The 288,358-nt window shown below is 41.4% G+C and overlaps 1 protein-coding gene across 1 annotated transcript; it reads left to right on the top strand.

Annotated features, from left to right (window-relative positions):
* The first annotated feature begins 149,744 nt into the window (after positions 1 to 149,744).
* On the top strand, positions 149,745 to 276,163 carry JARID2 (jumonji and AT-rich interaction domain containing 2). Its single transcript, XM_069957990.1, has 18 exons — positions 149,745 to 150,361; positions 205,987 to 206,122; positions 213,428 to 213,560; positions 227,566 to 227,735; positions 232,970 to 233,146; positions 238,728 to 238,957; positions 245,628 to 246,642; positions 251,266 to 251,762; positions 256,099 to 256,191; positions 258,760 to 258,878; positions 258,954 to 259,024; positions 261,764 to 261,878; positions 264,558 to 264,663; positions 265,696 to 265,878; positions 267,478 to 267,608; positions 268,804 to 268,987; positions 270,127 to 270,234; positions 273,964 to 276,163. The coding sequence occupies exons 1-18, from the start codon at positions 150,317 to 150,319 to the stop codon at positions 274,147 to 274,149; spliced, it is 3,699 nt and encodes a 1,232-aa protein (XP_069814091.1). The 5' UTR covers positions 149,745 to 150,316; the 3' UTR covers positions 274,150 to 276,163.
* The last annotated feature ends 12,195 nt before the right edge of the window (positions 276,164 to 288,358 follow it).

The raw sequence follows: 288,358 nt of genomic DNA, 5'->3' as shown, positions 1-288,358 counted from the left end.
AATTAATTATAAATAAAATGGGACTATTGTGACGCTTATAACGTTTTTATTTTTTCACCTATGGGGCTGTATGGGGTGTTATTTTTTCCGCCATGATCTCTAGTTTTTATTAATACCATATTTCTGAAGATCGGACGTTTTGATCACTTTTTATTAATTTTTTTATATATATAATGTAACATAAAATTGGTAATCCGCGCACTTTTTTCCCTCTTTTCGTGTACGCCGTTTACCATTCGCAATGACGCTTGTCATATTTTAATAGATCGGACAATTACGCACGCTATGGTATATTATATGTTTATCTATTTATTTATTTTTATATGTTTTATTTATATAATGGGAAAGGGGGGTGATTTCAACTTTTATTGGGGGAGGGGTTTTGGGGTTGTGTGTTAGTGTTTTTAACTTTTTTTTTTTTACACATTTGAAGTCCCTTTGGGGGACTTGTACATACATTAGTCTGATTTCTACACTGATGAATGCTATGCCATAGGCATAGCATTGATCAGTGTTATCGGCGATCTGCTCATTGAGCCTGCCTGTGCAGGCTTAGAGTAGCAGATCGCCGATCGGACCGCATGGAGGCAGGTGAGAGACCTCCTGCAGTCCGTTTTACCGATCGGGACCCCCGCAGTCACACTGCGTGGGTCCCGATCGGTAAGTGACAGGGGACTCCCCCTGTCACTTACACTTAAACGCCGCGGTCGCGGTCGCTGCAGCGTGTCATTACCGGTGAGGTCCCGGCTGCTCACTGCAGCCGGCCCCCACCTGCTATGAAGCGCGCTCCGCTCCGGAGCACGCTTCATAGCGGGAGAAACACCCAGGGCGTACAGTTACGCCCTAGGTCGTCTGGGGACAGACTTCCATGGCGTAACTATACGCCCTGGGTCGTCTAGGGGTTAATGACCACATTGTTTTAATTATTGTTAGTTTAACAAAGTGTCAGGAATGTGACTTTGCGCTCCTCGGTCCGTGCTGGGCGACCGAGGAAGCGCTGAGCCTCTGGTTGTTTTTTGTTTGCAGTTCTGTCTGAATGCTGTCTTAGTTTCCCAGCCACACCCGCATTGCCTGTTACACTCTGGCAGTGCAGGGGTTACTCCTTATAGACCTGTCCAGCTGAGCTAGGTGCTGGGATCAGGGCTGATCCAATCAAGTGCTGGACCCAGTCCCTGATTCCAGATAAAAAAGCAGCAGGCTCTTCATTTCCCTGCTGGCTATTGAGTGTTACTCAGCTAAGCGCTTCAGCTCTCCTGGTTCTGTTACTTCTGTTGCCTGACCTATTGCTTGATCTTCCAACCTGCTTTGTCTGCTGCCTGCCCTGACCTCCTTGCCTGTCTCTGACTCTTCTTCTGCCTTATGTTTTTGTACCTCGCTGACCGCCGTTGCTGACCCGGACCGTAGACTTTGCATTATTGTGTTTGTTTCGTCTGTCTTGTTTTGTGTATCACCTGGTGTAGGAGAGGGACTGACACCGTGGTTGTCCACGGCCGTTTAGGGCCGTTGAAGCAAATAGGTAGGGTCAGAAGGTGGGTTCTAGTGGTTAGGGCTCACTGTCTCGTTCTGTTCCCTACCTACGTCCGGCGCATTTGTGACACAAAGAGTGTTTTGTGGCGTTAGCTATTATTATTCTTTCTATTAGCTTTTGTTCAAATTAATTTTTTCACTTTAAGGCTAGGTTCACACACAGTAAAACAGCTAAATATGACCAGGATTATGAGATGACAAAGTAGCCTCTTTATGGCCATTAGACCGCCGTTTTTTTTGTTTTGTTTTGTTTTGCATTTGTGTACATTTGCGCTCATAACCTTCTGCGCTGCCTGTGATCCAAGATCTCCTGTTTATACAGGAAGATGTGCAGCTAACTGTAATTTTTTAAGCCTGCTCTGATAATATGATTAGCCAAGGACCGGGCATTTTTCCGATCCTAAGCTGATTGCGATCACTTTTACAAGGGTCCGTTATCGGGCAAATAACACAGTGCTCTCTGCTGACATCTCTGACCGAAACAGGGTGTCAGACTGAAAATAAATTTCCAGCAGGACATATAGTAGATGGGAAGATTTTTTTTATAGAAGTAAATTACAAATCTATATGACACCAGTTGATTTGAATAAAAAAGATTTTCGCTGGACAACCCCTTTAAGAAAAGCAGTAGGATAAGAATAAATAAAAAAGATTTGGGAAAATTTATCATAGATCTGCATTTTTTTAGTGAATTTCGGTAATTATGGAGGGTGGGAGGAGCAATGCCTCTCTTACACTAAAAACAAAATACGTTTTTGTACACTGGTTGTGAACACCTGAAGGCACACACATCCAAATGGAATTTCCAGATAGGTGGACAGTAGTATGGTAAATCACATATAACAGGAGTCTGAATTCATTAGGACCATGCATTCTAAGCCTCTGTTTTTCATACTGTGTTGTGGACCAACCAGTTGAACCAGTGCAGTACAGCCAGGTAGACAGAATATCTGGTATGAGTCCTTTTATGCTTATTTCAGTGTTCTTTCATGAGACAAATTTTAACCTCTCCTCCTATCAAAGATTTTAGGCAAATTTACTCATATCTTAAAGTGTCACTGTCTTTATAAATCTCAAAATATAAATCATCAGTAGATGTGAAACAATGTAAATTTGCAATTTACATTAATTATTAATTTTATTTTAATTATTTTTTTGTTGTTATCGTGCTGTAAAACAAACCTATACTTACCAGAAATCCAGGTCCAGTCTCCTGAAGGCAGAGTTTTACTTAGACTTTAGACAAAACACATGAAGTCCAGACAGTACAGAGAGTCACAGCTCAATGTGTCCATCAATCACATTACTGCCTTCTCTCTGTGAGTGCTCAGATGGCCTGGACTTCCTGTTTTCTGACTATTTCCTGGTTTTGAGGAAAAAAAAGAGTGAGAAAACAGGAAGTGCTGTGTTTTCCATGATAACAAAAAAAAAAAAATTTAAAAGGTGTAAATTGGAAATGTGCTTTATATCACATCTACTGTTGATTTAGATTTTGAAAGTTATAATGACAGGTACACTATAAGAGCCATAACTCTTCTGTATAAATAGCCATATGAGGATCTATTGTTAGAACATTGAGGTATACTGCCATAGATCGCAGCAAAGGGATAAATAACTGATATCAGTGTAATCAATAGTGGCCATCCTTCATCATGAGTACCTAATAACTTCTGAAGTTGCAACACTGTGACACACATATGTGTCATTAAGACCGATGTATGCCACAGGTCGCCATGGAGTTAATTAATTAGCTGTGAAATATTCTATTAGTCTATGCTGTAAATAAAGGTTCTCATGATCTAGGCTTACATTCTTAGCCAGAGTCAAGTGATTGATTTGAACACATTTACATTGACGTAAATCGATTGAATAACATTGGTTTAAGAATTCTGCAGTGAAACACACAGTAATAAGGTTTATATCAATGACTAAGGGCCCTATTGCAAATGATTATCGGCCATACTTTAGCTCCTGTTAAAAGACCAAGATTACCGACATGCACAATGTCGGCTGATCATGGTCTTTCAACAGGTTGAAAAAGCTTGATCACGATAGTCTGCTGCATGTCACTCTGGGGATCATCCAGACTGCCCCTCCCGCAGCTACCCACAGCCCCCTGCTTCTCCCGCTCGCTGTCTTTGCGTGTAATAGCACAGACAGCGAGTGGGGAATGAGAAGGAAGCTAGCGCTGACCTGACAGGTCGGTGCTCGCTACCTTCTCTTAATCGTGCCATGTAATACGCCCCTTACATTCTAAATAAGGGATGTCCAACCAATTGTTTTATTGCACATAATACTTTAGATTTCTAATTGTCCAATTTTTCTCTTCTGAATTTCACTTTACTTAAAGAGGTTGTCGTCATGAAGTCTCGTTTACATCTCCAGCTACTTAAACCACCAGTTATCATTGAGTAAAACTGCAGGAAAATGTAGTATTTAGTTTAATAATTTCTAGGACCCATACATCTATAAAGAGAGCCTTGGAAAACTGGATACTCTTCCCAGAAGTCTTTAGACTACAAAAATTATTAGATTAATGTCCAGAGAATTACAATCTCTGCTAGCTGCAGCTAAGATCAGTTGTGTGGATTCATTATAATAAAAGAATGGGGGACAATATGGCAGATGGCACAGCTAGCAACATTCCCTTGCAGTACAGAGGTCTGCAATAATAATAATAATAATAACAACAACAACTTCATATTATAGAAGGAAACATTTCTTATGGATGCCTTCACACGTACCGTATTGCTGCGTTTTTAATGGTGCGTTTTTATCGCAGCGTTTTTAACGGTGCGTTTTTGTTGGGTTTTTTACATGCGCGTTTTGATTTTCACATGAAAATCATGTGAAAATCAAAACGCGCATGTAAAAAATGCTGCGATAAAAAAACGCACCGTTAAAAACGCAGCGCTAAAAACGCAGCGATACGGTACGTGTGAAGCTACCCTAAGGAGAACATCTGGTTGTTTGTCCTAAATGTGATACATTATTTGCCTTTGCTGCAAAGGAATAATCTCACATATACCATCTGAAGGACTGAAGAGAAAGAAAATGTAGTTCCTATCTGAACCCAATAGGAAACTCTGCCAGGACCTGAAAAGTAGTTCATGCATGAAACCATAGCAATGTTTCTGAATTAAAATAGTTCTGCAAAGAAGAATGAGCTAAAATTCTTCAACAATTATGTATGCAAACACATAGGAGGCATTTGTGTGGAATCAATGCTGCTAAAATTAGAACAAACGTGTTTTAAAAACCCACTTTGGCAGCCACAAATCCTTAGTTAGGCTCTGTTCACATTTTTATTACAAAATTCTTTCAGAGCCCTTGTTGTTTGAAGACCTATGACAAAATATTTAATTTGAACAGGTACCATTATAGTGGAACATTGGAGTTATACATTTTCTTCAATTTTTTCACCATGAACCCCTGCAAGGATGTTTGGATTTAACAACTCAGATTACCAGGTTGTAGTCCTCCGAATAGTAGTAATGTTGGATGCCCCTATGGGTCACAAAAAGGATTTGCACCAGGGGTAATAAATCCAGAGGAAAAAAGGAAGGTAGAGTCAAAATTAAAGGACAACTACCACAAAAAAATGTTTTGGCTTATTTAACACACATTACAAAGTTATATAACTTTGTAATGTGGTTAAATACCCGGTCTGGCCCCCTTCCCCCACTTTCCGACTTTGCTGGAAGCCATGTGATGCGCACCAGCCAATGAAAAGGCTGCCGATGTGCAAGCGCACTGGCAGCCTTTTCTCTCGCATGGACCCGGAAGTAAGAGACATCGCTGGACGGCGGACGCAGGTGACGGTGAGGCGGACGGCGGGCGAATGGAGTGGCGATCGTCACCGGAGGGATGGTGAGTATGGTGTCTGTGTGTGTCTGTGGTTTTTTTTTTTGGGGGGGGAGGGGTCCCGCGGGAGTTGTCCTTTAAGGCTGGGAGTCAAATTTGGAGGGATAGGCGGAAGGTAAAAAACAGGTAAACCAGGAAGAGTCAATACACAGGCAGGCAAATGAAGTTCCATTTTTCAGAGTTGTCACCAATTCGCAGCAGTATGAATCTGAAAACTGGAGAGTGTTCAGGTGAAGCCCTGGGTAGAACCAGAATATGAACCAGGAATAATGTATCGAAAAGAAAAAGGTCAAAGCACCTGCTGCAATTAACTCCCTGCCTGCTCCTGTTTCTGTAGCTCCATTCATCACAGGCAGCATGCTGTAACCACACCTCGCTTTTCCTAATGTTCTAATGAAGATATATGTGTATACGACAGAGAAGTGGTGACATAGCCTGGAAGGCTGGTCAGAAATTTTGACCTCACTTGGGTTGTGTGGTTAGAGGTCAGAGAGGGGATTTGCGCTGACGCCATATACCGTGCGAGATCAGGAATGTGATTAATTAATAGATCGGGCGATTACGCACGCGGCGATAGCAAATATGTTTGTTTATTTATTTATTTACTTTTATTTATAACCTGGGAAAAGGGGGGTGATTCAGACTTTTATTAGGGGAGGGGGCTTTTTACTATTAACTTTTTTTTTTTTTACTTTTACACTTATACTAGAAGCCCCCCTAGGGGACTTCTAGTATAAGTGCACTGATCTCTCATAGAGATCTCTGCAGCATAGATATGCTGCAGAGATCCATGAGATAGGCACTCGTTTACTTCCGGCTGCTGCAGCCGGAAGTAAACGAGTGCCGAGCCAAGGACGGCGCCATCCCGGAGGCCATCCCGGAGGAGCGATCTCCTCCACTAGACACCAGGGAAGTGCTGCGTCCTAAATATACGCCCTATGTCGTTAAGGGGTTGAATATGTACAACATGCACAAGCTTTAAGAAACAAGAGTCAGACAAAACATTTGCATTGAGATGCATTCTTTGCAAATTAGGAGCAAATGAGTTTTAAAAAGACAATATTTATTCTCCTCAGAGTCTGTGTCTTCACAATTGCTTTATGATGTGGGGGTTTTAAGGCATCAAAGAAATTCTAAAAAAGATACTTAGCTGCCGGCAGCAAAGCTGTTTGTTTGGATCATTTTTCGCTGTAGTTAATTGTTGGAGGCTTGGTGCCACAAATGATGCCAATTTTTCCTTTCCAAAGTTATTCTGACATCCGAATTGTTGCAAATGGCTTTTTAATCTCTCTTGAAGTTAATTGATTTCTGCTTAAAACCCCCCAAATCTTAGCTTGGATAAAAAATAAAAAATAAACTAAACAAAAAAAATAATAATAATAAAAGAAAATACTCTATTTTTCAGCTGCATGAAGCCTGCATAAGGGAGAACGTCATGAAGATGTATTCATGCAAGCTGTGACCTTCTCCATCTTTCAAAAGATCTGCACTGGTAGAACAAGGCTTCCCTACCATCTTAGCAGCAGCAGCAGCAGTTTAGTGGTTAGTGAGACCCATACATTGCTGTGCTGCTGTTTCTTAGTGTTCTGCTCGCAAAGCACTTTGCAAAGCCAGTGCATCAATAACCTCTTCTCACTCAACATGCCACCCTAAAGTGGTACTCTGGTGAAAAAACTTGTATTTCTATCAATTGGTGTAAGAAAATTATATAGATTTGTAATTTGCATTTATTCAAAAAGTCTTCCAGTACTAGCTAAATTTGCTTTAAATGGGGACCTCTCTTTATTGCATTCTTATACAGAGAAATAAAGTACATCACAGCCTTCTGTCACATACACATACTTCTTTCTTTTCCTGTCTTATACATGAAACAGTGGGCCATAGCATGATATTAGCAAGGCCTTGCACATGCATATTTGGTAAAAAAGTAAGGATATCAGTAGGTGGAAGATTTTGTATCAATTCTCATGTAGTGGCACTATAGAAAATCACTACAGCTTATAAGTGATTGCTTCTCAGCTTGAGTTTGGGGTCCTTTCTAAAAAAAAAAAAAAAAAAGGTAGTTGTACAAGACAACCAATGTAATGCTCTCTAATATACTGGTATTTTTCGGATCTGATAATAACTCTGTAGGGCTATGTTCCAACATTGTCTTCTCTTGGCCGTTCGCAGCCGCTTTTTTCAGATGGCCATAGTTTTGGCAGCAAAATTCTGCTATTTTGTGCAAATTACGGCACAGTAGAGTATGCTCTTAATGAAAAAAGAGACAAAAGAAAGGCAAACACCCAGACTGTCCACTCCTAAGCTTCAACCCAACTTCTAATATTAATATCACAGAACATGAAAGAAAGTAGGATGCTTGATGCAGTATGTTTACATGACTTCTGCATGGAAATTCAGGGTTGCTTTCTAGCCATAAATCTTAGAGATAAATTAGTATTAGGCTATGTGCATACAACTTCTTTTTTTGGCCGTTTAGTGGCCATTTTGTTTTTTTGGATGGCCGTCATTTTAGCTCTAAAATGACGTTTGTCCCCCCAAAAAAACACAGCGGAACTACCAAAAAAAGACATTGTGTGAACATAGCCTTATTGTGATATTTCTTCTTTCTTTACAATAAATCTATCTTCCAAACACTTCCAAACATGATCATGTCCTTATCACATGTGTAGTAACTTACCTTCATGGGAGAAACCCCTCATGCAGGTTTAAGATCTATTTGGATAATTTTGTAGGTGTAAAGTGCTACCTCAAGTGGATCTTTGGCCCCCATTTATAGTGGTGAATACACCTAGGGGGAAATTTATCATAGCGTGTACAATACTGTAAACTGCCCACAGTAATCAATTACAGCTCAGCTTTCAGCTCAGGTAAAATGAAAGCTGAGCTTTGATTGGATGCTATGGGTAGTTTTCACCAGTAATAATAATACTAATAATATTTATTTGTATAGCCATTAAATATTTTACACCCTTTGATAAATCTGCACCCAAGTATATTTAGTTGAACCTAACATTGATAATTGCCAGTTTTACTGAATGAGGTGTCAAAGTCTCTCTCCTACTGCTGCATATGGATTGTTTTCTCATCACTACCTTTTCCTAATCAGATCTTTATAAATTAATTTCGGGGTAAGAAACATTACTGTCCTCACAGTTGCCAACCAGCTGTGCTTCTCTTTAAGCCTATATGTCCCTCTCACCTGTTGAAACAAGCAAGGGGTTTTGTTGTCAAGCAAAAGATCCATGGTATCTATCCCATGGCAGAAGCATTTGGTTCCATTGTGGTGCCTTGGATTACGAGCATAATTCATTCCAGGACCGTGCTTGTTGTCCAAATCCACTCTTTACCCAAAGAAAATTTTTCCATAAGAAATTACTGAAATGCAAAAAATTGGTTCCACCCCCCACCCCACCCCCCAAAATAATGATTTTATATTTTGTATAACATGTAAGACAAATGAAACAGACATTTAGAAACAGCAGAATGTGATATTAGAAGTTACTGTACAGTATAGCAATCAGCATGTGGTGTATAATGTATAGTTAATGCATCAACCTGATAAAAACAGCAGCAGTTTGTAGATACAGAATGGAACTGCAGATCCCCATAATGCAGTAGTGTAGTAAAACAGGCTAGAATAGAGAAGCAGGGCTGCTGTCAGAGGTCTGTGTAGTCACGTGACAGCAATGGGGAAGGGGTGTGTTCAGCCTGGACTAATCAGTAAGTGAGAATTACAGAGCTGTGCAGGAGGACTGTCAGGGCCCCAGGGAATAAAGACACAGGACAAGTGGGCCCTATGGCTAACAGCCCCCACACTGTCCCTACCTACTTGCAGAGCAGGCCCTAAATGACCGTCCGCAACTGGGCAGCGTTCCCTACGCTTCAGTAAGTGCGAAACACAAAACAAGACAAGACAAACTAACACAATACAAAATAGTCGGCGGGCAAGGTTGGCAAAAAACGGGCAGCAGAAGTACAGAGTCAGAATCCACAGGCAAAGTCAAAGTCACAAAATCGAGGTCAGAAACACTAATAAACACGGAACGGAGATACAAGGAAAAGGTACAAGGAACTATACGCAATAACAGACAGTAAACAAGGTACACGGTGAAACAGAAACCAGAGACAATAACCAGGTAATTAGAGGACAAGGCAAGGAACACAGAGGACAAGCAAGGCACACTGAGGACTAAAGGAGAACACTGAACCAAAAGACAAAGAAGGTAATAAACAAGCAAGGGATAAGGAAACCAGGAATACAGACAATCGGAGGAAAGGCAGGATCTAGCAGACAGACAAGCTGAACAACGCTATCAAGAGCACTGAGTGAAGGGAGAGGCACAGGTATAAGAAAGGCAAGTGCAGGGAGAACTAAGAAAAGATGGACCGGAACACAGATGACATAAGCAGAGAACACAGTAAAACCAGGAACGGATCATGGCCAAAAGCGCAGTCTTTGGCGCAGAGGTCGGATCTTCACCGCAGAGGGTGGCACTGATGTCTTTTTAGGCCGATCATGACAAGGACAGTGATAGAAACCAGACAAATTATAGCAGCTGCAGTGAGTATAGCTGAGTGTGAGTGCAGACAGATTACAGGAGTAATGGAGAGGATGGGAAACACAAGGGCTGACAGAGACTGCAGGGAGGATTGAGCAGGGCAAATGTAGGCACAGTATAGCAGCACTCTCTGTCCAAGGAGAGAGGGGTTACAGCTATGGAGAGATTACCCACACAGTCCTGTCCCCTGATGCAAGTCTCAGCCTGAAAGAGATCTGCCATGATTTGTAAGGTGAGGAAGACTTCCTGGGTCAGAGTACAGGGCTGTACACCCCGCTATGCAGACTATGTACAGTACAGGGAACTCTTAAACCAAAACAAAGCTCTTACACCAAGTTACAATAAAAAAAAACAACCTGTGAGCTCTTCTTGCAAAACCCTCTAATTCCAAGTTACTCTGAAACCAAGGTATTACTGCATTCATTTACATATTCAATTCTATTTTAAGAATTATAAAGCTGGAGCAGGTTGAATAACAAGGTACAACAAGCATAAGGACATGATATTCTACTTAGGGCTGCTGCATGCTGTCAAGAGACGGTGGATGGGGACAGTTGAAATGGCTATTAACATGTAAAAAGAGCACTTCAGGTAATAGGTACTGTATATATTAGGTGATTGCTATAAATGTAGTAGCTGTAATAGCTTTGTTCTATATATTGGAGATCACACTGTGAACATACCCTTTGTGCATACAGTCAGTTCAATCTTAGCATTCAGTGATGCATAGATCCTACTGGAAAATAAATATATACAGATTTTTCTTCCAGTCTTTCAGCACAAATGGAGACATTACATAACACATTTGGAATCTCCTACATTTCTTTCTGGATGGGTTTCATTTTGTTCCATTATTTCTCCAGCTTTACATCTGATCACACATGGAAGGTTTGTAGCCATTTCTGCAACTGGAAATCCATGTCATACATGTGAATGTGGCTGTTCCTGTGGCATGTGTGTGGACCTCTACATTCAGCTAAACAGTCACAGATGAAATAGTCTCCAAAATGTCTGAAGAATGAACTTGATCGTTCTTTGGACGGACAGCGGAATCTGCCCGACCATAGAATGGAGTCCATAGCACAGGCAGGGATGTGCACGGCCGTAAACGGTGGCGAGCGACGGAATCTGCCGGAACTTCTCCGCAGTCTGAACACACCCTGAGGCTTTTCCAGGAATGTCTCTGTGGTCAACCATATGTCATCTTGTATGGAGGATAAAGGTAGCCCAACAGGGAACTGGCCTCGTTTCAATTCTCTTCAATAAACCTATTCTTTTGCTGTAATATTGTAATCACATATATCATCATTGCATTCACACATGTAAAGTTTCATTGAATTCTAACAACTCCTTGGTGCATTATTTTTTGTCAATGAGTGTGGTATAACTCTAATAAGACATAGGGATACTCAATATGACCACTATACTTTCTGACTTAATAAAGGTTTTCCGGTTACAAAGTACAAAGGAGGAAAAAGTGCAGAAAATTCACAGTGTATCTGCTATGCATGGATGTATCCTGACAGCTAAATCACATAGATAACACTGACATTCTTACGGACTGTAGACGATGTCAGTGCAACATAAAACAGATAAATACTGTATATAAATAAATATATAATTCTTTGCATGTTTAGCCAAGCAGTTTTCACTATGGAGCTGTAGATTAAAGAAAATGTAATAAGAAAATAGATTTGTTAAAGTGTCAAAATTTGTGACATGTCATAAAGATATAATAAAAGTTTTGATCGGTCTGGATTTGAGTGTTCAGACCCGTACTGATCAGGAGAATGAGTGGGAGAATACTGTGCTGCAGCACGTTCACTCTCCGCTCTGAGTTAGAAAAAAAGAGTCAGACTTATAATGGAACTCTATGGAGCTAGACTTTTTTTTTTTAATTTAGAGTGGGAGAGGGGTCCTCTCCCCGCTCGTTATATCAATTGGTACGGGTCTGAACACTCAGACCCGGACCTATCAAAACTTTTGACACATCTCTATAACATGTCGAAACATAACATGTTTGTAAAAAATGAAAACCTGTTACTGTGAAAATGCTACCTAAGCTATCGGCATAATATAGAGCTGAGCGGATTTATATATGTCTTTATGGGAAAAGATTCAGTGTAACTTGTAGTTCATTGACTGAAATCTCTAATGTTTCTCTGCTAAAGAGTCCAGTCCATTGAGTGACACCGACCACTGGACTCCTTAACACAGAATAATCAGGGAATTCAGTCAACATGAAACAAGTTAAACCCCTATTACACAGGGTGATGCTCCTTATTCCCCACTCGATGCTGGCGCTATTACACGCGGTGGCAGCGAGCGGATAGCAGCTGCGGGACGCTGTGGGGTGATCGCCCAGGTGATCGTCAGATCGTCTTGGAAACCCATAGAAGATAGCAGCGGTCTGCTGCCACTGCTTCTATTCCACGGAGCGATGGTAGTGGATCCTTGCTATCTTAGTCATTGGTCTTTCAACATGTTGAAAGACAAACGACAGATGACATTGTTCTTGTCGGCTGATCGTTGCCTCCTATTACACGTGATGATTATCGGCCATAATGGCCGACAATCGTTTCGTGTAATAGGGCCTTTATACCAAATCTTTTCCCATAAAGATATATATCAATCTGCTTAGTTCTTAGCGTAAGATCAAATAGCATTGTCTTGGTGACATGTTCCCTTTACAAACAAATTTTTATGTAGAACATTTTTTTTTAACACCAAGCATTATTTTTTCAGTAAGTTGTCTTTTGTGTAGCTTTTATTTTTTTTTTAATTTTGTGACTCTGCAATATTTTACTGTAGGCTTTAAAGTAACATCTGGCTGCAGAGTCCTGGAACAAAACTACTTTCAGAAAAGCCTTGGAAAAACACTACTGAAAATGTGGATAAATGTGTGTGAAGCTGACCCAAAGCAATTTCACTGCTGAGAACAGCAGCTGAAGCAAGATGACTGCCCCAAAAATTGTACACATAATTAAAATAAAAAAAATATATACATGAAAAAATATTAAATAAAGGAATAAAAAAATGTTCTAAGGGAACCTCTCTGTCTGTAGCAGGTACAGATCTGCAGGCACAGATAGATAGGTGATGGAGATAGGTGACTCGGCCGGGGTCACGGAACGGCCGGTCTCTTACGTAGTGTGAACATAGCCTAAATGTAAAATTGTGCAACACCAAACCCAATGGAAACAAACAGCCATCTGTGCACACATTGCGGCCTTGCACAGCATAATAAATCATCTTTATCCTCTTTGTAATGCCACCGCTGAATCCATGGCTGGTACGCTCTGCAAGCTGCACAGTAGCTCTATACTGTGTTGCAGGGAACCATATCAGCACAATTGTGCTAATTGGTTCCCTATAATGTTGCACTCTATTACATTTAAAAAAAAATGGGCATTTCCCCCCCTAATTTTACAGCCATTTTTAATTTTTACTTCTATGATTTTAATATGTGTTCTCAAAGAGTTCAATTTAAACCTGTAATATCCCAGCGCAACCAATACACAATGTACAGAAGCATGTGCTTTCAGTACCAATGACTGTGTCCAAATGAATACATGCAATAGTTAGAAGCACATGCCCTGCTGAACTGCCAATTTTTTTTTTTAATACAGTAAAAGAAAACAGAAGAACTCTAATTTGGTATAGTTGGAATTATACTGACCTGTAGAATATAAATTTATCATGCCTGTATTTCCATATGGCAAACTTTGCACAATTGCATTTTATGTTTTTTATTCCCATTTAGCCCTACAAATAATTTTTATGATTTTTGTAATACATTTTATGGTAAAATAAAGGTTGCCAGTAAAATGTACACGTTGTTTGGCCAAAAACAGGCCCACATCCAACAATAAAAATATTGGTCCAGAAGATGATTATTGCGTATGACCTTCATCTTCATATATGTTGGTAAATAGTTCTTTTTAATTTTAGAACAAATTTAAGGTGAAGGTAAAATTTTTAATATTTCTTGTTCAATTAAAAAACATAAATCAAACACAAAATAGTATAACTTACACAACAGCATAAAGTAAGCCATACTTGTTCTTGTTTCATTGACAGTGAACCAGAAATAACCTGAAAAAGACAAGTCCCATATTTCTGCAGACATAGACAGGCCAGGTGTTCTGCCAAAAGGAAAGATATAATCATCAGTCATTATGAAGGTAATTGTCCCCAGGACGCTAATGTTTAAATCTGGATAAATTCAATATACACATAGGCCAATGACTGTGGTGGAATGATATCACTTACATGTTGGTTTTCTATCACCTCAGGTGTTAGTCTGTCATGTCTCTTATCACTGATTATACCTGTTGTCTCAATTATATCATCTTTAGTAGGAAGCTAAAAGAAGCTATAAAGGCTTTACCACTACTACTACTATTAATATTATTATTTTCTTTTATTTTCAATAATATACAATTCATTATTAACTCCTGAAGTGCAAAAATATATAACTATATTACAAATATCATTGAATCTTCGGAGCTCCTCAACTATTAAGGTTAAACTCAATGCCAATATTTTCTTTTCACATGTAATTGTGTACAATTGTCTGTAGTTTAACCCCTTAAGGACAGAGTATATTTTCATTTTTGCGTTTTTGTTTTCTTTCTCCTTTTATTTTCCATCTACAGGGTCATGTAAGGGCTTTTTTTTTTTTTTTTTTTGCAGTAACAAGTGTATGCTTTTATTGGGAAAGACCCAATAAAGAATGGAATTATCCACTGTGTCTTAACTGATGCAGCTCTCTTTACATACCTTTGATTTTTAAGTTGCAGTAAATTATCTCAAGGAAAATGTTTAAGGGGCATTCCAACTTAGAACTAACTTGTCCCCTATCCACAGGAGAGAGGACAAGTAAGAGATTTCGGAAGGTCTGACCTCTGTAACCTACAGCAATCTCATATTGGTTATCACCTTCTTTGCTTTGAATACAGCCACAGGTACAGCAAGTGACCCGCAGCTCTATTCATTCTCTATAGGGCCATCTGAAAGAGCAGAGTACAGCACTCTTCCCAGCAGCTCCATAGAGAATGAATAAAGCCATAAAGCCAGCTCTATTTAAAACAAAGAAGCCAGGGAGCGATATGGAGATCGCCAGGGGGTACTAAGATCAGACCCCCCTGCAATCTCTTAATTGTCCCCTATCTTGTGGAGTTGGAATACCCCTTTAATCATTGGCTAATTGATCAATGCCTATGCATCTTTTCCTTATTAACCTCTTCCAACTGCAGTTAGTTTGGGCTTTAATGACCAAGCTCATTTTTCAAAATCTTACCTGTCTCACTTTATGTGGTTATAGCTCCCTGATGCTTTAACATATGCTAACAATTCTGAGTTCGTTTTTTCTAGACATATTGAACTTATGTTATAGGCAAAATTTGGTCGCTATTGTGTGTGTTTTTTTGTGAAAAACTTACATATTATGATGAAAAGACAGAAAAGTTTTTCTATTTTATATGAAATTTACGCTATTAAGTGAGCAGTAAAAATAACATAAATGTATAGTATGGGTCACTACGGTTAAGGAAATACCAAATTTGTATAGATGCATAGTTTTTCTGTACCAAATTTGACGTAGTTATGACTTTTTGATCTCTTTTATGACGTTTTTCTTAGGCCAATTGACAAAATACAGCAATTCTGGTGCTGTTTTTTAATTTATTTATTTTTTTTACAGTGTGCACAAAGCAGTATAAATAGTTATATTGTATATATTATATTATAGCTTGGGTTTTTTACGGATTTGGTGATACCAAATAAGTATAGCTTTTGTGTTTTCTAAGTGTTTCATGTGGGGAATGCAATTCATTTTTATTCTTGGGGAGGTTTGGAGGGAATGTAACGTTTTATTGCAATTTTTTTTATTTTACACTAGTGTACATTTACCAGTGATCTTCTGATCACTGTTACAATACACACAGTCATAATTATGCTGACAGGCAATCTACACAGCCATGGCATGGCTTTGTAGAGGCATACCAATGGTAACCCCCAAGGGCCAAGAAGATGTTCGAAAGCTCGGATCTTGCCGCAAGACTTCCATTCAGGGGAGTATAGTTGTTCACCTCACCAGAACCTGTTACATGCCGCTGTAATGATATAGCAGGTAGCTGTAGCAGGAGATCAGTTGTCATACTGACAGCTGATCTCCTGCGATGCCATCACAAGAACGTCAGAAACACTTATTCTTACCCTGCCATAGAAAGCCGCTGGGGTCAGAATAAGGCCCAGTAGTGACCCAGCTGTAAAAAGCCGTATTGGCGATCACTGAGGAGGTAATATATTGTTTCGACAATGCACATGGTTACAGTTTTATGTTCAATAGTTCAATAATAAGAAACAGACATCCTGTTCCTAACATTTAGTGTCCATGATTTCAAAATAACAATTATTTGGCCTCAAAATGACGGCTGTCCAAAAATATGGCTATCAAACACCCTAAAAAAGACATAGGGGGAGATTTATCAAACTGGTGTAAAAGTGGAATTGTCTTAGTTGTCCCTAGCAACCAATCAGATTCCACCATTCATTTCCCAAAAGACATGTGATGAATGAAAGGTGGAATCTGATTGGTTGCTAGGGGCAACTAAGACAATTCTATTTTACACCAGTTTGATAAATCTCCCCCATTGTGTGAACCTACCCTTAGGATAATATGTAAAAGTAAAGTTTCACATCCTCATAATTTTGAGATCACAGCTTAATGACAATTGAAACATTCTTATTTACTTATAGGTTGAAGTCACATGTTGCGGCTGTGATGTAATGTGGTCAAGACACAAAAGGACAAAACATAGCAGTGCTACATAAAAGTTTATGGAAAAACAGCTGTCTGTCTGTCTGGACATTTTTCTATAGACTTAATGTAGCGCATCATCAGAAAATCTAAGATATTTTTCCATGCTTTACGGATGTATTTTGCTTTTATTTCTCTGTTTCTCTGAGCCTAGCCTAGGCTAACAACGCATAGTATTTTGGTCAGTATTTTAAAACCAGGAGTGGGCCAAAAACACGCAAAAAAGTAGAAATCTTTTAATTATCCCTTTTCTCTGTGGATTACACTCCTAGTTTTGACTAAAAATACTGAACAAAATTCTGACTGAAATACTAACTAAAATACTGTGTGTGAACCTCTTTTTACATGCTTCACTTGTGCTTGCTGTAAAACCATGTGCAGTTTTACTGCATAGTTCTTGGATGCACAGCACTCGACTGCCCCACAGTCATAATGTGTGAACCCAATATTGGATGCTGAAAACCCATCCTGAAGTAGACCAGCTGTTACACAGCTGCAGTTTGTTTCAATATGTCAAGGTGATTAAGATGAATCAGACAAGTGTCCTGGACATAAAAGAAACTTGTACTGCCGCTTTTAGCTCATATGATGGTCTAATGCCGCGTTTAAACGGAACGATTATGGTGCAAATTTGCATGATAACGAATTTGAACGATAATCGTACGTGTAAACGCAGCGAACGATCAAACGACGAGCGAAAAATCTTTCATTTTGATCTCTGAACATGTTCTTCAATTGTCGTTCACTGATTTTTTCTATGTGCGAGATAGGCTTAAGCGATCTCAAAACGAATTTTCTGTACGATATATCGTTTTGTCTAAACGCTGATCGTTATTAAAAAAAAATCATTAATCATTAATCGTACGATCAGGCGAATTAACGTTCCATGCAAACGTAGCATAAGCCAATGTAAGGGTCTGGGTGCTGCTGCAGCAATTTTATAAAAATGTATCTACATCCTGGAAGTGCAACTGGATCTATGAAGGCTACTGTGACTCCTTTACCTATCTAACAGCTATCTAACAGTGTCGGCAGTTTGGAAAGTGAATTGCAGCTGACAGATTCCCTTTAATAAACTGATTGTAAATCTATAGTAAGGATCCAAAAATTTTCTTTAGAAATAATTTGATATTGCTCTAGTTCTATAGTCATTTTAACAAACAAACACAAAGACATTTTCAGCTGAACACATTTGCACAATTTGTTTCCCCACCCGTAGAACTGCAGTCCAAATGTAGAAAGCACCAAGATTTCAGGGAACTGTCCAATTCTTTATTATCATGAAAAACTTCACTGGTAAAAGCAGACACCTTACAAAAGTGATCATTCTCTCCTAATTATAGTCAAAAACAAATGTGTCTTTCACATCTTTTTGTATGTTAGCATACAAAACTCTGGTTGGATACTGCTGCGGAATCTGTTAGCGCTATACAAATAAATATTATTATTATAACTACCCCCACCCATGATGTCACTTCCTCTTTGGGAGTTTGCACAGGTCATAGTCATTTTAAGGCATAAATGGAATCACAATATAGAAAAGTATGCAATTAAAATAAATGAATATCAAATTGTAACTAGCCAGGTGTAATTATAAAAAAATAGAATTACTAGATCTGATGTGAATTACTTTATGAATAAAATGCGATGCAGTAAAGGTACTCCATGAGTGTTATAAGCTTTCATTCACTGCAGTTATGGGACCCAGCCCCTTTAACCCCCCACAGCCCCCGGCCGGCAGCATACATTACCTGCCTCGCTCCTTATCATCCAATCAGTGCACAGCAGTACTGATTGGCTGATGAGGAGCAAGGGGAGCCGGGAGCTTCACACAGCCGTGGCGCCGAGCAGGTAATGTATACTGCGGGCCGGGGGAGCCCCGGAGCATACATTACCTGCTCCAGGCTTCTTCTTGCTTTGGAGCCTTCCAGCATCAGCCAATCAGTGCGCTGTGGCGGGGCTGACCGCTGGGAGATGCTGGGAGGCCCAGAAGCAAGCAGGAGCCTGGAGCAGGTAATGTATGCTCCGGGCCAGGGGGGCGGGAGTTAAAGGGACAGTGTTATATATGCGCAGTGGAATAAAAATTCCGCTGCAGATGTGTGACTCATAGAACTTCACTATACTATGATCTGCAGCGGATTGTGCTGCAAATCCGGATGCGGTACGTGTGAAGATACCTTTAATCAGTAATAGGGATGGTCCGAACCGAGTTCGGTTCGGGTTCGTACGAACCCGAACCCTCGGTAACGATTCCCGCTGTCTGCCCGCTCCGTGAAGCGGGTGGATCCAGCGGGAGGACCGCCTGGAAAACTGGGAAACAGCCATAGCCATAGGCTGTATCCCAGTTTTCCAGGCGGTCCTGGACATCGGAATCTGCTGCCGAGCGTTCGGGTTCATACGAACCCGAACCTCGGCAGGTTCGGACCATCCCTAATCAGTGAGTAAACAGGAGGAGGTAAAGTACTTCACAAGTTCTATATTCAAGGATGTTTGGATCCATTGGTTTATAACATTAACTCTAAGTTTTACAAGTCTAGATAATACTTTAATGTCCTTTTAGATGAGCTAAGGGCTGCATTATGACAAGATCTGATCTCTGAAATCAATTGAAGGCCTAACCAAATGAACAATATAGTTGGATCATTTGTGTGGCCCTTTACTTTCATCATTGGCCACTTATCACCTGTTTACACAGGGTGATATGTGGCCGCTAACCAGGGGCGGATTAACTTTACCATAGGCCCCGGGCTGTTCACCAAGGCTGGGCCCCCGCATCCCACTGTAACTATGGCAGCACTAGCCTGGCGTTCATAGTACAAGACAGATAATGTCATGATGTCCTGATTTGTGCAAAATTGCCATAAAAAAAATGTGATTTTTTGCAAATCATGGCGTAAGTGTAGCCAGGAGACAGTACACCACTGAAAGTATAAATCTTTTTGGGTGTTCATGGGCCCCCCAGGAGCTCAGGGCCCTGGGCTGCCGCCCAAAACGCCCCTATTATAATCCACTACTGCCGCTAACAGTGATTTTATATGGACCAATTATGTCAAACGAATGTTCCTACAAAGGACTAGACACACCTGCCTACATTATAATACCACCACCAAAGGTTTGTCTGGTGACAAAAGTGGCTGGTGCATTTCACTCTCCTTGACGTCTCCAACATTGTTGGCAGCCATCATTTCTGATCAGCGTTAATCAGCTTTCAGCAGTAAACAGCATTCATGTTGGAAAGTGCTATGCCTAAGCTATTGTTGCCTTTGTTGGTGGTGGTGTTACAGTGTGGGCAGGTGTGTCTAGTTAATACAGGACTGGCCTACACTTTGTGAATGGTACAGTGACCACCACTGTTGTTGGCTTTTGGTTTATTAAATTGTTTGAGATGAGGAAATCACCATTGCTGCTTCTTCTTAATGCTGTACTTTCATGATATCATATGACTGCAATGTGAACTTTTTTACATTTTTCAGTTAATTTCACCTGTAGGGCAGGTATCTTTTTGTGGATAGTATATATGTAGATGTTTTCCAAAGCTCATCACCATCACATTATTTATAGCACTCAATTAAAGTACTTTGGCTTCTTTGACACTTGCATCAGAGAATATCATGTTTCTATACTATAGAAGCACAGAAAGATATATTAAAGGTACCATGTGTATCCTTGTCCTAACAGCTATCTAAGAATGTCTGCAGCTTGGAACATAAGTTTCAGATGACAGATTCCCTTTAAAGAACCCATTGACCCCATTCCTATTAAATCTTCTAGAATCCTTTAAAGGTTCCAAATGTGTGTGTGTGTGTGTGTGTGTGTGTATATATATATATATATATATATATATATACAGGTATATATATGTTGTGAGACAGTGACAGGGATTGTGGTTGGGAGTCGCTATATCTCCCCGAGGTACCTGTCATATGTGAATACTAGGTTCCAGACCTCATCCAGGGAAAGCTGGGTGAGATATGGAGGAATCCAGGAAAGTTAAAACCCATAGTAAACTACTTGCTATGGGACTGTTTTAGTTGCTGTAAAAGGGCCTGGATTTTTATGGAATGACAGTCAGGTTGGTAGTGGGGCCTGTCATTCCCTTTCTGGCCAGTCCAGGTTTTTCTATCTGGCCAAGTCAGCCCAGGTGCTGGAGGCCACTGATCACAGGTCTCATAAGAGGATGCACAGAGTGTATAGAGCTGTGGCTGTGCATGGAGGTCTCTTCTGGCTGTGGAGAGGGTCCGGGCTGCTAAAGCTTCTGCTTTGACTTTGAGCCACACTGGTATTGTACCAACTGATGTTGTTTTATGTTGGGTGACTGGTAGCAAGTCACCTGTATAGCTAGGATTTTCTGTGTTAGTTAGAGCTCAGACAAGCAGGATTTATTTTACTTTGTGCCTGTATGTAAGGCTGAATTTCTTTTGGTTTCAATAAACAAACAGGAGCATCGCTGTTTTATAAAAGTTTGTGTCACTGTCTCTGACTGCCAATCCTGCTGTCTGCCCGGCTCTACAGAGCTAATCTCCCACAATATACAGTATATATATTTCAATGTAGCCCAAAGGCACAGAAGATCATAGATCAGGGAAACCAGCACATTCTGTGAGTTGTGAGATGACAGAATGAATATTGGCAGAAATTAAGTCTTAATAATTTGAATAAATTAGTCAAAATAAGGAAACTATGTGTCACCCAAAGGTCCCAATTGGAATTATACTTCAATATTTTAAAGAAGCTTTATATGTAATAGTTTAGGATAAGGGTAATGTATGTCTGCAGCATATAGAATTCTGGAGAAGGTTATAAGAGCTTTAGGAAAGGAGTACAAATCTGCATGCAGAAATAATCACAGATTTACAAACCAGACCGTTCAATTGGCAACCAGGAAGGAGAATGTTGCAACAGTTTAGCCCATATAATTAAAGCATTCAGTAATCCTTTTATCACGAGTAGGAGTAGTACAGACTGTCATGGAAAGCAGTGTTGTTGTCCTACCATGTTGGGCTGCTTGGTCATCCAAGCTCATTGGTGCAGGTATTCACAAATTAAAAACTGAGACAAAAAAAAAAAAAGAAAGAAAGAAACAATGACATGTCAGGAGTAACTGCTAAATACATTTACAAGAAAATAAGTAAATTACCACTTCCCACCAGTCTGGAACAGAAAAGTTCAGTACAGGAAAGCTCCTAACCTCTCCATCCCTCACAGAAGAGGACAAAATCGCATCAACATGTTTGCATGCGTTGGCAAGTTTACATAAATCACAGGGAGCAGACATAGAATTAGCTATGTAGCAGCCTCATCTGTGATATGCAGCAAAATACTGTAGGTTTTGTATAGAGGAACAGTAAGCAAACGGCTGATATGTCAAGACCCAAGTGATCTTCTTAGAGGCCACCCTGTTGGTTCTCTAACAAATTTTTCACTGCATGCTAATTAATCAATTCTGAACAAAGGCTGTACGTATATGTTACTATATCGGGGCACAAGGAGGCCCAACTTCTTTATGGGTAGACAGAGAGGCCTAACTATCATATGGGATAACAGAGGGGTCTAGCTACTGTATGGAGGCACAGAGGGGCCCAACTACTATATGGGGCACTGGGGAGCTCTTAACTACTATATGGGAGTACACATGACACCTATATCATAAGAGGACACAGGTGGGCTAACTACTATATGTAGAAAGAGGGGCCTAACTACTATATGGATGCACAAAGGGGGCCTAACAATTTGCTTATGTGTTCATTAGTCAACACATGATTTTAGATCCATATACAGGTATAAAATATAACACGCTAAATTAGTTTTTCTCCTTGAACTTGACCTTTCTTGTCACTCATTGGATTGCTATATAGGACAAAACTAAATGAAAGTCACTGCTAATATTAATTTTAAGTGTTTAAGTGTTAAGTTTAAGTTTTTAAATATTATTTTAATGAGGTTTGCAAAGTTAATTGACTACAAGTCTCTAACAGATGGCGTCCACTTAAACTAATATGAATAAAATCTTTAGTGTAATATTTACATTTGGTTCATTTCCTAATCAGAAACTTACTACTTCTATTTTACTTCCATGGCTTCTTATGTTTTTTCCCTTTTTCTTTTCTTTGTTTTTAATAGAGAACATCTTTGTTATACTGCATAAATACATTATCAGTCCTTTAGTATTCAAAACAGTAAAGAGAATATGTAAAAGTACCTAGTCTGTTATAAATTAAGTCCAATGTTATGTAAGGTAAGGTAATGTGAAACTTTATCTTTAAACAAGTTAACAAAGTTATGGCAAAAAATTTAGAAATCATACAAGTCAGTTTCATACAGTATTTCTATAGCCATTACATGTATAGTATTCAGGGTGTAGGTTATACTAAACTTAACAGATATTGCCACCAAACATGTTTATGAAGCCTGGCTTCTTACTTCTATATCTGTGTCTAGGGGAAGCAGTTAATAACAACCAAACATCACCTTCACAGAAGGACAGGTCCCAGAGTAAGGGCCCTATTCCACCGGACGATTATCGTTCAGATTATCGTTAAATTGTTCAAATCTAAACAATAATCGTTCATTTGAATAGCAGTTAACGACTAACGACCGAACGAGAAATCGTTGATCGTTTAATAAGACCTGGACCTATTTTTATCGTTGCTCGTTCGCAAATCGTTCGCATTGAATAAGAAGTCGTTCGATCGTTCGCAGTAGTGACAAACACAATAGCGACGACAAGACGACCGCAAGAACGTATCAGGCTCTCACTATGCCACAAAGATGGCAGGCTCTCCCTCCTTCTGGCTGAACAATAGGAAACCCTATTTTCCTGAAAACAAATGGCAAATATGTTTGGCAATGGCCACAATATCAGCCTTCTGAATAGCAAAGAACAACAAGGGGGAAAATGGGTGCACACACATAGGTGGCAAAACTAATTTAAACACAGGAGGAGTGGTAAGGATTACTCACCTTATATATGTATGACACATGGAGTGTACTTCACTAGCCATTAGCCACCTTTTTATAATCTGGAATGACTGCCAGTGTGCTGGGAATGAGTAAACACATTTACAGCACAAGATAAAAATTTGGACACACCTTTACTTTTTATGATTTTTCTTGTTTGTGTGTTTTTCTACATTGTAAATTTATATAGAAGCCATATTTAGTAAACAAAAAGTGTTACACTTCCAAGAAGCCTCCTTTGCCTTGATGACAGATTGGCACACTCTTGGCATTCTGTTAATCAGTTTCATGAGGTATTCATCTGGAATGGTTTGCAATTAACAGGTATGCCTTATCGAGAGATAACTTGTAAAATTTCTTGCCTTCCTTATGTGTTTGAAACTATTAGTTGTGTTATGCAGAGGTAGGACTAATGCACAGCTCTATACAGTATTTAGCCCTATTCAGCTACTGTTCAAATCTAGGACAGGAAAGAAACCACTCTATTAATTAAAAAGAAGACTTTAAGACATGAAGGCCAATCAATACAGAATTTTGCAAAACTTTTGAAGTCATGTCAGTCAGTCATGTCAGTCAGTCATGCAGTCAGTGCAGTCATGAAAGCCATCAAAGGCTATGATAATACTTGCTATCTTCTGGACTGCCCCCGGAAAGGAAGACCAAGAGCTAGGGCCCTATTCCATGGGACGATTATCATTCGGATAATAGTTAAATAGTTCGGAACAAATCGATAATCGTTTGCTTGAATAGCAATTAACGATTAAACGACGAACGAGAAATCATTGATCGCTTAATGAGACCTGGACCTATTTTTATCGTTGCTCGTTAGCAAATTGTTCGCATGGAATAAGACGTCGTTCGCAGTAGCGATGAACGCAATAGCGACCACAAGACGACCATAAGAACAATCATAGGTAACGCTCATCGTTCCATGTAATTGGGTGAGCGATTTCAGGTCAATCGCAATAGCTGTCGTTTGAGATCGTTTATCGTTGGCAATTATACAAACGATAATCGTCCCGTGAAATAGGGCCCTTAGTTGTGCTGCAGAGGATACTAGATACTAGTTCTTAGATTTAGAGCCTACATAAGGGCTTCACAGAGACCAAATACCAGACACATGTCAACTGTTCAGAGGAGACTAGGAGAATTAGGCCTTTATAGTCAAATTGCTACCTAGAAGCCACTACTGAGAAACAAAAACCGAATTGCTCAGTCCAAAAAAAAAGGAATGGACCATAGAAGGGTGGAAATCTATACTGATGAGTCAAGGTTTTGTACTTTTGTTTCTGTGAGATGCAGAAAAGGTGATTGAATAGTTTCTATACAAATAAAAGTTTGGTGATTTATTCAAAGTTCAAGTCACACTTACCTAATAGGGCTACCACAGCAATATACCATTCCATCTGGATGGCACTTAGTGGAGCCATTATCTGCTTAATCAAAAGGACAATAGCCCCAAACATACCTCCAGGCTATGTATGGGCCATTTGATCATAAAGGAGACTGATACAGTTCTTAGTCAGATGACATGGACTCCACAATCCCAGACCTAAAGTCCATCTGAAGAGGTTTGAGAGAAGTTGGGCCACAGAGTAAAGGAAAATGTCAAAAGTATGCAAAGCTGTCATCAAAGCAATTGCTTTGAAGAGTCTAACATATAACACATACTGTATTTTGGTTTGTTTGACGCCTCTATTTTCTACTTCTCAATTCTGTGTGTATGTCTTTAATATGAATTTACAATGTAGTAAAAAAAAGAAAAAAACATGGAATAAAAAGGTGTTTCCAAACTTTTGACTGATATATATAATTCTTTATAGTATATTCAATAATTCTGTATTTAATTTTGCTTAATAGTTGTTTTTTTGTTCTTGTTAATATTTCTAAGCAGTATGTTTTCCATTTGCTATTGTGTTAAGGGAATCACAAACCTCCCAGGGAACTCTACACCTGTTGAAACTTTGTGTTGTTTGCACAGATAAACAACCCTGTTGGCTATGTTTCCTGGTTAGCTGCCAAACTTTATGTAAATTATACACTCAACACATAAAATGTTTTAAGAACCATGAAAAACCCATCCCCTGTGTGGTGTTGTTTTTTGTCAGAGCCATAGATTTTGGATGGAGTTGCAGGGTGCATCCTTATCCACAAAGCAAACTCCACCTAGAAGGAGTCTTATGGCTGAGAGAAACAGGGAAAAAGGGTCACTTTGGTTATACCCCCACCAGTACTGAAGTTACCACCTATACAGTGGCTAGCTGATAATTGCTTCTAACAGGACTACCCTTTTAGCTATATTAATACAACGTATCTAAATATTTTACAATATTTATATTAAAAAAAAGTGTATATACAAGCTAAAACAGTAACCCAATTACAAAATTACTTATAAGAAAGATGATAAATCATTTATGTCATTAGGACTCGGCAGTCCTAATCTTGAAATCCTGCTGGCCTCACACTGAAATAATTTCTTATGTCTATCTAAACCCATGTATGGGGAAAAGACTCCTTGCAACCAGAAAATGTCAATGTAGCTGTTGTAATGACACCCTAGAATCACAGGATGATTGTGTGCTAGAACAAGTGGCTACCAACACCACCTGAGCTGGCAGAATCTATGGCTATCCTTCATCAGAGACTGCTGTGAACCAGGATGCAATTGGCTGCTAGGGAGCTTTATTTGGAGTCAGATTACAGACTTATAGTATCAGGGGAAATTGTGGCAAACAAGCCTAGGGTTAGTAAGAAAATAGTAGACTAGCTGGGATCAGAACCAAGAGGGCACTGATTAGCCAAAAAACGTGGACAAAGAGTAGTCAGAAAACAGTTCTGTTAGCTAGGCTAGAATGCTTCATCCAGAAACCAGCAAACAAGGATCTAATCAGGGTGCTTATCCAAGGATCAAAGGCCAGAAAATCCACCAAATACTAAAGGCCCTATTACACGGGCTGATCAGGAGCAGCAAGCGAGTGCTACTTGCTCCTCATTTCCCGCTCGCTGCCGGCCCTGTTACACATGCTGGCAGGAGCGATAGGGCCGCGGGGAGATGTGGGGGGAGGGCTGCAGGGAGGTGTGGGAGGGGCTCCCTGGATTATTCTTATATCATCTGGGGAGCCCATAGCAGATAGCCCAAAGAAGATAGCCAGCAGACTGTTGTTATTGTTAAAACAAATTTCAACATGTTAAGATTGCTGATCTGCTGATCATTGTCTTTCAATAGTAGCTATTACACCAAGTGATTATCGGCTAAATACGGCCAATAATTGCTTGGTGTAATAGGGCCTTTAGTCAGAGTTTGCAGCAAAAGATCCCTGCTAGAAACCTGGAAAAATCATAGGCATACTATAGACATTGCTAGTGGCCAAAGGACCACAGAAGCTCCTATAGTTTACCTATTTCTAATAAATGTATATGCTCCCAAAATTAACCGAAAAGGGGATGGATCATCTTAGCAAAACAAACACAAAAACATGTTTAGGGTGCGTTCACATGTACAGGATCTGCAGCAGATTTGATGGCGCAGATTTGAAGTTGCAGATTCAAAGCAAATCAAATCTGGGCTATCAAATTTGCTACAGATCTGCTGCAGATTTAAATCCGCGCTATCAAATCTGCGGCGGATCCTGTACGTGTGAACGAACCATTAATGTAATTTTTGACTGTGACATAGATTCATAATAAGCATGAGCATAAAGCATAAGCAAAGCATAAGCATGAATAAAGCCTAACAGAAGATAATGGTTGTGATCTAAAGAGAAAATACTTAAAGAATAAAGTAGATTTTAAAATAAAAAATAAATTATAAAAAAATAAAAAAAATTATAGAAAACTATTCATCTGATCTAGTTTTTTTTTTTTGCAGTACCTGTGATCTTTTAAGAGAAATGCCTTCCAAAATTTTAAAGATAATGTATTTCTTTATTTAATTACATTTTACATGAGCACAACACATGACTGTGCCGCTTGTGACTCAGCAAGAAAGCTTAAAAAGAAGAGCAAGTTATGTTTGATCCAGTCTGATCAACAAAGCAGCGTGATACAAAAAAGTTATTCACTCCCACCACTTCAGCCAAAAATAGACAGTGTCGTGCAGCAGAACTACAGATCTGGAGAGTACTAGCAATAACTCCAATTTTCCTCTGTACACCTGAAAACATTTTTCTTAGGTCTATCTCTTATATGTTTAATAATGCTAAAAACTGTACCTGGACACCAGCCAAAATGATTACAGAGATTTTATCAAATTAATTCCAGACAAGCACTTTAATAACGGATAAGCTGGAACAGATGAAGCTCAGTAATAACTACGCATGAACAAAGAAAAAAGGTTGAATTAAATTTTTCATTAAATGCATGATTTTGTGGATTTTTTTTATAAACAGAACAGAAAGTCCATATTGTCATTTACTCTCAAAAGATTAGAACAAAGTCTAGATGCTAGCAGGTATAGAGGTAACCAACTATCGAGCCCATAGATACAGCAGAGTTGTATTCCTCTCTTGAAAGGTAAAATCAGATAGTTCTATATTTTTACTTTAATTTTGTACCAAACGATGTAATAAGGAAAACTTGTAGAAGAACAGAAAACAGCAAATAAAAATGAAGCATTACATGACAGCCATAGAAATGCAAGGACGGGTGTCCATCAGCTCTGGCTAAGAGTAGGGGGGTCACCTTTATTACATACTAGAAAATGTTCCCCGCTCTGCCCGGGTATAAAGTGTCAGTGTGTATAGGGGGTCCTGTATACCTGAAGTATATAGTTCGGGAGTCCTGTATACCTGTAGTGTATAGTTTGAGGGTCCTGTATATCTGTAGTATATAGTTAGTGGAGTTCCTGTATACCTGTAGTGTATAGTTTTGGTGTCCTGAATACCTGTAGTGTATAGTTTGGGGTTCTGTATACCTGTAGTATAGAGTTGGTGGAGGTGCTGTGGCAGTGTTATCCAGTCACAGTATGGTGGTATTGGTCAGTTCTGGTATGGCAGTGTTATCCAGTCACAGTGTGGCGGTATTGGTCAAGTCTGGTGTGGCGGTGTTATTTAGTATGGTATGACTGTGTTATCCAGTCACAGTGTGGTGGTATTGGTCAGGGCTGGTGTGGCGGTGTTATCTAGTCACAGTGCGGTGGTATTGGTCAGGTCTGGTATGGCAGTGTTATCCAGTCACAGTATGGCGGTATTGGTCAGGTCTGGTATGGCAGTGTTATCCAGTCACAGTATGGCGATATTGGTCAGGTCTGGTGTGGCAGTGTTATCCAGTCACAGTGGGGCGGTATTGGTCAAGTCTGGTGTGGCGGTGTTATTAAGTATGGTATGACTGTGTTATCCAGTCACAGTGTGGTGGTATTGGTCAGGGCTGGTGTGGCGGTGTTATCCAGTCACAGTGCGGTGGTATTGGTCAGGTCTGGTATGGCGGTGTTATCCAGTCACAGTATGGCCGTATTGGTCAGGTGTGGTATGGCAGTGTTATCCAGTCACAGTGGGGCGGTATTGGTCAAGTCTGGTGTGGCGGTGTTATTAAGTATGGTATGACGGTGTTATCCAGTCAGTGTGGTGGTATTGGTCAGGTCTGGTATGACAGTGTTATCCAGTCACAGTGTGGTGGTATTGGTCAGGTCTGGTGTGGCGGTGTTATTAAGTATGGTATGACGGTGTTATCCAGTCAGTGTGGTGGTATTGGTCAGGTCTGGTATGACAGTGTTATCCAGTCACAGTGTGGTGGTATTGGTCAGGTCTGGTGTGGCGGTGTTATCCAGTCACAGTATGGCGGTATTGGTCGGGTCTGATATGACAGTGTTATCCAGTCACATTATGGTAGTTTTGGTCAGGTCTGGTATGGCAGTGTTATCCAGTCACAGTATGGCGGTATTGGTCAGGTCTGGTGTGGCGGTGTTATCCAGTCACAGTATGGCGGTGTTGGTCAGGTCTGGTGTGGCGGTGTTATCCAGTCACAGTATGGCGGTATTGGTCAGGTCTGGTATGGCGGTGTTATCCAGTCACAGTATGGCGGTATTGGTCAGGTCTGGTGTGGCGGTGTTAAATGTGATGTCTGGAGCTATTACCTACCAATCCTGATGCTAATTGGTGAGTGAGGATGGGGTGTCCTCAGGTTTAGCGCTTAGGGCAGCAGCAGCTGGTAATACTGCCCTGTATACATGTACTGTATAGATGGAGTAGGGGGTCCTGTATACATGTACTGTATAGATGGAGTAGGGGGCCCTGTATACATGTACTGTATAGATAAAGTAGGGGGCCCTGTATACATGTACTGTATAGATGGAGTAGGGGGTCTACCAGTTATTACTGTGGATGTTGTGAGGCAGCTTCCCTAGCAACCACAACTCCCTGTGAAAATGAAAGCACTAATCCTATTGGTTGCTAAGGCTCCCAACTGCCATTTTCTCTGGGCAGCTGCAGCTAATTATGTGTGTGCAGTGTGGAGATTTTACAATTCATCTCTATGGGGCGCCGCTCTTCCCCCTCCCCCTCCCCTCCTGTACATCTGGCGGGGACGGGACCTTCGCTAAAACCTTCCCGGGCACCCAATGTATCTGTGGGCCAAATTTGGGGTCAAACGGTTCAGGCGTTTGGAAGTCTATATGGGACAGACAGACTTTCATTTTTATGATATAGATTATAGATACATACATGTGAAAATGATAGTTTTCCCTCTACAATTTCTCAGACAACACTGTAAGTTGAAAACTTTTAAACTTGATTTAATAACTTTAAGGCCTAATTCACTTGTCCTGCAAAATTTTTTGTGATTACAGATCTGCAACCACAGATCACCTTAGTGCCCATTGATCTCTATTGTGCTATTTACACATTATGCTTTTTCACAGATTGCGTTATGGATTAGCTAATAGAAGTCTATGGGATCCATGTTCTTTATAGATGTCACATCCGTGACATCCTTGAAAAACATGAATCAAATATGGGCAAGTTAGTTAAATTTTTTTACTAGTTTAATTCTATTAACTAGAACTGTACTTTTATCAGATGCAGATGCACTACGGATACAATTACAGGAAATCGATAATTAGTTCAAATACTGCCAAATGTCAATTGAAAGTAAGGAAAAATAAACTAAAAAAAGCAAAATCAACACAAATAAAGCAGGCTCTGAAATCTACATTAAAGGGTACTTATCATTTAAACAAACTTCTGACATATCATAGCGACATGTCAGAGGTTTGTATCAGTCGGGGTGCAGATGCTCAGACCCCCACTGATTAGTAGAATGAAGGGGTAGCGCATGTTGTGATACTTTAGCTGTGAGACTGAGATGAAGAGGCTGAGCCATTGTATATAGGTTCAGGTTTGACATAGGAAAAAAAGGGCATGCTGGACATCAATCTGTATGGCTGTAGTGGTAATGTTCACATTTAGGCTATGTTCACACAATGTACATTTTATGAAAAGAACTGCAGTTGTTTGCAATTAAAACAATGGCCATTCTTGTGATAGAGAAATATGTTGCATTGAAGTCAATTGTTTACACAATGTATTGAACAATGTCCATTGTCTGCTACGGCCATTGAAATAATTGACATGTCTATTATTTCCGGCCGCTATGCAATTTTCAATGCAACAATGGCCATTGTTTTTTGAGGGCCAGACTGTGGCCGTTGTTCATACATTTTTTGAACATAGCTTTAGAATTAGTTACCAACTAGTGTTTTCATTCATTTCCAGTTGTATTCGTTTTAAAAGTATGATTAAACAGCCAGTTATCATAAAATAATAGGGTATAATATCCCACTGAGCATATGTGAGTCATTTAATATATTCAGTGTCACTTGTTGCTCCCCAGTGATCTAAAAAAAGACAATACATTTAATATGGAGGTTAACCTAAAGTAGTGAAATGAAATGTTCTGACTCACAATAGTACTTAAGTTTATTTGTGATTACTGTGACCTAATAAACACTCCAGATAATAAGTGTTTAATGCATATAAGGACTCCATAAATTATAAATTTATAATAATGGTGCGTTCACACCTACAGGATCTGCAGCTGATTTTCTGCAGCAAATTTCATTTAAATAACTGAACACAGCATCAAATCTGCTGCAGATCTGCTGCAGATCCTGTAGGTGTGAACGCACCCTAAAAGAGATTTAAATAATAACATTTTAGAGGTAAAAAATAGTAAAACAATATTTTGTAACCATAAAATGGGTATAATGTTGGCATTATTACGTAAAGGTCATTTTACTTTTTAGAATGATATAGGGTAAGAAGTTTACCAGCAAATTTTATGTACAGTAATAGTGGCGACAATAAGGTACAGTAACAGGAGGGGCAATAATGTACTTTAACAGGTGTGATGATTATGGACACCCGCAAGTTTACATCCACCCACCAACTGTTTGGTTCGAAATGGACAACACAAGGATCCAAAATTAGGATCCACCATTTTCACTGTGCGTTTCTTTTAGCTGTGGCGTGTACCTTGGAGATACAATAGATGACCTGACAGCCCTGCAAAATAGCACTTGAATTAAAGTCGATTTGATTTGAAAATTGAAATTGAAGATTAAAAAAACAGGCCATAAAGTGGCCTTTACCAAGCTGCTGACTACATCCTTTGAAACAGCTACAAAATGAAAGAACGGCAGAGCACACCCTCAAGTTTACATCCTCCCACCAATTGTTTGGTTCGAAATGGACAACACGAGGATCCAAAATTAGGATCCACCAGTTTCACTGTGTGTTCCTTTAAGCGGTGGCGTGTACCTTGGAGATACAATTGATGACCTGACAGCCCTGCAAAAAAGAACTTGAATTAAAGTCGATTTGATTTGAAAATTAAATTTAACTTAAATTAAACCTCACACAGCCCCATAGACCAAAGGATAAAAACGCTATACGCATGGTAATGAAGCGATTTTAAGGAACATATACAGTATTTGTTAACAATGGTTTGAATTTTTTACAAGCCATCACATAATATAAAAGTTATACATGTTACATATTGTTGTAATCGTAACGACTTGAGGAACATGAATAACAAGTCAGTTTTACCCCTGGGTGAACAGCGTAAAAACAAATACCGCCTAAGTAAACAAAATGCGTTTTTTTTGGGTTTTTTTACCACACATTTAATTTTTTTCTGGTTTCGCAGTGTACTTTATGAAAAAATTCAGTCTGTCAATGCAAAGTACAATTAGTGGCACAAAAAATAAGGGCTCATATGGATTTCTAGGTGGAAAAATGTAAGTGCTATGGCCTTTTAAGCACAAGGGGAAAAAAACGAAAACACAAAAATTAAAATTGGCCCGGTCCTCTAAGGGTTTAGCGCCATGACTTATTGCCTCTGTTGACTGAGCTCTCTTTTGTGGGAGAAACTGTAAATTTTAATTATATCTTGCTTTCTTTATTTTTATGAGGGGATGTGAGCAACAAACATCAATTAGCACATTTTGTTTTGTAACTTAAATGGTTACTCCGGTAGAATTTTTTTTTTTTTCAAGTAAACTAGTGCAGAAAGTTTAACAGATTTGTAAATTACTTCTATTTATAAATCTCAAGTCTTCCAGTACTTATGAGCTGCCGTATGTCACTGCTCTGAAAAGTTCCTGTCATGGACAGAGGTGGCTGCAGAAAGCACTGCAGGACATACAGCAGCTAATAAGTGCTGGAAAATTTGCGGTTTTTAATAGATGTAATTTAAAATTCTGTATAACTTTCTGCCGCCAGTTTATATTAAAAAAAAATCTCCAGAGTACCTCTTTAATTGTGCAGGTTGATACAATTTTATAGTGATACCAAGTTTACTTAAATTGTTATTTTCTATAAAGAAAATAAAGCTATTCTCTCAAAATAAAATGCCTTCAAGGTTTTATTTCTTATAAGATACAACTTAGCTACTATGAAAGGCAGTTTGCTGTCCACCATTTATTACATCAGTTTATTATTATTATTATTATTATTATTATTATTATTATTATTATTATTATTATCATTATTTATTTATAAGTGCACTATACAAGTGTTAGGGGTTAACAAACAGAACATTACAAGATCAAAATGCATTACATGAATAAGGTAAATGGCAGACTGGTACATGGGGGGAGAGGACCCTGCCCACGAGGGATTACAATATATGAGGTAAGGGGATAGTGACTGAAGGTGCAACCAGTCAAAAAGTGGAGCAGAATTATTGTAGTTTGTAGTGAGAGGTGGATGTGTCAGGGTAGAGAGTTCCAGAGTATGGGGGAGGCTCGGGCAAAGTCTTGGAGGCGGTTGTTTGAGGTACGAACAAGGGGGGGAAACAAAAGGGGGTGATTGGAAGAGCGAAGGCTGCATGAGGGAAGGTAGCAGGATTTCAGGTCAGAGATGATTAGAGTTTAGCACAACTCACTCTTCTATAAACCTTTGTTTCTTACATCAGAATGTGATGCTTATACATATATTATTTACAGGCAATTAAAAAATCATTAATTCATTTATGTATGTTTTATTGTCCTTATATATTATATATATAATTCTGTATATTGTTTAACCTTGCAGAATTAATTACATTCTTTGAAATCTTCATGTAGAACAGAACAAGTTATTAAATTGTGATCAGTAAACCAGAAAAGAGAAATGCTGTCAGATTTCCCACTTTTGACTAGATGTGAACATTCTCCGCCAGATGTGTTATTGAGAGGGCATGAGCTTATCCAGCTAAAAAGGTGCTGGAACAAATTTGATTAAAGACTGTGATTAATGTTGTGTTTGGCAATGCTCCAATATCAGTGTCTGTAGACAAACGGAGGAAAAATGTTAAAGAATTACTCTGAGAAAATTTTTAAAAAATTCAGTTATGTCTAAACTGCACCCCCATAAATTTAGCTACATCACTGTCAAGAGACATGTACAACAGTTGAATAGTTTCAGGCTTTTATTAAAATGTTCCTCTTTTTGCCTTTTATTTTGCTTAGATTGGTAGTACAGTTTTCTTGGGATTTTCTCCAACGTAAGTATACAAAAAGGTTAATATAAGCTAAAGTATACTTTCCTAGGCATTAGAGTACACTGCCATTATACTGTCCTAGGCGTTAGAGGAAAGGCTTGGGGTCCCTTAACTACCTTACCAATTCATGTCATATGCATTTTCCCATTTTTCAAATTAAAAAATGTAAACTCAAACATTTGGTATTGCTGCGTGCAAAATTGTCCAACTTACTAAAATATAATGTTACTTATCCCACATCATTAAAGTGACTCTGTACCCACAATCTGATCCCCCCAAACCACTTGTACCGTTGGATAGCTGCTTTTAATCCAAGATCTGTCCTGTGGTCTGTTTGGCAGGTGATGCAGTTATTGTCCTAAAAAAATACTTTTAAACTTGAAGCCCGTGCCAAACGGGAGTATCTGTGCCCTAACTTTGCACCACCCCTCCGTCCCTTCTCACCACTCTCTTCATCATTAGGAATGCCACTGAAACATTTTCTCCATGCTGAACATTGCACAGGTCCTTAACGATCCAGCCAATGTGCCGGGCTGACACAGGTGGGGAATAGGAGGCAATCTGCCTGCAGCATCCCTAATGATGAAGAGGGTGGGGAGGAGGGACGGAGGGGTGGTGCAAAGTTAGGGCACAAATACTCCCGTATGGCACGGGCTTCAAGTTTAAAAGTATTTTTTTAGGTCAATAACTGCATCACCTGTCGAACAGACCGCAGGACAGATCTTGGATTAAAAGCAGCTATCCAAAGGTACAAGCGGTTTGGGGGAGTCAGATTGTGGGTACAGAGTCACTTTAATGGCGTAAATGAAAAAAAAAATGAAACACTAAAATGAAGGGTTGTTTTTTTTGTTGCATCATACTTTAGGCCGGGTTTACACTACGTAAAAAACATGGCCGTATTTCACAACAACGGCCATGTTTGCGCAAACAACGTCCTATGTTATGTAATACGGCCGTGTTTTTTACGTAGTGTGAACCCGGCCTTAAAAAGAAGTTTATAAAACTAGACCAAAAAGTCCCATCTAAACTAAAATGGTAGGGGTTAGAACAGAGCAATTCTAAGGATATTAACTTAAAAATACAGTGGTTACTTAAAAAAATAAAAATAAAAATAATTTTACAAATAATATAAAATAAATATATAAATTGGGTATTGCTGTAATCACATTGACCCATAGAATACAGATAACCTGTCACTTGTACTATAACTTGCATGGTGTACAAATAAAATTACCCAATTTCACCCCACAAATATTTTTCTTTCAGTTTAGCTGTACAATTTATAGTAAAATGAAAGGAGTCACAAAAAAGTACAATTAGTCCCGCAAAATACAAGCCCAAATATGGCTCCTTATGTAGAAAAATAAAAGTGTTATGGGTTTTAGAAGGTGAGGAGGAAAAAGTCAAAAGTGAAAGTAAACCCAGAAAAGAAGGAGTTAATAAGAAAATCCATTTTTTTTTTACCTTGTTGCCTGAACTGCCAGTTTAGCAATCTACTAGTACAACCAGCCTATGACAGGCTTTAGTAGTAGATCTGTCATGGCAGCCACAGAGGCCTTCAGAAAGCTGCTTATGAAAATGGGAGGAATCCTATGCAATTTGTCATAATTTATTATTTAATCATTTAAAAAAACAAATAGGATTCCCCTTATTTTCATAACCAGCTGGGTTAAGAAATCAAACAGCAGCTGGCTAGTAATACCAGGGTGGGAAGGGCCCTCCCCAACTTAAAAATACCAGCACGCTGCTGCCCAGTCCAGAAGTGCCAATTTTGATGCTCCAGGACTACTGCACCTTGGCTCTTCCCAGTACCCCTGGTGCAGTGGGTACTGGGGTAATAATGCAAGGGTTAGTGTTAGCCATTTCACTAAAGATGGCTTCCACTATTAAGCCTGTAAAATAAATAAAAACACTACACATTTTTTAAAAATGTTTTATTCAATCAAAACCACCCCCACACCATTTTATTTAAAAAATCAATGTACACCACCAAATCCGACATAATCCTCTGCATACCGATATCTAAAAGACTAGAGAAACACAAAAAATAGGCAGACGGGAAACACCCATCATTTGATGGATGTTCTGCTCTCTACAGTATGAGGCACCTTTACAGATAACTGTTTACAGTGTGGCAACCAAGGGGTTAAGGGAGGATGCCACTTAACCTTTCGGGTCCCATACTGAATAATGCATAGCATATGCAGTTAACCCTCTTGGAGGCCAGACTGATCTTACATTGCACCAATATCAGAAAGGGAGTTAAGTGACCATGTTCCTTGCTGGGATGAGTGCACTGCGGGTGGGGGTGTTCATACTCACATCTGACATCTTCTTTCTTCAGCATCCGGCACACACAACGCTCCGTGTGCTGGGGGCCTCAGGACAGCCCCGCAGCCTGTGATTGGCTTAGTAGGCTGTTACTGTTATCTGAAGAGTGGCTGCTTGGCCAATCACTGGCTGTGGCACTGTCCCGTCTCAGTCAGTCACTGAAGACGGTAGAGCACCACAGCCAAGCTGCGGGGTTGTCAGCGGCCCTGGGAGGCAGAAAAGGACACCGGGGGAACGTGAACAGGTGAGCGATGTCCGGTAACTGCACTGAAACAGCTCAACAATTGATTAACCTTTTAATTTAGTTCATTAAAATTCACTTTGCCAATGTGCGAATTTTACATGAAAAATTCACCAATTAATGAAGCAAATTTCTTGTTTGCTTCGCTCATCTCTAATGATGTATATTTACATCTAGGGGATGAAAGGACCTAGGCTACCTTTATGTACACATGAACCATTCCATAATTACTGTAAGTCCCAAATGGATTTGGTTTTCACATGCCACAGTCACAGATTAAATACTTACTTTTAAATAGCAGACGGGGTGGAAAACTATTGAAATAATCATTAAAAATTCTTATTAAAGTCTTATAGGCTCTTATAAATAACTGGGGGGAATATTAGTATTTGCTAAGGTTAACTTTTACCTTGTTCCATACTAACATGCAGGTGTAAACTGAATACAACTTGTAATTAATATCTTGTATGCAGTATTTATATGCATAAATATATTCTATTTGTAGCACGTGGTTCATACTGGCATTCATTTCTGTAAGTTAATAATATAAATTTATTTATTCATAGCATATGGTTTAAGATATATACATTTTACATCTTAGCACTTTATGTGCTTCATATATCATTTTATTATATCTACTAGAACATTTAAATTATATTTTATACTGTTATAAGCAGCAACATTTTCATGGTAAAGTAGTGCCAATTTTTCTGAAGTGTTATATGTCTATGTTTTATATGTATATAAATCATACAAGTATATAAAGGCAGTCTGCCAGCTAAAAACACTCTACTGAGTAAGAGCAAAACAGAAAAGGATTTGTAATACCGACTTAAGTAACTCAAGGTTAAGGTAATTTAGCATGTGCACCGTGAACCTATGTTTCTTAAGCATGTTTAAGCAAACTGATATGATCCAACAATTTTCAGAAGTAGAAAATGTAAATGTGTAAACATTCGGCATGGCATATATCTTTTTAGTTATCAAGCAAGTAATTTAGAAATCTGCAGAAATATATGTATTAGAATTATGTTATTTGAGTGCATTTTGTTTTTGTACTAAAACTATATAACATTTTATCAAAAAGTTTTTATTATAGTTAAAGGGAACCTGTAAGGTCAAAAATGACAAAGCTACAATATTACACCTCTTAATCACATTATATAATTACCTCTTCTTATGCCTGTTTCTGCATTGCAGGAAAAACTCTGCAGCCATGCCGCTCTGTAACACCTTTCTGACTTGTCCCTACCACCCCTGCTCACCTACACCCTAGAAGACGACAGCCCACCTACCACTTTGCTTTCATAGTCCCACTCCACTTCTCGTGCCTGTGCCATGAGATATGATGACGGTGCCACTCCTGACAGTGCACAACATCTGTCACCTCTCTCTCTGCACTGTCGGTGGTAACCTTCAAGCTTAGAGTAAATATGACATCCCCAAGTACCCAGCTGTCCAAGGTTCTTTGTAAGTATGTATGTTTGTATCTGGCATGCATGAAAAGTGGAGAAGGACTTCGAAAGCATGAGTGGAGGCGGGCTGTCATCTTCTAGGCTTGAGGCAGGGGTAACAGATAATTACTGCAAGTCACTGCAAGTCACATTGCAACTCCAATTGAATTGATGGCATACTCCCGGAGGTGTCTTGCAGGAGCCTATTACAATTTTTCATTCACATTTTTGTACATTTTGCTTACACATTCCTTGAAAGAGAACCAGACATCTTCTGCACAGCTGAGCAGGAGGCACCTGGTTAAATGCCCTTTGATTTCAATGGGATTCGTATCTTGAGTCAAGATTGAGCATTGAAAAATGCTTGACTCAAGTATAGAGCGCTCAAGAATTTTACCGTAGTGCTGGCTCAACACTAATCCTTAAAGGGGTAGTGCGGCGGCCACACACAAAAAAAAAAACAGACACACACATAAAATATACTTACCGTCCCACTGGTGACGATCGCCGCTCAAATTTATCACTGGCCGCGTCCCTGCCATCTTTGGCCGCCGTCCTCGCATCTGGGTCCGGGTACAATGAATGGCAAAGAAAAGGCTTCAGGTAAGCATGCACACCGGCAGCCTTTTCATTGGCTGGAGAGCATCACATGGCTTCCAGCTTGCACCAGCAGCCTTTTCTTCTCCCATTTACTGCTGTGGAAGACAGCAAAGATGAAGGAGACAAGGACCGTCCCCTGCTGTGACGACATCAACCCAAGATGGCGCCCGGGAGAGGAGGACGGGTTCGACATTGATTTGGTATGTATACTTTATTTAACTTCCGGGGGGTGGGGGTGTTGGGGGGGGGGATGGGGCAAGACAGCCTTATAGCACACATTACAAAGTTATATAACTTTGTAATGTGTGTTAATTAAGTGGAAAAACGAAAATGGCGCACTACCCCTTTAAGTATTTTCCTAAGCCTTTCCTTTTTTGTTGTCCATCTTTGGACCCCTTTAATTTATCAATATCTTTTTGTAGGCTAGGTCTCCAGATGTGGTCTCACTAGAGCTCTATACAGCGGGAGCATCATCTCCTACTGGTTATACCACTAGCTATACAGCCCAGCATACGATTAGCTTTCCCTACCATCTGGGTGCACTGGTGACTCATTTTAAGGCTGTCAGAAATCTGTAACCCCAAATCCTTATCTTTTGAAGTCTTTGCTAATACAGAACTGTGGTTATGATATAGTTGTATATAGTCCTTCATAGCCCCTCTCAAGTCTAGGTTATAAATTTGTCTCTTGGGATACTCTACTCTTAAAACTCTCTCAGTGTGTTTAGAACAGGAGAGGTTTTCCATGAGGATTTGCTACTGCTTTGAACAATTTCTGACAGGGACAGCGAAAGCAGCAGAGATTAACATACGAGACTAGAAAGAATACATTGGTTTCTGTAGGGGACACAGAAGCTGATAAGTACTGGAATACTTAAGACTTGACACCAGCTTTTTTTTTCTCTGGAGTACACCTTTAATTTATAAACTTTTCTTTATGACAACATTTAATATCATGAAACGTATTTAATATGGATTATGGAAATCTGACCAGGAAGAAAACGTCATAGGTTTTAAGGCAAATTTTGAATATTTAGAAAGCTCTTTGTTTTTAACTGCTGAAACTCTCCAAAAAGAAGTAAGCCTTGCAATCGGAAGGTTTGTTAAGGAAGCACAGCAGGTGCAAAAGCCACTCACAAAACATGGGCATCAGCACAAAACTGAAAAACTAAAAGACTCTTGTTTTCTTTGTCATCTATCCATATAGGGAGGGTGGAAGTTGATATTGTGTCTTTATAAATTAAGGGGCAGGAATGAAAGAAACTGAAAATGGTTGGTCTAAGCGTTGCCAAAAAAAAAAAGTTTGTAACGTTCCAAGAACTGTTGTGAACTGGGTTCCAAAATGCAGAACCTCCTTTGACTATCCTCCAAGTAATTTAAATGGTCTTTCACCATACAGTATTGGGTGCTTTTAGCATGCTAAGGGCTCAATAAACTTTAAAGACTTGACACTTAACTTTAATGGGCAAGAGAATAATAGGTTATTAAATAAATAATTTTGTTCTAGAACTGTTGCAAGAAGGCTTAGCTTGAAACTCTTCATAGACTTCCCTTTTCCAGCATAATTACGCTAGTTATACAATGTATAGAAGCTCACAAGCATTCTATATAGCCTGTTCAATCTATTGGTGACCTGCAATTTTCCCCAAGCTGGTTGTAATACAGTAAGAAAATCTGGAACGCATTTCACTCCCAGCATATTTGTGCTTTGTAACACAAACACAGCATGAGATGTTTGCATTACGTGAGCTCAGTGGCAAATTAAGTATACCATAGGCCTTGAAATGTTCACAAAGCTTGCCCCCGCCCCAATCTGTAACTATGGCAGCACTAAAGTGGCAGTAACAGTACGGGATAAATATTATTATTATTATTATTATTTATTTTTAAAGCATTCTGGAGCGCTATACAAGAGATGATGGTTAGGGTGGGTTCACACTGCGTTTTTGCAATCCGTTTAACAGATCTGTTTTTTTTAACGGTCAAAATTTGTGTCAACAGTACTTTATTGTGCATCAAAAAAAACGCATAGTTTTTTGCAATCCATTTTTTGCAAAAAATGGATCAGTTAAACGGATGCTGAAAACACAGTGTAAACCTAGCCTAAACAAACATTACAAAATCAAAAATACTACATGAATAAGTTAAATGGCAGACTGGTACATAGGGATAAAGAACCCTAGAGAATTTTCTATATTTAAAGTATACCTGTAAAGTTTTTTTGTGCAGTGCTCTGCACAAAAATAATTTTTTAAAATAACTTCTATTACAATTTGACACTTAAACATCCTGATCTGTTGTCATAGTACCCATCTCCGGTGCAAGTCCTAGCACTGTAGAATCACATCACACTGGGTCTCATGCTGGAGATGGAAATGGAGCTATGGAAACGCTATGGAAATGGAGAAGGAAGCTCTGTCTCCTAATGCACATTTGTGTGAGAGTGGGAATTATGGGGACTCTTTATTTATTTACTTCTATTTGCTACTAAAGGCATCCTGAAGCAACCACCGAACCAAGGACAACACAGAGACACAAACGAGGCCCTGGGCAGTAAGTATAATGGATTGGCTTCCGGCTTTTCACAATCCCCACTAGGCTACAAGGGAAGGCATTTCAATACCATTTAATGCTGCTGTAATACTCTTGGTGCAGAGGAACACTCCACGATGGCTACTAGCGGGGGCCCCCAGCTATTCATATTGGCTTTGGGACTGACCGGCATAGAGAGGGATTGTGTAATGAACCCCCTCTATACCCCTTTAACGGCTCCTAAAAGCAGGTTTACATTGTGGTGTGAAAATGGATTAATCTGCTTCTCTCCAACAAAAAAAGAAAAAGAAAGTGGCTAATAACTCACATGTACCCAAAAATATGAATTTCAGTTTGTCCTGCACAGAATAAGCTCTCACCTTTCTACATTGACACATTAATAAATAAATAAAAAGTTATGGGTCCTGGAATTTAAGAAAAAGTGATTTGAGGCTGCCTTCAGACATGGCACTTTTTTCTTTAAGTGCCACTGTAGATTTTGAGTCAAAACTAAGAGTGGATTCAAAATAAATGGAGAACATTTAATACCAAAGTTTCCAAAGTACGCTTATTAGACACTATATGGTTAAATCTAGAGTCCAAAAACAACTAAGGGGGAAATTTATCAAGGGTTTTGTGCCTATTTATGAACCAGTATTCGAGGGGTGAATATTTTTTAGATGTAACTTTTTTAAAATCTGCCTGTTTTGAGTATTTACCCAAAAGTTCACATAATCCGGGATTAGCACTCAATTTATCATTTGCTACTTTTTAAAAAGTCGCACGAACAGGTGCAGGCTTACCTCTGGTCAGTACCAGGTGAATATAATTGCCCAATTTTTGCATTTTTGCGACTTTTTACTTAGATACATTCACTATGGCAGTGCTACATTTTAACCTCTTCAAAACAGAGCCCTTTGATGCACAAAAGTCAGGGTCAAATTAATGCAATGTTCCTCCCCATCTTCTAAGAGCCTTAGCGCTTTTATTTTTCCACCTACAGGGCTGGTTGCAATGTCATTTTTTGCGCCATGATCCCTAGTTTTTTTTATCGCTTTTTGTAAAAATTTTTGTGATATATAATTAAATAAAATCAGCAATCCTGGTGTTTTTTTTGTTTTTTCCGTTTACGCCGTTCACCGTGCGGGAACAATAATGTTATATTTTAATAGATCGGACAATTCCGCACGCTACGATATGTAATATGTTTATTTATTTATATTTTTATTAATAGGCAAGGGGGTCTTTTTTATTGGGGGGGGTTATAAGGTTTTTTTTTTTAATACATTTTTAACACTTTTATTATACTTTTTTTGTAACCTCTTTATTTACTGTTAAATATGCAATCATTAGATTGCATGTACTGGTCTATGCTATGCCATGGCATAGCATAGAGAAGTGTTATCGGCGATCTATGTATAGAGCCTGCCTGAGAGCGGACTCTATACATGGATCGCTAAACCGACAGGACGGAGGTAAGAAGCTTACCCCCGCCTGTCAATACATGTGATCGGGACCCCCACAGCACGTCCCCCTAGGCGTTTTGTCTTTAGATGGGAAAAGTAAGATATTTTTTTAACAATATAACTATATACCAAGCCTTAATTCATCTAGACTGACACGTAAATTATAGCTGAGGAAGGGACTGGGCAGTTGATCAATTATTCATCCAGTTCATTGTTTTGTATACTCGAGGTAAAACAAACAACTGTCTGTAATGGTCTTACTTATGGTGGTCAAAAAAGTGCAGACTATTGTGAGAAAAAAAACCATCAGCTGTCTACTTTATTTCACAAAAATGGCTAAAAATAAAATTAATGTAAACTTGCCCTAATATGCATTTGAATGTATACACTGCAATTAGTAAACATAACAACATGTTGTTATTATTGTTGTTGTTATTATTATTATTATTATTATTATTATATAAAGGTAACATTTACTAGGTAAAAAACACCAATGAAAAGATCTATAATATGCTTTTTACAGCAAATTATTTTTATTCTTGTATAAATTGGTGAAAACATTTGGAATAGAGAACATAAAAAGCAAGGTGATGAGTAATTAAAACATTTGTGAAAGTGCAGTCATCCCAGCCATAGCTCTGCCTTTCTTATGTTCATAATTCATTAAGAGCAAAACTGGAATATAATTATAGCATCTCTGACATAAATTTGCATGTATTTCGAGAACTTTAATTAAATGCATAAGAATAATTTAATCCTCAGTAACAAATGTTTATGATCTAGTTTTGCTTCAGCAGCCGTACCACAGTTGGGAAGTTGTGACTAAGAGATCTGCTATAGATAGAGCAGTGAAGGGCGGCTTTTACACTGAAATGTACTGAATAATATAATACCTGTCATTACAAGCTCCTACTCCACTGAGTAACTGTTTTGAATTACTTTAAACAGAGAAGGACAAAAGTACATAAGCATCCCTTCTTCTGGATAGCTTTGAAATTATAAAGGCTGCTGGAGGTAATTGATCTCCTATAATAACTCTGGCAAGAAAAAATCACTAAAGTATCCACCCTGCACCAATAATTAAATGCTATAGATTTAAAGGGAATCTATAAGCAACCAGACCTAACTCAAGGTGTTAACAGTGTGCATTAAACGGCAGTCCACTAGTGAGCATGTTACCTTTACATAATGTGTACATGGAGGCAACGTTGCATAATATAATTTCTCCTACTGTTATAAAGAGTCAAAGAGGAGTTGTAGTGTAGAGCTTGCTGCACTCTGACATGTCTCATTAATCCCTTTTCCTCCCTCTTCTCCATGAATATGGTGGGTCCGTCTGGCCTCCTGCTTGTGTCACCTTCCTGGTCTGCACATGTACCGCTGATGTCAGCTAAAATGGTCAATGCAGGATGTAAACTCGTGGACTGCCACTTAATATTGGAATACATGGAAGATGAGGAAAAGGTTGAAAGAGGAGGACATGGAGGCTGCAAAAGGAGAAAATAGAAGTAGGACATGGAGGCTGAAAACAAGGGCAAGAAAGGAGGATCTGGAAGCTGAGGAGGAGGAAGGAGGACATGGAGGCTGAGAAGGAGAATTGAGAAGAGGAACTGAAACTAATCACGGGGATGAGAAGGGGAGGAAGGCTTAGAAGGATGCGGTTGGAGAATGGAGGAAGGAACAAAGGCTTTGGAGGAGAAAATATATAGATAATTATTTTTTGAACTGCAGTCAATGCAGTATGCATCATACTGCAATAATACTGCATTGCATTGAGAGATCTGTCCAGGGACCCTGAAAGAAGCCAGTCTGTCAGGCACACCACAGGGGGTGCTGAACCTGTGGGAATGGCTGATTGTGGGGTCTACGGTCTGCCCGTACAATACAACCCCCACAGTTAATATGTTACCTTTACCTGCTTGCTGTTATGAAGATTTTCAGGAATTTGCATTTCGCTGCCTATACTGAAGAAACTAGGTTGTTCTACATCCCTGAATAAAAGTATATTTAAAACTGCACTGAGATCAGGAGAATTTACAGGCTACTAAAGCACCTCATTCCAAATTCACAAAAAATAACTTTCACCTGAAAGAGTTATTGTTGGGAGTACACAACAAAAATGCCCTACAATAAACCAAAAACCAGCGTTTGCTTTGCTTACTTCCCAGTCTCAATCATATTGAAAACAATATAATTTATAATTGCAAATATACAGTATAATGTATACTGTAAAACTAAAAAAAAAAAATATATAGATCCACCTAACAACATGAAACTGATTGAAATCACCATTCATGTGTGCTACCATGAAATGGTCCCTTAGGTGATTTAACTGTTGATGTCCTACTGGGTGAAAGAAGTAACAAAGCACTTTTCTGCTGTGTTCTGTGTAAGCTATAGGGTCACAGAGTTTTGTTATTTTAAGGTAATGTACCATTAAAACAAAAAAGTGATCCAAATCTACTTTACTGGCAATATTTTCTGCTTAGGTAACAGAAGTACAATTTCACACATGAGCCTCAACGTGCAAAACTTTTTCATACTTTTATAATTTTAAACAGGTGAAGTGAATAACATTGATCATCTTATGACCTGTCAACGAGTAGGATTTATTAGTCAGTTCTTAAAATTGATGTTTTGGAGCAATTAAATAAGCTATCCAGGTGTTATGAATCACAGTTCTTTTACCTCATGTGGACAACTGGGAATATGTGCATCACTAACCTGGGGAAAACATGGAGAACGTGGAGAAGTACTAGGCAATGTTCTGGTAGATGTTACTTGTTAGATGTAACTACCAAAAAGTTGCTGCAGACCCACTACATATCTTAATGGCCATGGCGTCAGTGGTCTCATTTAGCAAGATATTGTTTTCTGCCATACTGCAAAATATCTTTGGAACAGTTTGGGGAACATGACAAAAGTCAAAATTCCCCAGATCTCCCTTCTCTGTTTTTTTCCTACCTTGTACACAAACTCATGAGTAAAATTGTTATGCCGACAACAGACCAGATGTTTATACTTATGCTGATCACTGTTCTTTGTACTGGCTTGAGGACAACACCCAGCCTCACAATGTACAGTAACGTCCCCAGTGATGGATGTTCCTGCACTGCAAAACTACTAAGATGGTACTGGTACTATCCCTACTGTTTTATACCTATGCTGTAGAGTTGTTAGCAGTTCTGTTGCTTTGACTTGTTTTTAACCTTGGCTAACCATATGTCCAAGGGTTGTGAGAGCCAACCATTTTTTTTATCCGCAGTGGCTTTTAATAGTTAATCCCTGTTGCCAAAAGAAATGACAAATAGGATGCGAGATACTTAGTATGGGTAGCTGGCTGGTATTGCTTTAAAATATTGCATTGCTCAACCTTATGCAATACATCCTACCATGTATCAGAGGTTCCACAGGAAGAGGAATCTCACATATGGTAGTTATACCTGTAGGACTCGATATCTTAATTGTTTTACCCAAGTCATACAGTTTAAAAGGCAGTGGTACCAAATACTATTGAAATATATCTAAATGTTTGACTTTACAGAAAGTAATAAAAATGCCTTAAAAATTCTCTCACTCATTAGTCTGGCATTTTGCAAATATTTGGTAATCCTACTTGACTTAAATAGGAAATGTTTTTAGTGTGAAAAAAATGCACATGTGTTTTTTTATACAATGTATGTAAACTCCTTGTTTCAACCGTATGAACCAGCCAGACCACTGTTTTTAGAGCAGAGTGGTGGTCGGTAACCTAGACAACAAGTGTCAACAATGAGAGGAGCATATCAGGAGAAGGAAATGTTGCTACATTAATGTATTTGCAAAAATGTTTATCGTCCTACAGGTACGATAACGATATGCATACTGTATGTCCCAAATTGTACCTTGTCGTTTTCCCTCAATAAACTTGATATGTTTGTTTGTTACTAATAGTAGATGCCATAATCTTTTGTTTATCAGAATTCTTATTTCTTTCTATAAAGAACCAGTGTTTACTCTAGACTGCACAATGTGATATCAATGAAGATAACAAAGTGTAAAATTAATTATGAAATGTACTAGTGCATAGAAACACAGTGGAAAAAATGCTGCTGCGGAATTCCCATCAGTAAGTGTAACAGGGGAGTGAATTTAATGATGTACTGTTATGGAAAGCAGCTCCTGATAACATTCTATTTTCAGACTCCAGTTTGGTTTTATTCCAAATAAATAAAATAAAAGACTCTTGAAAGAGTCTGACCCTTTTCAGGGGAACCCCACGCCTAACTGCAGGCTGTCCTATTGAGCCAGTGAATGCATCAATAGCATTCATCCAGTACTGACAGGTTTTAAACAAATACACCTGCTAGTGTGGCCAGCTGTCACGCCATTTACCAGCAGTGGTTTTTGTACCTAAAGAATCCCTGCTGCGTGTAGCACAAAAACCTTCATCCAAAAGCGTTCATAATTATAAGTAACAAATACAGTAAGTCTGCAGACTCTTCTATGACTTCTAATCCTTCGCTAATTTGGTAAAACAGCCACTGGCAACAACCATTACTGGAAACCACATAAGACTGTGCAGTAAAATTACCCCAAGCATAAAGTGTAACAAATCTTAATTGCTTTAATATATAAATAACATTAGTGTTTTTGTGTTTGTAATTGGAGAGTGGGAATAATAAGAAAATGTAACTGAATACTGTAATATCAGGGAAAATAGAGTTGTAATAAATGGGAGGAAATTATACACTACATGAGACATCAGTTACCTATCCTGTAGGAATAGTATACTGTACTGTATGTAGCACAATGTGCAATCACTATATTACAATGTCACTCAAATGAAGGTAAAGAAAAATTTGTTAAAGGAGACCAATCACCACAAGATGGTATATTAAAGTGTAATTGTTAATTAAATGTCTCTTTTGAGGATTCAAAATGTATGAATAGTTCAAGTGATTTTAAGAAAATATGTAATAGGTTTTATTAAGCAAAAGAGTTTCCTTCTGTACTGAAAAAGCTGTTTTCCTACCTCCCCCCTCCCTTCAGGAGACACAGTATTTCTGTGTCCATTATGGTCTATGGAGAGGGGGCCAAGGGGATCAGTGAGCACGGAGAGGATAAAAGTTATCCCTGCACAAAACATCATTCTACAATCTTCTCTTACCAAGCTCCCAGACAAGTATAACCTTTCTGACCTTTACATCAAGCGTTTTTTCTGCCCAGTCTGTCTCCAAATGGCTGGACTACTTGTCTGCTCTTCCTGCACACTAATCCCCCTTGGTTTCTTTAAAATTGCTTGTACTATTGATTTAAAAAAAAAAGTACTAAATACAGTTTAATAAAGCTGTCAGTACTTCAAGTCTCCAAACATTTATCTAATGCCTATCACCTTTACTTGTACCCCCTGAAATAGCACTTAATTCTCACGCTGAATGTAAATATAACTGATATTGGCATCAGGGGAGGTAGTCACGGCTGGCAGGAACAATCGTCTGCAATCACACTTCACCGGAGCCAGCAGCGCAACCGAGGCGCCAGCCCGTATCTTTCTCTGAGCTCTGACTGCAACATTGAAGGCTCCTGCACCATAAATCACTCCCAGAGAGGCGTGATTACAGACAATTCTTCCCACCAGCTGGGACTTCTTTGGCACACAGGACTAGCCAATGCTTAGATAATTTATATAAAGCACGGGAATTGAATGTGCTTTTTCAGGGGTAAGAGGGATTAAATTTATGTTTGGAGACATACATGTGGCCATTTACCGGGACTTGGAGCTACGGAGCCTGGAACTGCCGACACGATAGAAGACCTGGCTGCAAGTTCTGTGCAGCCGTTCTTAAAGCCTAATCAGCATAAATGTGCTGATTGGTTCCCTTTAATATACCATTTTGTTGTGACTGGTTCTCCTTAAGGCTATGTTCCCAATTTGGAAACATATAGGAGAAAGACAGCCGTTCTGCTATAATTATAGTCATTATTGGTGGCTATGATTATAATGAAACGGCTGCCTTTCCCTGTTATGTTCCTAAAGTGGCAACATAGCCTAAAGATGTTTTTCAAGAGTAAAAGTCTAAAAATAAAGTTGAAACTCAGTTGAAACTCCGTGTCCACCATTCATATTTGATGGTCCCCCACAGTCCTTGTTTACATGCTAGCAGCTATGATGCCAGTAGTGTGGCCTGTAATTGTTTGTAAAAGTAACATGCACATCATTAGACCCACAGAGTATCATCCAAATATCAGCACTAGAACAGAGTACTGTAGTTTTAACGAAAGTGATGTGTTCTTTTCTTTAGTTTATTACTTGCTGCCTTTTTTTTTTTAATTCTTTAAAGAAGTGGTCCTGAAAATTATTTTTTGTTGTACCCCCGCTGCACGCTGGCCCGTATACTAACCAGCAATGATCGGTATCCGGTGGTGTAGCTTCATTACGGTCCTGCGGTGCCTTTCAAATCCTGCGAGCGTTCATGTCATCACTCTTCTGACCCCTCTTCTGTCTCCATGTCGGTTGAAGGCTGGAAGTCATGCTCTCCCATAGAGAGTACATTGGAGACAGTGATTTCCGGCCTTCAATGGAGATGGAGACAGAAGTATATGTGAAGTATAGCCCATACAGCCTCTCATTCACATAATATGGGTAGATTACTTATATCTCAGACATTTTCATTTGTAATATTTGTGAATAAGTGACATTTTCTACAACTACAACATCATTTATTAAACAGAAAAGCAGAATATGAAGATAGCTACCGCACTAAACACTAGAATTCAGGCCATGCAATCAACATTCATGGGCACAGCAATGATATGACATGTGCTGCTGAGCGCACAAACTTGACTATGCACATCCATCAAATAAATGAACTGGAAGACCTATCGTGTAGCGACATTACTTGTATAGTGCTATCTATTGTATAGTTTGGGAACACTTCAAACCAGAAGAAATGCACTTAGGTAAATAGATAGACTGATAGGTGATTATGTACTATACATTGTCAGGAGAAAAAAAAATACCTCTTCATCTGATGGCAAGGAATGAGATGCTTACATAAAATTGGATACATTTGAGCTTTTCTCTACCTTTTTAACAAGCAATTAACCTAATCTATCTGCGGGTGAAATAAAAGTAAATAAGAGGGGATTGATGTTGTTCAGTACCATGGACAGGGATGGTTTGTTTAAAAGTCAGATATTTCAACCTTTTAGCCTGGGGGTCTGTTGTATAAAAATCATATAGTAGCACATTAAAGTAGCACAGTTAGATCAAAAGTTAAGCATAGCAATGTGCAACAACGAAAATATTAAGATTTAAGGTTAAAGTGATGCTGCTAGGGCTACCAGATACCACATACATTTGTTGACAGTAATGTATGTAGTAAAGTTGAAAGACAAATAATACATTTCAGTACAGTTTAACCAGTTATTTTTATACTACATCAATGCAGTAAAAAGCAAAAAGAGAACCCCTGTGAAATAGCCATTTATTCTTATGTAAAAAATAACACAAAGTGTTTTCAGTTACCTACATAAAATTACTCATAGGGTCCATTAACATTGTTCTTGCTGTAACCTGCAAATAAATATATCATTCTGACAGGTAAGAGAATACCAGTGTACATATTTGGTGAATACCTAAGTTCCTATCGTTAAAACATATAATAAAACCGCATATGCCTGTGCCCATTCCATCAGAGGTAGGTGTATTTTGCTTAGGATGGTACATACCTCTATGCTATTACACATTGCAAAGTACTATTCCTGCCAAGTTATTTGCAGTTTATTACAAATGTTATTGGTTTACTAATAAGAGAATAAAGAAGGATAACCAACATTGACTAATTTTACCAGTTTTTTTTTCTGTTTCTAATTGACCACTGCCTAGGTGTAGCTCATCAAACGTTTTTGGAAAATGCAAACAATGTAATGCACCTGTATACAGATGATAGCCTGTAGTGGGTGGCTCCTGATGGGAGGTGCTTCCACAGAATGATGGGAGCTCCTATCTTGCCCTCTTGCTGAACAAGACATTAGTTGCCTTGGGGATGTACAGTCAATTTTTGGCAGTAAAATGATTTTCAGCATATTTTTATTCTGTCCCATATATATATATATAATGAGCAGGATAAATGGAATCAGTCAGCTCTATATCATCCTCAAAGTGGCAGAAATGAGCAGATGCAAAAAATTAGATATCTCTCTTAGCAAATGGTTGTTTGCAAAGTTATGCTACAAAGGCAGTGCTGACAGTAGCAGTACCTGGGAGAAGTTGGTGGAATTTGTTTGGCGTAAAAACCCCTTTTGGAACACTGGCCATGTTCTTTTGTGCTTAATCTGAATAGAATTTGTAGAATCAAATTTAGTCTTTTATTCAATGCGACATGTTTCAAGGGCACAATCGCCTCTTCGTCAGGCATGGTATAGGTAAAAAACAACAATCTTTTATACTAAAACAGTGATGGATGACCCAGAGGTGCTTTTTGCACTCAAATGACCTCTAACATCATCATCCTACATTACACAGATGCATAGAAACACGTGCATAAAAACAAATCTTTCAAACAATGTATATACAGGTTAAGTAAAAGAAATTAAATATACACATCCTCATAAAAGACGTTCTTTATATTTAGTAAAAATACTGCTCTGTTGTTTTTCAGACTTGCAAGATCACTCTGTCCCAAGTGGCTCTATGGTGCTGGACATAAACCATTAACAATATCAACAGCTTGAAACTGCCCAAAGTCATTGGTTCAAACCACTTGGGAGGATTTATAGACTTTTTTCTTATGTTCGTCCTAAACTATCAATTCTTTAGTGGGAATCAATAAAATTTTCAAAATAAGATTTTTATAGAAATATAATAAATTTCATTATACAATTACCTATATTGATACTACGTAGTAAAAGGTAGATCCACCCTAAAATAAGTGATTATGAATTTATATTGTATAATTAAATATGAGCTTAAAACATGCATAAAATCTCTACTAATCAGAAATCAACATAAAACAATATAAAGGCATGTATTTGTTAAATACCACAATGATGTGTGCTATTTGTGATCACAGAACCATACCCATAGGTATAAAGATATGTCAATATTCACCCAGAGACATCATAGAGTCTGTGGCTCACCTCCCAGCACAACACAGTCAAAATGCTTCACTACTGGGCTTGAATCCCCCATAGATCCAAAGGCTGTGATGAACTATAGTATGCATGCCTCCCCCTCTCCACCTCTACCTGCTTGACTACCAGCACTGAGCATGCTACAAAAATCATGCATGCTGAAGCTCAGCACAGGCTCTATGAAACTTGGAGCTTGGATGGGAAATATAACTTTATGACTTTGCATACATTCATTACACAGCTTGAAGAGTTTTTTTTATATTTTAAAGGAAGAAGCAGCAGGTCCGTGATAGCACTTTTATAAAGTCTTAAAACAGGCTAAGAAACAAACTCCAAAAACTTAGCCAAGCTGTTTTGGGGTTGCTGCCCCTTGTTAGTACAGATGAGGGTATTGGATAGCTGTAGAGAGGCCTATAATTGCAGGGCCAAAGGATAATATTTATCCTTGAGGAAATCACCATAAAGACTTGTGGTGACTTGGCTATGACATATGAATTACCAATGAATGAATGGCCTCTAAGGGCCCTATTCCACCGGACGATTATCGTTTGCATAATCGTTGACGATTAACGATCTCAAACGACCGCTATTGTGAAAGACCTGAAAACGTTCACTCATTTCCATGGAACGATAATCGTTACTTATGATCGTATTTGCAATTGTTTTTTCTTCGCTTGCGTTTGTATCTACTGCGAACGATGTCTTATTCAATGCGAACGATTTGCGAACGAGCAACAATAAAAATAGGTCCAGGTCTTATAAAGCGATCAACGATTTCTCGTTGGGTCGTTAATCGTTAACTGCATTTCAATCGAACAATTATCGTTTAGATTCGAACGATTTAACAATAATCTGAACGGTAATCGTCCGGTGGAATAGGGCCCTTAGTCTCCAAACACCTTTATGGCACCTAAAGGAGGAACATTTGTCTTTAGTTCCAGGACTATAGGCTTCTCTGCAACTAGCCAACACCCTGCTTTGTACTGGCAATGAACAACAACCCCCGAAACAGCTATCTACAGACAGGTAACTTAGCTTTCTGGGGGAGCTTTTACTTTGACCAATTAAATCCACATGGTCATGGTCTAAGGTTTCTTAAAGGAGTTCAATATTTACTTCATGGGAAAGCTACCTTCAAAAGGTGACATCAGAGAGCTGCTTTGTATATCCTTCTTTCTTTAAAGGATCAGAAAATTACCTCCATCTTCTTTTTTGAGGGCATAGCTAGACCAGTTTTTCCTCTTACTAAGAGACAGATAAAACATTATCCTGATCAAAAAAAGTCACATATTTTGCAAAACCTCAGACCCAAATATTTATAAAAGTCATACAGTTCTATGATGGGAGCGCACTCTACAAAAAAGCAAAGCATGAAAACTATTTTGGCGTTTTTACAAGGCCCACATGGTCTTGAACAGATAGAACTCAATAGTAACAAACAAACTTTTCTTCACATTTTGGTAAATTTTATGTCACATAGTCCATTGCTGGTTACTTAAAATTGTAGAAGTTGTGAAAGCAAACTAGAGAAAAAAATATTGGTTCACAACCCCGCAGCAAACAGCAGAAACCTGTAATGTGCTTAAATGTCAATAGCAGTTCCAGTAAAAACTCAGATACTCTGTCATATGTTGTACTGACGGGGGCATTTTCATGACTACGTAAGAATGAACCTATGTGACGGAAATTTCTCCAAATGTCATCTGCTGGTAAATGTCAGTCCTACAAACGAAGATTTAAAATTTTTAACACTTTCCAATAATATCATTAAACTTCCAGAATGTTTTCTTTGTTGCTTTTCCCTTGAAAGGTAGTGATCAAATTTGGCATTTGTACATTAATAACATTAAGCGGGAGATCTATCAAACTCATGCAGAGGAACAAAGGAGTAGTTGCCCCCAGCATCCAATCATATTGCTTGTGGAATCTGGTTGCAATGAGCATGCAGATTTCATGCAGTGGGTCAGGTGCAGTGAAGTGTAAACAGTTATGTGGTTGGTTTCCCAGACTGTCAGGAAGGAGTTAAGTGGCAATGCTGTACCACAAGCTCTTAGCACTTACTCCTTCCTGCTCCAGCCTGCGTCCTGGCATCTTCACTGCACTGCGGTTGTTTTCCCACATTGCTTTTTCTTTGTAAACCACACACACACACACACACACCTCTTGTTAAATATTTTATTAAAAAGAGATCCTCCAGTATCCAATGTAGTCCTCAGGATACCGATATCTGAAAAATAAAAAAGAGAGAGAAAAACATTAGTAAACGGAGGACTTTTATGTGGTTGTGTACCACAGAAAGGACTTTAACTGCCTGCCTGCAGTTTATCAAATAGGAATGTGGGAAATGTCAAACTGTATATGATGTGGGTTGAAAGATGCAGGATAGAAACACATATTATTGGACTGTGTAGTCATAAAGGGAGATAGTGGACGTGATTTGGAGGAATATGGAGATTATGGTACCCCTCTCCCCCTTGGTCACAATATTGAGTGATGATTCACAAATAACCACACTGTAACCACCACAGTATGGCCTTGCATCTTCCTCTGCACTGCAGCCTCTAGTGATTATGTAATGGTCACTAGAGGCTGCACTTCAGCTGAAGATTCCAAGACAAAGGAAAAATTACATGTTTTCTGCTTCACTTTAGTAAGCAATGATCTGTATGCGGTAGATCACAGCTTACTGTCTTGTACCCAGGTGGTTAATGGCAATTCTGTGCATTCTGGGCGGAGGAATTTAAGCAGTGATTTAAACAGTTCTCTCTCCTGTCAGACTAAAGAGGAGACATAATATGTATACTTCATTCACAGCCTTAGCTGGGCTTTGGCTGTATAGCCATAGGCCTGCTCAGGAGCCTTTCTACTCTTGAGTGTAAAACCCTGTTCAGAGCAAAGATTCACATCATTAATACAGGATTCTGGGTTCTTATACAGTAAACAGCGGTGCGCTGTGCTATGTGAAATCCACTGCAAGTATTAACATACGCTTAATATATCCTACTTCTAGAAGTACAATAAAAAGGATGGAAGCTCACGCCTGTTCTGCTGTGGTGATACTATGATAATAATACCTCTTCTGGTTTCCCTTAAAGGAACTGTTCCAACTGGGCAACATATCTGTGACTGTGAGAAGGTTGATATCGTGAGAATCTAGCAGTAGCACAAGTTCAAGCTTTTGGCCTTTAATTTCTCCCACTCAGCATCACACAAAGAAATATTTTCTCTCATCCATATTGTACAATAAGAGGACTTTTATCCCAGTTTTTTTCTGGTATGCCTCCCCTAAGCTGTTTCTTTTCATAAATCTTCTGGGAAGAAAATATGTTGTAGCGGTACATATACTTCAACCTAACTATTGAATCCTTAATTTAAGAAGGCAGTAAAAAATGAATCTTACATTTTTACCTTTTTTTCAGAAAGTAGATTGAGGACAAGGCAAATCTTTTGCAGATATGGAACAGAGACATATTTAAAACTAAATTAAATCAACCTGCTATAATACTGTCTATATTTCTCCCTCTCTCTTCAAATAAATGGTATCGTATAGCCTTGCTTATAATCTCTGCATAACATTTATGTGAGAGCATAAAACACAACACAGCTGTAAGTAAAACAATATGCGTGTTTCCAGAAACATCTTGCCAATAAGGGTATAGTCTCAACAAATGAAGGATGACCTGAAATTGACTCAGTGGGACAGGAGAGGCATGATGAGCAAGCAGAAAAAATGGGAAAAGGCTGTTGCAACAGAAGCAATTATATGATGGATTTTAGCTTGCAAAATTCATCTTTTGATATCAAGAAAAACACATTGTTGCAATACTGTACAGACGCCAGGACAAGATTATATTGAGGATTTAAATTTGGGCCTGAATCCTGTAGAACATTTTCTTTCGAATTTTTGCATACTGAATTTTCCACATTAAAAGGAAATATGAAAGGATCATTCAACATACACAGTGAAACAAAAAAAATGATTTGGAGAATTAATGCTTGAGGGAGATGTAGCTTCATCTGTGTTATGTTGCTGTGTTATAACATAGCATGATGAATGGCTGCCTGGAGAGCTCAATTGCTGGTCTGCTTCACGGGAAGGAGCTTAAACTAAATTCTTTTGCAGTGCAGCTGACTTGTGTGTTGACTGCAAATCTACTCTCCGATTTACTATGCATGAAGGTTTTATAAGTGAGTTTTCAATAAACCAGAATTTCATATTTATGCTATATACTGAGGCTGCATTTTACAACTTGCAAAACAATTTAGATTCCTGCAAAGTCTCAATGTCTAATATCCTTTTTGACATATGATGTTTGTAATGGCAACCAGACAAGTATATGCCCAGGATCTTGCCGAACTTCACAGCTGGAAATATTTGCAGGAAATAGGAAGAACAGCTTTGCATTTTTATGTAGGGAAGAAAAAAACATACCAATTTATTCAGCAAAAACGACACATTTTATTTCAATCTTAGCTCTAGTTATGAAAAGAACTGTACTCTCCATAATCAATATGTAGAGTGTAATCACTTTACTAGCCGTGTCAATGTATATCTTCAGCAAGGCCTCCCTTATGACTGTGAATTAGAAGAAGATATGTATGATCCTTCAAGGAAACCTGTGTACAACTGAATATTTACCGGTTCATGCTATGTTTGTTACTCCAAGAAATGTTGGTTACTCAAAGAATACTACAACATCATACTTACCAATGATGGAATCCCAAACCAGGGAAGATTTGAGGCCCACCCATTTCCCTAAGGAAATGCCAACATAATTAGTCAGAACTCATATTGTTATACAAAGTTTAAACGGGGACTTCAGCACTTTAAAACTTTGGGTAGAGAACTGCCCTAATATAAAACATAATAAACATCTTATCTTACCTCACAATGCTCCCTTCTCATCTTCATGAGGTGTTGGGTGCTATGCTGACTGCTGCCACCGCCACTTCCAAGAGGAATTTGTCTAGACAGTGACAACCTGCTCAGCCAATCAGTGACTGAAATGGGACAGCACCAGTGACTGGCTGAGCAGGCTGTCATTGCCGAGACAACCTCATCTGGGAAGTGGGGGCAGCAGTGGTCAGCGAGGCACCCGAAGACACCGTAGGAGGGAGGGTGAGGTAAGGATAAGGTATTTATTATGTTTTATATAAGGGAAGCACTATATCTAAAGTTGTTAAGTGCCAGAGTACCCCTTTAACTCTGCCTTCAGCAGAATACAATTTATTCAAGCATTTTACTATAAACATTAGGTTCTTCCAGCTTCTTTTTCATTTTGTAATCTGTGCGTTTCAGAATTAAAGCTGCTTTCAGAGATGTACAATAAATAAGCAGAGCTTCTATGCATTGCTTCTATAGATATTGTGATTTAGTTTATGCCTTCTCAGTCTGGGAAATAAAAGTAGAAAACAACAGACTCAGAACAATTGTAATATTACAAGGATTATCTGAGGAGCTCTAAAGCTCCTATCACATGGGGCAAGCTGAGGAGCAAACAATCGCTGTTCGCTGGAAGGAGGTGCGGGGTGGGGGGGCTGCCCAGGTGATCACTAGATCGTCTGGGCAGCCCATAGAAGATAGCGGCGGTCTGCTGCTGCCGCTCCTGTTCTACAGAGTGACGGTAGCAGATCGTTGCTATCCTGGTCGTTTGCCTTTCAACATGGTGAAAGACAAACGACAGCAATGATCAGCCGACATAGTTCATGTTGGCTGATTGTTGTCTTCTCTTACACCAGACAATTATCCTTTAATAATTGTTTAGTGTAATAGGGCCTTAACACCACCAAAGCAAAAGACAACATGATAAAAACGACCATCATATAGGAATGCAATAAGAGCACCTTCCACCCTTAACCCTTAGGGGACACAGCCAGTTTTCATTTTTGCGTTTTCGTTTTTCCCTCCTCGTGTATATAAGGCCATAGCGCCTGCATTTTTCCACCTAGAGACCCAAATGAGCCCTTATTTTTTGCGCAACTAATTGTACTTTGCTATGGCAGATGTAATTTTTGCCTAAAATGTGCCGGGAAACCAGAAAAAAATTCAAAGTGTGGTGAAATTGAAAAAAAAAAACGCATTTCTTTTATTTGGGGGAAATGTGTTTTTACGCCATTCACCCTGGGGTAAAACTGACTTGTTATGCATGTTCCTCAAGTTGTTACGATTAAAACGATATGTAACATGTATAACTTATATTGTATCTGATGGCCTGTAAAAAATTCAAACCGTTGTTAACAAATATACGTCACTTAAAATGGCTCCATTCCCAGGCTTATAGCGCTTTTATCCTTTGGTCTATGGGTCTGTGTGAGGTGTCATTTTTTGCGCCATGATGTGATCTTTCTATCGGTACCTTGATTGCGCATATATGACTTTTTGATCGCTTTTTATTACAATTATTCTGGATTTGATGCGACAGAAATTGCGCAATTTTGCACTTTGGGATTTTTTTGCGCTGACGCCGTTTACCGTGTGAGATCAGGAATGTGATTAATTAATAGTTTGGGCGATTACGTACGCGGCGATAGCAAACATGTTTGTTTATTAATTAATTAATTTATTTTTATTTATAAAATGGGGAAAGGGGGGTGATTCAGACTTTTATTAGGGGAGGGGGTTTTGTGTTATTAAAAATACATTTTTCTTTTACTTTACACATATACTAGAAGCCCCCCTGGGGGACTTCTAGTATATGTACTCTGATCTCTCATAGAGATCCATGCAGTATAGTTATACTGCATGAATCCATGAGATCGGTGTTCTATTACTTTTGGCTGCTGCAGCCAAAAGCAATAGAATGCCGAGCCGGGATCAGCGCCATTACGGAGCAGACCCCGGCCCGGGATGGATGCAGGGATCGCCCCCCCGCAATCGCGCCGCAGGGGGGCGATCCCCCCACTAGACCACCAGGTATGGAGATTAGCAAGTATTTAGAAGCAGCTGTCAACTTTGACAGCTGCTTCTAAGTACTTAATTAGCGGGCACGGCGATCGGACCGTGCCCGCTAATAGCCGCGAGCCCGGGCTACTCGCGGCACCCGGGATCGCGGCAGTTCAGAGGGTGGTCGCCGCACGACCCCCCTCTGAACTCCCATAGCGGCACGAGGACGTTCAATAACGTCCTGGTGCAGCTATGGGTTAAAGGGGTTGGCCACTTTATAGTAAAATTGCTCAGTGTACAGTATTAGTAAGTGTACTTACTGTATATACTGACAGCAGCTCCCTGTGTACCTTATAGAGCTAATATCAGACTCCCCTCCTCCAGGCTGGGCTGCCCTGCTCTGTGGTGAGTCTGTCCATAAGATTGCTTACATGGAGGAGCATGTGACCATGCCCCGCCCCCCAGTGTCCCCCATTGAGCCTGTATATGTCTATGGAGGACACAGGGGACAGGGCCTGGTCACATGCTCCTCCATGTCGGCCATTTTATGTACTGAAACAAAACAGAGGAGGACAGTACAGCCTGGAGGAGGGGAGTCTAATTTTAGCTCTATGAGGTACACAGGGAGCTACTGTCAGTATATACAGTGACTACACTTACTAATACTTTGTACTGACCTATTTTACTATAAAGTGGCCAACCCCTTTAAAGACCAGGCCCATCATTGCATTGCATTGTTACTGACAAAGGAAAAATACGGCAGAGATGCAGGAAATGCTAAATCGTTAAACACCACTGAATGTATACTATTAAGAACATATGTATGATTTATACAAACAGGAATATATAAATTAAAAAGTCAGATCGGGCCTCAGGAGATATTAACAGCAAATGAACAAAAATCTATTGATAAATGAAAAGAGCAGTGAACAGTGACATAAGACTAATGTTCTGATATTCCATTCACCCACTGACTTGATGGTGCACGCTATGCATTGTAAATGATATCAATTACAGTATACAGCAGGAGTTGAATTGCAGTAAGAAATTGTCTATTATCTATCTGTTAAAAAATATATACAGTATATCTTACCCTGACTATTTCACCTGGGAAGAAAATAGTAGTTTTGCCAGCATAAAAAATATGATAGATGAAGTGAGGAAAACAGCAAAAGCAGAACTGAGGATGGATCCGATATTTTGCTAGGTGACCAATTAAGCCACCAGGTGCAAGTGAAAGAATCAATGCCTCAGCAGACTGTTCGTTAAAAGTTTGAAAATAAAGAAAAATCAGTCAAAAGTTAAAGGGCAGCAGAGTGTTATAAGAGTGAAAACATGGACATATGCTATAGATTATGCTAAGATGTTTGCCAACGTCTAGAGTTCCTTATAAGAAAAAGAAGTCAAACAGGTACTCAAATGGGAGGTACCGCTTGCTGAGAAGGTCAAAGACATCCTAACCTTTAAAGATCTATTGTTTTGAAGTACCACTATAAAATATCTTGCACTGTTTTACATTGTCTAGCCCACATCTAATGGGGATCATTTATAAAAAAAAATAAATGGCTGTATGCACATGATACCATGCGGTATACATTTTTATTAATAATGTCCTAAACGTATACATCCAAACAAATTAGTATGTAGTTGCACGAATTTATACCCATCCATTTGTATTTATTTGCCAAAATTCTATTATAAAAGAAAACATAGCTGGATTTTGTGTGTATAATACGGTGAGTCCAGCATGCAGCAAACACATCCAAAGTGTGAAGTTTATTGTACACAGCAAATATTTACTAAAAAATATGTGTGTGTATGTGTGTGCTTTTATTATGCAATTTAACCCCTAGACGACCCTGGGAATACCTGTACGTCCTGGGCCGCCTAGGGGTGTTCAGAGTGGGGCCGCGCGCCGGCCCCGCTCTGAACCGCCCCGGTCCCAGGTGCCACATGTAGCCCAGGACCGCGGCTATTAGCGGGCACAGTCCGAACCCAGTGCCCGCTAATTAAGTCTTCAGATGCAGCTGTCAAAGTTGACAGCTGCATCTGAAGACTTCATTGCAGCCCTCTCCTGGTGGGCTGATCGCCCCCCCCCCCCCCCCGCAACACGATTGCGGAGGGGTGATCCCCGTGTCCGTTACCTGCCAGGGTCTGCGCCGTAATGGCGCCGATCCCGGCTCAGCACTCGGTTGTTTTCGGTTCAGCAGCCGAAAGCAATCGAGTGCCGATCTCATTGATCTATGCAGAATAACTATACTGCATAGATCTCAATGAGAGATCAGTGTACTTATACTAGAAGTCCCCCATGGGGGCTTCTAGAATAAGTGTAAAAAAAAATAGTTTTTATTAATAAAAGCCCACTCCCCTAATAAAAGTTTGAATCACCCCCCCTCTTCCCATGTAATAAATTAAAAAAAATAAATAAACATGTTTGGTATCGCCGCGTGCGTAATCGCCAAAACTATTAATTTATCACATTCCTGATCTCGCACTGTAAATGGCGTAAGCGCCAAAAAATCCCAAAGTGCTAAATTGCGCATTTTTGGTTGCATCAAATCCAGAAAACTTTTAATAAAAAGCGATCAAAGAGTCGCTTATGCGCAATCAAGGTGCCGATACTAAGTACAGATCATGATGCAAAAACTGACACCTCACACAGCCCCATAGACCAAAGGATAACAGCGCTATAAGCCTGGGAATAGAGCGATTTTAAGGAACATATATTTGCTAACAATGGTTTGAATTTTCTACAAGCCATCAAATAAAATAAAAGTTATACATGTTACATATCGTTATAATTGTAACGACTTAAAGAACATAAATAACAAGACAGTTTTACCTTAGGGCAAATGGCGTAAAAACAAAACCCCTCCAAATAAAAAAAATGTGTTGTTTTTTTCAATTTCACCACACATTTAATTTTTTCCTACTTTTGCAGTGTACTTTATGAACAAATTCAGCCTGTCATTGCAAAGTACAATTAGTGGTGCAAAAAATAACGACTCATGTGGGTTTCTAGGTGAAAAAAAATGCAAGTGCTATGGCCTTTTAAGCACAAGGAGGAAAAAACGAAAACGCAAAAATTTAAATTGGCCCGGTCCTCTAAGGGCTAAGTAAAAAAACATACAATAGGCAACAAGACAGAAATAGTTAAAGGGAAACAAGCAGCAGGTTAGAAGGTTAGTCTAACCTGATGTTATGTTTCCATAGTGTACAAAATGATGAGAATGACGGTAATTTTTTTTACCTTTATCCTCAGCTTCATTTTCACTAAACTCGCCGTTAGGGGAGTTAAGAGAGGGGTCGCGTCCAGCCCGGCTCTGAACTGCTGCGATCCTGACTACTTTCTGCAGCCCGGGACCAGGGTGATCGGCATGCCCTCTAATTAGGACATTTAAATGCAGCTGTCAGCATGACAGCTGCATTTAAATGCCAGCTGTAGCCCCTCCAGAGGGAGGATCCCTTCTCTTTACCCAGCCGGGCGTCAGTGTTGGACTGACGCTCATCCCGGCTCGGCAATCCATGCATCTGGTCTGCAGCAGACCAGAGTAATACAGCACTGATCTAATGGATCAGTTCTGTATTAAGTATACTACACTGATCTATATGATAGATCAGTGTAGTTGTGTTAGAAGTCCCCCAAAGGGACTTCTAATTAAGGTGTATGTTAAAAAAAAAAAAAAGTTTTTTTTTTTTTTAAATTCCCCTAATAAAAGTTTGAATCACACCCCCTTTTCCTATTTTATCAAAATAAATAAATAAAAAAGTAAACATATTTGGTATCGCTGCGTGCATAATCACTTGAACTATTAAATTATCACATTCCTGATCTCGCACAGTAAAGGGCGTAAGTTCCAAATTCCAAAGTGCAAAATTTTTGGTCGCAATAAATCCAGAAAAAAATGTAAAAAAAAAGTGATCAAAAAGTCTCGGATACACAAACAAGGTACCGATGGAAAGTACAGATAATGGCGCAAAAATTAAACCTCAGCCTCATAGACCAAAGAATAAAAGTGTTATAAGCATGGTCATAGAGCAATTTTAAGGAACATTTATTATTTTTTAAAGATTAAATTTTTAAATAAAAGTTATGCAAGTTGCATATCATTGTAATCATACCGACTTGAGGAACATAGATAACATGTCAGTTTTACCATAGGGGGAACAAAATCCCCCCAAATAAAAAAAAAAATGTGTTCTATTTTCAATTTCACCGCACATATAAATTTTTTCTGGTTTTCATGCAAAAATTAAGTATGTCATTGCAAAATACAATTAGTGGCGCAAAAAATAAGTGCTATGGCCTTTTAAACACAAGCCAAATGAAAATTGGCTCAGACCATAAGGGGTTAGTCAATGTGCAAATTAGGTGGTCTAGTGCAAAACAGCCATATGTGAACATGCCTTATTTGTAGCTGATAATGAATCACAAATACTGTGGGACTGTGTAGGGATCATTTTAAATGATTTAATTTACAACCATACAGTCTAATCTGTGTATAAAAGAGCATTTCTGTTCAGCACATATTACAGTTCGTACAGGACAAGTCATTATTATCTATTAAAAGTAATGGAATATAGCAAAATCTAATTTGTATGGCCTCACCTTCCAAAAACTCTGTAGAATCTGGTTTTCATTATCATGTCAATCTGCTGTGACTTCTGGTCTAGAATAATTGGGTATTGCTGCAATGACTATAATAGAAACATTTGTCATCAAAATGCTGTTTAAGCACAAATCATTTTATAATCATATAACAAATATATAGGTGAAAGTGGTAACAAGATTAGCTACTGATGGAAATTTACTCCACCAGTTGTTAAAGATTTGGCCGTGCTTTACTTTTTCTTTAAATTGTCATAAGTTGGTCATATTAATGTAATCAGCTAATATACTATAATTTGTTCTAGACAATGCAGATGTCTTGCTTTGCACTCTACAAGTGCCCTCTTACTCTATAACTTTTTTTAATTTTTTATTTACATTTTTTTCATGTTTTGTCATTGTATCCAGCAATTTAAAAAAAAATTATGAACCTATTATAGGTCAGTTGGATTTGTCAGGACCTATAAGGAACTGTTAGCAAATAGAATATCATGGATCCAATGAGGCTTTGTTCAAACACAGTAACATTTACCTGTTTTGTAATAAAGCATATGTAATCTGTATTTATACAGTGAAAAATGGTAACAAATGTGTTTCCTTCAACCATTAGTGTGCACAAATAAGTTATAATAATGGCCATAATTTCAATGACCGTTAAATTAAACAGCAAGTTCTTTATTTTTGACCAATTTTGAGTGAGAAAAATTGCTGAAATCAATCCAGATGCCCCCTAAGTGGCTATATTAAGTAGAAGTTCCCTGTAAGTAGATAATTTCCCCTTATTAGGCAGATGGCCCAGTAGATGGGTAATCCCCTGTAAGGTAGATGCAGCCAGTAACTAGGTAACCCCCATTAGTGAGATGCTCTCAGTAGATAGGTAATAAGCCCATCAGACAGCTCCAACACCAAAATATAAATATAATAAGAATACCATTTACCTTCCCTCCACTCCAGTGCTTAGGCTAGGCCCTCTGGTAAGGGCCTAGTTATCGGGAGCAGTACATGGTTTCTCCTGCAGAATTTTTAATACAGGATCTGAACATAGCCTAAGGCTTGTCTTTCAAAATCAAATACAAAAGGTGTATATATAAGGCATGTCATCTACACATGACTAAGAAACTACTAAACACTTGAGCATTTCCTTCATTTTTCACATCCTACACTAGCCTCTTTGTTTTGTGTAGTTACCACCATCCAAGTCTATAGCCTTCGTCAAGCTCTTGGCAGGAAGTATAAACAGCCTCAAGCTCATAGCTATGTGTCAGTGCGTTTAGCAGGGCGGACCACTACACTTTTTGCATTTAGTAGAAACTTGTCTTTTGCCTAAATTAATGATTCATACCATAAGCTTCTGGAATGGTTTTGGTGAAAGAAACTTCACAGCATTAGATTAAGCGCAGACAATATGCATTACTTTGTTTATGGGTGAAAGGAAATAAAGGATCTGACATCTGAAAAGAGATGCTCTTCTTGTGAATCATTGGCAACCCAGAAGGCCAGAAGGAAGGCATCAGGTCTTTATCTCATCATATAGTTATAAAGTGTAAAATGTCCCCGCCCCCCCCCCCCCCCCCCCCTAGAATGCAACGTGACACATTTTCAGTTAAAATGTACCAACAGGCAAGAAGTAACGCTACAAATCTACATGCAGATCTACAAATAGCTCCATTGAGAAATTATTAAAAAAAACTTCCTCGGTGAATAAGCTTCCCTTTTTTAAATCAAATGGCCCTGCCCTCTGCTGCAACAGATGGAATGCGGGCATGTAGATAAATGTATTTTAAGGATATTTCATACCTTCATATAATGTTATTATGATTCCTGCATAATTTTTGTGCTGTCTGATCCGCCCACCTCAAAAGTTTCAATGTAAATTATGTATGGAGGGGGGAACAGGGAGTTCCTGGGAGATCCAAAAAGATGGCCACAAAACAACAGCATACTAACATAGCCCAAGAGAACCCTATGTTACCTGACAAAATTGCCATCTTGCATCACCATGAATTCTAGAAAATATTGAATAAAAAGTGATTGATTAAAAAAAAAAAAAAACATGTACCCAATAATAACTACAGTTCATGGTGTAAATAACCTATTGAGGCATGGACTTGACAAGAACTCTGAAAGTATCCAGTCGTAAATTATCCCAAAACCTTAATGGCAGATTCTTTAAAGTGTACCTGTTACGAAAAATAACTTGTAACATGTCATCAAACCTGAGCGAACCGAACTTCACAAACCGAGATTCTTATGAACCTTGCAAAAAAGTTTTATTCATGGGATAAGAGTAACAGTCCACTCAATTACTGGCTGCGTGCTGCATCTCAGTCAGTAATTAGTTAAAGGAGAAGTCCGGTGAAAATTTTTATTAAAGTATTGTATTGCCCACCCAAAGTTATACAAATCCCCGATATACACTTATTACGGGAAATGCTTATAAAGTGCTTTTTTCCCTGCACTTACTACTGCATCAAGGCTTCACTTCCTGGATAAAATAGGGATGTCACGACCCGACTCCCAGAGCTGTGCGGGCTGTGGCTGCTGGAGAGGATGATGGCAGGGGGACACTGAGGGACACAGGGCACTGGAGGGACACTGAGCATCCCTCTGCCATCATCCTCTCCAGCAGCCACAGCCTGCACAGCTCTGGGAGTCGGGTTGTGGTATTACCATTTTATCCAGGAAGTGAAGCCTTGGTGCAGTAGAAAGTGCAGGGGAAAAAAAGCACTTTATAAGCATTTCCCGTAATAAGTGGGGGGGGGGAATACAATACTTTAATAAAAATCTTCGCCAGACTTCTCCTTTAACCCTTAGAGGACCGGGCCAATTTCAATCTTTGTGTTTTCGTTTTTTCCTCCTTGTGCTTAAAAGGCCATAGCAGTTGCATTTCTTCACCTAGAGACCCACATGAGCTCTTCTTTTTTTGTGCCATTAATTGTACTTTGCAATGACAGGCTAAATTTTTTCATAAAGTACACTGCAAAACCAGAAAAAAATTTAATTAGTGGTGAAATTGAAAAAAAAAGCATTTCCTTTACTTGGAGGGTTTTTGTTTTTACGCCGCTTACCTTGGGGTAAAACTGACTTGTTATATATGTTCCTCAAGTCGTTACAATTACAACGATATGTAACATGTATAACTTTTATATTATGTGATGGCTTGTAAAAAATTCAAACCATTGTTAACAAATATATGTTCCTTACAATCGCTCTATTCCCAGGCTTATAGCGCTTTTATCCTTTGGTCTATGGGGCTGTGTGAGGTGTCATTTTTTGCATCATGATCTTTACTTTCTATCGGTACCTAGTTTGCGCATATGAAACTTTTTGATCGCTTTTTATTACAATTTTTCTGGATTTGATGCGACCAAAAATGCACAATTTTGCACTTTTGGATTTTTTTGTGCTTACGCCGTTTACGGTGTAAGATCAGGAATTTGATCAATTAATAGTTCGGGCGATTACGCACGCGGCGATACCAAACATGTTTTTTTCTTTTTTTATTTTTATTTATAACATGGGAAAGGGGGGGGGCTTCTAGTATATGTGTAAAGCAAAAGAAAAATGTATTTTTAATAACACAAAATCCCCTCCCCTAATAAAAGTCTGAATCACCCCCCTTTCCCCATTTTATAAATAAAAATAAATAAATAAATAAATAAACAAACATGTTTGGTATCGCCGCGTGCGTAATAGCCCGAACTATTAATTAATCACATTTCTGATCTCACACGGTAAACGGCGTCAGCGCAAAAAATCCCAAAGTGCAAAATTGCGCATTTTTGGTCGCATCAAATCCATAATAATTGTAATAAAAAGCGATTAAAAAGTCATATATGCGCAATCAAGGTACCAATAGAAAGATCACATCATGGCGCAAAAAATGACACCATAGACCAAAAGACCCATAGACCAAAGGATAAAAGCGCTATAAGCCTGGGAATGGAGCGATTTTAAGGAACATATATTTTCTTTAAAAGGTTTTAATTTTTTACAAGCCATTAAATCAAATAAAAGTTGTACATGTTACATATCGTTGTAATCGTAACAACTTAAGGAACATATATAACAAGACAGTTTTACCCTAGGGCAAAAAGAGTAAAAACAACCCCCCCCCCCCCCCCCCCCCCCAAATAAAAAAAAAAACAAACATTTTTTTTTTCAATTTCCCCACACATATAATTTTTTTTCTGGTTTCCCGGCACATTTTAGGCTAAATTACATCTGCCATAGCAAAGTACAATTAGTTGCGCAAAAAATAAGGGCTCATTTGGGTCTCTAGGTGGAAAAATGCAGGCGCTATGGCCTTATATACACGAGGAGGGAAAAACGAAAACGCAAAAATGAAAACTGGCTGTGTCCCCTAAGGGTTAACTGACTGCAATAAATGCATTGAATGGGAATGGGAAGACAGACATCCAATGAACACAATGCATTGAATAACGGACATTTTAACCGCGGATGTCAAAATAATGAACATGATCATTATTTTCGGACGTCTTTCTCAAACAGTGGACGTTTTTTATTAGTTGTTCACACACAGTTTTTTTGTCACCGTTCTTTCTCCGTTTTTAATATTAAATTCAATCGACTTTTCAATTAAGCCGTAACCAAAGAGTAATTAGTAATCTCAAACTAAAATAATGTGCAAAGACCAGTCAATAAGGGGATGCCAGGTAGCTAAATGATGTCCGTTATTTTAGACTCAAAATAACGGACGTCATTTTAAATGGATCTGAAAAAACGTTGTGTGAACATAGCCTTATACTGTATTTTGGTAAATAAGTAAATATAGTGGTCACTTATTTTAGAAGTGACATGAATAATTAAAGCACATATGAAATTACTCTGTGTAGTAAAATTAAGCAAACTTTGTTAAAAACCAGATGTACAGTTTTAGTCAGGTGAAGTTACCTCTGGAAAGCAGAGGCAATAAGTCTGCAGCAGAATCTCATTAGTAACATCAGTCAGCGACTTTTCTTGAAGTCCATTAAACATAAGGAACTTGTAAAAACTTGGCAAAATTTAAACATGTATAGAAGACACATCAGAAGAACAAAGACTGATGGAAATGGACAAAGTACAACGGAGGGAAAATGTTACTCATGTAACAAGGAAATTCTTCTGTACAGGCAAATAGATCAATGGACAAAAGGGATCAAGCAGGCAAATAAATTAAGAACAAAGATTCCAATTTTACACTAGAAGCAGTAAGATTTCAATGGAAAATAACACAATTTATCTACACAAAAGTGCATCCAGGCTCTAACATGCAAGTATTCATAGAAGTAAGTGCTTGCAAGTAAACTACTTTTCTCTGGTACCTGTTGTTCTATTTCTGGTTCTGATCCCTGGATCTGTTCCAGCACTGCACTGGTGATGGTCTCCACCTCCATGCCTAACTCCCCCATTCGTGTTGCTGGCTGCTGCTGCCAATTGATGACTATTCTAGGGGCTACCTGGAAATCTGCCTAAATCCATGGGGGACATTTATGAAGTCCGGCTTTTTTTGCGGCGGTTTAAAAATGTCCCCGCAGCGCTGGAGCTCTAAGGACTTAAGTAGAGGCGGACTACCTCTTCATAAATCCCGGAACCCTTCCTTGCAAATAAAGTAAAACCTGCACCTCAGGAAAAATGATAAATGCGGCTCACGTAGAGGCCACTCCCCCTCTGCGTGCTGCCGCACCCCGCTTATGCCCCTTGCCTGGCCCTCTGGTGCAAGAGGTACAGATGGGCCTGATGCAAATAAAATATTCACAAAAATACCATTTGCGAATCTTTTTACATCAATCGGGCCCATCTGTACCTTAAAAAGACCTTTTGACCGCATAATAAATGTCCCCCCTTATCTTCTTGCGCAGGTTTAGGATTAAAACTAGAGAAATTTCTTAGGGTCCTTTTACAAGTAGTCTCTGTACCCTGGTCTACCATGGCCTAGTCAAACTAATTATAGAGGATCTACAACTTCCTTGAGTAATGTAAAAGAGGATGTAACTAACTTCTCAGAATGCAATTTTTTTCCTCAGAATCATAGCCTACCCAGCAAACTAGACAATAAAGTGTTCTACATGTTCTTTTACTATTGTTAATTTAGAAATAAAGCAGTAGACCTATGCCCGCTTATGAGATCTATGACCTGCAGATACTATAACTTTGCTCACTGTTATTAGGGTGTTTTAGTGCACTAAGAGTTTGTCATATTAAGAGTTTGTTTCAAAGTATTAGTTTAATCAATGATCTGCATAAAACATAACAGCAGTACAAATCTCTTTCAATAGTACCAATATACTATCCCAAACTACATCTGCTTAATCAAGAAAAAGTCGGGAAAAGAAATTTCATACACTGACATCAAGCTGATGTCTTCTAAGAATAAACTTTAGAAATCTGCAATCTTAAATCATTTTATTAAACACTAATTATTCCACTTATAAGAAATAAGAATAGGCCATTAATACTTTTTTTTTTCTAAAATCCCTTTGCAAATTAACATTCTGAACTCAATGTTGTGTTGCACCTCTCTAACTCCTCTAACTTCTCATCACCCTTTATGCATCAAGCCAATGAGTTTCCCTCTGCAAAGAACCTGCACTTGTTGTCATCTTTCATCAGTATGTCCCATTCCCTTATCCAGGATTATCCAGGAGCGGCGGTATGCCACCAGCGCTGGTGCAGGGGAGGTAAGAGCATGTTATTTCTTTTATCTTCCCCCTCCACAGCACTTGCTTAAAAAGGGTCTGGCAGAACCTCTCCTTTAAATGATCCACATGCACAGCTATCAGCTATCAGATTGAGTTTGCAAATCCTGACAAAACTGATAACTATAACAGGGTCTGCTGCCAGATATAGTTCAGAATACTGAGACAATCTTGCTGTAAAAAATTACTGGTAAACCCATCAACACACCACATCAATGCCAATGGTGCCACAGTTGTACAATAGAAGTAGTATTGTTATTTTTTGGTTAAAAAAAAAGAGAGAGAGAAACTAAAATTTAATGTACTGGCCATTACAAACACCGCTATAGAAATCAATAGGGAAAAGAATCCAGATATCTTGTGCCAAACATATGTCTTGTGTAATAATCAAACGGCCAGCAAATGTGAACTTCATCTTTCCTCAATAGATTTTATTTCATACAGAGTTCATCCACTTCATTACTCATATTTAATGAACAGCACTTCTATATTTAACAAAGTTAAGTATGAGGCCGGTGAATTACATTAGTTCGATGATGAATAGCGCGGTAAAGAAGCACACCAAACAAATATACTATAAAACTATAAAAATATACTATAAGACTATAAAATAGTTATGTGTAAGACAGAATTGATACAATTGATGCATTTATATCCACATACGCTTATACAATGGTTTGTAGACATATTGGTCCATTATGCGACGGCTTTGCTACAGTCTACCTTATCTAGCCAGCAGGTTAGTATGTACAACTAGGGCTTTTTTTTTTTAGATTTTTACTCTCTCCTGCTCCCTTTTTTGAATATAATAAATTGACTGAACCTGTCGATGTGAAACTTGGACTTACTTTTTGTTAGTTTACCCAAGATTCCAAATACTATAATTGTTAATGCATTTTATGTTCTGTTCAGCGGAATACAAACTACCAACACAAATTTTGTACTTCAACCAAATAATGTATGTAACATCTGCCATATTAAATTGGATTTAAATGTACAGGAAACATTTATTGCATTTCTGGCTCATATACATTCATGTTTTGCCAATTTCTAAAGAGGAGCTTTCAGTAGAAAATGTTGTACTAACTACTAAATGTGATTGCAAAACTGGATAACAAAATAACACTTTTGCAACCAAATTTTTTAATGTTTCAGTGTGTTTTTTGAGCAGATGCTCCATGGCAAAGTCGTCCCCAATTTCCTGTTGGAACACACATCTACCCATGTTGGGTTTTTAAAATACAATTTCCTGCATTTCACTTCATGGCAATAAGTGTCCTACTATATGTTACAGGAGGAGAACTATTAACAGCTGCTCAATTCCTTTACAGGTTCACTGGTCATCTCCTTTGTAACCCTCAAACACTAATACCCTCCAGGGAATCTGTTCCAGAAGATCGGAATCTTGATCTCAGACGTGAGCAAGGCATTAACACTGAATCATGCCTTCGATATGGCGATGCCTGTCTGCCTGTTTGTATTAATGTGCATCTACGAATAAAGAATGCCGAGTATTTTATTCTGCTCCTGTAGTGCTGGACTATTCCTTGCTTTATCAGGACCTTCCCTTTGTAAATGGATATTGGGCCCTATATGATATGATCAATAAGGGCTCAACTTCAGAAGCTATTGAAAATCATCTAAATGGGGGTACCTGCAGGGAACATTTAGTAATTCATTTCTCACTACTCACCATTTTTTTTACAATATTAACGTTCAATGTCCGTTACTTTAAAAAGCTTTTGCTATCTAGAGACATTTGAAAAGTTTTGATTTGTGAAGCTAGGTGCTTCATTCCCTGGCTCTCTGCCATCATCTCGATGCAGGAGGCAGTCTCCAAAGACTTAGGGTCCTATTAGACTTAGCGATTTTTAACAATTAACAATAAATGATTGCAAACGAGATTGTTTATTGTTAACCTGAAATCGTTCACCATATTACACAGAACGATAGCCGTTAGTTACGATCGTTACAGTTGTTACTACAATCATTTACTCCATCTGAAACCAGGAAGGACTACAGTTTATTTTGGTGTTTGTTAGTTGGCTAAAATGTCCCTATGGAGCTGCCCAGCCAGCACATATGGTATGCCCCCTTATTAGGATGTTTAGTCAGAATTTTTTTTTTTTTTGAGAACCAAGATAAATGTATCTATGGATATGTTTACACACACAGCTTTTGCTATTTAAAAAGAAGTCCGTTTTTGCCACAAATTAATTTACTTCAATGCAATGCATAGAAGCCAATGGAAAGATGGATGTCCAATGCACACAATGTATTGAATAATGGACATTATCACCATGGACATCAAAATAATGATCATGACAATTATTTCCGAATGTCTTTTGCAAACAGTGGACGTTTTCTATTAGTAGTCCACACACAGTTTTTCTTTTGTCACTGTTCTTTCTCCATTTTTACTTTTAAATTCAAAGGACTCTTCAATTAAGCCGCACCCAAAGGGCAATTAGTAACCAAACTAGAATAATGTACAAACAACATTGAACTAAGGGAAATAACGTTGTGTGAATATAGCCTATGTCGATATTGTAGCACATTTTTTTCAAGCTTCGTTTTTTCATTTTATGGAGCAAAAAAAAAAAAGAGAGAGAAAAATACAGGCTAAAAAAGATTATCATATTACATTTTTATTGTACTGTTACTACAATATAAAGATGATCTTTTTACTGTTAACCAATATAACGCATCTATGAGCTGAAAGGTATACAATCTACTCTACTTAACATTGTTTATTTCCTTACATTTTTTACATTTTACTATAGCTACAGTATATGTGTTGGCAGATGAGTTTTTTTCTTTATGTGTCCATTTACCTTAGATTTTGGGTAATTTTGTTCTACTACATTTTTTGTCCTTTAATGCAATAAATGTTGCCAAATATCATAATAAAAAATTTGTATTTTAAGCATTATGCTTTGGTAGAATAAATTCTTATGAAATATTTTTTCTTAGAAACTCTATGGCCAAAATATTGTTTTAAAAATGATGAATTTTAGAATCTTTATATGTAAATATAAAACCAGAAGAAATAAGTAGAAAATTTAAGAGTGTGACATATTTAATGGAAGTTTGTGCAACAAAGTGCTATTTGTTAAACATCTGGAGATGGTCGGAAGTCATGAAAATGTCTATTCTAAGGAGTTAAGGCCACACACTGCAGGCACTGACACTGCTTTGACAATGGGCTATTGTTCCTAGATATGATCAATGTATTAGTGTTATGGCCATGCTTTGGTGTAACAGGCAATGCTATATGCTATTTTTTTTCTGTTACTTTTAACACATTTGCTGCAGCCTGAATATATCTTTGTTATTTTTAGAAATAAAGCTGATCATAAATCTATTTTAATTTAGCTTTAAAGAATGCCCCTTTTTTGAATGGCTGAATAATACTGGAAGATAACATAATTATTAAAGGTTGTATATACACAGACTCTGCATGCAACAGAAACCTTAAAGTAAATGTACCATCAGCACTTTTGAAATTTTTTTCAGTACATTATCAGCGGTGGTGCAAGTGTACAATATGGGTCCACAGAATTCTAATATTGATGGATTCAGGAAGTCTTAGCCATTTCCCCCACTACAAATATTTATTGTTAATATGACTTTTTTTTCCTTCATACATTGCTGGGGAAAAAAGTTTAGATAAAGTAAAAAAGGTATCAATTTTTGCAATGGCTCATATTATTTGTGTAATTTATATTTCAAATATATTTAGACTTATTAGTTGTGTGTAATGTATACCATGTGTACAATTTCTTTATACCTTTATTGTAAACCTCCTTTCTTGCAAGATGTAACAAAGTGGTTTAACAACATTCTAAAACATATTTAACATTGCTTGTTTAAAGGAGCTATCCTGAGAGTAGAAAAGGTTCTGTTCTGCTTTGGCCATCTTGGATGATAAATTCTGAGACTAGAGGGGGATGGGAGCACATTGCGGGCGAGACCACGCCCACATCCAACAGCTGCCTAATGTGAACACGACATTTGCAGCATTGGGTAGCTATTGTCCACAACATGTACCCCCCCCCCCCAACATCCCCCCAAAGCCCTCCCACCCACACACACACCTTATCTCAGAAGTTATCTGAGATGGCCAAAAGGGAAGAGATGCAGCACTGAGAGGCAGAACAGGTAAGACCTTTTCTTCTCTCAGGATAACTCTGTTAATGTTAATGGCCCAGATTTATCAAAGGGTGTAAAATATACACTGGTGTAAACTGCCCACAGCAACTAATCACAGCTCAGCTTTCATTTTACCTGAGCTGATAGCTGGTTGCTGTGGTAAGTTTTCACCAGTGTATATTTTACACACTTTGATAAATCTCCCCCAATGCGTCATTGGTAAATGACCCTATTGTTTAACTCTTTCACGACCTGAGATCATTGATGCCGCAATGCCCAGGTCGTGATTTGACATCAGCTAATGGGATCATAATGATCGCATGAGCTGATGTCCTTCGCTCTGCCCCCTCTCCTGTGTCCCCTGCCGCTGTCATACTCTTTGTGACAGCGACAGGGGAGAGAGGGGAGGGGGCAGAGCGCCCTGTGCACATCCTGCCTTGCCTCCTGACCCCCGCCGGCCTCCGTAGCTAGAAGCCTGAGGCTTCCGGTTTCTATGGCTACCATCAGGGCTCTGCGATCAGTTCGCAGAGCCCCGATGCACACAGGAGAGACAATTCTCCCTCTGTAGAGGGAGAATTGTCTCTCCGGAGCCCTATAGATACTGAAGTTGTGCTGACCGCAGTATCTATAGGGTTAACTCTCAGCACCAGAGCGCTGGTCCGATGCTGAGAGTTGGGGCGGGTCCCCAGCTATCACTAATAGCCGGGACCCGCTGCGGATGACACAGGCGTAGCTCCTATGTCTGTGTCATCCTGTGCAGTAAATTAACGTCGCTGCAGCACCAGGAATAGGCTGCAGCGACGTTAATTTACTGTGCAGCGGCGGTAGAGGGTTAAATCAGGTTGCATAGTGATGTTTTATTATTATTATTATTTTATTATTAAAGTGTTCATTTTACTACCTATATTATAAAATAATCCTGAAATCTTGCAGTTTTCATTTTGGCAACTAGGCTTAAGCAAATGAACAAAAAGTCCAGCTTGCAGGAAATGATGAATTCAATAAAATTTATTCATATCCACTCTACAGTGCACACACCACGATACTACCCCTAGAAAAACACGTTTCCTGCAAGCTGGACTTTTTGTTCATTTATTCAAGTTTCCTGCACCTGTTGGAGTGTGAGCCCATGCTAGCAGTGCACCGTCTAAGGGTAAGCTGGCATTTTTTTCTGTTTTCAACTAGGCTTAAGCCCCTATTACACAGGGCGATTCAGAGGAGCAAATGAGCGCGACCTGCTATTATATGCGTCGGCAGCAAGCAGGTAAGAGCCGGGGGAGAACAGAGAGGTGCGGGAAGGCTGCCTGGGTGATCTCTAGTTTGTCCGGGCAGCCCATAGAAGATAGTGGCGGTCTGCTGCCATCACTCCATGTAAAGCTAAAGCTTTGGCTGTCCAGGCGTTATGGGAATTGTAGTTTTGCAACAGCTGGAGGGCCAAAGGTTCCCCATCCCTGGTATAAACCATGCCTAGGGCGACATTTTGTTTAAAATAAGTCTTGAGTGCAACTAATACACTGTCAGAAGGAGAAAGTAACCCGTGGAAACAGGCCAAACATTAATTCACATGTTGTAATATCCAGAAAAACATAAGGTTATGTTCATAATATTGGTCAGTGAGTGGGAATCCCTTGATTACATAAAAGCAGAAGGCCCCCCAACTTAACTTGGGCATTTAGCAGTCCAAGGCGTCGACCTTCAGGTGTTACACACAAAACGGATTATATATCTAATAGTAAGCAACATGTACACCGATAAATGGGATGCTTTGTCAGTATCACAAACAATAGAAGGAAGTCTGTTAATTGACAAGTTCTCATTCCTTCATCAGCCTTTGATTCATCAGGTCAGTCAGGTTACATGTTCACCCACTTAAGAAAGCAGCGGCAAGAGAGAATGGGTGCAACAATGATTGGGGTTTGAAGAATGTGCTACCACCACAGGAATCTATGAGCGATTTTACTATATATTATAATAGCATGTTGAAGCATGACAACGTTACTTATGCTTATTTAGATGATTCATCAGTTAAGAAAGGTAGTAGATCAATTATACAGGTTATGAAATGTTCTTGTCAGTTGTTCTCTGAATGCATATAATACTGATAGGATCTAGAGGTTGATAAAGCCTGCATTCCTGGTTCTCATTAGCTAAACAAAATCCCTTTCTTTATTGTTTCCAATCTGTGTAATGGAGTTATATAAGTTCATTCTAAAAGTTTTGTGCAGGTGTGCTTTAGACAATTACAAAAAAAGCCAAACAATAGTAGTTAAATTAAAGATATATATATATATAGTTAAATTAAATATATATATATATATATTGCCTATCATTATAATCAAACTGGTTTAAGGAACATAGATAACATAGATAACATATCAGTTTTACCACATGGCAAATGGTGTGGCAAAGACAAAACATGAAATTTAAAAAAAAATAGCTACTTTTTTAAAATTTTACCACGCAAATATTTTTTTTTTCTATTCTGAAGCATATTTTATAGAAAAATAAAGTCTGTCATTACAAAGTACAATTAGTGTCACAAAAAAATAAGACCTCATATGGTACTGTAGGTGAAAAAATTAAAGCACTTTTGTCTTTTAAAAACAAGGAAGAAAAAACAAAAGTGCAAAAGCAAAAATTTGATCAGTTCTCAAGGGGTTAAACAGCAGCCAACACAGAGCAATCACTAGGCTGTTAGTAGGAGCTCTCTGCTGCTGAATGCAGATGAGAGCCACCGAGGAGCCCACTACATATATCATACAACGCATTATTTTTAGTTAAAGAGTTAAATACCTTTTCATCATAGACCACCATTGTCATAAAATAATGCTTTGAGCATTGTTTGCCTACCCTTATACATTAAAGGGGTTGTCCGGCGCAAAAAAATTATTCACAGAATAACACACATTACAAAGTTATACAACTTTGTAATGTATGTTATGTCTGTGAATGGCCCCCTTCCCCGTGTCCCACCACCCCCACCCGTGTACCCGGAAGTGTGGTGCGCTATACTCACCTGTCACGTGCCGACCACGGTCTCCGATCCTCAGCAGTGACGTCTTCTTCGGGTGGCCGGCGGATCTTCCCGAGTGCCGGCCGCCCTCTGCAGCGTCATCCGAAGCTCAGCCGCGATTGGCTGAGCATAACTGTGCTCAGCCAATCGCAGCTGAGCAGCTGATGACGTGGCCGCGTCATCAGCCGCTCAGCCGCGATTGGCTGAGCACAGTTATGCTCAGCCAATCGCGGCTGAGCTTCGGATGACGCTGCAGAGGGCGGCCGGCACTCGGGAAGATCCGCCGGCCACCCGAAGAAGACGTCACTGCTGAGGATCGGAGACCGATCTGTGAATAATTTTTTTGCGCCGGACAACCCCTTTAAGTATGTAGGTGCATTTGGCTTTTGCAATACCCAGATTTCTGGCAATTCTAGAAAACCCTACCTTCACTTATCGTAAGAGACACAAAGTCTGTAGAACTGCAGGAAATTCAGGCAGTTGCAATCATATTACAGATTCAATAATGTGTCCATATTATGCCTAAATGCATTCTTAAAGGGGTATTCCCCTCTCAGCTTGTTATCCCTCATCCATAGGATATTCAAGACTGTTAGGGACCCCCATCCCTCCAAGAATGGGAACAGTGGCCACACAGGAAAGTGTGGATGATGCTGATAATGATTATGATAAAGTTATCCCCTTAAGACTAGACCAAGTTTTATTTTTGTTTTTTTCCCCCAATCCATTCAACAGCAGATAGCCATTGTTAATAGCACACACAGAGCAAATTGCTGACAGCTGCATTTAAACACTGTCATGGCAGTACTGGGCCCCAGTGACTGCCATGGCAGATCTATTGCTACAGCTGTAGCAACAGAAAGTTGATTTAATGGACTGATGTAATACTATAGCATTACATTGATCCTTATGAGCAACAGGAGCAAGCAGTTGCTCATAAAAGTCGCCAATGGGGACAAAAAAAAGTTAAAAATGTTTTAAAAATTATTTTAAAAAATTATAAAAAAAAATATTACTCAATAAAAATAAAAATTTAATCCTTTACCTATTTTAAAAAAAATAAACATATTTGGTAAAGCCATGTGCAAAATTATCTGAACTTTTACAAAATAATTTAATTGATCCTGTACAGTGAATGAAACAGCTCCTTAGGTAGAAAAAAAGCTATAGGGGTCAGAACAGGGCAATTTTAAGCGTATTTATTTTTTTAAAAAATGTATGCCTAGTACATCATAAAAGAAAACTATAATTACATAAAAACTTGAATTAAACGACATGCAATTTTCATGCAAAGTTCACAATTAACTTTATTCTGTTTGTGTTTCACCTTGGTAAATGAAGCAACTCTCTTGTTTTCACTGAATGTTGTATATTTGTGTTATTTTAAAAGTTGCTTTTATTTACAAATATTAAGCCACTTGGCCACCAGTGTTGGTGTCTGCTTTTGTGAAGATTGTTACTGTGAATTTTGCAAATAGACTGTGTAGCTGCTATTTACAGCTACATAATGATTACAAAATATCTGCCTAACTGTTTAATGATGTAGAAATATAATAGCAGGCCTAATTGACCATTTTCATTACATGCTCTAGTTGTCAGGTTGTGGTTATACATTGACCTTGACATAAATGGTCTCTTCAAATTCTTGTAATATATAGCACAAACTAAGAATTCTCAAGGTGACAGTCTGTACTTAAAACTTAATAGAGAACATTAAATTATCCAGTACCAAGGTTCATATACAGTATGTACATAGTTGGAGCTGGGTACGAGAACTCAATTTAAAAATAATGGTTTCTATTATCTATTTACATATCAAAAATGGCTATAACATAGGCTATTTTGAACATTCAAATAAGTCTTCCACCTAAACCTAATATATATATATATATATATATATATATAATGATGTACAACTCTCACCTCAATTCTCAGTCTAAAAAAAACTCTCCTGTGCTAGACCAATTCTGCCAATTCTGTGGAATGCACTGCCCCAAACCCATACACTTCTTTATATGATTTTCAGTTTTACACATGCCTTGAAAAATCATTTCTTTAAGAAGTTCCATCACATATTCACAATTAAGAGACATAGACAGGCTTTCCTTCACTCACTAGATTCCCCAGTTTTGGGCCCCCAAACCCTTTCCTCGCCATGCCATATTTAATACCACCTTTCCTGTCTATCATTTACAATTGGCATGAACTAAACAGAGACTTTTTGTACACTTAGTTGAACACAAGTCTACAGATGCTCTGTAAATCCAGTGACCCTCCAGTGGATATTTTCCCTGATTGTAGACGCTCTCATCTCTTCTCAATCCATTCCGACTGCCACTTTTCCTAAAGACTGCACAGTTTCCTGGTAAGACATGTTTGACCCCTCACTTCTTCAGCCTGTAAAAATACAGACCCCAGGCCTGACCCTTATTGGACTGTGTTAGCCTGTGTGGAGGAAAACCCTGAACTGGTAACAACAAGTTGCAAATTTATTTGTAAATTTCTTCTCTGGAGAAATAAGAATTCAAGGAAAAGATCATCCAGAATTAGTTTTATTTGAAAAATACAAGTAATACAATAACAGACATATAAAGAGATGATACATTGTATTTAGCTTGGGGTGGTAAAAGATTTTATCATGACATACTACATTGACAGCCTTCAAAGCAAATCATTTAATTATGAAAAGAATGGCTGTTGTGTCAATTGAAAACAACGGCCGTTCATAAAAAGTATGTTGTGTGAACATTTGGTTGTAATAGGAGAAAATTGTTTAATAACGATAAATACCTAATATGACTTGACTTTTCATTTAAAACCACCCCAAAATTTAATGTGCCACAAAACTAAGTATCATGGTCAAATGTAAATTATACAAATAGTGTTAAAGCATCAAGCAGAAAGAACAAGTAAAAATAAAAGCACCAAGAGGATATTTAGGGGCTTTCCACCTACTCATGGTCCAGTTGTAAGCAAACTTTTATCATTCATGCTATACCTCACTTTCCACTCATATTACAGTAATAATAATTACTTTATCTTCACTTGTAATGGACAGAACATCACCTTTACAACTAAGCTTCAGGGCTGAACTGTTGATTGTGTAACCTTTCACCTACAGATTCTCAGCTGCATTTTCCCCTTCTCTAGTACTAGAATAGTTCTTGATTTAAAAAGACAGGAACATAAAGAAGAAAATAAAATAGGACTGATACATATAGTACAGATTTGCCCTAAAATTTTGTGCAAAAAAATCTGTAACATTTACAATGCCAGCATAAAAGATTGTGTTGTTCTGGTATGGATGAGGCTCTTTATTTTCTCAGATGGTAAAGCTGCAAAAGACAAAATAAAAATAGCTGGAAAAAAGAAAATAGCTGGAAGATAAAACAGTAGTTTCAGAATAATTGCTTCACCCAACTACTATGACTGGAAAAAAGCTTTTGGATTATCATTCATATTCTCTGAAAAAGGTTATGAAGGCTGGTCCGGATTGTTTTCCCTGACTGCCAGAGGTATACCGCTTACCTCTGCGCAGTCAGCTCGGTGATCTTCACATAGAGTCTGAACCTGAGTATTTGGCATTTGATTTTGATTTTCCGGCAGCGGAAAAAGGAGTCCTGGAAAACATGGATCCATGATTTGCTGGTTAAAGGACAAAAGAAAAATAGTTGGAAAGAAGAAAGTAGCTGTGTATACAATGGGGAAAATAAGTATTTGATAGATTGCTGGTTTTTGTAAGTTTCCACCTATAAAGAATGGAGTTTGTATTTTGTATCATAGGTACACCTACATTGTGTGAGACAGAATCTCTTAACAAAAATCACATTCATTCTTAAATAATTATTTTGCATTATATTGCTTGAAATAAGTATTTGATCAATTACCAACCGGCAAGAATTCTGTGTTTTTCACTCATTATTTGTGTTAATTGCACCTGTTTGAACTATGAAAGATCTGTCAAAGGGGAAAGGATGACAGCACCGTATTGAAGGGACAATGCATGGGGCCATGTATCACTAGATTTTGGCCAACAACCTTCTTTTCTTAGTAAGAACATTAAAGATAAGTCGTGGCTGGGCCTTCCAGCATGACAATGACCTGCAAAACACATCCAGGGTAACTAAGAAGTGGTTCTGTTAAAATCATTTCAGGGTCTTGGAGTGGCCTAGCCAGTCTCCAGACCTGAACCCAATAGAAAAATCTTTGGAGGGACTAAAAGTCTGGGATCAAGGAAAGTCACAGTGCAGGAAAGTATCCATAATTAAAGTAAATGCCAGAAAAAAACCTCCACTCCACCACGAGGTAATATAGGGCGCAGATCCAATGTAACCATCAAAGGCGATGTATAAATAAAATGATTTATTGAAAAAAAAAATTAAAATGCGACACAACACGTTTCCAAACCGCTCTGGTTTCTTTTTCAAGTGTCATCTGCATGTATAAAAAACAACCAACATATATATAAAGGAACACCAACTTGATGACATCAGCTCAGGATCTGAGCAAGGAAGCTGATAAATTAACTCTATATTGACCAATATTTATTAGTCATAAAAGTCCCCAAACATATAAAAATATATAGGAGACTGTATTAAAAACACAAAACCAAAGAAAAAAACCCTAAATAACCATAAACCACATACCAAAATTAATTTAACAAAATATCAATTCTTTATTAATATATGAATCCCAAACCTATCCCATAAAAACAACATATACACATGAGACACTTAAAAAACATGGTGCAGGGGATCATAAAAAGTCTATATCATCTTGAAATACACCAGCAATGAAGAAAGGGGACAAGACAAACTATGATAGCTTACATAAACCACTCCTTGAGAAAGGTCTACGAAACGCGTTGGAGGGTGAGGTGCAGGGGCCGCATTAGAAGGGGACTGGGACTCATTTTATCTGGCACTGGTCTGAGGTCTTACTACTTTTGGGATGGCAATGGTAGCCATGTGATGTATAAATTTATTCCCTTGTCTATACTCAGTACTGGTTTGTGATGGATATTGGTTGCACATTGCACTTTAGATACTTGATTTAAGCCATTTGAGATCCCATTATTTATGTAAGCTATCATAGTTTGTCTTGTCCCCTTTCTTCATTGCTGGTGTATTTCAAGATGATATAGACTTTTTATGATCCCCTGCACCATGTTTTTTAAGTGTCTCATGTGTATATGTTGTTTTTATGGGATAGGTTTGGGATTCATATATTAATAAAGAATTGATATTTTGTTAAATTAATTTTGGTATGTGGTTTATGGTTATTTAGGGTTTTTTTCTTTGGTTTTGAATATATAGAGTGAACCCTAATTGCTTACTACTGGTCAGAGACCCTAATATAGGTTTTTGTGTATTAAAAACACATTCATTATTATATGTGCAAAAATCAAACAATAAAATCTAACAAATATTTTCAATAGTCTCATTTAAACCATAAGGGGATAGTGTGCACAACTTATAGATCCAAAAGGACTCTCTATTGATAAGATGTCTACAGTGGGGGAAAAAAGTTAGTCACCAATAGTGCAAGTTCCAACACTTAAAAAGATGAGAGAGGCCTGTAATTGACACCATATGTAGACCTCAACTATGGGAGACAAAATGAGAAAACAAATCCAGAAAATCACATTGTCTGATTTTGTAAGAATTTATTTGCAAATTATGGTGGAAAATAAGTATTTGGTCAGTAACAAAATTTCATCTCAATACTTTATATATTCTGTTCTGTTATATATCCTTTGTTGGCAAAGACAGAGGTCAAAAGTTTTCTGTAAGTTTTCACAAGGTTGGCACACACTGTTGTTGGTATGTTGGCCCATTCCTCCATGCAGATCTCCTCTAGAGCAGTGATGTTTTGGGGCTGTCGCTTGGCAACACGGACTTTCAACTCCCTCCAAAGGTTTTCTATAGGGTTTAGATCTGGAGACCTTGAAATGCTTCTTACGAAGCCATTCCTTCGTTGCCCTGGCGGTGTGCTTTGGATCATTGTCATGTTGAAAGACCCAGCCACGTTTCATCTTCAATGCCCTTGCTGATGGAAGGAGGTTTGCAATCAAAATCTCACGATACATGGCCCCATTCATTCTTTCATGTACCCGGATCAGTCGTCCTGGCCTCTTTGCAAAGAAACAGCCCCAAAGCATGATGTTTCCACCAGCCTGCTTTACAGTAGGTATGGTGTTTGATGGATGCAACTCAGTATTCTTTTTCCTCCAAACACGACAAGTTGTGTTTCTACCAAACAGTTCCACTTTGGTTTCATCAGACCATAGGACATTCTCCCAATACTCTTCTGGATCATCCAAATGCTCTCTAGCAAACTTCAGACAGGCCCGGACATGTACTGGCTTAAGCAGTGGGACACGTCTGGCACTGCAGGATCTGAGTCCCTGGCGGCATAGTGTGTTACTGATGGTAGGCTTTGTTACATTGGTCCCAGCTCTCTGCAGTTCATTCACTAGGTCCCCCCACATGGTTCTGGGATTTTTGCTCACCGTTCTTGTGATCATATTGACCCCACGGGGTGAGATTTTGCATGGAGCCCCAGATCGAGGGAGATTATCAGTGGTCTTGTATGTCTTCCATTTTCTAATTATTGCTCCCACAGTTGATTTCTTCACTCCAAGCTGGTTTTTATACTGATAACAAGTTTAAACAAGTGCCATTACTACAGGTAATGAGTGGAGGAAAAAGGAGACTCTTAAAGAAGAAGTTACAGGTCTGTGAGAGCCAGAAATCTTGATTGTTTGTAGGTGACCAAATACTTATTTTCCACCATAATTGGCAAATAAATAATTACAAAATTAGACAATGTGATTTTCGGGATTTGTTTTCTCATTTTGTCTCTCATAGTTGAGGTCTACCTATGATGTAAATTACAGACGCCTCTCATCTTTTTAAGTGGGAGAACTTGCAGTATTGGTGACTGACTAAATACTTTTTTTCCCCACTGTGTATCTGTTTTGTCGTTCTTCGGCAATCTGTTCTAAAATAGTTAGTATTAAATGTTTAGGATCACAGTTATGCTTCAACAAAAAATGTTTAGAAACACTGTGCAGTAAAAAAAACTTTGTGGATATTAAATCTGAGCTTATTCATCCAGGAACGCACAGTCTGAACAGTGCGTCCCACGTACTGCAGCTTGCAAGTGCACTCCAATAGGTACACCACAAACTGAGTTGAACAATCAAAAGAGTCTGTTATCGAAAAAATCTCACCTGTGACCTGAAAACTAAAGGTCGTTGCTGGCTCGTTAGGTATCCATTCACAGCACAAACATCTATTACTCGAACATTCTTTTGTACCAACTGTTTTTGTTTTTTTTGCTGCTATTTTTTGCGATCCAATTCGTTTTTTGTGGCAATCTACTTGGGGCTAGATGATTTCGTAAACTCCTAGTTTTTCGAAATATCATATTCAGATTTTTTGGAACAATCGTTTTTAAGATAGGGTCGTTTAAAAGGATTGCCCAATTTTTTTGTAAACATTATTTTATATTCTGAGTGCAGTAAAGTAAAGTAAAATAAAGGAAGTGATCCGGATAAAGCAAAGTTGCTAGAAGCCTATGAACTCTATCTCGCAGTGCGGGTTGGGGTACATTGGGTTGGGACTCTCTCGACATCCTCCTCTCTACTCTTCTCTTCTACTTCTCAACATGCAACCCAGTCAGCACGACTGTACCACTCTCTACTCTCAATGAAGATCTGAATCCTAAAGTATTAAGTGTCTTATCAAGTGTATTGTATCAAAGCAAAGCTGTATAATCGGCTGCCTGCTTCCAGTATCTCCAGAGTAAACAAGACATTATGTTAAAGAGACTCTGTGATTCCTCATCAAGCACCAGCACAGTACACTTACACTCCTTGGGTCATCTACCCTTTCTGTGGGTGGTAGTACCAATAGTCCGGGTGGGTCACTGCTCCACTCCGGACCACCGTGATGAGTACCCAAGGGACCCTGCAACAACCCGGCAGGTCACTGTCCTAAAGGGGAACAAGGTATAACCAGCCCTTTAAAATAAAAGCAGGTGTGCCACCATACCTGTGTGCCCAACCAGCACTGACATCACGACATAACATCACTGGGCACGGTTATATCTTGGCCAACCACCATAGAGCTGGCATCACGCTTAACCATCTGGCAAGTGACCGGCCGCATCTCCTCAACATCACCGTAGTACACCACAGGTATGCTGTGTACCAAAGTTTAATCTGGTGCATAGTATAATTTCATCTGTCCCTCAGTGCAATTTTGATTCTTGTGTAGTTAACCATTCATGAAGCATTGGGCTATGCTAGACAGTGGTGGATTTATAATATGTCCATTTTGAGTGGCCGGATAGGACCTGGGCTCTGGGGAGGCCCCCCCCGCGCCGGCTGCAGACCATAAGTAAGGTGTATGTGCAGAAAACCTGCAGCTTATAATAATAAGTGCATACACAATCCTGCATCATCATAATCTGGCCCTCTTAGGCACTACCTTTCATTCTTGGTGAGGACAACACAAAAGAGGTTTTAAAGTTTCTAATACTGTATACATTCCCCTTCCCCTGCAAGTAGCCGCCGTACTGTATACACTCCCTCCCCTTGCAGGTACTCCTATACTGTATACACTCCGTCCCTGCAGGTAGCCCCCATATTGTATACACCCCCCCCCCGCAGGTAGCCCCCATACTGTATACACCCCCCACCCCTGCGGGTAGCTCCCATACTCTATACACTCCACCCACTTGCAGTTAGCCCCCATACTCTATACACCCCCCTTTGCAGGTAGTCTCTATACTGTATACACTCCACCCCCCGCAGGTAGCCCCCATACTGTATACACTCCTCCCCTTCTTGCGGATAGCCCCTATACTGTATACAATCCCCCCTGCAGGTATGCCCCATACTGTATACACTGCCCCCCTTGCAGATAGCCCCCATACTGTATACACTTCCCCTTCAGGTAGCCCCCATGCTGTACAAACTCCCCTCTGCATGTAGCCCCCATGCTGTATACACTCCTCCCTGCAGGTAGCCCCCATGATGTATACACTCCCCCTGCAGGTAGCCCCCATGCTGTATACACTCCCCCTGCAGGTAGCCCTCATGCTGTATACACCCCCCCAGGTAGCCCCCATGCTGTATACATTCCCTAACACCCCCTTACTGTATACATTCCCCAACACCACCACCCAGCAGGTAAGCCCCTTACTGTATACACTGTATAAACACTGTACACTGTTAGGGTGCCTTCACACCTACCGGATCCACAGCGGATTTCACGCTGCGGATCCAGTGTCATTCAACCCTATGACACTACATACTCGCAGCAATATTGACATCCCGCTGTGAGTATGTAAATGAACCCCCTTGGCGGCCGGAGCGTAACTTACACTGACACTGACTCTCTCCTCTCCGTGAGGAGAGAGCTTTGCCTGGCAGCAGCAGCAACACACTGGAGGGGAGCCTGCACAATCTAACAGCGGTCTGTGTGGGCGGGACGATGGATGCCTTTGTCAGTGTAAGTTACGCTCTGGCCACCAAGGGGGTTAATTTACATACTCGCAGCGGGATGTAGAACCCCTTGCGAGTATGTAGTGTCACAGGGTTGAATGAGACTGGATCCGCAGTGGATTTCACTGCGAATTTCACAGAGTGAAATCCGCTGCGGATCGGGTAGGTGTGAAGGCACCCTAACTGTATTTATTTCTGTGGATCTGTTGTGAGGCAGCTGGCCCTAGCAACCAATCAGATTCCAGCTTCCTGTGAAAATGAAAGTAGTAATCCTATTGGTTGCTAAGGCTTCCAACTGACGTTTTTGCTGCAGAGCTGCAGCGCTAATTATATCACCTGTGTGTGCAGTGTGGAGATTTTCCCATTCATTTCTATGGGGCGCTCTTCCCCCTCCCCTCCTGTACATCTGGCAAAGACGGGACCTTCACTGTAACCTTCCCAGGCACTCAAGGTATCAGCCTGCCAAATTTGGGGTCAAACGGTTCAGGCGTTTTGGCGTTTGGAAGTCTATAGGGGACAGACGGATAGACAGACAGACAGACAGACAGACTTACTTTCAGTTTTATGATATAGATATGCTAATTGCATGGAGCTATGCTAGGTACCAGGTTTTACCATAGATGCATAGCATACCTTTCAGTGTCCCTTCAAAGAGTGCAATTGTGATTCCTGTGTAGTTAGGACTGCTCATGAAGCATTGGGCTATGCAATGCACCATATAGGTATTTTCATAAAACTTTACAGGTACACTTTAAATATAATGCAATTTATCCCATACTGTAAACACCATAGTTATAGAGTTGGGGGAATAACTTTGTGAACAGCCCAGGACCTGTGCTAGTTTTAATACGCCCCTAGCATATTTCCATCTATCAACTTTCTGTGTAAAAGGGGGTGTAATTTTCTCTTTTCAAACTCTATGAAATTTATCTTTTTTTTTTCATCACCCAGAATAATATTCAGCAGTCTGAACCACACTCAGATGAGACTTTCCTGAAAGGGGAGTGGGACAAAAAGTTTGTGCACCCTGTCTCAGGTTGACATGCTGTAATTGGCAAAGAGGACAACTATACAGCTACAGCTAAAGTATGAGTAGTAGGGTAATGCAGTGTTAAAGGGGAACAACTATACTGCTACAGTATAGTATGAGTAGTAGGTTAATGCAGTGTTAAAGAGGGACAACTTTACAGCTACAGTAAAGTAAGACTAGTAGGATAACGCAGTGTTAAAGGGGAACAACTATACAGCTACAGTATAGTATGAGTACCAGGGTAACACAGTGTTAAATGGGAACCGCTATACAGCCACAGTAAAGTATGAGTAGCAGAGTAATGCAGTGTTAAAGAGGGACAACTATACAGCTACAGTAAAGTATGAGTAGTAGGGTAATGCAGTGTTAAGGGGGGACAACTATACAGCTACAGTAAAGTTAGACTAATAGGGTAACGCAGTGTTAAAGGGGAACAACTATACAGCTACAGTAAAGTATGAGTAGTAGGGTAATGCAGTGTTAAAGGGGAACAACTATACAGCTACAGTAAAGTATGAGTATGCTTGACTAAAATGCAATGAAGTCTATGGAATAACGGACATCTTTTTCACACATTCTATTGAATGCTTCCGCTGCAAAAGATGTCTGTTATTCAATACAATGTGTGAAAAAGACATCTGTTATTCCATAGACTTCAATGCATCTTAGTTAAGCATATTAAAATAATGTAATAACGGACGTTTTTTAAACAACAAAAAGCGGATGACTTTTTCCTTTTTAGCACGTTGTGTGAACATAGCCTTTTTGTGTTCACATACTTTACAAATGGATTTTTGAGGAAAACAAAAAATAAATGTGGCCAATTGATCCGTGGTTGTAAGCACCTCAAAACCAATATGATCATGTGCAGGAGGCTTTACCATACCCATGTCGACAGCTTAATGTCAGATTTTGAGACACAATTTTAGCACATCTTCCTGTCTTTCTATATTTTTATAACTGCATGTCACGGGTCAGGAAGGGGTTAACCAGTTGCCAACAAAGAAAATGTATGTCACATGCAGCTGTGTTTTCTCATAGCATGATGTACATTTTCATCACAATGATCCTAATAACCCCTCTTTATAATCCCTAGGGCTGACATCACCATTGAACCTACTAAAGGTCCCCAGGGCTGTCTCATGTGTTTGCCTATTAGGTCATGCTTGTAATGTGCCCTAATAGGTGCCTGTGCATATCTTTGTGTACATACACATTAAGCTGACATGCATAAATACACCAGCATATTGGTAAAGAAAAATATTAAATGTATAGCTAGAGTCCTTTTACAGGACAAAATTTTTTTTAAAAAGTGCAAATAAAAGTACATTTAAATATTTTAAGGTATAAATGTATTCAATAACATACATACCATGAGATAACACCCACGTATTTTGTTTCCTCATTTGCATTGTGTAGGCTTTGGCAAAAACTGTCACACATTTTTACATAACTATATGTAATATTTCAAGTTTTACTTTTTTTACAACTTGTTTAGGACGTTATATCTCAGTATGTAGGCTTTTCATAGCAATATACAGTAAGTATGTAGAACGTTAATATATATTAAAAAGGAATAAATACGGGCACTTTGAGCCATTGGTTTAGAAAACATTTGTGTATATTATTTTTTTATAACATTATTAGAGAATTCTCTATTCACCTTTTAATGTCTCATGTTCAGGATCTTCATTCATTGATAAGAGTGGAGAGGAGCTACTACAGAAGAGCATCTCCCATGTACATGTGTTACATGGACAGGTACTATGTAATGGTTTTCCCCTGTGGTGGCACTGCTGGGAAACTGAACATTATGGCCAACAAAACCCCCTACAAAAAAATAAAATACAATTGTTGATTGGCTTGGGTTTTTTTGTTCACTTTTGCAGCATATTTAATGGAAAATGTAAGTGTGTCATTAGTACATAAAGGGATTAAATAATAAAAAAATAAAAAAAATCTGAAACAATCTTTACAATTTTAAAGGAATTAGCACATTTCAGGTGGTCACGCATTCACTGATCATTACAGGACATTTCACAATATAACAATTAATAATCCAGACTTTTTGTGAATGATATTAAACTATTTGTGTTATTTCGTACACATGAATCCAAGATTTAGTCTACCAGTTAAAGGAGAAGTCTGGCAAAAACTTTTCTTAAAGTATTGTATTGCCCCCCCCCCCCCCCTCAAAAGTTATACAAATCACCAATATACACTTATTACAGGAAATGTACATAAAGTGCTTTTTTCCCTGCACTTACTACTGCATCAAGGCTTCACTTCCTGGATAACATGGTGATGTCACGACCCGACTCCCAGAGCTGTGCGGGCTGTGGCTGCTGGAGAGGATGATGGCAGGGGGATGCTCAGTGTCCCTTCAGTGCCCTGTGTCCCTCAGTGTCCCCCTGCCATCATCCTCTCCAGCAGCCACAGCCCGCACAGCTCTGGGAGTCGGGTCGTGACATCACCATTTTATCCAGGAAGTGAAGCCTTGATACAGTAGTAAGTGCAGGGAAAAAAAGCACTTTATATGCATTTCCCGCAATCGCGGCTGAGCATCTGATGATGCTGAAGAGGGCGGCCGGCACTCAGGACGCTCGGAGGGATTCGGCCGAGCCTTCCGAAGACGACATAGCAGACTGAAGATTGGAGACGAGTCGGCACGTGACAGGTATGTATAGCGCACCACACTTCCGGGTACACGGGTGGGGGTGGTGGGACACGGCGAAGGGGGCCATTCACAGACTTTACAAAGTATAAGTATAACTTTGTAAAGTGTGTTATTCTGTGAATAATTGTTTACCGCCGCACTACCCCTTTAATTGTCACTTCCATAATATAAAAATCAATCTTGGTTTGCTATGGACAAGTCTAGAAATTAGGCCTAAAGGAAAACCTTGTGGGGACATATGGTAGTAAGAGATATTTTTTATCTGGGATGTAAATTTTTATTGACACAGGGGTCTAATTTCTAAAAACAATCGGCCTATGTAATAAATGGTCCATGTAAAAGTGCCAGCTATCAGCCTATGAGCAGGAAAACGTCGCTCGTCTGCTGATGACATCTTTTGACCAGTAGAAAATTTGATTGTTATCAGCTGCACACCTCTCTGTGTACACAGGAGGGGCGCGGGGGATAACAATGAATGTTAATGGCAATAGGAATGGCACAGCAATCGTTCTTGCGGCCCAATACGCGATTAATAGAGATGAGCGAACATGCTCGTTCGAGCTTGGTACTCGATCGAGTATTAGGATACTCGATGGTACTCGTTACTCGGACGAGCATCTCGCGATACTCGAGGAAATCTCATCATCCGTTTCCTGTAAGTTTGGGCACTTTTTCGCAGCCAATAACCATGCAGGAGACTCTTTAGTACATCCTGCGATCACGTGGGACCCATACATGTCGATAGCAGGGATTGGTTGGCCAGATCAGATATATAAAACGCGCAGCCGGCAGTGCTTGCTTCAGACGCATGCTGTGAGAGATCAGGGACAGAGTTGCTGCTGGTCAGGGAGAGCGTCAGTGTAGGATTTAGCGTTCCAGTAGGCAGGGTATATACTAGCAATATAAACAAACAGCCCTTTTCAGGGCTTAACAGCTTTTATTAATACTATTACTACAGACTGCTGGCTGGGAGTTGCAGTGCTGCTACCGCGATTTAACCAGCACACTGTGGTGACCGGCTGCTGGCAGAAAGGGGACATTAGGTGTTGTATACACACCTCTAAGAAATGCTCAGTGTACTCCTTTTTGATTTTGGGGCTGGTGGTCCTGGTGTACTGCACTGTATAGCTGGGAGTTGTAGTGCATCTCGCATAGAACTTACTTCACTGCTCATATTGTATTGGGGTGACAAAGCGTGTGTACAGTTGTTGCCCATACCAGATAGCACCACCTAAACTAGTGTGTATTGCACTGTATAGCTGGGAGTTGTAGTGCATAGAACTTACTTCACTGCTCATTGTATTGGGGTGACAGAAAGTGTGTACAGTTGTTGCCCATACCAGATAGCACTGTCAAGCCCCCCTAAACTAGTGTGTACTGCACTGTATAGCTGGGAGTTGTAGTGCATCCTGCATAGAACTTACTTCACTGCTCATTGTATTGGGGTGACAGAAAGTGTGTACAGTTGTTGCTCATACCAGATAGTACTATCAAGCCCCCCCTAAACTAGTGTGTATTGCACTGTATAGCTGGGAGTTGTAGTGCATAGAATTTACTTCACTGCTCATTGTATTGGGGTGACAAAGTGTGAACAGTTGTTGCCCATACCAGATAGTACCATCAAGCCCCCCCCCCCTAAACTAGTGTGTACTGCACTGTATAGCTGGGAGTTGTAGTGCATCCTGCATAGAACTTACTTCACTGCTCATTGTATTGGGGTGACAAAGTGTGTACAGTTGTTGCCCATACCAGATAGCACCACCTAAACTAGTGTGTATTGCACTGTATAGCTGGGAGTTGTAGTGCATAGAACTTACTTCACTGCTCATTGTATTGGGGTAACAGAAAGTGTGTACAGTTGTTGCCCATACCAGATAGCACCGTCAAGCCCCCCCTAAACTAGTGTGTACTGCACTGTATAGCTGGGAGTTGTAGTGCATCCTGCATAGAACTTACTTCACTGCTCACTGTATTGGGGTGACAAAATGTGTACAGTTGGTGCCCATACCAGATAGCACCGTCAAGCCCACCTAAACTAGTGGGCACTACAATGTATTGCTTCTGTATCACTTCTAATGGTTCTCTGTGTCCTCACTGCCATGCTCTGACGTCACACTACGTCTGCGGAGGAACGGGACTGGTTGCCGGGGGCCCACCGATGGCGCCCCCGCCAACCAGCCTGCTGTTTTTTGGTCTAGCCGTGGCCGGGGCCTCAACACCCCCGGTCAAGAGGCATCAATGGTGAGTGGTGAGTGAGAGTAGGCCTAGCTAGTTAGCTGTCAGCACCCGGGTTCATGTCCACTACATATCCCAGCCCCTGGACTCCAATTTTTGGGTGGCCTCACTTGCTTTCTCACTCACTTGTAATGGTGAGACAATTGCCAGATCCTCAAGGATCAAAGTCAGGTGGTGAATCATATTATGCAGGGAATGTTACCCCAACTGCTACATTCAAATTGAAAATCGAAAGGGTGGTGGGGGTAGAAGTGGGGAGTCACGTGATGCAGGGAATGTTACCCCAACTGCTACAGGAGCGGGACTGGTTGCCGGGGGCCCACCGATCGCGCCCCCACCAACCAGCCAGCTGTTTTATTTTATTTTTTCTTGTCTAGCCGTGGCCTTACCACCCCCGGTCGAGGCATCAAGTGTACCCTTGATGGTGACTGACAGCTGGCCTAGCCGGATTGTACCGTACAGCCCCCCCCCAAAACTAGTGGGTACTACAATGTATTGCTGGGATTTGTAGTACATCATGCATAGAACTTCAATGCTGGCCCACGTGTTCAACCTAGTGTTGCAGCTGTTTCTGCTCACCAAGGTGCGGTGCATCTGTGCGCATTTCCGCAAGTCAACCACGGATGCTGCCACCCTTAGGGCAGTGCAAATTCGCCCGCAACTGCCGGCTCACAGACTGCTGTGTGACATGCCCACGAGGTGGAATTCAACCTTCCAGATGGTAGCCAGGGTTTACCAGCAACGCAGAGCCATTGTGGAATGCCAGATGTCAACCTCGGTTTTGTCCATTTCAAACCAAAAGATTTGTGGTCCATATGCCTACCTCTGCCATCCATGTTGACTACTGGTGTGCCTGCCCTTGCCTCCTTTTGGCTGGGCCTTAACTGGCATCCATGTCGACTACTGCTGGGCCTATAGTTTACTGGCGTCCCTAATTTTGCCTCATTGTTTCGTCCATTTCGTACCAAATGATTTGTGGTCCATATGCCTACCTCTGGCATACATGTAGACTACTGGTGTGCCTGCCCTTGCCTCGTTGTTGCTGGGTCTTAACTGGCATCCATGTAGACTACTGATGTGCCTGCCCTTGCCTTGTTGTTCTCTGTGTCTTCACTGCCATGCTCTGACGTCACACTACGTCTGCGGAGGAGCAGCACTGGTTGCCGGGGGCCAGCCGATCGCGCCCCACGCCAACCAGCCAGCTATTTTATTTTATCTACTCTTACTCTACTGTGTCAGGCCTAATTTTTGTGAGGTTCCACGCCTGCCTCATCCAAAGGCCGGTAATGGCCGTTTTATGTTTTTTTATTTTCTAACCTTCAATTTAAATTTTAAAATCAAATCGACTTCAATTCAAGTGCAATTTTGCAGGGCTGTCTAGTTATCTATTGTATCTCCAAGATACACGCCACTGTTCAAAGGAACAGACAGTGATAATGGTGGATCCTAATTTAGCATCCTTGTGTTATCTATTTCAAACCATATGATCTGTGGATGTCAACTTGCGGGGGTTCTCTGCCGTCCTTTCATTTTTTAGCTCGGGGCCTCTTAAGAAGACGGCATTGTTATTCTTAGTCCCTACCTCCAAAGAGATGCCTCTCACGCACAACTGCATGAGGGTGTGAGGCTAAATCTAGCCATAATACGGCTATTTTAGTTTTAGGCGCAGCAGCACTGCCATGGGTAAGCGCCAACAGGCGGTGCTCAAACTGCTGAACAGCACCTTCTACCTTCCTTGGATGTTTTAGCTGTTTTGAAGGCAGGATTGACCAGGCCTTTTACCAGTAGCTTCTTTCCTTCCTTGGATGTTGTAGTAGCCTTTTTGAAGGCAGGATTGACCAGGTCTTTTTAATACACAGGCTACCGCAATTGCCGTCTCTTAGAGGCCTCTTAAGCAGACTGTATTGTTTTCTGTGTCCTCACTGCCATGCTCTGACGTCACACTACTTCTGCGGAGGAGCGGGACTGGTTGCCGGGGGCCCGCCGATCGCGCCCCCGCCAACCAGCCAGCTGTTTTATTTTAGTTTTTTTGGTCTAGCCGTGGCCGGGGCCTCACCACCCCCGGTCGAGAGGCATCAAGTGTACCCTTGATGGTGAGTGCTGACTGACAACTGGCCTAGCCAGTTAGCTGTCAGCACCCGGGTTCGTGTCCACTACATATCTCAGCCCCTGAACTCACTCCAATTTTTGGGTGGGCTCACTTGATTCCTCACTCACTTGTAATGGTTCTCTGTGTGCTGAATGCCATGCAGTGTCTGGCCTAAATTTTAGGAGGCTCACTAGCTTCCTCACTCACTTGTAATGGTTCTCTGTGTGTTCAAGGCCCTGCACTGTCTGACCTAGTTTTGGGGAGCCTCACTAGCTTCCTCACTCACTTGTAATGGCTCTCTGTGTGCTGAATGCCATGTTGTGTCTGGCCTAGTTTTGGGGAGCCTCACTTGGTGTGCCTGCCCTTGCCTCCTTTTTGCTGGCCCTTAACTGGTATCCATGTTGACTACTGCTGAGCCTTTACTGGCATCCATGTTGACTACTGCTGGGCCTTTACTGGCATCCATACTGGAAGGCTGACTGGCTACCGCTTCTACCTTGTTCACTCTGCTGTCCTCACCGCTATGCTGTGTCAGGCGGAATTTTTGGGTGGTTCATGATAAGCTACCTCTATTTTAATGGTTCCCTGTGTTCTCAATGCCATGCTGTGTCAGGCTGAGTTTTTGGGTGGTCCCTATGCCTACCTCTGTTTTAACCAGGCTGTTGCACAGAATTAGGCATAATGGTGCCATTAGGCTGCCCCTGTTTCCTGTCCATTTCCGTTGTGTTTCCATCAATTTCTGAGGTTGACAGGTTTTCACACGACCTTCCCTCTACCGAACTTGGGCCCCTCAAAAAATGCTGGAGTCTCCCATTGACTTCAATGGGGTTCGTTACTCGAAACGAGCACTCGAGTATCGGGAAATGCTCGGCTCGAGTAACGAGCACCCGAGCATTTTAGTACTCGCTCATCACTAGCGATTAATCATGACTTGTTAAGGTACTGCAAGACAACGCTGATTACATTTACTAAACGAAATGTGCAGCTGATAAATTTTACTGACGCAAAAAAAAGATGCAATTTAGCGGGCATTTTCACTGGCACTTTTACACAAGTCTTTTACACTTTTACAGAAGTCACAGCCAAATGAACATTTGTATGAACGATCAGTGTTTATAATAGGTCCTAAGTATAATTTCTGGCATGGACAGGGGTCAGTATCCTTTAACCTCTTAAGGACATAGGACGTACCGGTACGTCCTATGTCCTCACTTGCACTTCAAAGCGGGGCCGCGCGGCGGCCCCGCTTTGAGGTGCCGCGATCCCGGGTGCCGCGTGTAGCCCGGGACCGCCGCTATTAGCGGGCACGGTCTGATCGCCGTGCCCGCTAATTAGCTAATCGGAGGCAGCTGTCAAAGTTGACAGCTGCCTCCGATTACCGGAGGCAACGTTTCCCTGGTGTCTAGTGGGGGAGATCGCTCCTCCGGGACCTTGTCCCGGAGGAGCGATCTCCGTTACTGATGCCGGCCGGGGACGCGTCCAAGATGGCGCCGTCCTCGGCTCGGCACTCGTTCGTTTTCGGCTGCAGCAGCCGAAAGCAAACGAGTGCCGATCTCATGGATCTCTGCAGCATATCTATGCTGCAGAGATCTCAATGAGAGATCACAGTGTATATACTAGAAGTCCCCCATGGGGGCTTCTAGTATATGTGTAAAAAAAAAAAAAAAGTGTTGTTAATAGTAAAAAGCCCCCTCCCCTAATAAAAGTCTGAATCACCCCCCTTTTCCCAGGTTTTAAATAAAAGTAAACAAATAAATAAATAAATAAACATGTTTGCTATCGCCGCATGCGTAATCGCCCGAACTATTAATAATTAATCACATTCCTGATCTCGTACGGTAAACGGCGTCAGCGCAAAAAAATCCCAAAGTGCAAAATTGCGCATTTTTGGTCGCATCAAATCCAGAAAAAATGTAATAAAAAGCGATCAAAAAGACGTATGTGGGCAATCAAGGTACCGATAGAAAGATCAAATCATGGCGCAAAAAATGACACCTCGCACAGCCCCATAGACCAAAGGATAAAAGCGCTATAAGCCTGGGAATGGAGCGATTTTAAGGAACGTATATTGGTTAACAACGGTTTGAATTTTTTACAGGCCATCAGATACAATATAAGTTATACATGTTATATATCGTTTTAATCGTAACGACTTGAGGAACATGCATAACAAGTCAGTTTTACCCCAGGGTGAATGGCGTAAAAACACATTTCCCCCAAATAAAAGAAATGCGTTTTTTTTTTCAATTTCACCACACTTCGAATTTTTTTCTGGTTTCGCAGTGTACTTTATGCAAAAATTCAGCCTGTAATTGCAAAGTACAATTAGTGACGCAAAAAATAAGGGGTCATGTGGGTTTCTAGGTGGAAAAATGCAAGTGCTATGACCTTTTAAACACAAGGAGGAAAAACCGAAAACGTAAAAACGAAAATGGGCCATGTCCTTAAAGGGTTAAAGTCTGGCTATTCTAAACCAGCTTGTCATAAGACTATAGATAGTTATTGTTTTTTTTTTAAAGGGAAGTGAATCAATATCCAGTGTACAGTAAGAGAAAATGTAAAGTTACAAATCCACCTCCTATAGAAGACCATCCTCTTATGCAGACAATATTCTGTGTGACGGCTTTGATATAAAGTGGCCATATTTTTGATAGAAGACCACTTTTCATAGTACATTTTCATCACATAATGCCTTTTAGGGTATATGGACAGGAGAGAGGTGGATTCCCAAAATTATGCATTTGTTCCTGCACAGAAATTAGAGGTGAAATACATAGAAACATGTTTAATCTATAATTACTGTGCAGACAAAAGTCCTAAAAAACAACAAAATAATTTACAATAAAGACACACATGGTATATACTCTAGAGCTGAGAAATCTGACTTCTGTTTAATAGAAGCCAAAATGCTATGTCCAAACAATGACCTCATTGACATATAATGGAGCCCTCTGCAGTTCTCCCAAGGTTTCCATCATTATGACAATTATACTGCTATGCTTTCCATAAATATAAACAGGGCCTCAGGCCTCAGGCATATGACATAGCCCAGTGCTTCTCAAACTTTTTCAGTTCGGGCCTCACCAAGCAAACCACAGTGTTCCTCACCATGGGGCCGGCAGTGCACTGGATCCCTGCGCCACAAGCGAGCTGGCATAGGGATCCTAAATCTTTTATAGAAAAAATCATTTTTGGCTAGGTCCCGGCACCTCACCAACCTATGACCCGCGCCTCCCTAGAGGGGAGCACCTCACGCTTTGAGAAGCGCTGAGATATCCTATTAGTAGAGATGACCGAATACTAAAATGCTTGAATGCTCATTATTTAAGTTTGAGTAACAAACCCCATTAAAGTCAATGGACAACTCAAGCCTTTTTTCAGGGGCCTCCACAGAGAGGTCATTGACTGGTCTACCTGAAAACCTCAGAAAATAAAGGAAACACCATAGAAAGGCAGGGGGAAACATTAAAGACTCCCAGGGGGAACAGCACAGCAGGGGGAACGTTAAAGATTCCCAGGTCCCTGAAAATATTGTTGGCAAGAGCCTGTTGTGACCCTCTCAAAAATTCTGAAGGCGAGAGCCTGTTGTGACCCTCTTAAATATTGTGGGCAGGGGGGCGGGTGCAAGGTGAGAGAGCGTAGTATGACCCACGGGCGCTTATTGAGGAGCAAGGCCTTCATTCTAGCTATTTAGGTGCTTCAGTGAGAAGTGCCGGCACATGCTGGTGGTGGTCAGCCTGATGGTGGTTGCTCCACTGCTGATCTCCGCACGACACAATTTGCAAAAGACAAATTGTTTTTCTTCTGCACTTTAGAAAAACAATGCCACAAGCAGTGGCGTAGCTACCATGAAGGCAGGTAAGGCAGTTGCTATGGGGCCCCGGCTGCAGAGGTCCGGGCCCCACCTGGCCTGTCTCCACCTGCTGTTCCCACCTAACCAATCCTTTTATCTATTGGACCGCACATGGTGATATTGTTTTCAGTACACTTTTCATTATTAGTCACTACATTACCCATTATTTTTGTAACAGTTTGGGGGATTTTTTTTTCTTGCAGTGTACTCATGTGCTGTGTCCGGGGTCAGGTAGGGTGGGCCAAGGAAGACATTTTAGTGTTTTTAATGTTCAGTGGCATTTAGGGCTTGTCTCCCTAGGTTTACTGCTCCTGTTTTGTATATATTTTGTGTACTGTAAGGCTATTTAAATAAAGATTTTTTTTCTTGATGTGCTACCTTTTTGTGCATATGCTTTTTCTTCATAGCCCCTCTCCACAAGGGGCAAGAGTCCCGGCTAGGTTCCGCTAAGCCCCCCCCCCTCCATCGCGACAAGCCCTGCCCCCAGCGCCCACCACGGGTGGGATATTAGCTCATGGCAGAGTGCACAGGGCCTGAGGAAGAGAGACACAGCAGGAAGGATGGTAATTATCACTGCCAGCTGGAAGTCACCAGCTTCCCTAGCATCCTGTATAATGGGGTCTCTCAGCTTTCCCAAGCATCCTGTATAATGGGGTCTCTCAGCTTCCCTAGCATCCTGTATAATGGGGTCACTCAGCCTCCCTAGCATCCTGTATAATGGGGTCACTCAGCTTCCCTAGCATCTTATACACTCACCGGCCACTTTATTAGGTACACCTGTCCAACTGCACGTTACCACTTAATTTCTAATCAGCCAATCACATGGCGGCAACTCAGTGCATTTAGGCATGTAGACATGGTCAAGACAATCTCCTGCAGTTCAAACCGAGCATCAGTATGGGGAAGAAAGGTGATTTGAGTGCCTTTGAACGTGGCATGGTTGTTGGTGCCAGAAGGTCTGAGTATTTCAGAAACTGCTGATCTACTGGGATTTTCACGCACAACCACCTCTAGGGTTTACAGAGAATGGTCCGAAAAAGAAAAAACATCCAGTGAGCAGCAGTTCTGTGGGCGCAAATGCCTTGTTGATGCCAGAGGTCAGAGGAGAGTGGGCAGGCTGGTTCGAGCTGATATAAAGGCAACAGTGACTCAAATAGCCAACCGTTACAACCAAGGTAGGCAGACGAGCATCTCTGAACGCACAGTATGTCGAACTTTGAGGCAGATGGGCTACAGCAGCAGAAGACTACCCGTTACTAGCATGGTGTACCTAATAAAGTGGCGGGTGAGTGTATAATGGGGTCACCCAGCTTTCCTAGCATCTTGTATAGTAGTCAGTATAATGGAGGTCATCCAGGTTCCCTAGCATCTTGTATAGTAGTCAGTATAATGGAGGTCACCCAGCTTTCTCAGCATCTTCTATATTGGGGTCATCCAGATTCCCTAGCATCTTGTAAAGTAGTCAGTATAATGGAGGTCACCCCCACCCCCGGACTCAGAGCACCCTCCCAGACCTAAAGCAGCCTGCACCTCGCAGGTGTCTTAGAGCTGCCCCAACCAGCAGGAACTCCGAGTGGCCTGCTACCCCTCACCCCCCCCCCCCACCCCCACCCCAGGGCACAGCGTCTCTGCCGAAGGGGGGGACAGGGGCAGCTCCATATCTCCGGGACAGGTAATATGTTGGCCCCATGAATCCTAGTTACGCCCCTGGCCACAAAGCTTAAGATGTCCTACTCTGTGAGTGGGTGCTCACGGGAACATTTCCGGGACCACTTGGTCTTAACTATGGAAAACTTTACATACCCTTGGGGAGGTTGAATTCGTTATCCCAAGATCAAATGTTATCACCTATCCATACAACAGGTAAAACTAGCTGAGCAGTCAAAAACAGAGATCAATATTCCAGGTGAATAGAGAAGATGCACACATGCTTAATTGCCTCTCTAGTCGCTCTCTCTGGAACCTCTGCATATAGCCCAGTGGCGCATCCAGCTGTGTTTAAAAGGCCCATAAACAGTAAAAGCAGCAGTGGCTGAGGGGGCAATGACAGGTGAATGTACCAGCAGTTGGACCAACACCAGTCAGCTAGATATCATATCTTCTGATAACCCCATTCAATTACAAGAAATTACAATCTCTTGACTTTGATTTCCCTTTGATCCAAACACTTGTCTTCATACTCTGTTTAAAAAATAAATGCAGTATATATAGTATTGATATTATTTTCTTTTTTTTTCCACTTTAAGGTATATGTACTTATTAATTTAAGAGCTTTTATTTCATGTATACTAGGAACACATGATAGAAGGTATAACATTTATTTACTTTCGTCTGAGATTCCCAATTCAATTTAGGATCAAATATATATACAGGAAATTACAGTTATTGTCGTCACTGTGACAGCTCTTTCATTTCTAAGATGTTTGTGTTATTTTTAATGTGCTTCCCTACTTCCTCTATGTTTAAAGCATTATGAAGCAGTGAAATTATATAGAAAGAATGCATATTGGAATACTGACCTACAAGTAGTACTTAATGGGTTAATGGAACATGTACAGAGGCCTCATTTGGTGTTATTGTTGTTATGGCAGATGGAGATGGAGGATTAACCTGGATAGCCAGTGAGCCGTGCACCAGGAGCTTGATTTTTTTCACATATGAGGTCAGTAAGATAAGTTGAATGTGATAGAAAACTGAACAAAACGGTTGTCTTGTGCTATACTGACAATGTACCTGCAACTAGTGCCAGTTTTGCCTACTAATAATTACATAATTTTAGAATGCTGTATTGTCCTGCATATTTCACTATGACTAATTGAGAGTATTATGGTCCTAAATAAATTAACTGAGGAATATGCTGGTGCTTTATAAATAAATGATAAGAGCCATGTTATTGCTAGAGGTCAGTCTGCGTAGATTAACACAGCAGGACTCCAAATAGAAGCACTCAGCTTGAGCTATTACAACAGGATTGCAAAGGTAAGCTTTTATAAGTTACTATTCGTCACTATAGCATATTGATAAAAGCTTAAACAGTCAAATATATAGGAGGAAAATGTGTATGTTGTTAGTATATTATGTAAGAATTATACATACATGATCATTTACATTTAAATTTACTTTTTTTTTACATATTTTATTTGTTGCCTATTGCATATTCAAACAGTATACAAAAACATGTAAGAAAAGTAATTTCTGAAACAAAAAATCTCACAGACGAAAAAAAAGCCAACGAGAAGTCATCTAACAATAAAGTAATATACTGTATAAGCCAATTTAGCAATTATTAAATAGTAAATAACAATGTACCAGTATAATAGCCGCAATAAAGAGTTGCAAGAAAAAGCATAATGAAGTCATGGTACAAAAGAATAAGGACACTTATAAAAACATAACACTACAAAGAAAACTCATGTCATTTCAGTATCTTGTCCTAGAGAAATAAAATGATTTTTAGGATATGTTACTTTAAGTGTACCCAGGGTGCCTTTTAAAGCTGCCATACAGTGCCATGTGGTGTACCTAAAGTGTTCCATTATGGTGTGTCGTTCCTCAAAAGGAAGCACATTCACTATAAAAGATTTCTATTTTGTCATAAAAATTTTTGTGGATTTCTCTTTAATTCAGTTACATCAAGAAGTACCCAATGTAGGATTTCCTTTAAATCCGTAATTATTTCAGCAATAGTGTTTTGAAGCCAATGATTATAAAGGCATTTAAAAGGTATTAAAAGGGTTAAGTGAGTTCCTTTGGCGTTTATGAGAGGATCACCAATATCTTTTGGTATGGTGGAACAAATAACTGGGGGGTATGTCATACCCCTATGTCATGTGTATGAAACCTCAACCTTTATTTCACTTTTTTTGGACCTGAGCACAAGACCAGACCAAGGAACATTTAAGGCAATGTAGTAGATAATGTGCTGGGATATTTGAGGAGGTAAAATTAAAAACATAAATGGATTTGTGCAGTAGGGAAAAATATACCTCCCTTAGCTGTATACTTGCCGTTGCCTTCTGCACATATTGCAACCCTTTAAAATCTTGTGGGATAGATCATCTTGGGGTAATACATCCGATAATTTTTGGATAAGTTTTGCTTAAAGGGGTTGTCCGGCGATAAAAAATTATTCACAGAATAACACACATTACAAAGTTATACAACTTTGTAATGTATGTTATGTCTGTGAATGGCCCCCTTCCCCGTGTCCCACCACCCCCACCCGTGTACCCGGAAGTGTGGTGTGCTATACATTACCTGTCACGTGCCGACCACGGTCTCCGATCCTCAGCAGTGACGTCTTCTTCGGGAGCCCAGCGGATCTTCCCGAGTGCCGGCCGCCCTCTGCAGCGTCATCCGAAGCTCAGCCGCGATTGGCTGAGCTTAACTGTGCTCAGCCAATCGCGGCTGAGCAGCTGATGACGTGGCCGCGTCATCAGCCGCTCAGCCGCGATTGGCTGAGCACAGTTATGCTCAGCCAATCGCGTCTGAGCTTCGGATGACGCTGCAGAGGGTTGCCGGCACTCGGGAAAATCCGCCGGCCTCCCGAAGAAGACGTCACTGCTGACGATCGGAGACCGTGGACGACACGATATGCGGTGAGTATAATGCACCACACTTCCGGGTCTAGCGTGGGTGGGGGGAAACACGGGGAAGGGGGCCATTCACAGACATAACATACATTACAAAGTTGTATAACTTTGTAATGTGTGTTATTCTGTGAATAATTTTTTATCGCCGGACAACCCCTTTAAGGACCCTGCATAGAGATCTAGCTAAGTTCTTGAAAAATATCCAAGAGGGAAAAATGTTGCCATGGCTTGGGGAATAATTTATCAAAATTACCATATCATGTCCCCTTGCTGTGGCAAAATTACATACCAGATTATATTGCCAAATTTGGGAGGTAGAAAGATTTTACTTGGCTCGTAATGTCTCCCAAGGAGGGAAATTTCCACAGTCTCATCTAACAATTGGCCTATGGCGTAATCTGTGTCTTGTTTCCAAATCTGAAATCTGGATTTTCAGTAACTTTAGGGAACAGGAGGGATCCCCAGAGTGGAAAATGTTTGGAAATACTAAAGGGAAGCCCAAATTGTTTTCTCACTGCTTTCCAAGCAGTGATAGTATTTCTATCACTGCTTGGAAAGCAAGCAAGAGAGGCTTCAAGGGATTTTAGAGGGAAGTGAAACGAGCCCAGTAACCAATCCCTGGCATATCTAAATAAAGCAACAAGGTTATAAAATCTTATGTGTAGGTATTGAGTACCACCTTTCGCTTTAGACATACACAGTGTAGTATATGCCATACATGGTTGTTTGGACTGCCATACTATTTTTTTTTCATAATTGCATCTTTATTAATTTTTCAAAGAAGAAAAACATATTGTTTACAAACATAAGTGTGTTGATTTACAAAACTATAATGTAACAAGTGGATAGGGGAGGGGGGTGAGGCAACAAAATAAAAAAGGCCATCAGGGTTCTGGATAGACGGGAACCCAGCCATTGAGGAGCAACATGGAAAGCACAAAGCGGGGGCCCATCTAGCCAGAATCCTGAGGGAGCATGGCTTAGTTACAATGGCCTGGGAGGCTAAACAAGATGTCTAAAGTTATAAACACTGCTAAAACAGCCAAACATGCTGTGAGCCAACTATGTGTGGAAATACATACAACAAATCTAACACAACCACTGCCCAGAGTTACTCCATCCCCTAACCTCTGTGATACTAATTAGCAGTATATGGTTTACTTTGGTGGCAAAGTGAAAAAAGGCCTTTCTGGAACCAAGGAGCAGAAGCATGGGAAGTCAACCCACCCAAACCCAGCCAAATGGGGATGGAATAGAAAGGATGTCAGGGGGGAGGATTCAGAGGCGAGTGGAAACCTACTAGAACAAAGTTTCCAAACATCCCTAGTAAAAGTTATAGGTCCCAAGATATCTTGCATGGGAGGATGGTACACCTGGATCGCTTTATAAATTTAACAAATGCAGTTTGTATATCGTTCACACCTCTTGTGTACATAATCTTGCACTGCTAGAATGGTGCGCATATTCATAACCGCCGAGCAGCCCTTCACAAATCTGATTTGATGTTCACTTACAAGCAGAGGAAGAACCAGGCCAGGCAGTCAGCCATAATTTTGGCTAGCAGCTTTAGGTCTTGGTTTATGAGAAAGAATGGTCTGTAAGCATTGGGAGCGGATGGATCCTTGCCCTACTTGTGAATGACTCTTATGTAGACTTTGTCTCCAGAAGAAAGCATCCGACCCTCATCCATCACAACATGAAAAACAGTTAATAGGGAAAGATACATTTAAGAAAAAAGGCTTTTATTAAATTCCCCTCCAAAACCATCTGGGCGTGGGGCTTTATTGTTTAAGTTTCAAGCCAATTCATCTAGTCGTATTGGGGCTAATTGGGGCCAGAGAATCCTCTTCTAAAGAGGGTAAAGAGAGGGATTTCAGGAACTTTTTCCTGGCGTTAGAATCTAAAGGTCTTGGGACTGTAAAGTTCAGCAATACTGTTGTAAAGTACAGGAAATATTCTTTGTATCTCTCTGCAAGGTAGCAAGTAGTTTTCCAGACTTATTGCCATTGCGTTTGTTTTCTTCTTTTGGGGAGGACAGAAAATAAGTGTAGGAGGAACTAAGAGACTAAAGGGTCCATTTACACAGAAAGATTATCTGAAAAATGATCTGCCAAAGATTTGAAGCCAAAGCCAGAAACAGACTATAAACAGGAAACAGGTCATAAAGGAAAGCCTGAGATTTCTCTTTTCAAATCCATTCCTGGCTTTGGCTTCAAATCTTTGGCAGATAATCTTTCAGATAATCTTTCTGTGTAAATGGACCCTAAGTCATTGATAAATACATTTTTTTGTGCCCTTCTCTTATGAGCTGGCACAAAAGACATGATGTGGCCTCTGATTTCCCAGAATAGAATAGGGGATTGTGCATTTGTTGGGGAGTATTCCAATCACTATATTTTAGAGAATCCTTAAAGGACTCATCAGAAGCTAATTGGGAAGGGAATCTCCAAATAATATTTCCTTTTGGGAAAAGTTCAATTAGCATTAAGCTAACCAGAAACTGATCTGTGTGTAGATTGAGAGAGTAGTTTGGTACGTTTTCTGTCTTCCTCTGAATGTAAGACCGTAATTAGGTCTCCACCCACTAGCTTAAGTGCTATACCATCTTGGGGTAAAATATTTTTACATTTTTTAAAGTTCTGTTGGAATTTGGCCCGTATATATTGTATAAGCTATTTATTCTGACGGAAGTGTCCATAAGTAGGAGTTTCCCTTCATCGTCAGGTTGTACTGTATGTACTGTAAGTTTTTGTGCATGAGTATAATGACCCCTCCTCTGTGACTAAGAGTGGAAGAACTGTAAACAAATCCCACCGACAAACACTTTAACCTAAAAAAATCAACATCAAATTAGTTTCTTGCAACATTGCAATGTCAACCTTAATTATATATTAGGTGTTAGAGTATCTGTGTCATTTTAGGAGGAGAATGCAAGCCTTTTACGTTCTACATTATTATTTGCATTTATCGTATTTCTCACTTTATAAGACGCAGTACTAGAACTTTAGTCTTTAGGAAAGCCCAAGAATTCCTGTCAGAACTTGTCAAGCTCAGTAGTAAACTACCGTATTTTCCGACGTATAAGGCGACCCCTGACTTTTAATCAGATTGTCAGGGATTTACCTTATAGACCAGAAAATCTGAACCCCTGCCTGACCGCAGCCCTGCTGCGGTCAGGCAGGGGTTAACTGCAGCTAAACTAATGAAAAAAACAGTTAACTCACCTGGGCCCGGCCTCCGCGCGTCTTCTCCTCTGCTGCCGTTGCCAACGCAGCCAGTGTGACGTACACTGACTGCGCTGGGGATGCCCGAAACTCTCCCCAGCAGCTGAGCGTCTAATCGGAGACGCTCAGCTGCTCGGGAGAGCTTCAGAAGAATGACAGAGGCTTCGGGTACTTCCGGAGCCTCCCGAAATTACAGTAGATACAGCAGGAGACTACGATCGTTTTCTACAACCAAAAAGTAATGAAGGACTGTCAGAACTGAAGGATGAGAAATGCTGCTATCTGCTCCATACTTACAATAAGGGTAGCTTCCGTAGCAACTGTATCGCAGCAGATTTTCTATCAACACCCCACCAACTAGTAACTGATGAGCCATCCTGTACATAGTTCATCAGTTAGTGTGGCCCGAAAATCCCATTTAGGGTAGCTTCACACGTACCGTAACGCAGCAGATTTTCTGCTGTGGATCCGCAGCAGATTTGACTAGATGAAGGAGCACAGCATCAAATCTGCACCATCAAATCTGCTGCTCATCCGCATAAGATTTGACAGTGCGGATTTAATGCTGTGTTCATTCATTTAGTGATATGGTACGTGTGAAGCTACCCTAAATGGGATTTCCGGGCCAAACTAACTGATGAACTATGTACAGGATGGCTCATCAGTCACTAGTTGGTGGGGTGTTGACACTACACGGAGAACAGTTTGTCTCTTTTCACTGTGTATCGGTGCCAATGAGTAACTCAGCTACTGTGTAGCTCAGCTACTGTGTACCTGAATGGGACCTGAGCTGTAGCTACACGTTGCCACCGATGCTTAGTGAAAAAAAGACAAACTGTTCACTCGGTAATGTGGCACCATTTGCAGAGTGTTCGTCATCCCTGCATGAAGAAAGGGAGAATGATAGAATGCAAAAATGAGAAGGTGGTAAACACAGAGAAACCTACTATGTGACTTGCCCATCCTCTATAGACAGAGGTACAGTGTAATTGGACAGGGGAAGTGAGACTAAAAAGGAAGTGCAGAAAATAGAGAGAAGGGGAAGGGTTGAGGGGAAAATCAGAGAAAGTAAGATGAAAGGACATAAGTGGTGGATCAGCAATGCTAGGGAGTTAAGACCCCAGTGGAACGATCTGGTAAAAGGCCAAATAGTTGTGAAAATGGGGCAGTGTCTCCAAAAGTTAACCGTCATATACATTTATATCTATATAAAGATACAGTCCAAAGTTGGGATCTTCTCCTTGTAATAAATTAACACATGGTTCATGTTGCTCCATCCCTTCTTTAGTTGTCGCAGCTCTTTGTTTTTTTCTCACGGAGAAGGAGCTGCTTCTGACTTCATAAGGCTCTTTGCCTCTTCTGGGGTGCGGTAGAAGGAGAATGAGCAATCTTGTTTAAAGTAGCAGGGAATAAGGGAGCAAAGTGTATTTGGTTGTAGATTAAGCCCTGGCATTTGTGTGAAAAAAAACTCTCTCTTCTGAACTACTGCTGCAGAAAAATCATTGAAAACCGCAATTGGGATGTATATTTAGCAATGTCCTCCTGTATCCTGGCTAATGATGACATAACGGTTGCATCCAAGGAGGCCTTTATATCAGGTGCCAACATCTTGGCTACCTCAATAACCAAGGTTTTACAAGAGATAGTGAGGCCAGGTATAATAGACCCAAACTCATCCCCTGGGTATAAGTTTTGTGAGCCCTAGAGTGTTTCAGCATCCCTGTTAGAGAGGGTGTAGGTGTTGGCACCATTTTGCCTTTACCTCTGTCACATTGCTGTTGAGGAGAGAGGAAGGAAGGATGGGAGCTGCGCAGCTTCCCCACTACGATGAATAAACTTTTTCCTCTCTCCTAAGGTTCGGAAAATGGAGGAGGCTGGAGGTGGCAGATGTAAGTGCAGGGAGCGGGCTGATTTGCAGGCTTCTCCAGAGCTCATCTAAGCTGCAGCCATATACAAGTGAATGACACCTTTTTGTCTAAATATTTTTATTATTGAATATTATTACTACAATTGGACAAATAAAAACATATTGCAATACTTTGACATATAACAGCAAAACTCAAACATCATGAAAAGGTCAAATGAATAAGGCCAATAGTAGTAGCTTGGGTTATGCATTATTAATATATATAATTAAATCATAAAGAGACTGTGACTGGACATAAAAGGGGTGGTGGATAAGGGCAATGAGAACCTTGTATATGCAAAATTAAATAGACCTTATTTATTTTTTTGTCTTCTTGATATCTAAAACCCAGTCCAAAATAAATGACCACACTATTTTTCATTTTTGCACTTTTGTTTTTTCCTCATCGCCCTCTAAAAGCTATAGCACTTTCATTTTTCTATCTACAGGGCTATGCTAGGGCTTGTTTTTTTCAAGAACAAGTGTACTTTGTAATGGCACCTTTCAATCTACCATAAAGTACATGACGGAATCCCTAAAATATTATTTATTTTGAAATTGGGAAAAAAATGCAATTTTGTAACTTTTAGGGAGTTCTCGTGCCTACGTAATGGACTTTATGGTAAAACTGACATGATAACTTTATTCTATGCTTTGACGTGCAATCATTGGAGTGTTTACACTGGTCAATGCTATAGCATAGCACTGATCAGTGTTACCGGTGTTCTGGACATAGAGCCTGCCTGTGGCAGAACATGCAGAATGCTGAACGGACCGCACAGAAGTAAGAAGAACTCCTCCAGCGGTCCAGGAAATCGATCGTACCCCCTGCAATTACACTGCGGAGGTCCCAATTAGTAAATGACAGGAGCTGCTCCACTTAAATGCCGTGATCATGGTATTTAAGGGGCTAATGACAATGCACTGCGGCCTGTCAGTGAGGGCCCGGCTGCTGTCCCCACCTGCTATGAAGCGAGCTCAGCTACTGTATGGAAGTACATCAAGGGTAGTCTGGTGGCAAGTGTGCCCTTGGTCATCTAGCGGTTAAGGTGCAGAAATACTTCAATGACAGAAATTAAGGTTAAAACGTTATCCACCTCAAAAGACAAAGGATCACTTTTACTTTATTCAGATTGTTTTGGAAATCTAAATCCTATAAGTGGGCACTGGCTTTTACATCAATATTTATGCCTGAAATACATTTGCTGCACTCAGGTGATGTAACAGTTGCATGAAGGATATACTTGTGGTGCACACATAGCAATCAAGGAATCCCAGGTGGCGGGGATAGTGGTGTTTTCTGACACTTGAGATTTCATATATTCTCACATGAACAAAAATAATCACCAATGCAATAATCTGTAAAAGATGAAAGCTTTTTCATCATTTAGGCATCTCAAGCATAGTCCATTGACTCAATTAACTCTTCAGGGTCAGACATCAGTAAAGTATGTCTCATGATTTACAAAATTTCTAACAGTTACAAGTTGTTGGGATATGCATAGGTTTCCTTTCAGATTTTTTAGTTTTATTCACAAGTATCACTCATAGCTGTAAACTTTAAAAGTACACAGTTTGTCAGTACAGTATCTATTAGCTTATCATTAAAATAAAACCTAAAAAATTTATGCTGAAAGCAATTTGACAAAGATGACAACCAATTAATTGCTGACACCACTCAAATATCATCACACCAAATTAGTTTGAAAATCCACCCTTTGGGTAGCTTCACATATACCGTATTGCAGCGGATCCGCAGCAAATTTGATCTAAATAACTGAATACAGGATTAAATCTGCACCATCAAATCTGCTGCGGATCCTGGATGTGTGAACACACCCTTTCCCAAGAAATCAGCCACGAACCCTAAGTCCAACTACTTCTGTGGCTTCACATGCACTGTATTACAGCAGATCCGCAGCAAATTTGATCTGAATAACTGAATACAGCATTAAATCTGCACCATCAAATCTGCCGCGGATCCTGTATGTGTGAATGCACCCTTTCCCAAGAAATCAGCCATGAACCCCAAGTCCAACTACTCTAAGTTGCAAAACCTATCCCGTCTACCACATCAGAAATCGGGTACATCCAGTACCTCACTCATAAACAAAAACTTCCTATTATACTCCCTCAAAAATGAAAACCAAACCACAAAATAATTTCTCAATTCCATTGCTAACCTTACAAAGTGATGGGGAGTCTGCATTAAGCAACTGGTTGTAGCCTGCACAAAGCAACAGCAAAAATCCAACCCATAGGCATAATGTGACATGCAAAATTACATTTTCTCATAGGTGATTGCAAATCCCACAATATAATCCTTATAAGATCAATGCCATGGCTACTATTACTTTTACTATTACTCAGGTCTTCCAACTTACCAACTGGCAAACAACATTTCATCCCACCAAATTATTGATTTTGATACCCAAAAAAGTCTAAGTAGAGGTGCCCTCTGTCTTCTTTTTTGTCAACAAAACGAAGAGCTATGTGATTTATCTATTTTTTCAGACTAAAACACCCGGTTGTCCCACACACAGAAAGACATCCAGATAATAGATAACTCATTTCCAACCTGACTTTTTTTAATCAGCCAGTCTAAAAATGTTTTAAAGGCCTCGAACTAAGCCCAGTCTCTACCAGCTAAATCTCTTCCCTCCCGTGTACCACCTTGGAAGCATCAGATTGCTCTATGGGAGCCTCCATACAAGGAACATTCATGGTTGGGTCCAAACTTACAGTTCCTGTCATTTAACAGGAAGCAACCAGCGCTCCCTGGAAAACACTTATCACTTTATCAGCACCATAGGGCATATTGAACTACAGGAAGGGCTAAACAACTGGGATTGGAGATTTTTTTCTGATCCCAGGCATTGGTGGTGGATAGCAGTTGTCAGTCACAGCTGATGTCCAGTGGGTGATCACAGGGAAGCAGCTTCTATGGCATCTATATTTTCTAAAAGGTAATAGACTTATGGGGCAAAAGTCACAGAGAGATCCATCGTATCTATCCATACATGAGTTTCCTTCTCATGGTTGTCACTCCTTATTTGGAAAAGCGGATGAACATACGTTAAAATATTGTCTCTGCTCCAACAAGCTTGGGAATAAAAGAAACTAAATGAAACATTTAGTAAATGTAAGTTCTCTTAACTCTGCCCAGCATCTATACTTTAAATAGAATAATGTTAATATTTAGTGAATACAAAAGGAAGAATGTATGTACAAGTTCGTAGACATAGAAAAACTTTTGGCTGCATTTAAAAGAACCCAGACACTACATTAATGTGGTGTTTTGGACATTTTTTAAGGAATGAGAAATGTAAAGTATGCCATCAAGCAACTACAAGAACCAAGAGGAAATCACTGGCTCACTTCAAAGAGAAAAAACAGCATGTAAATGAAATACAGATGTAACAGTGGGTCCCACTGTTGGCTGGCATACATTGCATTCAGTGCAATTACATATACAGTGCATTCAGTTACACTTTTCACTGATCCTGAAATCCACTCAGACATTGTACAGTGAGATAATACCTTCCACAAGCTCTGCGCCTTTTTGATTACTTGAGAACTCTGATCACTATGATAGCAGTGCTAATTCAAACAGATGCTGGAGTAATACTTGTGCTACTGTCTGATTGTGTTAAAGGGGTATTCCTATCTGAGCTTTTTATCTTCTATCCATAAGATAGGGGATAAGAAGATGTTTGCTTGTGGTCTGACCCAGTGGCGTAACCAGAAATGGCTGGGCCCCATAGCAAACTTTTGATTGGGCACCCTCCCAACTGATCACTAAGCCGTGAAGTGTAGTCAAAACTGCTGTTCTTTTAGTAAAGGGACATTTTCAGATCCTGGGAGGCCTGCTCGTGTTGCAAATGATGACAGCTATAGGGGCCCAGTGTATCGCAGGAGCAGGACTAGGGGCCCCCTGATGCAGTGGCCCCATAACAGCAGCTATGGCTGCTACAGTGGTAGTTACGCCCCTGGTCTGATCGCTGGGACTCCCACCAATCACAAGAATGGGGAACCTACATCAGTTACCTACATCAAATGGCGCACTTAGCACCTCTGAGATATAATAGGTGTTTAGGATATTCAAAAAGATCTTAATGCCAGATTTACATATCTGTAGTACTGCCCTTAGCCGTGAACCCCAATTACGGACAGGCAGCGGATTTACATCCGTAACTGTCCACATTTGCACAGACCTATTAATTAAAAATAGGTGATCCACACAATGGAGTTAAAAAGGGACAGAGATTTGTAATTTACTTCTATAAAAAAAAATCTCCAGTTCAGTAAAAAGTCCAGTGCTTATCAGCTGCTGTATGTCCTAACAGAAGCCCCAGATGTCTTCTGTTATGCTCAGCCAATTGCAGCTGATGACACGCAGGAGGGGGGCCAGCATGAGGTAGGGCTGGAGCAATCAGGCCGGCCCCCTGAAGAGTGACGGAATCGGCCCAAGATGGCGGCCATCACTGAAGGGGTCGACAGTAATTCTGTGATTATGCAGAATTACACTTTCGGGTCTAGCGGCAGGGGTGGAAACATGGGGAAGGGGGCCTTTCACATAAATAACACACATTACAATATTATATAACTTTGTAAGGTGTGTTATTTAGTGAAAAAATCCCGCTCAGGGTCAAATAGTGTCTTTTTAGTATCTGTTACAATAAAGTTCCTCAATACAGGCCTGTCTACTAGCTAGATGGCACCCTGCTCTTTACTGATGAGGGGCAAGGACCCTTAAAACAGCTGTCCACAGGGTAGCTCTTCCTTCTAGCTTGGTATGTAATTCCTAGTCAGCTTTCAAGGCTTTTTATGCTATTTTAAATAACAAAGCTGGGAGCAAGCAATTGTCTAAAATGGCTTTATATACTTTAGCATTAATATTAGCCTTCAGTGAAATAAGAGTTTAGCCAAAACCCTGGAACACATTGCCATATCATTGTTCGTCCTTCACCAATTTCTACAGTGGGCACTACGCATTATAGAAGTTAGTGTTGTCTGGGCACCAACATAACCCACATTCTCCTGTTTAAATGCCAGATATAAAAACGTAATTAACATTCCCATTGCTTCAGAGTCCATTGGCAGCATGCCTTACACCCCTTTTGTGGATGCTTAGCATTGTGCAAGGTGACCTTACGCTAATGGCTTCACTATAATACCTCTTTGCTGAGTGTCCACATACTCTTGTCCACATAGTATATAAATTTAATTGCCTGTACAAAGGCCTCATGTACATGGCTGAGCCATAATATGGATCCATAAGCATTACACATTGTTCCCCATGGTGCTCTGCACATTGTTGAATTTTGGACTGTTTTCCCTAGAAGCTATCTGCAGAAAATTATGGATATAATATTACAGCTTTTTAAATTCAAAGGTTACATAGTTTTATGGTCAATAAGGTTGAAAAAATAAAACAGTCCATCCAGTTCTATCTATAACCCCACTGTGTTGATCCAAAGAAAGGTAAAAAAAAAAAAAAACCTGAGGCAGATGCCAATTACCCCATACCAGGGGGAAGAATTGCTTCCAAACTCCAAATATAGCAATCAGAATAACTATCTGGATCCCAGGTATTCCTTTGATTACCTTAGTCTCCCTCCTCTACAGCCACTCCAGTTCAACCATCTCCTTCTTATATACAGGTGGTCTGACCACTAATTTATAAAGAGGCAAAACTATGTTCTCATCTTTAGCATCCATGCGTCTTTTGATGCATCCCATGATTTTATTAGCCTTGGCAGCTGCTGCCTAGCACAGATCACTAAAGTTGATTTTAATGTCCACCAACACCTCCAAGTACTTTTCGGAAGCAGTTTTACCAAGTGTTTTATTATTTAGCACATTATTGTGCATTTTATTTCCATGACTCACGTGTATGACGTTATATTAGTCCACATTAAACTTATTTTGCCATTTCTCTTCCCAAGCCTCCAGCTTCCCCAAACCCCTCTGTAATATTATAGCATTTTCCTGTGTGTTGACTACTTTATCCTTTAAAAAGGTCATTAATAAACATATTGAGAAGGTTGTAACCATGTAAAGAACCATTATATGCTAGTGTCCATGAGCCCTAAGAGCAGTTGCTTAAACTATCAGCTCAGCATCACTACCTTAGTGTACAACATTAGAGTAAAGGTCTATTAGATGGCCTGAGCCGTGTAAATGTTTCAAAAGTAAGCCTTTAGTCGATAAACAAGCTTGTCTGTCACCGGATTGCTGACTCTATTACATGGAGCAATATTTGCCTGATTGGGCAGATAATCAGCCCCTATAATAGGACCATAACAGTTGTACCTAATGTATTTACCTACCAACTTTACACTAAGTATTAATGATGAACTTGGAGTTAAAAGCATTCCAGCAATTTGCCACTTAAGACATACCATTAAAATCAGAATTTTCTAATATAAATAGAAAGTGGAATCCCCTTAACTAATCATTAAACCCTACATCTGCTGAAATTCTGCATAATGCAATTTCATGTGCATAAAATCAATTAGAAATGCTCTGTAATACAACCGTACATCAATACTCAGACACAGAGGCACATGAAAGACAAAGACGGTGTCTGCTGGAATCAAGATCAGGACTTTATTCCATTGAGCATGTGATGAAAAACCGTCAAAATTTAATAGATCACAAACTGCTAAATTATAGGAAAACTGAGAAGATCTTATTACGACCCGTCTCCCAGACAGAGAAATTAGTATGCAAGCATTAAATACATTTTGTGCATGGTGATTCATTGATATAACATGCTTTTGTATTCTTCTTGTTATTTAATATTATACACTGATAAGTTTGTCATTCTGTCTTGGAGACACTTTGGGAAATGAAAAAAACATACCATGGTCAATAAGAAGTAATGTTTTTTTTACATAGTCAAAAGTACTCCTTTATCCCAGGACCTCTTCAGCGCTGGGTATAGCTTTACCAGGTTCTACTGTGGTGTCCCACCACAGGTAAGCATAATAGGAAAAAAGCTGAAAGCACTCACCGCTCTGATGCAAGATGTCTTTATTTCGTGATGAATTAAAACATGGACATTAGTCCTGCAGGACGGCAGATGCTATCTCCTACACAAACAACATTCTCATGACGGCCATTTCGCGCGCATGCGCGCTTCGTCTGACGCATGCGCGCGAAATGGCCGTCATGAGAATGTTGTTTGTGTAGGAGATAGCATCTGCCGTCCTGCAGGACTAATGTCCATGTTTTAATTCATCACGAAATAAAGACATCTTGCATCAGAGCGGTGAGTGCTTTCAGCTTTTTTCCTATTATGCTTGCCATTGCTATATCTCATTTATGAAATGCACCCCGACGCAAGGATCTATATATAAGTCCAGATCATCAATCCAAGGTCCAGACTTTGTTTGGAGTAGTGCCGGTGACCTTTCTCACATTCGCTGTCCCACCACAGGTGTTACTAGTGTATACACCCCTCGCAAAAGCCTGTACTCTAAGTGAAAATTGGTAATGAAGTAGTAGCTAAGTTTTGCCACTATATGCCGCTAGTATGTATATCTTGTACCTATGTGTTGCACAGCTGTAGTGCTCAAAGGGTTATCGTTTTTGTGATTTGTGTACCAATGAGAGCTCTTTCTCTTTTCCACCTATCTATAAACACGGCACAAGTATTCTCTCTACTCTCAAGTATTCTATTTATTCTACTTCTAAAGTTCCGGCAGAGCACAGTACTACATTGGGTTGGGACTCTCTCGACATCCTCCTCTCTACTTCTTTGAACTTACTCTATTCCTCAGCACTCAACCAAGCCAGCACTGCTATACTACCTCTCAAGCTCTCAGCACAAATCCTGTCACTAAAGTCTAAAGTCTATTGCCAAGTAAGAAGTCTATTGTATATAGTGAATCCCCAGTCTACAACCTGATTGGTGCTGGCTAAACTGAGGTTTGTAGTGTTCACCAGAAGGTTTGGATTTGCTGCAGGATATCCACAGGTAAGCGTTCCCACTGTAGTCCCAAGTTGGCAGTTAGACATTGCAGGAGCAGGAGTAAGATCAAGATCAAGGAAGATCAAGAACTGGGCACCGAAGTAAAAGTCCCAGGCAATAATACAAGGGTTTAGGCAAATGGCAGTGCTAGGTCATACATAGGCAATAAAGGGGCTATCTAGGGTAAAAAAAATGCTGCTTTCTTCCAGAAACAGTATCTTTCTTGTCTTTACTTTGTATGTGGTATTGCGCCTATGTTCTATTGAAGTGAATGGAGATCAGTTGTAATACCAACCAACCTGGGGGCAGGTATGGAGCTGTGTTGTTTTTTTTAAAACATGGATAACCCCTCCTCTTTAGTACAAAGGTAAAGCAGGATTGAGGCACAAAGAGACTTTGACACTCAGACAACTGGAGTGAACCTACCAGCTTGAATTCTTGCTTATATACTGTAGCAACCTGAGATGACCTCACACAGGAACAGCCAATGGCAATAGCAAGCCAGAGAATGAAATAACAAAACAGTAGTAAAAAGGCAAAAGATTGTGGTCACCGGTCATAGGAACACAATGACCAATGACATTTTGCTAAAACACTTGATGGGGTCACATTTATCAAAGAAATCCCCAATACTCTGTCCCATTATCCATCTTTGCCCAACCCTGGTTGAATTTGATGGATATCAGAGGCAAGTGCCAATCACCTAGCGATTGTGTGGCTGCTGCAAAGAGAGAGAAGAGCACTGAAGCATGAAATGGTGAGTTATTCCATTTATAACAATGACCAAGAATGCAAGATACGTCCATGGTCTAGGTTATCTCCGCTGGTCTGGTGCAGAGAAGGGGTAATTGGAACTCCCTTTTGGTTAAGGTAAAGGCTTAATAAGGACTTTCTTTGTGGCCTAGATTAGTAAAAGGGTAATGCAGACATCCCATGTGCATATTATTTTACACCTACATATTGACACATTATGTTATTATGGCTTCCAAATAAACAAGTTAGCAGTTTCTGTAGTCATTTTCCTATTACATAAATAGTAACTATAAAACACACTGTACTCAAGTCTCTTCAAGATTTTTTTTGCACAGGGGAGACTATTTTGACAGCTTCAGACAAAGACTACAGAAATATGCCTTCCAGAAGAAAACTAAAACTGCTGTCAACCAAAGATTACTTATTTTTCTTTCTTAACAAAAAGTTAAGTGCTTGACCTGGATGAACTTTCTTTCTTTCTCCAGGGCATCATTTAACAACCAAGTTTCTTTTTTTAAACATCTAATGTATTAAAAATCCAGCCAATGCATTGTTTACTTTTACCATCAATATTTAAAGGGTCTCATATATCAAATCTATTAAAGCTATGCTTGGCTCTTGGCCCTTTTGCATATAGTACTATTCTAGTTTGCAGATTTAAATTTTAAAGAGATTCTGTGGTGGCCAAAATGGTCACCAATGAGTCTTAGAATTTGCAAAAAGAATTTATAGTCTTGTCACAATTTTCTACCAGCCCTAATACTAATTTCCCCTACTGAATATAAGTAGCTGCACTGCACACTGGCACACCCGCCACACTTCCACCTGATGGACACCATGTGGGGGAGAAGCTACACAAGGCAATGGTTTCTCCACCAGTTCCTGACTTTGTATTATAGCCACGATTCCTTGGCAGTGCCCAGTTCCTGTCTGTTGCTGAATACTGTCCATGGTGGAGATTGAATCATACCACAGAACAGAGAAGTGGGGCTGCATTGCTGGAGTTCACAGAGACCACAGAAAGAAGGCACAGTGTCTGAGGACAAGTTCCAGCTCATCTAGTTAACAATGCATTGAAGACTGTTCAGATAACAGCTTAAGGCTATGTTCACACAATGTAAAAATAAGTGCAAATAACAGCCGTTGTTAATTAACTTGAACATTAATAAAGGCCGTTGTTTTGCAACAGCAGCCATTGCTTCCACTTATTTTTGTTTTGTGTGAACATAGCCGAAATGTGATATCACTAGTAAATGTGGCAATGTCATATACTGTATTTTCAGGTTGGGAATATTGTTGTGATGTGGAACAGTTCCTAATGTTACAAGTTTCTTCACCCAGTAACATGAATGGAGAAAAAGAACCATCTCCCCTGCTGCCAGTCATAGTCACTTTTTGGTGTGAAGTTAATGGGTATGAATCCATGTCATTTGGTTTTCAAGGTCCTTCTGATATCATTTGTTAGCAGGAGATGCTGACTGACATGCCTGCAAGGTGTGCCAATTAAGACAGACATGTCTGCCAGGTGTGTCAATGACAAATATCCCCACAAGGTATGTCAATAATGACTGACGTGGCAAAATGCAGCAGAGAGCAGGACATCCTGTATTCTAGGCAACTGTATGGTACCAAAAGGAAAGTTAGCAAGCAGGCTCATTTTGTTAGATATACAGTGGTGCCTTGTATTACAAGCATAATTTGTTCTGGGACTGTGCTTGTAATCCAAATCCACTCTTAAACCAAAGCAAATTTTCCCATAAGAAATCATTGATTTGCAGACAATTGGTTCCACACCCCAAAAATAATGATTTTATATTCTGAATAACATGTAAAACAAATGAAACAAACATTTATAAACAGCTGGATATGTGATATTATAAGTTACTGTACAGTATAGCAATCAGCATGTGGAGTATAATGTATAGTAAGTGCATAAAGCTGATAACACAGCAGCTGTTTGTAGATACAGGATGGAACTGTAGATCCCCATAATGCAGGAGTGTAGTACAATAGGATAGAATACATAAGCAGGGCTGCTGTCAGAGGTCTGTGTGGTCACATGACAGCAATGGAGAAGGGATGTGTGTTCAGCATGGATCAATCAAGACCGACAGAGACTGCATGGAGCATAAAGGAATGAGCAGGACATATGTGGGCACATACATAACAGTGCGGGGAGAGAGGAGTTATAGCTATGGAGAGATTACTTCTACAGTCCTGTCCCCTGATGTAAGCCCCAGCCTGAAGTGGATCTGCTATGATATGAAAGGTGAGGGAGACTTCCTGGGTCAGAGTACAGGGCTGTAGACCTCTCTATACAGACCATAACCCTTCAAAACTTGCCCTTCCACCCAGTACAGGGAGCTCTTAAACCAAAACAATGCTCTTAAACCAAGTCACAGTTTTGAAAAACTGTGAGCTCTTAAACCAAAACACTCTTAAACCATATTACTCTTAAACCAAGGTACCACTGTAGTTGGCTCCAGCTGTGGTGAAACTATAACTTCCAATATATTTACTACTGTCCCTGCAGACAAGACTAAAGCTACTGTAACAATACTCCCACAACAATGATGTCCCTACTATAATACTGATCACTATGAATAACAATTTGCTGCAACTACTTTAATAATGAAACCTATGTACAATGCTATAGTTACTATAAAATTTGCCCCTTATGTACAAGGATAGAAGCACAAAGAGTTACGGGCAGTGTACGAAGTTAGACGTTTTACTTTAAAGGGGTAGTGCAGCGGTAAAGAATTATTCACAGACTAACACACATTACAAAGTTATACAACTTTGTAATGTATGTTATGTCTGTGAATGTCCCCCTTCCCCGTGTCCCACCACCCCCACCCGTGTACCCGGAAGTGTGGTGCGCTATACTTACCTGTCACGTGCCGACACCCGTCTCCGATCTTCAGCGAGTGACGTCTTCTTCGGGCGGAAGGCGAACAGCTCCGACTGTCCCGAATGCCGGCCGCCCTCTGCAGCGTCATCCGATGCTCAGCAGCGATTGGCTGAGCATAACTGTGCTCAGCCAATCGCGGCTGAGCAGCTGATGACGCGGCCGTGTCATCAGCCGCTCAGCGACGATTGGCTGAGCATAACTGTGCGCAGCCAATTGCGGCTGAGCACAGTTGTGACGCGGCCGAAGGGGGACGGGTGGCAGCGACTTGGCCGTCCGTCCAAAGATGACGTTTGGCACAAGATGGTGGACGGCCCTAGACACGGATCAGGTAATGTATAATGCACCACACTTCCAGGTACACGGGTGGGGGTGGTGGGACACGGGGAACGGGGCGATTCACAGACATAACATACATTACAAAGTTGTATAACTTTGTAATGTGTGTTAGTCTGTGAATAATTTCTGAGCGCCACACTACCCCTTTAACCTAACATAAAAAAAAATATATATATATATTAGCTGACTATGTATATATATTGAGCTCTAAATTATCTAGTTTAAAAGTGTCACTGTCATTATGAAAAACTTTTGATATGTCATAAAGACATACCAGAAAACCAAAAGAGTCAAACAGCCAATTTAGAAGCTGGATGCATGCAGGTAGGCCCACAATCCTTGGTGTGAGCACTGTCGGCTTGTGAAGAAAAGGAATCCCACAGCATCCACAGGTAAAAGCTAGTGTGTTTATTCACACATCAGGGTACAAATAGAGTTGCAACGTTTCGACCTGTCCTGACAGTGACACTTTACGTTTAGGAGGAAACAATGCCAGGTATTTTTTTTTTTAGCCTGGAGTCCTAATATAGCACATGGTCTTCCAGATGAACAGGATGTGAGAAGGGACCTGGGATGTAACAAGGCGTTTTTAAAGATTTTTTTAAGAATTTGTGTGAGTGTGTTACTTCTGAAAAGTCATATGAGACTGCTGAAAAGTGATCTGTTGAGAACTGGTAACACCATATAATAAGACAATAGCAGCTCAGCTCCCTGTCCCCAGTAGAATGACCTTTGTACAGGTCACAGAGCATGCTTACAAACGTTCCCCATACAAAGAATAGGGTCTGGATTAGTTTATTGTTCCTATGTCAATGGGGCTTGCTGTAATGCACATCACTATATGCTGTTAAAAATAGCACAGGCAAGATGGGTCAATAATAATTACTAAAAATATAAAATCAGATTAGGAAAACACTCGAATCAGTAAAAAAAAAAGTAGCTCATTCACTTTAAAGAGAAACTTCGGATAAGAAAAACTTGTTTTCTATTAAAAGTACATTAAAAGTTATATAGAAGTGTCTATACAATGTATTACTGTACCTGTATGGTTCTGCCATACTGGTAGCTGATAGAAATCCAGGAAGTGAAAAAAAATGGCCCCTGTGCCAATTCACATTGCCTCCTGCTCCTTCTGCTCTCCCCCCTTAGGAGACAAATCTTCCATGCCTCTGTCTCACATTGTGTGTGTTTGCTGATGATACAGACAGGGGGCAGGGTGGGATGTCACAGGAGGCTTGGCTGGATAACCCAATCTCCTGAGTGATCCACCATCTCTAACCGGCCAGAAGCAGCTGCTGCACTAATTTTACTGATTGTAATGGGTGGGGGCTGTGATGACCACATGAGGGAAAGCATTTTATTCTTGGAAATATCAGCCCCCCCCCCCCCCCCCCAAACAAAAGGATTTTTGGAAGTTTCAAAACTGGGATAGACAGGTAAGTAATGTGTTATGATTCTGCAAAAGGTTCATTTTTTTAACCTCTACCTGGAGTTCCCCTTTAAGCTCTTCTCTGCAATTAGATGATCACACCATCCCTTCCCACCCACTTTTTTATTTTCTTCTTTTTCACAGTGTGTTGTCTTCTTCTTGTCTCTGTATTATAAATGGATATTTGCCCTTTACACAAATTACTTTATCCTTTTGTCAGTTGCTATTGTTATGATGTTTGTATATTCTGTTTATAGACAAGATATATAGATCGGTACAGAAACTAGACTGTGTTATATTTGCATACTTTGTGTGAAAACAAAAAAACAACCATATTTTATCATGTAGTGGTGAAGTGAAAAGTAAATATTTCCCACAACTCTTAGTAAGTACAATAAACAAGCAACGTGAATGGAGCTCTGTTGTCACAGCTACCAATTCTTTTTTTCCTTCTTATTCTTTTTGGCCACAATGATGTAAAAAAAAAAAAAGTAATTAGGGAAGAACTGAAAATCAAATACTTTTGTGTTGGGATCACAAGATATAAGCAAGACAGGGTGAAGCAGGCTAATTCTTTGTGGACTTAAATTTTAACTTGCCTGCGTGTATAGATCAAACATTATCACCAGAGGCTATGGATGAAATGATTTCCACTTTCAAAGAAAACCACTTTAAAAGAAATTTGCCAGACCCATATAGCAACACTACATTTTGTCTCGGTTTTGAATTGTGTTTCCCTCATGAGTAATGGTTTTGTCATCACAATTGAACAGCACACCGCAAAGCAGTTCCTGGAATAATCATGATCCTACAAAAAACCTTGCAAGAAAGTAGTATTTTATCCCACAAAACCTGCGTTTAATGTGTCACACACAGTTACATGATGTGGCTCCGTGTGAATGTTTAATCTTTTGCTTAATGTCACACTAATATAGGAGTCATCTCTGAGAAACAAGCTGTCATGTATTCATTCACTTTGCCTCAAGGAAAACACCAGACAGACTCGTTTTATTTACAAACAACAAATTACAGAATGTATTTACAAAAAAGGAAAGTTAATCATTTTTGTTAACAACCAGAGCAGAAAAGTGGTCATGCAAATATATTTTATTACCATCTACAAAACAGAAGTGACCTTAATGGGGTACTCTACAGAGGGGGAGAGGGGGAGTGTTTTTTTTTTTTGCTAATATATTGCTTTAATCAAGTTATATTACTTTGGAATATAGCTTTATTTAAAAAAAAAAAAAAAAAAAAAGTATTGTTTTTTTTTATTTACATAAAGACTTCTGTTGACTAGCAGTAGTAAGAGATGATATAGCCCCTCTGCTGCAGTCAACATTTGCATCAGGGATAGCAAGGATCTATGCCCTGCTGAACAGTGATATGGACAGCAGACTGTCGCCCCAGTGCTAGAAGCAGATTCAGGGATGATAGCAATCACTGCTCACTGTGCAAAGGCTGCCCCCCCCTCCCTATTTTCTGTATATAAGAATATACAGTTCAAAGGGGAACAACCCTGCCCTCTATAGCGATAGTGCTGTTTGGCAGTGCTAGAACAGAGCAGGGGATAAATATTGGTGACAGTAGAAGGGCCATGTCTCACCTTAGTGCTGCCAGTTAACAGAAGTACATATGTACATAAAAACTATGCCTTTTTTATAAAGATAAAGTAAATTGAAGCAATGTATTACACTTACATTTTTTCTCCAGAGTACCCCTTTCAATTACCTGCCTACATCTGACCCCACAATCGGTAGGATTTCAACTTCAGAGCTCCATTGATTAGATAGTATGAAGTGCATTTTATGGATATTACGTGATCCTGCACCGCCGTTGTAACAGGACAGAGTATACCCCCAGCCCAGACTATACCTGGGGTTAAAATGGCCTAGGCTAGATTATACCCCGGGGTATATGTTGGCCTAGGCCAATTCATACCCCCTCAGGCCATTTTATACCCCCATGAAATCAGTAGCATTGAGTGATATACACAGGAATTACTTCATTTTTCAACATGTTATTGGGGATTCAGCTTTGTCTGCTGAGTTAAGTGAGATGTAAATCTTAAAAATCTAAACACATAGGTGAAGATTTATCAAACATGGTGTAAAGTGAAACTGGCTCCATCGCCCCTAGCAACCAATCAGATTCCACCTTTCATTTTCCAAAGAGTCTGTGAGGAATGAAAAGTGGAATCTGATTGGTTGCTACGGGCAACTGAGCCTGTTTCACTTTACACCATGTTTGATAAATCTCCCCCGTAGGGGACATTTATCATTGTCTTTGCACAATTTATTTAATTTTTTATTTAATTTTTTTTTTTTTTTTTTTTTTTTTGGGGGGGGCTAATGAGATTTTGTGAACTTCATAAATATCTGTGCAAGACTTATTAAGGGTTTTGCGCTATTTTACATCAGTTTCCAATGCCTGCACCTTTTTTCCATGTTTGCAAAAGGGGGGGTTGTTCTATTAACTAGTTTTCATTCGATTTATCACGTATTTCGTTTTTGCGCAAAATACTTCCCTAGCAAAGCTTTGTAGCCAAGCTGTTTTAAGCTGGGTTGACACTGTGTTTTTGCAGTTAGTTTTTTTCTTCCTATCTGTGTTTTGTAAAATGGATGGAAAAAAGGAAGAGTTTGTGTGCTTCAGTTTGGATCAGTTTTTCCATTAACTTCCATAATAAAAAAACAGATTAAAAAAACAGATAAAAATGCATGTTTTTTTGCATACACAAAAAAGGTTGTTGACCACATTTTTGTGTACGCTAAAAAAGTATGTGTTTTGATCTGTTTTTCAATCCGTTTTTTTTTTTTTTTTTTAAAAGAGGATGGAAAAAAACTACCATATTTTCCGGCGTATAAGGCGACTGGGCGTGTAAGACGAGCCCTGACTTTTAATCAGATTGTCAGGGATTCACCTTATATGCTGAAAAATATTAACCCCTGCCTGACCGCAGCTGACTGCGCCGGGGATGCCTGAAACTCTCCCCAGCAGCCTAGCGTCTAATCGGAGACGCTCGTCTGCTTGGGAGAGCTTCGGAAGAAAGACAGAGGCTTTGGGTACTTCCGGAGCCTCCCGAAGCCTCTGTCATTCTTCCGAAGCTCTCCCGAGCAGTCGAGCGTCTCAGATTAGACGCTCGGCTACTCGGGTGAGCTTTGGGCATCCCAGGCGCAGTCAGTTTACGTCACACTGGCTGCCCCGGCAACGGGAGCGGAGGACAGGATGCGCGGAGGCTGGGAACTGGCCCGGGTGAGTTAACTGTTTTTGTTTTTTTTTTAAATGGTCGCCCCATACGGTGGGGATGCGGGCCATTTTTGAGCTCCCCCACTGTATGGGGCGACCATACCCGGCGTATAAGACGACCCTCGACTTCTGACAAGATTTTTCCGGGTTAAAAAGTCGTCTTATACGCAGGAAAATAAGGTAACTGCACAAAATGCAATGTAAAACCAGACTTAGGCATAAATTGTGCAAGATGTATCAAGGCACTTGTGTCTAATGTTGATTTTTGCGCAACAATCGTACATTTTTGCGCAGCTCATAAAAACCTCCTCCTGCTCAAAAAAATAGTGCAGATGATGCTCTGATGGGACAGCGCCATCTATGGTCAGTTCAATGTAAGAAGTGTATTGTATTTCCCAACAAGAGGAAGCAGCTGTGTGTCCGAGTATGATAAAAAAAAAAAAAAAGATCTGCGCACTTTTCAACAAATAAATAAAGTGAGAAAACCAGTAAAGTAATAACATTATGACCTGGAGCGATAAAATCTGGCCTGGGCTATGTTACACCCCCGGTATAGAATATATCCCCTGGGGTATACTGTAGCCTGGGCTAGAACTGAGAAAACCAGTGACATGATAACTTGGAGTAGACTACACTGAGTTTACCCCTGGGTTATACTGTGGCCTGGGCTAGACTATACCCAGGTTTATAATATGGCTTAGGCATTTTTACACCCCTGGGTACAAAAATTCATGCCCTAGGGTATACTGTGGTCTGGGCCAGGGGTAAGAAAACCAGTGAAGTAATAACATTATGGCCCGGAGAGATATAGCATGGCCTAGGCTGTTTTACACCCCCAGGTATAGAGTTTATCCCCCGGGGTATACTGTGGCCTGGTTCGACATAAAATGGATAAATTCTGGCCTGTATGGGTATACTCTGGTCTAGGCTATGTTACACCCCGGGATATAGCTTGGTCTAGGCTATTTTACACACCAGGTATAGTGTGGCCTAGGTATATTTTGGCATAGGCCATTTTATACCCCGGGTTATACTCTGGCCTAGGCCATTTTATACCCTGGGGTATACTCTGGCCTAGGCTATTTTATACCCTGGGGTATACTCTGGCCTAGGCTATTTTATACCCTGGGGTATACTCTGGCCTAAGCCATGACTACTGATAATTGTTATTGTTTCATCTTGCATATTGCTTGCATCTTACCCTCTCTCTTACTCTGTACATGTTTAATCATGCCTAAAATGATAGTGACATTATGGTGTGAACAAGGTGTTACTACTCACCACTGCACTGGAGGTAGAATGAGACAACTAGGAGGTACTTACCATGTGTGCAGAGGTGCTTCCTGCTAATTGGGGTCACATGGGTCTTACCAGGAGGAGTGCTAGCCACTCAGAAAGGGGAAAAATGTAAAATACGGTCATGGAGAGAAAGGAGCTGCTGCACCTCACACCTATGACTGACACTAATGCCTCTCGGCTACTAATGTCTCTCGGTAGAAAAGATTGAGATGGTACTGGCTCTGCAGAACGAAGTCAACGACGACTTCTCAACTTGCGTGCAGTTTGCCAGAGACCTTGTAACACACAAGAAGCTTCATACTTCATCACTTTGTACTCGAAATAAAGCAAGATTTTTTTTTTTATCAACATCCTTGTCTGTAGCACACTAATGAAAACTATATCGATACATCCTCAAAACTTGCCAGATTGAAAATCGTGAATGATGACGCAGAATGTTCCATTTCACCCATGAGCACATTCCATTCATCACTGAGCACGCAAGAAGACCAGAAACATTTTAGTCTCCCATGTGTGGAGAAGCATCGCTATAACTATCCTGAACCAAATAAAGCATGCTTTGCAAAAAAAACTGTGAAACAGCTTTAAAATTGTTCATTTACTTTGCTGCAAGACATTCATTATGAATAATTGTTAGTTTTGTGATGATAGAGTCACCAGTAAACAATGTTGCAGTCTTTTGTGTATGTTACGATCACACCAAAGGAAATATTTCCCAGGAGTAAGACTTAAAGAAGTCTAGCCAAAATTTTTACTAAAGTATTGTATTGTATTGCATTACAAATTACCAATATACACTTATTACGTGAAATTCTTATAAAGTGCTTTTTTCCCTGCACTTACTACAGCATCAAGGCTTCACTTCCTGGATAAAATGGTGACGTCACGACCCGCTGGAACTCCCAGAGCTGTCCGGTAGATGCTGGAGAGGATAATGGAAGGACTGGCCACTGGACCCTAGAGTGTGTGACCAGGGCAACTGTGTGCCCAGCAGCTGCTGCCGCCCTTGGCACAGTTGTGGTGCCAGTATCCCGGTCTTAGAGATAATACTTTAATGGCAGGGCAGTGTTCCCCTCTGCCCAAAAGGATGTTTAGTGTCCCTTAGTGTCCCGGTCACTGCCTCTATCTCCCCGCTACTGCCTCTAATTCACCGCTGCAGGGGGCTCTGCCACTGCTCTCCCTCAGCTCTGGTACACCTCCCCCGGATGGCTTGCTCTCCACCCTGTCTGGCGGGACCTGCTAGGATGTCCCCGGGACGCTCCATCGCTGGGACTCCACTCCTCACATTCTGCTGTTGGTACTCTGCTCCATCCCCAGCAGAGTACCAGCAAGGGGATGTGAGGAGTGGAGTCCCAGAGGAGGAGAGACAACAGTGGCGGCAGCCATGTAAACACAGAACTGGGTGCCGACTTCTTTTAATTTGGTGCCGCCCGTGGCACATCCGAGCAGGTCCCACCGGGCAGGGTGGGGAGCAAGCACACCGGGGGAGGTGTCCCTGAGTTGGAGGAGAGTGGCGGCGGAGCACCCTGCAATGGGAAGATAGAGGCAGTAGCCAGGACACTGAGCATCCCCTGGGGCAAAGGGGAACACTGCCTCGCCGTGAGACAGGCAATAGTGTTATCCCGGTAAAGGGGATACTGGCACCAAAACTGTGCCAGGGGCAACAGCAGCTGCTGGGCACACACTATAGGGTCCTGGGTCGAGTGCCCAGTGCTGCCATCATCCTCTTCAGCAGCCACTGCACAGCCTGTACAGCTCTGGGAGTTGTGGGAGAAGTGAAGCCTTGATGCAGTAGTAAGTGCAGGGAAAAAAGCACTTTATGTTCATTTCCTGTAATAAGTGTATATTGAAGATTTGTATAACTTATGGGGGGTAATTCAATAGTTTAATAAAAATTTAGGCCAGACCAGGGACCAGGAAGCCGAGTCTAAAGATCCGCTGATTTTCACCAGAGCCCACCGGGTTGGACTTGCAACGCACTGCAATGCACTACCCCTGGCATGGCTTGCTAGTGGAGGCAGGCAAGGTGCAGCTGGGGACACATAGATGGCAGACAGGAACACAGCAAGACCCTCAGCTGGAAGCAGGGCTGGAACCACGGACAGCAGGCAGGGTACAGGAACCACAGACAGCAGTCACGATGCAGGGACCAAAGGCAGGAATCATAGACAGAGCTGGGACCACATATATATTATCTCCTGTAGTAGTGGTTGATTGTAACAGGCAGCAGATGTAGCCCTGCTATTCTACTTAAGCACTTTAGCTTTGTGCTACATCGGGGAGAAGAGTCTAAGGGTCCTATTCCACAGGCCGAGGAGAGCCCGATCAACGATGTAAACGAGCAGCGATCTGCTAGATCGCCGCTCATTTACTGGGCCTATTCCACGGCCCGATAATCGTTGAGCGAGGGCTGCAAAAACATTGTTACCGATGTCCTTGCAGCATCATACATTACCTGTCCAGGCTTCTTCTCCGCGCTGTCTTCATCCCCGGGTCCCGTGCTCTCTATCTTCAGAATGGCCAGTCAGCTGACAGGCCACACTCAGCCAATCACAGGCCGCGGCGGTCCCGGACTGTGATTGGCTGAGCGCTCCGTCAGCTGACCGGCCATTCTGAAGATAGAGCGCGCGGGACCCGTGGATGAAGACAGCGCGGAGAAGAAGCCTGGACAGGTAATGTATGCTGCTGCTTGTTAAATCGTCGGTCGCCCACCGCACACCGCTATTCATGCGCGATGCGCGGTGGGGGAACGATGATTTTAGGTCTGGCCCTAAATGAACGATCAGCCGATGACAGGATCGTTCTCTCTATTTCACCGAACGATAATCGTCCGAATCGGGCCAAATGGGGCCAATCCGTCCGATTATCGTTACTGTGGAATAGGGCCCTAAGTGCCATTTACGTCTTCACCCTTTATAGACACCGGAAAGAGGACACCGGTTCTGGTGTGGGTAGTGGCTGGTTCCAAGAACAAGACATTGCTAGTACAGGGCTTAGGTTTTTAGTGACATTTTAGGGGTGAGACAGTAGCATAGTCAATCAAGCACAGGATCAGGGTAGATGGCTTCAGATGCAGGTCAGACAGTCCAGGTCGGCAATGGGAGAGGCAAACAGTACAGAAAGGGTCAGACAGGCAAGCATAATCTGAGGAACAGACACAGGCCCGAATATACGGAATAGCAGACATAGAAACACACCTTCACTCAGGTACACAGGGAACCAACAATGTTCAGACAAGGAGAAAAGACATTATATAGGTGCAGGCAGAACAGGATTGATGGGTAAAAAAAGAGGTGGAGACATACTGCTCCTTTAAAAAACAAAGAGTGGTCAGCACTCGCAACGTAAAGGCCCCTTTAAATGGAATGTGGTGTTCTTGTTTTGGCTGTATGCCTCTCCACGAGCACGCGAGAAAAAACCCCCGGACCCAAGGGCATCCAACAAGGTATAAGCATAAAGGTACTCTCCAGCTCGCTTGATTGCTTTTAAACCTTTATTGTGTGATATTTAAAAGGCCGACGCGTTTCGGGCTATCTTGCCCTTATTCATGGCTCTAAGCAACATGGAATACAGTGTATTAGAACATACATATCTACATATACAACCATGTAAGTAACAAAACAGATAAAGGAAAACAACCCACATGTAAAGCATATATACATACAGAAATGTGAATGACATGCACTGAAACAAATACATGAAGTTAGTGATGTTAATATTAAAACATGCAATGTCACGTATGAATTGAAAAAAGTACTGGAATGAAAGAAATGCTAGAATGAAAAAAAAAAGCATTTCTAGCATTTCTTTCATCCCAGTACTTTTTTCAATTCATACGTGACATTGCATGTTTTAATATTAACATCACTAACTTCATGTATTTGTTTCAGTGCATGTCATTCACATTTCTGTATGTATATATGCTTTACATGTGGGTTGTTTTCCTTTATCTGTTTTGTTACTTACATGGTTGTATATGTAGATATGTATGTTCTAATACACTGTATTCCATGTTGCTTAGAGCCATGAATAAGGGCAAGATAGCCCGAAACGCGTCGGCCTTTTAAATATCACACAATAAAGGTTTAAAAGCAATCAAGCGAGCTGGAGAGTACCTTTATGCTTATACCTTACTGCTCCTTTATATTCGGGAGGAGCACAGATGCCAAGGGACACCAGAAGACCCAGAGTGAGCGAGAAGTGCAGCAGAGAAGTGGGCAGGCCCAAGCCCAAGGCGGTAAGCAGTGCGGGCAGGATAGGGACCAGGATGCCAACTGTTACATAGAAAACAAGCTTTCAACAAGTACAGGGAAGAGCGGTCATATCAGGAAAAGGCGGCAAATATGGTAAATGAATGTATTTGCACAAATATTTAAATTGTTGAGCCATAGAACTTTAACTGTATTAGTTGGTGAGAATACCCCTTTAATATAACTAGGAATATGAAACCCCGGTCATTGCAGACCAAAATTGCTCAAGAATATTTTATTGCTTAGGTTTAATCCGACCTTATCCTACTTATGGATACAGTCTCTTTTTTCCAAGTCTTCTCCTTACACGTAAAAAGTCAGCAAAAGTGCCCCTAAGGGTTAACAAATATTTCTTTGTTCTTGAAACTTGCCCCCTTCATTTGTTTCTACTTTACGATAACTCACAAATGTCAGGTCATGGAGGACTTCACAAAGACTGGCGTTCTATGAGTGTAAATAATATTGAGGAGAAGAGAACAAGAAAAGCTGAAAGTCACCTATACTCTACATATGAATAAAAATCAAACAGCACTTTTATCTATTGCTATTATATTTAAAAGATTTCAAACAATTAGTTACAATTTTTTGGAGAATACATATTAGCATAGCATAGTGAATTTTTTAAAAATGCTACAGTATGCTACAGGATAAATCATCAATAGAATTGAAGTGAAAGATCTGAAAGCCAGATGTATAAAATACAACCATGAAAGAAATATGACCTATTGACGTGAAAGTAAAAGAAAGATCTATGTACTGCCCCACTAGGATACACCACTATGGCATTAAAGTACGGCAAGCAAAACCAACTGAGCTGCTAAAATCATTGAACAGACATGTAAGCCAAATAAAACTAGGTGCAAAAGAAAAAAAATAACGTCAACATTAGTTTTCCATGCCCATAATAAAGTGCATATACAACCTCATATTGTGAAAACTCAGTGCAGTGAGGTGTGTTTCACTATTAGCTCTTTCAGAGTGGAATTCTACATTGATTATGACAACTTTTTATAGAAGCGATGTTCCCACTGTGGGATTTTAGCCCCTGAAGGTGCTACGCTGTTTAGGCAACTCTTATCATAGTCAATAAAAGAGCTAGCTTAGATGGTTTAGGCTTCCCCACTAACTCTGGCGGCCACAGACAGTGTCCAGGCCAAAATACCCTGAAAATGAACTAGTTAAAAAATATTCATATCTCAACTAACATAGTCAAATCTATAAGGCTCAGCAAGTGGATTTATGTTTAAAAATACATTCATTTAGCAAATTTGGCTCCTTCCCCTGATATGCCTCTCTTTTCCTTCCATTGGTAACATGGTGACAGCTCATTGTCTCGGTTACCGATCACCATCCTGCTCTAAAAGCATTGGTCTGACACACACACACACACACACAGTGGTGCCTTGGATTACGAGCATAATTTGTTCAGGGACTGTGCTTGTAATCCAAATCACTCTTAAACCAAAGCAAATTTTCCTATAGAAATCCATTGAAATGCAGACAATTGGTTCCACACCCCAAAAATAATGATTTTGTATCAAATGAAACAAACATTTGAAAACAGCTGAATATGTTATATGAGTTACTGTACAGCATAGCAACCAACATATGCAGTATAATGTATAGTAAGGGCATAAACCTGAAAAACAGCAGCAGTTTGTAGATACATAATGGAACTGCAGATCCCCATAATGCAGTAGGGTAGTACAACAGGCTAGAATAGAGAAGCAGGGCTGCTGGTCACATGACATGTGTATAGCTGAGTGTAAGTGCAGGCACATTATAGCAGAAATGGAGAGGATGGGAAACACTGGGCTGACAGAGACTGCAGGGAGCATGAAGGAATGAGCAGGGCAGATGTGGGCACATACATGCAGCACTCTCTGTCCGGGGAGAGAGGGGTTACAGCTATGCAGAGATTACCTCCACAGTCCTGTCCCCTGATGTAAGCCCCAGCCTGAAGTGGGTCTGCTATGATTTGGAAGGTGAGGGAGACTTTCTGGGTCAGAGTACAGGGCTGTAGATCCCGCTATGCAGACCATGCCCCTCCCCTGCTCCCCCTCCCACTCGGTACAGGGAGCTTTTAAACTGAAGCAATGCTCTTAAACCAAGTTACAATTTAGAAAAACTGTAAGCTCTTCTTGCAAAACGCTCTCAATCCATGTTACTCTTAAACCAAGTTACCACTATTTATATATATATATATATATATATATATATATACAGTAATACCTCGGTTTTTGAACGCTTTGGAACTCGAACTGCTTGGTATTTGAACGAAAATTTACCCAGAAGTAGTGTTTGGAATTCGAACTTTGCTCGGTTTTCGAAAGTTTTTCGAACGTTTTTGCGAGCGTGGATGGTGGGTTTTACCTGGCGAGTTAAGCAGTGGTGAGGCTTCACATACAGTACAGTGCTGTATAAGACTGCTGGAGTGCATATACAGTGCAGTAGTAGTACAGGCAGTGCACCCCCATCTCCCATACATTACAGTGCTTGGATGGGGGGGACGCTATACAGTAAAGGATGGGTGAGGAGTTGGTGACTACTGAACTATAATTGCTGGTTCTGATGAACATTTCTTATGTTTAATGTCCTGTACAGTATAGTGCTGTTCTGTACTGTAGTGATTATACTGAGCACTTATCAGTGTAATAAATGAGCATTGTAGGTAATTATTGGTGGCTGCTGGAACCAATTAATCACATTTACATTATTTCCTATGGGAAGACACTGCTCGGTTTTCAAACTGCTTGGTTCTCAAACTGCCTTCCGGAACCAATTAAGTTCGAGAACCGAGGTACCACTGTATATATACACTACCGTTCAAAAGTTTGGGGTCACCGAAACAATTTTGTGTTTTCCATGAAAAGTCACACTTCTTCACCACCATACATTGTGAAATGAATAGAAAATAGAGTCAAGACATTGACAAGGTTAGAAATAATGATTTGTATTTGAAATAACATTGTTTTTACATCAAACTTTGCTTTCGTCAAAGAATCCTCGTTTTGCAGCAATTACAGCATTGCACTTTTGGCATTCTAGCTGTTAATCTGTTGAGGTAAGCTGGAGAAATTGCACCCCACGCTTCTAGAAGCAGCTCCCACAAGTAGGATTGGTTGGATGGGCACTTCTGGCGTACCATACGGTCAAGCTGCTCCCACAACAGCTCAATGGGGTTCAGATCTGGTGACTGCGCTGGCCACTCCATTACCGATAGAATACCAGCTGCCTGCTTCTGCTTTAAATAGTTCTTGCACAATTTGGAGGTGTGTTTAGGGTCATTGTCCTGTTGTAGGAAGAAATTGGCTCCAATCAAGCGCCATCCACTGGGTATGGCATGGCGTTGCAAAATTGAGTGATAGCCTTCCTTATTCAGAATCCCTTTTACCCTGTACAAATCTCCCACCTTACCAGCACCAAAGCAACCCCAGACCATCCCATTACCTCCACAATGCTTAACAGATGGCGTCAGGCATTCTTCCAGCATCTTTTCATTTGTTCTGCATCTCACAAACGTTCTTCTTTGTGATCCAAACACCTCAAACTTGGATTCATCCGTCCACAACACTTTTTTCCAGTCTTCCTCTGTCCAATGTCTGTGTTCTTTTGCCCATCTTAATCTTTTTCTTTTATTGGCCAGTCTCAGATATGGCTTTTTCTTTGCCACTCTGCCCTGAAGCCCAAAATCCCGCAGCCGCCTATTCACTGCAGATGTTGACACTGGTGTTTTGCGGGTACTATTTTATGAAGATGCCAGTTGGGGACTTGTAAGGCGTCTGTTTCTCAAACTAGAGACTCTAATGTGCTTATTTTCTTGCTTAGTTGTGCAACGCAGCCTCCTATTTCTTTTTCTACTCTGGTTAGAGCCTGTTTGTGCTGTCCTCTGAAGGGAGTAGTACACACCGTTGTAGGAAATCTTCAATTTCTTATCAATTTCTTGCATGGAATAGCCTTCATTTCTAAGAACAAGAATAGACTGTGGAGTTTCAGATGAAAGTTCTTTTTTTCTGGCCAATCTGCTCAAAGGAAGGTCAGTTTTGTAGCTTCTGTAACGAGCTAGACTGTTTTCAGATGTGTGAACATGATTGTACAAGGGTTTTCTAATCATCAATTAGCCTTCTGAGCCAATGAGCAAACACATTGTACCATTAGAACACTGGAGTGATAGTTGCTGGAAATGGGCCTCTATACACCTATGTAGATATTGCACCAAAAAACAGACATTTGCAGCTAGAATAGTCATTTACCACATTAGCAATGTATAGAGTGTATTTGTTTAAAGTTAGGACTAGTTTAAAGTTATCTTCATTGAAAAGTACAGTGCTTTTCCTTCAAAAATAAGGACATTTCAATGTAACCCCAAACTTTTAAACGGTAGTGTATATATAGTTGTGCTCAAAAGTTTACATACCCCGGCAGAATTTTTGCTTTCTTGTCCTTTTTTCAGGAAATATGAATAACACAAAAACGTTTTTTCCACTCATGGTTAGTGGTTGGGTGGAGCCATTTATTGTCAGACCACTGTGTTTTCTTTTTTTAACCCCTTCAAGACCAAGCCCATTGATGTCTGGGTCAAATTAATGCAATGTTCCTCCCAGCCTTCTAAGAGCCATAGCGCTTTTATTTTTCCACCTACAGGGCTGGTTGGGGTGTCATTTCTTGCTCCATGATCTCAAGTTTTTATTATCATGGTGTAAAAGAAAAGTTTCAATTGCTTTTTATTATTTTTTTTCTGATATATAATTTCAAAAATCAGCAATCCTGCATACTTGAGCTGCATACTTGAGATCTCCCCAGAGCACCACTGCTTACAGTCACCCTCCAGTCTCCCGTATCTCCTGGTTCTGGGACATTATGGCCCTGCTTAGAAATGCAGGTTCAGCCAATCAGCCAGAGTGGGTAGTTCCTGTGGTGTTGTGACAGCAAAAGATCTGGGAGATACAGGAGACTAGCGGGTGGCAGTGAGTGGTGGCATTGGGCCTATTGGGGGCACCAAGACAAGTATAACTTCATTATTCTGTTCCCACCATCCCCTGTCCTCCCTGATTTTACGTTTGCCCCAAGTTCTCTTTTAAATCGAGCTACCAATGACCATGTCACAAAGCCCCTGGGATCTGCTGAAAACACATGTGGTTTTGCAGTAGAAACATGATTCGTGTTTACCCATGACCTTCAGTATACTGCATGTCAAAAATATAGGGCTGTTTGATCTATTGAAAACATTTGCCACCAGTGGAACTGTACTTAAAAAAACACACACACAAAAAAAAAAACTATACTCCTCTATTTATTCCCCATCATGTCCATCATTGCCACTATGATCCTCCCCACTGGGTTTGTTCTCTGCAGCAAAGACATGCCTGACACTGGTTACACAATGCATCCACAGTGCAGAAAATGTGGCTATCTTCAAGTAAGTTACCACAATAATAAATAGGTACTGCCGTTTTAATAGTACAAGCAAAAATTATTTTTCTAGATGTAGGAACTTTAAAGGGATTCCTTTTGGTTGGAATGCCCCTTTGGGTTAGAGTTAAATGGCGACAAAGATCACGCTACCTGTCACATAATGTTAGCGAATGGTGTCGCAGCTTGATGGACTTTCGATCACAGGGCGCACATGACTTTGCCTCCATTGACTTCAATGTAAGTCACATGTGACTGCAATATGCTTGCGACATCTTTGTGATTTGGCTATATTTTTAGAAGACAAGTCAGAACTGTGATAAAGTTGTGCGACAGCAAGTTGCAGAAAAGTCGCACAAAATATTTGATGAGACTTACTGTTGCATGACCGAAGTTGCCCTGTAGCCCTAGCCTTAATATGAGAGATCTACAGTGAGAACCTTAGCATTACTGACTGTGCTGTTGTGGCCCCATGTGTAATGGCTAAAGCTATTGATAATCCTTCAAAAGATCCTGACAATATTTGACGTATTTGCCTGTCTTAACAAAGCATCCTTTCAGGCAGAGTCATCAGGATGAGTACGGCACTCTGTGCTATGATCCCTCGTATCGGTGTCATGAGATCCCTGGGTCAGGAGGTGATGCTCGTTTTCAGCTGAATTGAATGTGCTATGTGTTCTCTCGGGTTACTGTGTGACCTCATACTACCTCAGCTCGCCTGTCCTGACATAGCACCTCATGAGCTGCTTATTAGACACGCACATGCCAGACACATGATCCACCACTTTATGAACTCTTGTACCGTAACAAGGCTCCAGTCCACTTACACGGAGCTCACTATCTGTGTCCTGACAGTTCATGTGTCTTCCCCCCCCCCCCCCCAGTTCCTTACCCAAGGTTCCCTGAACTGAGGGACTGTAAGGAGCTTGTCACTCAGAACTGGCTGCACTGCCCACAGCCATGTACAGCAGATCACACACCTGTATTAATTAGAGTGCTATCCTCCGGGTTGGATGGCTGTGCCTCTCATTGTGTGTGGATTGCTGCTGTAGGGGTTTCTGTGTGAAAGGCACAGTTCCAGAACATCTCTGTGACACAGTAAGCAGTTGCTAAGCAGAATTCACATAAGCATGTGAACAATGGTTTTCGCCATGTGCAGAACTGTCCACCTATTAACCCTTTCAAGATAGTGCCTTAAAGCGACTCTGTACCCACAATCTGCCCCCCACAAACTGCTTTTACCTTCTTATAGCAGCTTTTAATCCAAGATCTGTCCTGGGGTCTGCTTGGCAGGTGATGTAGTTATTGTCCTAAAAAAAACTTTTAAACTTGCAGCCGTGTCAAATTGGCGTGGCTTAGAGTGTCTGTGCATTAGACTTGTACTACCTCTCCTTTCCTCCTCCCTGCCCTCTTCAATATTATAAATGCCCCTGGCAGCTATCTGACAGTACAAGCAGTTTGTGGGGGGCAGATTGCGGGTACAGAGTCGCTTTAAGAACCAGAGTAGAGATGAGCGAACCGGTTTCGGGTTCGAGTCCATCCGAACCTGAACTTTCGCCATTTGATTAGTGGGGGCTGCTGAACTTGGATAAAGCTCTAAGGTTGTCTGGAAAACATGGATACAGCCAATGACTATATCCATGTTTTCCACATAGCCTTAGGGCTTTATCCAACTTCAGCAGCCACCACTAATCAAATGCTGAAAGTTCGGGTTCGGATAGACTCGAGCATGCTCCAGGTTCCCTCATCTCTAAACCAGAGCCCATTTTTGGAATCTGACCTGTCTCATTTTATGTGGTTATATTTCTGTGATGCAATAACTTATTCATGCAATTCTGAGAATGTTTCCTTGTGACATATTGCGCTTCAGGTTAAAGGTAAATTTTGGCTGATATCTGTACCATTTTCTTGTAAAAATGTCTTAATTTCATGACATTTTGCATTGCAGCATCGCTACGTAGTTATTTATTACTGCATTGTTTATTGGACTTGATTTATTTATATTTTTTGTGTTTTTTTTCTTATTTTATTTAACTGTCCCATGATGGGGACTTTACTATCAGATTGCCTGATAACAGTCACAATACATTGCAGTGCTGACCTGCATCGCATTCTATTGTGCCTGTCATAAGCAAAACTAGTCAGATTTACCATAGTTAACATCGGGCTGTATGATCGCTTTGCACAGCCCTGATGGTAAACAGAGGGAGAAATCTCCCTCTGTTTTGCCTCATAGATTCTGCGATCACACTTTGCAGCATCTATATTGTTAGCTGCTGCAATCCGAGCTTGGTACGGGTCTCAGCAGAGTCTGCGGGTGTCCGGATATCACTGACAGCCAGGACCTGCTGTTGATGGAACTGGCCCAGATTCTGCGCCCATTTTAGCCAAGGACGTAACTGTATCTGAGCAGTAATGCACCACAAAAATGGATGTACAGTTACGTCCTAGGTCGGGAGCAGGTTAATTTATAATATTCCAGTTCCTGAATAGTCAATGGCATAAATGCAAAAAAAATACCAAGTTCAAAACTGCAGATACTTAGTTACACCACATTACACCATATTAGCACACCAGAAAAATGTATTAAAAAGTATAAATGTATAAATCTATAAAAAAAAAGTCATCAATAGAATAAAAGTAAGCATATCATTTTACCATTGTCACGGCCGTGGCGGCGTCCCGTGTTCCGGGCCGCCGCCGCAACCTCCTCCTGCCCCATGCAGCCGCCGGGGTCCTTGTGCAGGGACCCGGCGCTGCTGCTAGTTCGGCCCCTGGGGGCGCCTCACCTCTCCTCCGCTCCTGTCTCTCACTGTGCCGGCCGGCGCGCGCGTCCCCGCCTCCTAGGGCGCACGCGCGCCGGCTGTCTCGGAATTAAAGGGGCAGTGCGCTCCTAATTGGTCCTCATATCAATCACTCCCCTATAAGTTCCAGCTCTGCCCCCTTCCAGGTGTTGGAGCCTCTACATGCTTCCCATAGCGTTTGGCCCAGCTCCCTGTTGTTCCTGACCTTAGTCCTTGTCCCTTGTTCCTGTCTTCAGTCCTTGTCCCTAGTCCTTGCCCGCTGCCTTCCCATTGTTCCTGAGTCCTGTCCGCCTCCTGCGATCACGTCTACAGTCCTCTGCCTGCACTATCTCCTGCCTACTGCTCCTGCCACGCCTCGCCTGCCGTCACTAGCAACCGAGCCAGGGGTAGTGACTTGAGGGTCGCCTGCCGCAGCAAGTCTATCCCGCCTTGCGGCGGGCTCTGGTGAAAACCAGCGGCCCCTTAGACTCCGCTCCCTGGTGAGGTTAGTGCTATCGCTAGTGACGGTCCAGTGGATCCACTACTCCAGGCGTTACAATAGGCTCCAACCATGGATCCCGGCGAGGTGCCTGATCTCCGCGAAGTAGCCCGAGTGGTCGCCCTACAGGCGCAACAAATCCAGAAACAGTCGCAGTAGATCCAGCAACTCACTGCCGACTTACAGCAGCATACTACAGCCCAGCGCACACCACCTCCTGCTGCTTTTTCTACAATTGTACTGGCTCTCCCAAGCAAATACTCTGGTGACTCCAAGTTGTGCAGAGGATTCCTGACTCAGTGCACCATGCATATTGAACTTTTAAGTAGTCAGTTTCCCACCGAGCGCTCTAAAGTGGCTTTCATCATCAGCCTATTGGAGGGTAGAGCTCTGGCCTGGGCCACGCCGCTGTGGGACCGAGATGACCCTGCAGCTGCCAATCTCCGAACCTTCCTAGTCGAGTTTCGCTCCGTCTTTGAGGAACCTGCCCGTGCCTCTTCAGCTGAAACTGATCTCCTCAACCTCTCTCAAGGGAGCTCCTCTGTTGGTGACTACGCCATCCAGTTCCGCACCCTGGCGGCAGAATTAGACTGGAATGAGGCCGCTCTAATAGCCACCTTCAAGAAGGGCCTGTCCAGTCGGGTGAGAGACGTGCTTTCCGCCCGAGACCTACCTACCTCCCTGAACGAACTCATCCTACTGGCCACCAGGGTCGATACTCGTTTTTCTGAGAGAGAGGAGGAGGTCTGGCATGAACGGCGACTAAGCTTGTCCCGTCGCCATCACCAGCTGGCGCCGGTCTTCCAGAATCCTGACGTTCCGGTGTCCCAGTCGACTCCTGAGATTCCTATGCAGGTGGAACGGGCTCACCTGACGCCTGATGAAAGAATTCGTCGTCTAGAGCTGAATCTCTGCCTCTACTGCGGTGGTTCGGATCACTTTCGGCTGAGATGTCCCCAACGTCCTCAAGCGTCCAGGAAACGCCAGCACCTAGGTCCGGTGGGAGAGGTCTCCCTAAGTGTGAATGCCACCTCTCCAAAGTTGTCTGTGCCAGTCTCCATCCAGACACCCTCAGGACAAACTCACCAGACTACTGCCTTTCTCGATTCTGGGTCAGCAGGTAATTTTACTGCAGCTACATTGGTCCAGAGATGGCGGCTACCCGTGACCCCACTAGCCAGACCCCTGACTATCTCCTCGGTCACAGGCGAGATTCTTACCGACCATGTGCACTACCAGACCGCACCTCTAGTCCTCCAGGTGGGCACTTCACATCTGGAAAAGATCTCCTTCTACGTCCTGCCCCATTCTTCTTCCACCATCCTCCTGGGACTCCCTTGGCTGCAATTACATGCCTCTAAGCTGGACTGGAGAACCGGGAAGATTCTTAGTTGGGGTCAGGACTGTTCCAACCAGTGTCTGAGGTCACCTCAGCCCAAGTACTCTATGTTGTCACCCGAGCCCGCCAAGCCTTTATCCGGCCTACCGGCGGAATACCAAGACTTGCCTGATGCCTCCATCTGCAGGCAAGAAAGAGGGGGAGGCCAAAGGGGGGGTACTGTCACGGCCGCGGCGGCGGCCCGTGTTCCGGGCCGCTGCCGCGACCTCCTCCTGCCCCATGCAGCCGCCGGGGTCCTTGTGCAGGGACCCGGCGCTGCTGCTAGTTCGGCCCCTGGGGGCGCCTCACCTCTCCTCCGCTCCTGTCTCTCACTGTGCTGGCTGGCGCGCGCGTCCCCGCCTCCTAGGGCGCGCGCGCGCCGGCTGTCTCCTAATTGGTCCTCATATCAATCACTCCCCTATAAGTTCCAGCTCTGCCCCCTTCCAGGTGTTGGAGCCTCTACATGCTTCCCATAGCGTTTGGCCCAGCTCCCTGTTGTTCCTGACCTTAGTCTTTGTCCCTTGTTCCTGTCTTCAGTCCTTGTCCCTAGTCCTTGCCCGCTGCCTTCCCATTGTTCCTGAGTCCTGTCCGCCTCCTGCGATCACGTCTACAGTCCTCTGCCTGCACTATCTCCTGCCTACTGCTCCTGCCACGCCTCACCTGCCGTCACTAGCAACCGAGCCAGGGGTAGCGACCTGGGGGTCGCCTGCCGCAGCAAGTCCATCCCGCCTTGCGGCGGGCTCTGGTGAAAACCAGCGGCCCCTTAGACTCCGCTCCCTGGTGAGGTTAGTGCTATCGCTAGTGACGGTCCAGTGGATCCACTACTCCAGGCGTCTTAATACATTATAGGGTAAAAGTAAGGGTACCAACCAAAAGTACAACTTGTCCCACAAAAAACAATCCTTCACTAGGTGCTATAGACTAGTCTCCTGTTAACAAACAGTTTATTATAACTACATTTGTAAGATTGTATTTACTACTTTAGTATTCAGCACATATATTCTGTTGCTGCTACATGTACACACTATTTTATTATGTATTATTTTTTAGCATTTTTTGCAATAGTCCAGGCACTTTATTGCATTTTTTCCAGGCACTTTATTGCATTTTGCATATGCATGTACTTCATACCTTGTATATTGCGTTGTGCCCTATTTACCATGTGACCTCCTTCCTCCATGTTCATATGTTTTTAATGTTTTTAAGTGATGGCTGCATAAATAAAGATTATATTAAAATATTATATGGTATTTATCTTTAATTCTTTATTCCTGTGCATAGGGTTCTAGATATTTTATAGTTTATTGACTTGACTGCAGTAAGAAAATGTAAACATAGATATCAATAAAGTTTTATAATAGTAGTTTACACTGATGTTAAAGTAATAGCGCAAGTAAAGAACTGTAAAATGAATAAACTCACTTCACATTCACTTCAACATATTTAAAAGAAGCACCATATTTTGTGTAAGGCCTTCTGTAACTTTCATTATTTTTTTTTTATTCTCTTACCACAGTTGAGGACACTCCATAAATATATCTTTGGGGTTTCATCATACATTTTATAGAAGGTTGAAAGGTGCCATTACGAAGTACACTTGTTTCGGGGGGGGGGGGGGGAAAGCCCTCACATGGCCCTGTAGATGAAACAATAAAAGCGTTATGCCTCTTAGAAGGCAAAGAGGAAAAAATTAAAGCACAAATATAAAAATTGGCTCTGTCCTGAAAGGCCAAAATCCACTGTGTACTTTAATGGACACTTTAAAACTTTCACAATTAAAATCAACAATAGATGTGAAATAAAGCAAGTTTGCAATTTAAATTTTTTTTATCATGCTTTAAAACAAAGCTGTACTTACTTGTATCCAGGTCCATTCTCCTGAAGGCAGCCTTTTAGTCTTGTACTAGTTTAAAAAAAAAAGAGACCAAACACATATATTTGAGTGCTCAGAGAGAAGGTAGTCATTTGATTAAAGGATGCATTAAGTCATGACACTAGATGAAAAAGCTGCCTTTAGTAGGCTGGACCTGGATGGCAAGTAAGTGGTTTTCATTTACATTTACATCAGGCTCAGATTGACAATCTGGCAGACTGGGCAAAACAGGAGGCCTAAACTATGTGGAGGCTACATGGGGGGGGGGATTTTGTATGTGGGGGCTAGACAGGGGGGCCTATACTATTTTGGGGTTGCTGTACAGTTGGGCATATACTATATTGGGGCTGCTAAAGACAGGGGCCTACATTAAATGGGGACTGCTACTCAAAGGGGGTCTAAACTATACAGGGGCTGCTACACTACACTATGTGGAAGCTCAAGGGGGTAATACTATGTGAGGTTAAAGAGGAGGCCTATTTTACATGTGAGCACAGAGAAAGTATATGGAGAACAGATGGGGCCAAGCTGCTACAGGGAGCACAGAAGTGGGCCTAACTACTCTATGGTGCACAGAGGGGGCAGTGTTACTGTGTGAAGAAGATGTAGAGTTTGTATAGAGATGAAGATGATACTAGAAGGAGGAGCCCAAAATGTTTGTCTTAATGATACACTAAGTATTATGATCAAGCATCTTTTGTCTTGGAAGTTGTGCACCACAATAAGGACTCTACACAACATTTTCTTAACCTGGATATACTGCTTATTCTCAATTTTTTCGTGCGGATGAGAGTTGGCAGTGCCAACTCTAATCCTTTGTTCCGTTTAGCATTATTTCATTGTGTTACTGCATCAATTCATTGTGGTAGTGGCCATAGCTAAGGATTGCCTATACATGTTAATACTGTCATATCATACATTTGAAGAGTTTTATATAGTACATGAGCAGTCGAAGCTGCAGTCTCAGTCCTGACACCTTTTGTGCCTGTGTATCACTAGAAAAAGTACCTGGCCCTACCCAAGTATAAAGTTTTCTCTTTTTGTTTGTTGCAAGGGTGTCTGGGAGGCCAATCCATGTCTTTGTTGTTTTGATAGAGTTGAATAGTGACTGATTGCTGAGGGCAATAAAGCTTTGTTTTCCTCCAACACATGATTAATATACCCAGTATGAAGTGTCACTAATTGTATATATGAATTAATGATGTCATCATATTCTGGAACACCTTTGTGATATAAGGGATGTGGTTAGATAATAGTCACGTAACATATTTATTAGCACATACAGTTTCTTTTCAGTGAAATAGCTACACCCTACACCTGTCACATGGCCTTTACACGATAGACTGTACTATGCTATATTTTGTATGTAACTTTGGAATAGAGTGCACAGACCCAGGACAAAAGAAACAATGCTTGAACACGTCAGTGTCAGTACTGATGTCAGCGACATCCAGCAGCGTGCACAGAAGGAAGCACCTTCGGGTTGGGGAGAAATTAAAATCTGAACGCATAATGTGTGTGATATTCATGGTAAGGCTTTGTTTACACACTGTAGGGTTTAAGAGGTTTTGTATACATTTTTTAATCCAAAATCTTAAACGGCTTATCCGGCATTATATAACTTTTAATGTATTGCTGCCGTTATATAGAAAACAAAAAAGAGCCTATGCCTACCTCTCTATGCTCCCCCCGCAGTCATCCCATGGGCCTCCGGTGTCCCCGTTGATTGCAGCTGCCTCTACTTTTGAGTCAAAATTGACTTAGGAGTGACAGCCTGCTCAGCCAATCACTGACTGAGACAGGACGGTGCCACAGTCAGTGATTGCCTGAGCGGGCTGTCACTTACAAGATGAGTTTGTCTCTGAAGTGGAGGTGACTGAGATCAGATTAAGACACTGGAGACAAGTAGGATGACACAGAGGGAGTACGGAGGTGACCTGTGCGCTGCTAACTCCAGAGGCTTTCATGACGCCGAGCGGCAGGATCCACGAGGCTTGATAGCTTGAGATGCGATCCGGCAAGATATAAGCCATCCGAATGTATGGTGAGTACAAGGGCCGGTACGCGTCGAGTTAACAGCCCGAGGATGTGTCACCTGACGTAGGCGGATGTGATGTCATGGTAGTTTGTCGGCTTGCAGTTTGCCTAATGGAGTCGAGTGTGGAGATCATACACCAGAGTTTGTAAGTGTTATTTCAAACTATATAATGAGAAAACAGTGGATGTATTTCAAATGTCTGTAAAAGTCAGGGGGATTTCTCTCACTTGGTTTGTTGCATGTATAGAGAGTATATGCTACTCTCCCGCCCCTAGGTGGGCGGTACTATGAACACATGTATTGTATAAAGGGACTGTTAGGAGCTTGATAAAGGCGACGGTACGCCGCCGAAACGCGTTGCTCAGAATAAAAAAGTTGGTTTCTAATAGCTCCCTGGCCATTGGAGTATATGTCTCAAGTCCAGCGCCGAGGTCATTGCAGTCTCTTTTTGAGTTTTCTCTCCAATGATTATGCAAGTGACAGCATCGTGACGGAGCTGCCCATTGTACGCTGTAGACCTGGCTGCGGACTATTTTACAATTGTCAAGCTTGACTAGTGTTGTGCCTATTGCTCGCACAACACCTAAAGGTTAGTTGCCCTTCTATATGAATTTTATTTTCCCAGAGCCTTTGATTACTGCACCATAAGCGCCCCTCTTTGTTCCTCTCTCTTTCTTTTTCCGTCCTCATGATTATGTAAAGGTGGTCATACACATTCAATAGTTGTCAGCCAAATCTCTCTCAGTCCACCCATTCTCATGAGAATTCGTAAAGACTGAGCAGTCGTGTTCTCAAGGCTGTGTTCACACAAGGCTATTTTGCTGTAAATTGTGCAACTGTGGTTAATGTGCAAAATGTCACTATTACATCGCAATCAAGCAATTTGCAGTAAAATGGCGTCAAAATCATGGCAAAAATGCATCATTAAGGCAAGATAAACTCCATGGCCCAGATTTATCACAGGGTGTAAAATATAGACTGGTGTAAACTGTCCACAGCAACCAATCAAAGCTTCTCTTTCAGAGCTGAAAACTCATCTGTTTTGGTTGCTGTGGGCAGTTTAGACCAGTGTAAATTTTACACCCTTTGATAAATCTCTCCCCATGTGTGAACACAGCCCAAAGGATACATAGATGTAAACTGCTGTCAGACTCCTCTGACGGATGCTTGGTTGTCTTAGGCCCTATTAACGTGTCCGTAGTTCTCTCTGCAATTGCGGACAGAACATAGGATCAATAGATTTCAATGGCCCTGTTCACAAGTCTGTATGTGTGCATGGGGCTGTGATCCTTGCCACAAAAAAAAGTGCGGACCCACATTTGCATCACGGACTGCTGTCTTCTGTGTAGTGGTTTGTGAATTGCAGAGCACTATTCATGCACAGTCTGGGTGGGTCCGCAATTACAGGCTGCACTACAGACGTGTGAATGATGCCTAATTTTTTGGGCACTTCACCTCAGGAAAAATGCATGGAAATAAAAATGACATACAGAACATAGCTAAAAAGCCTGCTACACTACCACTTTTCCAATACAAATGACTAGTTTAATCTGTGGCAGGAAGGGCCGTGGCCTTTATGTGTTTGATTTACAATGTTACATTATTATCCTTTTCCTAAAAAGAAAAGTGGCTGCAAAAAAAGTTAAAGGGGAAGTGCGGCGGTAAACAATTATTCACAGAATAACACACATTACAAAGTTATACAACTTTGTAATGTATGTTATGTCTGTGAATGGCCCCCTTCCCCGTGTCCCACCACCCCCACCCGTGTACCCGGAAGTGTGGTGCGCTATACTTACCTGTCACGTGCCGACTCATCTCCGATCTTCAGTCTGCGATGTCGTCTTCGGACGGCCGAATCCCTCCGAGCGCCCTGAGTGCCGGCCGCCCTCTTCAGCGTCATCAGATGCTCAGCCGCGATTGGCTGAGCACAGTTATGCTCAGCCAATCGTGACTAAGAAGCGGATGACGCTGAAGAGGGCGGCCGGCACTCAGGGCGCTCGGAGGGATTCGGTCGTCCAAGACGACATCGCAGACTGAAGATCGGAGACGAGTCGGCACGTGACAGGTAAGTATAGCGCACCACACTTCCGGGTACATGGGTGGGGGTGGTGGGACACGGGGAAGGGGGCCATTCACAGACATAACATACATTACAAAGTTGTATAACTTTGTAATGTGTGTTATTCTGTGAATAATTTTTTATTGCCGGACAACCCCTTTAAAGTGTACCTGGAAGGTTTTGTTACTTACCTGTTCAGAGTGGTGATAAGGTCATTTTAGTATTCTCACTGCTGTTATTGAGCCCAAAAGATTCCACTTCATGTACCCTGCTATTTCTCATTCTATTTTAAGGGACCAGAGCTGGGTTGTTAAAAAGCAACACCAACACCTAGAATTCCTTTCCCTTACTTCTCTGGCAAGTCACAGGACAGCACCTACTCCTCTCTTCAGAAAGAGCACTGGACTGAACAGGCTGGCATTGCGCTATGAGATTATTTACAGTATACTACTACAGATGGCATGTAGTGGGAAGGGAATTATCCATGTACTGGCTTTAAAAGGTGTTATGCTTCTGCTGATGATATGCTAAAAGAAGATGGAATTGCAGCAAGGAAAGGGTTACATGACAAAAGCAGCCTTGGTTTAAGCAGTGAACTTCTGCTACGGGTAAGCTGCACAAAGGACAATTGCCAACATCTTTATGGGTGGTCAGAGATAAGAGGGAAGCCTTGATTTACCCTTTATGCACAGTGTGGATAAAGAAGCAGCCAGGCCCAGCTTCCTTCCACATAGTGGAACAGAATACCTGATGCACTGAGTATAATTATATCACCTGTGAAATACTAAGGAAATCCTCAAAACATGACCTGTTGGTGAGGCCTGAGGACTGGAATTGAGAAGCACTGCTCTAGATTTCCTCCTGCATATTGCAGTACAGTTACATCCAGTGACTCACAGGGGGCGTCTTTTCTTATTTGAGTTGTTTACTTTGCTTTCCTTCCTCACCTAGCCCAGACCACCAGGATGACTTCTAATATTATAACATTATAGTTAGGCCCTCCTTCTTCTTCTCCATAGTATTGGGCCTTCCATAATATTAGTCCCTCTCCCCTTTTTGTATAGTCTTAGGCCCTCTCTGTAAGCCCTGTATTCTTTGCCTTCCGTTGCCCATCTTAGGAAAAAGGTTATTCACGCAGCTTTTTTGGTGACGTTAACCTATGTACCTCGCTGCAAGAAAGAGAGACGTCAATGGTGGCTTGATGGGTATAACCAACATGGATGGTTAAGTGGCACACATCCATCCCGCTATATCCTGGGAGAGGCCTGGTGGCCTTAAAGGGAACCAATCAGCCCAATTGGGCTGATATGGTACCCTGAACTGCTGTATACAGCTCCTGCAGCAGCTGTGGCACGTACCAGCTGTGGCGGCTGCAGCAGGAGCTGTATACCCGAAAAAAAGGACTTTAATCCCCTGGGCGTGTGACAGGCAGCGGCGGGAAAGTAGTCATCTGGGCGGCTCCCCGCCTGTGTCTAGTCCCCATGCTCAGAGGGATGATTGACAGGCAGAGAGGCCAGTATCGGACCTCTCTGCCTGTCATTCATCCCCTCCGAGCGTGCTGACAGGCAGAGCTGGGACTTGTAATTTTGCACCAGATAAAGAGCAATGGGAGGTTTGCTTTATCTGCCCTTTTTGAATACATTCACACATACGGCTTTGCAGTGGATCTGATGCTTTGTGTATGAGTGATCCCAACAGCAAACAAGGTACACGTGACTTGGGTGTGTTCACAAATGTGGAATTGCTGGGGGTCATTTGCATATTATGTGAACTGTTTCTGCACCAAAACAAATCAATGTAGTTAAACTATTTGAAATCTGTTGAAGATCTGCGCGTGTGAACACATCCTGGGGTATGTTTGCACGTGCAGATTTTCTGCAACTGACTGTATATACAATAAAGGGGCTACAAAAACATGGCCACTTTCCCCCTACTGTTGTCTCCAGTTTGGGTGGGGTTTTGAAACTCAGTTCCATTAAAGAAAATGGAGCTTAATTGCAAACTGCACCTGAACTGGAGACAACAGTAGGGGGGAAAGTGGCCATGTTTTTGTAGAGCTGGATAACCCCTTTAACATCAGTGCAGAATCACTGACCAATTCCTACAACTGATCTGCAGCACAAGTGTCCTAGGATAAGTTTACTAGGGACTGCAATGCTGCAGATTTGCTGCCATTTTCTTGCAGATCTCACAGAATTGCTGCAGATATTGCTACCCCTACTGGTTGATAAAATCTGCGGCAGATCAGTCCTGTGTGAACATCCCCATATAGTAGATGGCCTCCACATGTGGATCTGCAGCTTTCTTCTAGCAGAGATCACTCAGCAGCCTGAAGGACTCCCTTATGAATAAGTAAAGCAGCAAACAATGCCCCATGCTGGAGTTTCCTTCTCTTGTGGCTGCAGATGTAGATGTGTAACAGAGAGCCGCCTCTCATGTTACTTCCCATCCAGGTTGTGGGTAGCCAGCAGCATCCCCCCTCCTCCTGAGCAGCGCCTCCTCTCGGTCATGTGATGCGCTGACGTCACGGTGACATCACAGACGCTTTCTCTGCATGGGAACTAGACACCACCCTGCCTTCTCTGCTATTGGTCGGCGGCGGCGAGTGCAGGAGCCCCAGATACACAGTGCAGCCCTCACTGCTCGCGGAGTTCACTCTCTTGCGGCGTAAACGTGACTTCCAGCCTTCGCTTTTTGGTTTTCTTCTCCTTATTTATGCCCCCTCCCTCCCCTGCCGCCGCCGCCGCCGCTCCCCGGGTGACATTACTGTGCAACATGTAGCTGCTGAGCAGGCGCCTCCACCATGTTCCATTGGCACTAGAGAGTGTAACCACAAAGAAGCACAGGGCGTCGTGAGGCTGGACTTCTCTCCTTCCCCTTCTGCAGCAGCAATGTCTCGTCCACTATGGTTTCCCTTGTATTAAAGTGATCTTTTTGTATGCACCGCCTGCCGCAGCCGCCGCCACAAAGGATTGCTCTCAAGGTGAAGCCGGTGACCGAGGACGCACAATACCCGGAGAGCTCGGCTCAGCCCGCTCCCCCACCCGCGGATCTTAACGCTTCTTGAGCCTTTTCCTCCCTTCTCGTGCCGGGGCTTTGATTCATGAAGCAATTGTCTCGTGCCGACCCGACTCGGATCTCAGAATGAGCAAGGAAAGGCCCAAGAGGAACATCATCCAGAAGAAATACGTGAGTACGGCCGCGATCATTCGCGTGTTATTGTTGTGCGTGGCACCGTGCCAAGCGGACCTTTAAATGCCAAGGCTGCTGACTGGTCCCTCTCCCCTGGCTTTAACCCTTGGCTGCCGGCTGGGATCCCTCCATGCGCCTGCACTGACCTCAGATGACACGATCATTGGGGGTGGGGGGGGGGATCGTACAATGAGATCGGGCTGCCGTCTGGCTATGGCGAGCCGTGTTGTCGGGGAAGTTGGGAGCCGGGCCGGCGTGCAGCCTCGGGCTCCCTTTGTGTGTTGCGGATGCGGGCTGGCTCCGTGTGACTGTGTGCACATTATGCGGGGACGTGTGAGCACGGATCCGCATTGCGGAGGGCACGGACGCCTTTGTTCGGGGCTCCCTACAGTCCCAGCCCCGGGCTTCATACATAGTAAGTTGCAGAGCCCGCTGGCTGCCCGTGCCCCCTCCTCTCTGTATTGGAGGAACCCGTGCCACCCTACAAGGAATCGTGTCGCAGAGATTCTGCCTGGCAACATCTCAACTCCCCCAAATGGTGAGGGGGCGGTGTTTGTTTGGAGGGAGGGCCCTCCCCTGCATGTGCTCAGCAGACCCCGGCCCATAAATCAGCCCCTTCCCTTCCACAGGCATGGCTGCTGTCTGCTCGCCGGCCTCCTCCTTCCAGCTGCAGCTACGGGAGAGCAACAGGTTCTACCGGCTGCGGGCTAGTGACGTCACAATGGCCTGCCGAGCCCCGGCTAGGTGCCGCTGTGACGTCACACGCTGTGTGGAAGAGGGCAGAGGAGGACAGAAGCTGCAGAGAGGCGCACGTCATGGCGGAGGCGGGGCGGCTGCTGGTGCCCTCTGGGGACTGTGACCAGGGGATGGGCTGCTCGGGCAGGATGGCAGGGGCATGACGTCACAGTCACTATGGCCATGTCGTGGAGAGTGTGATGGCTGGGGGACCACTTACAGGAAACACTATGGCTGCTGATTCCTTTGTGTAGAACCCTTCAGCTTCTTAGTAATGACATAAGGGATACCGTGTGCTCAATAAGGGCTGCTGACATTGTATGGAATTAGCCTGCCTGCCATCTGGAGGCTGCACTGGCCTTATACAGCCCCCCCCCCCCCAGGCCAGTTATGCAGCCTGCAGTATACCCCCACCGGTTATACAGCCTGCAGTATACCCCCACCGGTTATACAGCCTGCGGTATACCCCCGCCGGTTATACAGCCTGCGGTATACCCCCGCCGGTTATACAGCCTGCAGTATACCCCCGCCAGTTATACAGCCTGCAGTATACCCCCGCCAGTTATACAGCCTGCAGTATACCCCCGCCGGTTATACAGCCTGCAGTATACCCCCGCCAGTTATACAGCCTGCAGTATACCCCCACCAGTTATACAGCCTGCAGTATACCCCCACCAGTTATACAGCCTGCAGTATACCCCCCCGCCGGTTATACAGCCTGCAGTATACCCCCGCCGGTTATACAGCCTGCAGTATACCCCCGCCGGTTATACAGCCTGCAGTATACCCCCGCCGGTTATACAGCCTGCATTATTACCCCCGCCGGTTATACAGCCTGCATTATTACCCCCGCCGGTTATACAGCCTGCATTATTACCCCCGCCGGTTATACAGCCTGCATTATTACCCCCGCCGGTTATACAGCCTGCATTATTACCCCCGCCGGTTATACAGCCTGCATTATTACCCCCGCCGGTTATACAGCCTGCATTATTACCCCCGCCGGTTATACAGCCTGCATTATTACCCCCGCCGGTTATATAGCCTGCATTATTACCCCCGCCGGTTATACAGCCTGCATTATTACCCCCGCCGGTTATACAGCCTGCATTATTACCCCCGCCGGTTATACAGCCTGCATTATTACCCCCGCCGGTTATACAGTTTGCATTATTACCCCCAACGGTTATACAGCCTGCATTATTACCCCCACCGGTTATACAGTTTGCATTATACCCCCAACGGTTATACAGTCTGCATTATTACCCCCCGCCGGCCTTACAGTGTACGGATTGGCCACAGTTTTCTTATATGTATGTACATATCTATGGAAGGCCTGGGATCCCTCTACAATCTGCTGATACATGTCACATAGTTACATAGTTAATACGGTTGAAAAAAGACACATGTCCATCAAGTTCAACCAAGGAGGGGATGGATACAGGGAAGGGGGAGGGGTGATATTCTGCATATCATCAAAACGGGATGCTGATGTGTGTGCATGCACAGGCACCATTGACTGTAGGGTCTGAATGATTAGCTAACTACATTCAGGCTGTTTAAAGGGGTTATCCAACGCTACAAAAACATGGCCACTTTTTCTCCACTCTTGTCTCCAGTTCAGGTGGGGTTTGCAATTAAAGGGGTTATCCAGCGCTACAAAAACATTGCCACTTTTCAAAACCCCAGCCCAATTGAAGACAATAGTAGGGGTGGCCATGTTTTTGTAGCGCTGAATAACTCCTTTAGGGTATAAACCCACACACCGTATATGCAGCGTATTTACTACTGCGATACGCAGCAAATACGCAGCAGATTAGATCTAAATAACTGAACACAGCATCAAATCTGCACCATCAAATCTGCTGCGTATTTGCTGCGTATCTGCTGCGTATATGGTGTGTGGGTTTGTACCCTTATTTAAGCTCCATTTACTTCAATGGAACAGTTGCAAAACCCCACCCAATCTGGAGACAAGAGTAAGGCAGAAGTGGCCATGTTTTTGTAGCGCTGGATAACCCCTTTAATAGAACTGAGTTACAAAACCTGCACCCAAACTGGAGACGAGTAGTGATGACTGGAAGAAGTGGCCATGTTTTTGTAGTGCTGGATAAACCCTTTAAAGTGTGCTGCACTTTAGGGTCCCAGCTGAAACTCGTATATGCCCAGAAAATGACCTGGACATAGTAGTCACTAGCTGATGTTCAGACTATTAAACTCAATCTGTCAGCTTGCATTGACTTCAATGCAAATCATTGCAGTATGAAAAGAACGGTCATTCATAGAAAGTATGTTGTGTGAACATAACCTAAAAGAGTAAGATATCAGTCACTAATGGTTAGGAGTAGAGGCGCAGCTTGTAGCTTCTGGGCCCCTGTGTAGAATCTGTAAGAGGGCCCCATGTCTACTATGTGCCATTTATAATACTGGTGCTGTCCTATGGGACGGAGGTGTCCTGTAAATCCTACAGGCACCAGGCTCCCGATGTGACTGGATAGGAGACCTCTCTCCATGGAGACCTGCTTCATACATACATTGGACCATACTTATCCTGAAACCAAAACTGTCTGATTTTGTCCATAGCAACCAATCACACCTTAGCTGTAATTGGTTGCTATGGGCCGAACCAGGCAGATTAATAAGTATGGGTCATTATGTATGAGACGGCACCAGGTCTCCTACTATTCAGAGCTTCTTATGTCTCAGGAATTTTCTCTAAATAAACGTCTTTGGATAAGCCTTGTATTCACAAGCATTATATGTGGGACATCCAGGAGTTTCCAGGCTTTGTCTGGTAAGATGCCAGGGTAGTGGACTGACTTTCCTCCAGGATTGTGGTTTATTAACCATTTTGTAATAGTGTGTGTGGTTATATTAGCCACACGTTCACCATAGGAAATGAGCACTGTGCACGCTTACCCCGAGGAATTGACTGCTGTCTTCACCCAGCACAGATACACATGTCCAAGAAAATGCTGAGGTTTGGCATCTACAAGCCAGCGACCGGCCAGACCACTATATATTCAGAAGTATTGGGAACCCCATTATAATAACATATACCTAAGAATGCTAAAGGAGGCCTGACTGCTCCAATAATTCTGGAACCTTCTTCCGTTAGGAATCAACCAAGGCCTAAGGAGTAATATATTAATAATTCCAGAGACAAGTATAGATGGAAATGTGTAAAAGGATCTCTTATCCTGTCGCTAGATAATGTTATGATGATTGATGGGGCCCACGATGCTACAGAAAGGCTGCTTTCAGGGGTTTCTAGATTATAATAGGTCCCTCATAATATTACTACTTGGTGTATTAAAATGGAAGGAGAACAAACATTGAGACAAGAGAGGGAGCTGTAGGAGCTTACAATCTAGGGATTTATTGTAAACTATGAGCTATACATTGTGTGCAGCACTTAGAACTAGTAACCAGAACAAACTATTGGTGTAAACCTATGGTGAAGAATAATCTTCCAAACAAGCCTCCCATGCCTTATACACTACACTGTTATTAGCCTTCCCATGTGCTACCTGCCTCCTGCTTCTACTGAGTAAAATCTAACAATCCTTCTAATCTCCTCCGCCCTGCTTCATTTCCGAGATCTCGTCCTTTATTCGCTTGTGCCTTGTCACCTTGTTGCTCAGTTCTTCTCACAAAGGAATGTCCTTTCTTCCCCGATTTGTATTGTTTCTACTCTGGTATTTTACATTTGTTTTGCTTTTGTGCAGGCTCCTCGTCTTCTTCAAGTGTGTTCATATTGTGCAGGAAGAAAGCAGCATAGCAACCAGCGTCTGCTAATTCTTCCAGCTGTTCCATTATTCATTTTGCTGCTACCATCCCCCACTCACTTGCTCTCCTAGGCCTCTCGCACTTGCACCTGTTTCTTACTATGCCAGACGTCGTGCACTTTGGTATAACAATCTCTTCTTAAACATCTGGATCCCCAATTCTTGTTTGGGTTCCTTTTTTTTTAATTTTATTTTTTTCCATGGAAAGTGATTTCAATACTTCTAATAATATCAATTTTTGGATTGAAGGAGTTTTCTGACATACAGCCCACTTTAAGTATAAAATAACAAATACAGTATTTTCACCTTGCTAACTCCAAAGTTGCCACTCCAGTTCATTTTCTGCCCCAGTTTACTTCACCTGATGACAACTGTAGCCCTCCTCTGAAGAACAGGCAGGAGTTTAGTGTTATAGATACACTTTCATGCTCCCTGAACCATGAGGTATTGTCTGCGGTCCTTGGTGGCTTTTCTCTGGAGAGCAGAAAAGGTCCTACCTCTTCTGCTCTCTGGCGCTCCACTCCCTACCTCAGACCATCTTTAGTGATAACTTCTGAGATGAGAGGGGTGGAAGCATGTTGCAGGCAACGATCAATAACTGCCCAATGTTGCCAATGTCAGAGCAACATCGGGCAACTATCAGAAATTGGATGCAGGCGTGGTTTTGTTTGCGCACATGCAGTGTCCACAACATTCTCCTGCCGCCATCTGGTCTTGGAAGTTATCACTAGAAATGGTGAGAGGGAGGAGTGAAGTGCCGGACAGCAGAAGAGGTAGGACCTTTACTGTTCCCCAGATAACCCTGAAAATTCATCTTTCCCTGTGTATAGAGAGAAATCTACCAATCAAGGCTGGTTGGTTGGGGAAAAGCCACTGGTCACTCTGCATGAGAGTGATGACAGATTCCCTTTAAAAAAGTCTGGAAGTCCAGAGGGTAGCCTTCACAGCCTTCCCTATATTAGTGTGCATTAAAATACACCTATACCCAGAACAATCAGACATCAATGTAAATCTGTATCCACTTACATTCCCCCGCCCAACCATTGGTAATGTTCATTTACTGACATGAAGTCCTTCCTGAGGGTGCATGCTTACTACGGAATCCTCGAGTATGACCCGTGGCGAATTCAGTCGCTGGTACCCGCACGCGGTGGCGCGCATCTCCGACCGTGCCATATACACTATTCTATGCACATGCGGAATCCGCATTCCGCAGAAAGAATTGACATTCTTTCGGCGGAATGCGGAATCCGCCTGTGCATAGAATAGTGTCTATGGCATGGGGTACGAGCGACTGAATCTGCCGCGGGTCATACGCGCGGATTTTGTAGTAAGCACGCACCCTAATCGTGTTTTTCAAAATGCTCCTGGCGCCGTCTTTGGGGTAAAAAAAACTCTGTTATTTAGCAGCAGTGGTGTCAATGAGTCAGGCTTAGAGCGTCTGAGCCCTAGGCCTGCAACGTCTGTTGGGTCTTACGCTCTGCTATACTTGTGTTTAGTAGCGCCCTTTGGGTGGGATTTAAGTTCTTCAGTCCTAGTGAAATTGTGCGCCTGTGAAATAGCAATCCAAAGCGGCACAGGCCCATTTAGAATCACACGGCTGGGAAGTAATGAATGTTTGCAAACGAATTACGCAAGTGATTTTGGAGGGTGGGTGGGTCCAGATTTGCTTAAAATAGGTTACTAGTTATACAGGCTCTTTCCTTCAGATTAAAATTTTTCGTTGTTATTGTTAGTGAATTTTCGGACATGTTTTCAGAAGTTTAATGTACCACTAGGCTCAGATAATGTACTAAGGCTGTTTATTTACACTATTCCATAAAATACAAGCGATTTTTCCCCAGTATACAATAGATATTCAACACCACGGGAAAAAAGAAATGGCTGTTACTCCTTTGTAAAGAAGTTGCCTAAATTAGCCTAAATTAGCCCGTTCTATGTCATCAATTCCTGCTCTACTGTAAACTATTGGCTAAAGCTGTACTTTAGAGACTTCCTGCTGTGCCTACTTAAAGGAGAAGTCCAGCTCTGGGAGTCGGGTCATGACATCACTATTTTATCCAGGAAGTAAAGCCTTGATGCAGAAGTAAGTGCAGGGAAAAAAAGCACTTTACATGCATTTCCCGTAATAAGTGTATATTGGTAATTTTGTATAACTTTTGAGGGGCAATACAATACTTTAATAAAAAATTTTGCCAGACTTCTCCTTTAAATAGGCACTGTGGTTTCGATAAACTTTGCATAGATCATTAGTTCAAGTGAATATAAGAAACCTGGTAATATATCTTATTAGACAAAAAACTAAACTACGAACACTCAGCAGACAGCACAGTGAAGGATAGTGGTGCTAGATTCTGGGTATTATAGGCCCTGCCTCTTTGATAGTATTGATAAGTGGTCAAGGAATTACAGATTTACTTTTATAATATCCAGGTACAATGCTAATCCTAATGCACACATACAGGACAGCTCATCCTAAAACTCTTATTTCAGTCTTTTGCGCCAGTGCTGAGATATAAGCTTTAGAAGTTTTATGCAAATTTGGAGAGAAAATCCACAGGGTGTTCTCTTGAGCTGTAGAAGCTCAGCAGTGTTCAGAACCTTCTACCCTAACTAACGCCCTTCTGCCTGTGTATAAATGCCCACTATGAACTTTGCTGGACTTTTGCAACCCCTGGGAACACCGCCTAGGCTTTATCACTTAATTTGCATAAAACTTCTAAAGTTTACCTCAGCGCTAAATGGATGGACTGAAATAAAAGTGATAACTCCCGATTCAGGGTAAGTTGCTGACAGATTTACTTTAAGGGTACGTTCTTACTGAGCAAAAGTGGCAGAATTGCGTGTGGAGCCCTTGCAAAGGACTTCCCTCAGAATCATGCCTGCCTTAGTGTGTAAATGCGATGCCTCGCGTATGCCACGGAATTCCGCCACTTTTGCTCAGTAAGAACGTACCCTTAGAGGAGGAAAAAGCGAAAAACCCAAAACTGAAAATTGCCTCTGTCCTTAAGGCTAAAATCTACTGTGTCCTTAAAGGGTTAAGGACCTCTTGTATATGAAGTACTTTGGAAACCTGGATCCCATCACACACAGCAGTCTTACGGAAAACTGCCACAGCAGTTTGAGCCAAAAAATGAGACTTTTAAATATAAAGAAAGGAATTACCCTTCTGCTTCCTTCTGATCCACTTCTGGTTTTGGCTCAAAAACTGCATTGACATTTAAAAAAAAAACGTGTGTGTGTGTCAGCAGCTTCAAAGAGAACAATACAAGAAAAAGCCCTGCTGTAATACTTGCCCCTAGTAGGTCCACTTAGCTTGTTCTGAAACATTGCCTGAGATTTCAGTTCAAGAGCTTCCTTATACACGGCATTACATTGTCATTGTTCAATACTATTAGATCTGCCATTATGTAGGCATGTTCTCCTAGGTTTCTATACAGCACACTGTTTAAAGCGACTCTGTACCCACAATCTGTCCCCCCCCCAAACCACTTGTACCTTTGGATAGCTGCTTTTAATCCAAGATCTGTCCTGGGGTCCGTTCGGCAGGGGATGCAGTTATTCTCCTAAAAACAACTTTTAATCCGGCAGCGCTGTGTCTAACGGCCGGATTACATTTGTATATGCATTAGGCTGGCACCACCTCTCTGTCCTTCCTCCCCACCCTTCTCATCATTAGGAATGATCCAGGAACATTTACTGCTGTTTGAGCTTTGCACAGGTGTATTAACGATCCAGCCCATGTTCATTATACACACAGGTGGGGAATAGGAAGCAATCTGCCTGGAGCATTCCTAATGATGAGGAGGGTGGGGAGGAAGGATGGAGAGGTGGTGCCAGCCTAATGCATATACAAATGTAAGCCCCGGCCGTTAGACACAGCGTTGCTGGATTAAAAGTTGTTTTTATGACAATAACTGCATCCCCTGCCGAACGGACCCCAGGACAGATCTTGGATTAAAAGCAGCTATCCGAAGGTACAAGTGGTTTGGGGGGGCCAGATTGGGGGTACAGTCTCGCTTTAAATTTGGGATCAGGCATGAGATTCTGCAGCCTTTTCTGGCATCCCAGTGAAAATATGAAGAGCTTTGTACGAATAGTGAATAGTAATCACATTCTGGTTATATGTCCTAATGCTATCTCTTGCTCACCTATGGGTCTGCCTACACACCAGTGCAGGAAGTGAATATAGAATGTGTAAGTAGCACCATAGACAGGAAGCTGACACATAACACACGTAAGGCTGAAGTCACACTGTTCACCGTGTCCATTTGGTGTGTAGTGCTTCAGGAAAGCTTCCAACATATGTCACATGTATCTATAGGTCTGCACAGGGCTAGTATACATAAGTATAACTGCTTTTCCCCAATGGATGGAATATGACAGTCTGCTACACTTCTACAGAGGAATGCCGCCAATTAAAATACACAAAATACTACAGAGGTATACATCAGTAGGTTATGTGGAACTTCCTATATATCAAAAAGTGTCTAATTTTCTATAGGTTATGATGTACGTAAATGGTGTGTGTGTGTAATAAATATATATATATATATATATATATGTATGTATGTATGTATGTACGTGTGTGTGAGAGAGACTTGTTTTGCTTCTATTTGGTTGAGTAGCTTTTCAGTATAGCTGTTGCCACACACAAATTTTTTTTCTCTTCCCTGACACGCCCTTTTAGTAAAGTATTGTTGTCTGTGGTCAACTGAGGATACAGATCATTTATTATTCTTGCCAGTTGTTGTTCGTTTTTTTTTTTTTTGTATACTATATGTTCGGTATTTGTTTTCTTCTATTTTAATGTTGGATCCGTCATCTGCCACATTTAGTTGTGTTCAGTGCTGTGGTGCAGTGATCTCTTCCAGAAACCATGTCCCGGTGTAAACCATTGCTGCTTCTGTGTGGTTTCACAAGTTTCTCAACTGCTCATTAGGGTCAACTTATAGGGTTTTCTAAAGAAATGGCCACTAATGTAATGCAGGATATCTGAAGGAGGAGGGAGGGCGTCCTGTGCTTGACAATGATAGTCTTACGATATTGTGAAAAACAGTTCTCTGTAAAGGTCCAGCTGGGCAGCAAGCTTAATTCATTGCTCCATGGTGGGATCACCACAGCTGCTAGTAGGCCTTTAGAAATGCAAAAAAGCTGTCAGTGTTTGTTCATCAGCGACACATGTGATGGGGCCAATTTTAGGAACCTATGGTAGGGTGCTGCATGGAAACGGGAAACAAAATTGTGAACATCATTTTTGATCTTATGTCCTCTTTGTTCTTGCTAGACCTTGACCTGTTCTATTTTTCTAGATTCTAATGAAAAAAATCTTGGATTTTAGACCTAAAATAGTTCTAAAAAAAATTGTTTTGTTAGTGTTTTTATTAATTTTGGTTCTGAAACCTAAAAGAAAGATGAGTACGTGGGTTGAGTTGTCCTCCTGTTACTACTTATGTAGAGGTAGGGTTTCTGTAGACTAGACCTGGGATCTCCCAGCATCATGATCTGTCAGCTCTGGGCTCTACCTAAGGTGCTGGCAGTCCCCTTCTGATAGTTTTACGTGCAGTGGATTATGCACAATCCTACGTTAATGAAGTGTCAAAGAGGAGTTGTTTGTGCTGCACTCTGGCACTCCTTCCTCCCTCCCTCCTTTTCATGAATAATCAATGCTGCCCGGCCTCCTGCTCGCTCAGCTGTCAGCCAGTGTCTCTAATTGCAGATCAGTCCTCTGTAAGCAGTTTGTCTGAAAGAAATACTCATAGCTTAATTTTCTGAACCCAAATGTGTTGGAGCTGTGGAGTAGGGGTAAATCACTTTAATTTAATTACTGGTGGAGAAGTTGGATGCAGCCTATGGCTCTATCCTTGTTTTCCACCTTAAGGCTGGGTTCACACTATGTATATTTGAGGCTGTATTTGGTCCTCAAGTCAGGTCCTCATAGCAACCAAAACCAGGAGTGAATTGAAAACACAGAAATCTCTGTTCACACAATGTTGAAATTGAGTGGATGGCCGTCATATAACGGTAAATAACTGCCATTATTTCAATATAACAGCCGTTGTTTTAAAATAACAGCAAAAATTTGCCATTAAATGACGGCCATCCACTCAATTACAACATTATGTGAACAGAGCCTTTCTGTGTTTTCAATCCACTCCTGGTTTTGGTTGCTATACAGCCTCACAAATACAGCCTCAAATATACATAGTGTGAACCCAGCCTTAGGGCGCATCCTGCATTTTCAGCCTTTGGTAAGCAAATGCAGAGCATTCAGGTTTGAACAAACATGAAATATTAGTATTTGTGTATGGCTGTACAGAATCATCCTAGGGTTTGTGTTGTCTGCCCCACAATCCTATGATGACCTCAGGGTGGAGCTTTGTTGGAGTAAATATACATATACATACATATAGATATAAATAAATAGTGGTGAAGTAGTGCAGATATATCCAGTTTATTGTTCTGTATGTAAGAATGGGTATGCTGCATCATCTTTCTCCTTTAAGAAAGGAAACTGCTTTTCCATTCAGCGTCTTTCCCACCTTTTACCTTTATATAACCGACTGTGACCAGTCTTGCATACCAGCTATGTGCCAGCGTCTCGGAGGAAAGAGTGGAGCCATTCAGTGCAAGGCCATGGTGTGTCTCAGCTGCCTGGTCATGTGTTTTCAGGGTTTATTCAGAAGCTTTCTAGCAGTATTCACTGTGCAGAGCAGGAGCCTTATATAAAGCACTGGGTCAGGAAGGGATTTATAGCTGACGACCAAGATCTAAAAACAGTAGTTGCAATAAACAAACCTATTGATGAAAATCTTGAATAAAGTAAATACTGTTCTTATTTAATGTTCTTTGGGTATGGACACTTTGATGTCCAGAAGAGCTTGATATTTTATTATTTTTTATGATTTGGAACCTATATCCATATGTATTGAGATGCTTAGAGTAAATGTTGGCAGAATATAGCGACTTTGCTCCTTCTAATAACGGTAGCCATTTGAGTTCATGTCTAAGCAGAAGCTAGAGCAGAGGGTCTGACTAGATGAGGTAATGCTGTAGAAAGCCATTTCCTCTGTGAAGGTTAATGGGCCTGTTTCTTTCCTGTCTTGTTGGGCAGTCTGAGCCACTTCCTTTCCTTTTTACCTTTCACTGCCTGGTAACAGGATCAGGTCTATTGATCTGGTTTCTTGTGCTCTGCTGGTCGAGATTGAGGAGCCGTAAAGTGTAATGTTGTGCGGTGATGTTTGGCCGGGCTCATTCATTTCTTAATTACTTGGAGATTGTGCACTTACATGATTCATAAGGGAAGGCTGTGCCCTATTTCCACAGCTGTTGTCTCTGCAATTTATCATGCTGAGCCAGTCGTCCAAAGGAAATCATGGCAACAGCATCCTAGAGAGTGTGCAGGATAACTGCAGTGTTTCCACCCATTGACTATCATGATCATGCGCACAACACATTAAAATATTTAGAATAAATACATGCACAATAACAAGCATGACAAATAATCATCATAAAGTAACGCTGTGTGTAATGTTATAATGGAAACTAGGACTTGCCTGGGTTCGCATTGGCTGAAGGGGTAGTTCAGCAAATAAATTGTCAGAGATTTGTAATTTACATTTGTTAAAAAATCTCAAGTATTCCAGTACTGCTGTATGTCCTGCAGGAAGTGGTGTATTCTCTCCAGTCTGACACAGTGCTCTCTGCTGACACCTCTATCTATATCATGAACTGTCCAGAGCAGTATCAAAGTTCCATAGAAAACCTCTCCTGCTCTCCTGACTGGAAAGAATACACCCCTTTCTGCAGGACATACAGCAGCTGGTAAGCACTGGATTGTTTTTTAATCAGCTTTTGTATATCCTGCAGGAAGTGGTGTATTCTTTACAATCTGGAGAGATCTGCAGAGCAGGAAAGGTTTTCCATGGGGGATTTGCTACTGCTCTGGACAGTTCCTGACACAAACAGAGGTGCATGGATAAGAGCAGAGAGCACTGTGTCAGACTGGAAAGAATACACCACTTCCCGCAGGACATACAGTAGCTGATAAGAACTGGAAGACTTGAGATTTTTAACAGAAGTATATTACAAATCTCTGGCGTTTTTCACACACCAGTTGATTTGAAAGAATTTTTTTTGTGTGTGAACCACCCCTTTAGGCTTAAATGTGACAATTTTGGGCAAGTTTCCAATCCGTGCATAGATAAGTCAGCAGCAAAATCTACCTAAATTTACTGTCAAAATCCTGTTAACTGGTTAAAAGTCAATGCAGATTTCAAATGTAGATTCCACATTTGATTTAGCATTTTACATTTTTAGCTTGGAAATCAGCTGTGTGAATGTGTCCTTGCATAAGAGCCATTGTTTACAGTAGGTGGCCATCGCTTCCTTCTACTTCACAGTACAGATCAGAGCATGCCTAGAACCCTTTCCTATAGAATTCAGCTATAGGTTCCTATGGCCCATGCGACTGCGGTAAAGCTTGTTTCTGAATGTTATTAGCAGCCCAAGCAAGAATGTTTTTCAATTTACATTGACTTAAATAAATAATTCAGGGCACAGACAAAACCAAGACTGTTCGGGTCTATTCACCCGTCATTATTTTCCACTCTGCAAATTTGAGTCAGTTATTTTTCATTAGCAATCCGCAAATTACCATCCGTTCTGCATCTGTATTTTTTGCTGATCCGCAAAAATGAAAAAGTATGGTTAATAATCTAGTCACTATTTGCGGATTGCGGATTCGTATTTTTGCCCATCGCATCCGAAGAAATACATGTCCCATTGGTCAGTTCGCACTAGGGATTGCCTTTTTTTTTTTTTTTTTTGCAGTACAGATTATATCCCTGTACACAACGATGGATGTGTGAATGGGGCCGCTTAGGAGTTAGTCTTCTGTGCCAAGCCAGTGCGTTCCATAGAATACCTTGTTCTGGAGTAAGAGGTTGTTATAAGGGAAGATACTTTTTTGACTGAGTGATAGAAATAGAATGTGCATAGGGGGAAAATAAGTCATCTAGGCAGGGATGGCTGCATAAGAAGACATTGCTGCCATATTGGGGCTCCTTTCCACTTGGCTTCTAAATACAGTGTTGTGCGTGAGCCTTTACTGCTATTATGTTCTCATCTAAAGCCTGTTGGAAATCACTGACAGGATTTTGTGGCTCTTTATTACTAACGTATCATACTGGAGGTACATTTTATTTGACTAGCACGAAGGGCTTGCCAAGTCCTGCTTGGTGGGTGGCTGCAGAAGTACATTTCACTAAACTAAAGGGGCTTGTTTATAAACATTTAGCACAGTGTGCTGCTCAATCCATCTGAGCGGCGCTATAGTCATACACACTTGAAGAACGCCACCAGCAGAGAGCTACAATAAGCGTTTTGATTTCTTGCTCATGAAATACTTACCATAACTGAATGGTTACACTACTTTGTATGTGAAGGGCACTTGCTTTTACTTATGCTGAACATTGCATTAAATGTTACATACTGGTAACATCTCCTTTCTATAATGTTGGAACAGTATTAAATTGCACAAATGTACTGGCATCTGAAATAAAGTAACACCCCCAGTATTATGGATGACATGCTCTTTAAAGGGGTAGTGTGGTGTAAAGCATTTATTCACTAAATAACACACATTACAAAGTTATACAGCTTTGTAATGTGTGTTAATTAAGTGAATGCCCCCCTTCCCCATGTTTCCCCCCACCCATGCTAGACCCGGAAGTGTGGTGCATTGTACTTACGGAATCGCTGTCGACCCCAGCCGCCATCTTGGGGCAAACACGTCAATTTACGTCATCCGTAAGTATAATTCACCACACTTCCGGGTCTAGCGTGGGTGGGGGGAAACATTAGGAAGGGGGGCATTCACTTAAATAACACACATTACAAAGTTATACAACTTGAACCCTTGGTGAAAATCTGCAACAAAAATTCAGCAACAGAAAAATAAGTTGAGAATCCTTAGTATGTTCCCAAAAAGACACGTTTTTAGAGATGAGCGAATCGGGTTCGAGTCGACCCGAACCCGAACATTCGGTATTTGATTAGCTGGGGCTGCTGAACTTGGATAAAGCTCTAAGGTTGTCTGGAAAACATGGATACAGCCAATGACTATATCCATGTTTTCCACATAGCCTTAGGGCTTTATCCAAGTTCAGCAGCCACCGCTAATCAAATGCCGAAAGTTCGGGTTCGGATGGACTCGAGCATGCTTCAGGTTCGCTCGTCTCGACACGTTTTATCCTTTGGTGCAATAAATGCATAAACCTGGGCCTGGGAGCTAAGATACATGGACTTATTGCCGCAACTCCCATCAATGTTTATGAGAGTTACACAAATTGCATAAGTCAGCTGACTTGACTTTTTTTGGCCTCTCTACCATCTTTGGCAGCTGCAAACAGGCTGAAGATTGCCAGGAAGCCATGTTTGGAAAGAGCACTTCAGTTATCAAAGACGCTCAACATTAAAGAGGTGAAATCTGTGGTGCAACGTCATGGCATTTTCCCAACAGAATGAGCATGCTGGGATTTGGGGATCTTTGATTTTCATGTAGAAATTTTCTAATACCTGTAGATTGGGTTTAATACTCCTCGTTCACACGTAGGGTGATGTAGAGTTTTGCAGATTTGCGGTGCAGAGCCCCTACAGAAAACCCACTGTCTGCGCATGAACTTGTTGCGAGAATTAGTAGGGGTCCCAGAAGTCAGACCCCCAGGTTTTCCTAACATCTGTTTAAGGAGAATCACTAAGATTTTGCTTTGCTTAGACTTTCTATTTGCATAGAAAGAATCACCTTTTTTCTCATGGGATCTTCTGTAATGTCAGGTCTCCAGGCTTCAAAGGCCAATGTTACTGGTTTATGAAGGTGCCTCCTGCATCCGGGAGATGTAATTGTTGGTGCAGCTAGCAGAGTGGAACTGCTGGAGGTAGTGTTTCAGAATGATAATTGAGAAATGCTTCAACCTCCTGCCCCCTATTCCATGATTTCCTGTTGGCTTCTAATACCATTGTCTGAGCTTCATCTCTTTCTTCATTAGTTTTTTTTTTTCTTTAAACTGATCATGAGGATGCTGTTGTAGCAGTCATTGTGTACTTTGTGGCTATCCTGCGTGCATGTGATCTTCTTTTATGTATTGACTTTATATATCGGGTGCTTTGCCACCTACTATAAATGGCAATAATACTAGAAGGCATGGTAACATAAAAGTAGTACACATGCTTAGTGCATTTATATAATACATTGAATAATCATTGACTCTCGTTTTAGGCTATGTTCCCACACAGTATTTTTGCTTAGTATTTTGCAACCAAAACCAGGAGTGGATTGAAAACACAGAAAGGCTATGTTCACACACTGTTGAAATTAGGTGGATGGACGTCATTTAATGGTAAATAATTGCCGTTGTTATGGAAATAACGGCAGTACCTCCAGCCTGATCCTTTTTTGTTAAATTAATGTTCTCATGTTGTCTGTGTATCATCTTTGTTCCATACTTTAGCCTAAAACCTATTGACAGTTTACTGGACTGCTTATGAAATTGCAAATATTACGGTTATTTGTATAGGGAAGGAAATAGATTGCAAGCTCCTCTGCAGTAGATATTATTGTATGAAAGACAATAGGATTTGTGTGTTTTTAATGTGTGTTCAGACTGGGGTTTGATGCTGGCTTTTGTTGACTGGCTACAGGGGTTTTCTGTGACAGTGTGTAGAGGGAGAAGCACTTTGTGCACATACATAAAGCACAGCTGTAGCCTGGGGCGTCAGCGAGAGCCGAGCTTCAATGTGGGTGGATAAATAACAGAATTAATCAAATCAAATATCACCACACCTCTCCGATGCTGTGGGAATGTGACGAGAAGTCAGCCGTGTGTGTGCCAGCTTCGGAAAGGCCACGATGAAACATGTTTCTACTGATAATGGTTTCTGTTTGGAGTCTCGGAGAGATTTCATCTCACTATTCATTGTTTCCTAAAGCTAAAGAGCATGTGCGCTGTAGGAAGTGTTCAGGGCGAGCCATTTAATGGAGCTCTGGCATGATCAGTACCTGTCTATATCCAGTGTTCTGAAAGCCTGTTGTCTCAGCACTATTGATTTATATGTCATATACTCCTATGAGCTTTGGCCTCCAGTGCTGAAGTTCTTTGCCACACATAAATATCCTGACCCTTCACTCAGGACACGGTAACATGGACAAACATGTTTCCTCGCCACCCCACCCCCTTGTTAGCAGTACAACATGACTGGGGATAAAGGGAGGAAGCTGATGGAGGGGCTGAATGTAAACACAAGTCTGCTTCACTCCCTGCTGCCAAACGTAATGCTGGCTTTATGTTCACTTTGGGGTTAAAGGCTTGTTTTACCTTTTTGTTCCTTAAACTAAATGAGATTGATGTTGACTGTCCCCAGGAATGTAGTGACCTTGAAAATGTCCATGGTTTATTTCATTCATAATACTAAAGATGTTCTGCCCTTGATATCCACAGCAATATTGCATTCACTATCACTAATTCATAGTTATACAACTTTGTAATGTATGTTATGTTAGTGAATGGCCCCCTTCCCCGTGTTTCCCCCCCACCCACGCCACCCCCGGAAGTGTAGTGCTCTATACTCACCTGATCAGTGTCGACCCCCTTCAGCCATCTTGTGTCAATGATGTCCTCTTCGGACGGCTGGCCGAACCGCTCCGACCGTCCCTAGTGCCGGCCACCCTCTGCCACAGCACAGTTATGCTCAGCCGCGATTAGCTGAGCACAGTTATGCTCCAGCAATCGCGGCTGAGCAGCTGATGACGCTGCAGAGGGCGGCCAGCACGAGGGACGGTCGGAACGGTTCGTCCAGCCGCCAAAGTTGACATCATTGTCACAAGATGGCGGAAGGGGGTCGACACGGATCAGGTGAGTATAGAGCACTACACTTCCGGGGGAAACACGGGGAAGGGGGCCATTCACTAACATAACATACATTACAAAGTTGTATAACTTTGTAATGTGCAGTGTTTAGTGAATAATTGTTTAGCGCCGTACTACCCCTTTAATATTAAGTTGAGACTTCCTGTCCTGCTTAGATTACAGTGAAAGGTGACCACAGTAGATAGTTGAAGCAAATGTACCACCGATACATTGCATTTCGTTGTAGTGTTTTTCATTTTATCTACATGAATAGACTGGTGCCAGTCTATTATCGAGCACTGGCAAGGCATTCAGCATTGGAGGCGGTCGGCCAGCCCCCAGTGTGACAAAACCCCCTCCTTTCTGTGACTCGGCTCCATTGATTCTAATAGAGAGGCATCACAGAGAGGAGGGCAGATTGTGACACTGGAGGGTGGCTGATCCGCCTCCAGTGCTTCATGCCTGGCCAGTGCTCGATAATAGACAGACGCCGTGCTAAAAGACCACTGCACCCACAGCGCCAGGACTGAGAATTCACTCCATTCTTGTTTATGGAACTGTGTTTGGGATTACAGTAAAGTACCATTCACTTAAATGATTTCTTGGTTGGCTTCCCTTCATACATGTTATTAAATCAACCAATAAAATTTACTAGACTGTTTAATCTGCTGTTTCTCTATTATATAGCAAAATCAAATGGAACAAGTTTGACTTTGTAGTTACAGCTGTACAATATATTTGTCAGTGTCAATTAGTCTTATGAAGGTGGAGTACATGTATAACAGGTCATACCTGACGCAGAACAGACCTTTACCGTAGATACAATTACCATGACTTTTCTCAAATGAATTGCCATTTTTTTTTTACATTAAGTCAAACTTGCACCTGCTTGAGTGTTGCTAAACCTGACCCATTGTGTGACCAAATCTCCACCTACTTGTTCCAGTCATACGTATATGTTGTGCTGTGCTAACCTGACAGTGATTAGACATCCTAAGAATTTACACTTTGACATCCTTGTGATGTGATTGTACAGTGGAGCACAATCTGCCATGAATCTGTAGCTGCTTGTTTTTGGTGTGCCTTGGCAAATACTGGTTGTATAAAGATGACTACCTGTATCTGTGTTATATAACTAATGGGAAGGATGTGTATTATCCACCACCCAGAGCGAGCACAAAGCTAGAGTAATAAGTCATACAATTGTCTGACTCACCTATTCATCCCATCTTTAAAGACTTAACTTTAAAATGACTTGACTTCTGATTTGCTTTTCTTGCCTCTCTGCCCATGTGAGTAACTCTTTTGGGCACAGTGCCATGTGGGTGGTAACCTAAAGTTAAAAAAAAAAAAAAAAAAAGCTTCCCCCTTCTTCGGTCTTTTTTCCTTATTTTGTTGCTTGATCCAAAAGTCCAATGACACACTGAATGTTCATTTTCGCAAAACTGGACGAGATCTATCTGATCAGCTTCTTCAGTTCATTCATTTACTCACTTCTCCCGTCTCCTCTTGTCTTTTGTAAGCAATAATACAGGTGACCTCTATTGTATATTAGTGAGTGATAATCAGGGTTCCGGCAGTCAGACAGCTCACTGTGATTTTGGAAAGTAGTTGCTCGTGTCCCGGGTTCTGTTGTGCAGCCTTGTGGCTAAAATCATTAGAAATGTTCTCCGCATCCATGGCATTCATTGCATCCACTTGTCCTGTGTAAGTCAAGCAAACAAACATTACGACGTTACAGACACTATAACGCTGACAGTAGATAGATTTTATGATTGGTGTGGTTTGCAGACGCCGTCTAGCTAATAGTTTACAGAACTATTATTGTCTCTTTAAGGTTTCCAGTTGTAAATGATTGGAACTTTGGTCCAAGCTGGCCTTATATACACCGAGATGTACTCCATCTAGAAGAATGTTCCCTTTAATATAAAACATTGCTCTTCACCATAAATAGGTTTATCTTTCCTAATGATTGGCAAGTTTTAGGCTGCATTCACACGTTCAGTGATTTTCCCGGTCCGTGATTGTGGTCCGGCAGCTACCTCCGTGATCCGTGCAAAACAGTCAGTTTTGTATCCGTGTCCGTTTTTTTCACGGATCTGTCTTACAGCATTTTAAATGACAGTGATTACATCACATCCGTGTACATCCGTGAAAAACACGGATCTCATTGATTTCTATGGGGAATCCTTTCCATGCATCCGTTCCGAGTAATGACATGTCTTATTTTTTAACGGAACTGATCACGGATCCGTGAAATCACGGAACATCTGAATAGCCCCATAGAAAGCAATGGGCTGTAAAATTGTCCGTGCACACGGATCCGTGAGCACGGACAACTTCCCGGAACGTGTGAATGCAGCTTAGAAAGCAAAGAGAATGAAAAATATAGTACTAGTGTCAGGAAAGCACATGTATTCTAGCACTGTAGTCAAATATCAAATGGGCACTGTCACTAAAAATAATAAATAATTATCAAACATGTCAATATTTATTAAGTCTCTTCTCTGATCAGATGATATATGCGGGGAGAGATTGCGGCAGTGCGATCCCCTCTCTGGCTGGCCACTCGTTCCATCAATATTTTCTCATAGACTTACATTGAGAATATTGACAGACTATGCTGCTGGCCGGGATTGCTTCCCGGCTATATCTTCTGATCAGAGTCCCGCTGTGTTTAATAACTTTTTATATGTCTAATGACAAGTATTTTTAGGGACAGGTACTCTTTTAAGTCAGACTAAGATTAAAGCATAATACACCAGATAATCTTAGCCAAGAGTTTAAATAGGAATATTAATGTCCCCATACGCTTTCAATAACTAATTATTAAATCAGCATTTGGCCACCTGTTATTTCTCCCGCACTCTGCCCATCCTCCCCATACACAGGAACGTTCACCACAGCACAGGGGGGGGGGGGGGGTGTAAAGGGGTAAGCCACTGCAAGAGCACTTTCTCATCGGCTTATCTCTCCTGAAACAAAGGTATCAGACGTGATTTTACATAACGGCCAACCCCCGATCACCACTGACATCATCTGTCGCAGTGGTTGTTTAGGAGAGGCCTTAGCCTAATCTGCAGCAAGTTTGGCCATCTAAGGTGTATGGAGACCTTTACAAAGTCTTGTTAAAAAATACAGATAAACAAACATTAGATGTTCCAAAGACCTAGAAAGGGCATTAGACAGGACAGACAAGGATTAGAACATAAGGCCTCATTCACACGTCCCGCAAAATTGTCATGGATAAACTTAGTCCCCTTCCACAATCCTGTTGTGCTCCTTACACATTCAGCTTTTTCACACATTCATTCCGTAAAAAAAATAGGACATGTCTTAGTATGCATCGTGATTGTAGCACAAACTATCCAATAGAAGTCTTTGGTATCCATGTTTTTTGCAGACGTCACAGATGTCACATTCGTGACATCCATGAAAAGCGCGGATTAAATGTGGGCAAGCTAGGTAAATTTTTTTTGTTGTTTTACCAGTTCAACTTAACTGTACAATTTTAGTGGATGTGGATGCACTACAGATGCAATTACAGATCATTTTTCATGGATCACGGAGTAAAAATCTGAAAAATCACTGAATGTGTGAATGAGGCCTAAGAATTGGTAAACAGTGTCACTTATCCAGGCAGGATGCGTGGTGTACTCTGGTGTCCGGCACTGAGCGGCTCTTTCAGGAGTTCCTCAATGAAAGATAGGAGTCGTAGTCCTAATTTCTCCAACTACTTTAAAGGGGTAGTGCGGCGGTAAAGAATTGTTCACAGAATAACACACATTACAAAGTTATACAACTTTGTAATGTATGTTATGTCTGTGAATCGCCCCCTTCCCGTGTCCCACCACCCCCGCCCGTGTACCCGGAAGTGCGTGGTGCATTTTACATTACCTGATCTGTGTCGAGGGCCGTCTGCCATTTTGTGCCAAACGTCATCTTCGGACGGACGGCCGAATCCTTGCCGCCGTCCTACCTCCGCCGCGTCACAACTGTGCTCAGCCGCGATTGGCTGAGCACAGTTATGCTCAGCCAATCGTGGCTGAGCATCGGATGACGCTGCAGAGGGCGGCCAGCATTTGGAACAGTCGGAGCCTTTTGCCGGGAGGCCGAAGAAGACGTCACTGACTTAAGCTCGGAGACTGGTGTCTGCACGTGACAGGTAATGTATAGCGCACCACACTTCCGGGTGGGGGTGGTGGGACACGGGGAAGGGGGCCATTCATAGACATAACATACATTTCAAAGTTGTATAACTTTGTAATGTGTGTTATTCTGTGAATAATTCTTTACCATCGCACTACCCCTTTAATGTGATGGGATCACATTAAAGTAGTTGGAGAAATTAAGACTAAGACTCCCATCTTTCATTGAGAAACTCCTGAAGGACACCAGAGTACATCACGCATCCTGCCTGGAGACACCGTATACCGATTCTTCTGACTGACTCCATCGGATCCTCTGGTGGGCGGCGGGCGATCAAAGCTTCTGGCGGTGTTGGGCTCATAGCACAACCGAGTGAAGGTGAGTAGCACCAATTCATCAATATATTGGACACATAATTCTGCAGAATTACACTAGGTGCGCCATGCGCTGCCTTTTTCTTCTTTCCAGTAATGAGGCCTAAGGGAGACGGATAAGAAAAAATGTACAGTTATTAGAAACTGTGAATGTTCAAGTAGAATACATTGAAGTCCCAGGAGAGTTAGAAATTGGGAAAAAATCCCAGAATCCTCGACTCTGTATCAACTTCCACTGCTCAAAAGAAATGGGGCAACCAATGGCAGGTTTCTACATATCTATGTGCTTATGTTAAATAGAGCTTGTCCTTAACAGGAAATGATAATATCTTAAATATTTCTAATTGTAATAGAATTTTCCATTCTGCACAGCTTTTATGATTGATGTTTGATGCAATGATAGTGACTAGGCTTTTCGCATCACTATAGGAAATTCTTGGTCAGAGTAGCTGCTTATGCCTATAAATATATTATGGGTACAAACCCACTTGACGTATTTGCTGCGTGAATCAGTCTTAAAAATAAGCAGGCAAAACGCAGGTTGGCTTTATACAATTGTTCTGTGTTAAAATACGCAATTGCGTATTTTTGAAGCATGAAGCTACATGCGTTTTTCGCACAGGTTGTTAACAACTGATACTTTGCTAACAACAAGCTTCACGCTTCAAAAATACGCAATTGCGTATTTTAACGCAGAACAATCGTATAAAGCCAACCTGCGTTTTGCCTGCTTATTTTTAAGACTGATTCACGCAGCAAATACGTCAAGTGGGTTTGTACCCTATAAGTTAGCAGTGCTGATATGTTAGTCCACTGTTTGACATGTTACGATTTATATAAAATGTCATGATTATGTTGGTAAACCGTATTCAATTAGCTGTATTTTAGCTCCGTGTGTAGGCCAGTACCAGGGTACCCATAGCGGTACTTAGAGCCCTATGCCATACATTTTCCCACTTCATGTGGAGTTTTTTGTTGCATTCTCTATGGGGAAAGAAGCTCTTCAGGATTACTTATGTATTTATGTTTTGTTTCCTAGAAGCATTAGTCCCACACATTCGGCACCCATAAAGCATGCAACATTGTTATGCACAGGCCCTACCAGCTCTATAGTTGGGAACTGCCCCTGACGCCATGTCCTTCAGCAGTGACGCTTACACCACCTTCTAGTATGTAAAATGTTTAATTTGAATGTTGTGTTGAGCTTTAGTCATCATTTCTTGTGTCTTATAGAACCATTGGTTTGTTAGCTGCGTTTCAGTTAATGACATTTAATTATGTTATATTGTTGGCCGAGAAGTGATAATGTGAATGTTGCTTCTTGATTCTACTGGCAGATGTGACGTGTGCTTGCCATGTGTCTCTTGCTATCCTCAGACTTTGTGTGAGGTTTATTCTTATGACACGTATATCCTGTAGATGCGTTCCATAGTGCTGCAACAAGAAGTGGCTGGAGCTCAATCCCATTGTGGTTTTGGCACCAAGCTTAGCATTTAATTAGAAGAATTTGGTATACATTTCTTTCCCTAGCTATTCATTTTTAGGTTTGGCTTTTTATAACTTTTTGCTTTTCCCATGTGTTCTAAACTTGATCTTGGTGATGAGGCTTGGAGTCTTTTCATATTAATCTGTTAATTCCATATTTAGGCTGGAAGCTGACGACACATAACATAGTAGGATATGGATAGTTATATGTCCATGGAGTACACCCATCTCCCATCCTTACCTGGGCCAATGTTGCACGAGAGGTCTACTCTTGCATCTAGGAGTTTACAAAAGATCTTCCAGAGGTGTTGGGCAGCAGATATTTAGGACGTTTAGACTGTGGGCAGCAATCCTTGACTACTGCTGTTACTTTTCCCATCTTCATTACTTCATTACAAACAGCTGAGTACTGTCTGACAAATATAGAAGATAATTAAGAAGCAATGGTTACCTTTCCATGCTCCATCTGCATCCTACTGCCTTGTCTCTGCATTCGCTGCTGGCCACAGACACTGCTGACCTTTCCGTACTGATCTCTGCAGTGCCAGTGCGCTCTGGTCACGGCGGCGTCCCGTCTGTCAGTCATTGGCAGAGTGGGCTGTCACTACGGTGATGGGTTCAGTGGTGTTGTCAGCGGCTGCAGTCAGCGTGGACTTTTTTACTTTTACTGACCTAATCAGCCGTCTTTCACATATCATCTATCACATGGAGCAATGCGCTGCTGAAGATTCTTAAAATTGTTTGAAAGACAACAGTTGAGGATGGAACAATCTCTCGCCCCTCGGCTGTCTTTTTTTGTACAGAGCGATATTTGCCCAATTTAGGCTAATTGCTCCGTGTAATAGGGCCCTTGGATTTCTACAGCAAGTATGTGGTGTGTGGATCCTCACTTACGGCTATATTAACCAAATTTTCTATAAAAACACACTTTAGGCCAGTTTCATGGTAGTGTAATTTGGAAACCTTGTCATCTATATTACGACTGGCCTGAAAGTAGATTTGATGACCTGAAACAGCTGTTGGCCCACTTTTTTTTTATCTGCCAGTGTTTTGCAGTGGGAGGTTTAGGCTGCTGAATAAAGCAGCATATTGTCTCCCGACAATGTCATCCCCACAGAAACAACCCTTTCTCATAAATTATATATTTTTATATTTTAATGTGCTTGTAGTGGGGGGAAAATATTTAAACACAGTTTGTCATCTGCTGATCCCTCAGTCATTGCAACTTTAACTGTGATGATCGCCCCTGCTGAGAACTTGCTTGTCCCATGTCCCACCTTAAGCATTTCCTGCGTTTCCAGATGCAGACAGAAAGCACTTGGTAGTAGGAATCAGCACTGTTGGGCTATCTACAGCAGGTAAGTATTGGTTTAAAGGGGTTATCCAGCGCTACAAAAACATGGCCACTTTCCCCCTACTGTTGTCTCCAGTTTGGGTGGGGTTTTGAAACTCCAGTTCCATTGAAGTAAATGGAGCTTAATTGCAAACTGCACCTGAACTGGAGACAACAGTAGGGGGAAAAGTGGCCATGTTTTTGTAGCGCTGGATAACCCCTTAACTTTCTTGATCCACCATGAGCACTTTTGAACATAATCTGGACATAGTTACATAGTATGGTTAAAAAAAGACACATGTCCATCAAGTTCAACCAAGGAGGGGATGGATGGAGGGAATGGGAAGGGATGATGGGTAGGTTCTGTACAATGATTGGTAGGTTCTATACCCTTAATTTAAAGCCAGTTATCTGCTTATAAACAGTCTTCTATTTATGGGTGGGAACAAAGTAAATGGGGGAGAATTATCAATCCATGTGCAAAGAAACAGTGAAGTCATTGCACTTAGCACCCAATCAGGTTTCCTCTGAAAAAGCTGTAATCTGGTTGCTATGAGCAACTGTTCCTTTGCACAAGGTTTGATAAATCTCCCCCAAAGTTACTTTTCATATGTTGCTATGCATGTTGAGACTAACAATTCCCTCCATACTTGTTATATATTCAGTCTCCTCCCCCCCCCACACTTTCTGAGCTGCTGCTTTATGCTGAAGACACAAAAAAATCTGTGTGTGAGTTTTTGTCTCCATCTTCCCTCCTCCCCCTCCCTTGTAAACAAGTCCCTATCTGCAACTTTGTAATGCCAGGAGGATTAATCACAGTAAGTTCATCTGCAACTTGACCTCAGATGAACTCTGCTGGCATTACCAAGGAGCTACGAAGTACCAGATACAGCCGGCCAGGGATTTATAACTTGATCTCAGATTAACTCTTCCAGTATTACAAAGAAACTACAAAGTTGCAGATATGGCCAACCAGGGATTTGTGCATATAGCCATCTCAGAAGGGAGGGGGAGAGGGAGAGAAAAGCCCACACACAATTTTTTTTTTGTGTCTTCAGCAGAAAGCAGCAGCTCAACTGGGCGAAGGAGACTGAATAGATAAGAACGGATAAGTATGGAAGGAATTGTTAGTCTCATCATATGAAAAGTTATGTTTGAGTAGAATCCCCTTTTAGGGCTACATTCACACGAGTTTGCAGCAGATTTCAGGCTGCGAGTTCCGCTGCAATAATCTTTTGTCACCCACCAGCTACTGGGCTATAAGCTAATACATTACCTGCCCATGCTCCTGCCTGCTCCTCTGGCTCCCGGCTTCCTGACTTCCCGCTCAGCCAATTATAGAAGCAGGTGAGAGCGTGCGGGCAGGTAGTGTATTACCTTGTAGTCTGGCAGCTGGGGGGTTAAGGAGGCAGTGGCTACATTACTGCAGCAGAATGAAGATCCACTGTGAGAATGTTGAGCCATGGGCAGTGACAGAATAGAGTATTGCTGTGAAATCTGTTGTGAACTCTGTACGTGTGAACGTACCCTCAACGTGCACCACATGGACTACAGCAGTTCTGCAGACCCGTTCTTAGATTACCATATGGTTCATGTGAAGCAGGCCAAGAAGTAGCTCCTCCAGCACTGCTATCATGGATGATAAATTGGAGGATTGCTCTTGTTCCACTTCCAGCCTTCTGTATGTGGATAAGGCTTTTGATATCACTTGTAATCATGTCTGGTCTACTGTGTGGCCTGTGTAGTAGGCAGCACATGACTAATACACAAGTCAAACATTAGACCATACATGATTATTTATTGTCATCCATGGGGGTCCTGCACTAGCTTCATCAGCACGCCAGTCATCTAGTCCTCTCGTATTCCTGAGTCCAGAGTTTAGTCCTTCAGGGAAAAATCCACTCCCTATTTTCGGCATAGAGGCAGTGGGAGGTATATGGATAAAAGCATTCCTTTGGAATGTGGTGTTCCTCAGAATATAGAGAAATGATGCCTTCGTATATATCCAGCGAGATATGGTGGTTCCTTTCTGCAAAGTGTCTTTAAAGAAAACCTATCACCACCCTCTAAATTATTATTTACTCTGAAGTAACATTTCAAGAGCATATTTTCTTAGAACGCTGCACTGTGCCTTTTGTCTGTTTCCCTATAAATAAATGGACAATTGGGTGTAACCAGCAGGGGGTGTACCCCTAAATACCCTAATGGCCCTATTACACCAAAAGATGTCTAACAGATTATTTTACAGATTTTTTTCAGCCAAGGTCAGGAGTGGATTTGAAAAGCGGGGAAATCTCAGTCTTATCTTTACCACCTGTTTTTCCTCTATTTATTGTCCATTCCTGACAGGAGCTGAAAAAAATGTCAGATAATCTGTCAGACATCTTTTTGTGTAATAGGGCCCTAAGGCTGAAGCATACATGAAGTTTTAATGCAGTTTAAAGTGCAGTTATTAATGCAGCATTTTAAACCCAAACCAGATTCAGCAGGAAGGAGAAGTGTTTACACCGTGTGCTCTATGATAAAACTGACATGTTATCTATGTTCTACAAGTCAGTACAATTACAACGATATGCAACTTATATAACTTTTATGTTATCTGATGGCTTTTACAGAAAACTTTAAACCTTAAAAAAACTGTAATTCTGAGCCTATGCAGTTTACTGTATGCGATCAGGAATGCGATAATTTAATAGCTCTGGTGATTCAACGTGCAGCGATACCAAACTTTTAATTTTAGTTATTTTTTCATTTTTATTTATAAAATGGGAAAAGGGGGTGATTTAAACTTATATTATATGAAGGGATTTTTTTTTTATTAATGAAGACATTTCCCCCCACACACACTAACTAGAAATCCCCCTGGGGGACTTATATTACAACTAAATTGATCTCTCATTGAGATGCCATAATTGGTGAACTAGTAGAAGAAGGCCCGCCATTACTTGTGTTACAACAACATCCTACATTCAGGTGAGACCATAGCAATGCCAGGAACTAAGGTTAAGTGTCTAGTTTACTTTTACCCACGTGAATGTAGTCATAATGGAACAGAATGAGTGACGCTTGTTTGGTCATGTGTTCCACAAAACGACGATTTGATCACTTCCTGCAGCAGACAGAATAATACATTTCCAGCCTGTTATGAAAACGAACCTGGTAGCAACTTATGTTAATAGATTGTAAACAGTGATGGGATTTTCCAGTAAAAAAGTTTGTACATCATAATCTGTGCAAATCAAGCTACGAAAAGATTCACTCTAAAACATCCAGAACCCCCCTTTAGTTTAGTCGCAGACAGTAATGGGGAATGATTTGTCATGTGCTTAGCAGGAAGCCCCTAGAATAATTAAAAATGGCTGTCATCGGACTCTTACAGTAAATATTAACAGAAGACTCAACATATACTCTATGAAGATGCATAGGTTCTTTGGGGCAACGGGCCAAGACTTATTCATTGTCTGGTGGGGGGCTTTAATGCAGTGAGCTTTCCTTAGGTTTAGGCCATCTATATGAAATTGGTTGTGGGTTTGATCTAGTGAAGGCAGAACTCTGTACATTTTGTACCGGTTGTGCCTGATACTGCAGCTCTCTTAGGCTAGGTCATATTCAAAGTGCGGGAGCATTGAAAAGTCTCTGAAAACCCTGTTGTTAACATGCATGTGAGTAATCTTTTGTACCAAGCTAAGGAGTGCTGTGAAAGAGCGTTGTCAGATGAGCTGGTAATTATAAAGAGACAACCTGACATTCTCTTTGCGTTATATAACTGGCTTTTAATGAGACTTGCTGTTTTAGTGATGTTATGCAGTCTCTTCTATATGAAAATTAAAACAAGTTGCTATTTCCATTGAGCATTTGGGGTCCCATTATGCCAATAATATGCACAGCTGAATCTCGCAGATTCACGTTCCGTGTGATAAAGACTACGATCACTACGTACGACTACGAACTAATCATCAGCTGCTTGTCTTCTTAACATGTTGAAAAATCATCAGCCGCCGACTGCACAATGCTACGTGTAATAGCGACGCATGGCCGACGGCTAATGACTAACGGCTAAAAAAAACCAAAAAAAACTTTATACATACCTGTCCACACCCCTGGTGTTCTTCTAGCTTCTGCCCTCTACCCACTCTGCTATTGTCACTTCTGTGACTGTCTCTGGAGTGATAGGCCACTCGGCCAATCACTGCCCATGGCGCTGCCCGTCTAAGTGATTAGCTAAGCAGGCTGTCATTGCAGAAACTGGTGTAGAAGTTTTCGTGGCGGCTCCTGACAGCTTGGAAAGGCCGTTGGGACACCAAGGAGTCTGGAAAGTTAAGTAAAAAACATGTTATTTTCTATATACAGCAAGGGCTGCACAGACATCACTAACGATAGTCGAGCTGTCTAATAGGCTCTATAAGCGAGCGCCGATCTAGCAGACTGGTGCTAGCATATTCAGGATATCAGGCCGTGTAACATAGCCCGTAGCCTTTGTTAACCTTTGATTAACTGCATTAAAGGACAACTCTGCCATGGTGGTGGTGGGGGGGGGGGCAAAGATAATAATACTTACCCTCACTGTAGAGTCTGTCGCTGCTCAAAATTCGTCCCTCCTGGGACCCCGCCATGTGCCGATAACTGTCTTCTGTTCTTCACCACTTCCTGGTTCGGCCATTCAAAACTACCGCCCCTCCATTCAGCGGCTCAGGTGGCTTACAGCCAATTGGAGCTGAGCAAGCTTTGAGTCATCTGGTGATGCTTAAGAGGGGGCTTTAGTGTCTCAGGCTGACAGCTTACTCAGCCAACCTGAGCTGAGCAAGCTGTCCGGCATCTGGTGATACTGGTTAGGCGAGCGTCCCTCCACAGGCAGCTGAAGATTTTCTGGTCGACAGTGATCACCCCCCTCGACAGCCTCCCCTCCATGCTTCTAGAGTGGTGGGGGGTGTAACTTTGTAATGTGTTTTAAGTGCCAGGGGAAATTAAGTCCATCTTGTTTGTAAAGAAATTAATAAATAAATGAATCAATGAATGGGTTCCATGTCAGAGACTTCTTCTAGTGAAGCTTCTCACACCTTGATGTTCATTATACATGTTAAAAACTAAGGTGTTGGCCATAACAAAGCGTTTGTAAGGAATCCAGATACTGTACTGGTAAGTGTTCCTGATATGCGATAATGTTACTAGGTGTTAATAAACAGAGCTTGCTGTAAGTAATTGTGGCCGCTATCGCTATTTTGGGAATATAAGGCACTTGAAATAGGAGCTTGCATCCAATCCAGTGGTGAAAGAGGCCGCTCCTGGTGTCAACTGTTGTCCATCACTTGTGTAAATCTATTTGCAAGCTCAATGGTACGGGATAGACGACTTGGCTTCTAATTCACAATTTAATCTTCAGCTTTTGTACATTTGGAAAACTGCATTTTCTGACAGGAATGCTTCAGGTGAGTAATGTTCTCTGTAAAATCTTGGAAAAAGACTGTTATTAATCCTTACCGCACCAATACTTAGAGCAAGAAATATTGTTCAGATGTCAAGATGCAGCCACCTTTTATCTTCCCCAAGGCTTTTTATAATGATAGTGCTGCCATTACTAGATGACGGTGCAGGAGCAGCGCCTGTACTGGCCCCCGCACGGCCGGTTGTTTCTGCTGGCCACTCAGGGTGATTACCTGTCGCTGAACGCTCCTGCACGCAGTGGTCTCCTAGTACAGGATGTAGTAAACTAGTCACTCTTTTGATCTGCCACAAGTTGCCACTGCCTTGGCCCAGTGACATATAGAAGCAAGCTTTACAGAGACTCTCATTTTTCCCCATTTCTAGTTTCCTTGCCTGCGGCTCTTGTTAAGGAGGGTGAAAGGAAATCGTCCAGACAGACTTCCTTCTCAGGCCTGATAATCATTAGTGGATTACGGAAATTTGCTGTCCCTTACCCCCTGCTGCAAATCTCCAGATATGGCAAAGACTTCCATCAGGATTGTACACTGACTGTAAACACCATTTCTCTGGCTTCAAAGTGCTTCACAATCTTCTAAGTGTCATTTGTAGAGAGTAGCCCAAGTCCCCATGGACGTGTTCTCTGACCACTGTCACTTCCTGTGCTGGTTATCTGCGAATCCGTAGTGAACACCTCATCAGCAGGAAGGTATAATCTGACCTGTTAATCCTTTACTGCAGCGTACCATCTGCGATGAACCATCCTGCACGTTGTGCAATGTAGATGGAAGTAACGCTTACATCATCTTTACTATGAATATGACTGATGATAGCTTTCTGTATTTAATAATACTAACAGCAATTATCATTTCCTTTGAATAGGGAAATGAATAGACATCCTCTTCCTCTCTACAGAAACTTATTTAATACACTCGTAATGTAACTTAATACCGCTTTAGTCAATGATGCTAGTTTTCCCTGTAGCAAGTGATTTTTTATTTTCACAGCAATCCATTTTGAATTTTAAATACAGGTATTACACAATACAGAAACCTCACTAGATTTAAAGGGAGGGTGTCAATTATATATTCTCATTTTTATTTTCCAATCTATACTGCAAAATACTCCAGAAATCATGCAGATCATGCAAAATGTATTGAACCATATAAAAAAAGCATTTTCTACTGTTTGACTAAGGCTGGGTTCACACTGCGTTTTTGCTGTCCATTTAACAGATCCATTTAATGTAAAAACCTGATGAATTTGTGTGCATCTGTTTTGATCCATTTTTACCTTAACTTTCATTATTTAAAAAAAAGGATCAAAACACATCAGTTTTTTTTTAAGCGTACACTAAAATGTGGTCAACTGCATTTGTGTGTGCTTTAAAAAAAGGATGTTTTTATCCTTTTTTTTTTTTTGTATTATAATTGAAGTCAATTGAAAAATAGATGCACACAAATTCATTTTTTTTTTCATCTGCTTTTCCATTAAATGGATCCGTTAAATAGACAGCAAAAACACAGTGTTACCCCAGTCTAACTAGTAGAATAAGAAAACTGGTGACACATTCACTGTACACACTGAGCAAACCAGTTTTACCTAAAGGAGTAGTCCAGCGAAAATTTTTATTAAAGTATTGTATTGCCCCCCAAAAGTTATACAAATCACCAATATACACTTATTATGGGAAATGCTTATAAAGTGCTTTTTTTTCCCACCGGACTTCTCCTTTAAAGGAAAGTAAAATCTGGGTTCACCTTGCTACTACTCCTGAGGTGAGAAGAGAAATGATAAATGCAGACCCTTTGTCTCTTGGAGTAAAAAGTAAAATGTTAGTGTCCACTTTTTTTTTTTTTTTTTAGCATCGGGGAGTTTGTAGACGTTATCGTTTCTGAATGATGATGGAGCTGAACTGAGTTGGATAGTCTTAGGGCCCTATTCCACAGGACGATTATCGTTTGCATAATCGTTAACGATTAACAATCTCAAACGACCGCTATTGCGAAAGACCTGAAAACGTTCACTCATTTCCATGGAATGATAATCGTTACTTATGATCGTAATTGCGATCGTTTTTCTTCGCTATTTATTCGCTATTGCGTTCGTATCTATTGCGAACGACTGAACGATGTCTTATTCAATGTGAACGTTTTGCGAACGAGCAACGATAAAAATAGGTCCAGGTCTTATAAAGCGATCAACGATTTCTCGTTCAGTCGTTAATCGTTAACTGCATTTCAACCGAACGATCATCGTTTAGATTCAAACGATTTAACGATAATCTGAACGATAATCGTCTGGTGGAATAGGGCCCTTAGGATTTGCTTGTTACAGGTCTTGCATAACAGATACTGTATGGCTAAAAAAGTGGTTCATTAGTTATAGAAATGAATGGGACACCACTGGTAAGAGTACATTGTGACTGCTTGTGGTTTGGGTGTTGTATAATTGCACATACTGAAATACACACAGAAAGGCTTCTTGTTTGGGAATTCTACTACTGTCTTTTTTTTTTTTTTAAACTAAAGAAGATTAGATCTCAGTGCAACAACGCAAGGGAGAGGAGAAACATTCCCTAAGCAAGTGTTAAAGGGTTTGGCTGTTTTCTTAGTGTCACCAGGCAAAGCATACTGAGGATAAGAATTTGCCACTTACTCATATATACTTTCATGTAGTTGTGTCCCTTTCTACCTCTATTTTTGTCTGCCTGTTCTGTTTTGTTAGGACGGCTGCAGATGGAGAAAGGTGACCATGACCATGCATATTACTGTTACTATAGAGGAGGCTGGGTGATATGTATGGTCATATGCCATGAGAAGCCTTCTTATGGGTGGGAGCTGTTCCTGAACTGGAAGGGAGAAGGTTTTAAAGGGAACATTCAACTCCCTGAGGGAGTATGACCTAGCCCCAGTACCTTCGGTGGGGCGGCAATAAAAAAAAAAAATCCACTTTTAAAGTGAATACCATCAGGTACATCCCTTTGAATTTTTAACATGAATGGATCGGTGCCGGCATGGGGATGCCGGTTCCACAGTCCTTTGTTTGAACGTGCATGTCTCTGGTCTATTCCCGAGCACCAGCCCAGCATAAAGCACTGGGGGCCTTCGTCACAAAGTGGAGGGGGCTTTGTCACCCCAGCGTTCCGGCAGGCCCACCCCCAGTGTTTTATGCCAGGCCGGTGATCGGGAATAGACTGTCGCCGTGCGCAGGAACTGGACGGCGGTTCAAAAAAAGGACTATGCCACCGGCATCTCTGCGATGGCGCTGATCCATTCATGTAAAAAAAAAAAAAAAAAACAAAGCGATGTATCTAATGGTATATTTGCTTTAAGGCTAGTTTCATATTACAGGATCACAGCGGATTTCACCCTGCGAGTTTCCCAACTAAATCAGCTGAGATTGTTTCGTGTGTCCTGTCATTTTCTATAAGTTTACATACTCGCAGCGGATTTTGTACGTGTGTAACTAGCTTTATGTTCGGGAGCATCATGGAGCTATAACCGCATAAAGTGAGACAAATTGGATTTTGGAAAATGAGCTTGGTCATTAAAGAGGAAGTTCCAAGAAAATGACCAAGGGGTTATTATGCTTTACCCAAAAACACCAAGCAATTGCTTAGTCCCTTTTGAGAAACCCTTGTCTTAAGGCTAGGTTCACACTGCATTTTTAACGGATCAGTTTTTTTGAAAAAACGGATTGCAGAAAATGGATGCATTTGTGTGCATCCGTTTTTGATCCGTTTTTCTATTGACTTCCATTATAAAAAAAAAAAACGGATCACAACGGATGCGTTTTTGTTACGCACAATAAAGTACTGTTGACACTACTTTTTTGACCATTAAAAAAAACGGATCCGTTAAACGGATGCTGAAAACGCAGTGTGAGCCCAGCCTTAGCAAAAAAGGGTGGTTCTCCCACACATGATATGTAGGGGTCTTTCTGTCATTGCAGCAAATGAAAGTCCAGCTTCCATTTTTCCAAACTCTGTATCCACACTGTGTGATATTGCTTCACCCACAGCTGGTAATTTCACTTTTGTGTTTCTGGGTTGTAAAACGGTGTGCATGAAGTCCCGGGTGATCGACAGCTTTTCTTGTTGCTTTCTGAACTCTCACACCGATTGTTGAACTGTCTGCTGGCTTTGTCACAAAGCATTCTAACAACCCTGTTTTCAGTCTGCAAAGCAAGATATGCAGGTTAAGGAGAGCTGGATTTATGACGATGAGTGCTGGGTTACTGCCCAGTATCATGCCGAGTGGGCACTGAGTTTCTCAATGAGGAAATCCCACATCAAAAGCCTGTGTGTGTATAGTTAGGCCGCTCCTAACCGTCATTACAGCAATTGTTTGACATCTATATTTAGCCAGGTAGCATTTAAAGCATCAAACAATTGTAAGTTGTTCTTAGTACTACAGTAGTTTATGTCTATGTACGCACTGGTGGGGCCCGCGCCTTACTTGTTTCTCTGGGCCCCACTGAAACTACTGAGGTAGGCAAAGGGAATCTTCTGTCAGCTATTTATACAATACAATGGAAATACTGTTCATACACGAAGGGTGGGATTACAAAGGATGATTATCGTTAGATCGTTCGGATTTGAGCGATAGTCATATTAGCAGACAAAGATTAAACGATCAATGAGAATAGAATTTTGATGGAATTATCGTCGATTATTTGCAAATCGTTCACGTGTAATAAGATGTTGTTTGATCGTTCACAGTAGCGACGAACACAGTAGTGACGACAGGACGACCGCAAGAATGATCATAAGTAAAGATCATCGTTCCGTGTAATTGGGTGAACGATTTCAGGTCGTTCGCCTTAGCGGTCGTTTGAGATCGTTTATCGATACTTGTTGAAAATCGCTTTGTGGAATAGTATCCTAACTGCCTGAAAATAGTGCACTGATGAGATCAGTTCTATATTCAGAAGAATTTATTATTCATCCACAGTACAGCACAAATAGTAGGCTCAGGGTGGATGTAGTCCTCCAAAACATTGTGTGGCGGATGAACGCTTAAATGTCAGCCCTGAGCCTACTGTCTGCTGTACTGTAAATGAATACTAAAGAAAGGCAGAAAAGTCTCCTGAATACACAACTGTTATATTGTATGGAGAGTTGCTATTGATGAGCGTGGGGGAGCTTAATGTATGGGAGGGAGCCAAGAGGTAAGCAATGCTGCTGCACTTTAGTAGGCCAGCCTAGACTCCTGGCTCCCCCTTGATGTACACTGATTGTATTTTTTAGATGGTGTACCAATATAATGCAATACCAGTATTCAGCCTTGGTGCCTGCTGTGATGTCGATCTTTGTTGAATGGACTATTTTTCATTTGACCCAATATCATTCACATTGAGAACTGCAGTGGACAAGGACACTGGGATAATGACAGTTGTTCTATTGTGGGTTGCTAATAATTTTAAAAAGTATGGTCGTTCCGGTTAATAATCCTGAGAAGATTTGGTGGTTTTGATGTGTAGTAGTTAATGTGCTTGGATTCCCCCCTCCTACCGTGTCAGTCATTAGGCCCCAGTGTATGTGAAGTGCTTTTAACCATTTTACATGGCGTTAGTCTGCTCCTTTCCCCTTACACTCTCCTCTGACATTAGCTGCCTCTCCGAGGAGAGAATGGTTATGTTGCTGTAAGGAGAATTGGAAAAATAAGAATTAATTTCCCATTTGACAGTCTACTTCCACCTCATTAAATATTCATGTCTCAGCTGGTGATGTAGGAAGAAGGCCGCTCCACTCCTGGAATGTCGGCCAGCCGAGCAGAATGAGGCCGCTCCATTGGTTAATGTATTTTCTCCGTCCAGCTGAGTTATAATAGCACTGCCATAGCCATATATAGTTGATGCAGTGCCCCACTAGTACACGGTAATGTTCCCAAACTGATTTAACCTTTTAATTTTTAGCATTTGGGACACAAAAGCCATGTGCGAGGAGATGTTTCACTGGCAGCACAGTCAGCTGGCTATTGTGAGCTTCAGTCACACCTATAAACAGCTGCAGCTCTGAACTCTTTAGCCATACCAGAAACAAGTCTGCCCGTTTTACTTGTTGGCCTTGATTTACATGCTCTGTATTCTGGCAGTGGAAAGCCTCACGTTCATGGTCGGAAGATTTGCTGGCCGTGCAGTTTTGCACAGGGCTGCTATGGTGGGTGAACAGAAGGCAAGCGTATTACTCTGAGTGGTCGTAAAGGTTGTGATTACCCAGATACCCTCTCTGTGGTAAAAGGTCTGTGTAATGTGGGATTATGTGGTCAGGTAGGTTTGTGGACATAATGGAGGCGCGTGAATGAGAGCTACTGTTACCCTGTGTGTGAACGAATTCCACTTCTACAAATAACTCTACGTAGACTGATAGCCATTATGTCATCTGTGTCTTTTGTCAGCCCGGTATGGAATAGTAATGGTCGAATGCCATGGAGATTTCATTTGTTTTAATTGCTTTCATCTTGTGTGGCCTGGGGTTGGTTTTATAGTGAGTCTCTTTCCTTGTTCCTACCACCTTGTCCATATCCTGCAGCCTTTCAGTGAGGCCTGTATCATCCACTTGTGTGGCCAGACCTTTACTAGGCAAATCCTGAAATAGAGCTTGTGTGCTGCTATGTTTTTATTATACGCATAAACATGCTGGAATGATTTTTAGCTACCATTTTATAAAGGATGCAGTCATGTTAGTCATCATTAGAAGTCATTTGCAGCTCCCTTGTTTGGTGCTTGTGGTGTAGGTTCTGTGGCAGGCCTATGTATGAACCTCAGGCGGGAACCAGATGTTTATAGGATCTACAAGTCCTGTACTACTTTAACCTGGTAAAATGGAAGGTGTGGGCTTTTGTCCACAACTGACCCAGAAATTGTGCAGCTACTGGAAAGAAGAGCTGTCACCGGCAGCAGACCTCTCCAGAGAGAAGATGGTTGACTGCCATCTCTGCTTTCCTGACCTCTGTATACACAGCACTCAGTAAGTGTACATAGCTCAGCAGGCGGCCATAATGTGACTGCTGGATAGCTGCAGGATCAGCTCCACAGTGAGTGTCAGGAGGCTTTATATCCCCAGTCACTGGGGCTAATACCTCTGCAATTAAAAAAAAGGACTTTATTGGCCTTATGGGGCACAATGCTTAAAGTGAAAAATGTGAAAACAATATAAACCAAATTAAGTGAGAAAAAAAGGAAATGTCTGGTAATTAATGCGGGAGAATGATCCGGTCATGAAGTGGTTAAAGCTAATGTCTGAATGAACAGCTTGATCTATTAGACCATATGAAAGTAATTGGGGGGGGGGGGTCCTCTACACAGTGTGCAGTGCTCCTGCAAACAGCTGCCCCGACCATTTTGTATTTGAAGTCTTGTAGTACAGTACTACATTTCCCCCATTGCGGGTGCTGAAGGAAAAGTATGTTGCTTCTCAATTGAAGCGAAGCATTGTGAATCTGGTTATGTAGCACATCTATAGATAGCATGTACTGCATATATTTCATGTTGTTCATTTTTCACAGCTTGTAAAAACAGAGGTTACAATAAGAGCAGCCAGCCAGTATTGCGCATAGACATGTCTATTAAAGGGACATTACCTTAACTACGGCACACAGACGTGTCTATCAAAGGAGTATTCCCATCTTAACTTATACAGTTATACTTGTAGGACTGATATGCTGCTCTGTTCTCCCATTGATGACAGGTTACCTGATATATCTTCTTGCCGATTGGCGTTACTTGTTTAGGGAAGGGTGATTGATACGTCTTGTTGCTGTGGTCCTCACGCTGTGTTTATCAATCGTGACTTTTGTTAAAATGTTGCATGTGCTGACGCAAAGCTACTTCCATCCAGACCCCAGTTAAATGGCTGCTAGAGATGAGCGAACCTCGAGCATGCTCAGGTCCATCCGAACCCGATCGTTTGGCATTTGAGTAGCAGTGGCTGCTGACCTTGGATAAAGCCCTAAGGCTATGTGGAAAATATGGATATAGTCATTGACTGTATCCATGTTTTCCAGACAACCTTAGAGCTTTATCCAAGTTCAGCAGCCACCGCTAATCAAATGCCGAACGTTCGGGTTCGGATGGACCTGAGCATGCTCGAGGTTCGCTCATCTCTAATGGCTGCCTATTAGGTTGGTGGAACACTAACATTTAATAGCTCCTCAGTGGAATCCGATTCATAAAGTGAAGTGCTCTAACATACAGTCCGCTGCAGGCCTTCCACATCCATGTTCCGTGCAGAACACGGAAAGGGGAAATGCGGCCTTACACCTCCAATGATAAATCAGCCCCAGGTGTATATATACTTTATAATATATTTAAAGTGTCCCTGTCGTTATAACTTTAAAAACCTATATCATCAGTAGATGTAAAATAAAGAAAGTTTGCAATATACATAATTTTTTTGTTATCATGCTGTAAAACAAAGCTGAACCAAAAATCTAGGTCTAGTCTCCTGAAGGCAGATTTTCTGACTTGAGCTGGTTAAACAAAAAACAGACTAAACACAGTAAGGGTGCGTTTACACAGATAGATTTATCTGACAAATTTTGGAAGCCAAAGCCAGGAATGGATTTGAAAAGAGGAGAAATCTCAGGCTTTCCTTTATGACCTGATCCCTGTTTATAGTCTGTTCCTGGTTTTGGCTTCAAAGATCTGTCAGATAAATCTGTCTGTGTAAACACACTATAATTCCAGCCAGTACAGAGAGTCAAAATCTCCTGTTTTCTGACTTTCCTGTTTTTGAGAAAAAAAAGTCAGAAAACAGGAAGTGCTGTGTTTTCCATGATAACTCAAAAAAAAAAAGAATGAATCTAAATTGCAAACTTGCTTTATATCACATCTACTAATGATTTAGATTTTGAAAGTTATAACGACAGTGACACTTTAAATATGTATGCTATAGCTATGTGTGTACCAGCTAGACCACTGCTTTTAAGACATTGTGGTGGACAGTAACCTAGACAGTGAGTTGTCAACAATGGAGTTAAAGGGGCTATCCCCCTAAGAGCTAAAAACATAAATGCTAGCTGGTCTTACTAAGTCCCCCTGAGTATTTTGACCCATCTCCTGTCTTTCTAGCTGCTGCCATTCCTGAGTTACAAGTTTTTCTTAAAAAAAAATCAATCTATATCCAAGATGGCACCATCGAGGAAACTACATTTCCCATCATGCATTTTCCTGATTGGGCCATTTGCATACTTGCCCACTTAGCTTTCTTTATTGCCCACTGCTGTCATTACTATTGCACAGTAACCTCAGGACTGTTTTTTTTTTTTTTTTTTTTTTTTTTTTTTTTACTGATTTTGCATCACATCACCCCAACAGGTGTTCCATAATAGCTTATAATGTAGCAGAGCTGATGCGCGCATGGCGTAGCCATGTGTTGCATAACAGCCATCTATTTACCAGGGGTGGGGGGTGTAGTGTAGGTTTAGATCTCTGATTGCTAACTGTGAATTAAAAATTCTAGTTCCATCTAAACTTTAAGAACATCTATAAAACTACAATATACAGAGCTGTGACAGGTACATATGCCTGCATTCACTGACAGCAAGCACAGATAGAACTATAAGTTTTCATATTACAGAAACCTAGGCTCAGGGACGCATGTGAGTCTATAGAAGCAGCACAGGTGCATGGAGATGATGCAGATGATCACATGTCCTGTGTCTACAAAGGGAGGGGGAAGAGGGAGCAGCATGTTGTCAAAGAGGACACAGAGCAGATAAATTTAGACTTCCAGAGTGGATAAGAATGAGGAAAAAAACGGGAAGGGTGCAAGATAGGTTATACATGTATATTAGACACAGGGTGGTATTGGGAAGGGGGTTCATTTTGAATATGGTTTTTGTTACCCGGATAACCCCTTTTAAAGTGCAGCCATATCAGGATAGGGAAAGAAGTTTGCTAAATGAAATGTGTTTGCAGAATTATTCAACTTGGCAAGGCCTTCAAGGTTCACTGTGCTAATGGAGATGGAAATATCCTTTTAAATATTCTGGAAGATGTCAAAACTGGAGATAGAGAGATAAAAGTAGTGATCAAGGCTGCAGCCTGGTTTCCTCAGACCTGATGAGACAGGCTGGGTGGGCTACTGAGAGGAACCTCTTGACAGGCCCTCCACTATTAAATCACCACAAGAAGGAAACCTTCGTTTACAGAAAGCCCCAAGCAGCCAAATATTTGCTTTTAGTGCAATTACTCTTGTTTAAGGAAACTTTCTATATTTAAAGATACTTTGAAAATGTCAATTTTATGTGACTTACGAGGATCAGTTTCTTGAATACACTCCACGTTAGAAACCCGGTTATGGCATACGTGAATCTTTTTGCTGAAAAGGAATGGTAAGTGGAATCATAAGACGCTGGATTAGAATGGTAAACAAGTAAATTACTATGAAATTCTGTGGTATAGCACCTCATTACAATTACTATTATGCTTTTATAAGGGTTTTCATGTTCTTAAAAATCACATAAGCAGTAATATGGCGTTCAAATGGTAAGCAAAAAAAAGTTCTCTATTGTGACCAGTAAGAGGGCCAGGACTTGAAGTGTTATTTACTGTAAATGTGACTTTTTATTAGCAGCTGCTAAATCTAAAAATAAGTAATGCTCTTTGTTTCTAAGGCCGCATCACCAATGTCTGGCAAATCCACAGCAAAATGTGTGCGCAGGTTGTACTTCAGGTCTCATCCCTTCTACTCAAAGGATCTCTTGACATATAGCTTCAATTAAATGCTACAATGTACTGCTTGTAAAGTGATGTTGTTCATCTGTAAGTCTTTCCCATGGGTTAAATAAGGGAGATTTACTACATACAGTAAATGGCTTTCTTCTAAAGGCTGTTTGGGTTTTTCCTTCCAGTTGTGTGGCTGGCTGAGGCATGGTGCAGGCGTGTGTGTGTACTACAAGTGCTGGGTCAGCCAGTCATACTGAACCGCACTAGGCCACCTCATAGCTGCTAACCATGGAAGAGGAGAGAACGGAGCCTACGTGGGATAAGTAGGGGAAGTCCATTTTTGTGTATTTCTGTGCAGTGCATGATGGTTCTCTTTCCCGTAAGCTTCAGAACTCTCCTGTTCTTGAAGGCTGATATACCTAAGAGCTTACAGTAAAATACCCCTTCTTGGGTTCATTCCGTTCTGTGTTTGCATGTGTCTAGGTAGATGCTGACTTGTTTCTGTGGAGGTGTGAAAGGTAGAATGTACTGATTTTACTCGTCTCTAGTGACTGTTAAGGTGCTGGCTCCGCTGTTTTATAAGGTGATTTGAACAAATATTTTTCCTAGAATGGGTTTAGCTGGGTGACATTTACCTAGTGTGTTACATTGGTAATGTGGAAAGGGGGCAGGGGACCAGTGTCAGAGAAAATTATCTTGGGTTCACCGGGAAAACATTATTCTGAAAGCACGCTGTCACTCTATACATATCATAGAAAAATTGTTCTCAAATAATCTGGCCTGTTGGTGGTAAAATGTGCAGAAAAAAGCTAGGAGGGGGCACAGCACCAAACCAGTGCATCACTGTAGCTAGCCCCTTCTTTTTCAGCATTTTTGTCCCAGAGGTTGGTTATGGTTTGAATATAATTATAAGATATGGTTAGGTTTGTTCTATCCTTAGAAATCAGTTTTTATGTCCAAAAAGAACATTTTCTGGAATACAGATTCAAGATCTACTATGTCCTAGATACACCTACCCTAATTTATTTGATGCCAGGAGGGGGGTTAATCGCATAAGGCTTTCTTTGTACCCGGAGCATTGGTATTTGGCAATCTATTTATAGCTTGACCTTCAGCTCCGGTAACTGGCATTAGCAGAGCTGCCTACGTACGTATGAAATTGTACGTGCAGTCATCTCTGCAACTGGCTACTCTATAGGTCGCTATTTCTATCATAAGCAAGGGAACTTGTCATCACTTTAAAGGAGAATTTTGCTCATTTTAAACTTTTTAATATGTTGCTGCCCTGGCACAGAATATTACAAAGATGCTATTCTTACCTTTCCATTCTTCCTCGGTGGTGTTCTACGGCATCTTCGGTTCCCTGACTGAGCTATCCCGCCTCCACTTTCAAGATGGACTTCTCCAAAAGCCGTGTTCCTCTGAAAATAAGACTTAGATCAGAATGGTGGTTGGTGACCTTGCCATAGAGCTTTCAACAATGAGGGAAGGAGCAGCTTTTCATGAGAAGAAGACAAGTTTGCAAAATTAAAGAAGTCCATAAATTTTTTTTAAATCAGGCGGCCGGCAGGAGGGAATGTAATAACTAGTCCTAACTTACGTCTCCTCGTGGCTGTGGTGAGCGGCGCGACCAGCCTCAGGACCCCCGCCGGCATTTTTTCCCCGAGTTGTGATGACATCATCAGCGGGGTTTCAGCAGCGCCGATGTGGGGCTGAAGAGGCACGGGAAGAAGTGAGTTAATACTCTGTTACTACCCCCCCCCCCCCCCCAGGCCGAGTGCTACAAGTATAATTATTTTAGCTGAGATGGTAAAATACCCCCCCAGCTGGATTCTGCCCATGCCATATGTTTTTAAAGCTATCCCATCCATACTGGTTTCTCTTTTAACATATTAACCTATATTAACCCCATAAACAATTACTCAAAAATACTCTTTATAAATCCAAATTAATTTTATTGAAGAACAACAACCCGTAATCGGGTTGTTGTTCTTCAATAAAATCAATTTGTATTTATAAAGAGTATTTTTGAGTAATTGTTTATGGGGTTAATATAGGTTAATAGTTGAGGTTGACCCTATATAGGTCATTGTTGATTGGCCAAGGTTTGATGTTCTAATGTAGGTTATATATGGTTTCTCTTTTAACATGTCTATTATTAAGCAGGGATATACATGAAAGATAAATGCACATAAACACAGTGCAGATTCTTTTACCTTTGGTGTTTGACTGACCTTGTTCTGGTTTGGATTCTTTAGAAAACTACATGAAGTGCTAATCTGTGAAAGGCCTGAGAAGCTTGTGGTCAGTAATTTGCCGTAGAAAATACTGTGTACTGTTACCATGTCGGAGTGTTGAGCTGCAGCTATATCTGACGGTACAAAGTTCAAATGTCTAAATAGGAGGTTGCAAATGTGCATGAGGAGGTGTGTAATACCTGTCCACACCCCTTAGGGTACAAACCCACTTGACGTGTTTGCTGCGTGAATCAGTCTTAAAAATAAGCAGGCAAAACGCAGGTTGGCTTTATACAATTGTTCTGCGTTAAAATACGCAGTTGCGTATTTTTGAAGCGTGAAGCTACATGCGTTTTTCGCACAAGTTGTTAACAACTGATGCTTTGCTAACAACAAGCTTCACGCTTCAAAAATACGCAATTGCGTATTTTAACGCAGAACAATCGTATAAAGCCAACCTGCGTTTTGCCTGCTTATTTTTAAGACTGATTCACGCAGCAAATACGTCAAGTGGGTTTGTACCCTAAAACTGACTCTTCCTTTACGCTTATGAAAGCAAGATCTGTTGCCAGTATGCCCTATGATGACCATAATTTAATCCGTTGCAACATAATAGTTTGGCAATGGTTTATTTGAGCAAAACAAAAACATGAAGTGGCCCAGAATGCAGATGAATCAGTGGTGTGTTGGCTAAATAAGACCACCGATTACAGCCAGGGTTAATAAGGAGTTCTGAATGGCAATGAAATCTGTCATGGTGCACTTGTAAATATGTTGCTGTTGCAGAGCAGGGTGGAAAGCCCTCATGTGCCACTTTATCTCTAGCACACATTCTCTTTGGCAGTGCATGTGTCAGATCCTCCAGATGATGCAGACCAGTGCACATTGATCTTGGCACACTGTGCACGCTTGTTGGCCAAAGCAGGTTGTCAGGGATTTTGCTAACAAATCAATTAGCAAGTAGTAAATGGTTCTGACTGCAACAAAGGCAGTCACTATGTCTACCCCTGACAAGATTGCTGCAGCGGATATAGACTGTACATTAAGTGTAGAGGTTGGAGACCAAAGCTGGAGTAAAATATGTTGGTAACATGAGAGATGCCATTGATCCGTAAGGTTATTCTCATAGCCCTTACACTACATAAACAGCTGTTGTATCAAGTCCAGTTATTCAAGGGGTTAAGACCTAGTGATTTTCATGTTGGCATTATAAGGCACATTATCACTCATGCACCGCTAATCTTTTAACAGCCTTCACCCTTGAAGAAGATCCCCTGACTGTTGACATGTGGTTAAAGAGCATTTTATAGACCACAAAAGGGCTTAGGGGCAGTGTGACCTCATAAATGTTACTGAGCAATGCACACATCTCTAGATGGGCTGGGAACAGAAGTAAATGATCTCCTTGTATGTGACTTTCCTTTTGTCTGCATATGCCCATGCCTCCTGTTATTATACTCAACCAAGGAAATTGTAGTTAGATAAGTGTTTGAGGTCTCCGTAGCTAGAGACGGAAGGTGAAGCCTTCCTCGTCCCACCTCTTATCCAATAGGGACATTGTGGACATATTTATTATTATGACAAACTGTATATGTCTACCTACAGTATAAAATGAAGGGTGAATGGCATCAATAATGTGTGTGTGGACTGTAAAGAGTCTTTCAGCAGATGGAGAGTTTGACATATGCCAACTATGGCGCATCCCGCCCATACTCACTCTTACATACTCTTTTGGCATTGCACATTTCAGCCAGTCATTGACATGAGTATAGGAGGAAAAGGAACAACCAATCCTTCCTGCTTTCTTTTCTCACATTTTTCTGGTGATTGTGTCCTGCTGTTTTGCTGCATAGAGCAGCATGGACGTTCCAGCTGACCATGCAGCTTTTTCTGTATGGGTGGGGAGAAGTATGGAGCCTCTTATTCCATGTCTAGCTCATCATAGTTACTTTAGATGATGGCCACTCAGAAGTATGGGCTTAGACCAGGAGGCCACAGATGTGTGATGTGGACTTGTATGTGCCTCTTTCATGTGATTAGGGCAGATTACTTTCGCTCCAGTCATGATTCTAGACATGCTGTCTCCAAAGCTCCACATTGCTGCTGCAGAGATCACATGTCCCCGGGCTTTCAGCATTCATTGTCGTCTGTTGAAGGAAAAAAAAAAAAAAAAGAGGAAGTGCTCTTCTTACCAGCAGATTTGTGAAAATGCTCAGTGCAAATCCCGGCGCTGGATGATCAGCAGAAACCGCCCCCTGAGCATTGTACTCTGTTATTTTGGGTACAGGAGTATAGGGACAGATATCTGGAAACTGATGGAATTTTTACCTACAGAATATTTATGCTGGCCCAAAAATGGCTGATCATTCGCCTGCACCAAAAAGATGAAAACTATAACCACCATCCTTTGTCAAGGTCATTGTTACTTTCTGTACTTCCAAGGAGGTGCCATCTATTCCTTTGGCAAGAAAAGGGGGAGAATTGTTTCAGCAATTTTATAAATTGGGTAAAAATATGTAACCACCCAGACATTGCCAGATTGATTGCTACTGATCATACCAGCCTTCTATCACTATCATCCGTGCGGACAGGTATATTACTGATGACTTGTGATGACTAGAAGATCTTGGTTATTACCGGGCACTTAATTTGGCATAATTGATCATTTTGAACACTGTACCAGTGATGCTGCGCCATTATTTTCCTCCACGAAGATCTGTTAATGGAACGGCAGAAACATAGAATGATGCAGATGCTGCTATACCTGTCCTCTGCTTTCCTTATAGGTTACTAGTTATTATTAAAAGCTGCCAGTCTACTACATAAAAACGCACATCCTTGGTAGTTTAATAAAAAGGAATTCCCTCAAATATTTAAGACCAAAAATTTCTGCTTGGGCAATTGCTTCTTGGTCAGTTACTATAAATGTAGTAGGGTGTGGTGCATCTTAGATGGGTGAGAAAAGAGAATTGTGCACTCGCAGGGTGACTGCAAAACTAGTCTAGCATAAATTCCGAGCTGATGATTTGCAGGGACACTCGGCTTGTCCTGCACTGTAGTAGTTTTACAGTGATTTCTGTTGCTTACAGTACACCATTCATAGATAGAGCTTTCTGTCATGATTTCTTTTGGCATGGTACAGAAATTTTGGAGAGAAAGGGCCCTATTACACAAACAGATTATCTGACAGATTTTTTTGAGCCAAAGCCAGGCATGGACTATAAACAGAAAAACAGCTCATATCTGTCAGATAATCTGTTGGTGTAATAGGGCCCAAAGTGATGACTGATCTGATCTAGTTTATATGCAGTAGCACTGGTCCTGATGATGGTGCTCCTTAGTGTTCATACACAACTGATATCTCAGACTGGACCTAGAGAATCCCATGCAAACTGGGGACCCTATATTAAAATTAGATATGTCACTTCATACTGTTCACATTTCATTATTATGGATGCATCCACATTATAAAAGCCTACAAGACCCCATTTTAAGTAGTGCCCTGTTTGTGTGTAAGAGTAGCTGCAGCCGTGGGTGTGAATGCCAGCCTCCAGCTTGCCTGGCTGATTAGCTGTTATTTAGTGTGCCCGTCCAGTCAGGGTCATTAAATCATGCGCCCCCTGTTTTGTTGTCCTCGCTTGTGTCCCCTCTTGTTCTTACGGTGTAGCAAGATGCCCGCTGTAATTAGGGCAGCCATTAAGTGCACGGCTTGTTGAGCAGATTAACCCGCTTTTAGTTTCCTTTCTTTTCTCTTGTATTTTCCTCCTTCACTACATTGTTTGTGTGTCTGCACCTGTATACACGGTGGTGTGAAAAGCCTCACTTCCAACTGCGAGGAGGCCTGCGCTGGACTTGTGGAATTATACACAAAGACTATTCCCTCAGTAGAATCCAGTTTCTCCTTCAATCCCTCAAGTCGTAATTGCCACAGATGCTTCGCCCCTCCTCAACCACACTCACTTTTGTTTTATTCTGTGCCTTCTCTAACAGCTCCACATGTTGGTTACGTGACTAAAATATTATTTCTCCCATTTGGTTGTAATTGGCACTGGTTTGTTTCGGGCTTGTTTGCAAGCGCTATGGGTTTTTTTTTTCATTGCAAAGCATGTCAAAGTGTAGCATAGAGTTCTGGTTAATGTGGGTAGTAGCTAACCGCTATGCCTCTTCTTTTTCTCAGTTTCATGTATACGTCTCTACTTGGACTGCTTTAGGATGTTTATTTTCTTACTATTCATCAGGAATATGGGGGTGGAGGCTTGTGCATCAGTGACCTAAAGATTTTTCTGAAAATATAATATATAAGCTAAATTTGCTACTTGTGATGAAATCATGTGATGAGCTTGTCCTACTGCTACATTGTTACTTCCAAACCTGCAAAAAAATATACAGCAGAGAATTGTCTTAAAGGGAACCTGTCAAGAAGAAATACACTATAAAACAGCCTGGAACACATAATACATCTTTTCATTCTGTGGCCTATCATATGGCATAGAGTGCATCTTGGTGCCGATGTTAAAACACTACTGTCACTTTAAAAAACTTTTGACATCATGAATGTCAAAAGTTTTGGTTGATTGGTGTCTGGGTTTTCAGACCCCCTACTGATCACTGGAGACTGGAGAAGTGGACGTCAGCTTGATGCTCTATGTGACTCGTTACATAAAACAGGCTCCATTGTTTTTCTATGAAGCCAATCTCCTGCAATGAATCACATAGAGTAGCGATCTGGTAAAAGTAAAGCACACAGTCACATTCTTCTTTTAAAGTACAGTAAATCTTCAAAAATGAACTTAACCCTATTAAGGTGTGATTGACAAGCCAGAATGTGTTATAAGTCATCCCCTGCCTTTCCCCAGAGCTGTGAGCTTGAGCAGTGGATGACGTAGGGCAAAGTCTGACTTGTCACTTGGGTAAAGGAGATATAAATCATCTAGCATACCACGGGGAAGAAATGCGAAAAATCAATAAAAGTAATCCAACTACTTCACACCTCCAGAAAAAATGTATTACAGTTGTGATAATCCGCTATCAAATATTCATAGTAGTGTTCTGCTGTCTACCACTAGGCCATATACATCTTGATGTTGTCTACACCTTGTGCTACATAACCCACTCCCCTAGAATATTCGGGTAGTCTCTTCATATGTCCAGTTATAAGTTTTGTTTTGGCTAAGCCAAGCACTGGATGCCAAGGCCAAATCTCTGTTTCTACTGTTGGGCCTAACTGAATCATTCATATGTGGAGATGCTTTGGGCCTGGTCCTACCATTTGTTGGTAGTGATTTTCTTTGTATTCTTCTCCCTCCTAAATATTTTCTTGGTACTATATAAAATTCTCAGGGATGGTCATATACATGAACCAGTCTGTAATTTTCAAGGGGTTGGAAAGTCACTATGGGATGTGGGAAGATGAACAGTGTGCGCCATTGACACAGGCTGCGATAAGATGAGCTGTGTGATGTGGATGTACAGTCAGCTTCATGTAGCTGATAGCATTCCTGCGCTCCCAGCATCAGCCTGCAAACATTCTCCTCTTGTAGCTTTATTACAGCAGGTTTTGACCTTGTAAATTGAAGCCTCTCAGTCAAATGCCCTCTAGATGTTTCTGGAAAGCAATGAAGGCATTCATGAGATTTTTTAAGTAGAAACATGTGTTTTTCAGCTCTTTCCTCCTTTTGTTTAGGAGGTTAAAATGCTGTGCTTATATGTTAAACAGGAGATGCAAATGGCGCATACATGAGTATGGTAGAAAGCCGGCCTGGTGTCAGGTGGGGGAGGGCCGCTCTAAGCATAAAGCTTTTAGGATCCAACTGCAGCCTAATCTTCTCTGTGCTGCACGTGACTTCCTTCTATGCTGTTCTAGATACAGGGGAAGTAGAGCAGCAAATATTATTTAGCAGCAATCCACAATGCCTATGTGGCTTAAGCTGGCACAAGGTTCTGGTGTTGTGCAGGCTGATATCTAGCCTTTTCTAATAACGTGGGCCTGGGTTGGAGTGCGTCATTCTCCTGTATGTGGAGTTATTTATCACAGGTGGGAGCAGCGGACGCTTTTTGCCTCCCTCAGCAGACTTGGACCTTTAAATCCGCAGCAGAGGAGAGACGCTGACTGTTTACAATGGAGATGCTGACTTGTAAATTCAGGCACCGCGCATGATTCTGCTGTGACTCACACAGAAAAGAATCTACCATGTCAAATCTGAATCACAGCTACTGTAATGTAACAGCCTGCTATTGTGCTGAGCAATAGGCATTCCTGAGCTCTCTTACATCACTTAGAAATGAAAATATTAGCATGGACCACATTCATGCGTATATAGAAATACAATGGAGCTTATCGTTTTGCAATGACGGCAAACACTTGTCTTCAGAAGCCTTAGGAGTAGATTTTCAATCTGCCCGTTGATTTGTCATGCATGCCTACTTATTCTATTGTCCTTCTTCCTCCCCATTCTTTTCCACTTGTCGTTTTCCTTGCTCTGTAGTCAGCTGCCACAAAGCTAAAGCTATAAAAAAAATACATTTATACTTTACATTGCTGGTAATCTTGTTTTTAGCACCTTAGGGTTCCTTCCCATATATTCGGTAAAGTAGGAGAACACCGGGGATTGATGATGGAACATATCCCACTGTTGTTATTTGGGTTGTTCCCGATATACTGTATGACTCAATTTGGTGAAGGAGTTGGATAGGAAAACATCTCCTGCAGCCGTTTCTTGCTTAGCTTTTAAACATTTCAGTAGGTAACTGTGAAAAAACTGATAAATGACGCCTTTTGGCATCAGTTTAGGCCTAAAAAATTAAACGGATATATGGACTAAAGATCATCTCGGCAAAGACTAAATTACTAGACATTTACATATTCAAGAACAATGGAATAAGGGACATTTGTACCTGAGCCATTGAGACATCGGACAATGGCACCCCCGGAGGTTGTAGGGATGGAAGTCCTACGTAAAGTCTAACTGGAATTTAGGGGGGAGGTGTAAGCCCTTGTCCTTTGGTAGTGGACATGGCTGAAGATCTACACGTGAAGGGGTCCTATCAGCATCTTTTAGCCAAAGCCTTTCCACAAGATGGGTGGGGGAGTTGTTGATGGACAAGTCCCTACTGCTGGAATAATTTCTGTGCACATCACCACCTCCTGTTTTTAACCCTTTGTTGGGTCTCCTATAGATCCTTTAATGTAAAGTACCTCTTTTTTTTCCTTGCCATCCTTGCCAAGTATGCAATATGTCTTATAGTATGTATACATTGCTACAAGCTATCTTGATAAACCATTACAGTGAAGTACTGTATAGCAGTATGCCATTTCTAGCACAATATAGCACATGACTGGGGTTTATTGTAGACAGAAAGCATGCAAGGGCCAAGAAACATAAGGTTTGCAGCTTTGTAAAACCACTCTTCCTGCTGCGGTTGGCATGGAATTAAATCCAAGACGTTCTTACACCTATTTTAAAACTCTGTGTAAACACCAGTGGGATATGTGATGGATTTTGATAGAAATAACATAGAGAGCAGCTTCTGTTTGCTTACACACATACTGCGCTTCCTTTAGAGTCATAGAATTCTGGGTATGATGGATGCATTGACAGGGTCTGTATACTTGGCATTGTATAAGCCAGTGGCTGGTGGGTCTATAATAGTCTGTTTCTAAACAACAAAAAACCTGAAGCGACGTTACTTTCTATCAGCGCTTAGTGGAGTGTCGCGAGCTGCAGAAGTGAGATTTGTCAGTTATTACAGCAGACAGGAATTCCAGCACAGCAGGTAATGACTTTACATTGTGCCGCTAATAAATAATGGATCAGTAGAGATTCATTAACAAAAGGGAAATAATCAACACAACTGCGGCTTAATATTGCAAGGGTTTGGTTAAAGGGGTAGTGCGGCGGTAAAAAATTATTCACAGAATAACACACATTACAAAGTTGTACAACTTTGTATTGTATGTTATTTGTGTGAATGGCCCCCTTCCCCGTGTCCCACCACCCCCACCCGTGTACCCGGAAGTGTAGTGCATTATACATACCTGATCCGTGCCGACACGCGTCCGCCATCTTGTGCCAAACGTCATCTTTGGCCGGCCCGAACACCTCCGATCTTCCCGAGTGCCGGCCGCGTCATCAGCTGCTCAGCCGTGATTGGCTGAGCATAACTGTGCTTGGCCAATCGCGGCTCAGCGGCTGATGACGCGGCTGCTGCTGCTTACATGGCAAATTTTATATTCAAGATTTTCACAAGCTGGAAGAAAACGTCCATGGCTGTGTAGGCTCCACTGCAACCTGTGCTTTACATAGCAAATGCAATGGGTAGAGTTTTCCTATAGATTTACCAGTAATCAAGGGGTTAACATCTATGGACATATACCTCTACAAACCTGATAATCCTTTTTTTTTTTATTTTTTTTTTTCCCCGTTATGTTTATCGCCCATAGGTAAAAACCAAAATTTGCTTAGATCCTGTGTTTTCCTCCTTTTTTCCTTTTTTTTTTTTTTAACTATAAAAAGCGTTCCTGGCTGACAATGTCACTGTACATGTGGCTGCCTTGACTACTGCCTAAGATGCCTGACAAGCTTAGACTCCACGAAGACGACTTGGCAGCCTACCAACTTATTGTATAAGAAGGCTCAGCTGGTGGTCAGAACGCTCAGGACTTGCCACGCTTGTGCCGTGCCAAAATTGTTTTCCTGCAGCCACTCCTAATCCAATTTTAAGTGCGGAGTTAAAGCCCCTTCTCACCTCTGAAAATAAAAGAAATGGGCATGCGCCTTGCTCAGCCTGCCTAGTTACCCTTCAAATACACCGAAATAAATAGGATTTTATTTTTCTTTCTAAATGAATTGGAGTAAAGCGTTAGGAAACTCGTATATATGATGTATACAGATCTAGAAAAATTGGCTATGCATAATGCTTACCTCATCACCTCAGTGCTGTAGGATGTCGACTTCTGGTCACACACATGGTCAAAGTCAAATGCCAATATGCATGATTTCATATTAGTAAAAATTCAGACGCAGGAGAACAGAGATACTTAAAAGGAACCAATATGGCAATAGAAAAGATGATATTGTCGACTCCTGATCCCCAACATGCGTTTTGCTATGTTGCTGACGTGAACTGGACGATCTCAGATTAGGTCATGAAACACGTCATCGGATTGGGGCTAGGGTATGTAACTTAGACGCAAATATGCCGCATTTTACATAAATCTGAAACCAGCTTTTATCGTCATAATAATGATAAACATTTTGCTGATCCTTATTTTATCTGTCATCACTTTGAGGCTATGTTCACACTACGTATATTTCAGTCAGTATATTTCAGTCAGTATTGCAACCAAAACCAGGAGTGGATTAAAAACACAGAAAGGCTCTGTTCACACAATGTTGAAATTGAGTGGATGGTCGCCATATAACAGTAAATAACTGCCATTATTTCAATATAACGGCCGTTGTTCTAAAATAACAGCAAATGTTTGCCATTAAATGGCGGCCATCCACTCAATTTCAACATTGTGTGAACAGATCCTTTCTGATTTTTTTTAATCCACTCCTGGTTTTGGTTGCAATACTGACAGAAATATACATATACTGACTGAAATATAAGTATTGTGAACGCAGCCGTATGCTGCTTAAACCACAAGCTTCTAACTGCCCTGCCGGCCATGGTTTATTGCTCTTTCCCTGTACCCAAAGGTGGCTGAGGGTAGCAGGGGCAGCCCTGCTTACTTAAAGAGGACGCGGGGGGTGACAGGCTCTCGACCCCTAGATAGATCCCCTTATAGTTACCTCATGTCGCCGAGTCCCGCTGCCGGAGCCGGTCCCGGGACGGAGATATCCCGGTCAGAAGCTGGCGCGCGCTGTGGAGATGGATCTGGTGCCCATAGAGAATGAATGGAGCCGACTCATCTCTGCTGCGCGCGCACGGCTCCATTCATTCTCTATGGACGCCGGACCCATCTCCACAGCGCGCGCGCCGGCTTCTCACCGGGATATCTCCGTCCCGGCTCCGGCAGCGGGACTCGGCGACATGAATTAACTATAAGGGGATCTATCTGGGGGTCGGGAGCCTGTCACCCCGGCGCGGGGGGTGACAGGTCTCCTTTAAGGCGACTCTGTACCCACAATCTGACCCCCCCAAACCACTTGTACCTTCGGATAGCTGCTTTTAATCCAAGATCTGTCCTGGGGTCCGTTCGGCAGGTGATGCAGTTATTGTCCTAAAAAACAACTTTTAAACTTGCAGCCCTGTGCCAAATGGCCGTGGCCTAGCGTGACTATGCATTAGGCTGGCACAACCTCTCTGTCCCTCCTCCCCACCCTCCTCATCATTAGGAAAGCCCCAGGCAGGTATTCTACTATTCATCAGCTGTGAGAACACGGCACATGGGCTGGATCGTTAAGGCACCTGTGTAGTATTCACTGCAGAGGAATAGGAAAGATCCTGCCAGTGGCATTCCTAATGGTGAAGAGGGTGGTGAGGAGGGACGGAGGGGTGGTGCAAAGTTAGGGTACAGATATTCCAAGCCACGGACGTTTGACACAGGGCTGCAAGTTTAAAAGTTGCTTTTTAGGACAATAGCTGCATCACCTGCCGAACGGACCTCAGGACAGATCTTGGATTAAAAGCAGCTATCCGAAGGTACAAGTGGTTTGGGGGGACAGATTGTGGGTACAGAGTCGCTTTAAAGGTTCCAACAGCATCAAAATGATAATCTTTTCCTTTTAGAAACAGAGAGAAGCAAGGTGGAAGTCCAGTTTGAGGGAATGCATTCGGGCAGCAAGTACTGTACGTTGCAGTTCCATGTGTCATGAGATGCAATATGGCAACATAGACCAGTACCAGACGAGATACATTTTCTTCCTGTTTCCTTCACACAAAAAATAATCCAGAACATGCTGGTGGGGTTTGAAAGATGCAAAGCTGTCATTATTAACCAAATTTGACAAATCTATGTTACATGCTGCAGACTCAGTTGGCGCTATATAAATAAAGGAATTATGGCAGTAGTCCTGGAAGAAAAAAATAAGTTGTGAAATATGTACTCTAGGTGGCCAAGAGTATCTGGTATATCATGTTTGCCAGTAGGGTTTGGAGATGACCAATGACAGACTGGACACTTAGGGCCCTATTCCATCGTTAAATCGTTCGAATCTAAACGATAATCGTTCGGTTGAAATGCAGTTAACGATTAACGACCGAACGAGAAATCGTTGATCGCTTTATAAGACCTGGACCTATTTTTATCGTTGCTCGGTCGCAAAACTTTCGCAAATCATTCGCATTGAATAAGACATCGTTCGGTCATTCGCAATAGATAATACGATCATAAGTAACGATTATCGTTCCATGGAAATGAGTGAACGTTTACAGGTCTTTCGCAATAGCGGTCGTTTGAGATCGTTAATCGTTAACGATTATGCGAACGATAATAGTCCGTTGGAATAGGGCCCTAAACCTGTCTGTCATATAGTTGAAAATTAAATTGTTGCATTTGCCACATTAAACAGTTTTGGCTTGGCATCTTCATAGCTAAATTTGGAAGAGGATGGTCTTACATAAGATGTTCATTATTTATAAAGATTGCATCTATACTTAAAAGCACTTGTACAATTACGCTGCGTCCCCTGAGGTTAGCAGGCACGTTTCTAAAAACATCCATACCTTCAAATCATTTCCAGCTGGTCATCTGGGTGCTGACTGTGCAATAATTTATCTAATTTTCCTCTGCTGATTGAGAGGGTTCTAATGTCAGAGGCCACTCCAGGAGTGAAGACGTAAGACAGAGCTTGGATTGCAGCCAGTCTCGGGAGCTGGGGTTAGATCCCAGGGTTAAGTGATAACAATGACTATGTTGTTAAATAATGTGATCACTGGGACTCTCCCAGTAGCTGTTTAGGTGACTATACAAAGGTTAATTGGGTATATAAATAAATGCAAAACCTCCTCACAGCGCACAAATAATGCTTTGTAGGTATTTACACAGGTCTGCACTGGTTGTCTGTTACAATCCCAATTGATGGAAATGCATTTGTGGCTGAATGTTTCAGAAAGTTGGGAATGGGTCTATAAAAACAAAAATTCGAATCAAAGTCCAAGGGGGGGGGGGGGTGGTGGCTTGATTTCTTAGGAGAGCATGTCAGTCCAAGAATATATTCCCACACAGTATTTTTGTTCATTATTTTGCAACCAAAACCAGGAGTAGATTGAAAATCCAGAAAGGCTATGTTCACACACTGTTGAAATTTAGTGGATGGACGCCATTTAACAGCAAATAACAGCCGTTATTTCAAAACAATGGCCATTGTTTTAAAATAACAGCAATTATTTACGATTGAATGACTGCCATCCACTAAATTTTTAACAGTGTGTGAACATAGCCTGTCTGGATTTTCAATCCACTCCTGGTTTTGGTTAAAGAATACTGAGCAAAATACTGTAAGTAAAATGAGCTTTTAATACATATTGTCTTATAATTTATATAACACTAAAGAGGCATATTTTTTGTTATCTTATAGGACGATAGTGATGGTATCCCGTGGTCAGAAGAAAGGGTGGTACGTAAGGTGCTGTATCTGTCTCTCAAAGAGTTCAAAACTGCACAGAAGAGACAAAGTGATGACTGTATTAATGGGAGCTTCAAAACTCCAAAAGGTGAGTCTGACGCAATGTCCTCTTATCATCTTTGCATGGGTAAATGTCACCACAAAGCTTAAAGCAAATGGAGGGCATGTATAAAAGAACAACTGAGACGTCTCCTCTTTGTGAATCCATTCCTGGCTTTATATTTAATAATTGCTAATAAAACATTTGAACTTCTCTTGTAAGTGACCTGTTTTGTGAATTTTTTTAGCTGTTTATGTAACTCTCAAGTGAATGAACAGAGCAATGTAAACGCATTGACACTTCTCCGTTGATTCACCACCTGGATGTGGCAGATGCATCACCCAGTACAGTGTTTCTCAATTCCAGTCCTCATGGCCCACCAACAGGTCATGTTTTGAGGATTTCCTTAAGTATTTCACAGATGATATAACTATAGTTAGTGCATCATCCTCTAAACATGACCTCTTTGTGGGTCTTGACGACTGGAGTTAGGAACACTGACCTAGTAGAACATAGATCAGGAACCTCTTCTCTCTGTAGATGAGAGTCCTAGAGGAGGGAAACCCACCATTAAGATTTCTTTCAAAACATTTTTATTAGTCACAAAAGACATGGGACCAAACACGTCAGGAACGCGCAGGTTCCACAATACAGCAGTTATATATAAAACATTTGCAGTATGTGACTAGGGTTTATAATATTACTTCTATAGAAATTTACCAGATTAACCATTAAGATTTCAAAGACAGTGTTTGAATATGTAGACTGCCTTTTAGCCTGAGAACACATGCCAAGCCATTCTTGTGTGTATATTGGGGAGTTGGGAGAAATATAAGAGTGTTTGTCCGGCAGCTATCTAAATTGTATAGTGTGACTTGTAAGCCACTTTGCAGAAAAGAAGAGAAAAAGAGAGAACAGAGGGGCGTAACATGTGCCATAAATCCTTACAGGGCAATAACGACGACAGTAATTTACCTGATGATGTTGTGCTGCGGGTACAACATCAAAGAGAGTCTTGTGTTAGCATACCAAGGTGCTGGCAACACTATCTAAGAGTTTTGGGAGACTATATTTGAAGATTATTAGGATGTAATAATCTGTAGCTGAACCTGAATCAGTACTGTATTTCTAGTAATCAGGGCCGGCATCAGCACCCAGCACCTCAAGGGCCCCCTTGGCACTTGCTTCTCCCAAATGCAGGGCAACCAGACCCCAGTGGAGTGATGCCGGCCACAGCCTTCCACCCCCCAGTTCACAGTTTTGCCAGAAATGTATCAGCAAATTAAGGCCCCCGATATGTCTGATAAACCCCACCCCCATTCAGACAAGCCCCGCCCCGGGCAGGATTAGCCTGAGGATGAGAAGAGGGGGCTGTACAGCAGGAAAGCACTGCCAATTGGAGGTCACCGAGCATCTTGTATAGTAATTATAATGGGGTCACTCAGCTTCCCCAGCATCTTGTATAATGGGGTCACTCAGCTTCCCTAGCATCCTGTATAATAGGGGGCACTCAGCCTTCCTAGCATCCTGTATAGTAGTAAGAATAATGGCGATAATCCAGCTTTCCTAGAATCTTTTCTAATGGTAGTCACCCAGCTTTCCTAGCATCTTGTATAGTAGTCAGTTTAATAGAGGTCACCCAGCTTTACTAGCATCTTGTATAGTAGTAAGGGTCTGCTAAGAGCCTCTAATAATGATGTCACACGATTTGCTATATAAAGGGGCCAACGAAAGACTGGAGCCGGCCCTGCTAGTAATGCTTTTTCATCCTTGGTGCCACCTAATCCACAATAGAATCTACAGACATGTGAATGCAGCTTTAGGCCCTATTCCACAGGCCAACTGAGAGGAGCAAACGTGTGCTTTCAGCTCCTCGTTCCCCACTCGCTGTCACCGCCATTAAACGCGGCGGCAGCCAGCGGTTGAGTGCGGGAGGGGCCGTGGGGAGCTGCGGGGGGGCTGCCCGGGTGATTGCTAGATTGTCCGGGTAGCCCATAGAGGATAGTAGCAGTCTGCTGCCGCCGCTCCTATTATGTAGACCTACGACAGCAGATCGCTGCTATCACAGCCGCTTGTTTTTCAACATGTTTGAAAAACAAACGACTGCAACAATCAGCCAACATGAACAATGTCGGCTGATCGTTGCCTTCTATTCCACGGGATGATCATCGTCCATAACGGCCGGTATCCGTCGAATACGGCTGATAATCGTTCAGTGGAATAAGGCCTTTAGTCCATACAAGTAAATTGTGTGAAAGATCTGTGGGATCCAAATGTCTGCATTACCATCAAGAACTGTTCGACAGCTTGGTCACTGTCTGAAAACCACCACAACAAACGAGTTTGGTGCTTATTGTGCAGTTATTTTTTGCAGGTAAACCAATGTAAACACTTTAACCAGTCAACCAGGAATCTGCATTGCAAAACCATGCACTGTAAATAAAAAAAAAAAAAAATATATATATATATATATATATATATATATATATATATATATATATATTAATATATAATTTATTTTTTCAAATACATTTATTTAGCAAACTTGTCGCCTTCTGATACACTGGTCTTTACCTCCCGTTGTTGAAATCCTGTTGTTTAGGTTACCGACCATCACTCTGTCCTAAAAGCAGTGGGCCAGCTGCTGTATATATAGCTATCATGACTAGCCCTATAAGTTTATCTATGTTACCTAAGATAGTAATACCCTTTTAACGCTCTGAAATATGTTGCCTTTCTCTTAGGCAGTCTGTCTGTGGCCAGTTTTGGAGCTGAGGATACCTCTATCTTGCTGTATTGAAATGTTATGCCCTGAAAAGTGTTAAAGTTCCTAAAGTTTTTAAGAGGCCTTTATTTTTGAGTCTGAAAGCTCGCTTAGACCTGCTGCTGACCTGAAATACCCTTAAAGAATGCTCGCAGGGAGATGAGTACTTGGGCCTAGTTATTTGTCCTCCTTCTCTAGCTCAGTATAAATAACCAAGCCTCCAAGTCATAAATCAGTGCAGTGCTTCTGCCAACACCTATTACCATTTAAGCACACTGGAATGTATGCATTATTTCAGGGACTCTGCTAGTATTTACATACAAAGATTTATGGAGCTCTTGTCAGCAAAATAGAATTACAAAGTGGAGCCACAAATGATCCCCTTGGTTACTATAACAAAGTGCAGACACACTTGTCTGGTTCCCAACTTTGCAGCAGCTAACATAATAAAAGGAAGGGTGTCTGTCTTGAAGCAGCAGCACCAACTGATGTTTTTGTCTCTACTCTCTAGATTTCTAAGTAGCCTCACTATATTAGGAACTGCTTTTTCAAGTGTACATGTCAGTAGTAGTGTCTGTGTCCGCATAGCTATCACCTGAAGAAGCAGGGGCGTAGCTAGGATTTACAGGGCCCCATAGCAAAAATTTGTAAGCCCCCTTCCCCTATATGTGTGTGTGTGTGTGTGTATATTATTATATATGCGCTTTACTGCTGGTGCACTAATAACTCCAGAGCTCTGCACATTTTCCTTTCCCACTTGATCGCCAGCTAGAGAACTGAGGTCAGAGGTTATCAGTGCAGTGAAACAGAGATCTGTCTTCGGCATGTTAACCCTTTTTTGTGTTGCAGCATGTAAGTAAACTTTGGGTCACTTACACACTGCAGTACATAAGGGGTTAAGCAGAAGGGCACATGCTCTTACCTTCTCCCCCGGGCCCCCCTCCTGCATGTGCCCCATAGCAACTGCCTACTCTACCTCTATGGTAGCGAGGCCACTGTGAAGAAGCCATGAATCAGCCAAAGAACATTTACCATTAAAGCCAGACCCCCACTTTTATATTTTACTCTGTCTATGTTGAATACATAAAAGCTTAATGGTGATTGCAAGATCAAAAAACCCATACACGTATGCCTATAATACAGTTCATGCTGGAGCACTAGCGGACATGGCAGGTCAGAGATTGTTCTCCTCCGATACACATGGATGAGAATGTTCTTCATGTTCCGGTGCCCTGGGGTCCTCCTCCCAGGGAGCACAGCTGAAATGTGGCATTGGGTTGCCCATCCAGGTTATCACTACGGTCTTTGCACCTTGTGTATGCTGTCGGTCTAAGGAGTCCACATATTATTAAAAGAGCTGCCTTTTTTCTCGAAAACGCTTCATTATTGAGCAGTTCTCTTGCTTTTTCAGCTTGCCTTATATCATGTAGCTGAACGCAATATGTATCAGTGCTCATTGTCTTACTTGGCTTGGAGGTTTACTGCTTCTTTGCTGTTCATCTAGCCTTTATTATTCCCTTTGTGTGTAAATGTAGTATTGTAATAAGAGATGTTGGAGTGCTGGGCTCTGAAATGACTAACCTTTGGTTAATGCTGTGATGTACTCTCATCCTATAAAATACTGTAGGTAATAAAGGACCTAACTACTCTTCTGTGAATACTAAATCCATTTTTGTAGACTCAGTGACAGCAGTTAAAATTAGAAGCTCTGCCAAATGGCCCTTTCAATAATGTTTGGGTTGCGTTCGCCATCCTCTAATATTTGCATTACATAAATATCATTAGATGGCTTAACAAAGAGAGCCGGCCGTGACTAAAGGAATTATTATCTCTGTTTCATAGGACTATCAGGTTACCTTGGCTATAAAGCTGTTTGGAATGGGGTTTATTGTGAGACAGGCTTCCCTCTTACCATGAACAATGTATAATGCATGTTGGGCTTGTGTGTTTATTGGCACCAGTTATATTGAATCATCTCTGTTAGGATTGGTAACAACCCTAAGCTAAATACTGTGAAAGAGGTCAGCAGAGGGATACATACAGTACATTTATTATAGAATATATATACATGCTACTATATTGTGTATATACACATAAAATGTCTAGGCAGCAGTCTGGAAATACTATAACTGGTAACTATTTATTACTTCAACCATTTACATAAACATCACCATCACGATTTTGTAAAATCCATCACGTTTTTAAAGTTATTAATGGTAATCACAGTAATAAACCTTACAAGTCATGCTGTATATTGCTTTGTATGGAAGTTAATGCACTTTTAGGCGATTACTATGCCAGGCTACCTCCTCTTGGCAGTAAAGAACTGTTTAAAGATTATTTGCTTTGTGGACTCAAACTGACCACTAATAAATAGATAAAAGTGCAAAGAAAATCCAGAAAGAACCTACACATCCACTTATGATGGAAAAAAAATAGTTACTGAGAAAGAATCTCTTTACTTAGATACATAGAAGACTTAAGCCCCTATTATATGATTCGATCTTCACAAGTAACAACCTGTCAAGTCAGCGCTTACTTGCTCCTTGTTCTGCTGCTGGCAGTATTACATGCGCGGACAGCGAGCGGGTAATAGTGCGGGGGAAGGTGGGCTGTTTGGGCAGCCCATAGAAGCAAGCGGTGGTCTGCCGCTGACGCTTCTATTACATCGAGTGAAGGCAGCCGATCGTTGCTATTGTGGTCGTTCATCTTTCAACTTGTTGAAAGACATTAAAAGACAACAATCAGCCAACCATCGTACATGTTGGCTGATCATTGCCTTTTATTACATGAAGTGATTATGGGCTATAATGGCCGATAATTGGACAAATATGGCCAGTAATTGGGCCACAGTAGTGGTTTAGACGAGAAGATAAAACGCTATTAACCCCTAGACGACCCAGGGCGTATAGTTACGCCATGGAAGTCTGTCCCCAGTCGACCTAGGGCGTAACTGTACGCCCTGGGTGTTTCTCCCGCTATGAAGCGTGCTCCGGAGTGGAGCGCGCTTCACAGCAGGTGGGGGCCGGCTGCAATCAGCAGCCGGGACCTCCCCGGTAATGACACGCTGCATTACCGCGATCGCGGCGTTTAAGTGTAAGTGACAGGGGGAGTCCCCTGTCACTTACCGATCGGGACCCCCGCAGTGTGACTGCGGGGGTCCCGATCGGTAAAACGGGCCACCGGAGGTCTCTCACCTGCCTCCGTGAGGTCCGATCGGCGATCTGCTACACTGAGCCTGCACAGGCAGGCTCAATGAGCAGATCGCCGATAACACTGATCAATGCTATGCCTATGGCATAGCATTCATCAGTGTAAAAATCCAAGTACTGGATGTAAAAGTCCCCCAAAGGGACTTCAAATGTGTAAAAAAAAAAAAGTTACAAACACTAACACACAACCCCAAAACCCCTCCCCCAATAAAAGTTGAAATCACCCCCCTTTCCATTATATAAATAAAACATATAAAAATAAATAAACAAATAAACATATAATATACCGTAGCGTGCGTAATTGTCCGATCTATTAAAATATAACAAGCGTCATTGCGAACGGTAAACGGCGTGCACGAAAAGAGGGAAAAAAGTGCGCGGATTACCGATTTTATGTTACATTATATATTAAAAAAATGTTATAAAAAGTGATCAAAACGTCCGATCTTCACAAATATGGTATTAATAAAAACTAGAGATCATGGCGGAAAAAATGACACCCCATACAGCCTCATAGGTGAAAAAATAAAACCGTTATAAGCGTCACAATAGTCCCATTTTATTTATAATTAATTGCCAAAAAAAAGGATTTCATTTTAAAAAAATATATATAACATTAGAGAATCTGTGTAACCTGCATATGGTTGTGTTCGGGCTGACCTATAGAGTAATAGTATCATGTCGCGTTTACCATATAGTGCATTATGTAGACACAGGAATCCCACAAAAGTTACCATATTGCATTCTTTTTTGCGATTTCACCAATTTATATCTTCATAAATAATATATTTGGGATTCCGTCATACATGTTATGGTAAAATGAATGACGCCATTACAAAGTACAACTATTCCTGTAACAAATAAGCCCTTACATGGCCCTGTAGATAAAAAACTGAGAGTGCTAGAGCTCTTAGAAGGGGAGGAGGGAAAAACGGAAACCCTAAGATCAAAATTTGCGCGGTCCACTGGGTCATTTTGGGCCTGGTCCTCAAAGGGTTAAAAGTCGTTAATGTGATCATAATTGCATTTGCATATATTCTGTGAATATTCGTAATTGCGTTTGTATCTATATACTGTGAGTGTTTACATTAAAAGACTTGAGAATGATAACAATAATTTTAAGGTCAGCTCAAAAGACGTGATCGACATTCAAACAATTTTCAATGTCAGAAGATTATTGCTTAAATTCGAACAATTTAACTGTTTTTTTTGCACGATAATCGGGCCCTGTAAAAGACCCGTTTAGATATTTGGAGCCAAGTATGGCAATCTCACAATTTATAGTAGATATAAGGTCACTTGGGTTCCTAGCGGTCTATAAACGTGGCAGGATTCTGTTCACTTGTTAAACTTTCATTATTGATGTCTCTCTTGCAGGTCTTCTTCTTAATGGACAGTCCAAAGGATCAGGACAGTCCTTGGAAAATGAGAAGGATGACACATCTCAAGGTTCTTCACTCGCTAACAGTGTGACATCTTCAGATTCAGAAGATGGGCCTGTCAGGAAGAGGTAGGTCACATTTAGGTTTTGTTTGGGAAGAATAATGGTTATGGGTGACACTGTATCTTATAGTACTTTGTAGTAGGTGAGTACAGGAAATTTGACACCTTAGAGCATGCTCACATTCTAGCCCTACTTTTGTGGTAGATGTGGTAAACATGGGCAGAGCGGTAGGCAGATATCTGCACTGAATCCATAGGTTTCAATAGACCAAACTTTTAAAAGTACCTGCATTTGTGATATGTTTTTGGAATAAGCCTCGGATAATTTCATTGAAGATTTTTAGAGCTGTGGACTCTACATTTTCTCAAACATTTTTTGTGAGACTTGAGAGCACAAGCAGACACTCTCAAAAAAAAAAAACGCATGCTAGAAAAACAAGTCTGATCCATGGAGGTGGCACTTACAGTACTTTCAGAACCTATAATGTCCCCGGGACCTCACACATTGGCCCTAGGACCTTACTGCATTCTGCCACTGTTCTCCTCAGTGCAATGTAATGCTGCATAAAGCAAATAAATCATTTAAAACAGGGCTTTTCATGACTGGAATTCCAGTCACAGAGGAGGGAACCCAAGGGCTCCACACTCACCATATCCTCCTCCCACTGGAGCTGGTGTGATGGAAGAGTACAGGGAGGCTGTTCTCCACCCTCTTTGCTGCTAAACATCTTGTCTTGGTGGCAGGTAGCACAAAGCACCTTAGAGATGTCGTGGAGTCCATGCCTCAGAGAGTGCCCTACGCAATATTGGTAATTTACGGTTCAATTTATAGTTGTGTAAGAAGGTAACATCTTAATAATTTCTAGCTCTAGTGAGAAAAAAAGTTATTCCAGAGAGATCCTGTGCTGTCTTCCAGTTGGCTGCAGCTGATGCGTGCGCTGGTCATGGTGGCATAAAGTTTATGTTGAAAATACCCAAACTCCTGTTGACCATGGATTTTGTATAGACAATGTGGTCAATGATACAGGCAGGTTTTGAGGAGTCAGTGCACAGGAGCAGTGTGCATGGTACATTATGTCATAAGTGTTAGATTATTGAAGTGGCTGTGTAAGATGAGGTAGGACCCCCTTTACGAGGTGCACATGAGCCTTGCAGAGCCTTTACAAGCTCTAATCTGCATCGTTCCTGCGCCCTATTAACCTCATCATAGTCTGCTGCACATTGCCATTTAGATGGGAGTGTTTTAATGCCAACAGAAAAGATGCGATCAGCTGAATATTTTTTGTATTTACTGGCTTGTTCCTGCCTGCCAATAATCAGACTCTTTAAAGGGACCTTTAGGCCTTGAAGGAAATCTGTCAGGTGTAATTCACTTTCTTCCAAACTACTGACACTGTTAGATAGCTGTTTGGGCAAGGAGACACCTGGTACCGTCATATTCCTGTCTCTGCTTCGAGAACATAGAAAAATGCATTTATTATATAGAACTAGGGATGGTCTGAACAGAGTTCGGTTCGGGTTCGTACGAACCCGAACTCTCGGTAATGATTCCCGCTGTCTACCCGCTCCATGCAGCGGGCGGATCCAGCGGGAGGACTGCCTGGAAAACTGGGATACAGCCATAGCCATAGGCTGTATCCCAGTTTTCCAGGTGGTCCTCCCGCTGTGTCCACCCGCTCCACGGAGCGGGCAGACAGCGGGAATCTGATGCCAAGCGTTCGGGTTCATATGAACCCGAACCTCGGAGGGTTCGGACCATCCCTATATAGAACAATGAATCAAATAGGCTTTCTTGGCTCCTGAAGAGCAGCAAGGTGTAACTCCCCCTCCTGTACCTGATCCTGCTTGGGACTCAGCTTCAAGGTGTCAATAATGTAGGGGGGGGGGGGGGAGGAGGCAATGCAGCTTGCAGCTAAATAGAAGCTTGGGAAAGCCTCTTTTGACTTTGTACCAAAGAATAAAAGCATTTTTCTACAATATGGAAACACAGACTAATATATGAAAGGCAAAAAAACAATGTGACAGTATCAGCAGTTTGGAAAGTGAATTACAACTGGCAGATTGCCTTAAAATTGGATCTTCCAGGATGATATCTGTAGGCTTTCCACTGCTAATATGGACAAAGATTAGTTAACGTTTCCTTACATATTGTACAGGTAGACATAATGTGTGACCCGCTACAAAGCAGATTAAATCTCATTTTACATTTGTAAAAATTAGTCAATTGTATTTCTCACCTTGCTCTAAGAATTCAGCATGTGCAGTGAAATGTGTGAAAAGCATTGTTGACTGACTTTTCATCGCTGTCTCCATTTAAATGGTGTAATTGATGCCATGGTGGAAATCTGTGAGCAGACTCTGGCTCTAAAATTCCTTTTCAGTTGGATCAAACCTAAATGGCTAGTGAAAAGCTAATATTCATTCCTTGCCTGAAGTCTGTCTGGAGACCCCTAGCTGCTTGGGAAAAGTGCCATGCTTGCGCCTTCATTGCCTTTGCCAAAGCTAATAGGGGTTAAGGTTGTAGAAGAAGAAATACACGTCTACACACCACAAGGAGGAGATGGAATATGCTGAAGATTCCTTCTGGAAATAAAATAAGCTTGTTTCCTTATGATATCAAGTATCCGCTTAATGTCTAAATGATGTAGCAGCAATGTCTGACTGGAATTTTTTTTTACTACCATGAATTTACTTTACGGCATGAAGTGGTCTGTACATGGATGCCAAATGGTTTGCCTGAGTCTGCTTTTTGGCTGATTTGGAAAAAATTATTTTACAGGTAGCAGAAAAACAAACGTTAAAAAATTAAATAGATAAAACTCTTCAAAAGCATTTTTGTAATGATCGACTGGCCAAACGTATGATACAAATATATCAAACTCACTTGAAAGGTTAGAAGCCAGGAAGAAAGCTCCACTTTATATTTCACGCTTTGTTTTCCTGGCATTCTGTTGATCACTCAAAACCTGTATGCATCACTATAACTAAGAAGCTAAAGGCTACCCCCCAAAATGGTGATGGACCTGTAGCCTAGGCATAGAAAATAGGAAAGACATGTACTATAATGGCAACACTGGCACACCAAATAGTAATAATATAAAAGTACTAGAGATGAGCGAACCTCGAGCATGATCGAGTCAATCCGAACCCGAACTTTCGGCATTTGATTAGCGGTGGCTGCTGAAGTTGGATAAAGCCCTAAGGCTATGTGGAAAACATGGATATAGTCATTGGCTGTATTCATGTTTTCCAGACAACCTTAGAGCTTTATCCAACTTCAGCAGCCCCCGCTAATCAAATGCCGATCGTTCGGGTTCGGATGGACTCTAACCCGAACCTGGTTGGCTCATCTCTAAAAAGTACTTTATTCAATCAGGTACACATTACAAGTATGAGTAGAAAAAGGTCCCAATTAAAAAGACTAAAAAAGTCCCAAACTGCAGGGAAAGCATATGGTCTAAAGCAATTCAGACAGGCAACCCCGTAAATGGTAAATAGTATCCCTGCTACATGAAAAGTATATAAATAAGAGGTACAAAGCTAGGCCAACAAATAACAGGAAGTACAAAAAGTTCCTCCCATTGAAGTATGCAATCACGATCAATAATAGAATAACAAAAAAGATAGTATGAAAGAAAATGACCAAAGCTGTATATCACCTAATGAATAGCAGGGATGAGCTGGGGTGCCGTCCAAAGAGCCCCACGCTCGGAATTCCTCAGGGGGCCGGTAGCCTACCTCCAAAAAAATGAGATGTTGACATGCAATAGCTGAGGGTGTCCAGATTACACACCTTTTTAACAGTTTCTTGATATACCCTTCTGATTCTGAGATGTGGTGGTTTATAATTTGTCCGACAATTCAATTTATAGCCAAATGGGTGTGACCTTGATTTTAATAGTGGGAGTGAATATGAGGTGATGGGCCACATTATGCAGTCAGCAGGTGTAAATGGTTTACATTCAGGGCCATGTCTAATACTTATTTGTTGTTGTCATTCTTGTCCATCCAGGGAATACTTTGTAGTAGGTTTACCATTTGTAAGATGATCCCTTATTTTTGTGAGCAATATAGCGACTGTACATAGTAAATAATAACAAAATAGTTTATATATTTTTGTGATCTGATCTTATGGACCCCTGTAATTTTTTTTCCTAATGGTTCTACCGTCCCTTTAGACCGGGTACCCGGAAAATTAGGTCTGTTTCCTGTAAATGTCAGGCAGCAGGGTTGTCATCGGACGGCCTTGAAGGGCCTGTTCAGTGTTAGGTCACAACTGCTAAAGTCGAGAGAGTTTTCTGTCAGTTGCTAAAAATTCATGAAAGTCCCCAGGCTTCAGCCACTGGCCTCAAAGATTGCCTTTAAGGGACAGAAAGGCTATAACATAGTACTGCTCTCTAGAAATCCCTACCGTCTCTAGAACCCATCAGTTTGATAAAATGTTTCATTATGAGCTACTTGATGAGGTGTGTGCACTCACCAATATCATGTATAACATATACAGCGTCTGAATTCATGGTTGCCATGGCTTATTGTTAGCGGCAGGACAGAGCAGCGATTGACTTTCTAAAATGTGACATCCATTTAATGTACCTAGGAGAGGGCTTATATTTGGTGACTAGTGGGATGTAATAACACAAAATTCCTTACCTGTAGGCAATCACAAGATGGTTTCCAAACACTTACACTCACCGGCCACTTTATTAGGTACACCTGTCCAACTGCACGTTACCACTTAATTTCTAATCAGCCAATCACATGGCGGCAACTCAGTGCATTTAGGCATGTAGACATGGTCAAGACAATCTCCTGCAGTTCAAACCGAGCATCAGTATGGGGAAGAAAGGTGATTTGAGTGCCTTTGAACGTGGCATGGTTGTTGGTGCCAGAAGGGCTGGTCTGAGTATTTCAGAAACTGCTTATCTACTGGGATTTTCACGCACAACCATCTCTAGGGTTTACAGAGAATGGTCCGAAAAAGAAAAAACATCCAGTGAGCGGCAGTTCTGTGGGCGGAAATGCCTTGTTGATGCCAGAGGTCAGAGGAGAATGGGCAGACTGGTTCGAGCTGATAGAAAGGCAACAGTGACTCAAATAGCCAACCGTTACAACCAAGGTAGGCAGAAGAGCATCTCTGAACGCACAGTACGTCGAACTTTGAGGCAGATGGGCTACAGCAGCAGAAGACCACACCGGGTGCCACTCCTTTCAGCTAAGAACAGGAAACTGAGGCTACAATTTGCACACGCTCATCGAAATTGGACAGTAGAAGATTGGAAAAACGTTGCCTGGTCTGATGAGTCTCGATTTCTGCTGCGAGATTCAGGTGGTAGGGTCAGAATTTGGCGTCAACAACATGAAAGCATGGATCCATCCTGCCTTGTATCAACGGTTCAGGCTGGTGGTGGTGGTGTCATGGTGTGGGGAATATTTTCTTGGCACTCTTTGGGCCCCTTGGTACCAATTGAGCATCGTTGCAACGCCACAGCCTACCTGAGTATTGTTGCTGACCATGTCCATCCCTTTATGACCACAATGTACCCAAGATCTGATGGCCACTTTCAGCAGGATAATGCGCCATGTCATAAAGCTAGAATCATCTCAGACTGGTTTCTTGAACATGACAATTGTACTCAACTGTACTCAAATGGCCTCCACAGTCACCAGATCTCAATCCAATAGAGCATCTTTGGGATGTGGGGGAACGGGAGATTCGCATCATGGATGTGCAGCCGACAAATCTGCGGCAACTGTGTGATGCCATCATGTCAATATGGACCAAAATCTCTAAGGAATGCTTCCAGCACCTTGTTGAATCTATGCCACGAAGAATTGAGGCAGTTCTGAAGGCAAAAGGGGGTCCAACCCGTTACTAGCATGGTGTACCTAATAAAGTGGCCGGTGAGTGTATATCTAACTTGTAAGCCAAATGCAGAGTATGGCAAAGACTAAAAAGGCCACAACAGATAGTGTAGCACAACCATCTTCAAGTAAACTGGACTGAGTTGCAGAACCAGTTGCTGCTCTGTACGGTGCAGGGTCATGACCTTGAACTAATAATATAATTAACCTTTACCAATAGTCAACCTCTATCCTAAGGTCCCTTTTACATTGCCTAATATATTTCATTTTATTCAACCGGTGATTCCCATTTACACTGCACAAAAGATGCTTTCAGCAAACAAGTGTTTTCTTGTTCGCTAATCGTTGGCTGTTTTACATGTTCCAGCTATCAGCAGTGTGAGTTTACATCCTGCTAACCTCCCCTCCCCTTCCCCCAACACCCTCCTCTCCCCTTACACCAATCAACGAGTGATGAGCTATCCTGTGGATAAGTCATAGGTCTGCTTTGGCCCTTTGCATGCAGTCCTGTCTGCAGAGCACTGATAGGGGCAGGCAGAATAGGGATTGCTCACGGCAGAACTTCTCAAATTGTGAGATGAATATCAACATTGAGGTGCCCCCAGTTTGTTGTTAAGGCATAGCAGGGGTGGCAGTTTTAACAAAAATGACCATAAGCAGCACAATAGTTCAGTAGTCATTGGTTTGTCAAAATTATTTACTCATCTCGTCTTTTTTTTTTTTTAATGTTATGTGGAGTTTATAAATAAAAAGGATTTGACAGATAAAAGAATAAAAGCTATATTTTTTATTTCACCTTTGTTTGTATGGTGAGGCTCAGTCAACACTTTAATCTGTATGGTGAGGCCCAGGCATCCCATTGGCCTGTTATGATGAGGCCCAGGCATCCCCTTGGCCTGTTATGGTGAGGCCCAGGCATCCCCTTGGCCTGTTATGGTGAGGCCCAGGCATCCCCTTGGCCTGTTATGGTGAGGCCCAGGCATCCCCTTGGCCTGTTATGGTGAGGCCCAGGCATCCCCTTGGCTTGTTATGGTGAGGCCCAGGCATCCCCTTGGCCTGTTATGGTGAGGCATTATTTTGGTTTGTATGGTGAGACAACAGTAGAAACAGTAGGGCCCAGTGCTCACAGGACCACAGCAGTTTTATTCATATTTGTCATCAGGGGTCAGAGCTTTTGTCAGCAATAAAGCTCCAAACTACCTTGCACAGCTAATGACTTTATCTTCAATAATCCCTAACGTACATTTATAGTGTTATATCTTTTATAGCAACCTAGTCTGTCACTAGCGGTATGTTTGTTACCTATCTCTGCACAATGTGTCACACCCATACCCACACCCCAAGGGTCTTTTGGTGTCCCTAGCTTCCTCCAAAATGTTACCTAAATATGGGAAGATCGCCAGGCCCCTTTTATGGCAATATTTCATGTAAAATATATTGCTGTGTCTACACCATTCTTTCTATTTGAGTTATTCTCTTCATTCTGAGGTAGGTTCTGCTTACAGCTGTAAAGCTTCCTTTTATGTCTTGTTTAGACTGAGATGGCAGATCTCCCAGTATCACATCAGCGTTGCTGGAAAATCTTCACATCTCCCAGGGATCCATGTTTGGCATGTCGTTCCTCACATAGTGTGCTTTTGGGCATGTGAAAGGTTTCTGTCAGTCATAATGCAAATACAAAGTATACCTTTTCTACATCTCCAAAGTGCAGTGTTATTAGTGCCTACCAATGGGTAAAAAATTGGTCTAAATCTGCAAAAAAAAAAATTTTTTTTTTTTTTTTTTTTGGGGGGGGGGGGGGGGGGGGGTGTTAACTCCTTCATATAAATTGGATTGCTTTATGGATGCACATTTTTACTTCCTTAGTCAATCCACTGCATTTGTGAGCATAACCATAAAGCTAATGTAGACTCTATGGAGTGAGAGTAAAAAGGGCATCTAAACAAATAAGTACCTAAAATGGTGAAGTATGTAAAGGATTTGCAGATCTGTCTACTTGCAGAATTTGGCTATGTTCAAACGCTGTATAAACAAAGTCTGTTTCCCATGAACGGCCGTTGTTTAACGCTACCTATGGCCAGAATTCATGAACATGATGATTAATTCTGGCCATAGGTAACATTAAACAATGGCTTTTCACGCAAAATGGACGTTTATACAGAGTGTGAACATAGCCTTTATCTGAAACCAATCTGCTTTAAGGCAACTATTTTATGTTCAGGCTTAGGAAATGTATCACAATAGGATACCGGTAAAGGTAAAATCCTATATTGTTAAAAATTGGTCACAGGCCAGTATGATGTGCAGCTGAAGGTGCCCATTCACTTTACATTAAAGTTGGTAAAAGTCAATGACTTAAATCAAAAGACTGTTTAAAAAGTGTTTCAGGAAAGAATATTAGAATATTCACAGAAAAAATAATTTGTCCTTTGCTTAGTGTAATTCATCATGTATGGCAAAAAATTTGTCCAGCAAAAATGTTGTTCTTTCAAATCAACTGGTTTCAGAAAGTTATATAGCTTTGTAATTTACCTATAAAAAATCTCAAGTCTTCCCATACTTAATAGCTGCTGTATGTCCTGCAGGAAATGTTTTTTCTTTCTTTTTAGACTGACACAATGCTCCCTGCTGACATCTCTGTCTGAGACAGGAACTGTCCAGAGTAGTAGCAAATTCCCATAGAAAACCTTTCCAGCTCGAGACGGGAACTGTCCAGGACAGAGGTGTCAGCAGAGAGCACTGTGTCAGACTGGAAAGAAAACAATATTTCCTGCAGGACATACAGAAGCTGATAAATATGAGAAGACTTGAGATTTTTAAATTGAAGTAAATTACTAATCTATATAATTGTCTCAAACCAGTTGATGTGAAAGAAAAAGATTTTTGCTGGATAACCCCTTTAAAGGCCAGTATGGACAAAAATTTTATGGCTGTGTCTATTAAACAATTGTTCACTAGATGACTGGTAGTTTAACCATCAACCTATTGTTATCTAATGTGTATGGCCTCCTTCTATTGCCATACACTTCGATTTTTCCTGATGAATAGGTGTGTTGATTGTTTTTTGTTTAGTCTAATTTTTATATATACAGTGAAACCTTGGATTACAAGTGGGAGAGTCGCTGATGGAGAAGGATCTGGGTGTACTTGTAGATAATAGACTACAGAACAGCACACAATGTCAGTCAGCTGCTTCTAAGGCCAGCAGGATATTGTCATGCATTAAAACAGGCATGGACTCACGGGACAGGGATATAATATTACCGCTTTATAAAGCTTTGGTGCAGCCTCATCTGGAGTATGCCGTCCAGTTTTGGAACCCGATTCATAAAAAGGATGTTCTAGAGCTGGAGAGGGTACAAAGACGGGCAACTAAACTAATAAGGGGAATAGAGCATCTTAGTTATGAGGAGAGATTAAAAGAATTACATTTGTTTAGTCTGGAGAAGAGACGTTTAAGGGGAGATATGATTAACTTATTTAAATATATAAATGGCCCCTACAAGAAATATGGGGAAAAGATGTTCCAGGTAAAACCCCCTCAAAGGACAAGAGGGCACTGCCTCCGCCTGGAGAAAAAAAGGTTCAATCTCCGGAGGCGACAAGCCTTCTTTACCATGAGAACCGTGAATCTGTGGAACAAAAAATGTGTTCGTCCGCAGCTTCATAAAATTCAATGGCTTTATTCAACGTCACAAAACATAAATAACAAGTGGTTTAAAAACACGCCGACGCGTTGCAGGGTGAGAACCCCTTAATCATGGCAATCATAGTAAGGTTACAACTGGTTTAAATATGGATCGGATGTGACGTTAGGCTGGAGTGGAACGCCCATTAAAGGCTGGATACACCTGAACGTCCGTCTCAGGTAAGTCACATGACTGATTTACAACATAAATAAAGTATAAGAAAGAAACTCATTAAACAACCATAAACACAAAAATGTGAACAAACAAATTAATTCAGTAAATATAATATAAATCAGTTCTATAATTTAACCCTTTCGGGAACCTAGTGTTAAGGTTAAGGATCCATAGCGCCTCCCTTTTCCTAACCATGCGTGTCCAGTCACCCCCACGTTTGGGTCTATTGACCCTTTCAATCGCGGAAACTTTTAGGCTACTCGTATCCCCTGCATGACACTCAACAAAGTGTCTGGCAAGGCCCGAGAGTGAGCGAGTTTTAAGGGATGAAGTGGACATTTTAATATCCGATAGGTGTTCTCCAATACGGGTTTTGAGTTTCCTGATACTGGACCCCACATACTGCAAGTCACACTGCGTGCAGTGCACAACATACACGGTGTGGGAGGAATTACAGTTAAGGAAGGATCGGATCCTGAAATCGCGACCCGTACTGGATGACACCACTGACGGCTTCTTTGTTACATAGCGGCACATACCGCATCGCGGTGCCGCACATGGAAAAAAGCCCGTAGTTTTAAGCCAATTTTGTATGTATGGCTGTGGACTATTTCCAATGTCGCTTGGGGACAAAAGATTACCCAAGGTTTGACCTCTCCGTGCGACATATCTCACCCTGTTGTTCAAGATCTGTTCACACTTGGAATCGCAGAAGAGCAATGGTAAATATTTTTTTATGATGTTACGTATATCATTATATTGTGGACTATAATTCGTGGAGAAGGTAATGTCACATTTATCCTTGTCATTTTTATTTTTATCAATCTCGCCCGTGTGTGGACTATCACCTCTATCTTGTAAATGGTATTCCCTGTCCCTCTGCTCTGCTATATGGCGAGCCCTTTTAATGACATAATTCTTGTATCCCCTGGCCAGGAGTCTCGATTCCAGATGTTGGGCACTTGTTAGATAAACCGCACGATCTGAACAAGTGCGGATAAGTCTAATAAATTCTCCAATTGGGAGATTCCTAGTAACGTGGGGGGGATGACTGCTACGGGCATGCAACAAACCATTGCCCGCAGTAGGCTTGCGATACAGGTCAGTGGTAATTTTTCCATCGTTAGGGTGCGTTCACACCTACAGGATCTGCAGCAGATCTGCAGCAGATTTGATGCTGTGTTCAGTTATTTAAACGAAATCTGCTGCAGAAAATCAGCTGCAGATCCTGTAGGTGTGAACGCACCATTAAGGTGCAATTTAACATCCAGAAAGGAAATAGACTCTGGCTCAAATTGTGCCGTGAATTTTAAATTGAGAGTGTTGGCATTAAGATAACGCACCAAATCTGTGGCTTGACTCTCTGACCCTTGCCAAACTAGGAGGAGGTCATCAATATAGCGTCCATACCAGGTGATGAGAACGATGGGATATGTCAGAGACAGTAAGAGCTTACTTGCCAGTATGGATAAGCTACCTACTATGGAAAATGCATCATGGCTTTCCTGTGACGTAGTGGCTCTTTATTCTAATATTCCACATGATATGGCCATCCAGGCTCTAGCTTTTCATATTGGCAAGTATAGCAATTACAGCAGGGAGTTATCGGATTATATCCTCACTGTCACACGCTTCCTTTTGACTAACAATTATTTTCAGTTTCTTGATGATTTTTATTTGCAGATACTTGGCTGCCCGATGGGCGCCAGTTTTTCACCTTCCTTGGCCAATTTATACATGGCCTACGGGGAGGAGGTCGTTCTGTATAGCGTCCATAACCCATACTTAGGTGCCATCACCTGGTATGGACGCTATATTGATGACCTCCTCCTAGTTTGGCAAGGGTCAGAGAGTCAAGCCACAGATTTGGTGCGTTATCTTAATGCCAACACTCTCAATTTAAAATTCACGGCACAATTTGAGCCAGAGTCTATTTCCTTTCTGGATGTTAAATTGCACCTTAACGATAGAAAAATTACCACTGACCTGTATCGCAAGCCTACTGCGGGCAATGGTTTGTTGCATGCCCGTAGCAGTCATCCCCCCCACGTTACTAGGAATCTCCCAATTGGAGAATTTATTAGACTTATCCGCACTTGTTCAGATCGTGCGGTTTATCTAACAAGTGCCCAACATCTGGAATCGAGACTCCTGGCCAGGGGATACAAGAATTATGTCATTAAAAGGGCTCGCCATATAGCAGAGCAGAGGGACAGGGAATACCATTTACAAGATAGAGGTGATAGTCCACACACGGGCGAGATTGATAAAAATAAAAATGACAAGGATAAATGTGACATTACCTTCTCCACGAATTATAGTCCACAATATAATGATATACGTAACATCATAAAAAAATATTTACCATTGCTCTTCTGCGATTCCAAGTGTGAACAGATCTTGAACAACAGGGTGAGATATGTCGCACGGAGAGGTCAAACCTTGGGTAATCTTTTGTCCCCAAGCGACATTGGAAATAGTCCACAGCCATACATACAAAATTGGCTTAAAACTACGGGCTTTTTTCCATGTGCGGCACCGCGATGCGGTATGTGCCGCTATGTAACAAAGAAGCCGTCAGTGGTGTCATCCAGTACGGGTCGCGATTTCAGGATCCGATCCTTCCTTAACTGTAATTCCTCCCACACCGTGTATGTTGTGCACTGCACGCAGTGTGACTTGCAGTATGTGGGGTCCAGTATCAGGAAACTCAAAACCCGTATTGGAGAACACCTATCGGATATTAAAATGTCCACTTCATCCCTTAAAACTCGCTCACTCTCGGGCCTTGCCAGACACTTTGTTGAGTGTCATGCAGGGGATACGAGTAGCCTAAAAGTTTCCGCGATTGAAAGGGTCAATAGACCCAAACGTGGGGGTGACTGGACACGCATGGTTAGGAAAAGGGAGGCGCTATGGATCCTTAACCTTAACACTAGGTTCCCGAAAGGGTTAAATTATAGAACTGATTTATATTATATTTACTGAATTAATTTGTTTGTTCACATTTTTGTGTTTATGGTTGTTTAATGAGTTTCTTTCTTATACTTTATTTATGTTGTAAATCAGTCATGTGACTTACCTGAGACGGACGTTCAGGTGTATCCAGCCTTTAATGGGCGTTCCACTCCAGCCTAACGTCACATCCGATCCATATTTAAACCAGTTGTAACCTTACTATGATTGCCATGATTAAGGGGTTCTCACCCTGCAACGCGTCGGCGTGTTTTTAAACCACTTGTTATTTATGTTTTGTGACGTTGAATAAAGCCATTGAATTTTATGAAGCTGCGGACGAACACATTTTTTCTTATCATGGATGATTTGGGCTGCGGTCTCCAATACTAGTATCCGCGAGCTTCCACATCACGGAGATCCACACATCAGGTGAAGCAAGGCTGAGTGGGTGAGCTGACAACCTTTTTCCCGTTCAATCTGTGGAACAGTCTACCCCAGGATCTGGTCACAGCAAAAACAGTAGAGGGCTTCAAAACTGGCCTAGACAAGTTCTTAGAGCAAAATAATATAAATGCATATGTATAGAACCTATCACCCCTCCCCCTTCCCTGTATCCATCCCCTCCTTGGTTGAACTTGATGGACATGTGTCTTTTTTCAACCGTATTAACTATGTAACTATGTAAGTTTTGCAAGACAAGCTAACAATTTAAAAAAAATTGTAACTCTGTAAACGAGCAAGATTTCTTATTTCAAGCCCCCCACCACCCACCCACACACATTGCTACTTGCCTGTCCATATTAGGGACCTTGTAGATCTGCAGAGATCCTCCTGTGGAAGCGAGCAGCTTGGCCATATCTCCTCTCCAAGCTGCTGGAGGACCGATTGTCAGTGGGGCTGTGGCTCCCTTCTAGATCCTGTGTGCACAGGCATAACCTAGGCAGTGAATGCTTCAACTCCCCTGGGCTTTGTTTGTACATCTCCCGCCACTACTGCACACATGTCACCGCCATCCTGCCTACACGTGGAGCTGGATGGTGTAAGCCACTGCTTCCCTCTAACCCCTGAATTAACCCTTTCACTGATAGCTGAACCAAGGAGTCGGCACTAGTATCAGTGGGTATCAGCACCAGTAGGTTTGCAGCCACTTGGGTAGTTGTGTGTGGAGAAAGAGTTAACCGATGAACCCCTTCTTTACTGAGCGCTAACCTACCTTATTTTTGGGTTGTGGAACTAATTACCTGCTTTTTAATTACTTCTTATGGAACAATTTGTCTTGATACAAGAGTGATTTAGATTACAAGCACGTTCCCAGAACGCATTATGCTTCTAAGTCAAGGTTTCACTGTAAATGTCCTGAATATTAATTTGATTTCTTTTGTTTTTCAGGCCAAGGCTGCAAGCACAAAGAAAATTTGCCCAATCCCAGCCAAACAGTCCGAGCACAACCCCCATTAAAATTGTGGAGCCATTGCTACCCCCTCCAGTTACTCAAATATCTGACCTCTCCAAACGCAAGCCCAAGACGGAGGATTTCCTGACATTTTTGTGTCTTCGAGGTAAGGTCCTTTCATAATAACTTGAATACAAGGCTAAATACAAGGCTATGAATACAAGGCCTTGAATACAAGGCTAAATGTGATATAGCTTTATTTGTTAATTTAGGTTGACACATTACACATACAATATCTAACCTAGCTGAAGCTTATGACATGGATTGACAGTTCTGGGGTCTGAACACCTTCATTAATTGTCAACTTTTTAGCCAACTGCTATCTCTCCTGGCATAGACAAACCTTCCTGTGCGCACTATGGTGAGCAGAGGGATAGGCCACAGCCAGACTGCTCTGGCACTAGATTTTCTATACGAGAATGAGAACAAAAGGTCTTGGCAGTGAAAATCCATCAGGCCTGTTGATGGAGAGTCATACACCAGGGGCATGTTCGGCCGATTTACTAGTATAAAGCGTATAGGCACCTTTAAAATGACACTATTACCCCCCTTACTCTGTGTGGTTCTCTGTACCACCCACAAGCTTAAATGCTGTATATTTAATACATAACTGTATAAAACCTGTCTGTATCTTCTTCCTGCTTTAAAATCGCTTTATTTCACCGGTGGACAGGGTCAGCTAGGTGGGGCTTCAAGGCAGTAAGAGGAGGCCCAACTCTCGTGAACTTTGCCTAAGTGACCCTGTCCACTGATGAAATGAAGCAAGATTAAGAGGGGTGACTGTATTACTTTAAGTGTTCATTAGGCTGATTGTTTGGTTATTGCACACACATAGTTTAATGATCATCAAGTTTCAATAGAATATAAAAAGTTTAACACGGTGGTATGACAAATGCAACAAAGTTAATGTAAAAATATATAGCTAATAGTCTAAAAGCACGACAGAACTAATGTATGAGATTGTATGCACTCAACTAAATGGCTCCCTATTACACAGCTGTACAGCCTCTGTGTGACGCCATACGCAATGTACAGAATAGCTATTTACCACCATAAGCAGTGCAGCATATCTCAGAGGTATAAAAAGTGTAGAGTGTAGACAATGTAGCACTGGTGCCAATCCGGGTTTTGGTTGGAAAAGAAATGCAGAATTCTTAAACGCACAGAATCTACATTGTGTGAATAATGTCTTGGGTCTCATCCACGCTTTTCTAGAAGTCTTGTGTTGCAGTATGGAAGTACTGATGAATTAATATAGAAACTTTTGTCTGTATTGGCTCTATATTGGTCTGTGTGTTAAAGGGGAACTCCAGGTAGAGGTTAAAAAAATGAAACTTCTGCAGAAGCCTATAGCATTACTCACCTGTCTATCCAAGTTTTGAAACTACCAAAAATCCATTTGTTTGGGGGGGGGGGGGGTTGTTCTGTTTTTGTGTTTCTATCCTTCCTGGTTGATCAGTTCCCAGAATGCAATGCTTTCCCTCAGCTGATCATCAGTCCCCCACCCATCACAATCAGTTAAATTAGTGCTGCACCTGCTTCTGGCTGGTCAGAGATGGTGAATCATTTAGGGGATTGGGGGATCCAGCCAAGCCTCCTGTGACGCCATGCCCTGCCCCCTGTCTGCATCATCAGCCTGTCCTCAGAAAACACACACAATGTGAGACAGAGGCATGGAATATTTGTCTCCTAAGTTGGGAGAGCAGTGGGAGCAGGAGACAATGTGAATTGGCACAGAAGCCGTTTTTCTTCACTTCCTGGATTTGAATCAGCTACCAGTGTGGCAGAACCGCACAGATATGGTAATACATTGTATAGACACATCTATATAATTATTAATGTACTTTTAATAGAAAACAAGTTTTTCTTATCTGGAGTTCCCCTTTAAGTTTAAAATTCACAGCTTTTTACCCATTTGTATTTTCTCCTGTTATGGCCTCTCTGCCTGTCAATTATCCCCACTGAATGCGCAGACAGGCAGAAAGCGGTGACTACACATGGCGGAGAGCCGCCCAGATCACCTGCCCGCCTCTGACTGCTGCACGCCCAATAATTAAAACGTCATTTTCTCCCCTACAAAGCTGCGGCTGCAGCCCCGGCCGGTACGTGCCGAGAGCTGCATCGCAGCTGTATACAGTAATGCCGGGAACCAAATAAGCCCAATCCGGCTGATTTGGTTCCATTTACAGTAAATGGGCTTTGTTTTATTTTTATTTATTTTTTTATACAAAATAAAAAGAAATACAATAATGCAAGTGTGAATGAGGCATTGGTCTGTAAAATATGCGATTGCATTTTGTGGGTTACAAAGTCCTATACTGCAACAAGTTTTCTTTCCATAAGTTACAGAAAGATGATTGATACCTTTCTAAAATATAAAGCATGCACATATGAGTATTGTTGCATGTAGTTGACGTTCCTGGAAGCTTTCCATTCTTATGATTTAAAGGGAGTGACAAATATGGACTGAACAGACTACAGTGTTAGATGACAAGTGACATTGCCTGCAGAATTTATGCATGTTGTAGGTTATGCACAGGGAAATGTGCAGGTTTATTTTCTTCTGTACCTTCAAATACCATATAATTTTCCCTTAGTGCACTTGTAAAGTAACAGTAATTATTGTGTTCCCATCCCATGTATTAATAATGATGGTATTCTAATGCTTCCTGTTTTGTTCCAGTTTACGGAATCTATTTAGTTCACTTGGCTGCTGTCATGGCTGTATAACCAGCAGTTTGCAGTCCTGGAGTTACAAAGTAACCAATTGGGATCATACATTTGGCTCTGGCTGTCAACACTTCATTGTTGAGGACCCTACTCCTCTCCAGCCTAAGAGTCACCCAGCAAATCAATACGGTGTCAGAGTCCAGTTATGTGATCACACCAAGGATTTGCTGACGTCATATTGAGTTTATTAATCTAATCGGCTGGAATAAGAGATTTAAGCCTCAGTGTCCCATACTCAGAAATTGCTACATTTAAAAGTCCAGATAAAAACATATGTTTTCTACTAACATAAACATGGCTGACACGCTGCCAGCTAATACTGGAAAAAATAATGAAATGCTCTTTTGGCAAGCGGCAGGCATTTTCAATGCTTACAGTTAATCCAGCAGCCTACTCCAAGACTTGAATTATTTCATCAGCTCTCTAAATGTCCTGAAATTAGTCTGGAACGAGGAGTGCTTGTAGCTGTGATAGAGAAAAAACAGTTTATACCAAGATTCAGGCCGCTCACAGCACATGCTGTTACAGTCACTGCCTGGCCGTGTATCATTGGAGGCGTAGTTCACAAAGAACAGAATGCACAAACCTTGTAGGTGCAGCGATCTGGTCGGCCTGATGACCCACATCCTAACAGGTTTTGGCAGTGCACTGGCAGCGATGTTACATTGGATTATTTTTGATTGCAGTGCAAATATAAAACCTCAGCACATTTATATAACCTTATCGTCAGACACTATTGCATATGTATAATAAGCTTTTATGGTTATCAAACTAGAACCACCAGTGTTTGCTATGTACTAGATAAGATTACATATAAAGTTGTGAAGAACAACTAAATAACTTTTATATACGAATCCTGATGCCATTATGCAGTTTTAACTAAGCACAAGATTAGTTTGCCAGAAAAACACTCTAAACTTTGCTAAGTTTCTGATGATCAAGGGGGAATATAGAAATAAGCCACTTGGCATTCAAGACATCTACTTTTTTTTTTCCTTGCCCTAGTTCAGACATGACCTCCTACAACCCTTGGCAAAAGAATATGGAATCCCCACATTCTGCCTTCGTGGAACACACCTCAAACCAATGACAACATATTATTTTTTATTAATGGCATATAGTTTTTCCAGATCAAGTATCACTGGATGAGAGCAGACCACAGGAGACTAGGGCTTGCAGTTCCCAACACAAAAGTTGGGAGGCCTGTGACACCCCTTACTGATGCCAGTCAACAAGGATTGGTGTATAAATGGAAAATTAAATTTAATTATTTTAATGAAGTTATGTTATGAAGTAATAAATCTTTTTCTAAAAAACTTTTAATGGATAAGGGCTAGAAAGTGTATCTCATTGGCAGCATGGACATTAGTACATATGCATTGTTTGGCTTAGGTTTTTAATCTGCAGCTGTGAGATAATGACGAACAATTGAGCTGTAGCTGGAAATTATAGATGAGCTTGGAAACACTGATTGAAAACGTCTTAGGAATGAGTTATTGATAGGCCACAAATAGTCATTCATAGTCAGCCATGCCTAATGGTACTTCTACACGGAGCGATAATTCGCCCAATCGCACGATTAACGATCTCGAAGTAACAATTTTTTTTATAACAATCAGTGTTTAGACAAAATGATATATCGTACGGAAAAATCGTTTTGCGATCGCTTAAGCCTATCTCGCACATAGGTTAAATCGGTAAAAGACTGTTTACACGGAACGTTCTGCACATTTTTTGCGAACGACCAACGATGATTTGAGAACATGTTGAAAGATCAAAATGAACGATTTCTCGCTCATCGTTTGATCGTTCGCTGCCTTTACACGTACGATTATCATTCGAATTCAAACGTTATTGTGCAAATTCGAACGATAATCGTTCCATGTAAAAGGACCATTAGGGTAGGGTACGCAAGATGCCCACATGATCAGTTTCTGGCACAAGAGTCCTCAGGGACATGATGTGAGTTACATTTGTTCTCCTTACTAACACGTACATGTGTACTCATTCAGACAGTTGGGGCTCTATTGTCTTACTTGCAAATTATCCGTGAAAAGAGCGATGATAATCCCTTTAGTCTTGCTGTTACATGGATTCTTTCCTTCTAAATGTAGTTGCATATGCTTTATAATGTAGTTGGCAACATGTCAGTGCCAGTTTTACAGTAATCAGTGGATATGTTTTGTTATGGTATTTTTTGTACCCAGATTCCGTTAATCTTTTATTAATCTTTCTATTTATAGTGCAAACCACCTAATATATATTTTGGGGGTTTATACTATCCTTTATAAAGATAGATAGATAGATAGAGTGTAATTCAGTGTGGACTTCCTGCTGTCAGGACTTAAAACAACTATCAGCGGTTTATTCGATTCAGCTTTTTACAGTAAAAGGAAGCATTAAAAGCCAGTGATTTTTATGGAATATATACTGATTTTAGGACCTAGTGGGATACTAGTCTAGAAAAACAACCGAAAATCTATTGAATTATCTATGTGGACCAAACCTATAATGGAATTGGTTTTGGATAGATGCTTATGATCTTAGTATATTAACAGGACATGTATTGCATGTATACTAGTAAAATAATGACTTTTCTCTTATACAAAGGTTCTCCAGCGTTACCAACTAGCATGGCATACTTTGGAAGCTCTCAAGATGAAGAAGATGTTGAAGATGATGATGCAGAGTTTGAGGACACAAAAATGACCACCACTAACACTTCATCCTCATGCCACTCTACACCTCGGAAAGGCAAAGCGCAGAAGCATGTTATCAATGGACATGGTTAGTATTATTATGCATAAACATTTGTAATGCACTTTTCCCACATGAGATTCGGCGGGGTCCAGCATTAAAAGGGCATTTCCATTTCAACTAACATAGTAAAACTTGTAGGGTTTATCAGGTTGAATATTTTTGCAAATACATTAATTTAGCTTCTACATTATAGCCATGCATACTCCAGCCAGACCAGGAGGCAAGTTTGATAAATTTAAGTATCTGCAAAAATAATTAAAGTGGAACTATCAGCAGGTTAGATGAATCTAACTTTCTGATACTTTTTTACATAGTGTCATGGGCGCTATAAGGGGCTATCAGCAGGTTAGACGGAGTATAGATCACAGAAATATAAAAATAAATGAAGTGCAATACACACATAATCCCCATAGCCCCTAATGCAATAATACATGAAAAAAAAGGACACACATTTGGTATCTCTGCGTGCGTAACAACGCTGGCAATAAAATTATCACATGAATAAACCTGCGAATAAGTTATAAGCATCACAGAACTATAGCCACATAAAGTAAGAGAGGTCAGATTTAAAAAATGGGTTCTGGTCCTTAAAACATTTTCTAGACTGGTCCTGAAGGGGTTAAAACATTTGTTTTTTGTTTATCAATTGCTAGAACAAGTAGTGAAAAGCATGTGTCTAAGCACTTCTATCTGAGCTCTCTCTGTGTGACAGTCCCATAGACTTACATTAGGAGTCTGTTTAGGTTATGTGCAAATCTGGGGGGGGGGGGAAATTGTGCACTTCTCCAGGCTGGTTCAAATGATCTATTGGGAACTAAACACCCAGACTCGGACTCAGTGCTTCTCAATTCCAGTTGTCAGGTCTCACCAACAGGACATCTTTTGAGGATATCCCATAACAATATCCCATCCAATAACAGAGTAAAAGTTGCTATCCTCGAGCCTGTCCATCTATCCAGTAGTATTATTGGAAGAATCTGTGCTAAGTGCACACTTTACTGCAGTTAATTTTGTTTGGATACATTTTTATAATTCTAAAACATACTGGAATTCACTTTCATTGATATTAGTTCCTTTTGGTTTGCCTTTTTTTGGAGCTGTGGTTAAAAATGTTTCTAGCTTGCATGTCCCCTATAAAGCACATGGTATATTAATTACCACAAGAAACTGTCAAATAACATTAGGCATAAATTGAAGGAGACGATGTCTAAGGGGTAAATGCTGCATGCTTGCACAGTAAGGTGTCGCACTTAATTTACTGTGCACCAAATAAGTGTAAAAGGTGTGTGTTACGCTGCTGGCTATGTGAGAAGGAGATGTTCACACTCTGACACTCTCCTGTCATACTTGCTGGAGCATTTGATTTTGTGTTACTAATTTATCATGATCTATTGTTCATTTACTTGACAATACTTTACAAAGTATTCCAGATCTCCGATATATGCAATGTATCTCAATGTGTCTACCACTGTTCCTGGTTATGTTTGGTAGCCTCATTCTCCCGTCACTCCATGGTACCTTAGGTACACAGCACACATACACAAGAACCTCTACATTATGCTCTAATAATAACCTATGCTGCACTATGAAAATATATATCCTGAAGTGCTTTCTTAGATGATGAACATGTGTGTGTTATTTTCCGCCTTGGTTCTTAAGGCACCGTGCATGTTGAAGGCCTGCCTCTAGTTGATAGTGTTTTGTGGTTTAACAGTCAGAAGTGAGTGTCCTGTCATCGACACAAGATAAAACAGACGTAAATAGGTAAATTACAACTGGTATCTGTAGGTTATCGGCTCCAGTAAATACCATCATAGAAATAGTTAGGTTCAGCAGTGGATGGAGCTTTGTCGTCAGCTGTGGAGTAGACTTGAGCCTTGTCAGCCGTAAAGGACCTGATGGATACATGTTGTGCTCACTGCACTGTTTGTGCCCCACAATTCTAGATTTCCCTTATATGATGGCATCTTCTCTTGATAGACAATCCTAAATGACCTGTTCTGCCCACCATCCCCTCTGTCATTTCTCTACTTCTGGCAGGAGATGCAGTCACCACACTCATTGGAGTATTATTTTAGCCATTATGTCTGGTTCTGTGCCTTACTTCCTGGGTTTTCTTTTCTTCTCATGTTCAGTACTTCCTATATACCAGTCTATGGGAGACAGCCCAGGGTCAAAACACAAAGCCTTTCCACCTCCATACTTGCCATAAGTTCCAGTTTTGGTGGCTCAATCCTAAAAACAAGGCTTTTAAGTGTTTATGTAATCATGTAATCTAAAATGGGATGTTTTTAGATGTTCTTGGTTGTTTTGGATTATTTCTGGCTTTATTTCTGGGGTTATTCAAGATTTAACAAAGCATAGCTATTTTCTTGGAAAAACAGCTGCATAACCAACATCCAAACTTAGAACAAGAGAAGTGCTGTTTCTGGAAGAAAATATGAATATATATACAGTATATATAATTTATTAGACTATATTGGACTCTCCGTACACATGGGCCATATGAGCAGCCCTAGACCACTGCATAGAGCCATGAATGTCATGGCATACTAAGCGATATTCTGGGTACATATACTAGAATGCTAGTAGTAATGTCCCCTTTGCTTGTGAAGACCAGATGAGAGGACCTGCTGTGAGATTTGCTGTTCCTATATGGTGGGAATCTGACACAGGAGTGTATTTATTATTGTGTGGTTCACTGTGTGTGTGTGATACTGTGACCATGTCTAGAGCTCCTTCCTGTTGGCTCGTTGCAGTGTACAAGCCATAGACGCGGGGGAACTTCCTCTGCAGTCTTCACACCAGCCCTATGGTTTTGTTGTAAAGCTGATGTCTGCCTTCTTGTCTCTCATATATAGGACGTGCCCTAGCAATCACATATAGTCTCATCTACAATTTCCCCACCATCTTACTAACCCAATAGATAAAGTCACCATCTGGGACTGGTGAATTAGCACGTCATTAGGATGAATCATCCACTTTATTCCAGGGCTAAGAGAACATGACATCAGTGTTTATCCTGTAGTTATTCTTTCCTATCTACTCCTCTGTCGCATGGTTAGAAAGGATCATTTGCGAGGCTGACACTTTTTGCTGACAGAATGGGATCTTGGCCAGAAATTCAGTGTTTTCTCATGCATGTGCCCCCATTCAGTTTATGCTGAATGCTCAGTATTGTTGATTTTAGATCAGATTTCAATATACAATATATCCAGTATATAGAACATCCCAAGGCATAAATATCTGTACACAGTGTATTTTATGGAGGAATACAACCAGCAGCCTCTGCTACAAAATGGCAGAGAAGCCTTGATCCTTGTGCCTGCTGGTGCTAGGCCGCTTAGTGGCAGCTGTGTCTCCCTCTGATCAGCCATGGCTGGGCTTGCTTGATGTTTGGCCTTGCCTTTTTTCTCCTGTCCCAGAACTCATTATATGACATAATGATGGTTTTATGACAGTGATGGAGATGTATTTGTGCAGCTGTACGTGCATCACTTGCTATCTTAATATCCACATTTTTTTTCTATCTGGATCTACTTTGGCACATCCTGTATATATATAAAATCTCATTAGTGTCTTGAAATAATTCTGCTCTTTGGCTGCCTGCTGTTCAGCTGATCTCCTGCCTGTCTGAACTATGCTGAAGGCTTCATTCCTTGTTTTGCGATGACCTCACTTGAGCTCTCCGCGTGTCACATTCCCACTTAACTTGATAGTTCGTGTGGGAATAGAGCTGTGCTATGTAAAGTCTTGTATGTCATTATTCTGGTTGTGTGATACAGAAGTCACATTCTCTCAATTTTGAACATTTTGTATGCAGAGAATAGGAACAAACACTGAATTGTAATTTCTGTGTATTTATTTTACCCTCTACTGGTACATTACATTAGTGCATCAACAGATAGGGCACATTCCCATGCTCACAGTTGTCTCCTTTGGCACATAGAGCTTTCTCCCAGCTCTGCCATAAGCATACTATGCTAACCGGGATATTTGCTGCCAGACTTTTTTTCATGACATCAGCTGTCAGGCCAGAGGCTGGGTGCTCCACCTCATATATATTAGATTGTTGGCCCAAAGGGTATGTTATATATATATGCTGCGGAGTACCCATGGCACGCTGGCAAGGGCTTTTCCCATCTCAACCAATATGGGTGACAAGGTTTAACTGTTGCATTATATTTTTTATTTGTAATTTACTTCTATTTAAAAATCTCAAGTCTTCCTGTACTTATCAGCTGTTGTATGCCCTGCAGGAAGTGGTGTATTCTTTCCAGTCTAACACAATGCTGTCTGCTGCCACCTTTTCCCATGTCAGGAAGTGTCCAGAGCAGTAGCAACACCCCATAGCAAACCACCTGCTCTGGTCAGTTCCTGTCATGGACAGAGGTGGCAGCAGACAGCATTGTGTCAGACTGGAAAGAATATACAACTTCCTGCAGGGCATACAGCAGCTGATAAGTACTAAAAGACCTGAAGTAAATAGAAGTAAATTACACATCTCTGGCACCAGTTGATTTGCCAGAAACAAATTTCCAGCAAATGGAGTACAGACATGTTACCAATGCATTAAAGGAGCATGTGACCTGAAAAATCTACAAAAGAAGGGAGAAATAACCCAGCAAATAATTTAAGTGTTCAGGAGGAATAAACCCTGCCCCTCTGGCTAATGCTGCGTTTACACGGAGCGGATTTTTAACGACCATTTGAGAACATGTTGAAAAATCACAATGAACGTTTCCCGCTCGTCGTATGATTGTTCGCTTTGTTTACACGAGCCGATTATCACTCAAAATCCGAACAATAATCGTTCCGTGTAAACGCAGCATTAGCCTTGCCTGTTAAGGCCCTATTACTCAGATTACATGACAAATCGGACAGATATCTCCCCTGTGATAGAGCCAGCGATCAGCAGATGCAAACGCTCACTCGTTGGCTGATTGTTGACTTTAAACACGTCAAAAGATAATCCGCTGCCGGACACCTGATTGCTGAATATAGGAAAAGGCTGCACAATTATTGAGCTGTTTTATAGACCCTGTAAACGATGGTGGGTCGGGCATTCAGGAAATTAACCCACTCTGCTCTCCGCACAATTTCTACCAAACTCCTTCTGCAGAAAATACTACAGACTGACAAATACAGTAGACCAAGTTATCTTCTATTTTCTTTTAGCTTTCTTTTTAGGATTAGGGTTCCTTAACCTGTATTTTTAGAATATTGTGCAGAGAGGTGTGTGTGTGTGTGTGTGTTGCTCATACAGAAGCAGACCAAGTCCATGCAATTCAATATGCGTTTGTATTACAGATATATTCTCTGCTAGTATCATTGCTTCTATGGAGGAACAGCTCCATACCTATGACTTCCCATAATGCATAACACAGTTATTTTAGTTATAATTATTTAAAAAATCTCACATGATTGCCTGTAACATCTCTATACCCATTGGATTCATGTCAGCAGATCCTGAGACATTGTTCAATTAGTTATCTTATGACATTTATAAACTACCTATGAATGCATATTGTATATTACAGTATATTACAGCTGTGATCGTTGTTCCATACATTTTAACTTTTTTTTTTTTTTTTATGTTACCCTTTAGTTTTTAACGGCTCATGCAAATCATCGAAGGACAAATATACTTCTCATAGACACAAAAGCAAAGAGGCCACACCAAGGAAAGAGAAGACCAGCTATCACAAAGCCGAGAGCCGGAGAGAGTCTGCCGCTGCTTATCACCAACCTGCTTCTAACACGGGCTCACATGCCAAAGGGCTCGCTGCTAACAACCACCACAGTCATCTTAGATCGGCTCAGGATTTAAGGAAACAGGTAAACCATAGGCCTGTCTGCTTAAACGTATAGTGGTTTCTATAAAATATTAGAATTTGCGTTCATGTTTTTTGCCTTTTTACTATTGTCTTGTAATTGGCTACATACATATTTCATAATGTGGAAAAAAACATGCTGCTTACGCTGGACAAAATATCTGAATCTACAGACTTTACGGCACCTTAAGCTATGGAAATATATGTGGAAAATCTAGAGAGTATTTGTTACCAGTGATATCCTAAGCCCGGCTTCCAGATTCTTCTGTGTACTGCAACATAGTGAAATTTTGCCCTCCAAGGTAACTTACTAAAAATAAGCCTATGGCATAGAACTGGGACACAGACAGAGGTCGTATGAGACCGGTGATGATCAAATCTCAAAGTATTTGTACAAAGCCAAAATTTGTCATACAGGCCTGATGGAGTTGCTAGCCTATGCCTACCTTAATCCTGTCTACTCTGGTGGTCACACATATCAGCCTCACTTTGTATCACCACTCTTTACCCATCTGCACAGAGTTATGGGTTACAACCTAAGGCCACATTTCCTATATCCATAATACATGGGTCTAATGACCCGAACTGAAAGCATCCTGGATCACTATGGATCACTTTCAACGTGAGTGCCCAGACACACAGAACTTAGAAGTGAATGTGGCCGTAGGCTGAGCACGCACATTGTGGCCACAGGGCAGTAGTTTGCCACTAAACTGGAATTTTCCTCCTGCAAATTGCATGAAAAAAACTATGGCCCATATTTACCAAAGTGCGTAAAACAGAAACTGGTATAAACTGCCCATAGCAACCAATCTTGGCTAAGCTTCTTGCTTTGGTGAAATAAAAACTGAGCTGTGATTGGTTGCTATGGGCAGTTTACAGCAGTTTCCATTTTACACATCCTAATTTACCGCAATGTAACAGAACATTCTGATTGCAGTGGTAGCCAACTGTGTTTGTTGTACAACCCCAAAATGTAACTGTATGTAAATAATAATAACACAATAAAATGACTTGCAAATCTCATAGAACCATATTTTATTTAAACTAGAACATAACAGCCATATCAGATGTGAGACATGAAATATACTAAGTGTCCTTTTACATTAAACAATCTTTGGCAATCTGCGCTCGCTGATTATTGGCCAAATGAGCGTTCCTGGGACTGGCAACTAGATGGTAAAATGTCAGCATCTGATATGTATTCTGTGTTTTATTTTGGATGAAATATAGGTCAGAGATTTGCAAATCATTGCATTGTGTTTCACTGATTTACAGATCCCATTGCCTGCAATTTTACCAAAAGCAAGTGAAACCTAAAAAAAAATCCTTTCACCAGTTTTTACTAATAGCTGGTGAATGACAAACCCATTTGTGAATGAGGATTTCTTTAACTGAGCAAAGTATTTTGTTATAAATGCTAGGAACCATTTCTAACCATTGGCTCGTGAGTGTACAGATGAGTGAATGACACAAGGCGAGCCAAGAATAACATATACTGCGGCCCATAAATACATAGGAGAAAGAACACGACAGCAGCTCAGCAGCAAAAGTAATAAAGTGTAGTACACACCTGAAACGACCTGGTCTTCAGTTCTATGTAAACGGAAAGAAGAGGGCATCTTTCATCTTGACAGTTTTAAAGGGGGTTGGAGCCATAATGGTGCTTGAGTAGAAAATTGTAGTTGGTCTACCCTGGAAAAGAGTTTGGGCCCTATTCCACCGGACGATTATCGTTTGCATAAGTGTTAACGATTAACAATCTCAAACGACCGCTATTGCGAAAGACCTAAAAACGTCCACTCATTTCCATGGAACGATAATCGTTACCTATGATCGTAATTGCGATCGTTTTTCTTCGCTATTTATTCGCTATTGCGTTCATATTTATTGCGAACAACCGAACGATGTCTTATTCAATGCGAACGTTTTGCGAACGAGCAACGATAAAAATAGGTCCAGGTCTTATAAAGCGATCAACGATTTCTCGTTCGGTCGTTAATCGTTAACTGCATTTTAACTGAACGATTATCGTTTAGATTCAAACGATTTAACGATAATCTGAATGATAATCGTCCGGTGGAATAGGGCACTTTGACTTGTTGATGTTCAGGATATGATATGATGGGGCCACTTGTAGTATTGTTACATGATTATTATAACCCTTACTCTTACTTGGTATATAAGGTATGTGTGTTGGCAACCAAATCTGCACTGAACATCATCATACTGCCTGTCAGTGGGTGTAACATTCATAGAATTTGCATATTGACTACCTCAAGATATGCAAATAAATCATGATGATGTAATGGTTTGTCATACCTGATTCCAAATGTACAGTAAATACATTAACTTTAATCGAGTGCCATTCTATGAGATCAGTGCACTTACATACTGTAAATCAGTGTTTTAGAACCAGTGACCATTGGCAAGACCATTGATTTTTTGACCAGTCAAGACCACCTGATAGGCTAAAGAACTACTATATTCTGACCATTAGGGTGGGTTTACACTGAGGAATTCTTGAGCATAAACACTGAACTCTTTCGGCGGAATGCGGAATCAGCCGGCCGGTAGAATGGTGTCTATGGAGCCGGCGGAAAGGCGCGCGGCCGTGCACGCGTACAGGTGACTGAATTCCGCAGAATTTATCCGCGAGAATTCCTCAGTGTGAACCCACCCTTAAAGAAGTCCAGAAGTCCAAGTATTTTTTAATATGTTCTTAAGGAAAGTAAGACAAATTCCTAATGTACATTATTTATGGGAAATGCTATTTCCCTTAATTTAGTAGATCAGACAGGGTTCATATTTCCTAAAAAACCTTGACGTCACGAATCAGTTGTAATTCCTATGGAGTGTCCAGCAGGGGGTGCACTATATGTAGAAGTCTATGGCACTGTATTGTCTATGGAAGTGTATGTTATGTAATGTAGTGTAATGTACACTATGCTTTATTGATTGAATACATTTATGAAATACTTTGGGGAGCAAGGACACTTGCTCCCCAAATGGAGGGCACCGAGTAATGAGGGAGAGAGGTGGCCGTGCATCTAACTACCTCCCCCCTCCCTCCCTGCTCAGTGCTGTGGGACACATATACACTGTACTACTCCTCCTATCATGTGCTCATAGTATGAACAGATGACGGGGGAGTAGTACCAGGGCCATCCCCATCACCAGCACCACCCGCTACTGACGCTGCCCACTGCACAGCCGTTCTCATACTCTGCTAGGCAACTGCCAAGCCCGCCGCTGCCCTCAGATCCTGCCGACTCGTTCCTTGATGTCACCCCCGGCAGCTTGGGTGACATCAGGGAACGAGTTGGCAGTACGCGGGGGAGGTGGTGAGCTTGGCAGTTGCCCGGCAGGGGATGTGAACGGCTGTGCAGTGGCAGCGGCATCAGTGGCGGCAAGGGGGTGCTGTTGATGGGGATGGCCCTGGTACTACTCACCAATTATCTGCTCATACTATGAGCACATGATGGGAGGAGTAATACAGTGTATATGTGGTGGTGGGGTGGTGATAGGGATGGCCCTGATACTACTATCCCATCATCTGCTCATACAATGAGCAATGATGGGAGGAGTAGTACAGTGTATGTGTGTCCCACAGCACCGAGGAGGGAGGTAGTTAGATGCACAGGCACCTCTCTCCCTCCCTGCTCAGTGCCGTCCATTTGGGTAGCAAGTGTCCTTGCTCCCCAAAGTATTCCATAACTGTATTCAATCAATAAAGCATAGTGTACATTTCACTCAATTACATTACATACACTTCCATAGACAATACAGTGCCAAAGACTTCTACATAGTGCGCCCCCTGCTGGACACACCATAGGAATTACAACTGATTTGTGACATCACAGTTTTTTAGGCAATCTGAACCCTGCCTGATCTACTAAATTAAGGGAAACAGCACTATATGTGCATTTCCCATAATTAATGTACATTAGGAATTTGTCTAACTTCCCATAAATAATGACATATTAAAATATATGTTTTGGCCGGAGTTGTCCTTTAAACTAAATGGACATCCACATCCCCTTTTGACAGGATGCCGATGTCTACTTACAAAGTGCCAAGGAAACACAGTGTAATCCCAGCCTTAGGCTGTGTTCTTATGTTGTCTTTTTTTTGTGTGATTGAGTCCAAATAACAGCTGTTATTTCATAATGACGGTCATCATTTGTACAAGAACAGCCGTCATTTTGAAATAACCGTTATTTGGACTCAAACGGACAAAAAAAAGATGTGGGAACATAGCTTCACTGTATAGAGAGTTAATGGAGAATTTATCATGGTCCTGCTAAATTTTGCACAAATTCATTTACATAGCTAATCTGCTTTCTGCTTTCAGAAATCACGTCTTGTTTTTGCACAGTTGTAACAATGGGGGAGATTTATTAAACATGGTGTAAAGTGGAACTGGCTCAGTTGCCCCTAGCAACCAATCAGATTCCACCTTTCATTTTCTAAAGAGTCTGTGAGGAATGAAAGGTGGAATCTGATTGGTTGCTAGGGGCAACTGAGCCAGTTTTACTTTACACCAAGTTGGATAAATCTCCCCCTAATTTATTAGCGTCCCTGGTACAACTTAATAAATCCTGTGCATGATCTGAAAATACACACAGGAATTTCTATAGAGCATCAGTAGATGGATAGAGAAGAGTGTACTGTATGCCCCTATTAGTGTGCCACAGATATACATTGGGGTATATTTATGACATATACCTTTAATGCATACAAAAATGAATTGTTAATATAGCCCTATCTATGTGTTGCCCTGTGAATATACAATATACAGATTTATCAATAAATCTAAAACCAAAACTAACTGGTTTTTACATGGCAACCAATTACAACTCTGCTTTCATTTTACCAGGGTTCATTAAAGGGATTATCCAGGATTAGAAAAAGCACAGTTATTATAGTGCAAAAACAGCACCACTCTGTCCTAAGGTGTTGTGTGGTATTAAAATACAGCTCTTCAGTAGAAGTGAGCGCAAAATCACACCCAAACTGACTTAAGGACAAGAGTGGTGCTGTTTCTGGAAGAAAGCGTATATGTTTTTCTAAGCTTGAATAAACCCTTTAAAATACGAAAGCTGAGCTGTGATTGGTTGCTGTGACTCCTCTTCATTTACTTATAATTGTACTGAGAGCAGAAATGTCGACCCGAAGCCCAGCGAGGACCAGTTTACCCACTTTTTTTCTCACAAGAGGTCTGCTAAGTGCCCCACATTATCACAACAAGCAGCTGCTTTAACCTTTTCCCTGCTGGGAGTGGGAATAGGACTTTTCATGTTTTCCTCGTCAGGAAGTGAGAACAGAAAGACAGAAGACGACTGCATGGGAGCTGTTCTGCATAGCCTCATTAATGTATTTTTCTGTCTCCGCTTGTGCCATAGAAACCATTCTATGGCCGGGCGGATTCCGCCTTCCGCTGAAAGAACTTACATGTCAATTCTTTTACCGGACAGTGGAATCGGCCTGGCCATAGAATGGTGTCTATGAAGCCGGCGGATGTGCGCAGATTCCGTAGTGTGAACCCACCCTTAAACTTAAGCAAAAAATGTTGCTAAAAATGTGCAAAATTTTGAGAGCATTGTGCAAAAATGTGCGTTGATGTGCATTGATAAATTCCCTCCAATATGTTTTAGGATTAGACTTAATCAGTATTCTTTGTCCTTATAGCTATAGACCTCTATTAATGTCTGACGGCTTCCTGCTGTATATTTCAATGTCCTGATACTACATAACTTTTAATAACAATAATATGGCACTTTCTTCTTAAGTAAGGCTGGTAAAGTCTCCAGAATGCATAATGTTGGCATATTAGTAAATTGGTCCACGCCTGCATGACACAAGAATAGGTTTGTCACCCTTCCTTATTACTATGAAACTTTGAAGATGTGAGGAAAAAAAAACATAAGTGTCAGCATGTTTCCTGGTTAATAGTGAGGCAGTCTGGCTTGTATTAATAGTGGAGACAGACCCGTATAATTATAAGCTGTGAGACTGCTGGAAATGTCTCCTCCTTGCTGCCTGGTCTAGAAGGCGATAGGGCGTCCTTATTATTTTGTATATCCCCCTTAGCTGCCTATGACCGAGGATGAACTTCACAGATCACATTTCTCAAGACAAACACTGTACTCACATTACACCATTCATGTTCAAAACCTCGCTGCTTAATGCAGCACTAATCCGAAGTAATTCACTACTTATAATAATAATAGTATAATATTATATACTAGGGTTATATATAAAATGTTGTACTGTCTGCTGTTAAATGTCACAAACAGTCAAAACCAATGCAAGGAGTCCCATGTCTGGGACAATCTATAAAGATCTTCAGTTTAAAACCATGGGGGAGATTTATCAAGCTGTCTTATAGTAAGTCTATAGCACTATTCACATCTCAGCTTTCATTTCTCACACAGCTTCTCACATAAAGCCGTGCTGTGATCGGTTGCTATCGTCAGCAAAGCAAATCTTACTATAAGACAACATGATAGCTCTCCCCCCATGGATTTGCCCTTGGGAGTCAATTGGTGTACACAAATGAAAGCACCTACCAGTACAGTGCTTAAGCTCCTTGCAAGCAAACGTTCACGTTTTGTTGGAGTTGTTTGTTTTTATTTGATTTTCACAGTATCTCCATTTTCCCAATTTTCCAGGTTTCCAAGGTGAATGGAATAACCCGGTTATCATCGGGTTCCCATGCAGTCGGTGCCAAAAAGACTAGAGAGGCAAGACCTTCACCGTCCAAAACTGTGAAGTATACCGCAACGGTGACCAAGGGAACTGTCACATACACCAAAGCCAAGAAGGAACTGGATAAGGCAACCAAACTGAATCACCACAAAACCAGTTCATCTGTTCACCACACAATCTCAGGGACCACAGAAAGCAGCAATGCAAAAACTCGTAAACAGGTGCTATCTCTTTCCACATCCAAGCCCAACTGTGCCACTGGTATTAGCTGTGTCAAGGTGAATGGCAAGTTGAACAAAAAGACTTGCACTAGGGAAGAGGGACGGCAGCTAAGGGAGGGACTGCGCAACTCAAAAAGACGCCTGGAAGAGGCAAACCTCCCTAACAAGGCACAGCCTTTGGTTAAAAAAATGAAAGTATCTGCCAGCTTGCCAGAGGTTAGAAGCAAGAGGCTTGCGGTGGAGAAACAGGTGCTTAATGGACACGTAAAGAAAGATGTGCCAGAAAAGATGCTTGAGAGAAACAGGCCAAAGCGGGCCTCTGCAGCTAAGAGCACACTAACTACACAAACCCGAAGTAAGACAGAAGATGCTGGCTGTGAAAATCGCTCTACCTCGCAGACAGATTCCTCGCACAAATCTGTGGACTCCACAAAACCTGAAAAAGTTGCTGGAAGGGCCAGGTGCGTAGCCATGTGTGAGATTCCTGTCCTCCGACCCTCTGCCAAGGAGTTTCATGACCCATTGATTTATATTGAGTCCATCCGAGCCAGAGTGGAGAAATATGGGATGTGCACAGTGATCCCCCCACCGGACTGGAGACCAGAGTGCAAGCTGAACGAAGAAATGCGCTTTGTGACGCAAAATCAACACATCCACAAGCTTGGTCGACGCTGGGGCCCCAATGTGCAGCGGCTGGCATGCATCAAGAAGCACCTCAAATCTCAGGGCATCACCATGGATGAGCTTCCTCTTATAGGTGAGGGCATAGCAAAGAGGGAGCTGCATGTGACATCATTTCTCTCTTCATAATTGTTTTCGTCTAATAGGAAAGGGGAAGCTGACTGAATAAATCTGTGACACAAAGCTGCATTTATTGTTTGTATTAATAACATTCTTTGGTTCTATGTAGAAGGTTTATACATTTATTTTCATACGGATTGGTAACTTTCCTATTCTGGTGTAGTTCCTCTGTAGTCATCTAGAAATTTCTATACATTCTATTTAAGGAACCTAAGCTTCTGAATGGCACACACACACCATGTGCTGATCTGTTTCCTCTGATTATCTACATGATCTTTAATTAACTTCTTCAATGAAGCAGCAAGCCCAAGAAATTTCATGTGATAAATTCGAAGTCCTGAAGGAATGTCAATCACATCTAGGCATTGGCTTTGTTTCTCCTTTTCATTACTCTTTGCTCTAGCAGGGGTTTCTTTTGTAAGCGTTTCAGGATGCATACATCTTAAGAATATTTTAAACCTGTGTGTCTAAGATGCTGTATGTTCTCAGCGTTTTTGCCCATGCTTCATGTCTAAAGACCATTCTGCCTTCAAGGGTTTTGTGGGTGCTCACTTTTTTGTGCTGTTTCTTGCACGCGTCACTGCTCTTAGCTACCTCCATTTCAGTTTCCTTGTCATCTGGTTTCTGATTTGTTTGTTAGTGGAACTTTGCATAACCCACAGTCGTTCATGACCGTTTGCATAAATTCCAAAATACTCGCTGTTCTTTGCTTGCTTAAATGTTCGTCTATGACACACTCACTAATAAGTATTGGACACTGACAAAGTGATGGATGATTTCAGATTTTTATTTGACATTCCTTACTTTTGGCTTCTTGAAAAATTTTCCAAAAATATTTAGAAATTTCTAAAGAGCCTAGAAAAATACAAAGGAACTACAAATGTGAAAATACTGATCCCTTAGGGGCCCATTCACACTACGGATTCGGCACAGAGATTCTGCTGGGAACCTCCATCCAAGGACTCTGCCGAATCCCTCCTGCTATGTCTTTGAATGGGAGGTCTCCACTCTCCACTCAAAGAAATGACATGTCAATAGAGATGAGCGAACCTCGAGCATGCGCGAGTCCATCCGCACCCGAACTTTCGGCATTTGATTAGCGGTGGCTGCTGAAGTTGGATAAAGCCATAAGGCTATGTGGAAAACATGGATATAGTCATTGGCTGTATCCATGTCTTCCAGACACCCTTAGCTTTATCCAAGTTCAGCAGCCCCAGCTAATCAAATGCGAAAGTTTGGGTGCGGATGGACTCGAACCCGAACCCGATTTGCTCATCTCTACATTTCAATTCTTTGAGCGGAGAGGTGTGGAAAGCAGAGGCGTGCAAGTCCTCCCTTTCAAAGACAATAGCGGGAGGGATTCTGCAGGGAGTCCACGGATGGAGGTTCCTTGCGCAATCTCCGTGACAATTCCGTAGTGTGAATGGGCCTTAGGCTGGATTCATATGTTCCTTGTTTGCTCTGTGAAGCACAGACAGTGAGTCCCTGTAGTGGAGGGTTACCCCACAAAGCCTGATCTATTATATGCAAGGAGCAGGGAAACTATTTCGATGATTGTGCTGCTGTAATGACACAGCCACATGGCGCTCTCACTACAGTGCTGCGGAGATCCAAACTGGTTCCCTGCTCCCAGCATGATATTAATACATTGTGCCGTGCGGGGTAATCTGCCACTGCAGGGTTCACAATCCACGCTTTACAGAGCGAGCACGGAACATGTGAATCCAGCCTTACTTGTTGGACCATAGAGCAAGCGTTTCCATGAATGTCTCTTCCAAGTCAGAGAACAACTTGTGGACCTACACTTGTTACTGTCTATGCAGTCCTATGTAACTTATTATCTATTTTTTCTTACCCCCAGCAAGTCTATAGATGATTACAAGAGAAGGCAGTGTACTAAGATGATTTATACTAAATTATATGCCTCCTTTATATTACCAGTAACGTCATGCTTATGCCTGGTGATATGTGCTATAACAAATCAAATAAAGCTTCTGTTAGCTGGATGGTGGAATACATGGATAAGAGATCGCCCCATAGGAGATATCAAAATAGACAACCCCCACCCATTATGGTGTTGGGGTGTTCCTCGTCATCACTTATTTTCATAGTCTTTGGATAAACTCTCTTGCTGGCTGACAATTACAGTTCCTCTAGGGGATTTATTTTTTGCACAGGTTCTCTTTACCCTTAAACAGGGGATAGAACCAACAATGGCTGGGTAAGCGTTCTCTATAGACTCCGTTGCTGGCTCATGGCCATATACACGCTTCCCTTCAGTGGCTAATGAGATGCTTGTCGATTCTGCTGTCTATTCAGTGGCGGACAAAGCCATAATAAAATCCAGCTGCTGTGATTTTGTGGCCTTTGGCTTCATGTTAGTACACAGCCTTTTATCTCTTGTTTGTCATAACCTTTTTGTGGATGTAAAAATCTTGAGAAATGATTCAATCCATAATCAATGTTTGTGCCTTAAAAAGCACCCATATTTGTCTGGCTTTTCAGATGTTTTCTGATGCCTGACCACACAGGCAAGCTCAGCCATATTTGTATTTCTTGCTTTTCCTTGAAATTGCATGTTTAATCTAATAGAACTATATGTAGCTGTAACATTATGCAAAATGTGATCTGTTCAGCATAATCCGCTTCTCAACTGGCTGATGAGAAAATAGGTCACTCTGAGTGCTTATTAAGGCACGAAGATTGAATCATTTTTTCACCAAATGCACGAGTGTGTCAGCACAGACACTGTGTGGATGTCCGCTATCCTTCCTGCTAAATAGCGGGGTGTTCTATGCCTACACCTTAAGCAGTGCTTAGCATTAGTGTTGAGCAGAGAGGCCAAACTGTTCGGGTTCAGCAACATTCTCTGAACCTGAACGCTCGGCGTTTGACTCCCCCCAGCTGCAGAAGTTTGATGCAGCCCTAGGGAGTCCTCGGAGTCCGGGTTCGTAGAATGTTGCCGAACCCAAACAGTTTGGCCTCTCCACTCAACACTACTCGGCATCTGCAGAAAAGAGCTTACAGAAAATGCAGTCTGTCAACTATATTTCTGACAAGTACTTCTCTTGTACTTGGCAAAATTGCACTAAGAATTTCGTTCCAAATTTATCAAAGAAATGAAAGCCCAATGTTCAAAGGATTCTCAAAAGTATCTTGGTTGCTGACTTTTTTTCTGCTTTTTGTATGCTGAGACTACCATGCATATATGTGGCAGATATATATTCAGGGTTGTCACAAGTTTTAGTTGGGTTTAATAGAAGTAGAAAGTTAAGATAGCAGATAAGAGAGGGATGGGTTGGTGGATGGGAATAGACATGCATTATTTTAATGATGAAATGCAGGAAGCAGACCAAGCTTATAGACAGCTGACTAGATCCCCTTTGTTACATGACCAGGCCCAGGGATTATATTCCTGTGGCTTTCCCTTCCCTTGTGACAACCCTAAGTACCTTGTGGAGTTCCCTGTGAAACCACAAATGTTTGAGCCTAATATAAAAACTGATCTCTCTCTGTTTCTTTGTGGCGATATGCCTCCTAGGCATTCAAGAATGTTTCACAGCGCTCTGTCCTGACAGAAGACCGGGCCCCAGAAGCCCCAGTGCACTCTTGCTCTTAGGATTCAATTCTAATATTAGATTGTAAATTGAATCTATAATACATTACCATCATGCTGATGCACAGACAGTGTGGTGGTTATGTATTATAAACTTCATCTTGCTGATCTTTCAGCAGCGAAGCATTTATTATTATAATCTCAAGAGTGTGTCCTTGATCTCTGCTGGCTAATGGTGTGGGGAACCTACCAGCAAGCACCCGTGGCCAAGGTACCTCTAATGTTAGACAAGATCGGTGGTAAGTTGTAATATGTAAGCCAAAACCTCTGGCAAGGAAACTTAAGCCAATAATTTCTTTTTTCTGTTCATGTGCATCATAAACGTAAACTCAGGGATTTCATTATCTTAACCATAGAATTGTTGCCTTTTCTTAGCTATTTCTGTGCATACTGACTATTAGGTACGAGGTTGCCCACAATATGCTCAACAGTAATTATTCCTATATTGTTGACTTTCGTGGACAATTTTTATTCCTTAGCAGGTGTTAAGAATAGGAAGGATAGCCAGTGCCAACTCAAGAAGCCATAAACAGGCAGGAACTTTGATCCTTCTCAGGAGAGTGAAGTGTTGCCTTTGTTTTTCCTTTAGTCTTTTAGATTAGGAAGGAGTTATAATAAAGGATAACAAGCGTCAGTACTAACTGTGGATTTAACAGCTTTTGCCAACGTCAACTCTTCTTACAATGAAGCAGACTTTGTGCAATCCTTGTTAGACACTGATATAAAGTCCTCATGGTTGTCTACTACTATAAAGTCTTGGACTTCAGGAAAGAATCCAAAGATCTGTCGCATGTGGGGCTAAGCTCAGGTTAAATTTGTTGGCACCTGCCAGTTACTGAAGTGTTGAGTGTCATATGTCTATCAGTTTGTGGTCCACCAACAAGAACCCAGCAGTATGTTTCTACCAGAGCACCAATTCTGTTGTGTAACTATGTTTTTTTGTTTCCCTCACAACTTCTATAGGAGGCTGTGAATTAGATCTAGCTAGGTTTTTCCAGCTCATCAATGAAATGGGAGGCATGCAACAAGTGACAGACCTCAAGAAGTGGAACAAGCTGGCCGACATGCTCCGCATCCCAAAAACTGCGCAAGATCGATTAGCAAAGCTGCAGGAGGCCTACTGTCAATATCTTCTCTCCTATGACTCACTTTCACCTGAGGAACACAAGAAACTGGAGAAAGAAGTTCTGCAGGAGAAAGAGAACCTGGAGAAAAAGAAAGGTCCACTGGAGGGGCATGCTGAGAATTCATATAGATTACATTTGCTCCCAAGGTATGAGCCCAAAAATGGATTGATAAACGGAGTGGTGCACCGTAATGGCCTGCGTGGAAAGCTGAAAGAAATGGACGTCCCTCTGAAAAATGGAAGACGAAGGCTGTTTGCTCAGGAAAAAGAGTGCACAGAGGAGGAACCCGAAGATAAAAGTTTATTTGGTGACCTACACAAGTGCATTTATAAAGTAAGTAAAATTGATCATCTTAAGCCAAATATATCTGGAGCAAACATTGCTTGAGACGAAGGTTATTGCGTAGAAAGATATTCACACGTACCAAGCACAACGGAATATGCTGCGCTATCATGTCCTGTTATTTCCTATGGGTCTGCATTCTCGCAGATTTTTTATTCCGCTGCCAGAGTGTAGCCACTGCCTTTAACCTGGCAGCTAGCTGGCTATAAGCTAATGCATTACAGGGCCGCTCTCCCGTCTGCTTCTCCAGCTTTCAGGTTACTGGCGCCCCCCTCAGCCAATCAGTACGCTGTCCCGCCGCAGCCCCTGATTGGCATAGCCAGGTATTGTACTAGCTTGTAGCCCGGCAGCTGCTGGGTTAATAAGGTTGTGGCTTAATTAATGAAAAATTTGCTCTGGGAATGCAGACCCGTAACTGCAAACAGGCTGCATGAAATCTGCTGCCACCTTGGACCCATTGTCAGTTTAAAAAGAAAAAAAAGAAAAAATATATATATATATAAAATATATTTATTTTATAGCATTGGGTTTCATGATTCCAACATTGTCTTTATTTGGTTGCTTCCCTGTTCCTGAGATTTTTTTTTTCTGTATTCACTTGTTCATGTGCACCTTTCCCCAAATAGTGCACGTTACTTTACATGGGATGTGAATGGTAGATGCTAGGCCTGGGGAGGAGAAGACTGGTGTAAGGATGCGCAGGGTATCAATCAGGCTCAGGGGGTATATTTGAGGCTGAGGGAGTGTAAATAATGTCCCCCCCTCCCACATCCTGATTCACGTCCTGTCTGCCTTGGCCTTATGTGGCTCTAGCCTTATTCTCAGGATCAAGTGCCATCACTCTGTGTAAAAAAAAAATTGACCCTTTTAATTTTAGGACTTTATGTTCTGCTTTTTAAATACTATAAATTAGAGACAGTTTGCAACACTTATTCTAATTCCCTTTGTTCCATTCTGGGTTTTTTTGTGCCAAGTTTATGTTAGTTTGAGGTGTGGTGATTTTATATCCTGTTTTCCTTACTACTTACGATGAAGTTGTAAAATTCCATACACTCCTTGTTTATCTGTTATCTCTTGGGAACCTATGCTACAAAAATAGAAAGTAAAGGCGACAAGGCTAATAACTATTTTTCCTATTTTATTAATTGACAAATAACTAAAGATCAGAGTTAGCTGTAGCTATACATTCTGTATTGATAAAGACAAATAATATAAACATTTTTAAGCATCATTGTGCTGTAGATTTTATTTTTCTAGTGTGTGTGTATTGGGAGGGGTAGTTTATGCAGCAAATGAAAGTGACATTATGCTTTTTATTGTGTATTGTTGCAGCCAAGTAAAGGACTGTGCAGCTTATAGTCACTTTTATGAGAATTGCGTCAGCGGCAACTAGGGGGCGCCTCACAGGTTGTCAAGCACTGCACTAGAGCATTTGTGTATTCTAAATTGGGGGATCTGGCCATATTTAAAGTGATACTGTCACCACTCCTTACTCTGTGTGCTTCTCTGCACCATTCATAATCTTAGATCTTTTGATAAATACCTGTATTAAACTTGTCTGTTTCTACTTTCAGCACTAAAATCACTTCATTTATTGGTGGACTGTGTCACCTGGGTGGGGCCCCAACTGCCATAAAGCCCCGCCTCAGTGACACTGTCCGCTGATAAAATGAAGTGATTTTGGAGCAGGAAAAAAAAAACAGACTAGTTTAATAGAGGTATATATCGAATGTGCAGCATCTAAGCTTGTAGATGGTGTGGAGAGCTGCACATAGAGTAAGTATCACTTAAAGTGAATTTATCACCCCCACCAACAGTGATGAACCACCAACATTGTTACATAGATTGCAACAGTCATACATGTCTTACCTTTATATTTGTTGTCCATGTGTATTCCCACAAAACTTTTCTGGACGTACAAGTGTCAAGAAGGCATGGCCTAGGGTTCACCTTTCCCTTGGCCCTCAACTCATCTATGCACTTAATCCCTGGCCACTTGCATATTGATGGTCAGGGCCCAACTTTACACTGCCAATGTCAGATTGAACAATCAGCTGATGAGCAAGCATTCACTTGTTCGTTGGCTAATCACTGGGACAATATCTGCCAGATGTTCACACTGAGTAAAAGCGTCGGGAATCCTGCCTGTCTCAGTGTCCCATAACTCATCTATGGGGGAGCGCACGCTCCTCTGCTGCATGTCACTTCTTCAAGCAGAGAGCGGAGGCAGCGGAGGAGTGTGCGCTCTCCCATAGAGAAGCAGTGTCACACTGAGACAGACAGAATTCCGCCTTTTTTACTCAGTGTAAACACACCCTTATGGAGTCAAAGAGGAGTTGTGCTTCAGCGTTTGCACCTTACTCAGGCACGTCAACAACAGATACCCTTGCTGAAAGATACCCTTTTTTAAGTTTGTGGAACTCTAGTGAAGAACAGATGTCGGCTAGGACACTGACTATCACTTTTGACCATCAAGCCTAAATTTCTGGGTATAATTTGTGCCAACAAAAATGGCTTACTTGTGCCGCATTTATCTGTTTTAGGCATATTTTACACATTATTTAGACACACTTGCAAGAAAATGGTGTGGTGTATCAGGACAGGAGTGTGACTTAAATGAAAATAGGGTGTAACCTATTAGGGACAAAAATGTTGTACATGATATTTGCACAAGTTAGGTACACTTGTAAGTGGTCTTACTTTAGACTAGACAGTCTACAGATATGCCACATTTATCAAACAGCATGAACCACGAATCTGGTGTCTGTACTGTCTAAGAATTAGACCATATTAATATATTCTCCTTTAGTGTATGTTCACACTGAGTAAAATTGGTGGAATTCTGTGGTGCCTCCTCTTCCGTCACTCTCCGCTCAGAGAATTGACATGCCAATTCTTTGTGTGGAGAGTGGAGGTGCGCGAGCCCCCATAGAGACACTGTGGGACACTGAGGCAGGTGGGATTCCACCAATTTTACTCAGTGTGAACATACCCTTATGGTTGTGATTTTTTTTTTTTTTTCTGAACTATTTTCATCCGGGCAGCACGGTGGCTCAGTGGTTAGCACTGTAGCCTTGCAGCACTGGGGTCCTGGGTTCAAATCCCACACCAAGGGCAACATCTGCAAAGAGTTTGTATGTTCTCTCCGTGTTTGCATGGGTTTCCTCCGGGTACTCCGGTTTCCTCCCACACTCAAAACATACAGATAGGTGAATTTAGATTGTGAGCCCTAATGGGGACAGGGAGCAATAATTGGCAAAACTATGTAAAGTGCTGTGGAATCTGTGTGCGCTATACAAATAAAAGCATTATTATTATTATTATTATTATTATTATTATTATTATTATTATTATTATTATTATTATGTGGGCATTGCATTGATGGGCTTCACATAGTCTTAAGGTGGCCATATGACTTTAATAACTGATGAAAGAGACCCTGCTATCTCTCACATGCTGCCCATCCTCCCCATACATAGGAATATACGGGACAGGCGAGCATTCCTGTATTCTCTATTGGGAGGGGCAAACTGCAGTTCTCGCTGTGGCCTATCTCTCCCTGAACAAAGTGATTGGGCTGTGATTTTACATCCCGTCCGACCCCTATCACCACAGACATTATTTGTTGGTGGTGGTTCGGCAGAACCCAATGCTCCTTAAGGCCCTTGTCGTCCAGGAGCATTGCTAAAAAATGCCTTTTAGCCAATAATCTGCCAGTGTAAAAGTGACAGTGATCAGCGGTGGAGCGGGAAACAGACCTTTTTTACTGTGACAAAATTTATCCATTTATTCATCTCCTTGTGTAAACAGGGGATGTGCAGCCAGTAGCAATACATTTAAAGGGCTGCACAAATGATACAGGGAAAATTGGTCCGGCTTGGCTGCTCGATTAATTGTGCCTCCAGAAGGCACTGCAAATGAGTTCCCATCTTGCTGATCAGCACTAATTTGTGACCGCAGTTGATCAAAAATTCACATCTAAACTCAGCCCGTTGGAATGTTGGGTATGGGCGTTTTAATATCTAAGGTGTACAGGGACCTTTACTTTGCAGATAGGCTGGTAGGGTGGGATCCTGCGGCAACTAGTGCAATCTTATCTGATACTTAACATGTACACAGCAAATTGTGAATTTTTTCTGAATATTCCTGCAAACTAGCGCAACGTTTTCACCTCAAGTCTTTATTAATTTGCCCAAGCTTTTTGAGAAAGAGGGAGAATGGCTGATCTCATGGGACATATATAGAATTTGTGCACTAAAGTGGTAGATATTGTTCCCCACTTTATCTTTTGTACTTATGATTCTCATTACATTTTTGCCATTTACAGGGAAGGTCCATGTCGCTCACCACCTTCTTCCGGACAGCAAGGAACGTCATGAACATGTGCTTCAACAAAGAGCCTACAGTAGCAGAGGTTGAGGTGGGCAAATAATGGAACACTGTTGTAGCGCCTAGTAAAATATTGGGAAAAGGCAGGGATAAAATGGAGGTCACCTTAGAGATGACAGTAAAGGAGCTACCGAAGGACGTACATGCTGTGTGTATAATTTTCATTCTGTTAGGTGTATGGGTCTGTAGACCTATAACAATAAAAGCATGGTAACAGAAAATGAAGGAAATATGCAAGCTAACCTGGTATGATTAATATATATATATATATATATATATATATATATATATATATATATATATATATATATATCATCCATCTTATGCCCATCTTCATATTTACAATAGAAGTTGGTACAAATATTAAAAAATCAGATACGCTGCATTGAAGGGGAATGAAGGGACCCTGATTGCACATTACTAGGATATGTCATTGGATTGGCTGCAGTCTGACTATTGTGACCCTTACAGATATTGGTACTAGGAAAATTATGTCTGTCTGTCTCCTATCAGCTCTGAATGGCTACATGGTTGACCCCCAAAAAATATGTTTTCCTATCTCTCAAAGATTTGTAGCAATGTCAGTCTTGCTGTATAGTTCGAAACAATTGAGGTTTTTCCAATGTTACACTGATGACGGCATTTCAGTCCATATGGAATATTCATGTTGTTTCTGACCTGTATAATACCACTTTGTTTCATGGGGATTCGAGAGCAGCTGCTAGTAATAATCTCTTGGTGTATGTGATATTTATTGTCTTGTTGGGCTGTCTAAAGCTTCCAGAACAAAATAAATCTAGTCCTCTCAAATAGGATTGTGTAATGTGAAGGAGCCCCGACAGCACCAGCATTATGTTGGAGGTCATTTTAGGACATTGCACAGAACAAGCTGCATATTATGTTCCTGCCATTGTGCCCTAATGCACTGGTGACAGATTGAAGTTTTTAATATAATATGACCATAAATAACAAATGATGATTTTGAGCTGCACTGGGATATATTTTGGGAAACTTAATACAAGAGGCATAGTTGTAGTCTGTAGCAGTTCGGCGAGGGTCAGACACCTTTCATTGTATTGCATTGCAGCTCTGAACCGCAGTGAGAGGATTGCTATAGAATTATAGAGGAACCATGCCTCAGCTCCGCTCTGACCTGAAAGGCTCCAGACTTTATTCTTTCTGTATAGTGTGTGCTCTGGTGATAGTGATAGCAACGTGATCTGGCATTGGATTCATAAAAAGTAATAATTTCAACTTATGGATTATTAGACGTTTTACGATAACTTGGAGTAAATCGAGCAGTTTTGTGGCTATACTGAAATAATGTGTTTTCATGGTGAATACGTGTCCGGTTTTCATTCCGGGTGAATATGCTGTAGATTTTATTGCAGCAGACATTTTGCAACATTTCCGCACCAAAACACACCGTAAAATCTGTAACTTTACATAGATTGGTGCTACATACCTTACAACATTAAGGTGCTTAGAGGAAAGAAGTTGCAGAAGATGTAACTAACCTACTAATTGGGGGTGTTTTCTACTGATGCTTTTTTGAAAAAAAAAACAGAACTCCTTGGCTGATCATCTTATTGGCATCTGGTGTCCATCCCTGCTTTAATGTGGATATTCATGCTGCTTGGAAATTCTACTGATGATGATAAATAGTGTAATAGATAAGAGCACATGCATGCCATTTCATGGTCGAAATGGTCTTCAGTCATGCTGATCCCCTGTCATGCTGAAATTATGCATAGCGCGAATATGATGGCACAAGATACAAGTTATTCCTATGTTCCCAGATTGTGGTTTATACAGAACAGAACTATTTTTATAAATAATCTGATAATTCAGCTGATCCAGAAGATCCAACAGAGATCCCAGTTGTAAGGCTTCTTTGATTAGTAGCAGGCTTTATTTAAAGGGGTTATCCAGCGCTACAAAAAACATGGCCACTTTTCCCCCTACTGTTGTCTCCAGTTCAGGTGTGGTTTTTAATTAAGCTCCATTTACTTCAATGGAACTGAGCTTCAAAACCTCACCCAAACTGGAGACAACAGTAGGGGGGAAAGTGGCCATGTTTTTGTAGCGCTGGATAACCCCTTTAAGCATGTTAGTTTTGGTTCTTTTAAGGGGTTCTCTACCCTTACAAAAGACTTTTATAAAAGCCATTCTAAAAGCATTACATCGGTAGCGTTGCTTGTGTAGCCCCGCTGTGCGATTATCGAGCCAGGTAATAGGCTCAGTAAGTGAGTGCTGATTTACAATAATGACAATAATAATGATAATAACATGGAAAAAACCCAAAATATTACGAGACTTTAGAATATAGTGACATAAAAACAAGTATTAAAATGTAGGGAAAAAATATTATCCATAAAGGAGTCATCACCTATACATTAGATTGGGGATCACTAGGTGATCAGTGGGTGTCTAATTGAAGAGAATTCCAGAGTCACTTCACTTTTCATTTTAGATTTATTGATGAAATTGTATAAAAATGGTTGGGAAAATTTTGTAGTTATCAAAAACTTAATATGTAGTTCCTTGATAACAAGTACCCCAATAATTCACAATAATAACCCTGCTCTTTTTATTTCAGCAAGAGTATTGGCGTATTGTTGAGCAGAAGACTTGTCATGTTGCTGTGCATTGTGGAAAGGTTTGCACAAAGACTCATGGCAGTGGATTTCCTGTGGGTAAAGCAGAGCCCTTCTCAAGGTTAGTAGGTTATCATGTGTTCATCCTTTATCACTATCAACTGTGCAGATTGTCAAATGTTTTTTTGTTTTATAGGCATGGATGGAATCTCACAGTCCTTCCCAATAATTCAGGATCCATCCTGCGACACCTTGGTGCTGTGCCTGGTAAATTTGTAACATTAGTTATTTTACACTAATTGTACTTGCTGTATAGCTTACTTTATAGGGTTCCTTTCCCATGTGATTGGACCCTTAAAGGTTACTGGTGGGTGGTTTTAACTGCCTAGATGCCATAGTCTCTATTATCTATGAAATCTAGTAGGTTAAATAAGTGGCGTCGGAGCTAATGCTCATGCCAGTCACTGTCTGTTGCTGTCAGCTGTTGAAGGACCACTGCTCTACTGAGTCTCCATACATATTTAACCCCTTAACCCTCAGTGCAGTACATGTACTGTTCGGCAAGTAGCATATTAAGGGCCACAGCAGTACTGCTTGGTGTTTCTAGGTGACAGGTGACAGGTCATGCATTTATCCTTTAAAGGAGAAGTCCGGCGAAAATTTTTATTCAAGTATTGTATTACCCCCCAAAAGTTATACAAATCACCAATATACACTTATTATGGGAAATGCTTATAAAGTACTTTTTTCCCTGCACTTACTACTGCATCAAGGCCTCACTTCCTGGATAACATGGTGATGTCACTTCCTGGATAAAATGGTGGTCACTTCCTGGATAACATGGTGATGTCACGACCCGACTCCCAGAGCTGTGCGGGCTGTGGCTGCTGGAGAGGATGATGGCAGGGGGATGCTCAGTGTCCCTCCAGAGCCCTGTGTCCCTCAGTGTCCCCCTGCCATCATCCTCTTCAGCAGCCACAGCCCGCACAGCTCTGGGAGTCGGGTCGTGACATCACCATTTTATCCAGGAAGTGAAGCCTTGATGCAGTAGTAAGTGCAGGGAAAAAAGTACTTTATAAGCATTTCTTATAATAAGTGTATATTGGTGATTTGTATAACTTTTGGTGGTCAATACAATACTTTAATAAAAATGTTCGCCGGACTTCTCCTTTAACCAGCAGGGCCTGTGCGCCTGACCAAAATTGTCACTTATCACTAAATGTACAAAGGATGCAATTCAGTTAATTCTGTTTTCTTGATAAAAAAATATAAAAGAAATAAAAAGAAATTTGAAAAAAAAAAAACCAAAAACTATTTCCGAATTACATGGATAGGTCAGACAGGTCAGAGTCGGCTTATGGGGTTAAAGGGGGTTTCCAGGCAAAATGTGCTGATTAGCCAACCACAGGAAAGCTCATCATTATAGAAGCATTTCACAAAAAAATATTATTGGCCCCCCGGTAGGCTCTGTCATGTATACGCACGGCAGCTGATCGGTGTCCCTCGGCGCGGCTTCATTCCAGTCCCGCGGTGCTGTTCAAATCAAGCTCACATCCGCCTCTCCGGTGACTCCTTCTCTGTCCTGTGATTATACGCCAGATCTCACACGCTTCCATGCATTTTCTATGGAAGCGCGTGTCTTCCAGCGTTCAGTTACAAGGCAGAGAAGAGGAGTGGCAGAAGAGGCAGATGTGAGCGAGCACCGGCTTTGAACGGCGCCGCAGGACACCAATCAGCTGCCGTGAGTATATGTGACAGAGCCTACCGGGGGGACCAATAATAATTTTTTGTGAACTGCTTCTTTAACTGATCAACGGGGTGTTGACACCCAGTGCACGTGCCAGTCAACTGTTTGGTGCCACCCTACACAATGAACAGAGTTTTTCTTGATTTAGGGTGCGTTCACACCTACCGCATTCGCAGCTTATTTTTCCGCGGAAATCCGCAGGTCTGGTAGTGCAGATTTCAACCTGCGAGAAATCCGCGTATGTGTGCGTTTTGCGGTTTTTCTGCATCAAGTTTATCGCAACTGAAATGTCAGTTTAAAATGTCTCTCGTTCTAAACGGACATTTCAGTTGCAATAAACTTGCTGCAGAAAAACCGCAAAACGCACACATACGCGGATTTCTCGCAGGTTGAAATCTGCACCACCAGACCTGCGGATTTCTGCGGAAAAATAAGCTGCGGATGCGGTAGGTGTGAACGCACCCTTATTGTGTGGCTGTGGGTTTGTGTAGCTGCAGTTCAGCTCCTATTCACTTCACTGGAGCTGAGCTTCAGTTACAGGTCACCACCACTACACAGTGAACAGAGACAAACTCCATTACTTGTGTAGTGCAGCACCAAACAGCTGATTAGCGCAGGTGCCAGGTGTCAACGCCTTGTCGATCTGTTACTGATATACATTTTGACTGAAAAATCACTTTAATGCTGCTGTGACTTGTGCTGCTTCCCCAGGTTTATTCTAATATGCATAGGAGAGGTCAGTATAACAGCAGTGTAGTGATATGTAGCTGTGTTGGGACCAAGGATTGTGCAGTTCCCGGAGAAGCCAATGGTGGCAGCAGAGGTGCTGTTTCTTTTAATAATGTTATATTTTATACTGTGCCTACTCTTTGGACTCTTGCTATCTCTTCACACAAATGAGATGGTACATTGTGAATTAATTGAGGAGGAAAACATGGCCACATTTTTAATAAATGCTGATCACCTCCCAAACATGTCTCCTACACATTCCTGGCAAAACTTCAGGTGGTTCTGTTGTAGACCTCTAGTACCTAGGTACGTAAATAAGGCATAGCAATAATGTCTAGATCTTAAACCTTAAAAAAATGCCTCATGTTACATAATTTGCGTAAATTAAGAATTTAGGGGGGGAAAAAAAAAGTATTATTCAGCAGGATATCCAGCTTCATGGGCTACTGATCTTTTTATATTGTCATGTATGCAGTTGCACCTATTACACTTTGAAACTGTTAATGAAATACTTTATTTTCATGTTTCAGGAGTTACAATTCCTTGGCTTAACATTGGCATGGTTTTTTCTACCTCATGCTGGTCTCGAGACCAAAATCACCTTCCCTACATTGACTACTTACACACTGGTGCTGATTGCATTTGGTAAGTGTTGCTGTGTGTGTGCCACCATACACTGTATCACCAACAAAACAATTGGTTTTCATGATTAGGGTTAAATCACGAGTGGTCAGCTACATGCAGCTGAAACCATGCCCTCATGCCGTGTCCAATGGCCGCGTGATTTACCCACAAAGTCATGCACCCATGGGCTGCTGCTCTTGTGGCTTTACCCTCACCATGTTGTTTGGTTATGCTTTGATGTCTCTAATGGCAATTTGCCACCATAAATAGAGATGGGAACCCTTAATTTTCCCACAATAGTGAATAAACTGTATTCAGAGAAACTTTTGCTTTTTTTATTTTTTTGTGTGGCTATTTTTGTCACTCTGTGAATTTTGATTTCTCTGTGTTGTGCATTATGGCGTTCAACACGTTTTTTATGCTTCAGATATGTGTGTCACACTAAATACAAGGTAGAGTTTACATAGGGAACCGGCTTACCTTTCTATCGTTATAAACATTGTATTATTTACTCTGAAAAAGGTTATGTTCCTTGGCAACTGTCCTATATGTGCACTAGTACGTCCAATCAGATCAGGTTTCATATACCTGTAGCACGTAGCTGAGTGTTCAGAGTACGCTGCATTTACAATAGGAGGAAGGTAAGCTGAGCAGTAGATTATTTATAGATTAAAGGCTACTTTTCTTTGTAGAATTATCACTTTTTCTTACACGTAAGAATCCCTCTTGCTGGGTGCATGTTCTCTGCTACGAAATCCCAGTGTATAAGGATGGTTGTGCATTAAAAATGAGCACAATCCACTTTTAGCTCAATTTATACTTTTCTTTTTAACCTTTTAACTACTTGCATTTGCAGCCGTGTTAGTTGTCACAATGACCAACAACAAACCTCCTTCTCACATAACATTTGTATCATTTGTAGACTGTAATCCCTCGTGGTCAGAGTTCTCTTTCCCCATGAACCAGTCCGCCATTTACCTTATTTATGTTCCTCTTTAGATTTTGTAATGTTCTGTTTGTCACCCCTTTTGCTTGTATAGCGCTCTGGAATTAAAGGGGTAGTCCGGCAGGGGGCATTTATTTCCTGACACCGGGGAGTAGGTGGCTGAGGGAAACGACGTCCACTCACCTCCCCAGTTCCAGCGGCGGGTCCCGCATTGCGGCGCTCTGGTCCACGGTTCCCGGCCGCTTCTTGGTGTCTGACGCGGGCCAGAGACGTGACGTCTCAGGTCCGCTCAGCCAGTCAGTGACGGAAGTGGGATCCATTTCGAGACGTATCGTCTCGGGCCCGCGCCAGACACCAGGAAGCGTCCGGGGACCGGAGTGCCACGATACGGGACCTGCCGCTGAAACCGGGGAGGTGAGTGGACGTTGTTTTCCTCAGCCACCTCCTCACCAGTGTCAGGAAAAAAATGTCAGGACCGGGCCCAAAATGACCCAGTGGACCGCGCAAATTTTAATCTTTGCGCTTTTGTTTTTCCCTCCTCCCCTTCTAAGAGCTCTAGCACTTTCAGTTTTCTATCTACAAGCCATGTAAGTGCTTGTTTGTTACAGGAATAGTTGTACTGTGTAATGGCATCTTTCATTTTACCATAACATGTATGATGGAATTCCAAATATATTATTTATGAAGATATAAATAGGTGAAATCGTAAAAAAGAATGCAATATGGTAACGTTTGGGGGGTTCCTGTGTCTACGTAATGCACTATATGGAAACCATTATTCTAAAGTTCAGTCCGAACACAACCACATGCAGGTTTACACAGATTCTCTAATGATATATATATTTTTTTTTTAATGAAATCCTTTTTTTGGCAATTAATTATTAATAAAATGGGCCTATTGTGACGCTTATAACAGTTTTATTTTTTATATATTTATATTTTTATATTTGTGAAGATCGACGTTTTGATCACTTTTTATAATTTTTTTTTTTTATATATATAATGTAACAAAATCGGTAATCTGCGCACTTTTTTCCCTCTTTTCGTCTACACCGTTCGCAATGACGCTTGTTATATTTTAATAGATTGGACAATTATGCACGCTACGGCATATTATATGTTTATTTATTTATTTATTTTTATATGTTTTATTTATATAATGGGAAAGGGGGGTGATTTAAACTTTTATTGGGGGAGGGGTTTTGGGGTAGTGTGTTAGTGATTTTAACTTTTTTTTTTTTTTTAATAACATTTGGGGGACTTGTACATTCATTACTTTTATTTTACACACTGATCATTGCTATGCCATAGGCATAGCATTGATCAGTGTTATTGGCCATCTGCTCATTGAGCCTGCCTGTGCAGGCTCAGTGACCAGAGCACAGATTGGATCGCACGGAGGCAGGTGAGAGACCTTCGGCGGTCCGTTTTAACGATCGGGAGTCACACAGTCGCCGCGAGTTATTGCCACGCTGCAGTGTGTCATTAACGGTAAATTGCCGGCTGCTGATTGCAGCCGGCCCCCACCTGCTATGAAGCGTGCTCCGCTCCAGAGCGCGCGTCATAGCTCAGGACGTACCGGTACGTCCTAGGTCGTCTAGGGGTTAAGGGCTCTTTAAAGTTAAATAATAATACTTGAATTGCTATAAGAATGAACACCCAGGACTTTGTGTTCTTTACTGACGGGCATAATCTTTTGGAGTTAAGCCCTGACTTTGCTTCTATAACATTATCCAATGTATTGTCATTATTAGGTATTGCATTCCTGCTGAGGAAGAGAGCAAACTTGACAAAGTGGTACATACTCTACTTCAAGCCAATGGTACTCCTGGTCTTCAGATGCTTGAAAGTAATGTCATGGTAAGTCTACACTGTGCCAGCGTGGCAACATGGTGCTGCCCAGGTGCTAGATGCATTGCTTGGTTGTAAAATCCATTATGTTTAGCCCCATCAATCTGCACTCTATACCCTATGTTGAGAATGTGAGAAGAATTTTTGTGAATTTATTTAAAAGAAAAACAAAACATTTCACATGGACATAAGTTCAAACCATTTGGCAATGTTCCCACATTTATGTTCAGAATGCTTTCAGAATGTGGCCAAAACCATGCTTCTGTTTCTTAATTTATAGCTGCGCAGTTATGTCAGGATTATCGCCATCACCACACAGCTATTGGTAAAGAAATAGGGGCATGGTTTCTGCCACATTCAGAACACAAATGCTGGAACACAGCCTTAACCATAACACTTGAATATTAGCTCTTGGGACCTTGCATTTCTACTGTCAATTCTTATATATGTTTCTACACCTTGATCAGAGGCTTCCTTTGGTAAATTCAGTTCATTAGACAAGATTTGGAAAGACACAGCCTTGTCTATATAAGGTCTCACAGCAGAAAATGCATATTAAAGGGAAGCCACGAGGGGGAAAGAACTGCCTGTAGAGCTCTGAGACAGAATAATGGGTGACACAGACCTGGAGAAGGGTACAAAAAATTCCTAGTGTAGTAAAAGTTCCCAAGAACACAGTGGCCTCCAAAGTCCTTAAATAAAGGAGTCTGGGACAACCAGGACTCTTCCTATTGCTGGCCAACCCCACCAAACCTATTGGGGAAGAAGGACATTGGTAAGAGAAGTGACCAAAATCCCAATGGTCACTATAGCTGAGATCCAAAGATCCTTTGTGCAGATAGGAGAAACATCTACATGGTCAACATTCACTGCTGCACCCCAATTGCATCTTTACAGCAGAGTGTCCAGAAAGAAGCCTCTTCTCAGTAAAAGACCTAGAAAAGCCTTTCTGATCTGATAAACCCAAGATTGAACTTTTTGGCCTCGGTTCTAAGGACAACTGTATGCATTAGTCCAGCTAATATTTGTTTCCTGCTGCAGATCTCCCCAGAGGTGCTGTGCAAGGAGGGGATCAAGGTGCACCGTACTATACAGCAGAGTGGGCAGTTTGTCGTCTGCTTCCCAGGATCCTTTGTGTCAAAAGTGTGCTGTGGTTACAGTGTTTCTGAAACTGTGCACTTTGCTACCACCCAGTGGACAAGCATGGGCTTCAAAACTGCCAAGGTACACACAAATACTTACAGATTTGCTTTCTCTCTAAGACCATTTTATTATAGGGATTATCTATTAATGTCAATCTCTGTAAAATGATAAGACAAAAGTGCATCTGTAGCCCACAAAACGTAACAGCTGTGGACACCTTTGATGGGTAGAAATGATTTTACATATGCCAGTGGTAACCTGGGGTTAAGAAAGTTGATACCAAGTGAGAATTTTTTTTCCCCTTTAGAGAAATGGTACATTTACTTTAAAGAGTTTTCTCAAGAGTAAACCCTTCATGTTAAATGCCCCCCCATCTAGCATGTGTATCAATGCTTATACCAGGAAAGTGAAACTTTTTGCAGTGCTCCAAATGTTTGTAAAAAACACAATTTTTTTTTTCTCTCAAACATTTTTCTACCCTCTAGTGACATGCACTGATTCTCCCGGTGTGTCATTTTTAGCAGATGATTTTATTGTATACTCAAGTACTGTTATACGCATTTCAGAACTTATTTTACTTTATAACCAAAGACTCACTGTTTACATTCTTGACATCGTGAGTGAGCTTACTCCTTTTGGATGAAAATCAACCCCACACATGAATGGTCTCTTTATAATGCTTTACTGTTATAATACAGGAAGCATTGTAGCATTCAACTTTTTTTTTTTTTTTTGTTTCTGGACAATCATATGTTTAAATGTCCCAGTCTGAAGGGGGCAGCATCAAAGAAAAAACCACAGGTCTTTGCAGCCCCAGTCCTTGTGCTCCCTCCAGAATGTCAGTTCGTTCTTGATGCGGCTACAGAGCCTATTACACGGCTCCATTTTAGTGCAGTAAGGGCCGCCTCTGAAGCTTCTACACCTGTCCCTGCAGTGACAGTCTGCTCAGCCAGTCACTGACCGAGACGGGACAACGCTGCAGCCAGTGATTGGCTGAGCCGCCTGTTGCTTTAGAGACCGTCTCAGGTGTTCCAGAGGTGTTTGCAGGGAGCGAGCAGAAGTTATAACACCAGGGAGCATGGACAGGTATGTATAAAATATATATATTTTTTTGTTTGCAGATATGTTATTACATTTAGCAATGCGCAGTCGTCTGCAAATGATGTTGAAAGTCAACGGTCAGCCAATGATCATTTCTTTAGCTTGTAGTTGTCTTTATTATATAAAGCAATAATCTGACAAATCGGTCTGATTATTGCTCCGTGTAATAGGGCCTTAAGGTCCTTTTCACACATCCACAATATACGGTTCGTACATGGACAGTATTCTGCGGATCGGATCTCGGAGCTCCAGACATCATGATTCATTATGATGCTGGGAGCTCCAAAACTGTTTAAATGTTCATGCTATTCTTCTGACACGCTATGTCAGTGCAGTGGCGCTTAGATGTAACAGTTTTGAAGCCTCCAGCATCGTAATGAATTAAGATGTCTGGAGTTTCGAGATCCAGTCCGCTGCATTTAGAAAATAAATTAATAGAATGTATGAGATTTTCTAAAACAAATCTCTGAGCTCTATTAATCCTTATATAGAACCACATTGCAGAACTGTTCTTATAGCTTCTGCAACCACCTACTTTACTATGTTTCATTCCATGTCAATTTGTTTTTGTTTCATCAGGAAATGAAACTTCGACACATAGCAAAGCCGTTCTCTATGGAGAAATTATTGTATCAAATTGCAACAGCTGAGGCTAAAAAGGAGAACAGTCCAACTCTGAGTATCATTTCTTCACTGCTTGGAGAGCTCAGGTAATAGAAAAGACTAATGGTTGCGTAATGGTTTTACATGCTACAGTAACGTAAATGAGAACTCCACCCGAAGCTTCATGTATAGATAAAACTATACATGAAGCTTTGGGTGGAGCTCACTAAGTTGTATCTAGTGAAATGTAAAGTTCAGCTTGCCTGTGATCCAGTGGGCTCCACTTGGCCACTGCGGGGTGTGTCTCTCCCTGTTTGATGGACGCGTTGGTGATGCCTATTTATGCCCTGAAGTAGTGACTTCAATAAGTATTGGAAGGGTCTGGGTTTCATGATCACTATCACAGGTGAGTGAAGTTTTGCATTTTGGGATAACTTGGTGAACTCCACTCAACAATGAATATTTGCTTTTTGTCTGGAGTTTTCCTTTTCATACCACCGACCACTGTAATGGAATTTCTGTACTTTTTGTATAATTTTTCTATTTTTATATCTATGGAGTGCAAGGTCCAAAACGCTCAGAACAGTGTACTGTATGTTTTTTTGTAATGTGTCATACACATTCACTCCATGAGGCAAAGTATCAAAGACAACTCATGAACTTTTTGAAGACATATCTTCACCGCTTTTTTTCCCCCCGAAAGATGTCAAGACTCCCTTTTTTTCTTTTTTTTTTTTTTAACAAGCAGATGTCTCTACGCTTACAAGACAAAGGCAACAGCAACCGAGTCTGGAGAGTGTTTTAAAGCCTTGATATGCGTATAAACTGGTGTCTTGCTTGTTTAATGCTGTTGTTTTTTGTCCACTGTGTAGCATCTATTTCCAAGATGTGGTTGATGATCAATATCCGTAACTATATACAGATTTTGACTTGTTTTTGCTGTGTCACCTAGGGAGCTGTTCCTAAACATTACCTCCCATGTGACAAAATTCATACTGCATAATCTGAACCATGAGTTGATTCAGGATATGCAGTGACTTAAACTCTTTACTCTCAGTGCAGGTCTTCAACATCACCGCCTTATTCCCCAACTGCAGAGGGATGGGGATGATATCACAGTCACCAAAACGTGATATTTTAATGCTGTTATCCGTGTATTAAAATTCACCACTGTATTTCCTTTGTAGGTGAAGGATTGTGTTATCATCACTTCGCTCTCATTACAGAGCTACGGGAGAGCTAGCCGTAATCAGAGTAAAGTGATGAGCCGTGCAGTTTCTAACTTGCTCTTTTGTTGGTCAGGGATACAGAGTTGAGGCAGAGGAGGGAACTCTTTGAGGCAGGCCTTCACTCATCTGCACGCTACGGGAGCCATGACACCAGCAACTCATCGTTGGATGGGAAGAAAAAGCCTCGGAAGTGGCTGCAGTTTGAAACGTCCGAGAGAAGATGCCAGATTTGCCAGCATTTGTGCTACCTTTCCATGGTGAGCAAGAGCAGATTTGGTACTGGTGGTGTCAGTGCTTTATGCGTGTGTTTTCATCAGTCTTATCAATGTATAATGTGTTTTTAATAAAGATTCACAGCGGCACATTACTTCTAAGGTGAGAATAAACATGGCTTCTGCAGCTATCACGTGTCGTATGACATGATTCTTTGTCTCAAAGCTTCTGACCCTTTTATGATCTACATTATACATGCTTGCGATGCATTGTACATCCGCATTGTATATAAAATAAAGTTCATAGGTTGGAATGTTCTTGTTGTTATTTTAGCTGAATTACCTTGATGGCTTCAGGGTCACAAAAGGTGAATTGCTGAAAATCTATAACAAATCCAGTACAACAACAATTTGCATGATACACTATATGCATTACAAGGTGGTTCTCGCCCATCTGTTTACAACTTTTAGTTGCCAGCTTATAAAGATGGCACATTATTTATGTTCTGTAATGGCTTGCTGCCAGCAGTATTACAATGCTGCACTGATACTACATAAATCCACATAGTGACACTAATCAGCAAGGAGAAACATGCATATAATTCTATTGTTCACCTGTAAGAACAAAGATTTGTTACATACTCATTTTAAGTTTATTCAGTGTTCTTTTTCTTTGGTCACACAACTTGACTTCTATACCTTCCTGATATGTTCCACCATAAGAAAACAACTTTAAACCCCCAGAAATGACTGAGCACTAGCTGTCCGATATCTGGCAGACCTACACACCATTTCATCATATGGGAACTTTTACATATATTTTGTAACTGTTACCGGGCACCTTCTCATTTTGGACCAACTTGTATTTAGGTTTAGTGGTCATTGGTTTCCATTCTGGATGTCCATCTACGGCTTGCCTTACCTTGCTGTTGGTACAAAGGGACTCAAATTACTGGGTTTGTTACTGCCACACAGGCCACTTCTTCATATTGTATCATTCATTAGAGCAATGTGCACTGGCGGGCATCCTCCAGTATGTAATGTAATAACCGTGCTCAGTCACTATGTAACTTCCACCTCAATAAGATTATGTAGCCGTGTTTTAGTAATGGCTCCATTTCCTGCTTGATACCCAGAGACTGTTGTCCTTGCCTAATCCACTCTTCTACTTTATTTTCTTTCAGGTAGTGCAAGAAAATGAGAATGTCGTGTTCTGCCTGGAGTGTGCGCTGCGTCACGTGGAGAAGCAGAAGTCGTGTCGAGGTTTGAAGCTGATGTATCGCTACGATGAGGTAAATTATCATAAGTGAAAAAAAATAAAAAATAAATAAATATATATATATATGAGATACATAAAGAGAAAACAGATTTTGCTTATTTTTTGCTGTATATACCATTTATATTTGGAGCCTCCTTTTAGGGCCTCCATTGCTGATTCCATTCAACAGTGGTAAACAGAGTAAGCCAGCCAAAATATATTGGACACCAACGGTGACTGACAGACCCCCATTGACTTTAATAGGGTCATCAGGCTTCTGGTTAGTGTGACTGTATTTGACCAGACACACAAAAAAAAAAGAAAAACCTGCATGCTGCGGTTGTGTGTGGTATAAACCAGTGCTTCTCAAACTATTTCTACTGGAGCCTCACACAACAGACCAAGGCATGCCTGGGCCTCACCAGACTGGCCAAGAGGATGCTTGGGCCTCATCATCTGTGGTGGAAGTCCATTTAAAAGCTGGAAATAATGCTAGGGCTAGCTTACACTCATTTCCCAAGCTTTATATACTAATAAAGCAAGTACAAAATAAATTAATAATGTTGTTAAAATGGAGATTATGGAGGACTGTGCAGATCATAGTTACTTTGTGAAAACTGGCTCCCCAGCTGGGCCTCACCAACAACTAGGGGGCGCCTCACAGTTTGAGAAGCACTGGTATAAAAGGATTCCCCAAACAGAGCCTGTGATGCAGATGCGAACCCAGCTTTACATGTAAGAGATTATAGTGTTACATGTGGCTGTGCTTCGATATTCCTCCTGACATGATGAGAGCCCATGTTTGTTGCACACTTTTTTAGCAACACCATTCTGCAGGATTAAACCTAACCTTTACAAATGGTTGCCAACCCTGTGCATTATTCCAGCATACTGCAAGCCCAAAATACAAGTTGGTTCTACACAGGGCCGGATTAAGGTTGGTGGAGGCCCTGGGCAACAATTTTGTTGGGGGCCCCCCCATTTTCTTCCTCCACAAATAAACCATACAGCAATCTATATAGGTGGCTGATTACTGTAGGGGACTTAGCACCTACCCCTCCTCACTCCTGGCTGTGTGGCTCAGCATCCTCCTCTGTTCTGCATATGATGGTCCCTAGAGGCTGCAGTCCAGAGGAAGATGTCAGGCCCTAGAGACAGGATGGGGGAGGGGTGAGCATCACAGTGTGTTCCCACTTAATTCAATGCGAGAACACAGCACGTTAGCACTTTCTGTGCTCTCTTGCCCACTGTTTTAGCCCCCACAACTAGCATGTGCAGTTGTGAATCGCAGGCAGACCTGGACTTGCAAGTCTAGGTCACATCTTCAATTCCCAACCATATAAACTACCTGAAGCTGTAAAGAACAGAAAGTACTCAAAGGCTGTGTATAATCTATAGCGGATATGCTACATGTGAATATACCTTAAGGATCATGGCATATATAGCTGCACACAGGCTACATGTCATATGCTGCACACAGGCTATATGTACCATATACTGCACACAGGCTATATATACACCATATGCTGCACACAGGCTATATATCATACATTGCACACAGGCTATATACCATAAACTGCACACAAGCTATTTATCATACACTGCACACAGGCTATATACCATACGCTGCACACAGGCTATATATCATACGCTGCACACAGGCTATATATCATACGCTGCACACAGACTATATATCATACACTGCACACAGGCTATATGTCATATGCTGCACACAAGCTATATATCATATGCTGCATACAGGCTATATATCATACACTGCACACAGATTACATGTCATATACTGCACACAGGCTATATGTCATATGCTGCACACATGGTATATATCATAGGCTGCACAGAGGCTATATACCATAAACTGCACACAGACTATATATTATGGGCTGCACACAGGCAATATATCATAGGCTGTACACAGGCTATATATCATAGGCTGCACACAGGCTATATATCATAGGCTGCACACAGGCTATATATCATGCGCTGCACACAGGCTATATTATATATATATGCCCCTATAGTATATACCCCTGCTCTGATATATGCCCCCATAGTATATGCCCCCAGCTCTGATATATGCCCCTATAGTATATACCCCTGCTCTGATTTATGCTCCTATGGTATATATCCCTGCTCTGATATGTGCCTCTATAGTATATACCCCTGCTCTGATGTGCCAATACAAAACAAAACCTCATACTCACCTGATCTGGGCAGATGACAGGTCTTCTCTCTTCTGGCTCTTCTCTGTTCCTTCAGCCTGTCAGCCACTGTGACAGATGCGCCAGCATGCTCCATGATGTCACATCCCTGCTGGAGACATCAGGTTTCCTTGCTGAGGTCCCACGCTGTCCTCTGCTCAGTAAGGGGGAGGGGCAAGGGGGAGTGAGGACCTCTGCATGAGACAGGCACCCAGAAGCTTGACAGGAAGAATCCATTCAAAGACCCACCAGGGGGGTCTGAGCCTGCCGGGAAGGAGATGCTTACACAGGATTAACCCTACACCTCCCTCCCTACCTGGAAAGCATGCAGTGTGGCCAGTGCTGTGTCCAGGTAGGGTTTCCACATGCTTTTTGCGGGTGGGACTGGCTCCCAGACACCACTTCTGGGTTTGGGCTGGTGGAGGCCCCTCTAGTGGTGGAGGCCCCTGGGCACGTGCCCTCCCTTTAATCCGGGCCTGGTTCTACACAGGAAACGATTAAATTATGTTACAGCGACATGGTGCACAAGTTAGTGGAGCTATTACTCATTCCTTTCAGGAGGTTTCAAGTTCAGCTGAAAAGTGGTTTTCTTGGGAGACCAAAATAGCAGGATGAATTAAAGTTGGGAGAAGAGTGTGATAGTGTTTCCAAGTTGAGGATAGAAGTTTGGTCCTGTAGCGTAGTAACTTATATTTCAAGGTCAATATAAATATTTTTTTTTTTGTACTCCTGGAGTACCTGTTTTAAGGGCCAGGCTGGCTAAAAAATATAACCAAAGCAACACTTGACTGCTCAATCCTCCACCACTGGGCTTCCTGGTGGTGGCCCTTAACCTGTGTGTTTAGACGTCAGTACATATTATGATGTACTATGGGAATCGCATTAGATGGAAACAAGATCCTGCATATTGACTATGTTTTTATTGCTGTGTTGGAGTCTGAGACTATACAGGATTATAATGCTGGACTGACATGGCCTGAAGTGAGTGGAAATGCTAGCACTGTCAGTCCTGTCATTTGGCAGTGTCTGTGTGTGCACACTGTTGCTACAATTGTATGCAAACAGATACAGTGAGAGGTTATTTTGGGCACAGAGTAAATAACGTAATACTGGAATAAATGTTGGTGCAATCCAGCAGCCTATGTTTATCCCAATGCAGTAAAGTGACAGACAAAGTGAGGAGGATGGTTGACATTTTTCCCCATGCTGTGTCATGACTTCACCTGTCCTGCTGTTTGCTAGGATGGGTTGTGTCTGTAGTAAAGTTAAAGTAGCTATCCTGATTAAAGTTTGCATTACCGAATAGACAAAGCAAGCAGCTATAAATAATAACATGTATTTAGTAAAATCTTTATTTTACTGTGTACTACTTTAATTTTATTATGCTGTTTTTTCTGAACTACACCTTTAAAGCAATTTACTGATAGTGATGGGCTGTCATGTCACCCATTTTTTTTTTTTTTTTTACATAGATCATATTCACATATTGCTGTGCTTCATTTGTTCAACTGGTGCCAGTTTAATTGCTTTTGTTTTACTTACAGGAACAAATAATAAGTCTTGTCAATCAGATCTGTGGGAAGGTGTCTGGAAAAAACAGCAGCAGCATTGAGAACTGTATGGTTAACTCTACACCAAAAAGGGGACCAAGGAAGAGAGCCACACTTGATGTGCCATGCTCCAGACTTTCATCCATCAGTTTGTCCAAAAGTGCTTCAATTTCATCCTGAAGATGCCAACACTCTCAGTTCTCTGATCACATAAATATATATATATATATATATAAATATATATTTTTATTTTGTAATTCTACCATAGTTTGGAGTACTTGCTGTAGAATGCAGGCTGTCTTTGCACTAGCTCTATGAAGATTTTTTTTTTGTTTCTTCTGGTTTTTAGAGAAGTAACTTTGTTTTAGCATTAAACTGTTGATTTTATTTTATTTGTTTTGTATGTAGACACTGCAGTCATACTTTCAACACTGCAGTCTAGTCACTGTTTTATGGCAGTCAAATAGGGGGCAGTCTGTGTTTTTTGATTTTTCATTTTTTTTCTGCCTCCCCTATAGACTGAATTATATACAGAAAGCCTTCCTTGACAACCATGTGTGAAAAAGGCTTTTAAAACATTTTGATAAGTTTAAGGTGTTTTTTTTTCTTTATATTTCTTTATCTAGTCAAGGAAGCAGTTTTTTTCTAGAGGAAAAAAAAAACAAAATCGAAACTTGAACAAAATCTGCTTTTTCTTGGCTATGTCTCATTCTGTCACGTGCAAGATGAGTTTTGTAATTTTTTTTTTAAATTGGGGTCTAAAATATAGTAACTTAAAAGGTAAAAAAAAGACAAAACACAAAAAAAAACGGAGGATGGTTTGGCAGCTGATGGACTTTTTTTTTCAAACAAAACCAGAGGCAGAATGCTGAGACTTGGAAATGGTTCTCTGTTACCAGCACATTTCTATGCAGCAGTTAAAGAAGAAGAAGAGGCAAATGAACTCAAGCAATGCCTTCCTGGCAGAAGTCACGTGGGGGGTGGGGGACTATAAACTGTGCCTGATTTCATAAGGAATCCATTCTGTTATTTTTGGTGCTGTTGGCTACTTTATCAAAAAATGAAAAAGAAATGTTAAAAAAAAAAAACTTCAATAGCATCCTTTGGAAAAGAAAAGGAAAAAATTTAAAGTATATAAATATATATATATAAATGGTTGAAGCCAGAAGTGCTTCTATGTCATAGACGTGCAATCTTTCTAACATTCCATTTCATTCCACTGCTATATCTCAACACATCACACAATCAGCATTAATATGTATGTACATTGTTTTATGTTCCAGCCCCTCTCTCTGTCGTGTGTTCCTGTGACAGAGATGGAATTGCTTCATTGATCACCTTCTAGAGCCACTAGGGTCTGAAATGTGTTGTTTTTTTTTCCTTTATAATAATTATTTTTTTGTTCTGTCGTGAATGTGAAAAATAATTTTCCTCATTGTCTTATTTTTTTTTCTGTTACCTCTGTGTTTGCAAAGAAAAACAAATTACAAATCACAACCTTTTTTTGTACATATGCTTGTAAATTGATTAAAATACTTGAGCCTTCTTTTGGGGATTGGGGTGGACAGGGGACGGTGAGAAGAAAAAAAGATGAAGAAAAAGCCTTACATTTCAATTTCTTCATCAGACGGTCTGGATGCTTACAGGGTTATTCTTGTAACATATATAAGTGCTGCTTACATCACTGAACAACTAAAAAGAAATAATGGCGTAACTTTTGCCCCTTTTTTTCTGGTTGTTTGTATGTGTGGGACTAAAGTATAAAAAAAAAAAAGAAAAGGGAAATTGTTTTTACAAAATTGTTCTTTGTTTCATGATTGAAAGAAATCTGAAAAACCGTAGCTAGCCATATTGCACTGAACTCGCCAGTGGTGACTATTGGGAGAGTGTCCTTTAATACAATTTGTTGGTTGTTGTTGCAGAAGACTGAACTGTTTTTGAATATTTAACAATAACATAAACCGAGTCAAGTGTTTTCAAATGTGGTTGTCCAGTTTTATGGCCTTGCTGTGTGCTTTTCCCTCTTGACAGTAAACTTCTATGACTACGGCTTACAGGTTGACATTTAATTTATTAGCACTGCTCTGCTCTCTTTCCTTGTGACGGAAAGACTCCATGTTGTTTATTGCCAGTTTTGTTTACTTTTCAGGTTTGTACAACAAGGTTTATTAATAAATAAGACAAATTTTTTTGATACGTGTTTTGATTATTTTTAAGACCAGTCGTTTTCTGACTTTTTAAGGTGCTTATTATTATTACTTTAAGGTAATTATCTGTAGGATCTCTGTTATACTTGGTTACGTACAAGGACACACATCATTTGGAGTCATGCACATGGCAATGTAAGATCCTGTAGCGGGGCACACACAGTGTCTATACTGCTGTATATACTCCATGTGCCTCAAAAGAAGCATTGCTCTGTAATACAGCATGCAATAATACATTTATATGGCATCTGTAAGAAAGAAAAATACCCTGTGTGCTGCCATATGGATGTGCTACCACACAGTTACACTGTGGCCCATGGAAGGCTGCAGGTGCCATATTATTGATACATCTAACACAGATCCGTAATATGGTCATGTGCATGAGCGCTTGGGCTGGGTTTACGTTAGGGTATTTTTAGCACTGTGTATATTGAAATATTACTTTGTAGTGATGCCTTCTGTATTACTGGTCAGAATTATCTGCAACATTGGACACTGTATAATCCAAGTAAATCATGGGGTTATGAGCAAAGTCCGGTGTTTTAGGAAACCAGTATTCTCCACAGTAAATACTGTAGAACCAAATGCAGCCATTACTTTTAAGCAGCTATTTCTGACAGTATAGTGGTTTCAATTGGATTATTTAAAATTCTACATGCATGGAAAAGTTTGGCAGATATGTTTTCTACCCTGTGTGGTCTACGTTTGTGGCACTGCTATGTATATTTTTATTGTAACCTACTCAAACCTAGAACAATCCCTATGGTAAAAAAAATAATTTTCTTTTTTCAGTCCCAGTGCAAAAAAAAAATAAAAAAAATCATCTGTAGAAATGTATGTAATCACCCTGGTGTCCCACCATTTTAGCCCTGTGTTTTCAAAGCCAGATGATTAAATTAGTTTACTTTGGTGTCGAGTATTGTGTTTCTTTTTCCTCACAGATCATAGAACCAGCATTTAGCCAAATAAATGGGGCTATCGAGCAACCCAAGAGCATGGTGATGATAAATAGCAATTCCCTGTTTGTCTTCTAAGAATCAGCTGCAAGTGAGGCCAGCAATTCACAGATGTGAATAGGGTAGGTAGCTCTGAGATATAGGATAGTCGTTCATTTTGTATGTCCTTGCTTCAGACTTTTTGTTTTAGTGTGTGAGAGACAGTGACAGTAAGGGGTAAAGCTTGGTTTAGTGGTGGTAAGTCTTAAATGTTCATTCTAGTTTCAAATGGTTTTTCTACATGTAATAGAGATGAGCGAACCTCGAGCATGCTCGAGTTCATCCGAACTCGATCGTTCTGCATTTGATTAGTGGTGGCTTCTGAAGTTGGATAAAGCCCTAAGGCTATGTGGAAAACATGGATATAGTCATTGGCTGTATCCATGTTTTTCAGACAACCTTAGAGCTTTATCCAAGTTCAGCAGCCCCCGCTAATCAAATACCGAAAGTTCGGGTTTGGATCAACTTGAGCAACTTGATCTGAACCTGAACTTTCGGCATTTGATTAGCGGTGGCTTCTGAAGTTGGATAAAGCCCTAAGGCTATGTGGGAAAACATGGATATAGTCTGTATTGGCTGTATCCAAGTTCAGCAGCCCCGGCTAATCAAATGCTGATCGTTCGGGTTCGGATGGACTCTAACCCGAACCCGGTTCGCTCATTTCTAGTAATAACCTATGTGATTTCTAACACTTCATTTACCACAAATGACTTCTTGCTGCAGAAACCGCTCTAAAATGCTGGTCAGTAGATGTTTCCTGTTTCTGCATTCTGGGGTCCACTGCCTGTTAGGAAAACTCAGTCTCTTGTAACAGAGACACCACAATACTGAACAAAGGAAGGTGCTTAGAAAGTACCATATACAGGAGAGAGAGAGAGAGGGCCCTTTGACCGTGTGCATGTAAGTTGAGGTTTTCTCCATCACCCATAGGATCTACACTGTCAATCAAAGGTAAGTCAAAGCTTCCTTTTCATCCAAGCAGCAGGTCAGTGCTTAGTGTGACCCCTTTCTTACTGTGCTGTAGTTTTTAAATTACTGATTCCTTGAACAGGCTTACAGCAGTGTGAGAGAGCAAGTAATCAAACTGTGAAAAAAGGAAGATCTTGGTGATAGATCTCACAGCCTTCGGTATACAGTATTTTAGACCATTGAGATAATGGGGTGATTTTTTTTCAAGCTTTACTGCATCCTATTATTGTAGTTATCACATCTCCAAAAGCTGTTGATCAAAATGCCGCAAAGTCTTTTAACTTTTCCCCTACGATAAATGAACACACAGATTTGCACAAGAAAAATTGTGGACTTTAAAATCCACAGCTTGTTGTGGATTGGTCACAGATTTTTAGCATTTTTAACCCCTATGATTTGCAACATTAATGGATAAAGGTGGATAAATTCCCTTCATGCTAACAATGGTTAAATGTAAGAATTACAGCATATGCTACTACAAAATGCCACCAGGTGGCAGTATATGAACCTCCTATTTAAAGTGTAACTGTCATTTCAGGGCCATTTTTCTGAAAACATTAAATATCAACAGTACAAGCAATTTTAAGAAACTCTGTAATAGGTTTTATGTACTAAAAGAGTTTCCTTCTGTAGTGAAAAAGCAATCTCCCAGCCTCCCCCCTCACATCAGATGAAGCAGGATTTCTGTCTCCATTATGTGGCTATGGAGAGGGGAGGGGCTGTTAGGAGTGACTGAGTACGGAGCAGTCTTGCAAAGCACAACACCCTGCAATCTTCTCTCAGTAAGTTCACAGATAAGCACTGACCTTTCTGACACCTGAATTTAGCGGTTTAGCTGCCCAGAGAGTCTACAAACAGCTGACCTTCATGTCACCTCTTCCTGCTCCCTCATCTCCCTCAGCCCCTCCCCCCTTCATAGGCTTACAATGGAGAGAGCAGAGCCCGTCTTCACTGGCTTCTCTGTAATGAAGACATGTTTGCCTGATAATGCACAGATAAGAAGTCGGGGGGGAGGCTGGGAGATTGCTTCTTGAGTGCAGAAGGAGGCTTTTTTGGCTGATGAAACCTATTACAGAGTTTCTTAAAATTGCTTATACTACTGATTTCTGCAATTAAAAAAAACATGACAGTTACGCTTTAAACAGTACAATACAGTACAAATAATGAGGACAAATAAGAGATATGTTAAATATTCTACAGCTCCTTTTTTTTCTCTCCTCACCTTCACGATGGCACCATAGGAGGATGGGTTGTACCCTAGGGACTGGAAAAAGCACGAGAGGTTAAAAACCCCTCCCCTTCCCTCCAGCACCAGTGCTCTTTCCTGTCCTGCTAGGGCAGACACGAGAGGGGGGATCTGCATGAAGATTAGGAGAGATCCCCCAAGAAGCAAGATCAAGAAAGCGGGGGTCAATCGGGGCCTAGGTCTCCCTCCTCCGTCCCTTACCCGGTTTTGGTCCGTCGTCTCCTGGAGACCTCGCGCGTCAGCAGCCTCCTGAATGGTACGGCAGTGCGAGGGGACCGGCGGGGCTGCTCTCCTACTGCTACAGCGGTCCGGCGTCTTCCGGAGGTAGGCCGCAGTGTCGGCCTTCACTTCCGGAAATACGTCATTTCGTGGCGCCAGAAGCCACGTCATTACACTTCCGGTCCGGCGCCATAATTTAAAGAGGACGGCGCGAGCGGGCGAATAGTCTACTATGGAGATGGATTCCTCCGCTTCAGAGAAGACTGCCTCGGTGGTAACCGTGGGTAACCCCCTTCCAGTCGCGCTTCTGTGTGCCGATCTCTGCATGCTCAGTACGCTTCCAATGCCAACTCTGCATCAGGGCCTCCTCGGTTTTCTGGTATATTCTAACTCTGGTTCACTCTGTCCTAACACAGCAGTCACCAGGGTGATGTTCACACATGCATATGTAGTTATATACAGGATACCCGTGTGTATATGTATAGTTTATTATAGTTATTATGAGTTATTATACTCATATTTATAGACTGTTGGCTCTCATGTCTATTCATAGGAGACTAAAGAATCTACCACTGCAACTACCTCTACAGGCAAAAAAGAAAGATCTAAAACACCTGTAAAAAGATGCGTATCATGTAATCGCAAGATCCCTTCTAATCCCTTCCCTTATAAAAAGAATATCTGTGCAGGATGTATAGGGGATATTATTAAAAAGGACAGAGCCTCCTTCCTGGAAGACATCAGGAAGATGATGAAGGACGTAATCTCAGCCTCCTTGGCTAAAGAGCCAGTCGTCCCTCCTCAGGTTACGCCTTCTACTGTACCTCTTCCAACTGTCCCCTCTGCATCCCCGCCAGCAGGCTCTGCTATCAGGGTCACTACCCCTATTATTCCCCAGTCTATAGAGCCTGAACCCCTGACACCAGCCTCTATTGAGACAGATTCAGTTATGTCATTGGCTTCCTCTTCCAAGCGGAAAAGACATTCATCAGACTCATCATGTGAATCTGGCCAGATCCCTGAATCTTTGGATCTAATGCCAGATGAAACAGAATATAGAGAAGAATCTAAAAAATACATGTTTTCCTCTGACCATACTCTACCACTCCTTAGAGCCGTTAGGAGTGCCCTAGGGTTTGAGGAAATACAAGAAGAAATAGTGCCAAAAGACCAGAAGTTTCAGGGTCTTAAACCCAAGAAAAAGCTGGTCTTCCCTGTACATGACACACTCCAGTCCCTAATTTTGGATGAATGGTCTGACCCAGAACGAAGGCTTCAAGTCCCAGGCGAGATTAAGAGACGTCTTCCCTTTAGTGGGGAAGACGTGGCTAACTGGGGAGAAATCCCGTTAATTGACGCTCAAATGGCCAAAGTGACAAAAAAGACCCTCTTGGCCTTTGAGGACTCTTCCCAACTAAAGGATCCCATGGACCGGAAAGCTGAAAGCCTACTCAGGAGATCTTGGGAGACGGCTTCATACTAAAACATACTACATAAAAAAATAACATTACCTCCACCTGTGTAACATTTGTGGATAGGACAACTGGAAGAACACCTAAACAGTGACTGTTCCAGAGAGAAAATTATTAATTCTCTCCCTCTATTGAAAGATGCGACAGCTTTTCTTTCAGATGCTACCGCTGAATCAGTAAGATTTGCGGCAAAAGACGGGGCCCTGACGAGGTTAAAAAATTGGACGGGGGGACCCCACTTCCAAGACTAAATTCTGTGGAATCCCTTTTAAGGGAAAATATGTGTTCGGCTCTGCCCTTGACACAATTATTGAGAAAAGCGCAGACAAAAAGAAAGCCATTCTGGAAAACAAAATCCCAGAGAAAAAAAGAACAGTTTAAAAAACCCAGATATCAAGAGTCCTATCGGGGTAAAGGTAAAGGAGGCCGCTGGAGCTATGCTAAGGGGGGCAAGGCTGATGAGCGGATTGCAGAGATAATGAAGCGCTTTGTTATTATCACTGTAAGTTCACTTGTGTCTAATCAAAACCTTTAAATATGTTAAAGGACTAAATAAGGTTCAAATTGGAAGATAACTCAAAAACAAGGGGACGCAATCTGAGGTTAGTTGGGGGGAGATCAGAAGTAGAGACAAGCGAATTTACATTACAAACAAAGCAAATCGCTTTGTTTGCCTTTGATCCTTGCACCGCTCCACCCCAAGTGCCTGGAAAAGATGGATCCAGTTCTGGGAAACTGGAGATTTTTCCCAGGAATGGATCCAGCTTTTCCAGGCACCTGGGGTGGAGCAGCACAGAGATCAAAGCCAGCTGACGTATAAGCCGACTGCCGAGCAAACAAAGTGATTGATTAGTAGTAGTAGATGTTGTTGGTAAATCGACAATAACTGATTGTAAACATACCTGGGATAAACATATATCTATCCTAAGATAATAAGAAAAAGAAAGTATTAAAAGGGTAGACCAAGTGATCTTTTTCTGATGACAATCTTTACTGCAGAGGGGGGTTGTATAGAGGAAGAATACAGCAGGGGAGGGAGGTATAGAGAATGGAGTTCTAACTAGAGATGAGCGAACCTCGAGCATGCTCGAGTCGATCCGAACCCGAACTTTCGGCATTTGATTAGCGGTGGCTGCTGAACTTGGATAAAGCGCTAAGGCTATGTGGAATACATGGATATAGTCATTGTCATGTTTTCCAGACAACCTTAGAGCTTTATCCAAGTTCAGCAGCCCCCGCTAAACAAATACCGAATGTTCGGGTTCGGATCGACTCTAACCCGAATGTGGTTCGCTCATCTCTAGTTCTAACTACAGGGAAACTTGCAGTATAGGAGCCTAACAATAGTGGGACATACAGCATAGCGGCTAACTACCTTTTAACCCCTTAGGGACTAAGCCTATTTAGACCTTAATAACCAGGCTAATTTTTCAAAATCTGACCTGTCTCACTTTATGAGCTTATAGCTCAGTGATGCTTTAACGTATGCTAGCAATTCTGAGATTGTTTTTTTCGTCACATATGGCACTTTATGTTAGTGGCAAAATTTGGTCACTACTTTGTGTGTTTTTTGTGAAAAACATAAAAATATCATGAAAAATTTGCACTTTACAAACTTTGAAATTCTCTGCTTCTAAAAAAAGAAAGTCGTATGACATAAATTAGTTACTAGGTCACATTACCAATATGTCCTCTTTATTTTGGCTTCTTTTTGTAAACATATTTTACTTTTCTTGGGTGTTACGGGGCTTAGAAATGTATCAGCAAATTATCAAGTTTTCATGAAATTTCTAAAACTGATTTTTTTAGGGACCAGTTATTTTTTTTAAGTAGATTTAGGAGGCTTGTATACTTGAAACCCCCCATAAAAGTGACCCCATTTTGGAAACTAGACAGCTTAAATAATTAATCTAGGGGTATAATGAGCATTTTAACCCTTCAAGGGCTGGAGGAATGTATTCACAATTAGGCCGGAAAAAAATGGAAAATAGAAATTTTCAAATAATTTTTGTTCAGATTAAAGTATCTCATTTTCACAAGCAACAGGAGAGAAAAAGCACCCCAAAATGTGTAACGCAGGTTCTCCTGAGTAGAACGGTACCCCATATGTGGGCGTAAACCACTGCATGGGCACACAGCCGGGCTCAGAAGGAAGGGAGCGCCAATTAGCATTTTCAGTGCAGATTTTGCTGTAGAAGTTTCTGAGCGCCAGGTGCGTTTGCAGTGCCCCTGTAGTCCCAGCGAAGTGAAGTGAAGTGAACCCCCCCCCCCCCCAAAAAAAAGTCACCCCAATTTGCAAAGTGCACCCCTCAAAGAATACATCTTGGTGTGCGGTGAGCATTTTGACACCACAGGTATTAGAGGAAAGTATTCAAAATTAGACAGTAAAAATGAAAAACTAGAATTTTTCCAATAATATGTTTTAGTTTGAAATTTCTCAATTTCACAAGGAACAGGAGAGAAAAGGCACCCCAAAATCTGTAACTCAGGTTCTCCTGAGTACAATGGTACCCCATAGATTTTTCTGAAGACGTTTCCGAGCGCCATGTGCTTTTGCAGAGCCACTGTAGTGTCCGCAGAAGAGAACCCCCCCATAAGTCACCCCACTTTGGAAAGTGCACCCCTCAAAGAAGTCATCTTGGGGTGCAGTGAGCATTTTGACCCCACAGGTATTTAAGGAAAGTATGTTTAGTTTGAAATTTCTCAACTTCACAAGGAATGGGAGAGAAAATTCACCCCAAAATCTGTAACGCAGGTGCTCTTGAGTACAACGGTACCTCATATGTGGGCATAAACCACTGTATGGGCACACAGCAGGGCTCAGAAGAAAAGGAGCGTCATTTTGCTGGAGCAAAACTGCAGGTAGTATCGGTTATTAGAATAGCGCAGTTGCTAAAAAAATTTATTTAAATGAGATTACAGGTAATCTGGGGGTTGGGGGGTGGCTGACGGGCAACCTGGTAGTGTTTACTTGCTATCTGGGGTGGTGACGGGCAATCTGGGGTGGTACGGGCAGTCTGTGGCTATCTGGGGTGTTTACTGGCTGTCTGGGGTGGTAACTGACAATCTGGGGGTGTTTACTGGCTATCTGGGGGGGGTCATAGGCAAACTGGGGTGGTGACGGGCAGTCTGGGGTGGTTTCGGGCAACCTGGGGCAATCTGTAGTGGTTATGGGCAGCCTGTGGCAATCTGGGGTGGTTTCGGGCAACCTGGGGCAATCTGTAGTGGTTATGGGCAGCCTGTGGCAATCTGGGGTGGTTACGGGTAACTCCTGGGCTGGCTGCGGGCAAGTGTGTTTGTACCCTAAGGAATTAATCACTGTGAACACTAAGGTTATTCTAGGGAGGGACGGGGGGGGGGGGGGTCATGTATTCATCTATGCCCGTTACCGGTGCCCGCCATTATACTGGTAATAACGGCGATCGTCGGTGCAGGGACCGGCCAGGACTGACCCCACACTCTGCCCCAACCCCTCAGCTACCTCCGAAAGCTGAGAGGAGGGGGCTGTGGGGCATTACCGGCGCCGCTGCACTATTCTGCGCCATCGCCATAAAAAGCTGATGGCAGCAGAATAGAGCCCGTTAGTGATTGCCGTAAAAATCCGTATCGACGGTCACTAATAACATAATACATGTATTCCCTGGGTCACTACGGTTACGGTGATACCACATTTGTATAGGGTTTTTTTTTAACTATTACCACTTTGGCGCAATAGAAACTATCTTCCTAGCAAAAACCCACAAAAACTGTCACCACATTGCAGGATCCATAGCGTTCTTATCTTTTACGCAACAGAGCTGGTTTGGGGCTTATTTTTTGAGGGAAGATCTGTAGTTTCTATTGATACCAAGTTTTATATGTATATGACTTTTTGATCTCTTTTATGACGTATTTTCTAAAGTGGATTGATAAAATACAGCTATTCTGGTACTGTATTTTTTTTTTTTTTTACAGCGTGTGTCGTGCGGTATAATTATTGATATTGTTTTATAGATTGGGTCGTTACGGACGTGGCGATACCAAATATGTTTAGGATTTGTGTTTTTGATCAGTTTTATGTAATGTTTTAGTCTGCGCTCACACTACGTATATTTCAGTCAGTATATATATATTTCAGTCAGTATTGCAACCAAAACCAGGAATGGATTAAAAACACAGAAAGGATCTGTTCACACAATGTTGAAATTGAGTGGATAGCCGCCATTTAATGGCAAATATTTGCTGTTATTTTAAAACGGCTGTTATATTGAAATAATGGCAGTTATTTACTGTTATATGGCGGCCATCCACTCAATTTCAGCATTGTGTGAACAGAGCCTTTCTGTGTTTTTAATCCACTCCTGGTTTTGGTTGCAATATGAGGACCACAATACTGACTGAAATATACGTAGTGTGAACCCAGCCTAATAGTGTATGGGGAATGTAATGCATTTTTATTATGGGGGAGGGGAGCTGGGGGGGGGGGGTATTATGATTGGTGCACTTTTTTTTACTTTTACACTAGTGTACATTACTGTACACTAGTGTAAGACTTGGATACCTTATACAATACACTGTACTGCTTCTGCAGTACAGTGTATTGTATTATGTGACCATCCTGCTGACAGGCAACAGCCACAGCCACCCGTCAGCAGGATGGCATATGCATGTAAGCCTGGGGGCCTTCATTAGGACCCCGGGATCACCATGGCAACATTGGGACACCGGACAGCGCCGTGGGACCCACCGGGACATGTTAGATGCCGCTGTCATACTTCGACGGTGGCATTTAACGGGATTCTCCGCTCCGGGCAGTTTCAGGGGGGGGGGGGGGGATCAGCTGACCGCTGATCCCCCGCTCTGCTGCCGCCGCCGGGCGGTAATTTGTTCCAATGGGTCCGCAGTTAAAATGCGTACATATCGGAATAAAGCCCATTAGTGGCCGCCGTTAAAATACGTGCAGCGGTCACTAAAGGGTTAAATGGGCTATGATGTAGGGGTGTACTGGTTTCTCCAATAATAACACCTGCCCTTTTCTAGACAAAAGTAAATAACACTGTCTTATTTTCAGAGAAACAATGTGGCACTGTGTTCATTGCACAGTGACACTCCCAGTCACCAAACTGTGCAAGAAGCTGAAACAGCATTATTCACCTGAATAGAGATCTGCTTCAGTTTCCATTATATTAGTGCTGCAACCCCTTCGTTCTTAAAGTGTAACTATAATTTCAGTAGTCAAAAAATGAAATTCCTCAAATAAAAAGCCCACGTGTTACCCTTTAAAAAGAGCCCTAAACTGTGTTGATAGCGTGTACGCTTACTGAGATATCCCCAGTTGTTTGGCTCAAAAGAATAAATTAATTTTTCTTCTGGCTGAGAGAAAGTGGGTGTGGCCTATCCCTCATCTCCCTGGCTGGGTCCCTCCATTCACTGACCAGCACCTTAGCAGATGTATCACAAATAGCAGGATTAGATACAGCCCCAACGTACAGTATCACAATGTAAGATTAGATACAGTGCCCCAGCAGATGGTATCACACACTGTGGGATTAGATACAGTCATCTGCTCTCATTACACTGTAGGATAATGTCAGTCATGGAGGTCGGAGCACCTGCTGCAGACATCTGATAGTGAATGTTATATGTACTGTGGAAGGACTACAGCTGTGTTGTGCTGGGACTTGTAGTCCTCCCCTCAGTGCCTCATGCAGTACATTGGAGTCATGGTGGCACTGGATACACTTGTCCCTCCATCCAGCTCCTCCCCTGCGCTGCTCCTCACACACAACACCCTCAGCTCTGCTTAGTCACCTCTGTGAGGGGAGGGGGGAGGACGTGCTGCTTGGAGTGGGGGGGGGGAGGAGGTTTTGTTTCTCTCTGTGTCAGGGCTGTTATCTGATGCTGTTGTCAGTCTGTACTCTAGGTACGGGTCTGCAGTGAAGGGGCGTGTCCAGCAGGAATGCAGAAATAAGTCGGAGGCAGACACAGCTTAATGGGGACTTTATGCTTCATGTATTTAAAAAACTGTTCATTTTAGGTTATTAATGTATATTGCAAAAAGTCTTATGACCTAAGCTAACTAAATAATAACAATAATATTTATTTGTATAGCGCCAACAGATTCCGCAGCGCTTATTTAAATATATAAATACATTACAGGTTATATATTAAGTTATACAATGAATAAATTAAAATACCAAATTAGTGACCTGCTCTCAAGAGCGTACAGACTAGGATGACTGGGAGTAACACGAGAGGCAACAAGGGCTTTATTTGTCAATGTTCCAGTCATTGTACATGGAATTTCTAAGTGCTTATAGGTGACTGGGCAAGCCTAAACTGAATGGTCAAAATATTTTATAGTTACGCTTTAAAGTGACTGTACCACCAGGCCCACGCTGAAGTACTGGAGGCGGGCCGACCCATCCTTAGTGGGAAGAAACCCCAGCCCCTCCATGACGTGACTCCATTAGAACCCTATGATAGAGGGGCAGGGGTTTTCTCCCACTAAGGGTGGGTCAGCCCGTCTCCAGTGCTTCAGCCTGGGCCTGGTGGTACAGTCACTTTAAGATCAGTGAGGGTCCTACATGTCAGACCCTACTAATCAGAATGATCACCTATTCCTATGCTATCACCTCATGTGATGATGAACATCGGTAAACTGTCTTTCGCGACATTGCAATATTTGTGTTTGTTAGATGCTGCTAACCCTTTGTGAACAATGCATTTAGAAAGTCCTTAAACACCTTTTGTTGCGATGTGGCACCAATACACCATAATGAGAATATGAGAACAGAATTTTTAAAATCTCTGCTAGTTTATTGAAAAGGAAAAAATAAAATATTGCATTGACCCAAGTATTCAGATCCTATACTCTGTACTTGAAGCAGCTTTGACAGTGATTACAGCCTCCAGTCGTCTTTGATATGAGATCACATGGTTTACTCACCTGGATTTGGGGATTTTCTGCCATTACATGTCCTCTTCAAGCTGTCAGGTTAGATAGGGAGTGTCATGGAATGCCACTTTCAAGTCTCTCCAGAGATATTTGATTGGGTCACTCGAGATGTACAGTATTAAAATGATGTAGTGTAAAGATGAGCGATTGTACAGTAATAAAGTGAATCACTTTAGTAGCTCGGCAATTGGTTTATCAGCCTTTTAACTCAGTGCTGCTCCAGGTGCCGGGAAAAGCTGGATCCAGTCCTGGGAAACTGGGAGAAACTAACAAAGCATTTTGCTTCGTCATTACTGTATATTCATTCATCTCTAATGATGAGTAGTGCTTGTTTCTTCTCCAGA

The sequence above is a fragment of the Dendropsophus ebraccatus genome, chromosome 2 (genome assembly GCF_027789765.1).
Source record: "Dendropsophus ebraccatus isolate aDenEbr1 chromosome 2, aDenEbr1.pat, whole genome shotgun sequence".
NCBI classification, from domain to species: Eukaryota; Metazoa; Chordata; class Amphibia; order Anura; family Hylidae; genus Dendropsophus; species Dendropsophus ebraccatus.
Note: the sequence above shows the minus strand (reverse complement) of the source record. Positions and strands in the feature narration are given on the sequence as shown.

Bases quoted from the DNA above. Each gene is read 5' to 3' on its own strand.
- JARID2 (XM_069957990.1), top strand. From the start codon at position 150,317: ATGAGCAAGGAAAGGCCCAAGAGGAACATCATCCAGAAGAAATAC. The intron at 233,147-238,727 runs GTTAGTATTATT...GTTACCCTTTAG, and splicing joins GCATGTTATCAATGGACATG to TTTTTAACGGCTCATGCAAA. The intron at 268,988-270,126 runs GTGAGCAAGAGC...ATTTTCTTTCAG, and splicing joins ATTTGTGCTACCTTTCCATG to GTAGTGCAAGAAAATGAGAA.